The 231,775-nt window shown below is 31.6% G+C and overlaps 16 protein-coding genes and 2 pseudogenes across 26 annotated transcripts; 7 read left to right on the plus strand and 11 right to left on the minus strand.

The window, feature by feature from the left end:
• Positions 1-6,668: 6,668 nt before the first annotated feature.
• On the plus strand, positions 6,669-14,286 carry LOC114164447 (plasma membrane ATPase 4). Its single transcript, XM_028049122.2, has 16 exons — positions 6,669-6,944; positions 9,604-9,723; positions 9,811-10,047; positions 10,144-10,905; positions 11,096-11,218; positions 11,304-11,408; positions 11,507-11,651; positions 11,765-11,929; positions 12,038-12,276; positions 12,368-12,400; positions 12,497-12,578; positions 12,673-12,833; positions 12,934-13,107; positions 13,235-13,417; positions 13,515-13,696; positions 13,793-14,286. The coding sequence occupies exons 1-16, from the start codon at positions 6,885-6,887 to the stop codon at positions 13,887-13,889; spliced, it is 2,868 nt and encodes a 955-aa protein (XP_027904923.1). The 5' UTR covers positions 6,669-6,884; the 3' UTR covers positions 13,890-14,286.
• A 3,112-nt stretch (positions 14,287-17,398) lies between these two features.
• Positions 17,399-27,712, minus strand: LOC114163401 (disease resistance protein RPV1-like; annotated as a pseudogene). The gene is made up of 5 exons (XR_014984579.1): positions 26,987-27,712; positions 25,514-26,624; positions 19,187-19,489; positions 17,817-19,090; positions 17,399-17,642 (listed from the first exon to the last, which is right to left on the minus strand). The product of XR_014984579.1 is annotated as a disease resistance protein RPV1-like (transcript).
• Positions 27,713-29,761: 2,049 nt separating this feature from the next.
• On the minus strand, positions 29,762-34,515 carry LOC114163400 (disease resistance protein RPV1-like). 2 transcript variants are annotated; one of them, XM_028047715.2, is made up of 5 exons: positions 33,706-34,515; positions 32,295-33,399; positions 31,898-32,197; positions 30,554-31,800; positions 29,762-30,105 (listed from the first exon to the last, which is right to left on the minus strand). In XM_028047715.2, the coding sequence occupies exons 1-4, from the start codon at positions 34,170-34,172 to the stop codon at positions 30,598-30,600; spliced, it is 3,075 nt and encodes a 1,024-aa protein (XP_027903516.1). In that variant the 5' UTR covers positions 34,173-34,515; the 3' UTR covers positions 29,762-30,105; positions 30,554-30,597. The 2 variants fall into 2 exon arrangements, with proteins under 2 accessions (XP_027903516.1, XP_085522619.1); XM_085666493.1 differs by having other exon boundaries at positions 29,762-30,125.
• A 9,617-nt stretch (positions 34,516-44,132) lies between these two features.
• On the plus strand, positions 44,133-45,265 carry LOC114162966 (transcription factor bHLH146-like). The gene has a single exon (XM_028046987.2). It carries the CDS (start codon positions 44,505-44,507, stop codon positions 45,072-45,074), a length of 570 nt encoding a protein of 189 aa, XP_027902788.1. The 5' UTR covers positions 44,133-44,504; the 3' UTR covers positions 45,075-45,265.
• Positions 45,266-49,743: 4,478 nt separating this feature from the next.
• On the minus strand, positions 49,744-51,424 carry NFU3 (NFU domain protein 3). 2 transcript variants are annotated; one of them, XM_028046656.1, is made up of 4 exons: positions 51,160-51,424; positions 50,909-51,029; positions 50,283-50,581; positions 49,744-50,076 (listed from the first exon to the last, which is right to left on the minus strand). In XM_028046656.1, exons 1-4 carry the CDS (start codon positions 51,259-51,261, stop codon positions 49,885-49,887), a joined length of 714 nt encoding a protein of 237 aa, XP_027902457.1. In that variant the 5' UTR covers positions 51,262-51,424; the 3' UTR covers positions 49,744-49,884. The 2 variants fall into 2 exon arrangements, with proteins under 2 accessions (XP_027902457.1, XP_085522474.1); XM_085666348.1 differs by having other exon boundaries at positions 49,938-50,164.
• A 17,174-nt stretch (positions 51,425-68,598) lies between these two features.
• Positions 68,599-72,082, plus strand: LOC114164197 (uncharacterized). Its single transcript, XM_028048767.2, has 3 exons — positions 68,599-69,052; positions 70,117-70,355; positions 71,183-72,082. Exons 2-3 carry the CDS (start codon positions 70,119-70,121, stop codon positions 71,873-71,875), a joined length of 930 nt encoding a protein of 309 aa, XP_027904568.1. The 5' UTR covers positions 68,599-69,052; positions 70,117-70,118; the 3' UTR covers positions 71,876-72,082.
• Positions 72,083-75,782: 3,700 nt separating this feature from the next.
• LOC114164186 (peroxidase 16-like) lies at positions 75,783-78,268 on the minus strand. Its single transcript, XM_028048752.2, has 4 exons — positions 77,999-78,268; positions 77,117-77,314; positions 76,815-76,980; positions 75,783-76,444 (listed from the first exon to the last, which is right to left on the minus strand). The coding sequence occupies exons 1-4, from the start codon at positions 78,200-78,202 to the stop codon at positions 76,038-76,040; spliced, it is 975 nt and encodes a 324-aa protein (XP_027904553.1). The 5' UTR covers positions 78,203-78,268; the 3' UTR covers positions 75,783-76,037.
• A 2,390-nt stretch (positions 78,269-80,658) lies between these two features.
• Positions 80,659-87,024, minus strand: LOC114163856 (putative glucose-6-phosphate 1-epimerase). Of its 4 annotated transcripts, none has more exons than XM_085666841.1 (9): positions 86,849-87,024; positions 86,578-86,790; positions 86,169-86,243; positions 85,543-85,599; positions 84,345-84,778; positions 83,378-83,480; positions 82,471-82,570; positions 81,738-81,984; positions 80,659-81,125 (listed from the first exon to the last, which is right to left on the minus strand). In XM_085666841.1, exons 2-8 carry the CDS (start codon positions 86,695-86,697, stop codon positions 81,770-81,772), a joined length of 1,104 nt encoding a protein of 367 aa, XP_085522967.1. In that variant the 5' UTR covers positions 86,698-86,790; positions 86,849-87,024; the 3' UTR covers positions 80,659-81,125; positions 81,738-81,769. The 4 variants fall into 4 exon arrangements, with proteins under 4 accessions (XP_085522967.1, XP_027904019.1, XP_027904016.1 ...); XM_028048218.2 differs by lacking the exon at positions 86,849-87,024 and having other exon boundaries at positions 84,345-84,485; positions 84,618-84,778; positions 86,578-86,820; XM_028048215.2 differs by lacking the exon at positions 86,849-87,024 and having other exon boundaries at positions 80,659-81,108; positions 86,578-86,824.
• A 4,348-nt stretch (positions 87,025-91,372) lies between these two features.
• LOC114162846 (villin-4-like) lies at positions 91,373-103,941 on the minus strand. The gene is made up of 24 exons (XM_028046826.2): positions 103,582-103,941; positions 101,923-102,026; positions 101,670-101,769; positions 101,175-101,243; positions 100,818-101,054; positions 100,513-100,690; positions 100,285-100,417; positions 99,302-99,467; positions 99,060-99,207; positions 98,815-98,915; positions 97,888-98,043; positions 97,243-97,311; positions 97,080-97,148; positions 96,843-96,980; positions 96,596-96,724; positions 95,363-95,510; positions 95,229-95,239; positions 94,321-94,461; positions 94,023-94,148; positions 93,879-93,944; positions 92,519-92,855; positions 92,197-92,399; positions 91,899-92,068; positions 91,373-91,785 (listed from the first exon to the last, which is right to left on the minus strand). Exons 2-23 carry the CDS (start codon positions 101,976-101,978, stop codon positions 91,955-91,957), a joined length of 2,895 nt encoding a protein of 964 aa, XP_027902627.1. The 5' UTR covers positions 101,979-102,026; positions 103,582-103,941; the 3' UTR covers positions 91,373-91,785; positions 91,899-91,954.
• Positions 103,942-115,026: 11,085 nt separating this feature from the next.
• Positions 115,027-127,349, plus strand: NOF1 (U3 small nucleolar RNA-associated protein). 3 transcript variants are annotated; one of them, XM_028045884.1, is made up of 25 exons: positions 115,027-115,207; positions 115,405-115,466; positions 115,762-115,827; positions 116,052-116,173; positions 116,661-116,835; positions 117,060-117,198; positions 117,486-117,609; positions 117,902-117,999; positions 118,078-118,194; positions 119,009-119,089; positions 120,521-120,705; positions 121,474-121,546; positions 122,068-122,127; positions 122,251-122,289; positions 122,391-122,479; positions 122,570-122,634; positions 123,098-123,144; positions 123,404-123,463; positions 123,849-123,920; positions 124,253-124,282; positions 124,390-124,484; positions 124,622-124,727; positions 125,506-125,568; positions 126,228-126,299; positions 126,831-127,349. In XM_028045884.1, exons 3-25 carry the CDS (start codon positions 115,793-115,795, stop codon positions 126,906-126,908), a joined length of 2,025 nt encoding a protein of 674 aa, XP_027901685.1. In that variant the 5' UTR covers positions 115,027-115,207; positions 115,405-115,466; positions 115,762-115,792; the 3' UTR covers positions 126,909-127,349. The 3 variants fall into 3 exon arrangements, with proteins under 3 accessions (XP_027901685.1, XP_027901684.1, XP_027901683.1); XM_028045883.1 differs by lacking the exon at positions 115,405-115,466 and having other exon boundaries at positions 115,757-115,827; XM_028045882.1 differs by lacking the exon at positions 115,405-115,466.
• A 792-nt stretch (positions 127,350-128,141) lies between these two features.
• Positions 128,142-136,908, minus strand: LOC114196005 (pumilio homolog 6, chloroplastic-like). The gene is made up of 10 exons (XM_028086476.2): positions 136,621-136,908; positions 135,194-135,894; positions 133,547-134,904; positions 133,314-133,455; positions 133,103-133,210; positions 132,578-132,790; positions 132,383-132,493; positions 131,411-131,605; positions 130,608-130,776; positions 128,142-128,620 (listed from the first exon to the last, which is right to left on the minus strand). The coding sequence occupies exons 2-10, from the start codon at positions 135,830-135,832 to the stop codon at positions 128,598-128,600; spliced, it is 2,958 nt and encodes a 985-aa protein (XP_027942277.1). The 5' UTR covers positions 135,833-135,894; positions 136,621-136,908; the 3' UTR covers positions 128,142-128,597.
• Positions 136,909-138,247: 1,339 nt separating this feature from the next.
• On the plus strand, positions 138,248-145,218 carry LOC114164451 (mitochondrial outer membrane import complex protein METAXIN-like). Its single transcript, XM_028049127.2, has 6 exons — positions 138,248-138,530; positions 138,805-139,136; positions 139,331-139,407; positions 139,542-139,602; positions 141,557-141,725; positions 144,649-145,218. The coding sequence occupies exons 1-6, from the start codon at positions 138,368-138,370 to the stop codon at positions 144,834-144,836; spliced, it is 990 nt and encodes a 329-aa protein (XP_027904928.1). The 5' UTR covers positions 138,248-138,367; the 3' UTR covers positions 144,837-145,218.
• A 16,431-nt stretch (positions 145,219-161,649) lies between these two features.
• LOC114164493 (uncharacterized) lies at positions 161,650-166,667 on the minus strand. Of its 3 annotated transcripts, XM_028049193.2 has the most exons (6): positions 166,342-166,667; positions 166,171-166,239; positions 164,455-165,751; positions 163,946-164,157; positions 163,093-163,316; positions 161,650-162,537 (listed from the first exon to the last, which is right to left on the minus strand). In XM_028049193.2, exons 3-6 carry the CDS (start codon positions 165,644-165,646, stop codon positions 161,802-161,804), a joined length of 2,364 nt encoding a protein of 787 aa, XP_027904994.1. In that variant the 5' UTR covers positions 165,647-165,751; positions 166,171-166,239; positions 166,342-166,667; the 3' UTR covers positions 161,650-161,801. The 3 variants fall into 3 exon arrangements, with proteins under 3 accessions (XP_027904994.1, XP_027904993.1, XP_085523275.1); XM_028049192.2 differs by lacking the exon at positions 166,171-166,239 and having other exon boundaries at positions 166,309-166,667; XM_085667149.1 differs by having other exon boundaries at positions 166,171-166,667.
• A 9,448-nt stretch (positions 166,668-176,115) lies between these two features.
• On the minus strand, positions 176,116-179,611 carry LOC114162643 (TMV resistance protein N-like). Its single transcript, XM_028046599.2, has 5 exons — positions 179,148-179,611; positions 177,700-178,807; positions 177,272-177,586; positions 176,469-177,199; positions 176,116-176,417 (listed from the first exon to the last, which is right to left on the minus strand). The coding sequence occupies exons 1-5, from the start codon at positions 179,609-179,611 to the stop codon at positions 176,267-176,269; spliced, it is 2,769 nt and encodes a 922-aa protein (XP_027902400.2). The 3' UTR covers positions 176,116-176,266.
• Positions 179,612-180,191: 580 nt separating this feature from the next.
• LOC114162646 (disease resistance-like protein DSC1) lies at positions 180,192-183,421 on the minus strand. Its single transcript, XM_028046603.2, has 3 exons — positions 182,105-183,421; positions 181,699-182,007; positions 180,192-181,617 (listed from the first exon to the last, which is right to left on the minus strand). Exons 1-3 carry the CDS (start codon positions 183,170-183,172, stop codon positions 180,355-180,357), a joined length of 2,640 nt encoding a protein of 879 aa, XP_027902404.1. The 5' UTR covers positions 183,173-183,421; the 3' UTR covers positions 180,192-180,354.
• A 353-nt stretch (positions 183,422-183,774) lies between these two features.
• LOC146883446 (uncharacterized) lies at positions 183,775-186,722 on the plus strand (annotated as a pseudogene).
• Positions 186,723-195,233: 8,511 nt separating this feature from the next.
• LOC114164116 (TMV resistance protein N-like) lies at positions 195,234-198,569 on the plus strand. The gene is made up of 4 exons (XM_028048644.2): positions 195,234-195,785; positions 196,136-197,243; positions 197,355-197,651; positions 197,761-198,569. Exons 1-4 carry the CDS (start codon positions 195,322-195,324, stop codon positions 198,487-198,489), a joined length of 2,598 nt encoding a protein of 865 aa, XP_027904445.1. The 5' UTR covers positions 195,234-195,321; the 3' UTR covers positions 198,490-198,569.
• A 2,690-nt stretch (positions 198,570-201,259) lies between these two features.
• On the minus strand, positions 201,260-207,703 carry LOC114164115 (uncharacterized). Its single transcript, XM_028048643.1, has 4 exons — positions 206,988-207,703; positions 205,513-206,671; positions 205,089-205,394; positions 201,260-204,989 (listed from the first exon to the last, which is right to left on the minus strand). The coding sequence occupies exons 1-4, from the start codon at positions 207,551-207,553 to the stop codon at positions 201,618-201,620; spliced, it is 5,403 nt and encodes a 1,800-aa protein (XP_027904444.1). The 5' UTR covers positions 207,554-207,703; the 3' UTR covers positions 201,260-201,617.
• Between the last annotated feature and the right edge of the window lie 24,072 nt (positions 207,704-231,775).

The raw sequence follows: 231,775 nt of genomic DNA on the forward strand, positions 1-231,775 counted from the left end.
TATATTTTTCAAAATGAAAAAAAAAATAATTGGACCCAATTCATGGCACGTTGGTTGGGTTGGATAGAGTGTGTGCATTATTTTAGAAATAGACTATATAACAACCATATTTACTCAACCTATATACATTACTTGAATTTGGTCTTCTTGAGTTGGTTTTCTAGTAGGAATGATAAAATAGGTTAACTTGGTTTATTAATTTTGTCTCACTTTTCTTCATTAAACACAAATCGAACAAGACTTCTTCATTATAAATAACATTAACTCAATGGTCTAACTTACACTTTGGTTTATTAAATTTTAATATATGTATTAGGGTTTTAAATGTAAATTTAATCTCTTGTTAATACATTTAAAGTCCGGTAAACATATATAAATATTTGAACACTAATCCTTTTGGACAACATTCTTGAGCTAAAAAACATATTACACTTGGTAGAGGTAGAACCAATGCAAAGAAAAAAATTTTAAAATATATTACACTTGTCATTAATTTTAAAATTTTAAAATATATTAAAATTATATTTAAAGTACCAAAATATTGTGTTTTTAATGTTTAGTAGAGGACAACAGAAAAAAACTCAGCAGAGAAACCGAACTCCATATTACATCCTATTTTTTATAAATAACCTATTATCCTCTTTCCTTCTTAATATTCTAAAGTTGAGAAACAATCTTCTTGAACTTTATAAACTATTCATACATAACAAACTCTTGAAAGGAAGTTTTGATCAACACATAGTGAATTCTAATATTTCCATAAACTTAATTTGTTTCGCAACTACTATCACAATGCCATTACTTCCTACAACCATTGACAAGCTCACTCTATCATTGACAAAGATGTACCATAAAAACATATGCATGTTACTCTATTAGTCGATATTTTATACGGTTTCCACTTCTTTACCATCTTAACAATCATTTAAGTATTCTTATATACTTGTTGTAGTTACTTATGCAACTCCCTCTCATTTTAAAGCTTTTTAAATATTATGAAATCAAATATTTATTCCTTCTTATTTCCCCCTTAGAAAAAAAAATCCCTCAATTTCCTGTCTATAAAAAAAAAATATCCCACAATTCTTTCTCTCAATACCCTTATAGAAGTATAAAGAACAATTAAGTATATGCATTTCTATAGTCTCTCCGGTCCTTTTTACATTTGTCTACTAAACCTCAAATACAAGTTTACAAGTTATATTACTCAATTATTGTTAATAATTGATTTTACAAGTTTTTGTGATTTAAATGACATTTTTATTGTATATTAAGTTACTTTAAAATAGGTATTTTTTAAATTTAAATTAAAAATAAAATTAATTTCAATATCTAGTTAGAGTCATTTATGTACAATTTTTTAAAAATTATTTTAATATGTATATATAAATTATAATTAGACTTAATTACTAATGAAAAAAAAATTGTTCATTAATATATATATATATATATATATTTATGCGGATAAATTTTACGATAAACACCGAGATAAATAAAAAAAATTAAATGAGTTTTCCATCAACTAGAAATAGTTTATAAATCAGTTTATTTTTTATTATTTTTCTCTGCTAAAAAGTATTGTTGGAGAAATTTGTCTGAGTAGTCGCCACAGTAGCTTGCGTTGAGTTTGGTTAACCCAAATGAGACAAACAAACTTATTTCTATACATTTTTTAATACAAACAAATCTCATATTTTTGTTTTCAGAATGTATTTGTTAGAACCAAATATACTACATACGCAAATATCCAACACATTTTAGTTATTATATTATCCTTTTTGTCTTCCATATGTAAAGCAGCGATCCAAATTGTGACATTTTAAATATAATTTTTTGACTATTTAAAACCATCAAATTTTGAATTTACGAAAACGTGACGAGGAAAAAAGCACTTACCCAGATTAGTTTGAAAGTTAAAATATAAAAAGAATTTTACAAAAAAGTGATTTCCATGTCAAATACAGCCAAATGGGAAATGTTCTGATGAGTGAGACAGTGGGAGGCACACACTGCAATTCAATTTCCATTTCCTTTCCCATTGGTCAAACAATATTTATAAATTTTACTTTCCCATCACATTTCCTAATAATAAAGTTAAATTAAAAATAGATCAGAGAAAAAAAAAACTAAAAAATGAAGTTTAGAATTTGATAAAGTGAAGGCCCACATAACACCACTTATGTGCAAGGCTGAAGCCGCCGAAGGTGGCAACTTAGGATTACGATTAGATTCACGCATGATAGATGTTTTTGTTTCATTCGCAATTTTATATAAGGTTTGGAAATTTGATATTGGTTCATTTATCCATCACTGTTCAAGATTTTTGGTTATATTTTATAAATTTTGAAATTAATCCATCTCAAAATTTTAAAAAATTTATTTTTTTATTGTTCGAAATATATAAATTTAGTTATTTAAATTAAATTTTGTTAAATTTATTTTATATTTCAAACACATTTAATAATAGTATCATTTCATAATAGTATTCACTTAACATTAAAGTAAAAATATTTCAAAATCGTATAAACAATTCAAATACAATCTTTCCTAAAATACGTACGAAATATCACATAAACTTAACAAAATTTGATTAAAAATATTAAATTCACATATTTTGAAATATGAAGGACTAAATTGATCCAAAGTTTCAAATGGATTATTTCCAAAATTCACTGAAAATTAAGGCATATTTAACCCTGTTTTATTTTAACTCCATCGATTGTTTAGGTAATAATATCAATTGTTAATAGCATTATTTCATTTAATTGTCGCATTTAAATAATTATCTTCATTAAAATTTAGCAGTTATGATTATCTTCATCGAAATTTAATGGTGCTATAATTCTATTACTAAATATATTATGCTGGTGAGATACCATGAATTTGTTCCTACAATAGACTCTCTTATATTATAATTAGAAAAACTAGACTCATTTATTTTATTTCCTTAACTAAACCCTTATGCTTTAACACAGTTTTCTTAATTCTTTTATTTAGAAAAAAAAATATTCTAACAAAAATTTAAAAATTTTGTTTAGAAAATAAAATTTAATTAGAAAAAAAAATTAAAAATATAACAAATATCAAATTTTTTAATTGAAATTTATAAAATAGAAAAGTATTAAAATTTAATGAAAATTTTTTATTTCGAAAACAAAATATAAAAATTTAAGTTGAAGCTTTTCTGTGCATTTCTTTTTTTTTTTAAAGAAATTTGAGTATTATAAAATTTGTTTTTCTTTATTTAAATAATTTGGATAACAAAAAATATTTAAAAGTTCAGATCAAGATTTGGCTTCATAAGAATCAAATTTTGACTTATTTTCGATCATATTGAAGGTAAGAATTTAAATTCGGATTAACAAAATTGTGACCTAAAAACAAAGTCAAGCTATTTCTATAAATACTATACAAAGTACTATCAAAGAAAAAAAAATCATAACACTTAAATAACTAAATATAAAAACATTAAATTCTTAAAAATATCTCTTACATTTACATATTTAAATACAATATAAATAATCAAATTTATTTTAAATATATTAAATTGCTCTATTTTCAAATTTATAGTTTTATATTTCTTCTAAAATAAAAATTTCTTAAATTTTTGTGTACTTTCTTCCATTCTCAAAATTTATGGATTCCAATTAAAAATTCTATATTTTGCTTCATTTTTTAAATTGCAATATTATTAATAGATATTATTTGAAGAGATATAACAAATGTGTTTGGTTAACTTTTTAAATTTTTTGTAAATATTTTTAAATTTCAAATAGTTAAAATAAAAATTTAGTAAAATAAAACTTGTAATATGTTGGAATTTTTCTTTTCAACATTTATATAAAAACTTTATAACTCCGTGAATGTAATTTTACTATGAAAAATATATATTCATTTTACGCAACTTTCTAAAAAATGTAAAGTACTAACACTTTCATATTCTCCTAAATGCCACAAAAAAAAAAAATACAGAACATTTTCATATTTGATTCTTATTTTTTTAAACAGGAAAATAAGAGAAAATGATAAAAGAAGTAAAATGTTCAAGGGTTTAATTGAAGATAATGAAAGATGTTTTTTTTTTTTTAATTACGAGATCCATATACTTTTCCTTTATATTTTTTCACCTATTTCATTTATATGTGTTTTTTAAAATGTTTTCTGTTTTCTTAACTATTTTTGTTTTTATTTAATTTCTCACCTATTATATTTTTATTAACCTTATTTGTCACTGTGCTTTCTTTCTTCTACCAAACGGATCTTACCTAGTTTTATATTCAAACTTAACCTGAAACCTTATAACTGAGCCGGTTAATTTTCGCCACTAAAGTTTATTATTTTTCTTTCACTTTCATTAAGAAATTGTTAAAGAAAAAAATGTTAGATAAAGAAATATAATTATTTTAATAATAATATTACAGAAAAGAAGATGGGGCCCACACCCTGCATTATTGTTCATTAAAAAAAACTGTATCACTTCAATTTGCTTCTTAGACGACTTTCATTATTGTGGGTCCCACATTAAAAGTCAATCTCTCACTTCTCATTATATATTATACACTCTTACTGTTTTTGTTAATTATTGGCTTAAAATAATCTTAAAATATTAAAATACTAAAGTATTAAAATAATAAAATTATAATATTTAGCTCGGCTAATGAATTATTTCAAAATAATCTTATTGAATTTTAAGATTTTTTAAAAACTAATTTAGCATATGTATTTGTGACACACAAAATGAAATATTTTATAGAACTATTTCCCAATGTAGGATGATGAAAAAAGTAACATGAGAAAATGAGTTATTGTAATGTTTATTTAGACAGTTTGTATTTGCATGTTTTATACAGTGAAGAATTTGTCTAGTGTATGAAAGTTGGTGAGCAATAACTATATCACAAAACTGAAATTAGTCTCTGATATAGTTAATTAAGATAAAATTATGCAATGAAGAAATAAAAAGAATTTTATTTTCTGCAATAATATTTGTTAGTATTCAATATTTTAAAAATTTATGGTTTCCATAGGTGAATTACATGTGGCAAATTTCCATATGTTTGATGCAGTCTTCGAGGATCGTGTTTCCCTAGTAAGTCAGTTTCTGGAGAATCCAAAGTGTTTCATTTACCTAGATGAATGAAAAGGAAAGGATAAAGTTTATATCAAGAATAATAAAAATATATATTCATTTTTACATAATCATCATAAAGTTTTAAAATTAAATAACTATATATAATTTTTATCGTTTTCTACGATTTAAGGTGTCACTGTTTGACTTTAACAATTTTTCTATTTAGTAACAGGAATATAAAGACAATTTAAAATAAAGTTTGTTCATTTGAAAAAAAAAAAAACATATGATTAATGTTATGAAAAGTATATTTTAATGAGCTTGAAGCTAATTACTACGGTTAGAATTTTAAATGCTAGTCGTAAAGATCTTTCTTGAAGCGAGTAAAAGAAAGAAAGAAAGAAAATGTTATACTCAATATTAACAAGCATGCACGTTTACTTGCAAATACATATAAAATGTAGAGAGTACAAACACGAGAATGTTTTTTATGTTTTATTTTGTAATTTATGAAATTATATTTTCTTTTAATATTATTTAGTATTAAAGAGAAGAAAACAATTTCTTTTTGCATTGTATCACTACTAAAAAATGTCAATTTTGAATTTTGTTTTGTAAAAAATATTTAAAAATTTTATTGTAAAAAAAATTTACAAAAAATTACTACCAAATTTTTTCAAAATATTCTGTATAAGTAAAAAGTACTTACAAATTTTATAATTTTATAAAAAATAATAATCCACGAAAGAAATATGTGTCAATTAAGAAAAAATGACAGAAAAAAAATATTTTCTTGTAAATTCTTTTATCAAATTTACAAAAAAATCTATGTAATATAAAAATTTATAGTAATATATTTTTATAATATCATAGTAATGTATTTTTTATAATGTTGTGTTTTTTACTTTTTTAAAAATCATTTAAAAGATGCTTTTAAATTTATGAAAAAAAATTTAATGTGACACAATGTTACTTTTAAGTATCACTACTTTTGTCAAACATTAAAATTTAAATTAAAACTAAAGACATCGAAGATGAAATTAAGAAATAATAGTTCTAGAAAAAATAATCTTTTACTATTTTAAATTCAGCTTTAGAGAAGCATTTAAATGAGAAAGAAAAAGGTGACTGACACGATAAAACTGCAAGGATTTTCAACCCTATGGGCAGTCTCTAATTTCTGCATCTCTTCCAATCATACCAACAATAATCTTATCTCACTCTTTTTTTTTTCCCTCATTTATTTTCTTCTCTCATAAAAAAATATTATACAATTAATTATTTTTTTTTGCAACATTAATGTGGCAAGTAAAGTATATGATACTGCAGTGCAGGCCACCTCAACATGGGTAGTACAGATAATTGGGACCCCCAAATTGGGTAACATGCGTAGTTGCTCTTTACAATTTATTTTATTGTATTAAATATTTTAAGTTAAATTAAATGTCATCATTATTTATTTTTTTAACTACCATAATTTTTTAATAAAGTATGAGCATTTCCAAATTTTCAACTAAGAAACATCATAATCAGCAGCATCAGCAGTAAGAACCGACAAGGCACCGGGAACAGTAGAGAGAGAGAGGTTGTATTTGAGGGTTCTTCATTTTGTGAAAGAGGATATATAAAGAGGTGTATGAGTTTCTCATCCCCTCATTCCTTCACTTTCTTGGGGGCACAGGGTTCTCACTCAGTGACCCTTTAATCTTTTTCATCCCTTTCTGGTTTTTTTTTCTCAACCTGTTTCTGGTTTGCAGAGCCTCTTCTTGCAACCTTCAACCTTTTCTTTTTCTTCTTCTTCTCTCGGCTCGTCATGGCTGGGGACAAAGGAAGCATAACTCTGGAAGAGATCAGGAACGAAACTGTTGATCTGGTATATATTCACACACCCTTTTCAACTTCTTTCTTTTTCTCTCAGTTTTTCTCTCTCATTAATGGCTGTGTAGAGGGTTCAATGAAGGAATATCAGAGAAAGACTGTTTCTTTTCTGTGTTTGCTTTGGTGGGTGGCGTGTGCCATCATGAATGAAACAATGATGTTTGGTTTTGGTTGGCTTCAAAGTTTAATGCTTTCATATCAGAAAAAAGTTTAGCTTTCATTTCTTGAGTTGAATCGCAACATGCATGTTTGGATTTCAGATGGGAGAGTTAAAAAAGGCATTTTTGCATATTTCTTTCTCTATTTTGTGTATATCATAGAATTCTGAAAATTATTGTTAATATAATCTAATTATTTACCTTTTCAAAATCTGTCTATTGGTGAATTTGTACCTAAAACCTTTACAATCTACTCACCCTTTTCACCTTTGGGTCCATTTTTCTTTAGAACTGGTCTGAGAATGAAAGTTATCAGAAAAAAAAATTATATTTTTTCATCTATATGATATGATTTTCCTCACCTAACGTTTCATTGCTGAGAAAATCAAGGGGTGAAAATTAAAAGTCAAAAGAGGGAATTTCTGGGGAAGGTAACATGCAAGCAAGGAGAGAGTTTTTGAATATTGGAACCGTTACTTTGAAGGAAAACTATAGCTCTTAATTATAATTATGTAGTATTTATCTTTTTTTTTTTGTCAAAAGTAAACATGCATGAAAAGAGGGGAGGGTTACATATTCAGTTTGTTTTTTTCTTTCCTTGTTGAAAAATTACTTTGTTTGTGGTAGACCAAAATGTTAATTCTCCCTGGTCATACCTTAATTGCGGATCCAAACATGTGAGATACAGATAAGACATAGACTTCAACACGTCTATTTGAAAATGAATTCATGTGTGTTCATATTAGTGTACGGATTGATATTTGATATGTTTTATTTTTTTTTAAATTATTTGAAAGCTAAAAAATTTAAAAGGGTTTTCAAAAAAAGTTGTATAATTGACTAAAATGAATCGTTTCTGTGAATTTAATATGGTTTCGAAAATAAAAATGTGATTTTTGATTCTTTTGTTATTTATATTATCACTCGATCCATGATCATGTGTGTCTCTCTCTGTCTGTGCCTTGTTTGGTGGGAAGGAATTTAAAGTACTTTTCCGTGGTACTTTGGCCTTTTAAAAATATTGTGTGGATCATGGCCCTTGGGATTAACCGTTTTCATAGTAAGTCTCACATTCAACGGTTGTGACAGTGAGGGGTCCATGTTTTGTTTGGATTCATGAATGGGTTGGATTGGGAATTCACCATTTTGCCCTCACTGTGAAGTTTCAACTTGTTAGTTGTATAATACTATAATAATAGAATAAAGAAAGAGAAAAAGTGATTTTTTTAATTAAATAGAGACCAAACGGACCCCAACTTGTGCAAGAAGTGAAAGCTGTTTTCAGGAGCCAATCACATGGACAGATAGCTGTACTGTCCACTCTGACACTTAATACTTTCCTCATAATATAATATATTTTTTTTTTCTGAAATAATTATGTCTTAAAAACGTTGATTAAATATTAAAGAGACCGAATAATTACTGTCAGATTCTTTTATTTTACTTGATTTTCAACTGTTCAAATTATATTATTTAATTGGACTGTTTCATGTTAAAGTTATATAAGGCTGGTATAAAAAATGTTATTTTCATGAAATATTTAAAAGTGGCTTTCAATAGTAGTACTTGTTCTTTTTAATATTTTTTCTTTTGGGTTATAACATTTTTTAGACTTTTGGATCATTAGGATTTTTATTATTATTTGGCTGAGCAAGTTGTTCTGAAGTGGGGTTTTATTTATATTTTTTTTTTCAACGACTAGGATTAGGATTTTGGGTTTGTAGTCAAAGGAAGCTGGTTCATACCCATCACAGTGTTGTGTCCCTGTTGAAGCATGTGCAGCATTTGGCATGATTTGACTATAATTGGATACACAGTAGATGAAAAAGTGATTTTGAAGATAACTCTTTTAAAAGATAAAATAAGACAAAGTTAGATTGTGGTATACAAAAAACTAAAAAAACTCCATTATCCTATAAAACTATATATAAAATTAAAATTTCATGTTTCTGAATTGATTTCCAAGCAAAAAAATTGTAAACAAGAAATTTAATTTATTTTAACCACTGATATACTCGATTCAACTCAGACTGCACAAGATAGATTTCAAACAAAGTACAATAATTTTGTTTGTCTTTGTAGTGGAGATAATGTGTATATGTTTTATTTCAAATTCAGATTTTCTTTTATCAAAATATTGTGGAGAAATCCAACTGTCTCACGCTACCACCGTCATCCCTCTACACGTCTAATTATTATGGCTTTCTGTATGATTGTACTTGTATGCATGTGTGAGGTTACCAAGTTTTGGAAACATAAAAAGATTGAAAGGAAATATATGAATCAGATTGATTCATAATGAATGAACAACAATATTTACTATTTACTATAAGATGTAAATGTGTACAAAAGATCTAAGTTACGTGCAAGAATCAAAGAAAGGAAAACTTGTATTGATTGATAAAAAAACTTTGGATGAAAAATCTTGGTTACATATTAATCTGTTAACTAAGGAGTTCATTTTGTTCTAACAACACTGTGCTAATGTGTTTATAGGAACGTATTCCGATTGAGGAAGTGTTTGAGCAATTGAAATGTACCAGGGAAGGTTTGTCCTCCACGGAAGGAGAGAACAGGCTTCAAATATTTGGACCCAACAAACTAGAAGAAAAGAAGGTTCTTTTGTCTATCTCTAATGTGTTTAGATACAGTGATTAAGTGTAATGTCTGATTGATAATAGTTGTAAATGAAATGATACACAGGAAAGCAAGTTTCTGAAATTTCTTGGGTTCATGTGGAATCCACTTTCATGGGTCATGGAGGCTGCAGCTATTATGGCAATTGCTCTTGCAAATGGTGAAGGGAAGCCTCCAGATTGGCAAGATTTTGTGGGTATTGTGTGTTTGTTGCTGATCAACTCCACTATCAGTTTCATAGAAGAAAACAATGCTGGAAATGCTGCTGCTGCTCTTATGGCTGGTCTTGCTCCTAAAACAAAGGTAATAATAATAATAATATACAACTGAAATTTGTGTCTCTTCTCTCTGCATTTTCAAGTTGTGCATCTTTTCATGTCTCACAAAAATGTTTTGCAGGTTCTTAGAGATGGTAAATGGAGTGAGCAAGAAGCTGCAATTCTAGTCCCGGGAGACATAATCAGCATCAAGCTTGGTGACATTATTCCTGCTGATGCTCGTCTTCTTGAGGGTGATCCTCTTATGGTTGATCAAGCAGCACTGACTGGGGAATCACTTCCAGTTACCAAGCATCCAGGGCAAGAAGTGTTCTCTGGATCAACTTGTAAACAAGGAGAAATTGAAGCCGTTGTGATTGCAACTGGTGTGCACACATTCTTTGGAAAGGCAGCACATTTAGTGGATAGCACCAACCAAGTTGGACATTTCCAGAAGGTTCTTACAGCAATTGGGAACTTCTGCATCTGTTCCATTGCTGTTGGTATGCTGGCTGAGATCATTGTGATGTACCCAATTCAGCACCGCAAGTACAGGGATGGAATTGACAACCTTTTGGTGCTCTTGATTGGAGGAATCCCCATTGCTATGCCTACTGTGTTGTCTGTGACAATGGCCATTGGTTCTCACAAGCTCTCTCAGCAAGGTGCCATCACCAAGAGAATGACTGCCATTGAAGAAATGGCAGGCATGGATGTCCTTTGCAGTGACAAGACAGGAACACTCACCCTCAACAAACTCACTGTTGACAAGAACTTAGTTGAGGTCTTTGCCAAGGGTGTCGACAAGGATCATGTCATCCTTCTTGCTGCCAGGGCAGCCAGGACAGAAAACCAGGATGCCATAGATGCTGCCATTGTTGGAATGCTGGCTGATCCTAAAGAGGTAAAAGCTTGGCCAAACATGATAATAAATTTCAGAAGCCATTTCTTTAGCATTTTGTTTTTGGATAATATCTTGAACAAATGCATTCTAAATATCTGTTCAATTTCAGTATTTACTGTCATTCAGTTCATTATGGAAATTTTCTGCCATGAATTATGTGAACATACGTGCTTATGTATGCATTGTGCAGGCAAGGGCTGGGATAAGAGAGGTGCACTTTCTACCATTCAATCCTGTTGACAAGAGAACTGCTTTGACTTACATTGATTCTGATGGAAATTGGCACAGATCAAGCAAAGGTGCACCTGAGCAGGTAATCTTGATCAGTTTGTTCATAATTTGCGAGACTTATATTATAATTACTTCATTGGTGCTAATGTATTTATTTTTGTGAACAGATTATGTCCCTGTGTAACCTCAGGGATGATGCTAAGAAGAAGGTGCATGCTATCATTGACAAGTTTGCAGAAAGAGGGCTTCGTTCACTTGCTGTTGCTAGACAGGTTTTTATAGCTAGCCAGTGTTCATGTTTAAATTTTATATTTGGCATATCTTCATTTCCCTTCACCTTAACAATGTTTACTCACTGATACTTGTACAGGAAGTTCCTGAGAAATCAAAAGAAAGTGCTGGTGCTCCATGGCAGTTTGTTGGTTTGTTGTCACTGTTTGATCCCCCAAGACATGACAGTGCCGAAACCATTCGCCGAGCTCTCAACCTTGGTGTCAATGTTAAGATGATTACTGGTAACTAATCTCCACCATTCCAATATCTGTAGGAAAATTATGTTAGCAATAAAATACAACATTTGTTATCAGACATCCTTAATTTAAGTCATGAATTTTGTTCTGCCTCCTAGGTGATCAACTTGCCATAGCTAAGGAAACAGGAAGGAGACTTGGAATGGGAACAAACATGTATCCATCTGCTTCATTGCTTGGTCAAGACAAAGATGCAAGTATTGCCGCACTCCCTGTAGAAGAGCTGATTGAGAAGGCAGATGGATTTGCTGGTGTTTTTCCAGGTTCGTGCTTTTATCTTGTTATTGCCTTCTGCCTCTACTCATGTTCATTAGAACTGTGTCATAGATAGCTCATCATATGCTTATTATGTTCTATTTGTTGTACAACAGAGCACAAATATGAAATCGTGAAGAAGTTGCAAGAGAGGAAGCACATCTGTGGAATGACTGGAGATGGTGTCAATGACGCTCCTGCATTGAAGAAGGCTGATATTGGAATTGCTGTTGCCGATGCTACTGATGCTGCAAGAAGTGCTTCTGACATTGTCTTGACTGAACCCGGATTGAGTGTTATTATAAGCGCAGTCTTAACTAGCAGAGCTATTTTCCAAAGAATGAAGAACTATACGGTTTGTTACTTCTTCTTTGCTGTTATACTAGTCTTTTTTTCAACTACGATGCTGAAAATTAATTCCCGGTACCTTTATCTTTTCATTTCAGATATATGCAGTATCTATCACAATCCGTATAGTGGTAAGTAGAGAATGTTACTGTGATTGATTAAATATGTACTTCATTAAGTAAAGGAATAGGTATTGATCAGTTTTTATTTTCTGTATCTCAATGCAGTTTGGCTTCATGTTCATTGCACTGATCTGGAAATTCGACTTCTCCCCTTTTATGGTTTTGATTATTGCCATCCTGAATGATGGTAAAATTCTTATTTATCTGAAACATGTTGATACCTTCTTCTTTTTTATGATAAGTGAGAACCGTGATCTAAAACAGTATTGTCAAACTATTAGGAACAATCATGACAATTTCAAAGGACAGGGTTAAGCCATCTCCCCTACCTGATAGCTGGAAACTGAAAGAAATATTTGCTACTGGGGTTGTGCTTGGAGGTTACTTGGCACTGATGACTGTTATATTCTTCTGGGCAATGAGAGAGACTACTTTCTTCCCTGTAAGAAATATTTACCTTTCATGCTTCCATATTGCGGTTCATGTTCTTGTTTTGGCTCAAATGTCTGAGACACTAATCCATCCCTCCATTGTTACTGAAGGATAAATTTGGAGTTAGAGATATTCATGACAGTCCAGATGAAATGACCGCTGCTTTGTATCTACAAGTCAGTATAGTTAGCCAGGCTTTGATATTTGTAACCCGTTCACGCAGCTGGTCCTTTGTTGAACGCCCTGGATTGTTGCTAGTGAGTGCTTTCGTTATTGCTCAGCTGGTAAGAATCATGATCTTCCATCATTTATGCTAGAATTGGATAAATGGAACTGAAATGTGATCAACTTCGAGTGTTAATTGTTTCATTATAAGAATTGGAATGATGTTTTGAGCTTATGATCTTGCAGATTGCTACATTATTAGCAGTTTATGCAAACTGGGGCTTTGCAAGGATCAAAGGAATTGGGTGGGGTTGGGCAGGAGTTATATGGCTCTACAGCATTGTCTTCTATGTCCCCCTTGACTTCATGAAGTTCGCCATCCGCTACATCTTGAGTGGCAAAGCTTGGTTGAATCTCCTAGAGAACAAGGTAATGCATAGTTTTTTCACTTTTGCTTATTCTTTAACTGTGAAGTTTCTATGCACAGGTTTCAGATTTGGTAACTGTTTGAAATTGTTGGTGACAGACTGCATTCACCACCAAGAAAGACTATGGTAAAGAGGAGAGGGAAGCTCAATGGGCTCTTGCTCAGAGGACCCTTCATGGACTGCAACCACCAGAAGCTTCTAACATCTTCAATGAGAAGAGCAGTTACAGAGAACTTTCTGAGATTGCTGAGCAAGCCAAGAGAAGAGCTGAAGTTGCAAGGTAAAAAAACAACCACATTTTTGTATCACAATTGATTCATTACTTGGCATGGAACTAATACATGAAAATTCTCTCTTTTTCACCTACCCTTTTCAGGCTTCGTGAGCTTCACACACTAAAGGGACATGTTGAGTCTGTGGTGAAGCTGAAAGGTTTGGACATTGACACAATCCAGCAGCATTACACAGTGTAATAAACAACAGAAGAACGTTGTAGATAGCAAAAGGGCCAAAATTGAATGCTTTAAAGGAACGGAGAGACAAGGATAAGGCCAAACTATTTTTATGCTTACTAGGTAGGGAGAGGAAGCCTGTGATATATCCATCTCTCTCAGTCTGTTTATCTTTTTTTTCATGTATTTTCAGATGTTTTAGTCTAAATTTTTTGCTTTGATGCTTGGGGAAAAGTGGTGTTACCTTCAATCCTTGTTTTTCATATGCTTTTGAGTCCTTCCTCAACCAGGGTTGTAATGTTTGATTTGTCGCTTTAAAGTGGCAGTGACTAGACAATGAGCTTATTGGGAATTTTGTGGTGGGAGAATAAGAGTTTATGAAGCTTTAACGGCATCATGCAAAATTCAAAATTTGAAACTTTGACTTCTTCTCAACAAAGACCTTTTTCATGTTTTATTTAATAGATTTCAAAAAAATTGAAAAATAAATAAAACAAAGAAAACTGATTAAGGGAAATATAATTTTTTTATGATGTGAATGAAAACTGATTATATAGAACTTCGAACCTGTAGTTATTTGCATATCACTCTTACATATTCAGACAATTGAACAATTGGTTCTACATGTCAAATTCTCAAAAGGATAACAACTTAAAAGAAGTTTCAGTTTTTAAATCATTAATACTTTATCAATTAAACATTAGAAATATCTTTTAGCCAAAAAGACAAGAGTCCAACCAGGATAGCATTTAAAGTATTCTCTTCATTTTCCCTTGTCATGTGTCCTCTACTCCTTATGATACATTTTTAATGCACTCGTTTAATTCTTATAATCCATTATCTGACCTGCCAATTTAATCTCCTCATCTTTGTTATACTACTCTTTCTCTTAATAAAGTATCCTAGTTGGTATTGAACCAATTAATTGGAGCTATTACCACACAACCCCTAATTTTTAGCTCTTTATAAATATAGACTAAAAGAAAAATTAGTTCAAAATAGCTTACTTTAAAAAAAAAATTAATTGGTTGGATCTATCACCATAAAATGCATAACTACTACGTATATGCAAAACGTAACTAAGCTTTAGTGAATATATACAGTAAAGATACAAGTAGAATTTTGCGGTTAAACCTTTAACTCATGTTTGAAATAATCTAGAAGTGAATTAAGGATACAAAATGAATTTGCGAAATTTTCCACAATGAATTTCAAGTTCACAGAAACAGACAAGCACGTAACGATATGAAATTGACTCTTTTGACCAAGAAATAGTTGTTGTGATTATTTAAAGGGTTAAGTATGTTTTTAGTCCTGAACTTTGATCCAAAATTGAAATTTGTTCGAAGGCCGAAATTTTAATAAATTTTGGTCCCTAAATTTAAAAAATGAATATAGTCATTTTAATCCAATTTTGTTAACTTTTTTTTAGATTTCGAACGCATTTCTCAGTAAATATTGAACTAAGAATGTGTCAAACGGCATAAACAACTCCAATATTAACAAGAGACACATTCGACATGTTGAAAAAAGTTAACGTAATTGAATTAAAAGTAAGGGATGATGGTGTAAAAAACTGTATAACTTCTGTAGTTGGACTGAAGGCACATAAGTGAGAATAGAATAACAAAGGGTGCATCTAAAAGAAAAAACGTGGTGCATAAGGTAACAGGCCAGTGTGTTCAGAATTTTAAAAAAAGAAAAACAAAGGGGCTCTCCATGTTCTTCCAAACAATTCTTCTCCACGTTCAATTTATTTTAATTTTCTCACAATACTCCTTTGACTTCTTCCAATAAAATTAATTACCCTTTTCTCTCTCGTATTTATTCATTGTCGATGTCCTAAATCCACACCCCAAACCAATAAATTACCAAAATTTGAAATTTAGTAAACAAATATAAAATTCGTTTCCCAATTAAAGTGAAATTCCTTTTTAGAAAATACTATATTTCGAAATCTGATTCACAAAAGTAAAATCCGTTATAAATTAAAATGCACTGTATTTTCAAAAACCACTAAAAGAAATTATCGAATTTCGAAATCTAGTTGAAGTTATCGAATTTAGAAATCCAATTGAAGAAATTTCAAAATTTCAAAATTTTCGTATAAATATATAATTCTTTTTTCTTTTTTTTAATTTTTTAATACATTATTATTTTTCTTTGTGTTATTTAATTTTATTTATTTTTCAATTTTTTTAAAATCTATTAAATAAAACTGAATATATATATATATATATATATATATATATATATATATATATATATATATATATATATATATATATAGTTTGGGGTGCGGAGTGAGGGAGAGAAAAAAGTGTAATTAATTTTTATTGGACAAAGTCAAAGAAGTATTGTGGAAAAATTAAATAAATTTGGAGGTTTAGAAGAATGGTCTGGAGGTGCATGGAGGAGCCCATTCGTTTTTCCTTTTTTCAAAATTCTGATCACACTGGCCTGTTACCTTCTACACCACGCATTTTTGGATGCCCCCTTCTTTATTCTATTCTCACTTATGGGCCATGAGTCCAATTACAGAAGTTTCACAGTTTATTTCACTCTCATCCCTTACTTTTAAACTATGATGCACCGATATTTCAAATTAAATCACATATCTGTATTCAACACATATTGTGTCTGATACTTGACCGATACTTATCAATGAAGTATCTAATTTATAAAGTTGTAGTACAATATAATAAAATCTTTGAATAATGAACAATTTTAATAAAAAAAATAATTAGTCACTATATAATGACCAAATTGAGAATTAAAATAGTTCAAAAAAAATTATAATTGATCTCTAAATTAATAATTAAAATAGTTTCAATTATGAATTGATTTTTAAATTGGTCACTAACATTAACTACCAGATTTTGGCTACTAAAATAATTGATCTCTAATTAAGAAATTTGGATTCACATTAACAATCATATATTTATTTGTAAGAATTATTGTACACTTATCGATATTCATATATCACGTATCTATCACGTATTGTATCATATTATTTTAAAAATAAACATATTGACATATCAGTGTCGTATCTGATATACATATCGTATCTATGCATTATAACTTTTAAATAATCACAACAACTGCTTAATGGTCAAAAGAGTCAATTTCATATAGTTATCTGCTTTTTCGTTTCTGTGAACTTGAAATTCATCGTGGAAATTTCTGCAAATTCATTTTGTATCCTTAATTCACTCCTAGGAGAAAGGATGGAGAGAAGATTAATTAATGTTTATTGGTCAAAGTCAGAAAAGTATAATTGTGGGAAAATTGAAAAATATTGAAGGTGTTGAAGAATTGTTTGGAGACGCACGGAGAAGCCTCAAAACGAAATGCAAGGTGCAGGAATGGTAAATACGAAGTGCGAAAATTAAAAAGAATATGTTAAAAAAAGTTTGGGGTTCTGGTTCAACTTTATTATGACCGACCAAAAAATTTTCAAAAAGAAATAGTTTATATCATAATACAAAAATAAAAACATAATAATGATGTACCAAAAATTAATGTTGATGGAATACAAAGGTGAGATTTATTCAATATGAGTAAAATGTAAAAGAAGGATAAACAACAAAAAAGATGAGTTGTTAGGTTGGAGACGACCCTGATATTGCCAATGGTATGCAGGAAGTAAAGCTTATTCTAACCTAATTGTTCACCTGACTCATCTTTTGGGAGGACTGTGCACTCAGACATGCAGGGGAAGGTACATGGAGCTCCTAGGCATCATGTTTGATCACCCTGTGAAGGAGTTTTCAGCTGACAAGAGAAAATGGAAACTGTTGAATACATAAGTTTGAATACATGTTTGATAACAGGTATAATATATGTCAGTGCTACAACAGCTTCTGACATAACAGGCTTTTCAGAAAATAAAAGTCCAACTAAACTTCTTAGATCAAAATTTCATCCCAAAGGAAATGAAGTAAATACCTGAGATTGGGAAGATATGAAATACAACTGGTTGCAGTTGTTCAATGTAAGCACATTGAGTCACACCATTCCATTTGTTGCATGAAACTGCTATATGTCGATGTTCTTACTATGCTCACCCCAAATCCGCTTAATACAATCATAAACCATTTACTATAATATCTGCCATTGTCTTAGTCGGCCTTCTAACCATGATTTTAAACCTTGTGAGACTGTTAGCTATGTTGTTTAGGAAGTTGGAACATCTTTGGTCGTAAATCACAACCACTTTCTGCGATTCAACAGAACTAGGTCTGTCAAACTTATACCAAAACTGATAATTTAGTTGCATTCTATATGTGTGCGTTATACCTTTACCCTCACAATCACTTATAACGATGTTAACTTTAAGCTTATCAACTTCTCCGAGGAGTACGAAGCAAAATATGAAGCCATATACAGGGGAAGGTGGAGCAGAAGAGAGATCTATAATTACAGAATATTTTTGTCTTGTATTCCAACCATTCTGGAACACTGCTTCCTGGATATGCGTAAAAGGCTTGAAAAGAATCATAGTGGTTGTTGTAATTTTGAAAATCATCTTGCCTTGGCGCAGATAGGTGTTGGTTTGCAAATTTCATGATGTTGATTCGTGCATTCAACCCGATAGCCTCCAGAGAACGTTCATCCAAGTTCATGCAATTGTCGAACAAAACCTGCTTCCTGTTTTCCTTTATTTGTTCAACTGCCGTTGAATGGAAGAATACAGTCTTCAATGATTCGCAGCCTCCTGCATATAGAGTTTGCAGGGAAAGAGGAAGCTCTGGTATTTCTAAAAGCTTCCCGCAAAAGGTTATGTCCAGATGTAGCAGTTGTATAAGGTTGACGAAGGATGAAGGTAACCTCTCAATATGACTTCCACCAAGACATAGGAATTCAAGCTTGCGTTGATGCCCAAATGATGAGCGAAGTGCTTTCATACTCGTGAGTTCTAAGTTCAGTTCTTTCATATTATCTGATGTCAGTGTGAACTCCATAAGATTACAACACCCATCAAGGTCGAGATAACTAAAACTGCGTAAATGGATATCGGTTGCGGGTATAGTAAGGCGCATGCACCCACAAAGGTTCAAAGTCTCAAGGTTAGGCAAAGAGAAAACAGATGGGTGCAAACTGGTTAAACTAATACACTCCCTGAGGCACAGAACTTCAATATTTGTGGCTTTTGATAAATCCGGCAGCTCTTTCAATCTCAATGAGTTTCTGAGGTCAAGTTCTTTTAAATTCACCAGATTCTGTAATCAAACAAAACAAAATGACGATGTCATAGACTAAGATCAATTTTTTATTGCTTGAATTAGCAAAGAATTATAAGTGAGACTAATATTTACCTTCACTCCATCCCAAAGTTTTTCCATTCGACCCGATCCCAATATCAATATCACAAGCTTTTCCCCAGAAAATTTGTCTGGCAAGGATTTTAGAGGGTAAAAATCCCAATAAAGAAATCTTAGTTCAGTCGCCAAAAATTGAAGCTCTTCTTCAGCAACAAGTTGACTGTAGCAATTATAGTTATCGTACCCATGTATTTCCATGAATCTTAGTCTGCACATCTTAGCAAATATGTGAGGCATTAACTTTTGTTCCTTAAGTGCTTTCAAGTCAATTTGTATGCTTCTAATGGCCTCACTAACCTGTCACCAATATAGCAGAGAAGTTAGACATAATTTGGAACCATATTTCTCAAAAAAAAAATTCAGATGTTATATATTGTTGGGAATAGTCCAAGTGTGAGTCAAAGTCCCACATTGGATAGAAAAGACAAAGTTAAATACTATATAAGAATTGTTGGGTATTGGGCTCCCTTCCTATGTGAAGAAAAGGCCCAAAATTTGAGAAGCCCATGTCTCACTTAAACCTAGTGGAGAGGAGGCTATAAAATAAAGAGAGAGGCAGAACAATAGAGTAAGAATACACTGAAAGCCCTAACACATAGAGGGAGAGGTAGAGGGAAAATTCTGTTCACGTTTTTCATAGAGCTGTCGCAGTAAATTCGGCGCTGCGGATTCGTTCACCGTTGGATCGGGCTGAAATTTTTACAGCAGGTTCGGAACTCATTGCTCTTCATTCTGACCGGTCGGATCTTTGATACGAGGTCTGAGTTGGGAGATATTAATTTCGCACTGCAGCAGTGATTTGTAGAGGTTTTCCTCTCTTGTTCTTCTCTATTTGAAAGCTTTGTTGCTTTGTTATTTGGTTGGGTGTTGGCACTAATTTGTGCTATTGATTAAGACTCTTTTGTACTCTTGTTGATCATAGTGAAGCTATTTCTTTGGTCTGGACGACTCGTGGTTTTTACCCTTGATTTGAGGGGTTTTCCACGTTAAAAATCTTGGTGCCTTTATTTGTGCTTTTGGTGGTTTATTATTGCTGCTCTTTGATTATTGCTCCTCATAGATTCTTGCAAGTTAGGGGAAATTATATCCGCTGCATTCTCTGGTATATTGTTTGTTATTGTTTTCCCCATCAGAGTGGTATCAGAGCTCTTGGTTGGGCTATATTTACTTGCTTGAATGATGGAGGCAAATGCAAAGATGGTTGCTTTGAATGGTACAAATTATCATTTGTGGAAGGGCAAGATGAAAGATTTATTATTTGTCAAGAAATTGCATCTTCCGGTCTTTGCTACACAGAAGCCAGATTCTATGTCTGAAGAAGAATGGGACTTTGAGCACCAACAGGTATGTGGTTTTATTCGGCAATATGTTGAAGATAATGTTTATAATCATATTGCTAATGAGACACATGCCAGAGCTTTGTGGGAGAAGATTGAGTCTTTGTATGCTTCTAAGTCGGGCAATAATAAATTGTATTTGTTAAATTGCTTGATGAATTTGAGGTACAGGGAGAATTCTTCTATTTCTGATCACTTAAATGAGTTTCAAGGGCTCCTAGATCAATTGTCAGGAATGGGCATAAAGTTTGATGACGAAGTTATGGGATTATGGTTGCTTAATACTCTACCAGAGTCTTGGGAGGTATTTCGGGTTTCAATTACAAACTCTGCCTCGAATGGTGTTGTTTCTTTTCAGATGGCAAAGAGCGGTGCTCTTAATGAAGAGATGAGAAGGAAGGCACATGGTTCTTCATCTCAGTCTGAGATGCTTGTTACAGAAGCTAGGGGGAGAAGTCAGAAAAAGGAACATAAAGGTGGTAGAGAGAAGAGTAGGAGCAAGTCCAAGTCAAGATACAAGAATTTAGAGTGTCATTTTTGTCATAAAACTGGGCACATTCAGAAATATTGTTTTAAGTGGAAAAAGGAGAACAAAGACAAGAAGGGCAAACAGAGAGAGAATGATCATGATGATGATGATCGTGTCACTACTGCTACAGATGGTGATCTTGTTCTTCTTCGTAACTTTGAGTCTGTTAATCTTGTATCTGATGAGAGCATGTGGATTATTGATAGTGGTGCTACACTGCATGTTACACCTAGGAAGGAGTTCTTCACATCTTACACTTCTGGTGATTTTGGAGTGTTGAAGATGGGTAATGATGGTGAGTCTAAAGTGATTGGTGTTGGTGATGTTTGCCTGCAAACCAACATGGGAGTGCAGTTGTTGCTTAAAGGAGTCAAACATGCTCCAGATGTTCGTTTTAATTTAATCTCTGTGCAGTTGCTTGATGATTGTGGTTATGACAATCACTTTGGTTCTAGTAAATGGAAGCTCACTAAAGGTAACTTGGTTATGGCCAGAGGGGAGAGACAATCTAAATTGTATTGGACTAAAGCTTTGGTTGCTAAAGACAGTGTGAATGCTATGTATATGGAGGCATCTTTGTGGCACCGGAGGCTTGGTCATATAAGTGAGAAAGGGCTTAACTGCTTAGCTAAAAAGGATGTGCTTATGGGATTGAGAAATGCAGAATTGGAGAAATGTTCTCATTGCATGGCTGGTAAACAAACCAGAGTATCTTTTAAGAAGCATCCACCCTCAAGGAAGTCAGAATTACTTGAATTGGTGCATTCTGACGTTTGTGGCCCATTAAAGGTAAAGTCATTTAGTGGTGCAGTTTACTTTGTTACTTTTATTGATGATTGTTCCAGGAAGCTATGGGTCTATGCTCTTCAGCGGAAAGGTCAAGTACTTGAAAAGTTCAAGGAATTTCATGCTATGGTTGAGAGGCAATCAGGCAAGAAGCTGAAATGCATCCGTAGTGATAATGGTGGTGAGTACCGTGGACCTTTTGATGTTTATTGCAGGCAGCATGGTATTAGACACGAGAAGACTCCTCCTAAAACTCCTCAGTTGAATGGTCTAGCGGAGAGGATGAACAGGACCTTGGTTGAAAGGGTTACATGTATGCTTTCAGAAGCAAAGTTGCCTAAGCACTTTTGGGGAGAGGCATTGCTTGCAGCTGTGCATGTTATTAATCTCAGTCCCGCAGTTGCTTTGAATACTGAGGTGCCAGACAAAATTTGGTTTGGTAAGAATGTTAGCTATGATCATTTGCGTGTCTTTGGTTGCAGGGCATTTGTTCATGTTCCTAAGGATGAAAGATCCAAGTTAGATAAAAAGACAAGGCAATGTATCTTTATTGGCTATGGTGAGGATGAATTTGGCTACAGGTTTTATGATCCTGTTGAGAAGAAGCTTGTTAGAAGCCGTGATGTACAATTCATGGAAGATCAGACCATTGAAGACATTGATAAGGTGAAGAAGACCACACCCGAGAAAGACAGTAATCTCACTGATGGTAATCCGATGAGGTTGCCCACTCACAATTTGGAGAATGTTGAAACGGAAGCTCAAGACAATGAGCAACATGGTGATGTTGATGATCGACAGTTTGGAAGTGGAGTAGAGGTTCCAATTGATGATGCTCAAGAGGAACATGATGATGATGACGATCTTGGTGATATACCTGAATCACCTCAAGTCCAACTCAGGAGGTCTAATAGACAAAAACAACCTTCTACAAGGTATTCCTGTGATGAGTACATAACCTTGACTGACGGTGGAGAACCTGAGTGTTTTGAAGAGGCTTTGGATAGTGAAGAGAAGAAACAGTGGCTGGATGCAATGCAAGATGAGATGAAATCTTTGCATGATAATCACACTTACGACTTGGTGAAATTGCCTAAGGGCAAAAGGGCATTGGAAACTAGGTGGATTTTCAGGGTGAAACAAGATTCAAATTCTACACTTCCAAGGTACAAGGCCAGATTAGTGGTGAAAGGTTTCAGACAGAAAAAGGGTGTTGATTTCAATGAGATTTTCTCACCTGTGGTGAAAATGTCATCCATCAGAACTGTGCTAAGTTTAGCTGCTACTCTTGATTTGGAGGTTGAGCAGATGGATGTGAAGACAGCTTTCCTTCATGGTAATTTGGAGGAAGAGATATACATGAAGCAACCTGATGGTTTTCTTGTTAAAGGCAAGGAAGAATATGTGTGTAGACTAAGGAAGAGTCTATACGGTTTGAAGCAGGCTCCAAGGCAGTGGTATAAGAAGTTTGAGTCTTTTATGTGTGAGCAGGGTTACATGAAGACTACTTCTGATCATTGTGTCTTTGTTAAAAGTTTTTCTAATGATGACTTTATTATCCTGTTATTATATGTTGATGACATGCTTATTGTTGGAAAAGATATTTCCAAAATTGACAGGTTAAAGAAGACACTTGGCGAGTCTTTTGCCATGAAAGACTTGGGAGCTGCTAAAAGGATTCTTGGCATACATATCTCACGTGATAGGAGAGAAAAGAAGATTTATCTATCACAAGAGCAATACATTAGGAAGGTGTTGCAGAGATTCCAGATGGAAAATGCTAAAGCTGTGAGTACTCCTCTTGCTACTCATTTTAAACTGAGTGTTAAACAGAGTCCTTCAAATGAAGTTGAGAAGACCAATATGAGTAGAGTTCCTTATGCATCTGCGGTGGGCAGTTTGATGTATGCGATGGTGTGTACAAGACCAGATATTGCACATGCTGTTGGTACAGTTAGTCGATTTTTGTCAAACCCAGGTAGAGAGCATTGGAATGCTGTGAAATGGATTTTGAGGTATCTTCATGGTACAGTTGATATGAAGCTTTGTTTTGGAGGTGATAAACCTACTTTGATGGGTTACTCAGACTCAGATTTGGCTGGGGATATTGATTCCAGAAAGTCCACTTCGGGCTATTTGATAAAGTTTGCAGGGGGAGCTGTGGCTTGGCAATCAAGACTACAAAGGTGTGTAGCGTTGTCTACTACAGAAGCAGAGTTCATTGCTATTACTGAAGCATGCAAGGAGGTGTTATGGTTGAAGAAATTCTTGCAGGAGCTTGGTTTTAGGCAAGATAACTATTCATTGTTTGTTGATAGCCAAAGTGCTATCCATCTTGGTAAGAATCCAACTTTTCATTCTAGATCCAAACATATTGATGTGAGGTATCATTGGATACGTGATGCTTTGGATGCTAAGTTGTTGGAGTTGAAAAAGGTTCATACAGATGATAATGGTGCTGATATGATGACTAAAGCATTGCCAAGAGGAAAGTTTGAAGTTTGTTGTGAGATCGCCGGTTTGGCGGTTATCTCCACATAGTTGTGAGGGGGAGATTTGTTGGGTATTGGGCTCCCTTCCTATGTGAAGAAAAGGCCCAAAATTTGAGAAGCCCATGTCTCACTTAAACCTAGTGGAGAGGAGGCTATAAAATAAAGAGAGAGGCAGAACAATAGAGTAAGAATACACTGAAAGCCCTAACACATAGAGGGAGAGGTAGAGGGAAAATTCTGTTCACGTTTTTCATAGAGCTGTCGCAGTAAATTCGGCGCTGCGGATTCGTTCACCGTTGGATCGGGCTGAAATTTTTACAGCAGGTTCGGAACTCATTGCTCTTCATTCTGACCGGTCGGATCTTTGATACGAGGTCTGAGTTGGGAGATATTAATTTCGCACTGCAGCAGTGATTTGTAGAGGTTTTCCTCTCTTGTTCTTCTCTATTTGAAAGCTTTGTTGCTTTGTTATTTGGTTGGGTGTTGGCACTAATTTGTGCTATTGATTAAGACTCTTTTGTACTCTTGTTGATCATAGTGAAGCTATTTCTTTGGTCTGGACGACTCGTGGTTTTTACCCTTGATTTGAGGGGTTTTCCACGTTAAAAATCTTGATGCCTTTATTTGTGCTTTTGGTGGTTTATTATTGCTGCTCTTTGATTATTGCTCCTCATAGATTCTTGCAAGTTAGGGGAAATTATATCCGCTGCATTCTCTGGTATATTGTTTGTTATTGTTTTCCCCATCAAGAATAAAGGCCCATAACAACATTGCCTTAAGGTTTTGGTGTAAAAGTGGTGTCTAAGGTCTTATATGTGTAAGACTAATGTCATATAACCATATAGAACCACAATCTCTCAATGACCATAACTATGTCATGACTATGACTATAAACCATATATGAAAAAATATAACCTATCAACTGGTATCAAGAGCCATTGTTCTTACTGCCGATAGAATGGAAGGAAATATGTCACACGTCGCAATTCCACTCTTTGATGGTGAAAGCTATGATCTATGGGCGGTAAGAATGCAAACATATCTAGAGGGGCTAGATCTATGGGAAGTTGTGGAGGAAGATGATGTTCCTCCGTATAACATATCACATATATCTCTTATATCTCTCATATTATCAAAAGCCCTAAAAATCCCAACATATATTTAGTTAGGCTTCAACCTTGTCATTTTCCAAAGCTTCATATGTGTCATCAGGATCCCACAAGCGGCTGCGGTTTACAGGGTTCTCAGTAGACTCTTGACGAACAATCTCCCAAGCCATTTCTTGTATACTGTCATGCATACATAACAAATTATCTTTGGAAAATGTTATAAGAGCTTTATCTTTAAGCCTTTCTAGTGCAACAACCACTGAGTTGTCTCTTTCACCATCTTTCAGTAAATATTTTAGACAGTCAATAGTTATCTTCAAACGCGATCTGCAAACAAAACATGCAAGATCAAGAAAAATCTGTTTCTCTTTGCGATCTAAATCGTCATAACTCAGCTTTATAACATCATAAACTTTTGTAGGAGGAACCATTTTAAGCTTGTCTATCTCACTTTCCCATACTTCCTCATTCTTACCATGTAGTCGATGAGCCAAAACTTTCAGAATTAGTGGAAGACCTTTGGCATAATGTACAATCCTTTTTGAGAGTTCATCGTACTCCCTTTGATGATCACTTTGGTTAAAGGCATTCAAATTGAAAAGTTCAAGAGCTTCATCTGAAGTCAATTCTCTAAGATGATATATCTCATCAGCTTTGCTAGCTTTAAGCACTTGCTCATCTCTGGTTGTTACAATTATGCTACTGCCTGATCCAAAATTGTCAACAGCTCCCAAAAGTTCTGTTATGTGATCTGAGTCATTCACATCATCAAGAATAATGAGAACCTTCATTTGACGAATTCTCCTAACAATATCTTCTGGCAGTGAATTGGGTGTGTCAATTTTCACATCTCCTAACAGAGCAGAAAAAATTTCTTCCTTCAAAGAAACTTTTCCTTTTCTACTTGACTGTTCTCTTTCATTGGCCAAAAAATAACAACCTTCATATTTAGACCGTAGTTTGTTGAATACTTCTTCTGCAAGGGTTGTCTTGCCTATACCACCCATACCCCAAAGTCCAATAAGACGGGCTTTTTCAGACTCTACATCTCTGTGTATCAATGATTCTACATCTGCAATTCTTTTATCGATTCCAACGAGCCCTTTTGAGATAACCACGGATTTCCTCAACCTCATCAGCACAAGATCTATTATTGCTTTTAGCATGTCAGCATCATTTCTATAAGACACCAACACACACAAAGAGAGACAAAATGAGTTAAAATCAATGGTATCAATATTAACTCATTTGGAATTGTGAAATTAGTTTTGGGACATGGGTTTTCAAGGTGCATCATGGAAAATTTCCTCCATTTCATACATCCTTGTCAGTGGATATTCCTTAACTAATTCAATGGATGAACTAAGGATTGGTTACAGCAGGATTTTAGCATAGTGGTGCTGGCTTAAATTATGCAAAAGTATTATTAACTAATAATCATATAAAGGCAAATATCATTTTGCTATTTAGCTAACTTGATATGCACATATACTACATAACAACTAGATAACATTGATCAACTATGTGGGGAAAGTGCTAACCGAAATTTTGATGACTCAATTCCAGATAAATCAGCAGACTTTTCGAAGACACGTCTCCAGAGTTGAACCTCACTCTTACGTTTTCTTGCATGCTCGGAGAATGCTTCTTTGTAACCTTGAGATGATTGATGCCGTACATCTGTAGGTGTTACATGGTAGAAAACAGGGATGACGGTATGTCCATATTTCTCTTTGCATTCAAGTATGGTCACAAGTTCTTTCAAACACCAACGAGAAGAAGCATATTCTGGTGAGAATATGATCAAAGAAATGGATGATCCTCCAATTGCAGCAACAAGTGACGGCCATAGTTCTTCCCCCTTTTCAAGCTTATCATCTACAAAGGCATTTATTTTCTTCACGTCAAAAGCCTCAGTCAGATGGCTAAGGAACCCATCGCGGATATCTTCACCCCTGAAGCTAACAAAAACATCATACTTTATTTTAGGTGAGTTGTTGTTTGAGATGGGTTTTTTCTCTACACCATTCAGTTTTGGAAATAACCTAGAGAAAATGAAAAGGAACACACAGAGAAATGAACAAGAGACAAAGAAATACAACATATTCAATTTGCCAAACACAGAGAAACAAGGTATGGTGTTGGATTGGAACAAAGTCCTCACTGGATCTTAACTCTATACACAATTCATTTGTAAAATCCAATAAACATGTAAATCAATTCAAAGAAAAACTTCAGAATATAAAGATGAGAAACATGGAGGGAGTTTCATTGACCTAGTATAAATGTAAGACTCGCATTTTTCTTTCTTTCTTCTCAAATCGATTTAAAGTAACATTTCACATTGAAAAATCAATCTAGATGACTCATTCTACCCCTTTTGATGGTCACTTCAGTTAGAGGCGTTGAAATTGAAAGTTCACATGTTTCATATCCTAATACAATTCGCTAATGTGCTATGTCTCATCAACTTTGTTACTTATCTCTCGTTGTTACAATTATTTTGCTACCAAATCCAAATTATCAAGTCTTTTAAAAATCATTTTCATTAGTTTCTAAATTATAAACATAAATATATTGATCTGACTTTAATCAGCTACATCTTCCTCTCTTCCATTTCAAATAACAAAAAGAATACGTAAATTTCAAAATACATTAACAAATAAATTTTAAAAAAATCAAATATGAGAATATGAGGATATATATAATACTTTTAAAATTTTTATACTCATGAAAACAGTTCTCTTAAAAATTTTCTTAAAGATCCATGGTATGATTATGTATTTATACTCATTTTTGACTTGAGGAGAATGAAAAACATGCAATAATTTTATTTTCAACAATAAGATATTCAAAATTATCTATATAAAAGAAGATATATTAACATATTTTAACTTAGAAGGAGGAATGAGTCTGCGAGTAGAGGTTATAACAAACAAAGCTAGCCCTATCTACATGATAGTATCCTTAAGACTTAAAAATGAATTTCTAATGTGAACGTTGGCCTATAAATTCTGACTACGAAACCCAGGCATGACTTTTGCTATGGGTATTTATGGAATCTCAGGGTTAGGGTCAAATGGTTTAGTGTTTCTTCATACATCACACACACGTGATCTGATTCAGTCTTCTCATAGCCATAACCTATGTAAATTGGAACACTGATACTTTTACTTTCGCCCTCGCCGTCAATAGTGATCACTTACATCCAATCTAACAACATCTGTGCTATGGTACTTACCAAGAGATCAATAACTATAGAATCATTTCTTGTCTTATACTCCAACCACTTTGGAACACTACTTCCTGGATACACGTAAACACTTTGAATAAGAATCACAATTATCATCATTCACAAGTTTGGGCAGAGAGAAAATAGATGGATGAACACCAGTCAACAAACAAGAACGCCTAAGAAGAAGTACTTCTAGATTTGTGGCTTTAGATAGATTTGGTAGCTTCTTTAAATTTTGTGATCGAGTAAGGTCAACTTGTTTTAAATTCACCATATTCTGCAATATAATGAAACAAAATGAAGATATCATCACACCAAGCTAAATTGCTTAACTTTGCATTGCATGCCTTGAATTAACACAAACTAATAATAACAAAGAGGCACTACCTTCACTCCATCCCACAGTTTTGCCATTCTGCCATTTCTCAATTTCAACATTACAAGTTTCTGTGCAGAAAAATTCTCTAGCAAGGATTTCAGAGGGTATTACCAAGAAAGAAACCTTAGCTCAGTTGCCAGAATTTGTGGACCTTTAAGAAGAGTAAGTTCATCATAAGAGTACATATTCTATGTTAAATTTTCTTGTACATCAGTTGTTCATTAAAATATCAAAAAGATCTTTTATAGTGATTTTATGAACATTGTTATCTAATCGAGTTATTGAATATAAAAGTGTCATGTGTCGCATAGTCTCTTAGAAGGAAACAATAAAATACTTATTACGTGCTTGCTACCGGTGTCCTTGCCGTTTCGACCTAACATGTTTTTGGATACCAACACCACTTCCGGAATATCAATCATCATCGGTATGATTGAGTACATATTCTCAAAATTTTGTTTATTTTTTCTAGTATGCGTGACACTTTAGAGACTTTTTATAATATAGTTTTATTCTGGTCTGATCTAGAAGTAGGCCATGATTATTGTCTCTTCAGACAGAAATATTATTTTGGTTATTAGAGGAATAAATGTAGATTGTTTTTATCATACGTGTAGGATCTTAGTCAATGGTTATGAATTTGTTTCTCTAGCTCTAACACCATCTCCATCTAATATTCATCTTAAAAAAGAAAAGTACATATAAAAATGTAATTAACATGAATATTTAGTTGTAACAGATAAGTAACAACAGCTATTACTAGAACAACATACATACACAAGTCTCATAATATACTTTTAACAAAATTATACAAAAAAAGAAGTAAAATTGACTTCGTGGCAACAAGTATATTGTCTATTATCCTTCTCTGCACTTGCACCTGCAAGATATTGCCAATGGTCTGCAGGAAGTAAAGCTTATTCTAAACTTATTGTTCACCTGACTCATCTTTTTGGAATCACTTTGCCCTCAGACATATGAAGGGAAGGTACAAAGCCTTCATGTGTTGGAGCTCCTAGGCATCATGTTTGATTACGACTTTTCATCTGATAAGAGAAAATGAAAACTGTTGAATACATGAGTTTGAACCTCAAATAGTCCTTGGCTAAATCTTTGTTCTATACCCTATCCAAAATTTACTACTTTATGAAATTTATTGTGGTAAACATTTCGACATTACAAGTAAAATAGGATGTTTTTAAAATTTATTCAATAAAACTACAAAATTGTGTAAGATCTTTTTACGTTTCATATGAATACATCTGATTATAATTCATTCACATTCCTAGTAAAATAAGATCTTTCAAAAAATAACTCAATAAAATTACAGTATTAGATGAGATTTGTTTTGAAAATGAACTTACAAATTTTAAAATTATAACATATTTCAGTGCTATAATAGCTCTAGACATCATAGGTTTTTCAGAAAATAAAAAATTAAAGTTCTACTAAACTTAGATCAAAATATCATGCCAAAAGAAATGAACTAGTTACCTGGGATTATTGGGAAGATATGAAGTACAACTGATTGTAGTTGTTCAATGAAATTGGTACATAGAGTCACCCAATTCCATTTGCTGCATGAAACTGCTATATGACGATGTTCTTACTATGCTCACCCCGAATCCACGTGATGGAAACGCCCGATAATATTTGCCATTGCTTCTAACGTTGATTTTAAACCTTGTGAGATTTTTGGCTATGCTATTTAGGAAGTTGGAACATCTTTGGTCATACATCACAACCACTTCACATGATTTGACAGACCAAAACATATAACTTAGTTTCAGTCTAACTTCGTCGAATATACCTTTACCCTCACAATCAGTTATAGCGATGCTAAATTCAAGCTTATCAAGTTCTTCGAAGAGTACGAAGCCCAAAATGAAGCCATATACAGGGGAAGGTGGAGCAGAAGAGAGATCTATAATTACATAATCTTTTTTCGACTTAAACTCCAACCATTCTGGAACACTGCTTCCTGGATACCCATAAAAGGCTTGATAAGATTCATACTTCTTGTCATAATCGTTGTAATTTTCAAAATCATCTTGCTTTGGTGCAGATAGGTGTTGGTTAGCAAATTTCATCACGTTTATTCGTGCATTCAACCCAATAGCCTCTAGAGAATGTTCATCCAAGTTCCTGCATTTGAAGAACAAAACCTGTTTTCTGTTTTCCTTTAATTGTTCAACTGCCGTTGAATGGAAGAATACAGTCTTCAATGATTCGCAGCCGGCAGCATATAGAGTTTGCAGGGAAAGAGGAAGCTCTGGTATGGTTACAAGGTTCCAGCAAAAGGATATGTCTAGATGTAACAGTTGTGTATTGGAGAAGAATGCAGGTAACCTCTCAATAAGACTTCTACCAAGACTTAGCAATTCAAGCCTGCGTTGATGCCCTAATGATGAAGGAAGTGCTTTCATCCTCGTGAGTTCTAATCTCAGTTCTTTCAAATTATCTGATTTCAGTGTGAACTCCTTAAGATTATAACACCTACTAAGGTTGAGATAACTGAGCCTGCATAAATGGAGATCGGTTGCGAGTATAGTAAGGGACTCGCACCCACAAAGGTTCAAAATCTCAAGTTTAGGCAAAGAGAAAACAGATGGGTGCACACTGTTTAAACTCAAACAACGCATGAGGCACAATACTTCAATATTTGTGGCTTTTGATAAATCTGGCAGCTCCTTCAAGTTTTGTGAGTTTCTGAGGTCAAGTTCTTTTAAATTCGCCAGATTCTGTAATAAAATAAAACAAAATGACGATGTCACTAGAGTTAGATCAATTTCTTATTGCTTGAATTAGGAAAAACTTATAAGTGGTACTCATATTTACCTTCACTCCATCCCAAAGTTTTTCCATTCCACCCGATTCCAATTTCAATATCACAAGCTTTTCACCTGAAAATTTGTCTGGCAAGGATTTTAGAGGGTAAAAATCCCAACAAAGAAATCTTAGTTCAGTTCCCAAAAGTTGAAGCCCTTCAGCAACTAGTTGACTGTAGCAATTATAGTTACATTCCCCATATATTTCCATGAATCTTAGTCTGCTCATCTTAGCAAATATGTGAGGCATTAATTTTTGTTCCTTAAGTTCTTTCAAGTCAATTTGTATGCTTCTAATGGCCTCACTAACCTGTCATCAATATAGCAGAAAAGTTAAACAGCATTTACAACCACATTTCTCACAATAAATAAATATTCAGATGCTATATATTTATTTAGGCTTCAACCTTATCATTTTCCAAAGCTTCATAGATGTCATCAGGATCCAACAACCGGCTGCGTTTTCCAGGGTCTTCAGTAGACTCTTGACGAACAATCTCCCAAGCCATTTCTTGTATACTATCATGCATACATACAACATTATCTTTGGAAAAAGTTACAAGAGCTTTATCTTTAAGTCTTTCTAGTGCCACAACCACTGAATTATCTCTTTCACCATCTTTCAGTAAATATTTTAGGTAGCCAATGGTTATCTTCTCACGTGATCTGCAAAGAAAACATGCAAGATCAAGAAAAACTTCTTTTTCTTTTCGATCTAAATTGTCGTAACTCAGCTTTATGACATCATAAACTTTTGCAGGAGGCACTTTTTTAAGCTTGTCTAGCTCACTTTCCCATACTTCCACATTCTTTCCATGTAGTCGATGAGCCAAAAATTTCAGAATTAGTGGAAGCCCTTTGGCATAATGTACAATCCTTTTTGAGAGTTCATTGTACTCCCTTTGATGAACACTTTGGTTAAAGGCATTCAAATTGAAAAGTTCAAGAGCTTCATCTGAAGTCAATTCTCTAACATGGTATATCTCATCAGCTTTGTTAGCTTTAAGCACTTGCTCATCTCTGGTTGTTACAATTATGCTACTGCCTGATCCAAAATTGTCAACAGCTCCTAAAAGATCTGTTATGTGATCTGAATCATATACATCATCAAGAACAATGAGAACCTTCATTTGACGAATTCGCCTAACAATATCTTCTGGCAATGAATTTGGTGTGTCGATTTTTACACCTCCTAACAGTGCAGAAAAAATTTCTTTCTTCAAAGAAACTTTTCCATGTCTACTTAACTGTTCTCTTTCATTGGCCAAAAAATAGCAACCTTCATATTTGGACGTTAGTTTGTTAAATACTTCTTCTGCAAGGGTTGTCTTGCCAATACCACCCATACCCCAAAGTCCAATTAGACGGGCTTTTTCTGACTCTCTATGTATCAATGATTCTACATCTGCAATTCTTTTATCGATTCCAACAAGCACTTTTGAGTTAACCAGGGATTTCCTCAACTTCGTGATCACTAGATCCACTATTGCTTTTAGCAGGTCCGCATCATTTCTATAGGACACCAACACGCAAAGAGAGAAAAACGTCAAAGTCAATGTTATGAAAAATTTCCTTCCTTTCATCCATCCTTCTCAGTGGAGATTCCTTAACTACTAAATTCAATGAATCAACAAAACACTGGTTTAATCAGAATTCTAGCATAGTGGTATTGGCTTAAATTATATGTCATGCAAAAGTATGAATTTCTTAGCATATAAAGGCTTATATCATTTTGTAATTTAGCTACCATGATATGCACATATACTGTATGACCACTAGAAAACATTGATCATCTATGTGGAAGAAAAAAGAGCTAACCGAAATTTTGATGACTCAATGCCAGATAAATCAGCAGACTTTTTGAAGACACGTCTCCAGAGTTGAACCTCATTCTTATGTTTTCTTGCATGCTCAGCGAATGCTTTTCTGTAACTATCAGATGATTGATGCCGTACGTCTGTAGGTGTTACATGGTAGAAAACAGGGATGACAGTATGTCCATATTTCTCTTTGCATTCAAATATGGTCACAAGTTCTTTCAAACACCAACGAGAAGAAGCATAGTCTGGGGAGAATATGATCAAAGAAATGGATGATCCTTCAATTGCAGCAACGAGTGATGTCCATAGCTCTTCCCCCTTCTCAAGCTTATCATCTACAAAGGCATTTATTTTCTTCACATCAAAAGCCTCTGTCAAATGGCTAAGGAACCCATCACGGATATCTTCACCCCTGAAGCTAACAAAAACATCGTACTTTATTTGAGTTGAGCTTTTATTTGACATGGGTTTTTTCTCGGCACCATTCAGTTCTCGGAATAACCGAGAGAAAATGAAAAGGAACACACGGAGAAATTATCAAGTGACGAAGAAATACAACATATTCAATTTGTTAAACAAGGAGAAACTGGATTGGAACAAGTCAAGACTGGGTCTTTCTTTGTACTCAACAACAACAACAGAACATGTATGAACCAGAAGGTATATAATAGGAAGGAAATGAAGTTTGAAAGTGGAAAAATTGTAGGTTTTATCACATGACAAATACATTCATAAAACCAGCTTCTTCTTTATAAGAATGCTTCCTTTATGCCTTCCCTCTTCTTTTCTTCCTTCCTTTCCTTTGACCAAAAAGAAATAATTGATGGTGGTTGAGCATCAATTATAATATATATATATATATATATATATATATATATATATATATATATAATGTGCTAATTAAATCTAAGAGACCGAGAAAATCAATTAAAATGTAAACATGATAATATAATATTTAAACTTGACTATCACATGGGTTGATTCTCTTCATGTCCAGACCTAAGTAAGACAAAAAGAAAAAGAAAATCATGGGATATTACAGGAAGGAAAACCTGGATCAACATGAACCACAAACAACCAAATTCCATTTGTTTAATGAAATTGACACTTTGAGTCACGCAATTCCATTTTCTGAATGAATTTTTTATACGTTGAGCGGCTTACAAGGCTAACGCCAAATCCTTTCAAAAACTTGTGACAGTGCTTCTTCGACTGTAGCTTGGATTCTAAACCTTGTTTGGTTTTTGGCTCTGTTGTTTAAGAAGGTAGAACATCTTTCTTCACACATCACACACACGTAATCTGATACCTTCATTCTCTCCATCGATAGTGATCATTACTTCAAATCTATCAACATCTGTGTTATGGTACTTACCAAGAACAAAGCAGAAAATGAAATCAATAATTATAGAATCCTTTCTTGTCTTATACTCCAACCACTTTAGAACGCTACTTTCTGGATACACGTAAAAACCTGAATAAGAATCACAATTATCATCGTCACAACGGTCAACATGATTGTGACTGGGTGTAGATATTTGCTGGTTTGCATATTTCATCACATTGATTTGAACATTAAATTCAATAGCCACCATAGTCTGATTATATATCTAAGTTCAAGCATTTCCAGAACAGAATCCCTTTCCTGTTTTCCTTTAATTGTTTTTCCATGCTTCACAATGTCATTTAGTTCCCACAACCGACTACCTTTTCCAGGGTCTTCAACGGACTCTTGACGAACAATCTCCCACGCCATTTCTTGTAAACTATCATCTATAGATACAGTATTATCATCAGATATCAAAAGCCAGAGAATTATAACTATCATTATCTTTCAATAAAGACTTTAGACAATCCACATTTACAGCTACATGAGTTCTTTCCGAGAAAGAAACATGCAATGCAAGATCAAGAAATATTTCCTTTGCGATCTAGACTATCATAACTCAGTTTCGTTACTTCATAAACTTCTTTAGGAGGCTTTTTCTTAAGCTTTCCCAACATACTTTCCCATTCTTCTGTATCTTTTCCATGATGAAGACCAGCCCAAACTTTCACAACCAATGGAATTCCTTGTGCATAATCAACCACCCTTTCAGAAAGCTCTTTGTACTCCTGCACATGATCAATTTTGACATTATATCCTAATAGCTTAGAAAACATTTTTTCCTTCAAGGAAATTAGCTCATGTTTGTTTGATCGATATGTTTACCTGGTCACAATTTACTCTGGCAGCGATTTTGAAAACTGATGATAATATAATATGGCGGTTTCAAACGAATTACCTTAACAATCACCATTTATTACATTATATAAACTGATGATTTTCTGGGTAAAATACCGCAATTAAATGTTAAGAAGAAATTGAATATACCGCCACTTACAAATGTTGTAATTGACACTATCTTTACGACATTTATAACAATCGCTATTATCAAATATTGTCATCCAAATACTTTACTATTTACTAAAATATTGTCATCCAAATACTTTATTATTTACTATATCCATGTATATTTGTAATTTAATAATTTTTTTTAGTAATGAAAATTTAAAATATATAAAAAATAATACTACAAGATGTTAACTCTTTGACAAATGTACCAATTCGTTACAAGTAGTAAAAATGGAAGTTCAAGTATCATTTTTTCAAAGAATTTGTGTTCGTTTGTCTAATTGTGATTATTTATAAATTTTAGCAATAATGTCAACATAAAAAGATTGGTTTAATTTAAGAACAACATGCAAAATTAATAAATACTAAAGTTATAAAAGAATTTAGGAAAGACTTCACCAAGGTTGGATTTCATGAACCATACGAACGCAATATTTTCTACACAATTTCTCTATCTTGCTTAGACATCTTCATCATAAGCATACTAGCCCATAATTCCTTAGAAGCAAGTTCTAAGTCCAATATGTCAAAACATTAATTCCTTAACTATTTTAACACATGACTTGCATTAAGATTTGATATATAGAATGACCTAGAGATTACGTCTATTCCTAGAACCCAATCTCATGGTTGTTCTATCCAAGGTTAAGTCCCAATTCATTTTTCAATAATTAGATACAACCAAATAGCAGGTATTTTCATCATGCACATTAATAGTTTGAGATAGAACATATGAACAATGAAAGAGATTACATTGCATAGGAAAATTACAAAGAGTATAAGTTCATTACATCTAACTCCAATGAAATAGGAGCTTAGTCACTCCTAGGCATCTAGAGAACAAAGAGTATAAGTTCATTACATTCTCTGGTCCTGTCGCGTTTCCACACTCCAGCACACACCAGTTTTGTGTAACTTTCGAAAATATAACCACTTCAAAAAACCGTCCACTCGCTGGGCGAGATGACCTACTGGGCTATCTCGCTGGGCGACTGGGCATGCTCGCTGGGCGACTGGGTCTGACAGAACAACCTCACTTCTTCTTCGATCCTTCACTCTCCTATACAATAATCTCCAATAAAACACAAAATATATCTAACCTAAAAACAACCTAAAACTTTCCACAAAACACATGAATAAAAACAATTAAGAGGTCCAATCAAATAAGAATAATAAGTATTTTTCATACTTATCACAAGATAAATTAACAAACATCATCTTTCATCAAACATAACAAAACAATTACATCAGAGTATCATGTTCAAGTATCCAAACAAAAAGATAACATTATAAGTTTATCATGTAATTCTGCAACTAAAGTTTTTATCATAATTCTAACATATTTTGCTTCCACCACATAATCTGATTACATCATTTGGAGATGAAAAGTTCCTCCTAATATTTGATGCCTACAATAAATAGAAAATAAGAATATAAATGATCGAATTAAATGTGTAAATACAATAAGTTTAAGTTGAAGAATAGAAAATTGGAGGGAATAACTCTTTCTTTTTTGCCATATTAAAAAATAAGAGAGAATCAGAAAATTAAAATAAATACGGATTTATTACAAGAATGATAGTTAAAAACGATATATTTCATATGTAAAATATGAGAGTTCTGTAATTATCATATTATAATCTAAAAAAACAATAATTTTAAACAACCGACACAGTATAAAACTTTTTTGTAACGTGTATTTTGGAAAGCTTGTTATGAAAAATTCATTTTAAAACACTTTTTCAGGAAGATATTATATACATTTGGCGAAATTTGTTCCAGAAATCTTGTCCAAAAACTTGTTTCCAAACATATTCGTGCCTAGAAATTTTGTTATAAAAATCCCATTGCAAAAATCTTATTGTGAAAATTCAGTTCTTCAAATCCCATGGTAAAAGTTATATTCTGGAAATTCTAGAAAGCTTATTCCAAAAAAAATTATAAAATGAGTAATCTGGTAGTTATTTTCACGAAAGTAACTACCAGATTACTCATATTTTAATAAATATCATTTTCAAAATTGGGAGTGTGAAAAAATATTGTTTGGGTGCGGAAAAGAAAAGTCAAGAGAAATTACGTATAGACAGTTCAAATGTAGCCTACTTGCAACAGGTAAAGTATAAGTAAGCATAACTACTTTAACTATTTCTTCTTGAACCTCCAAAATTTCTAAGTTCACTCTTCGTAAATATGGCTTCTAGATTACTTGCTCTAAAAACTTTTCAAAACAAGTTTTTTGAAATTTTCAAAACATGATTTTTGGAACAGAATTTCTAAGAAAATAAATTACGAAATAAATTTTTAAGATCTTTGGAATACATGAAATGCATTTAGAATAAGATTTCTCTAACAAAATATTCAAGACAAGTTTTTCAGAATATATGTCGCACCTTTCAGAACAAGTATTTCAGAATGAGATTTTCAAAATAAGTGTTTTTTTGGTAGACATAAAACGTTTTTCAAAATATGAGGTGCAACAAATAATTAAAAAATAAATCTCAATTTCTTTTGACTAATTTTTCCAACAGTTCCTAACTTTTTTTTCTCTCTTTATATAATATAGAAGAAAAATAACTTGTTTTAACTATATTTTGAATTATACAATACAAATCATAAACTTACATTGAATAATATAAAATAGAATTATGAATTGAAATTTTGAACTATAATTTTAAATTATATAATGACTTAATTAAGTTTAAGTGCTTTGGTATTTTCATTTAAGTTCAAATTAAATTTTCTTGGTTTAATAAATACTTAAAAAATTTATATTTTTTAATTGAGTTTTTTTTTTCCATAATATGGAAGAAAACTAAATTATAAAAACATGTTATTTTTTATTTTCAAACTATATTTTGAATTATACAATGCAAAATTATAGGTTTAAATTAAATAATATAAAACAGAATTATGAATTGAAAACTTTAAAATATAATTTTAAATTATATAATGACTTAATTAAGTTTAAGTTCCCAATTGATTTTGTGTCTCAGAAGGGTATGATGTGTCATTTTCGCAAGTTATATTATTATATTTACCGTATCATGTCATGATTATATTTTATTATAATTTCCTTTTATTTTGGCATGAAAACAATACATATTAATTTGATATCTATAAATTAGGAGTTGATCCTATTTTATTAGTTTAGATTTCGATCTTATTTGATGTATATATCGACACATTGTGATCAATAGAAGACCTGGTTTTTGGGAATATATTTTGATAGTATTTTCATTTAAGTTTCAGTTAAATTTTTTTTATTTAATAAGTACTTAATATTATTTTTATATTTTTTATCATTTAATTTTTTTCATTAACTGAAGACTAATTTTTATTATTTTTATTAAAAACATGTTGAAGAACAACGTGATTATCATACTCTAGGTACAGTATACAATAACTAAAATTACCATCATTTAAACGTTTTTATTTTGTAATAAAAGAGTCAAAAAGCCCGCAGAGAAATTCGTCAACAGGAAATCATTTTCAAAATAGTATGGAAGTAGAAGAAGAAAAATTAAAGCCGACAATAATGTTAGTATAATATACTATGTAAAATGCTCATTTGAACACATTTTTTTATTATTAATTAAAATTTACCGAAAATCAAAATTTTAACCTCTAATAAGTATCACTCAATACCACATGTATAATGTTGTCGTAAAAACTTTGTTTCGTAGTGAAAAAGGATGTTTTGAATTGTTAGCCATATTCTTTATACAGACACTTTTAGTAGCACTTCAAAATTCAAGTTGAACCAATTATTGTCATTACTTTGCAGGATGGATAAGAATACAAAAGAGAAAGAAGAAATCATTATTCTCTTATTCTTTATTCTTTATACAATCTTTTGTGATAATAAATCTTTTCCACGCCTATTATTAGTTCCATTTTCCAGTTAAGATGTGATGTAGAATGTTTGTGCCATATCCAATCCATTATTGAATCTCCTTTCTCATTTATCTATTGAATTTCTTCACATATTATTTTTCCTTTCTTTGGTTATAGATTTCTAATTAGACCTGTAAATCTATTGGATTTGGTGAACATATCACTTTTAATTTAAAATTTTAAAGTAACGAAGTCATGATTTTATATAGTATTTAATTTTGTTTAGTTTTATACATATAAAGTATTTGACATCATTTTTATCACAAAATCTTAAAATAATAGTGTTATGAGTCTTTTATTTTTAGGTTTAATTAGTCGGATGATATCCTTCAGATGTATCAGTTTGATATCCGCTTTTAAAAATGTGTCAATCTAGTTTCAATTTTTGAAAAATTATCTTAATCAAATCCCTTTCAGACCAAAATTACTAAAGTCGTTAACTTAATTTATGACTTTTACTTCTAAATTTTAATCTAAATATCAATACTTAATTTTACAAGTCATTTTAAATATCAATATCGTTAATGATGTTAATAATTTTTTTGCTGAAAAGGACCTAATTAAGGTATTTTTTCAAAAATTGAAACTCACATATTTTTAAAAACGGATACCAAATTGACACATCTAAAAAAAAGTGATTATTATCTGACTAATCAAACATAATTTTTATAGCGTTTAATTTTATTTATTCTTTCAATATAAAACTTTTGACTTACTTATACTATTTTCAAAATGAATGAGCTTGGATTTTGTCTTTAACATTGTGAATGGAGGCATGAGTGTGTGAAACATGAGATGTTGAAGGTGGTGTGGTGCAGAAGAAATGAAAGCAGGCGAGTGTTAGCTGTAATGTGATTAAGAATAGAAAAGGAACGTGTTTAACAATGTTTCGTGGGCTCTCACATCATATCACAGTAGTGACAAAGTGTGGCGTTGTCGTTCTCGATGAGGAAGAAGAAAGGGTGTTGTCCGTACAGACAGACAGATAGATTTGTTTGTGATCCAGAATTGGATGCCGTGGAGCATTGTGAGCCTATTATAGGGCCTTCCTCACTTCCACCACTTCACCTACAATTTGCAACAACTCTTCCCACCAAACATCTCATCCTTTACGCTTTACACCTCATCCCACTCTTCAACAATAATCCCAAATTAGACTAAACTACAAAAAATAAACCACGTCACTCGTCTCTTATCAAATCATTTAAGACGTTTTCTAGGAATAAAATTACGATCAAATTTATATAGTGTTTAATTTTGTCTATTATATATAATGAAACTATTCTTAATAATTACTATTGTGATTATATGTATTTTTTTCATCATATAGGTTATGATCATGGAGCGATTGTAATTTTATATATATAAGATATTAATCTTATATATATATATAAGACATTTGACATTGCTTTTATCTCAAAATCTTAAGATAATGATGTTACAAGTCTTTATTCTTATATAATGTTTAATTTTATTTATTATATTTAATGTGAAACTTTTAACTCACGTTTAAACTATACCTAACAAATACTGTCCGACTTAATTTGGATAAAACTACCTTATAATCATGAAGTGTTAGTGTAATTGTCTCTTATGTGTGTAATCTGTTTGTATGGTCTGGTTCTTCCATCTAACGGATAATTATAAGAATTAAGTTTGAATCTAATTATTCTATAGGTCAAAATTGCTCTCATATTTATATAACTCAAGTGGGCACTGACAGTAATTATTATGAGATTCTGAAATTTTATCAATACATTCTTTCATATCAAACACTACTGTGTTTCAACAGTAGATAATATGATAAATGATCCAACATTAATGTATTTAAGATATGTTATGTCTTCTTAGATTTGAGTTTATATCTCATTCAATGAAAGTTCATTCATTCACTTGTAGATATTATTTTTGACATGTATGAGATTTAGTTCTTTCTAATACAATGATTTGGATTGAAGTCCTAGATTTGGTCAACTTAAGTACTTGAAAGAAAGTTTTTTTTTTTTTTATCCTCTTTAATGCTCTTGTTGCACCTGTTTCAAACAGCTTCAACATTTAATTAATGTTAATACCTGAATTTTATTTTATTTTTTGCCAAGGCTAATTTGTACTTTGACATAATAATTGACCCTACCCAACGAAATACACTGTAGATTATGTCACCCCTGTATGTGATACAAAATACCAATGTGAAATTCATATAGAAATTCTAAGCATTTTTTTTTCTGCATCAGGTAGAATAATTTCACTACTAATAATTATTAACTGTGAGAATAAGAATTGTACTTTATGCAAATAATCTGAACTGAACTTTGAGACTCTTCTGCACATGCATGGTTGTCCCACAAATGTCCAAAGGGTGGTTGGCATTTAGTTTTGCCTCAGACTTGGAAACTACAATGTTCAGATCCTCTGAAAGCAAAAGGACTCTAAGCTAACTTTCTACACAAACTTTTTTTTTTTTTAATTTGTTATATTATTATTATTATTATTATTTTCATTTTCTATTTGAAGTAAATAATAATAAATCATGTGGGGCTCTCCCATGAGTGACTATATTACAAAACATGAGGGTCAAATTTGATTAAGTTATCTAACTACTTTTTTTCTTTTCACTTTTTTTTTTCTCAATGAAGACAAGTTTTTGACTTTGCTTGCCCAAAGCTAGGTTTATTATCGTTGTTCTCTAATCATCCTACTATAGTAGGACCATTTCAATTTGGATTTTGTGTATCCTTTCAAAATCAAAACTTTCTTAATATGAACAATTTATGGGACCATAACTACCTCTCACACCCCCACCTTATCAGAATATACCAGATTTGTTATTAGGTTCACCTTGTATTGGGATTACTAATGGTGAAACTTTCATGATTTCACTTCTCCATAATCAACAATGGATATGGATCCTCTACCATCAAATAAACTTTTTCATAGTTTACAAAAAGGCATGTTTCTTTAATTATAAATTCATATGCTAATTTTTATATATAACAAAATAATAAAAAATGTCTCCCTTTTAGAAAGTACATCACCCCATCTTAAAAGTCAAATTCAATGACATTTGATATCAATTAGCACATTATATCAATAACAATTATGACTTTTCCAAACTTTTTTTATATATATAGAAAGGGTGAAAGAATGGTATGATTATTTATATTATCATCCCCATTACAAATTCTTATGTATGATCAACTTATACTATTTTTTATATAAGTCATCTTCAAATCTATATCTATCATAACTTTTGAGTGTCATTCCTCATATTCATCACTTTTTTTTTTTTGTTTCTTCATGTTTCTGTGCTCACCCAAGAAGCGTGGAATGATGAAATATTTAAAGTGATATACACCCAATGGAAAAACAATAAAAAAAAATATGAAGAGGGTAATTAATTAAAAGAAAAAGGTATAAAGAGAGGTGGTGGAAAGAAGTGTAGGATGAGCTGGTTGATTTGAAATGAGAGGGGAAAAACTTGTAAGTAGGGGAGACCCTCGAAGTGCAAAGAGAAAGAGTACCACTTAAAGGGGTTGGAGTCATGTGAGGTGCATTTATAGTGGGGTTTTAGTGTTTTTGTTTTTTAGTGGCACATGGGAGAGAATCCCTTATGTGGGTAGTTGTGAAAAGCAACAAGCATGTGAGGCCATGTGCCATTCAAAATTGACCACTCTCACTATTTTGCACACTCACATTCATACACATTACACACTCATATCTTTGTGTTGTACCTTCTTATGCACACTCTTTTCAATTATCTTTTTTTCTTCTTGGTAACAACTAACAAGAAATACTTACCTATTTTATTCAGCATGGTTAAAATCTAAGTGTAAAAATGTAAAAAATGTAAAATGCTTGTATGCTATTAAAGAGAAATTTATGTTAGATAACTTGTTAACCACTCTTAACCTAATCATATTTTATATTTAGAAGATTTTGAAGTCAAGATTTGATTTAAAGAAGGAACACAATTGTAACCATTTATTGATATGTGGTTGTACAGAGTCCCTATAATCAGTTTCCTACAGAAACTTGTGTTTGTAGGCCTGTGGTCTTCTTTTTGTGCGTGTGCTTGCGTCCATACCTGGTTCTGATGGAAATTATTATAAACCAATTTCCTTATCACTCCAATTATTCAATTACATGGGGCCTCCTCATGTCAAGGAAAAATTAAAAATTTATTTGCTAGTGAACTTCACTCCCTCATCTCAAAAACCCCTATAACTTCAACAATCCTCAACACTAACTCTACCACAACCACACCATTCCCTAAAAGCTTGTTTTTGCCTTCTTTTTCCTTAACATTGCTGACAAAAAACAACCACTACTACCTCTGTCTCTCCCCCACCTTTTTTTTCTTTGCACAATTTTGCACCCTTTTAGCTTCTATTCCCACTCACAATAATTCTTCTTCTCCATCTTCTTCTTCCACCCTTTATGCTTCTTCCTTACACTTATTTTTTTTCTTTAGATACAAAAGGTGTTTGTTCGGAATATTACACAAACACATGGAGGGTCAACAACCTGCTAAACGCAGACGCGTATACTCACTCGAACCCAACAAAGTGGAACAAGCAGCGTTTGCTAGAAGCTACATGAACTATTTGGTGCCGGCATTGATGAAGATCAAGGAAAGAATTACCTCTTCAGAGCACTGTGATGATATTCAGAATGTTGTCAAGTATGAAGTGGACATGGCAATGGTGCACTCGGCGCAGGGTTTTGCATGGAGCGATGCTCTAAGCGTGAAGCTTCAGAGAAATAATAGAGCCAATGCAGATAGTGACACAACCAGCAATGAAGAGGCTGGTGAAGCTTCATCAAGGGTTTGTGGCAAAAGTGGTGAAATGGTGCCATTGAACAACCATTTTCCTTCAAACCCTAGCTTGAAGCCTAGAAGAAGAAGAAGGGGTTTGAGAGAAGAAGAAGAAGATGAAGATGAGTTGAAGAGCCTTAGAATGTTGATACCTGGTGGAGAAGAGATGTGTAGTGAACAAATGGTGACAGAGCTTCAAAGCTATGTAAGCTGTTTGCAAATGCAGGTGAACATTCTTCAGTGCCTCGCAGAGACACATTGATTCATTCATATGTTTCTGCTTTTTTGCTTTTTTCATAAAGCCATTACCACTGTTATTATATGTCTCTGTGTTCCACATATAATATATATTCTCAATTACCAAATCAACTTCATCAATATTCTATCTTTTGCTAGCTATAATGTATTCTGAATATCGTGTTGTATATATAGATATATTTTTTCTTTTTTCAATCTGTCGAAGAGAACAAGTTAAAGAAAAGAAAAGGAATTAACAATGGTCTGGTATAATGTTTGTGAATGTCGTGTTTGATTAAGACGAGGTACAATGCGGTTTCGATTATTTCAATGTTTAGTTTATAATAATGAATACAATAGTATTTCAGAGGAATGAAAGTTTGACAGTTAAACTAACTTCTGGTGTTAGGTGAGTAAGTACTATTAGATATTCAAGTTACACACGCAGAATCATATGATATGATTAATCTTCTTTCTTTTTCTTTCTTTTTTTTCCTTTTTCGTTTTCCAACACCACCATTGTTGGCCTAATTTACGCGTTCTGGGACCACAAAACATGTGTTTCATTCATGCGTCATGAAGAGAGGAGTGAGATCTAAAAGTCGTTTGACTCAAGCTTAGTCACTAATGTTTCCAACTTCATGTTAGTCAAATTCAATATCTTCTGTCTTCACAAAGCAAGGAATCATTATTAATAATTAATGGATAACTTTTTTATTAAATTATGATAGTTAAGATGCATTGATATAACATTAAATCATGCACTTTATTATGAAATTCTAAGGAATGCATCTCAAATCTTTCCTTTTCTTTGCCGTAAGCAACTACCATTCTCTAATATATGTAATATAACTATTATATGTACCCATGGGACTTTTAAAAATTATAATATACTTATTATATTAATTTGAATTTCTAAAAATATATAATTGTTTTAAACAATATATTACGATTGAGTTTATCATAATAAAGACTTCAAATTAAATTTTAAATGAAATATCGATTAGACAATAAAAAAACATAGAGTAAATTTTCTAAGAATAAAAAGGTCAGACGATGTACAAAATGTTGAGCAAATTTGATAAAAATGCAAAAGTTAGATGATACACAAAAATGTGAAGAGTAGATCATATAAAACTTTAAATGATAAACCACAAGGAAACTCTTAAATAATAACTATTTTTAGTGATAAAAAATTGTTAATAACTATAGTGACCAATTTAGATATTAATTTAAAAAAAAATATTGGTTACTAAAATAGTCACTATTACAAATAAAAAAAAATTATAACTGATTACTAAATTGATCACTAATTAATTATAGACTAATTTTGAAACTAATTTTCTTTTGGTAGCCAAAACTTTGGTATCTAATCTTTAGTGGCCAATTTATAAACTAATTCTTTTGGTATCGAACCTTGGTAGCTAAATATTAGAAACCAATTATAATTTTTTTTATAATAGTGACTATTTTAGTAACCAATACATTTTTATTTTGTAAATTGGTATCTAAATTGGTTATTATAGTGACTAAACATTTATTTTCTCTATAATTGTTTACTCCCAATTTATTTTCTTTGTATTTTTATTTTATCTCAATTTACTCCCAATTTTTTTAAAAAAATTGAACAATTATTTATTAAATGTTTATTGGAATTGAAAAAAAATATTTTTATTAGAATTGAAATTTTTATTAAATATTTTTAACAAAATTAAGTTTATTCAAATTTATATTTCATTAAACTTTATTTAAAATTGTTTTCAAATTTCAAATTTATTTGTTTTAAATTGTTATAAAATTGTTTAAAATTATTTTAAAATTTTACATATGAATTTATGTAATTGTTATTTTTAAACCAACTCAAACATTTGTATAAAAATTATTATATTTTACACATTTTAAAAATATACAATTATTTAAACTATAAATTCAAATTAAACAACAATATTTAAAATATGATGTAATAAAATATCACTACAAATAAATTTCAATGTAAAATATAAATTTTAAAAGAGTTGAAAGGTTTGATAAATTTATTTTATTTTATGAAATGCAATTAATAAACAGATTTAACATATTTGTTAGTTGAAATTGATTTTGAATTTTTTTTTCTATTAGCATTACTTTCTAATAACACTTTTAAAACAATTTTAGATAAATTTCAATACAAAATATTAATTTAAGTACACTTAATCATGTTAAAAACATCAATTTTAACAAAAATATTTGTATACCATTTATATAAAAAATAAATTTGGTTTTATTTTGGAGAAGAACAAACTTATTCAAATTTTAAAGAAGTTAGAACTAATTTGAGACAAAAAAAAGTTACAGGACCAAATTGAGACTATGCAATGACATCTGGTATGACAGTATCGCCATGGTATGATGTCAATTTGAAATTAACAAATTTTTAATTTTTTTAAAATTAAAAAATATAAAAATCACGAAATAACATGTGACATCTAGTTACATCAAAATTTTCAAAATAATGACGAAATTAATACATATAAAAAAATAAATTAATATTTCCCAACCAAAATAAAAACCAAAGACAAAATTTAACCTAGATTTAAAGTTCTAACACTTTACACATACCAATAACTCCAACAAATACTCTAACAAGCAACTAGGATGGTGAATATAAAACCAAAACATGTCCTTTGCAGAACATTTATAAATAAATTTTACCACTCTATCATTGAGATCATAAAAGGTTATATAAAGTCCACAACGAGTACCTATAATTAAATGTGAAGTAACTCTTAGATACTCTAGTGAAATCAACACCTTGTATTAATTTTGCAAGATAAAATAATTAACTTAAAAATCATACCAACAATATTTGTAACTATAGTGAACATTATGTATAAAAAAAAAAGTAAATAAAAGAATGCAACCTGACAAAGCATAACTCCATTCTTTTTTCTAACTTTCTTTTACTTTTTTCTTCTTCTTTTTCTTTTCGGAAAAGTTTACTTGTTTCCTTACAAAACTATAACTAATCATCCCTACCTCTTTTGTATTTACTTTGACCTTTCAATTCATTGAGGATAAAAAAAATTAAGGGGAAGAATTTATAAAGGGAGAGAAGTATATTGCAAAAACAACATAACTAATGTTATTATCTGCCTAATAATTTTATATAAAGTTGAGGCCTAAAGTAATTTAAATATTATTTTTTTTCTTTTGTTTTTTTATATGTTTTTCAAGAATTTCATCTATGATAGATTTTACATTCTAAATTGAATAATATCTCAAAATGTACGATAAAATATAACGGTAATTTGTTAATTTGAAGAGTTTTTTTTTTTTTTTTTTAATTCAGCAAATCTTACAGATATGTCCCCTTAATTTTTTTATCTGTTTAAATTAATTTTAGTCTTCATATTTAACCGAACGATTTTAGTTTTTAAGTGTTACTGAATAATAAAAGTGGATCCCTACGTTAATTTCACATCGTAATTTAGTAGATTTTTTCAACATCAACCATCTCTTATAGGCTGATCTGATACTAAATTAAATGAAAATTATATTTATCTCCCGAAATATTATACTAAATCATTCCTTTACTTTTGAAATTATCTTTTCTATATTTTTAATAAAATGATATTCATTTTTCTTATTTTATTTAAAATTATCATATTTATTAAAATAAAATAAAATAAATTATAATATTGTTCAACTTGGAAAAGGTAAAAAGTCAGGGATCATATTCAACCTTAAAAGATATATTAATTAGAAGGCTTCGAGTTTGGACAATATTTATGTTCAACAAGAAAAAATAAGAAGAGTTTATAACACCTCAAAAATTTTATTCAGGAACAAAGCAACCTGGTGAACCTTAAATACACAATTTTATTCAAGATATTGAAAGTGAAAGTGGGGTATGGTAAGGGAAACACGTAAGGGAAGTTAAACCATCCATGCATGCACGTAAAAGAATCACTTATCTAAAAATCACATTTTCTAAATATTTAAAAGTAAAGTAGATGTGTTTATCATAATAAATGTTATAAATATATTTCTATTTATTTGATAGATAAAAATAATCATCCATAACGTGTTATTAAAATTGTAAATAATGAGATATCCTAATTCATTAATTATAGTTTTTTTTTTTATATTTACTATCAAGCATTCAAATCAAATTTAGTACTATTATCCAGACAACTTTTGTAGTCATTAAATATATGTTTTAAAAGGAATTACTTTTAACTTTAAAATATAACTAATTATTCTATAGAACAAGCTGGTCCAAGTCCATTTTGGTCACGGGCTAAATTGGTTGGGCCAAGAATGGTCTAATTCAGTTTAGGTTTTTCTTCGTGCACCCATCAAATTCCTTTCTGCACCCAATAAATTGGATTTTGCTTTCCGGAACATATTATACCAATTCCGGAAATATCTTTTCGGAAAACAGTCATCCCATCCCTATTCCAGATCAAAATTTCTGAAAGCCTGTGATGGGTGCAGGAAGAAATGAATGAGTATCAATACAATCCTAAATGAAGATATCCAACCCTTATAAGATTGTGTCATATTCGAATTACAAAAGTTGGAAATGAATGTGTGTAATACATGAAATGAAATCAAACCAATAAAATAGTCTTTGGAAACGAAAATGGAGAGGAAATTTTTTTCTGAAGCTCTATAGTAAAATATTCTGAAGAAAATGGAGGGAACCAACAACATTAAACCCTGTAAAACTAACTGACATTGATATTTTTTTCCAGACAAAAATTTACATGTTCTTTCTATGGATTGGTTCTACTTCATCTTGCAACACATAAATCAAAAATATACAAGAACTTGTATTGTATGTGAATGTGACATTAGTCTATTAGTTGCACAGCTGCAATAGAAGGTATCTTGTCTCTCAGCTTCTGTGTTAAGGCAACACGAACTGTGGAAACCCCAGCTGCAGGTCCACTTAGCCGAACTTTCACAACATAATCATTCATCTCAACAAGCTCTAATATTCCTCCCCCAGTGCCAACAAGGTATGGTCTAATTTCAGAAAGAACCTGAAAAAATTAACAACCTTAAAGACCAACAATCCAATACCTTAAGCAACAGCAAGTACTGACTAGTACTATGAATCCTACAACATGTCTGCATAACATAAAAGTTGTGGTTAAGTTGCATTAGATGAGATGAAAATTAGTGATTCAAGAGGCCGATGAAATTGTAGAAATGCATTAAATTATGCAGTGCAAGAAGTTTCCCATACTTTTTCTACATTTTCTTCTGTTAACTGGAGACCAGTTTCAGTGTCCATTATCTGTTCCACTTCCATGATTTCAGGTATCTTGTCTCTGAGGCGAGTTTCTATTCCCATTTTCAATGTCATGGTTGAGCTAGGACATGATCCACATGCCCCTTGTAGCTTGAGGACAACAACAAGACCATCTATCTCATGTAATGCCACATTCCCTCCATCAGCCATCAAGCCAGGCCTTACCTCATCCAAAACCTTCTCCACATTATCTTCTGTCAGTGGCAGTGCACAGATTGGGGAAACAACAAATCCTGCAACATAACAATGTGAGTGCCACAATCAACTATGATATCTATCTACTCACACACACCCTTTCAAACCTACTTTGCTGCACAATTGAAATTCATCATCAAATAGCATTACTCACACTGTCAAACCCCATTTCTTTTTTCTCATTAGGCAAATTTAATAATTCACAACACTAACCAACTTCAGACTTGTAACATTTGCAGGAAAACATTTATGATGTAAAATTCCAGTACTCATTTAGCATCATGGTAAAGTAACAATCAGTGTAATTATTCAATTTTCTAACAGATGAACATCTTGAGTAATGAATGCATTGGAGTAACCAGCACCTGCTTTGCTTAGTCGAGCACGATCCGAGATAACCCCAAAAAATTGCTTTATATTGATTTGATGACCCCTGATAAAAACAGTGTCTTTTGACGAAAATCCTCTGGTATTTGCCACTGGGTTCTAGAAAAACAAAAAATTGAATCACAGACCAACGAATTGAGACGTGCCCATTACCAAACTAAAGAATCCTGGTATAAAACAAAAAAAAAAATGGGAAATAACCGGAACTAATAGCAAAGTAGAAACGTACCTTAAGAGACAATAATCGGTGAGTTGGATAGAACATTGCAATTGTTCTTGTTGCATTGAGGCTTTGAGATATTGAAGTTGAAAGTGCACCACCCAACAACATCTGAGTGTGAGTGGATAACACAGAAAACTACCATAAGAATTTGAACATCTGAAACTGAAATTATTTTGGTTTATATAAAATGTTGTATCAATGTTCAGTTTTGATATCAGTAGCAGAGAAGGAGAAGCTGATAGCTCGCGTTTCTTGATTGGCTGACATTGATTCTTTGTGATGATAAAAGAAAATAATATAATAAAGTCTGTGGTCAGAACTGAACCATGCAAGCCAAATTCTGCACAATGTGGGAAGGACAAAACGGGAATTTCGAGATGTATGGAGCTGCAGAACAAAAATACGGAGGTGGAGGAAGTAACAGTCCACAAATCAAATTGCAGAGCCCAAGACTGCATATTTGGGATTGAATGAAGGTGACTGTTATTCTTGCCCTTTTTTTCACCCCTTTTATTAAATTATAAGGAATTATCATTTTGGATAAAATATTTTTTATGCTTTTAAAATGTGTAAATTATAATATAGGGAAGACATTTAATTCACTAAAGTAATTATTTTAATAGTTTGAATTTAATGTCCGAATATTAATAAGACATTTGTTTTTGTGTATGATCAGGTATGTGATAACAAATATTAACTCTAACTTTTCGTAATTTTTTTATTTTTTATTTATTTGTAAGTCTCTCTACAAATATTACTGGCTTATGTTATTGTTATCGATGTAAATATTACAATGAGCAATTAAGATTAACAACAAAATAACGAGTAAAATATAAAATAACTTATTTGACGAACTTTTAAATATATATTAAAATAAAAAAAAAATAAATGAACCTTGGGTTTGAAAAAAAAAAGAAAATTTATTACCAAACCCGTCTATTTTAAATTAATAATCGTTTTAAAGCAGCATTTTGGAAAATCTTACTTTAAACAATTAATTTATAGCTTTTTGGGTACTTTAGCTCTCTTTCACAAAGTTGTTTATGTTCTTTATTCACATAAATGTTCTGTAGGTATTTGATAGAAATATTTCGGGATGCTTTGACACATAAACCAAAATGAATATTATTGGTTAAATATTTCAATTAGAAAATTATGAATTTATCTTTTAACCTTTAATGTCAGATTGTTATATATAAACAATCTTCTAAAAGTGAAAAATATTATTTTAATATAAATTCCACAAATATAAATATTTTAACATTAAAAACAATTATTTATATAAGAAATCTCTCCGATCAAAAGAAAAAGTGGTATTTGTAAGATTTATATTACCGAGGATAAAACTTTGATTTAGAAGATGGTGGAAGAAAAATCCAAGATGAAGTAATTTAAGTCCAATCAGTACAACAAATCTATCTTTCTGGGCCAGGACAAGGAAACAAAGACCAAAACAGATCAATCGAAAGAAAATGTTAAAACGTACGAACAAGCTTTTCAGAAATGCACCAAACCCTAAACTTTACTTTTTCAACTACATTTCTTCCTCTTCAAACCATGTCATGTTTCTCCCTCCACTCACCTACCTCATTAGTTACAAAACTTTTTCTAAGAAGTAATCTATATTAAATTGTATGGTTAATCCTGATTCACACAATACAAGTACCACGAAATTGTACAAAAACAAAGAAACCTTAATCATGATATAGTTGATTTAGGTTGTATGTTAATTAAATGATCCGTTAAATTTTATTGGAAATTAGAGTACGAAATATTATCAAAAATTCAATTATAAATTTAAGACTCACATAGAGTAAAGATAAAAAAAATTAAGGGTTAAATATATTTTTGGTTCCTCAACTTTCATAAAAATTGGAATTAGTCCCTCCTCGAAATTTTAGTCCAATTTAGTCCCCAAACTTCAGAACTTCGTGAATTTAGTCCTTTCAAGCAAATTTTGTTAAGTTTATTTATAGTTTCAAACGCATCTCATGATAGCATTTGAAATGTTTACATTATTTGACACATTTTTTCTTCAATATTAGTTAAGAAACTATCATGAAACGCATTTGAAACGTCAAATAAACTTAACAAAATTTTGTTAAAAGGACTAAATCTACGCAATTTTGAAGTTGAGGGAATAAATTAGGTTAAAGTTTCAAAGAGAGACTAATTCCAATTTTTACTGAAAGTTGAGGGACAAAAACATATTTAACCCAAAAATTAATTAACATATAATAATAAAAATTAAAAAAACCTACTATTTCAAGATTTTGAGTCGAAAATTGTATCAATTTCTTATCTAGATTATGTTTTATAAATTCATTATTGTAAGTTTATATTTTATATATAAGAACAAAAACCAGTTGAAAGTGGTATCAATTTCTTATATGAGTTGAATTTATGTCTCATTACTATTATATGTTTAAGTAAATTATCTCTTGAAACATTCATCAAACCTTTGATATGTAATCAAATACTATTAATCTTTTTGTAAATTAAAAGGTATTGAACACATGGTTTAGAAACTTTTTTTTTTTGAATTGTTGAGAAAGATGAGGTTAAGAAAGAAGTGATGATGTGAGTGTGAATGAGGGAGGTAGGTTGTGGAGCACTGAATTAGCCACAAAGGTCATGTCAAGTTAGCCACTAAACACACAAACACAACACACTCTTGCTTTGGTATTGTCACTAAGGTTGGCCACAAGAAGAAGAAGAAGAAGAAAGAAGAAAAAAGAAGAAAAAGAAAATGAAGTGAGTGAGATGCAATGCAAGAAAATGTATGAAGCACAATCTAAGTCATGGAACAAGACTTGTAACTCATGAATATCTATCTCCTTTTGACCAAGAAAAAAAGTAACCCTATCCTATCCGACCAAAAGAGATGTTCCCCCCACCCCTCCTTTTCATCTTCATTTTCCAAATCAATAATGCAACTTATTATTTTTTTTTATAACCTAATCTCATTTTACTCTTTCATATATATGCTATGCTGCAATGTGGAATCAAAACCAAAGGTGTGATTAGACACCAATATGGACATTTTTTTTTCCTTTTAATTTTTTGTCTTTCTCCTCTTCAAAATTTCATGTATGTGGCATGACCTACCTCTTTTCAGTTATGGCTGCATATAATATATGTAGTTCTATTAAATCTTTTTTATGTCAACAAAGAGCAACATAATTGAATTTGTCCCAAAACCACTCAATTGAGAAAGCAGTTATAGGGGTCAAAACAAAAATAAATTTTGCTTGTATAATATAATATGGATATAACATAAATATAGATATTTATAAATAAATTATGTATAAATAATATTATACAAAAAGGGTTATTTTATTAATAAAAATTTCAAAAGGGTATATAGTGTTTTGAAGAAAAATAAAGTTTTCGTGAAAAGTTGTTAGCACTATATTTGTTGGTCTTTTTTTGTCAATTGTACGGAAATTTCTAAATAATACACAGAAATTGAAAAATGTTTTATTAATATTATAATTGCACTGTAATATAGAAAAGGAGTTTCATTCATTTAAGAAATTTTTTATTAGTTTAAACTTAATGTCGGAAAGTTATTGTAAAATTCTTTCTATTATTGTGACCAAATATATGGTTACAAGTGAACTAATGACCTGGTTTTTTTTTTTTTTTCATAAAAGCCTTTATTCTTTCCAGTTTTGAAAGTCTCTTCATAAAAACTATGGACTATAAGTATTAAAGATAATAGTTAAGATTAACAAAAAAGCAATCTTAAAAGACTTCACAAACAAACAAGGCCAATTATATATATATGACCAACTTTTCATACTTTTTTTTTTTTTTCAATTTGGAGACATATATAGAAAGATTTTTATTAATCTTGATTTTAACAAATAAATCTTGGGTTTGAAAAAAGAAAACTTTTTTTTATCAAACCCTTTTCATGTTAAATTAATATATCAAAGGAAAAAAAAAGTGTTAATCTTTACTTACATTTACATCAAGAAAAAGCATCCTTAATCTTAATAAACATTCCTTGCCCCTCTAAACTCAATGGATCTATTCACCAAACACATGGACAGATTGTTCGAAAAAATTTAATTTTCTGATATCTTAAAAATAAACAGATTCCTTAAGAACAAAAGAACAATGCAATCAAAGTTTCAGATTCTTGTCTGTTGTTCCCTTCTTTCTAAATCACAATACAACCCTTACTCAATGCTTCCTCCATGTGGTGGTAACACAACACCAACTTTATTGTGGATCTTTGCAACTCCAATAACATAATTACTCTTAAAAAATAGTAATAAAATTTCACCCCCAAATAAAAAGAACACCAAACACGACAATAAATAAATAAATAAATAAATAAAATTATCTTAAGGTTTGGTATGCCCTAAGGGTATGCAATGCATGGAATTTTGTAGTAGAATCTAATTCAAATGATGAAAGAGAAAAGCAATAATTTGAATGAAAAAGAAAAAAGAAAAAAAGGTGAGAGGCAGTCTGTGAAAGAAAAGAGTGTCCTTGTATTGTAACGAATAGAAGCACTTTGTTGTTGATTTGATATTTTATGACAGAATGAGGAATGAGAAGGAAAGATATTGTAGATAAATAGAATAATGTTGTGAACAATAATTGAGGATTAGGGTTTATAGAAGATTAAGGAAGTGTGAATGCAAGGAGTGGAAGATATTATTATAAATGAAGAGAGGGTATTGGATCCAGAGAAGATAAGCCTTCATCCCAAAATGGAGAGATTCCTTTTGTCCTTTAAATATCAATTTTTATGTTCTTATTTTAATCTTTCTTGGTGGGGAACTCCTAACCAGAATCTGATGCATTGAATGTGGAGGCTGAATTGGATCCAAACTTTTCTTCTTTTTTTTCAGAATAATTAATCATCATGCTAATTATATTTTTACTTCATCAACCAACCTCTGTGATGATTCCTTTCCCTATATTTTTTTTATTTATTTATTTCTTATAAACACATTCTATAAAATAATTTATTTATAGGCGTGGCTTGTGTCACACCAGAATTAGATTACCTCAAAGAAAACATAAACAACTTTGCTTTTCTGTCATGGAGATTTTAGACACCACAAAATCAATAGTGTTTTGACTTTCCCATTACAAATTTTAGATCATTTTCAACTTCAGAACCCCATTTTAGACACATATATAGATTCGGATTCAGAAATTTTTTTTGTCAAAAAAGTCACGTAATTTTTTCTTAATTTTCCAAAAATAAATATATAAAAAAACCCAGTTAAAATTTAGTAAAATCACATGTTTTCTTTTTATTAAAAAGTTCACCTTTTTATATTTTAATAGTACTAACGAATTTAGAAAAATCTTCTGGTTTTTCATCAAACACATGAAAAAACTATAGTTTAGCTTTTCTGTAGCACAACTAAACTGTGATTTGTGGAAGGTGATACTAATTCCAAAGATGGTAACACTGGGTTTAATTTAATTTAATTTAATGTATGCTTTTGGTTGAAATATATACAGGTTGGCCTATATTAAAATAATGTTTTATATGATATAAATATAATAAAGGTATGATGGTCATGGGATCCCTTTTATCTGAAGTAATGTATATGCTCTCATTGGGCATTGTGATCAATCAAAAGAAAAAAAAAAAAAAGGTGACTTTAACTTAGCATGCTTAAGCAAAAAGCTCAATCCTGAGTCAATTGCTTCTTTAATCAACCAAACCAGAAGCCTATTAGTGAAGCCACATGAAGAAAAAAAAAAGAAAGAAAAAAAAAATCTTAACTAATCAACACCAACTGATCCCAAAACATGTCAAATCAGAAAGTGAACATTAGATCTTCTGCACTCTGGTTGGAACTTAGACAGAACATGATAAGAGGAGTACTATGAACATTTTACAAGGTTGGGTGAGTGACAATTGTCACCCCCACAATGTGTTTCGACCCCACACATTTTTCTGGTCACACCTTATCAACAAGGCATCCATGTGAGAGTGAGTGACCCTTGTATTATTTATATATATTATTACACAACAAAGTGGCACACAATTGTTGAAATTTTGTGAACAACTAATTTGAAGGGACCAATCATGTATAAAGTTAATATTTTTATACAGTGGGGGGCCACAGGGTTGTAAAAAAATCTGCTACGTTTTTTTAGATCCAATTGAAGATTTTTGTTATTAGATTGTGTGGGTGTTTTGATTGGTTAAATTAAGGAGGTTTGTTTCCTCAACTACATTCTATAATTGAGGTAGGGGTGGGGCACATTGACAAGAACATTCTAAATACCAAATTGGTTCATAATTAAGTAGTTTTTTTTTTTCTTTCTCGGAAACTGCCAAAACCTGAAGCAATTGTGAATGGTGAAGTAACCCAGATGGTAGCAAGTAAAGAGGGAAAGAGAAGGTTTATGTGAGTAGTCATTATGCACTTATTTGGATTTCTATAGTGCTCAAAGAATCTATTTTTGTTTCGGTGGGGATGATCTCATCATGTTATCGATGACCAAGAAAATATTATAAACAATATGAGTGCTACCTTTATATTTATAGTAACTTGTTTGGATAAAACTTTTTTATAAAAAAATAAAATGAAACTAAATGTTGAAATTCTTACGTCGACTACAAATAAAGTCAATTCATAATATAAAAATAGATACAATTTTTACCTTACAAATCGGTTATACGGGATTGAGTTAAAGGCTTAAAGTCCACTTCTAATACTAAATTTGTTTGTGAATTAAAATTTTAGTTCATAATGCAGAAACTTTATTCTTTATATACTTTTTAAAAATTTTATTTTTAATTTGTGTATTAGCTATAATCTTAAGTTATATATAAAAAAAGTTCTTTTTCCTTTCTAGAAATGTTTACAAAAAAAATTGTTTAAAATTATTTTTAATATATTGTTTTTAGTTTGTAAATAATTTAATTTTTCTTGTTAGCTCCCGGTGGTTCTTATAGTTTAAAATATTTTTTGTATGTTAATATATTTTATTTTTGTAATCAAGTATAATTGGTAGTTATTGTCTACATTTAATTTCTTAATTTAAAAAATTAAAAATTTCTTTTTCTTTTGTTTATAATTGAGTTAGTATTGTTTTAGTGACAATTTTGTTTCCGTTTGTAAGTTTTGTGCTATAAACAAGATTTTATAAAAATATTTATTTTATATGATTTTAAGTAAGTTCCGTTGAGAAAAAAAAAAATTGGAACTTCAACATACAATACCCACCCATCAAACAAGCATCTTTAGTCCTTTTTGTGAGGTCAAACACCCAACATAGTTTATATTTTGAACAATGTTTATTTTTCTTACAAACTGATTGATAAAATGTCTCTTTAGATTCGATTCTGTTTTACATTGTTTTAGATGATGAATTTAAAATGAATTATCATTCATTTTTTTTAAGATTATAATTTTATATTTTATTTTAAACATTAATATTATGAAGCAGCTTATTAGACAGTTCTCATCAAGGAATGGTATAAAATGATAACTAAGTAACTTTAATGTTACTTAGTTATTTACCTATTGAGGTATATATTTAGATGTTAGATTACACTTAAGACTTTTATTTAGAATTTTGGATGTTAACTATTTAATTGTGTTAAAAATTATAGTACAATTTAGAGTAACCATATAACTCAAGATACAATACAACGTTCATAGTGCAAATTAAAAAAATTCATCACATGAACTTACTTCTAATGATACTGTTTTATAACTTACATATAGATTTGTACATAAAGCATAAATACATTATGTTATTTATGATTATCTATAGTTCAAGACATCATATAGAAATTTATTTCAATTCATTGATTAAAAATGTGCGTTTGGTTTCGCGTCACATTGATGAAGAATTGATTTTTCAACACAGAATGGTTATATGTTTGATTTCAAAATCAATTTAGAAGTAAAAAATTCATGTTCAAAGATAAACAAGTAATATTAACTTCTTTATTGATGAAATAGATTCAGTTCAAATCAATTTTTCAACGCATGACCAAATTGCGATGAAGAGATTAACGTGTTTAATGAGTTTTTTAGCGAACATTTTATATACACTTGATGTTATTTTATATTCATAATGATTTTTTCAAATGTAAGAACTTGACTAGTTACATCATGATTAGTCAAAGAACATTGTCTATATGAAAAAAAAATGATATAAACACTTGAAATATTCAATACATCCAACAAGTGATATAGAAGTTTATCTCAATTATTTGATTGAAAATTTAAAATTAAGATTGTTGTTCAATGAAGAAATTAATGCGTATGTTGTGTTTTCTAACAATTCTTTTTATATGCACGTCATGTTATTTTATATTCATTAGTATATGAAAAAAAAAGTGATATAAGTAAGTGCTTGAATGATAGAAGAAAACATGTGATATAAATACTTAAAACATAAAAGAAGAAAGACATGTATGATTGAAGTTAAAATTTAAGAAAATAATTAATTATATTAATATTATTTTTAGAAAATATAATTCATCATACTAGTTAATAATGATAATCATCTTTAAATTAACTATGTATATAATTATTGTTAGAATTATAATAAATATTATAATCATTGTGATTATTAATTAACACTTTCATCATAAACTATATCTTTTCATTCACTCTTTATCCATTACCATTTTTTACTATTATTGTCACTGACTCCTCATTTTCTTAAAACAATGTTTTACCACAATAATTACTTATTATTAATAGTAGTAGTATCACTATCAATACTATTACTATCATTTTTGGGTGTCAAAAAAATTTGTATTCGTGAGTATTTAAGGATAAAATCCGCAATGGATAGAAAATGAATATTATAAATGAATACCTATAGGTAACGAGTTTTAAAAAAATCTTCATTTTTTTTTTGTAAATTATCATTGAACACTATTTAAATAGACTATTTGCACTTTGTTTAAAATTTATGAATAATATGCATTGTATTTTTATTTAAATTTATGATTAAAATATGTTGTTAAATATTAAATTTTTCTTTCTGAGAATATATATATATATATATATATATATATATATATATATATATATATATATATATATATATATATATATATATATATATATATTGTTGGTTCTCAAGTGGGTATTCACCAAAGTCCCACATCGAGTAATATGAAGAAGAGAGCAGCAGAAAAATACTATAAAAGTAAAGAGTTGGTTTTAGAGTTGTTACCACAACTCAATAGGTCTCTTGGGTGTATGAGGGACTTGGGTAGTTGTGTGTCATTAGAAGGTTTGTAGTTTTTGCCAGAAAAATTGCACTATGAAGGGTTTGCAATTTTGGTCCACAAAAAATTGCACTTTGAGTGATAATGTTTTTGTTGAGTGTTTGTGGATGTTGGCCTTGAGGTGCCGAACCACGTTAATTTTCTGTGTGTTTTTATTTATATTTTTCTGCTCTTATTTGTGGGTGTGCTTCCGCTTGAAGAGATTATTATTTTTAGTGCGTGATTTCCCAACAGTGGTAGTGGAGTTCATGTGTTGTGAGATGCTCCCAGATCTACGAAGGAGGTTGCAAATGGTGCTCATGTGGCCTAATGAGTGATGTACCATGGAGATCTGATATGTGTGAGTCATGGTTTGCGACATGTGCATGGAGAAAGTGCTCTACGGTTTACAAATCTGTGTTGTTGTGTCCAGTAGACTGCGATGTTTGATAATGTTGGATCTGCATGGTGAGTGTGGAGCTCGAAATGTCCAATGGTGGTGTTTTGCATGACTCACGCGATGCTTCGTCAACAATGTTGCGTCGTTGTGTTGTGGCCGTGTCGTGGCTTGACCAAGGTGGCGTTATGATGGATTCCCTTTGAGTATCAGTGAATTGTTAGTGACAATGATGTAAAAGTTGCCGACAACGAGTCTGATGTGCAAAGCGGTGAGGGCCGTTGATGGGAAAGATTGTCATCATCAGTGAGTCTGTGCATAGCACCAGTGACAAGAGTGGTTCAAGCATATCTGTTGGATCACTAGTGGCAAGAGTGGTTCAAGCATATATGTTGGTGGTGTGTCAAATGTTTGTTTCATAGCAGTGAGACTTTTGGTGAAGGGAGGATATGTTGGTTCTCAAGTGGGTATTCACCAAAGTCCCACATCGAGTAATATGAAGAAGAGAGCAGCAGAAAAATACTATAAAAGTAAAGAGTTGGTTTTAGAGTTGTTACCACAACTCAATAGGTCTCTTGGGTGTATGAGGGACTTGGGTAGTTGTGTGTCATTAGAAGGTTTGCAGTTTTTGCCAGAAAAATTGCACTATGAAGGGTTTGCAATTTTGGTCCACAAAAAATTGCACTTTGAGTGATAATGTTTTTGTTGAGTGTTTGTGGATGTTGGCCTTGAGGTGCTGAACCACGTTAATTTTCTGTGTGTTTTTATTTATATTTTTCTGCTCTTATTTGTGGGTGTGCTTCCGCTTGAAGAGATTATTATTTTTAGTGCGTGATTTCCCAATATATATATATATATATATATATATATATATATATATATATTAGTTAGAAAGATATTTTTATTATATATACCTTTTTTTCAAAAAAATAATTACCATATAAGCTCGATGTCTTGTAAAATATATCTTTTAAAAATATTCCTAAATAAACTTAATGTATATTATTTATAAAATTAGTTTGTTTTCATTGTCTATGGCTAGAAGTTAGCATAAATGAGTAAATTCTAGATATCAATGGTCCCCGCCAAAAAATCGACGAATTAGTTCATGGAAAAACTAAATTCTGACTTGATTCTTTGCTATTATTTTAATAAAAAAAAGAATTTTAAAGAATTAATTAATGAAATAATATATTTTATTTAAATATTTTTTTCTATTCATGATTTCTTAAAACGAAACATCACTTTGTTTTATTTTCTCCTGTAGTGAGAAAAAACGAAGACAATAATTCTACTCTTTAAGAATAAAATTCTCGTCTTGTACAATAAACCGAGTCATTTGAGTAATCAAATACACCAAGTACTACTTGAATTTTATTTTATTTTTCTCCAAGTGTACTAATCTAGAAAAGAGAATTACGTCGAAGACCCCAATAAAACCCTCAATATATGATAACATTTTATTTTTTTATATTATTTATCTTATCCGTTTTTACTTAATATATGTCTTTCAACATATAATTTGTAACTTATATAAGAAGAATATCTTATAAAATATCACTATAGGTAAAATAAGATAAGTTGTACTAGAAATCAAGGATTTTGAAACTCATGCCATTGAAGGTTACCAAAGAACACTGTAGAGTGACAATTTCCTTATTTCTATAAACTTTGATGATAATTTTTTATTTTTGAAATAAGAAAAATAAAATATAATAGAAAAAGAGAAAGAAAAAAAAAGTAATGGTGGGTCTAGTTTGCTAAGGGTGTGTACCTTTGTTAGGGTACAACGCGTGCCTTTGGTGACCCAATGAAGAAGCAGCTTCAACTTCAACTCTAGGACTAGCCTTTATGCTTCCATGTCCTTTCCTATCTTATCCCTCTACACATTTTCTCCATAGTGTTCTTACAACATGGACCACTTTACAAACCCTAATTACCTTTTATCACACTTTTTTTTTTCAATCACAACATCAATTTTTCTCTTCAAAAATTCACACACTTATCTTCCTACCCACAACTCATTCTCACATATCCCTAGGGTTTCACACCAATATAAAATTCCTATTCATTAAATAAATTCAACCCTAAAAGGCAATAGGACATACCAAGTAGTTTTTCTACACAAAATATTTAGAAGAAAAAAAGTAATTTCAAATTAATTTGCATGTGAACTGGTACACCCAATAAATTTCACATCACTTAGGACTCGAGATTAAACACAGTTTAAATATTTCTTCATTTCTCTACCTTCTAAGACATTTTTTTAAGATAAAATTGTGATAGAGTTTCATGCTCTAAATTGTGATAGACCGTGTCAGAACGTTGCTGCTAGACAAAAACATGTACTAATTTTTAAAATTGTTAAAATAATGTCATTCTTTATTCTCTTTAATATATGTGATTTAAAATAAGATGGTTTAGATTATGCATAGGTGGCTTGCCAATGTTTAAGCAAACATATTATTTTATTTATGACATTTTTATTATATAAACTTATTACATCATAAGCATAAAATTATTTCATTATAATTTTCAGAAACAATTTAAAATATTTAATATTTTGAGACATATTCCTAGGTAAATACTTATAAACCCCTTTAATCCGTTTGCTCTAAATAGTTCAGACCAATAAGATTTCGGTACGGAATAATATTTATGAATACATTGTCATACTTCACAAATACACAAAGCAATTATTTATTGATATAGAATATGCAATGGTTTCAAAGGATGACTAGTTTTTTATTTCTCGGAAAACTTGATTAGTTTTTATAATAAAATTTTCGATTTAATAGCCTTTTTTTTTCAAAAAATTTAAACCCGAATTGAGATGAAAAAAAAGTCAACACCACTTTAATCAAAACTAAGTAAACTTGTTTCTTTTCTAAATCTTTCCAAACTAATAAAATAATGGATATTTACTTATTATATAACCGTCGAAAATAATTCAAGTATGAGTCAAAGTTTTATATTGGATAAAATAGACAAAATTAAATATAATATAAAAATAAAAATCTATAATTTCATTATCTTAAAATTTTAAAAAATTAAAAATGGTGTTAAATATTTTATATATGTAAGATCAATTAATCATAATTTTTCGATCCTCATATCTAGTACGAAAAAATATATAAACCCATGGATAACCAAAATTGATGACATCATGTATTGAAGCTATTTTTTTTTATGTTTATGTACATAAAATTGGTGAACTTTGATTTTGACATTAATTTTTCTTTTTGATTAGTTGTGCTCCCTTGGTGATTGGTCACAGGCATGGCTCTTTCTCGTATTACACAATTTTCCTAGAAAATGACAACATGTTGACATAGTTAATAACATCACATATGGCTCGATCCTCCAAGAAAATAGATAGTGATATGATTGAGATATTTTTAGGGTTTTGGTGTGTTGTTTTGTGCAACAATGCATGATTGAATCTCTCTGTGCTGTTTTGGTGTTGTTGATTGTTAGGTCCATTGATCATGTGGATGCTTCACGTGGCCAACCTAGACACATCAACTTCCTAATATTATTATAATCTTTCTTCTTCAACCTATCTAATTAATGTCACATATTAATTCAACCATCCCAAGAATACCAGAATAAACCTTTCACATAACCTTCCATACATATCAACTCAACATGTTCAATGAATCATATCTGTCTCAAAGAATTTGAATTCTTTATTGATTTTTTGTGTACTGTTTTCTACTTTACTTTTATAATACATTTATTACCATCAATTTCAATATTTTAAAATATATTAAAAAAATATTTAAAATATTAATATAATATATTTTATTTTTAATGTCCAACAGAAAACAACACAAATAAAAAAAATAAAAAAATCAGTACAGAATTTAGACTCGTAATTCAATTCATCCGACCTTAATTTGTTTGCAACCCTTTTCAAAAGTTATCAAATCATTATGAAATATATCCTCCTTTTAAAGATATTAATTATTTTAAATATTCAAAATTTAAAGTAAATTAGAAGTACTACGTTGAGTAAAAATAAATAAGATAATTATTATATAAGTAAAAATAAATAAGATAAAAAATGATATCCTAATATTATATGAATTTGTAAACCGCTCATTAATGTCAAATTTTTTTGGTGTCTATTTTGAAAAAACCTCACATTAGAAAAAAAAACATTACAAATTAATGAAAGATATATAATGATAAACACTTTATATTCACATGTTATGGAATTATTTATTTAGTTAAAAATAACATATTCAATTTTATATTTTGTTTAAACTCTTTAATGAAACGATAATCATAGTAGTGCAAATAAATTAGGTTTTACTTGGACAAGTTTTTCTTAAATGATTTATAGATAAAAATTAAAAAAAAAAGTTGACTTCTAGTTTTTTCTACGATTTAAAATTTTCTGTTTTTTTTTTAATAAAAGAAGAAATTAAAAGATTGTATGACTTTTTGATAGAAAGAAATAAACATGAACGACGAGTGTCATTTTAAGAAAAGTAGTTAACTTATGCTAATATATTAATATTATTTATTAATTCTTCAAAAAAATGTATTCATGAAGAAATTGAGATTTTATTTTTTTAAATGTTATCAATGAATAATATTTTTGGAGGGTCAAAATGAAAATGAAGACTGTAATCCTGAAGCAACAGAGACTAGTTTTAAAAGTACGTCATTTTGATTCCAAATGAAGTGACATAGGATTGAAGATATAGAATTAATAAATAATTATTTATCTATTAGTACGTTTGACTGGTTTAATCATCTGAAATTTTGAGAACATTTATTTAATCATCAAAATTTCTTCAACAAGATGATGATAGCTTACTGGTTTGAATTATTAAAAATAAAGTTAAATATATTTTTAGTTTCAAATTTAAAACTAAAATTGATATTTCTTTATTTTAAATTTTAAAATTAAATAAATTTATTTATTTATTAAATTTTCTTTACATGTCATATATATTTTAAAATAATATTTGAATTATTTATATTTCAGTTTAATTGTTAATTTGAAATATGATATAATAAATTTAAAAACAATTAATATAATTAAGTTAAAATATATATTTATTTATTTAAAAATTTAAAAATTAAAATATATTAAAATTTGAGTTAAAAGTTAATTCTAATTTTACATTAAAATTAAGATTAAGTAAGTAAATGATAAAAATATTTCTTGGATATTCCGATAACATCTAATTAATATGCTATAGTAGCACCTTTTTTTTTTATCATGTAGCGTATGAGTTACAGAGTTGTGAAACAACATTTTGAATTGAATAAATAATACATTAAACATTTGAAAAACAAAAAGAAGTTTTTTTTAAAGTTATATATTTAATTCTTTAATAATATGTACGATAGAAAAATATTGATAAAATTTGTTTATAATAGAATAAAAATCACTAGAATTTTTTCAATGTGATTGTATATTATATAATGTAAATTGATTTGAAATTTTTAAAATATTTATGACTTTTTTTTTATTTAAATAAATATCAAGAAGATTTGACATAAATATTCTATATAAAAAACTTAAATATTATTTAATCTAAAATCTTATAAATAAATATGTGAGTCTTTTTTTTCGATACTTATTCTATTTAATATGAAACCAAACTCGCACTTCAAACTTAAAATTTTAAGAGTACACTTTTGAAAAATCATTACAAAAAAACTTATTATAAGAGAACTGAAAGAAGAAATGTATATATAGTATATAGCACGCCTGTGCATTGTTTTGTGTGAAACTAAAAACTACATGAATCAGTTTTTCTGTTGAATTTTTTCATTGTCACTGCTGAATATTAAAATCATATTATTTTAATATTTTAAAAATATTTTTAATATATTTTAAAATTTCAAAGTGATTAATTAGTATATTTTAAAAATATAACAGAGAAACAATAAATAAAAATTCCAAATTCAAACCAGAGGCCAAATTTAGCAACAGTCTTTGCATTCCAACTAAAAAACAAAACGTTTAAATACCAAAATCTATGCATTTCTTAATCATCACAACACACACACACACAAGAATCTCTGTGCCATTATTTTCTGCATCACAGTTTTCGTTTCTTAAAGACAACTTTTCCATTTATTCATCCCAATTCACAACAACAAAAAACAACATAAAGAAACAAGAAAATCCAACAAAGTTAAAACATTTAAAATTATGATTCTCAAAATCAAATACAACAACCAGTAACAAAGGGCATGGGCATTTTTTTTTTCTTCAACACTTTTTTAAAGTTGCTACAAATAACTACTTTGACCTTGACCTGTGGGGAAAAATGATCCATTGGTGAGAAGAAGAAGTTTCTCATCCTTCCATTTCAATTCTTTATGTTTTCTGCAATTATTATTACTGACAACTCATTAATACAAACTTGAAGTTTCCATTTAGATTTTTATTTATTAAGGTTCCTTAGCACTCTCTCCTATTTTTTCTTTTTCTCGTGAAAAATTTATGTGTAAGGAAAAGGGCAGAAGGAAAGAAAGCACCAAAAGAGTGGAAGATGGGACACAACTGACGTGGGAACACCCATTGGAAGCACAACACATCATGCTTTCTTTTTCCACTCCTCACATCAAAATTCTTTGCTTCAACAAGCACATAAAACTCACCAAACCCTTTTCCATTTTCAAACAAAATTATTATTTCTCCCCTTATTTCTCTTCAGCAAATTCAACAGAATAATTGAACTGCATAACTTTATTTAAGGTTGACATAGGGAAAAAAACAAGCTGCTTTTCCAGGAGAACAAACTTGAATTGCCATGCACTAACCATCAACCACACAATGAAACCAAGCTAGGGAATATATATTTATCAGTCATTAAAAATCTCCATTTTCCTTCCCTTCTATAGGTAAAATAAAATAACTCTTTTATCGAGCGCGCATCACTAAGACAAAAGTAATACTTTTTAATGAAAGAACATACTTAAAAACGTATCAGGATGACCGTCATAATTCGATCGTGACTTAACTTACTTGATCTCTAAGACAGTTAAAGTCATTTATAACTATTGTTTCACTAGAAATGTTACATTATAATTTCGTTCACCTTATCTTTGTCACGAGATAATTGTACGAACCCCAATATCTTTTACTAGAAATATAAAACAATGTTTTTGTTACAGGGATTAAATGTCTGTCACAAAATCTTTTATAGTGAAGTTTTGAGATATTATGAGAATTGTAGTGAATTTGATTGTTTGAGAAGGAAGAGGCATATGCAGTAGGGTCAGAAGAGAAGAAGGCAGCATGTGTGTGTCCCTTATTCTGTTCTCTTCTTCTCTCCATGGAAGCAGTCATTATCAGTTTCAAATCCCAAGCCAATGGAATTTACTGCAGCAAAGGGAAAAATTTCACTACCACCACAAGAAGAAGAGCACACATGGAATCCCAATGACCACCCACCTGAACTGAAATTGGTACACTCTGGTGAAATCTCAAACATAACAGATCTCTAGATATTGTTCTGCATGTACGGAAAGAATAATCAAATCTCAATCGTTGAATATCCAAAAACAAGCAAATTTTAAAGGCAGAAAGAGGTGGTAGGTCCTATAGGAAAGAAGCACTAACTTTCATTGTTCATGCATATCTTGATTAAGCCCTGCAAGACTTTGTCTGGAATATCTTGTTCACTGGCCTACATTGGCTCATGTTTAGGAGTGTCATTTGTTTTTATTATGCAACTTTGTGGTCCCCACTCCCTATCCTTTCCCACATTACAGTGAAACTACATGTATACAAAATACATTAAATTAAAGTATATGTTCACAAATACAAAAAATATTCATATTATATCATCCCCTCTTCCCCCTTCTCTCTCTCTCAAAATCATTCAAGCACTCACACATATACAGACACATTGCAGTTCCAGCTTTTCCCTTGCTTCCCTCTCTCACAGCCTGTCAAGCCTAATTATTAACCCCATCATTCTTCTTTTAAAATTTCAACTTCTTTCTTTCTTTCTTCTCTCCAACTAAAGGCTTCAAATTCAACATCCAAACAGATTTTGGTGTTACCATCAACTTTCTCCAAATTCCATAGGTGCTGTTCTCCACTTGGATTCACCCTTCCTTTGATTTTTTTTCCCTTCAACCATGACTCAAGGAGAACCATGACAGAATTTGCCTCTTGTTGTGTTAGTACTGGTTTAATTAGTAGTAAGACTAACCTATGGGAAAAAATGCTGGCATGAGGGAGGAAGATGCTCAATGAAATTCATCACAGAAAGCTGCAATTTTGGTACTACTCACAACAGGTGATCTTTTACATCAACTTTAAACAGATATCAACCACTTGTGGTGTAATAAGTCTTTTTTTTTTTGTACTTTTTTCCTTTGGTTTGGAGTCTCAGTCTCCAAAGAAATAAGGTGAGAGAGAAGGTGTTGCAGTTCTCAGATTTAATGCTTCTTGAGTGTTTCATCAACTGAGATGGTTGCAGACAATTTCTGATTGCTTTGATTGCTCTTAAAGTTTTGTTCATGTCCATCCATGGTGACCATGCATGTGATTTTTTTTTTTTTGTCACCTGTTCATGTCTTGACATTTAAACTCCTTGTGTTTGTGTGAATGGGGTGTTCTTTTGATTTTCTTGAACTCTTTTCCGAGTCTCTATTTGAGCTTCTTTAGATATAAAAGTTTGGTTGTTGTCTTTTTGGCTTTATTTTCCTTTCCTTTTCATCGAGCATAGCTTTATAAGGAACAATTTGAAATCAACACTTTTCTGTGCCTAATTTCTAAGAATAGTAAATCAAGATCAACGATATGGGCCTGGTCTCAGTGGTAGTAGTGATGCTTTCATCCCAAACACAGACCCACCTAAATGCCTACATCAGATGTTCATTATTTCATACTTCTTCTGCATAATGGCAATGTTTGTTGACACTTTTGAACCTTGCTACGCAAATTCTCTGTCCCCTCTGTACTTTTGGCTAGGAAAGTTGCCCCTGTTTCGACAAATTTATTCAGACATCAAAGTAGTACCTTTGCAAGATATGGCTCTATATCTTTGCACCTAAAAAGGAGGCAGCAGAAACTTGCAATTTAATGTTTGCACATGATACCAAGCTTTATTACGACTACTTCTTTGGAATTTCGATTTTCCATATGTGAATTCCTTAGTTTCTTCAATTAGTCTTTGATGTTTCTTGAGATTATTAACTACCACTAGAAGCAGGAAGAGATATAGCATGTTTCATTCATTATTGTTAAGGATAAGCATGATAGAAGGCAATTTTCCAATTGTTGATGCCATTACTCAGTACTCACCAGGCACAGAAGTTTTGGTGACAAAAATCTTAAAAAAGTATCATTTTTTTACAGGCATGGGAACTAAAATTGAATATTCGAGAAATCTTCTAGCATCCTCAGTAGACAGCAACAACTTCATTGTGGGTGGTGTGGATGTCTGGGAGCACTATCAGAACAAAGGAGTGACCAACAACCATTTCAGTCTTGGCATTAATAAATTGCAAGATCCCATGGATAGGATGCTTGACAGAAACAACATAGAGTCCATCAAAAAGACCATGCAGATGCATGAGGACATCTTCAAACAGCAGGTATCACATCCATGTTGTGATCTTCATCTTCTCATCTTAACATCACAAAAAATTCAGGTTGTCATTCAATTTGTAGCAGAAATGTTACACATACAGCATGAAGAAAATGTCATAGGGTGATAAAAAACACTTGCTTTGGTTCTAAATTCATGTTCATTCCTGATTGAATGTGTCAGAACAACACACTAATGTCACACATTGTTTTTCACTATTTTATGGAATAAGGTGACATTTTCTTCAGTTAAAATGTTGTAGAGAAAGTTCTCAAACCAAATACTCCAAGGCCCCAACACAACGGAAACCAAAGTACATATCCCTCTTTTCTTTCACCCCGATTAAAAAGTGGCATGTGAAGGGGAACAAGAACTTTCAAGTGTGTTACTTTTTTAACCGTGTGTTACTACTTTTTGATTGGGGGGTGTGAAATGGGGAAGAGGAGGGACATGTGATTTCAATCCAACTGAATGAGAGACTTTAACCTTTTATTAATCTTTGGACTTAAGAGAGCACTGTAGAAAAAAAATTGGTAGTAATGTGCAATCATTATTCTTTTGACCGTGGCCATGCTGATGTCAAAATCAATGTAAGATGTCTTGCATTCTGTGACATCTGTACTGTATCCATGGCCAGATTTTAATTATTCCCCAAGTCCTAATAATTGTATGTTGTTCACAATTCCTAACAGACACCATATGTAACATTATTTTGTCAAAAATTTGTTGAAATCTCTCTCACATCTCAAGGATATTCTCAAGGGACAATATGGCATGCTGAGATTTGAAGGAAATACTAGTTGGCAAATAATGATGAGTGTTTGGAATTTGCAGGTAAGAGAACTACACAGGGTATACAGTGTGCAAAAGATGCTGATGGATGACCTAAGAAAGGAAACAAAACAAAAGAAGTTTTGGAGTCCAATGAATGGCATAGACATGAGTCATTCTCATTTCCTTCAGCAACAGCAGAAGCAGCAGCAGCAAAGTGCTACAGCACTGATTTCTTATGGAGCTGATTTCCATGTCCAAAGTTTGAGAGAGGAGCTATGCTCAAAGGAGAGGAGTGGAAGCTGTTCTGGGGAGAGCATGAAGAGGCAAAGGGGTTTTTTTGACCTTCAAAGGCCTGGTGAGAGAGACATTTTTGGAGGGTGTGAAGAGAATGAAGCAGGACCTAGCTCCTACACTGCACTTGAGAGGTGCAAAATAAGCAACAAAGGGTGTGATGAAGAGATGGAAGTGGATTTGACTTTAAGCATAGGAGGAAGCCAAGTTAAGAATAATAATAGTAATAATAATAACAATAATAACAGTAACAACAACAGTAAGAAACCTTATCTGCTTCCATTAGGGTGCTCAGACTCACCCAACGGGAAAACTAGAGAGCTAAATTCTTCTGTCTCTTTCCAATCAGATAGGGTGGGAGATTGCAGTGACCCCACCACACCCATGAGCAGCTCAAGTGTGACATTTGATCAAGAGAGAAAGGGGCCACATTGGCTTTCTCAAGGTTTAAAGCTTAAATAGGAGAGTTTAACCTCTTTGAATATTGTATCATGGATCCTTCATCTCAACTCTACATGGACCACTGAATTTTTATGGTTCATGTGTTCAGATTCCTAGATTAGTTTTTTCTTTTACTTTATTCCAATAAATGGATAACTTATATACTCCCACTTCTGAGAGTCCCTTTCTGTAAATAGGTAGAGTGAGTTTGATGTGCTTCTTCATTTACTTTCTTGTCCAACATATTATTTTCAAACCTATCTTGTAAAGGCATAACCTAGTACTACTTGCCACTACATGGGAATTTAAGCATACAAGGAATGCCAATTGTCAAAACACTACATCAAATCAAAATGGTTAAGGTTCTTCTTGGCCCAAATTCCTGTTTCTGAAAATGATGTTATTCTGAACCTTGTTCTGGAATGAAAACAAAAGAAAATGCACCACCACCTTATAAGAGCATCACATGCATGGCAAGTTGCAACATGTCAAAAATGTTTATCAACATCACACCTCACTTTTCCACAGGAGCTATACAAGATTGACTTAGTGGTAAAAATTGAATGGTACAAATTGAAAGGAAAGATGAGAGAGACCGCAAGTTCAACTACTTCACTATTTGAGAGTTATAAGATTGATCTGAAGGGTTTAAAAAGAACTCTCAGAGAGATTATCGATTCAATTCCACCACTGACAAAATACTAACAAGTAACATTTCATCACAAAATCAGTCTTCCAGCATCATGTAGTATGTTCTCCTCTTAAAATCACAAAAATCTTGACACTTAAACATTTGTAGTTGTGTGAAAAAAAACCAAGTGATATCTGTCAGAAGTGTAAATAGTAGAGCAGTACTGAAAATTTGGTTCCAGATTGTGTCCCTTGCCGAAAGAAAAGTTGTCACAACATTCACTATTGTGTGCCCAGAAGTTGTTTCTTTTATGTGGTAATGGGGTTGTTACTGATTCATGTGTACACTATGAGTGCAAGTTGTTTGAGATGAATATAAAACTCCATATAGTCCTTTCTGAGCAAAAGATTCAGAAGACTTGCAAATTGATGGGACCTCATCACACACAAGATAATGTTAGGCAATTTCTTGTCTGCTACACTTTGGACTCGTGTGCTTCCTTCATAAGCCTAACTACACGACAACACCCAAATACTAGTGTGTCTCCAACAATTTTTTAGCCAATCTTCTTTATCGAATTCTTGTCATTTTTTTTTTCCATATAAAAAATTTCTTCTAAAGTGGGGTTGTTGTTCTTAAAGTGAGTGTGTACGGATGCATACCTTTTAATTTTCAATACATTGAAATGATAATGAATGAGCTCAATCATAAATCACCTTTACTTGCTAGCTTCGATGTGCCTCGTGCTTTTTCCATCTTAAAATATTGGTTGATGATGTTATATATAGGGTTAATATTGTATGAATATTAATTTATTTACTTATTGGTTTCTTTAATTACCAAGTGTTTATCATATGAAACATAAAACCTTACAAATCTAAGATGTTTTTTGTTTTGATAACCTGCCAAAAATCATCTTAAATACTAGAATTTAAAAGAAATTATTACAAGAGTTAAAACAGTTTTACTATATTTGATCATTTATTATTAAATCAAAGCATGATAAATATTTACTTGTTAGTAAATTTTAAAGTTTAATTAATCGAATGGTACTCACTTTTGTTTAGATGTGTCAGTTTGGTACTCGCTTTTAAAAATTTATCAATTGAGTCTCAACTTTTAAAAAGATGCCTCAATTATGTCATTTTCAGCAACGATTTTAATAATTTTTGTCTGAAAGGGACCTGATTGAAACACTACTTCAAGACAAGAGTTGGGATTCGATTGACACATTTTTAAACACAGATATCAAACTGACACATTTAAACAAAAGTGGGTATCATCCGACTAATTAAACCTAAATTTTAATTAATTTTTTTAGTTTAAGTGAGAAGTAAATGTTTTATTACCCAGAAGATAGCTAGAGAATCTATTTCAATTGTTAAATCATGAATCAGTTATTATATATATATATATATATATATATATATATATATATATATATATATATATATATATATATATGATTCGTCAACAAAATCAATGAAAATCTTAAGAAACCAAAAACATTTCTCAAATAATGATTAAGGAAATAGTAAACTTCTACAATACCATAATGTCGTCATGACCCAAAAATTCATAAGTGAAATAATCATTCTGTGTTCCAACTAAATGGTTGTTCATTCTGAGTGTCCTACCTCATATTGTTTGTGGACGTAGAATAATAGTTGGGTTGACATGTAACATGTTGTCATCAATAGTAGAATATTTTCCTTGTAAATATTTTTTTTTCTTAATTAAATTTAAGGTTCACAAAATGGTTTAGTATGATCTACCAAATAACTTTGAAAATTGATTTATAAATAATAATGATTTGATTTAAAAACTTCAAAAAAAATTATAGTAATTTCTATTTTAATTTAATAAATCAAATTTACTTGCCAAATCTCATAAAGTCTTTTGTTCGTATACTTAATTATATCTTTAAATGAGATAATCTTCTTTAACTTATTTCCATTAAGTGATAGTATCTCTGGTTTCACTCTTTTGACAATGGGTGAAAGAAAAAAAAAAATCGAACTATATTTTTTATTCATATATAAGTTAAGCAATTTTTGCATAAGACAAGTGTTATTAAGGTAGGAATAGTCAATTCGGTTGGATGGATTTAGTTATAAGGGTCATTTCAGGACTTGTAATTGTATTTGGTTAATCAGTTTATAATTATTCTATTTCTTTATTTATTGTGATTAAGGTGATCGTACTTAGTGTAGTTATATATATAGGTGATTTGGAGGATGTGAATTATTGTAGATTTTTCTTTTATATTTGCTATATTTCAAATTCAGAAATTGATGTGTATGATTGAAAATAAATTTAAAAAGTATATATGTAATGTTGTTTCTAGTATTTTGGTGTTGAATTTGTTTAATATTCACAGTAGAAAGAATAAGGTGGTTTCATTTAAGAAAATTATCTTTTTTAAATATTCACAGTAGGAAGAGTAAAATGGTTTAATTTAAAGAAATTATCTAGCAAGTTCTATCTACTAATTAGCTTAAAGTGAATATTGATAGTGTAGTTTTAGATTGTCTTCATTTGATTACATGTGCTAGTATTTTTAGAGGACACAAAATAATAAGTTGGTAGTTTTTCAGCTTTTTTAGGAATGCAAACTTTTATTTATGTTGAATTTATGTGGTTTATTTATGTTTTAGAGCATGTCAAGAGGATGGATTTTTGACTACTTTGGATGGAAAGTGACTCCACTTTGATTTGTTAAGGTTTTGTGAATCAACAAATAATACTTTAAGCTCTTAAAGGGAGATGACACAAGTTTTTGTCTTTCCTTCTGACATGTAATTCAAGGTTTCTCATGTTTTTCGTGTTTAGTCTTATAAATTAGTTAATTTAACTTTTCACAATCATATTTTAATAATGTTTTATAACATATAATTAATAGATTTTATTGTGTCAAAAATGAGATGTCAAATTTCATAAATTTCATAATGATGCATAACATGAATTTACATGAAACTAAAATAATCAATTAAAAAAAATTGATAAGATTCCCAAAATATGTTACCATAAACGGATAATTTGCTTATGCCTTTTTATTTTGGAGTAATAATTTTTTTTGTCTCTTTTCTTTTATTAATAAGAACATTTTGCTTTAATTCCCAAGTAAGCTTAAAAGGAAGGAAGAACTTCTATTATTAATTCAACTAGGAATTACCAAAATATACAAAATATAAATTCATATGTGAAAAAAAAATAAAGAGATAAATGATGAACTCAACAAAAACTTTATTTAATGTTCGAATATGAAAAAAAGTAAACAATTATATCTTCCATAAAATTAAAATTTAATTTTCAAAACTAATTTAACACTAAATCATAGGATATCTTATCATTAAATTATACTAAGCAAGAATCAACACTTACTTTTTATATTTAGAGGCTATACATCAAGACATTTACCCTAAAGAAAGTGAATAATGTTACTCACTAGTACTTTCACATATTGCTTCATATTTTTTTCAATTCTTACTCTCACTTTTCTTAATCATCTTACAAACATTTTTCTACAAAGCATACCATGATTTCACTTTCTCAGTTCACCCTGAAACAATCAAGCCTTATTTCCCCTTGTCTTCCTGTCATAACACCTATTCTTCCCATCTTAGTGATAGCTTCAACAAAAGCATTGTTAAAAGCTAGTTGACTTGATGCAAATAAGTTGACTGTGCCCTTTGATCTTTCATCTGTAGCCAGAACCTGATCAGAAGTGAATAGACCCTTTCCTTGCTGAAGATTCTTGAAGTATTGGTTATCAAACTTTTGGGGTGTGACAGGGTCCATGTTTATGGCAATTCTAGAATCCACTCTCAGAGGGCATGCCTCTCTAAGTTGGAAGGCATATTGTAAGTTTAGTGTTGGGTCAATTGGTTCTCTGGGGCTGAAATTGTAGATCCGTTTTGAGAAGTGACCACAATGAGAGAATCCAATTGTATGTGCACCTGACACAAACAAACAACACATCATTTTCAAGCTTCTTAGACAGAAAAATGATAATTCATCACTGAATATGTGTATAAAAGTCTATCCAATGGTATCAGAAACATCCGAAATCTATTCTAACGAGATTTGTTGTTTATTAGACCTATCGTGTCACCCTTTATCTGACCATCTATTAATATTTAGTCTCACACGCAAGATATAAGTCTCAACATGAGAAAATGTCTTGAAGACTCACGTCGACTAAAAATAAAACGAATTTACAGTATATAAATAAGTTCAAACCTCATATTATAAGTCAGTTTTGTAGGATTGAGTTAAACTTAAAGTCCACCTCTTAAAAACAGAACCTTATGAATGTGTTGAAGTTACCTGATAAGGCAATCATATCAGTTTGGGTGAGGCCATTAGAGGCAAACATGGAATTTAGCTGATCTAAATTGAAATGAGGATGAGGAAGACGACGTTGAACACTGGCAATAGTGGATATTCTCCCATCACGCCTTCCCAATTCAACTCTATAAAACGGTCCCCCAGCCTAAAGGATTGTAAGATAGTGTGATGAGAAGTTAGCACAGTTGAAAATGTTTGGCATGAAGAGGTAGAACATAGAAAGAAACAGAAGAATTTGATGTGTAACTTGAAAGTAGAAAAGTAATGTGAAAATTATATACCAAATTTATGACATCTCTGGTAGCCAGAGCAAGTATATCAGCACAAGAGACTCTGTTTCTGCACTGAGGGACACTATCAACAGCTGCCTTGGCTTTAGCCACAGTGTCAAAACCATCCCCAGCTAAAGAAATGTCATCAGGGTGATCTTTCTCTGCCTTGTTATTTGGAGATGCAAGCAAAATGGAACCATCACAACCCTGTGCAGGAATGAAGCTGAAAATCATTGAACAATGAATGAATATGATAAATGCACTTGCTATATAAACTGCTCTTGCATTTTTCATGTTTAATCTAACTCAACTTTCTAAAGCATCTTGTCAAATAAGATTTGTACTTGTTCACTGTAATTTAGTTATGTTTTTAAGAGTCAATATCAAATTTTCTACTCACTCTCTCATATCTAAAGTCAATGCAAAAAGGAGCATATAAGATGTTATTTGAACTCAAAAAGCAATACTATAGTTAATGTGATGAGCTAATATCATAATGCTAGCCACACTTTTTTGGAACACTCTAAGTATAGTAAGGCTGATATATTAAGAACCAAACCACCAATTTTGATGGATCCTATTCCTAAACATTGTTGGGTTTTGCGAGAAAGGATCACGAAAGAGATACAACACATATAACACATCAACCTAGATCACACGAAAGATTGATACCGCTCTCTACCCAAAACCTTAAGACAGTGAGTTTATGAGTTTTCACCTTTATATGATGCTTAACTTTCTTATTTCTGTCTAAAATAAGACTTAAACTCACACTTGAATTTTCAACAAACGTAACCACCAAACTAAAGTCATTTCCAACAAATTTCAGTTTAATGACAAAAAGTGTTAGAGAATATGAAAGAGAAGTGTGTGTGTAGCAATGTTACACACCCTCACAAAGCAATCATGGAAGAAGAGTCTGAGAGTAGCAGGGGCAGTGACAAAGGTCTGGTGAAACTTCAACTCCACAGCAGAACGAACCAACTGTTCCACATTGGGGCATGTCTTTCTGTAGAAATCAGGAGTAAGTTGAGCTAAGCTTGTTTCTGCACAAATTATGAGAACCAACAAGGATGAAAATATCACAACCCCCATCACTAGTTCTTCACTTCTGTTTACTTTTTGCTGCTATCAATTGATTCTTATGCTGCACATTGTAATATATATCTTATATATATATATATATATATATATATATATATATATATATATATATATATATATATATATATATATATCACATGTTAATGATAAAAAAAAATGGGATGAAATTGAAAAGGATTGGAAATTGGAGAATGAGGGATACGAAGAACTAAAGTCAGTTTCATGGACAGTCTGGCCATATACTTCACATGCAATAGCGAAAAATGGGTGGAAAGAAGTGTAATTGAAGCTAAGATGACTTAAAATACTTAAGAATATCCAAACTTTCACTCTTGTAAGTACCCATTGATCATAACTGGTAGTAAAAAAAAAAGGGAAGCTTTCATGTAATTAGTATCACATGGGACTTATTTTGTACATGCTAGAAATCAACAGTCATAAGGCACTCTGAAGAGGATCAAATTCTAGGTCATAGACTCAAATGTCTCTATTTGCATGTGAAATTGAACAGAAATTGGGTTGAAGTTGTGTTGAGTTATCCATTTATTTAACTGCTATGGTGGTCTACTTGTGCTATTATATAGTATTATTACTTTTTAATCCTAACGAGAAATGAAGAGACAAAAAATTGATTGCCATAATCGTAGCACAGACGTGGACTTGATAGAAAACTTTATGAAGAAGCATGCAATGGCTTAGAACACAATGCATGCGTAAATTCTGAAGTTTTCTCATCTCCTTTCATGTGTATCATATTATCATTACATTTTTCAAGCTAGAAGCAACGAATCAATCCATGTCCTAGATTAATGAGCTAAATATGTCTGCTTCAAACATCACCACAAGTTGAATGTGACCTATTCATAGATTAATCAATTTTTAATGTTTGGGATGACTTGATTTCCCAAAAATAAGGGTTTAGTTTAATTTGAATAGTTAGTTATAAGTGTAGACTACTATATTGTAGATCATAATATGAAGTTAATGAGTCCGCAAGCAAGCATTTTCTAGATGGAATGGCATTTGAGAATAATTTACAGATATGTTTGAATCAAATTCAAACTGAAAAACAAATAGGACAAAAATATGGCTCAATAAGGCATTATAATAATATGATGATGAAGAACTACGCTAACCATTCTTTTTTCAAATGGGGGTGCCATATGACAACAGATTAATAACTAATATGCTGATTCCATAAAAAGTCGGCTCTTATCAAAACTCATCGGTTAATTCAAATTTGGGTGCAAAATCTATTTGAATTGCTATTTGTTTTAATTTCTTATTTATTATAAATTTAATTTAACCATTTTAAAAATAAATGAAGATATATGTTTAACAAGTATGACATAAGAATAAATTTTCAAAACGAAAATGAATAAACTACTTTACCAATTATTATTACTATTATTATTAACAATTTATTATATATGGCATTTTTTTTACTCGAATAGTATAGCTATTTATATTAATATACAACTTTTATCATCTTACTTTTTATATTTTCAAAATTTTTCCAATATATACTTGAGTAAATAGAAGAATATAGAATCATTATTAACCAAGGTCTATTAATTGTAGTAGAACTGGTATGTTGTATATAATAAATTAGATGGGAACCAACTAAATGAAATCTCTTATATTTTATATTAACACTTATTCTTGTGTACTAAAACTAAAAGGTTTAAGTTATGCTTTTGTGGTAATAATAAGATTGTCACTGAAGATTTGACAAAAAAATATACGTTGATATATTTAAAGAAAATAGTAGTTAATTAAAATAATACAATAAAATTTAAAAAAAAAAATCATAATAGCGGCCCAAAAAGTAAACCAGAGAAAATGTGACAAAGGTGATTACAAAATCGAACTTTCCCGTGTCAATTTTGACGACTTTATCACGTAAAAATTATATTTGTTTTAATATGCTTATACTTTGGAAAATAACTCCATAATTTATCAAAAACAAAGTAAAACCAGTGAACATTTTTTAGGAAAGTAGGCACAATTTTCTTACTATTATATAAGAAAAGTTTAATTTATTTCCATTTAATTGCGGATCGCAATTTAAAGTACCCGAACAGATTATTAGGCATGGAAACTTTCAATAATATCAATTCGATAAAGACATTGCTTTTTAAACAAAATATATTGCTATTTATCAGACTGAATATTCACTTATAATTTTTTTTTTATTTCCTCGCTAAAAGTCCCATTCTGAGGCTTCTACCTACGGCAGCCTTGGGACAACTTAAACCAATAGATAGAAAAACAAATAAAATATGCTGACAGCTGATTGAAGTTGATCAAGAGGGAAAATTAAATAGGTTCACAATTTTAAACAAATATACATTACTCCCTCCATCCACCAAGATGATCTACAGTGCTTTGTAAAACATGTTTACACGGCAAAGGCGGAACAAATAATGATTTAATTAAACATAGGATTATGTAACAAAATAACCCAGAAATATTTAATCACTTGTCAATCGTTCTTCTGTTGTACACTCCTTTAGCATTATAAAATACTCTTAAAGGGTGTGTTCAATGCCCTATAACATTTAGAAAAAACAACTTACAGGGATTTAAGAACCCAAAAAACTATGAATTCAAAATGAATCCCTCTGGGTCTAGGCCATTCAACCCAACGTGAAAATCTGTTGAATTGTAGGCTGTAATTGCGATCTTCCATGCCATCCATGGCAACAACTGTGGCCTCAACAGCTTAATACGCTTTGTTCAGTTTGTCATCCATTACAGGGGAAAAAATAAAAGTTTAATAAAAATCTATCCAACATGAGTTCATCTGTCCACCACAGACTTAAATGAAACATGAAGGGGCAAAATTACTGAAGACACTTTCCTTTTTAACATCCATAAATGTTGCAACAAGCTACCTGCAGATAAATCTTTCCTAAAGGATTATTAGTGACACATTTAAATGGATTAACACATGTATAAAAGACAACCGAGCAACTAACAGTTTAAATCTTTTATTAATAAATCATCAATATCAAAGCCCAAGAAAACTCAATTTCAGAGCCAGGAGCTACAATTGATATGCATCAGCTTAAGCAATAATATGTCATTTGGAGAGGATAATACCCAATTCTTAATTCTGCTCTGCAGTAACACGGAGCAAAATGGAGACACGCACGACAAAAAAAATGTAGGAAAATAAATTGTCGACAAAAAGCCTGGTTATTAAAGTATATGTAAGAAGAAATAAAGATGGGCCCAAAGAACTGAATGGAAGAGCCTCTATTAAGACCTTCTCCTCTCTAACTATAGTAGCAAAGGTAAGACATATATAGAGGGTTGTGTATTAAGAAAAGTTGATTTCACATGGTATATTGCTTTCTTTCAATTACTCTCTGGATTTTAAATTGGTATCTATTAAATATCTACTCAAAATTCTTTTGTTTCCAAAATTTAAGGAGGACAAATGTAAGCCGAGGCTTAGGTCGTTTTTTATGGTAATGTTAAAGGATATTTGAATTGAAATATAAAAATATACGGTTATTACCTGTACAGGACACAGAACACAACAAAGATCATTCAGCTTCCCAGGAGAACTCTCTGGGGATCAAGTTGTCCACTGCAATAACTAGAGGGAACAGCTGAAAGCTCTAACCTTCCTTTCCATTCTTCCCCAGGTTTCAAAGTGATTGGCTTCTCAATAGCAGCAGCCTCTACACACAGCATGTGCTTGTACTCATCGTCACCAAAATCAGACATGGCCTTTGCTTTCTTATCCCAAGGATTCCACACCACTACACAGAGTAATAATAAATGTAAATTTATGAAAAACTAGGCAGACGAACACTTTAATGTGAACTTAGAGGCATCACAACTAAACTGTAATGAAGGCATAATAATTATCTACTTCAACTATCAATTTCTTATGATTCTTCCAAGTTCATTATTACTAGCTTAAAAAGTCTTGAATGACTAGATCACAAATGTGTCCGAGTTAAATTTGGAAAATGTCATTGCCAGCTTAAATCATAATTTCTTGCAAAAGTCATTATCACCATAATGTTACAAGTTATACCTTACAGTCTTAAATGAACATTTTAGAAATGAAAATTAGAAGAGATATATTTTACACATTATACCTCATTCCGCTCTTGATCAAATACACACATGTATGAAGTACAATTTTGAATTAAAATATAAAATTAAAAATAATGGAAGTTCTAATCGGTACACTTATGAGTAACACTATTTCTATATAAAATGGACTTAATAATACGCACCAGCATCAGGAAGGCCATCTTTACGGACAACAAATGTTCTCTTTTTTTCATGATCAATAATTGCAATCTTTGTAGGAGTGCTAAGATATATCTTGTCAACCTATCATATCAAACAGAAGAATTATTTTATAGTCAACAGAGTCCATGAAACATCAATATATCAGAATTGGCCACTTGATGTGGCTAGAATAGGCCAACTAATACTAGAAACCAGGTACAACCACATATAAAACAGATCAGGTACGTGTTTTTCTTTCTTTTGTTCCTTTTTCCAATTTAAGTCTGTAAACATGTGTTTCTTACGTAAATGGGTTGGGTTCAGCTAATACCCAGATACGGAATGGGTGACAGCATCAGCCATAAAATACTCGGTATTCCCACCACCCTATTACATCACGTTAAAGAATGACAAGGTGGAAAAGAAATAAAAGATAGGCAAAAGAAATAAAAAAAATAAAACAGGAATGAGTAGGGGAAAAGTAAAAAAAAAAAAGTTTAGGGGGATTGGGATGAAGAAAAAGAAACTGACTAATTGTTTCTGTGTGTGATGAACAATACGCTTTTACATCTCTTCATCCTTCCACATGTGCGCATGAACTCACAAAAGTTGTCAAATCAAAAACATTGTTCAAAAAATGTGAAAGCCCACTTCTAGCATGAATTGAATACCGCAAATATTTAAATTGATAAACAATTTTTAAAAAAAAAACATATTTAAGAAGTATAAATTGTTTGAATGTTCGATAAAACCAATTAAAAAAAGAAACTGGTCTTTTAAATTTCACCTAAAGTGTTTTTATATTAAAAATACTCAATTAATTCATTTTATGGAAATAAATCCAAATTGTACACTTAATATCAGTGTCTTGCTTCATGAAACAAAAGAAAAGGGAAAAACGGATCTTACTTCTGATTCAAACGTTAAAGCATCCCCCTGTTCAGTAAAACGTTCCTTGTTCTGCAAATTATCGAGATAATCCAAGGTCTCCAATCCCTCCACTCGAACTTCACTGAAATCACCCAAATAAACAAATAAGATGGTAATCCATTTTTAATTATAGTAACATAAAAATATCAATATACAGAAAGCCCAGAAAAAAAAAAAAAAAAAAAAAAAACTAGAAAAAAGTCCGCTGAATTAGCATTCAAACTAAAGAAAGACAAAACATAACTAGATTTTTTATAACTACGACAAATTTCTAATTTCACCAACCAAAAAATGAGAAACCTAAGAATAAACAGAAATATTTCATCATACACATAACATTTTGGTCAGATACATATGCACCAAAAGTTAACTTGGTTAACGTGATACCATTTGCATGCTGAAAATTTCATATAGGTAATAACAATAGCTTATTATTTTACACTGCGGCACTGAAAATGTATATATCCATACTCCATCATCATATTACATTGCTTTTACTAGCTTAGACTCTTCACCATTGGAAAAATGTGATAATATTTTTCTTAGGGACCAAAAGAAAAATCCAAAAATATTTTAGCAGCCATTTTAAAATAGCAAAAAATTTTCAAGAACAAAATACAAAAGAAAATAGGGCCATAATCAAGAAAAAATTTAAGAGGTGGCAAAATAAAAAGCCAAACATATTCTATGAATCAAAAACATATTTAAACCTAATAATTATATGGATAACTACCCAATGCTACAATCTTGGTTACAAAATTCACCAATTAATAATAAGATAGTCCATTACAAAATTTGTGAAATGTCATCACTGAAGTAGACAAATACAGTTTACAAGTAAATAGTAGCAAGTTGTTAAATGTGACAACAGTATTAAGTTATAGATGTAAAACAGAACACTAGCACTAAACTGTGATGAAGTGTCAAACAAGCATACTGCACTAACCTTATGTCTGATACAGAGAAATATGTATGGTATGCAAAGGTAAATGAAAATGGTTTTCCCTCGCTGTTTGTGTTCCTGATCCGTGATGTCAACATCAGATCTCCTCCTGGTCCCAAAGCTATGCGTAGACGGTATTCGAAACTACAAACAAACAGAAAGGTATATAATAACATAAGGAAACATAATATACACAATTCAAAGTATGAAATAAGCAGGTTTGAAAAAAATAGGTAGATAAATAAACATAGACAACATATTAAATATTTGTTATACCTGTGAGGCCAATTTTTTGAGTCTTCTTCAGAGGTCTTAAGTATCAAATCAACAAAGGCTTTGCTCAACGTGTTTGTTGGAAATGGAGGAGGATCATCATCAACGCTCCACAATCGATTTCTAGCAAATCCATGTTGGTCGAGGGTGCCAAGGCCTCCAAACTGAAAACAGAGGGCAATTTTCCATGATCACATCATCTGAATGATATGATAATAACACAGTATTTTTGTAAAATCCATTTACAAATTAGATGATATCAGAAATAGACTGTAGAAATTTAAATTACTGGATTTCAATTTTTTATTGATCTAGTATTTATTTATCATTTGCAGATTGAGTTTGATCAAAAGTGTAATAAAATCTAGAAGGAAAATGGATTTTTAAATACAAATTACTCTTTTGGTATTTTATTTAAAGAAGTGGTGTTAATACGCCACTGGGGATTTCCACCCAGCATGCATGATCAACCACGTGTAAATATTTTTAATATTCTTTCCAAAAAAGTGATCAAGCGTAAATGAATGTGATTGCATACAATTAGGATGCCTCACAAGCAAATAATAGTGTTGAAATGTTATTCAAATGTCTAATGATGATTAACTTTTCCTCCCAAATGGCTAAGAGTAAACAAATCTGTGTGTAAAATCATCAACTTTAGCATTAAGTAGTCAATAGTATCATGAGATTATGAAAAGCCACAACTGAATCCATAGTATTATGAGATTATGAAAAGTCACTAGTGGTTATCTTTAAAAAGGTATTAGTCAATTTTAGAACATCAATCCTTAAGTTTTAAGAGTATGAGCCATTACCGATTAACCTCGCATCCCTCTTCTTCCTTTCCCAACTTTTTTTACCTCTTCTAAATACGCATTATGATGACCAAAACAATAATGGAAAACAAAATTATGTAAGAAGTACATACTTGAGGAAAGCAAATTGGAATCCCTCCCCGAATTGCCTTTGGAGGCTTAAATACAGCCTGCATAAGGAACAAATTAGCAGTAAATAATATGGATTATAGCTTATCTAATCAACACAAACACTCAACTTGAAAGTATTCAAAACCAGACTGACATGGACAAATTAATTTGCTCAATATGATTTACTGCTATTGAAGAAAATATTAACATAACAAGGAGTTCCAACATTTTACATAGTAGATTATAATCATGATAGAAATTCACACATTTCTTAGCCAATTTGGAGAAACTAAATCCACCTCGAAATCAGGGTTTGCTATTAATGTGCCATAAAAACAAATCAATATCTTGAACCATAGAAAGCTCCTACACTTATGAGAAGTCAAGCAATTACTTCCGATCACTCAATGTACAAACGAATTCAAAGGATAACAAGACTTAACAAACCAATCCAGATCTATAGCAGAAAATTCGTATTTTATCGTCTTCATTCGGTCACAACAGCACATAAAGGAAAAACAAAAACAAAAGCTATTGAAACTAAAACACGACGGCGTAAATAACGAAATAAAGAACTGACAACAAGAGATGAAATACAAACGCGTTCCATCATAATTTACACACACACCTTACTACTGAGAAAAAGCAATTCCTCTCCATGGTCGTTCTTCCACGACGTCACGTGTGCACCGTACAGATACACCTGAACAAGATCGCCACGCAAACGTCAGAATCAGACAGAGCCAGAAACAGAGAGAGACAGTTTTTCTTCATCATTCCCCTATTTCTACAATTTATATAATCGAAAACCAGTGCTCAAAACCAGATCACGCATCCTAAGCTACATAACCGCGACAACAGTCCACAAAAACCTAAAACTCCAGATCCGAATAAATTCTCACGAGATCAGCACTCCGCAGAGCGAAACCGCAAATGAGAATCGACGAATGCGACGCGAGAAGTGGAAAAGAACGAACGGAATCAGATCAAGGAAGAAAAACAAGAGACGCGTTTTGAAAGGAATAATTAGCGATTACCTCCGCGGAGGAGCCACGCGATTCGCGGAGGATAACCTTGTCAAGGCCATTGACTCCTTTGCAGAACTCAACATAAGGCGAAGAAGAAGGTGCAGAGGTTTTTTCCTTTTCGCCACTCATGATAACGTGACAATAATAATAATCACAATAATAATAATGTTAATGATAGTACCTAAAAGTGCCTCTGTTGATGCTTCGCTCTATCGATTCTGAATATATATATATATATATATATATATATATATATATATATATATATATATATATATATATATATATATATACTAACAGAAAAAAAAAATAGTAAACTCCCTTGATTTCACGAATTTTGGATCGCGCGTTCTCAACTTCACCGCCACTTCTCCTAGACGAAGCTACGCTTTTTTGTTTCGTTTCTCGGACACTCCCCCGAGATCCTCTCACATTGGGTGTACGCGCAACGCAACCACACCTCTAAACTTTGTTTTGAAGTAAATAAATAAAATTAAATTTAAAGGTCCTCACATATTACAATTTAAATATAAATGTTTTTCTCTTAATTCCATAATAATTACCTTCTTATTTTATTGCATATTTATGTATATGACTTATTACTATGTTTGACAAATTCATTTACTTTTAATTAATATAAACATTTACATATGCTATGTTTGGGTCTCTATAATTAATATAGTTAATTTGAAATGCCATGGATACATAGGGATAAAATGATTGAGATGTATTCCTAACATTACATGCATGATATTAACATCACGAATGATAGGGACCTAACAGTATGACATTATTGAAAAATGATTATATATTGATGTAAATGCTACTTTACGAATTAGATTTTATTAATACGAAATTATCTAGGGACTTCGAATCACAAGACCATCATCAATCCACCAGATTTGGGTTCTGTCTCCTTCAAACCCTAGGATTTAGGGTACAACCCCTTAGAACAGATCTCATCCAAAGGTTGTAATGATATAAGATTGAAAATCAATAACTTTTATAAATAATTTAAAATGCTTAATAATATAATATTAAAAATAAAAAGTTGTATATAATTTAAAATAATAAAATAAATTATTTGGATAAAAAAATTAAAATAAATTGAAATTCTAAAATTTAATAAAAATAATTAAATTAATTGAAGTGAGATAATTTTAAATCCTGTTTAAACTAAAAGTTTGTAAATTTTCATATTTAAAAAAAAAATTATCTCCTCAATTCGATTTGAATTCGATTTGACTTGACTGAAAGTAAAACAATATTAATTTAATCACTGTTTAAGCAACAGGATCTTAACATTGTTTATTATTAAACATCAATGAAACTAAAGTTGTATTTATTTTTTCTCTTACCAACATCATAGAGCTTACTTTAATGTTAATGTAAATCAGAGCATGCACTTTTTTAATTTATAGTTAACGTCAGATATAATTGTTTTTTAATATCAATTAGAATTATTTTTTAGATAAAGTATGTAACACATCTCATTTAGCGAAAACAGATAGATAGAAGACAAATATAAAATATTAATACAATTATTTTCAAAATAATTATAAATATATATAAATCCCAACGCATGAATCTTTTAACTGTAAAACATAAGTTGCCTCAATTCTATCACACTGTATTGCTGCTTCACTGTTAGTCAAAAGACAATATTCTCACTTGTATTCTTTTATGTTCACACAATTAAATAATTGTGATCATTGTAAAAGAAATAATCACACACATATATGCAACAAAAAACAGAGTAAGCTAATGTAAACAAAAGTATTCATATAAAACCATAAACATGTTACATGATAACACATGCAGGTATGTATATAAACATAAAAACAATTGACACTAAACTCGATTATTCGGGTACATACATTTAACATCACACTCACTGGTGGTGTATACCCGTAGTAGTTTTCAATTTCTGCAGAGTTTGACCTCAAGGGTTATTACCCAACCATTCATAAGGTAAATCACCTTCGTGACTAGGACATGATCAAGTGCAGTGGCTAAGACCTCCTTCTTCTCTTCGACATAACATATTCTACTCTACTTAAGTGTGAGTTGTTATTAGAGAAAGGATACCACCATATTGAATCATTATGTGCATACACTAAAATACCAATACTTAAAATTTCTCCTTGAAATCCTTTCAATCACCATCACAACACATGCTAAATCATCTAATCAATTCAATTTATAGCAATCACAACCACGAAATCTAGTTCAAGCCTACTTAGGACCTTCAAATAAATAAAAATAGTAAAATAGGACAATCTGGTGCTCAACGCTAGTGTTCAACATCATATGCCTCGTAAAAATTAGAGCTCAACGCCAGAGGACACCACTTAACGTCCTAGAGCTAAAATGCTCCAAGACATGCACAGGTCCCTAGCGTTCAGCGCTACTTAGGTAGCGCTCAACCCCAGAGGGTTCATCTTTTTTAGCGCTCAACAGTGAAGACTACCGCTTAACCTCACACCATATATGTGTACTTTAAATTTTTTGTTCTTGAGCAACCTGGACTTGTTTCATAGTTCCAATTGGTACTTCTACTACTACAGGTTTAAAACAATTTTTAATTCAAAATAGTTAGTATCAACTGAATCAATGACTAAATTTCCATTTTCCTCGATTGCCACCACATTATAATATATATAGATTTTAATTTGATTAATCACAAATCCAACATACCAGCATAGACATCAATAATTCACCATAATAAAACAGTTAAATCATCAAATTCAGGTAAACCACAAGCATGCAACATCCAACTCACTCACTCTAAAAACTATTAACTCCCCTCCCTTTACTTGTAAGAAAACTCAAACAACTTAAGGAGTATCAAATCTCCGTTCCAGCTATTAAAATGCACAACTCAACCTATGAACATCAGAGACATGATCAGGACACATCATTAGAACTACTGATCAATAGAAACCCACAATGAAAACTTAGAAGTCACATATGAGCTATAGTTGCTCACATGCATGCACAAGAATAATTGACCAGAAAAAAGAATAAAAAATCAACTTACTCAATTGAGGAAATTAATCGTAAAGATGTAAAGAACTTACCACAAGAATTACTCTAGCGACCTCCGATCTTCGAAAAAGATGAATTTATAATGAAAAACTTTAGAACAAAAAGTTCTTAAAAAGTGTTTTTAGTGAGATAAAGTGTTTACTAATTAATAAAATCATTTTATGAAATTTATATTTATATGTAAACTTTTTATTATTAAATATAATAAGATCTCATTTGTTTAAAATATTGTCACTCTTAAAACATAATTTTCTAGATGTCACAATATAGATAAGAATTATTTATCAAACAATATTAATTAAAATAAATAAATAATATTCGAAGAACTACTTTTTGTTTGAATGAAGTCAACTATTTTTACTATTATTATTGAAAAAAATTATTTTATATTTATATTGTTAGAATTATTTTTTATTATTATTCACTATTATTATTTCATATAATCACGGTCGTGGAAACTTTATTTTCTCTACACGTTTAGCAAGACCTCTTCAATTGACACTTACTCGTGATTAAAAAAACATTAAAACATTTCAATACATCCCACATCTTGAGATATCTCATATCCAATATCCAAAGAAATTTATCATGGTCAGAGTAAGAATACATTTGTCATACATAAGTTTAATAAGCAAATTTAAAATGAAATAAATTACGAGAAAGATATATCATTCGAAGTTAATGGATATGTCTCCGATCCACTAAATTTTGTCCATGTCTCAATATTATCAAAGCAACTACACCTTTGGTAACTTTTTCTTCCAAAGGTGACCTCTTCCTTAGGATGTCTAAGTGAGTCTAAGGAATAGTGATCTTCTTTCGAAATCATGCAACTAGGTACACCTAAGCTATTATCATCTATTAATGACATAAATGTTCAAACATAGACCACAAAATATAATCTCAATATTTTTTATATTTATTTCCAATTTTTTAACTTTTTATTGTGTAACCGACCTTTAAATACAATATAATCTAATATTGAATTTCTAAGAATTTACCAATGCTAACAGAATGCCAAAAGCTTTATTATGAGTTGTTGGTATACCTTAGAAAGTCGAAACGGGCAACCCTTACAGTTTGGTTGCTCTCCTCCTTCCTCATAGCAGCACCTATCCTTATACCCAAAATTCATCACTGCTTAACTTTTGGAGAGAAAAACAATACGGGTAGGACAACTCAAAGGATAACTCTAAGAAAATGGAACAATATGATAAAAAGAAAATGAAAGAGTAGACGAGACAGACGCTCGACACCTTATCCGAGTTTCAAAAATGTCTCTTTTTCTTTTCTCTTCAAAACGTATGACTTCAAGAGTTTAAGTTCTGAAGTTATCCTTGTTTTAACTTTCGACAGAAAAAAAAAAAAAAAAAACTCAAGTATAAAAGCGCTACTGGAAAAAAAAGTTGACAATAAAAATGGGGATTGGTGTAAATAACAAAAACGGAAGGTTCATGTTCCAACAATTATTTGATCGAGTCAAGTTTCTAATCCCCTGAAATCAGGAAGTACTTTTCTTTCTGTGTGAGCTTAGGGCACTTTTATTCATTTAAAACTCATGAAATGTAATTGAGTCCGTAGTAAGATTAGTCAAACTGAGGAATTTAGATTAATTGCGGGAAATAAGGAAATTGGACTGTATATATGAGATTGAACATCAAGTCTAAAGCTACTATAATACCAGATAAATTTACAATGCAAGTTAACTTGTTACAAGTATATTATTAAGCTGAGGGAATCTGGTTCGAAAGTGCAATTGACAAAAAAGAATCACACTTTATTTCCAAAACAAATTACGAGTTGACTGATTGTTACACTCACTGTACACACTTCATCCTCAATATCAATACAACCTAAGTAGACCGAATTTGCAACCCAGATTGCGTTACCAAAACAATTTAAATTAAAAAATAAAATGAAGACTAACATGAGACCCCAAAAATAACAAAATAAAAGCAAGCTCACAAACAAACTCTGGCCTATAAAATTAATGCCACACGCTAACTCAACAAAGAAATAACCCTAAACATTCAAACCATTGGAAAGAGATGGGAGAGAGGTGGAAAATCTCTAGTTTCTCTTCATGAAAAGTTTTTTGGGAGCAGATGCAGCTATGCTAAAAAATACACTGATGCTGTCCCCTTTTACTTCCACATGTTTAGTTCCTCACTGCAAAACAGAATAACTCCTTTAAGGTCTAAGACAAACACTACCAGAAGTAAACACAAAAATGTCAACCAAAGAAAGAATAACTAAAACTTTATAATCAAAATTTCTTCTACCTGCAACTTAAATAAACTGCATGGAGCTGACAGAAGGCTAAGTAAACTTTCAAGAATCAGAATAACTGAACAGCCATTTTGAGTTTGTTTTGTTTCCATTTGGGCAACTTGTAAAAGGCATCCTTGGTCATCGCAAATTTCTCTTTGAACTCCGCAGATGATAGATAAGTCTGTATACATCATAGCACAAAAAAATGAAATAAAAATTATTTTTTAATTGCAACTACAAAGAATAAAGTAAACAACAAAAGGATGAAAAACTAGGGAAGAGATTTTATAGCCAGATAATCCCTTATACCTCGCGCTTAGTCACATCAATACTTGTTACAGGGTCTGTCGCTGTTATTTTAAGGCGTTCATACGGATGAATCACAAGCCCTTCCTCATCTTCAACTTCATTCTCTTTCACATCTTCCTGTATGGTAAGAGATTCAACTCTAGTGCCCACAGAATTCTCCTTGTCAATTTTATCAGGGTTTGATTTAGGCATTACTGGACTCACTTCACATTGCAACAACCAAATAAACAGAAAGCATATTTTTAAGTAAATTATAACACTAAAAGAATTACTCAAAGCAGGAGAGGGAGAGGGACGTTTAATTATCTTATCTATTGTTTACCTTTAAGTGACCGAGGTATCATAGTTTCACGTGCTGAAGGTGGCTGTTCAAAAGAAGAACTAAGTGCAGCTATGGCTGCAGATTTTGGTGCCAGTATTGCAGAATCTGGTGTCACGGATTTTGGATAGAGCTTCCTAACTACTGGAGGCGGGGTTGAAAGGTTCCTAGCATTAGGATTCTCGAAAGTAGCTGCCAGAGCATTAAAGGCTGGAGACCTGCCCCTCACACGAACACGATCAGGACTGACAGACATGCTGCGGGATGAACGCTGCTGGGATTTATCTGGCACACTACTTGACCTTCCCCCATAAGATACCGGTGTTCTCCGTTTGGGTTTCTGAAATATACAAGGTGTTCAACAACCAAAAAGAAAAAAAAAATGCAAACAGAAACAAAAATACACTGAAGTATTTTTCCCTCCAAAGTAGCAAGGCAGAGCGGATTAAAACATCAAGTACATCAGTAAGATCAGAGGTAAAAATCCAAACTAGTTACATTACATCTATATCATGAAATAAGTAGATCTGAAAACCACTCAAGCTTGTATCCATACTTAATCAAGGAGCAGAATACACATGTCCCAAAATTAAAATAATGTTATATTTTCTCAAGCATGTGTAGCTCAACCGGAACTGGCTGAATCTTTCATTTCAAATCTTGGGGGCGATATTGGTGTCAGACAATTGACCCACCCAATCATTAATCAAATCATCTTTCCTTCCATAAACAGTAGATATACATAGATTAATAATTTTTTTATAAGCATACACCTGTGATTTTTATTTTCTTTATAAGCATACACTTTGATAAACCTGTGATTTTTATTTTCCAAACAAACAACCCACCTAACTCTAATCTTTCCAAACATCCTACATTTATTATGTAGCATTAGGAAAGTATGTATAGAATTTCTAATAGGTAAAATATAAGATTGGGCTATAATTAGCTGCAGAAAAGAAACAGTCTTTCATAAAAATAATTTTTTCTGTTCTTTTTTTCTAGTGGAACTACTACAACATTTTTTACGACCCTTATGAATTTAATTTATTTATATGATAGGCACTGAATATGCAAAATGACTACATTGTATTGACTACAACGTTTTCCACAAAACCTAAATTAGCAGCAGTTATCATGGATCCTTAAAATTGAATGTGTTATTATGCCAACAATAATTTACTACATAAAAGGGGTCACGAAAAATCCATTTTAAGTTGAACCAGAATACCATTCCCTGTTTTTCTAACAAGTTAATAATAGTGAAAAATTGACTTTTGGAGTTTGAATAAATATTTTAAGCAAGGAACATTTAATTGGTAATTAGTTATTGTAAGAGGGGGGCAGGGGGAATGTGCCTTACATCCAAAAGGGGAGCACCCCCACTTTTCACAAGCGTTAGCTTCCTTTGGAATGAGTTTCCCAGCATCTGCAAAGTAAAATGAATTGCCAATAGTCAGGATTTTAAAACGACCAGTAGTCATATCAATATTACATGAGAACTTACTGCAGATTTTGCAGAATCCCATTTAAAGAAGCGTGTGAAAAAAGGTGGCTCACTCCCTTCCATGATAACATATACTGGAGCTACACGAGATAACTTTTCTAGAAGAAAATCATGCTCAAGAAATTTCTGTTCAAAATCAAAAAGAAGTCAATAAATCAGCGCATGACATGTGATGTTTAAGACACAAGAATGCTTAAGCAAAACCTAACACTTTTCTAATGATACATATCGAAGTCTTCAAAACACTATCCACTAAATTATAGTGCATGTTGATGGCTTCCAGTAAAACCAGTCATACCTCCCCAATTGTTAGAGCCTGCAATCTACTTTTGGAGTCAACCTGCTGTCCAACCCAGACAAAGATTTCCGAATGACAATCCAAGATGAAAATGTCTTCTGTCATCAAATCATCCTGGGAGAAGTTGTATACTTCTGTCACCTGAAAATATTGCTTGGGATTAATGCATTTTAGCAGAAAATAATCCAAGTAATTTATCTTCATAAGTAGCACAGCCCACTCGAGTAAATTAACCCTAAAGAATTCATGAATGTGCTTCTAATATAAGCTGAGGTATCAAAAAAGTGTTCAATAGCTCATTGGCCAGACTCAACCTTCGCCAGAACACATTCTAAAGGAAATGTGAACCACTTTGAAGTGATCAAGCATATGTACTAACTCCCTAAAATTTTATATTTACGTTGGTTTGAAGTATTTGCTCTATTTTGCTGCTCAAGTGCTCATTATACAACTAGTAATGTAAATTTGACTTCGAATTACATTTGCTGCAATTTCATAAACTTGTCTTTACATTTTCATCTTCAACTCTTACTTTTGTAACAGTAGCAATGCTCCCCAATTTTCATACTGATCATTCATTGATATCATCACTAATCACTTTTCTCAGAGTTTGTGTATTTCAAACTGTATTTAATCCCTGTCTGGGTCTTATTGCTTACATTTTCCAACAGTATCAGGCTGATCAACCTAGCATCTATTTTAATAGAAATAATGTGTCGCTTGTGTTTATGAAAATTGTCACTAAGCTTTTACTTATGACAAAGCGACTAGACAAGTTATAAATAATATATTTTTTGAGGCAAGGTATGAAGTTCTAGTTTAATGCACCTTAATACACCATTCAATCTCCATAAATTCCAAAAACATGTATGCAGAAACTAGAGCTTAAGATCAGTGCTTACACTCACCTTTAAATTTCCTGCACATTTCCCAGTCAGGTATTGGAAGAAAACCATCAAAAGCAAGTCAGCTCTTTGCCTTCAGAAGGGGGATGGGAAACACAGATAAATATCAGTTTAGCAAGCAAAAAACTTTGTCTTACCTTTTGAGAAGTGACAAGAAAAAAGGTGAGGATCACTTTCAGCCTCTCTAAGGATCTTCTGACTGGGATATTCTGATTTTCCGCCTAACAAATCCCAAAACTGTTCAGATTCAGAACCTTCCCTCTGTGGTTTGGATTGTAAATTTGGCTGCAGAAATTGGTAACATATATAAGAACCAGATAAACAGATAAAAAATATATTTAATGTGAAGGAAAATTATACTCTCCTCCCTTCAAAAATCCCACAGTTACACACTGTCACCCTCTCTGATTTTAAAAGCTACACTCTCTTTCCTTATGAGATAAAATATGCTACATTGTAGTCCATTTTAAGGTAAACATACCCTATGGTGAAAGTGAGAAACTAGAAACAACCCTCCTAGGGACATATTTCCTCAATGAAACGTTTAATGTCACTAGCAACTAGTTTAGAACATCCTATTATTGGTTTAGTATATTTAGAAAATGAAATAAAGTTTTAAACATTTCTGAGCTTTGAAACTAAACCTGAAATCAGCATTTCATCCTTCAAAATCTTGAAGTTGAAAGATCGGAAACTAATTGCCAATGATGTTGAGAATCACAAAGAGATAAAAGGCTTTCCTTAAGCATTTATCAGGGTAGGAAGAGTAATTTAGTCAATTAATCCCTTTAAAAATTTTGAAAGTTTAGAAACTTAAATTTCACATAGATGAGTAGGCTAATATAATATTTTTTTAGTATCAATATAACTTAACTTCCAAGAGTTGGTATAAATGCATCACAATTTTCTCACTAATTATATACGCAGAAAGTAGATTAAGAACCTAACTCAACCTTACAAAACCAATTTGCAAAGAAAGATTTGTAGCCACTCCTATACTATAATTTAGCCATCTTTAGACAATGTGGGATCTACAACAAAACTCTCATACCTAGGACTGTAGATAGTTGTGAGTGGTCCAATAGCAAATGGTACAATAAGTCCAGCAAACCTTACTAAAATAAACTCTAATATCATGTTAAATTATAGCGAAGATAGAGACATGGGCTGAAATCGTGTTCATGAGATAACACTGATGGTTTATTTATATTGAGAATACAGAATCAATATAATAATTACAAAAGATTTTATATCCTCCAATGTGGGAATAAATAAAAATGTTCCAGATAATACATATATAATCTAGATATTTCTGATTATATAGGATTTGATTTCTATGACTATAACATATATCTTTGTAAATAACAAACCTTTATCAAATCCAGCATCCTCTCAACAAGTTCCTGGTCTTCTGCGCTTGTAGAGTTTCCAGACCAAGTAAAGACAGCTGGCCCATTATGAAGTATGTAACAGTAAGAGGAATTCAAGGAAGACGCAACCTGGTTTATGAAAGAATATGAAAAAAAAGAAAAAATGAATAATATAAATAAACATGTTCATTCGAACGTGTGTATTGCTGAATATATAGCACTACTACAAAGAGAAATCAGGGCATACTGGTTCAACTTGTATCGCTTGCATATTATCTGGTCCAGAGCCTTGGATGCGGAACAATGCAACACCATTTTCATTGTATGTCTCATCAGGAATTTCCTTTCCAGCAATGTAACCCTTGTATCCTTCACCAAGCCCACCCTAATAATTAAAGGAAAGAAAAGTAATATGGTCAGTAATTTACACACACTCACTAACAAGAGTAATTCAGTTCCCAAAAGAAAGAAGAGTAAAATGAACCTTAAAAACAATGAAGCTTTGAAGGATAGAATGAAATTGAACTGGTTCATTGCCTTCATATATACGAGCCTACAGTTAATTAGACATGTACAATATCAGTAAAGACAGAAATGAGCACAAATATATCTCTGCTAAAAGAAAAGGACAATTTACAGAAAATTACCTGGCAAGCAAGAAACTTCATTGACTCAACCATTTTGCTTGCCAATGAGTTAGCTGAAGCTTGTTCTTCCTGTTTTTGACTAAAAGAGCTTGTAAACAATGCAGGCAATAGATTCACAAGACTCCAAAGGCAAATATATAGCAAGACTGAAACAAATTTCATATGCATTTATTTAACATTTTCTAGTCCTAGAACAGTTATCAGTGTTGCAAATAGTATAGCCATATTTATAAAATATAGATTAAATTAATCCACAGACTTCAATACTTTGAGAATTATTGATTCCTGTCTAGGACTATCTCTCATAAAAGCATGAGATGTTTACATTTCTTAAAGTCCCTACGATTTAAAATGACAAATGAGGTAATATAAATTTTCAACAGGACCACTGAAAACAATAATTTGTTAGGTTCCAAACACAGATTCAATCGAAAGAATAAATAATATATGGACCTAATTATAGTTTTGAACTATAGGGACCAATCTAAGAATACCCTAAACATAAAGAGGCGTGCAGATTAATTTAACTGCTACTGTATCTTTCAGCTACAGTCTATATGTGAGCATTTTGCCATCGGATTATTTGTCTATTTGATAATAAAATCACATATAAGTGGAACTGGAATCAAATAATAAATATTTTACCTCAACACTATTCTTTCCAATCCACGTTCCAATAAGACAATCTTCTTTATCCTCTCCAGGATATGTATACTGAAAGATGTAGCAATCTCCACTATAAAATTTTGACTGATCTGAAGCTTGAAGAAGAATCTTTTCCTGACCGTTCACGCGCCAAACCTGTGCAGTTAGAGTAAAGTAAACTATTGTCAACAAACAGAAGAAAAAAAGTAACGTTTAGAACTGTATCACACCAAATCACCTCTTCACCCTAATAAAGAGAAGTATAAAGGAACCCTAAACTGCAAGCAGTAGAGGAGGAGAAGAACAAACCCTAATAGTCTTGAGTTTTGTTTATTCACACACAAAAACAACAATCAATGGCACCATTTTCGTTTAAAAAAATACCCCTTTGAACTCGCCAACTCAATGGCAAGCTCGCAAGTTTGGTTGAGATAACTGAGTTTGCAGCGAGCCAACAGATCCTGCTCCAAAATCAAGTTTGCTTATGATTTAACTCGAGCAAATTATGGGAACATAAATTCATACGTTTTCAACACTCGATTTTGATAATCATGTGTATACATTCTAATTTGCATATGAAGTGGTATGCTTCCAATACTACACTAACTCATTTTCATAATCTTAAATTCACTTTTTTAAAGAGGATATCAAGAAGTTACTTATTTATTTCAATATGAATATCATGTAGTCAAAGTTTAACATATTCCAGATGTATGATAGAATGAAGCTCTTTTGTACAGAACCACTGGGTATTCTGCTTCTCTTCTAGATTAGCGATAGTGCTTTCAAGGATCTCACAATAGTTCTAATAAATTCTCACATTAGCAAATATAAATTAAACGATATAAAACCATTAAGAAACTGATCAAATTAAAGTTACATCAAGAAATATCAGTTTTGAGAGATGATTTGCAACTAGCAGAGTACCTGCAAATGCCCTGTGCAATCAATGTGGGGTTGAGGTTCTTCCCTCACTGGATCCGTTTTCAGCAAACCCTTCACATTTACTCCTTGGCGTTTTAGAAGAGCTACAAAGTCAAAAGCAATAAGGGGAAAAAATTGAAATATATTATTATAACATTATCAATGATGCTGCTGATGACAAAATTTATTGTAAAAAGGATCACTTTAGGCGCAATAAGCTAATAGCTGTAACATTACTTAACACTTACCAGCTACTTTGCCACGGCCATCTTCAGATACTGTTACATCAGTTGTCTGAGGCCAAGAATCAAATTTGGACCTGAACATTACTGTTTCAAATCCTTCTATCACACGAATTATTTGGGGTTTCAGTTTATCAATGCCGCTGACTAACTCCTGTTTTGGGTGAAATGCAACAATAATCAAAACTTCCACCAAAACTAAACCTTATAGCAAAATGTTAAATGATACTATTAAAGAAATGGGTTACATCTGCCACTCCACTTGCACTTTTTCTTTCATCAAGAGAAGTATTTCTACCCATCCAGACAAACACTTCAAACCCACAATCAAGAATATAGCATTTATTTGTGTCTAGTAATTCTCTTTTCAAAGAATCAGCAGCCTCCACAGGTTCTGCCTGTCCCTTTTCAATGCTGCAAAATTGATAGTCTCGTCAGAAATAGAATTTAATACACCAGATGAATTCCATCAGTGTACTGTCAAATAATTAATATTACTTTTAAAACTCTCAGTATTATCTCATTTAGACCAAAAGTGTTGCAGATTTGCAAGTATTAACAATAGATTAAAATACGGTCTCACAAATCGCAAATGCATTAAAACATGGGTAGATTCTTCTTTGATCCTTCAACTTTGTGCCACGTGTGGATAAAATCAACCTTAAAGGCAGATAAAATATGTATGACTTCGTATTTATGTGTGCAAAACCACTTGCATCAAGAAAACCATCAAAAGATCATAGGAATCAGGAAATGTCACGTGAGTAAATCTTACAACAACAAAACAAGTTTAAACCTCAAGCAATACCACAAATCTGAAAACTAACCAGGTTTTTCCTAGGAACTGTTTAAGATTTTCATTTGATCATATTATTAGACGTTAAAAAATATTTTAATGGGTATCCTCTGCACGTGCGTGTCATTACAACCTTACTTCTTAGAAGTTTACTTGACATCAGGGTTTTACGGTCAAAGTGTGAAATAAGGGGAGTCTCATTTGGAGGAGAGGAAGGGGGCGTTCCATTTACACCTTTTCAAACTCTAAGATACTAAAAATTAAAGAGTGTTACAAAAAAATTACCCAAAAACAATAGAGGGAAGGAGAAGACTAAATAACATGTAAGCATCAATTATCTTCATCCAAATGACATTTTAACTAAAAAAAATGGAACAGACTGCAAGTTAAAAAAAAGAACAAATTACTAGGGATAAAACAGAAATAACATATTACCAGAGCAGCTTCGGAGGGCGAGAATCAGTAGGCTTATCATCATCACCAGCTGTTTTTCTTGGAAGAGGAGCAAATCCCCCAAAGAAACCCCAGAATTCACCAGTTTCAGGATCAGCCATCAACTTTCCATCCTCTACATGGAAGTGCGAGTATAGATATTCATTCAATTCATAATAATCAGTAATAACCTTTAAATTTTAAAGCATCAAAATATATTTGTTCACTTACCAACAGCAGCTACATCACATTTTCCATCATGGTAGGTATCCTTAATATACTGTACAACTTCCAAAGCTTTAGCCCTTTCTTGAATTGATGAATTGGAACCATTAAATTGGAAAATTTTTGATTCGGTATCCAGAACAAAAATATCATCATGATTCAGTGAAGCTCTAGCAAATGGAACCTATAACCAGCATAAATTGTTACTCAACAAGAAGAAAACAATGTCTCTATATATTCATGCATCTCATTCAATGAAAACAAAGACAAACACTTGAACCTCCATGGCAAAGGAATAATCTCAAACTTGCCTCTTTGACATGTACAACATGTTTTCCCCTGCATACAAACAACCGTGTCTTATGCTTTTCAGCCTCGGGATGTTTGAAACCAGAAGCAACTCCACCTTCTTGAGGGATAATACATGGTTTGAAATAAGACAGGAACTTTTCAGTTTCATGGCCTTGCACTTCACGATACTGAACAGCACGTCCTCCAAGAGCTGCATCCAGCTCAACTGTTTTGATGGCTGCAGCACCAGCTTCATCCTGTTTTAAATTTACACTCATTAGTACAACTAGCTTTAAACCAGAAAAGTGTGTGTGTGTGTGTGTGTGTGTGTGTATATACATATATATATATATATATATATAAAAGAAAAATGTTACCTGACTGGTGTCTTTACCAAGCCAGTAATGGACGTCGTGGCGCAAAGCACCACTTTTTGATGCAGTTGTCTACAAACAAAGTATCAGAAACAAAATAATATTCATACTAGTTAAAAACTGATTCATATGCAATGCAACTTTTTGAAGCAGTTGCATACAAACAAAGTATCAGAAATAAAATAATATTCATACCAGTGAAAAATTGTTTCATATACAATGCAGTAAGCACAAGCAACTAATGTAGCCAAAATAAGTTCTACTGAATAATATGAAGAGATCTGAATCAATGTTTTCCAAAGAAAAATGAAGACGGAATTGATCCACATGTCATTACATAACAATATTGTGTTTGTCATGCCCCAACAAAAATTATTTTTAAATTAAAATGTTCATACAATACAATAAAATAAACAGAAATAGTAACTTCCTAAAATAGAATATACCAAGATGAGTATAGCATTGCAAGAATGAATAAGCAATTTCAAAATGGCTGACCTTTAAGATCACATAGGAGTCACCAGTGAAAAATTTCCCATAAGAGGATTTTGGAACAGGAACTGGATTAAAATTCTCAATACGCCATATCTCAAGTCCCCTGTACATGGTTAAGGAAAATAATGCACTGGGTACAGATCCAGCACCAAAGCATCAAATTGAAAAAACATGGCAGAAACCTTGAACAAATCTTCTACATACGAAAATTTGATAAATAGTGAAAAGCACAATATGTAATCAAGAAGCAGGATACGCCTTTTGTCCAGCTCCCTGAAAAGCTGGATCCAGATCTCTCATGGAAACTGCCATAATACTCTTCTAGTAGCTAGAGTAAATATTGAAAAAAAAAAAATTGCCCTGAAAAGAAACCATAAATAATATAATGAGTGGTTAGAAATGTGAGATCAAAGTAACAATTTTCCGAAGCTCTGACAATAGAGGATGAAAAAGGAAGTGCGAATGCTTCCCTAAACAATTTCAACAAAGAAGTTCAGGCACTACAACTACTTATTCAAACAGTATAGAAGTTTCTCAGCAATCGGAATAGTTTATACACAAGATCAGAACCAGTAACTGATTTGCTGGCGATAAGCAATAAAAGAAAAGGGAAAGAGCAGGCACGGCAAATTGTAGCTGTTAGATATTTAGTTCCCTCTACCATTAGGAATTCCAAGTAAATAAAGAGCTTATTTACCTAAATACATGTTTACAAGTTAAGAAAGATGTATCACAACGAAAGAATAAGAAAAGGTACACATTCTTAAGCATGTCATTGTCAGCAACTAGACACTGCCTTCGGGTTGTTCACAAGCAGGTAAGAAATTGCACTTTCAATAAGTACAAATGCCTTTTCATAGAAGTTTCTTAAAAACAGACAATAGCATAACAGAAAAATGCATCTTGTGTCACTATGTCAATCCTGCATACCTATTTAATAGCGCTAATATTTTGATAGCCATCAATTGATACAAGTTTAAGTTATGTGATACGTACACGAAGAAAACACATACATCCTCACTTTTGCAACCAAAACAGCCTTTGCACTGCACTGAGCAAAATTTCACTAATTCGAGGAGAATTGCCATTAGCAATTCTACTATTCTGAAATAATTGCCTGATAATATCAAACAAGAATACAGACAGAGAGAGGAAGTGGTGAAATGAGCTAATACCCACCATTCAATCTTACATAGAATAAATTTAATTAAAATCAATTTCGATCATCCAAATAAGAATGAATGGTCAAGATAAACTCATCATACTATCACTCTCCCTAATAAAATATATAAACCACATAGGATAACTGATCCAACGCCAAAGCAGCTTCAGAAACAAAGGCATCCAATGTAGAATTTTGTCAAAACAAGAGAAAGAAACCAAAATCCCGGAACCCTCCTCGTAGACGACACACCCCACCGCATCCGCCTGCCACGATATGCACACTCCCATGACAGATACCCATTCGACAAAACGCCACCGCAGTAACAATAAAGCACAAAGAAACTACCCGTATCCCTAGGTAGTAGCTGACACGTATACCAAAAAATAATACGCCACACTATCACTTGACTGATCCCGAAAACACGATGACGCTAAAAACGCTCAAACACTTCCCTGCGATGTCGTTCCATTCCCCAAAATCTCGAATATCAATATCTATGAATTTGAAAAATAATAATAACAATAATAAATAAAGAAACACACAGAGGCATGCAGGCATACAAATTTTTCGGCATCCGAAAAACAAGAGAGAGAAAACGGCAAATCCGATTCAGGAAAATCAAGTTCAATCGCACTTCAGACCAATCAGAAACAGATCGAAAACCGAGCAGAGTAAAAATAAATAAAAATCAAACACAAACACTGTCACTGAAAACCAAAGTAACGAAAACGGATTCAAGGAGCTTCATACCTGGAGAAAGAAGAAGCAGAGATACAACACCAATCGATTTCGTCGTAACAAAAAAAAAAACAACTAAGAAAAAGCACGACCTCAAGCTGAGAAAACTGGAATCGCGAAATTGAAAAAACAATTTAAGAAAAAAATAGTGAATGAATCGGAATGAACAGGAGGCACAGATCCAATAAGATGCGCAGAATTGGAGGGTTTTAGCGGCTGCAGAAAATGGGAGGAAAAAAGAAGGTGGCGGAAAGTGAGAAGAGGAAAGTGGGGACTGAAGAAGAAGAAGAAAAGAAGGAAGAAATTTAGAGAGAGAAAGAATATTTAGGGGAAAAAGAAAAGAAAGTGAAGAAAAAATCAAAAAAGCAAACAAATGAGGTGTGAGAGAGAGAAAGCGAGGGAATGATGAAATGCCAGGCGTGCTTATCACTAACGGCAACATAACCCCAACCCCACACTACACCACACACATGAACTGTAAAACTGAGTTTTTAATATTTTTCTTTTCCAGCATCCAAATTAAATAATTAATAAATTAATAATCTCCTCTTTTTAATTGTTTTTTGGTTTCTGTTTCTGACTCGTCACACAAGTAAGTTGAATAATTACTTTGTGGGACAAGGAAGAAAAATAAAAAGCTTGGTATTGTAATGGTGATTGTTGTCTTTGTTGCTGTTTCCACAGTCTGTGTTTCAGGTGTTACTTTGTCGCATTTCTGCTCTTGAACGCGATTTTTAGCACTGTGTTACTGTTGGTGAAATTTGAACTTTTCCTAAAATAAGTGATTTTTTTTTTATGTAGTGGTATCGAGTTAGATAGTAATTAAATGCATATAATTAGTTTAAACATTGGAAGTTGAGGTGGTTTAGATAAAGACAATAATGTGCTAATTATGTTCTGATGGCATTACAGTAAAAAAAAAAAAAGTCAAAAAACTATGACTTTTTATTTTAGTGTTAAAAAATAAATAAAATGGGAAAATTTAATTTTAGGAAGAAAAATATGAAATTCTTTTCCTTTTATTCTCTCCTAAATTTATTTATTTTTATTATAAATCGAATGGAGCACTTTGTTTATATCATATGAGATGTGGTTGATTTTTTGTACAAGTTATTAGGTTTAGGAAGAACAACCAAAATTAAAGAACATTTTAAAAGTTGACAGTATTTATAAAATAAAATAAAAAATACATGGAAAACAAGATTTGAAACCGTTGAATAAATTTTGTTGACCCATGTGTTACACGCAACAAAATCATATTTTTAGATGCATTCATTTAGTGTTAAATAAATGTATGAAAAAAAAATGTATGTAGTGCCAAATAGAAATAAATCTCCAATCATTTCACTTTATTTAATAATACCATCTAAAGTAATTATTCATTTAATTAAGACTTTATTTTGAATGATTACCTTTTTCATATCAAATTTCAATAAATACAATCTAGAAGAGAAAGTTCGGTTTTTAAAGTGTCATAGTTAAATATATGTTAACTAAATTATTTAACTAATATTAACTAATGTGATTTCTTATATTCCATAGCAAATACTTAAAACTTAATAATTAAACATTTGAAAAATTTATAGTTAATTAATATTTAAGCATGATTAAATAAAGTATTTTTATCAAACTAAAATGTATATATAAATGTTAAAGTAAATTTTTAAATTCTTGAATCGGTACATATTTTTTATAAATATCAAATTTACATAACTTTATAAAAATAAATTATTTTATAACTATAAAATAAAGTGAAATAACTCAATTGATTTATAAATTAGATGAATTTGAAGTAAATTAAATTAATGATTTATCTATAACATCTCTAACAATATATAAAAAGGATTTTATGTGTTCACATTTTAAAACTTCAATTTTACCCTTTAAAATGTAATTGTTTATTAATTTTTTAAAAATTGACCGTTACTTTTACAATTTTTTTATAAAATCTATCTTTGTTTCTTTTTTATTTTTATTTATCAATTGTTATTCTCTCATCTTTTGTAACGTCCCATTTAATTAATAAACATAATTAAAGAAACGCCACACACAAATGATACTATATAGCAATCTTGGGGTCCTTAACCCAACCCCTACAAACTAGACACACCACGATGTTGAAAGAATACAGTTGAAAAGTCTAATCCATACTGGTAGAGAAAGTAAAGCATGGCGTGATACATGGGACAAAGCTCTAAAGGAAAACCAAGATCCAGCACATGCAGATCATGCAGCGGAATCATCACCTCCCTGTTGTCTGCGGTTGTTCCTCGCATCTGCTCACACCAACAAGTTGATGATCATCGCAAGAGAGAGTACCACACAGCAGAACACACAATAACAAAAATAGGGTAAGCTAAAGCACAAAAGATTTCATCCATCAAGTCCGATATAATTTCACAGTATCATACACTCACTTCAACCAAGTATGTTATGACTCATCAAGCAATACACTACGACTCGACTCGACTCATCTGGATACATATAGCTTGGTCGGATTCAGCGGATGCTTGCACTTGTGGTGGATACCTCTGCTCACCCCCGAGCTATGTGTTACAGTGTTACAATAAATCAATTTCCCTCACCACAAGGTTAGCCCTTAGAAGATTTCATGCCTCCTGCTACTCTCACCACAGGAGCCAGTCCGCTCTAGGTGAGACTAACTGACTCCTTAGAGTATCAGGATGCAACCTTACCTTGAATCCTTACCTAGTTATACAGATGGGGCACCACCATGGACACCCATTAACAGGGGCCATAGAATTACGTCCCGACCACTAAAGCGCAACCTCAAAGGTCTCACCTAAAGACCCTAAGGAATTACACGTTGACACGGACCAACAATCATAAATCAACAGTATGGGAACATTAAATCATGGTTACAATTTCATACCAACCCCTGGAATTAATTCCTCATACGTATCACATTTTGAATCCATATCACTGGTCATCACCACCCCATAAGTCTAGGGCCTCATCTCATATCAACACCATGTTACTTTAATTCCAATCCACGTACATGAATTCAACTCGTCTCGTTATCATGCCACATTAATAATGCCCATCTCATTTAGTTCACATGCCAATTTTCATATCAAACCAATCATCTACAATTCATGAATCATGCTACGCATACATAATACTCCATTACATACATGTCTCTCATCACAACATTCATACCCAAACCAATACCAATCAGCCAAGAATAAACAAGGATCTAAATACAGCACTGTCTCGCCCAGCACCTCGCTCAGGCTGAAGGGTCTCGCTCAGGCGAGACGTGCTCGCTCAGGCGAGCCCCCTTCGCCCAGGCGAGGGCTAAAAAAGCATCCAGAAATCAACGCGAGATCTCGCTTAGGCGAGACCTCTCTCGCCTGAGCGAGATACTCGCTCGCTCAAAAAGAATAGTGGGTCGCCTGGGCGACCTTTTGCGTAAAAAAGGTTTGGGCGAGTCCCTGTTCATCTCGCCTAGGCGAGACTGGCCCGCTTGGGCGAGATTCACAAGTCTCGCCACTGGTTTCCTACAACAGTTCCTCGCTCCAACCCAAACAACATATTCATACAACAATTTCAAGCGTTCAGAACCAAAATAGCAACACACCAACCACACAAACTCGAAATAACAGCCAAACAATGAAGGAAACGGGACATATGAGTAAGGTCTTAGCTTCCCTACCTGGAAAATGACAAGCACGAGATCTCGACTCCTAAACAGCGGAGAACGACAACATAAGGGGCAACTCAAGGTAATGGAGTACAAGTCCTCTTAGCTCAACGTGACAGTGGAAGCAAACCCTAGCGGAGGGGGGTTGACGGCTGCAGTCTTAGGTTCTCTAAAATGAATGGAAAATGAGACTTACGACAACTAAGATTGATTTTTATCAACTGGACCAGCCCTTAGGCCCACTTACAAGGGCAGCCTTTTAGTTTAGGGCTGAAAGATAAGGAGCAATCTTAACGGACCTTACATCTTTTCTGATATATTTTATTTTATTTTTAATAAATATAATTTTATTTTATATATTAACTTAATAACATTACACTATCATTACCTACTAATATAATATCATGTACATGTATATATAAAAAATATGTACACAGAAGCGCGATATGTGTTTACGCTAGTTTAATTAATATAAATTTTAAACTCCCAAAAACAACATTAATAAATAAGTAACTAGAGTGAATAGATGTTAATTTTACTATAATAAATATATAAAAGAAGTGAAAGTGTGATTGACAGTGAAATGCAATATATTTGTGAGTTGGCAATGGAGAAAGGATTATAAGGCAAAAGAGAAAAAAAATTGGGAAAGGTCGGTCACCGGCTAATGCTATTATTATTCATGGAAATTGTCATAAACCCTAATGTGTGTGGGTCTCTATGCTTCCTACTCATTTTAGTATCAAAAAAGTATCATGCCCCTCATTCAACTTTTTCTCTTCTTTCTATCTATAGAAATAATAAATACAAAAATTAGTTTCCAATTAATTTTTATTTTTAAATCTTTAAATGATTTGTTTATATTGCAATAAAAGTTGCATATGTATTAAAAGATGAGATTGTAGCAGTAAAAATGTTTCAAAATTAAAATATATAGAGATATTATTTCTAATGAGTGTAAAAAAAGTTGTTGACATGCACATAAAAAATAACATTGTAAGATAGTTTTGCATCATGTTAATAGAGGTAAGACAAAACTTTGGTGTGTGAAATTTCTTACTTTATACAGATTATAATTTTTCAAAATTCATATACAAATTCCTATGGTTTATGTTATTTTTTGTTAATTGAAAATAAAATTTCAGATCAATATTCTTCATGGTTATTTAATATAAACAATTATTACAGATAGTATTGAACTAAACCTTTATTTTTTTTAAAAAAACCTCCAAATATTTAAGTAATTATATTCAAGTTCTACTTAACAAGTGGCTTATAAATATATTACTATATTAGGGTTCATTTCTTTGATAAAAACCCATCTTTTTTTTATAATTATTCTTAGTTTCAAAATCGTTACATCATTTTGAATATATTATTGTGTTTCCTAAATTTTGGATTGAAAATAAAGAAGATAAAAACAATTTTACCATTTTATGTACATATATTTAAATACAGCAAATAAATTCAAAATCATGAAGCAATTATTTAAATGACAGAAAATTTTAAAAAATAGAAAATGTTTTTTCTTAAAATAAGCATTTTTTTGCTTGTTTTGTATTCTCAAGTTTTTTTAAAGTAGTTTAAATAACATTTTTAATATAAGGTTTCAACTCAGTGGTAGAAAATTACTAAAAAAAGTTTCATTAAAAATCAATTTTAGTGATAAAAATTTATTAGTCAATATAGTGATCAATTTATATACCAAATTACAAAATAAAATAAAAAAATCATTGGTTACTAAAATAGTAACTATTATGAGCAAGAAATTATAATTTTGTCTTTAAATTGATTTCTAAAATTTATCTACAAGGTTATAACTACCAAATGGAATTGGTATTAAATATTAACTATCAACGTCTTAGTTACCAACGAAATTTGTTTATAAATTAGACTTTTATTAATTAGTGATCAATTTAACGATCAATTATAATTTGTTATTCATAATAGTATTTTATTAAATGAATATGTTGGTAAATACCGACGGATCTCAAACATCCGTCGGTAAATTGTTACTGACGATGCGTTATCTGACAGATTTCTGACCGTCATTGATATCAATTTATTGACAGATTTGTGTCGTTACAAACAGATTACTGCTCTCGATAATTACGGTTTTTCTTATAACGAGTGATTATTTTAGTAAACATAATTTTTACTTTGTAAATTGATATATAAATTAGACACTATAATGACTAACAATTTTATTCACTAAAATTGACTGTTAATGACATTTTTTTTAGTGAAGATTGAAACATATGAATTATGAAGGTTGATATTTTAAATTATTACAAAATACGTTAAAATAGAAGATACAAGAAAAATCTAAAAATAATATATATTTTATAATAATATTCACATAATAATGATGAATGGATAACCTCTCTACCGAGAAAAGCTTCAGTCTAATTCTCATAATAGTAGTAATAAACAACACTTTGTGATATGTAAGATGTTTGAAATGTAGAATTGCATCACTATATTTAATGCTTCCATGAGTGTGAACAACGTAAGTCACACATCACATGAGAAAACAACACTCCAACCCCGACACATTGCCAAAACCCCAGGACTTTGTCATTGTAATATCAGAATATTAATTTTAGCAGTTATTTGAAAGAGAATACGAGGAAAAAAAATAGTATTAGGTGGATTAATAGGAAAACAAATTATACATTGTTATAAATATAAAATGCATTTTTCCAACTTAATAGTTTATGATTATTCCAAAACTATTTAAACTTTTTATTATTAGTTTCACAACTTTGAATATCATTTTCACCCAATTTGTGGTAGTAATTATCATACTATTGTTACGTTTGCGGTTTATTTTTTCCATCTTGTAATGTAGTTTTAACTATTGCCTTTTATATCTTGTAATCCATAATTTTATGAATTTAAGTTTAATTAGAAGGTAAAGAAAACAACACATATAGTGAGATACGTCGAATAATTTGACTATAAATGTTCTCATTTTCAAATAAAAGATTATATTTATCTTCTTTTTTTAATTATATAAATTTTATCTCACTTTCACATTGCTTTCAATAAGATAAATTTATTTTATAACATAAACTTATATTTATACTTGGGAATAGTTTAAATGTTAGTCAAAAAAGTCTTACATTGAATAGAATAGACAGAGTTAAATACTATATAAGAATAAAGACTCATAACACTATTGTCTTAGGATTTTGGGATTAAAATGGTGTCAAAGGCTTTATATATGTAAGACAAATGTCATATAACCATATGGAATCACAATCTCTCAATGACTATAACCATAACCCATATGAAAAAATATATATAACCCAACAGTGGTATCAGAGCCGATGGTTCGGAGTGATTAACCGCATAATCATAACCATAACAAAAAAGGGGTCACCAAAGTGACTGACCGCATAACCATAACCAAGAAGCGGTCACTCATACAACTGAAATTAAATATATCATATGAGAAAAAAACAACAACAAGAGACTCACCCTTGAAGGGAGGTTTTGGGGTTAAAATGGTGTCAAAAGCTTTATATGTGTAAGACCAGTGTCATATAACCATATGAAAATACAATCTCTCAGTGACTATAACCATAACCTATATATGAAAAAATATATATAACCAAACACATTTACGATATATATTTTTTGTAAAAGATAAAAGTTAAAGAAAATAATACATTATATTGCAATTAATTTAATATGAAATACCAAATAAAAAATAAAAAATTATAATGATATCAAATTTAGAATAGAGTAGAAAAATAAACTGAGATTACTCTAGGACTTTAAAACAAAATAAAACCATGTACATCATCGTTATTGTACCTTGTTTTTAAAAGTTGGATATTATTTATATTCATATTTATATCTAAACATATATATATATATATATATATTAATTTATTTAACATCCTTATTTATAAGCAATGAATAACAAAATGTTTAAATTTACTTGTGCTTAGCTAGCTAGCAAAACATTTAGGCATTAAGCTTCCTGGGCATTTCTAATGGAAGTTACTTATAAATATTTTCTAAAAATAAAAAATATTAGGTTAATGTGGATTCCACAAACATAAATTGCTTTAAGTTATAAATAATTACTTATAAATTAGAACTAATAGTTTATAGAACTCGATTTTTCAATAAGTACGAATCTTTATTAGATTCATTCACAGAATAAAGTTATATTTAATATCGGATACTAAATATTTACAGTAACAAAATATTTCATTATCAATTACTTTTACTGATTAAATGTTGATTGATTTAGGTATCAATTTAGAAAATAATTAAAAAATATTAATTACTAAAATAATCATTATTATAAATATAAAATTATAATTAATTTTTAAAATTTAATTATCAAAATTTTAACTATTAAAAAAATTAATCATTAAATATTAATCGTCAAGATTATTTATGAAAAAAGTAATTTATAAATTATTGTCTAATTAATTAATAAACAATTATAATTTTTAATTTGTAATAATAATTATATTAATATTTTTTTATTTTATAAATTAATATCTAAATTAATTACTAAAATAAAAAATTTTATCATTAAACTGATTGTTAATAAAGCTCCTGTAATTAATTATATAATAAAATTATTTAAATTGAAATAATACTGCACCAAGTTAAATAACAAGTCACGTAACCTTGAAGAGTGAAATAGCTGCTTATGTTTTTAATTAGAATAAGATAAAAATTTGATTCCACGGTAAAAAAAAAATGATAATTGAATTGGAAAAGAGATACATTATGATTTGAATGGTTACCTGTAAAGTAGGTGACAGGCACCGGCCCACCGGCAAGCGCAGTCATCGCAGCCATTCAGAAGTTGGTTTGGTTTCTTCTTCGATGGACAATGATGTGTTGGGAACATTTTTACATAAATCAAAATCAAATCAAATACTTCATTTTCTTTTTTTAATTTGAGATTGACCAAAAATGTTGGTTCATTACAACGTGCAACTAAAAAGTTGCACGTATATTATGTCATCATGTTTGATTATAGTATTGATTTGCAAGTTATCATTTTCTTAAGAGTGAAGTGCTGGCAATGCCCACTTAAGAGAATCTTCTGGGCTGTGGCTAGGATGGTCTAAGAAAATAAATATGAATATTTATTAAACTCCCATTTTTTATACGATTTTTTACTCCAAATAATACACTTTCGAACAAAAACATCCCCTAGACTTATAACAACTTTATTTCCTGTAGTAACACTTAACACCGTTTATTTAATTGCTCTAATCTACCGAGTTTGTGTGTGAGTAGGGTAAAGTATGGACAATTAATAAAATTGTTTGATTGATATATATGTGATGTAAATGCGGTTATTTTTAGTGAAGAAATATTACTTGTTTTAGGGTGTGTATTAAATAGTAAATTTTTTATGAAAATTTTCTAACTATGTTAGTTATTATGCAAATTTTAGGAAAAGATTTTTACAATTTGAGTTTGTGTGAAAGATAAGAGTTTCTTACCAGTTGAAATTTACCTTATTATACGATATATCGATTTTCTACAAATTATATAAAATTATCATACGATAACAAATGAATATTTGATTACCTTATTATATATATATATATATATATATATATATATATATATATATATATATAAAAGTGGTAATGCAAGTCGATTCAATCTGTAATTGATCCACATAAAGCTAGTTGAGTTGGTTTACCGTACAGATTAAAAATGAGTTGAGAATTATAATTCGGTCACATTTTTGTGACCGACAGACTATTCCGCTTCATTTCATATTCACTGATGATTATGCAGTTAATAAGAGTTTCTATGGTGTTTAATAAATATATTTTAACTTTAAGTGAAAAATGTTAAGCCAGTTTTGCTTTTAGACAATAATAATCATCTTTTGAATGTTGGTGTACCTTAAAATCAATGATAAAATATTGAAATTTAAGGTAAATGAAATAACCAATGATTGAAATATTAAATTATAGATTAATTGGTGGGTGATATATAATGTTTTATGAACATAATTCTAATGTAAATATGTTTTACTACTTTTGATCAAAACACATTCAAGCTCCTATTCTCTTACACTTTTGGAAATAATATGTTTCCATTGTTGTCCATAATATTATCAGGTTGTTTATGTCTCTTTGTTAGACACCTTTTGAGCACCTATATGATACAATATCTTTTTATTCACACATTTGAGTTTTTGGATGTCTTGCTTTTGTTGCTAATGTTCATATTTCTGATAAGTTTGCTCCTTGTGCCCAAACATGTGTTTTTCTTGGTTATACTCTTGGCCATAAGACTTACAAGTTATATGATCTCAAACTCAGAAAGTCTTCACTAGTTGTGATGTTGTCTTTCATGAAGATATTTTTTCGTATGAATCCATTCACACTTCTTTCACCATCATAGACCCTGTCATACCTAATGTTGTCCCACATAATCCTTCGTTTACAGCTTTTCCATACACTCGACCACCACCTACAGAAAATACATTTGTGTCTCCCACTAATTCCCCACATGTGGTTCCCTTGCATCGTTCGCGGGTTGAAAATCCTATCCCGGCCCCCTTTTTTATGTCGGGTTGGTGGGCTGACCCGTTGAGTCAGACCCTTTTTGACAATCCCAAGTCATTTACAATTTTGTTAATTTATGTTGATGATATTCTTATAACTAGTAACGACTCTATTGCAATATAGTCTTAAACAATTTCTGCACAATCATTTTCGGATAAAAGATTTGAATGATCTTAAATTTTTTCAAGGTATTGAGATATCTCGTTCTAAAAAAGGTATTTTCATATCAGAAAGAAAATACACTTTAAAAATTATCAAAGATGGTAGATATCTTGAAGCTAATGAATTTTTTCACAAAAAAGTTAAACTTTCCAATAAAAGAAAATTATTAAAGGACCCGTAAAATATATATATATATATATATATATATATATATATATATTATATATATATATATTATATATATATATTTTTCCTTTCAATAAAATACAACACAAAATTTCTTTTATTTGTTTATTTTACAGGGGAGATGGGCGTTATGGAAAAAGAAAATAATGGAGGTGAAACAGCGCCACAACGATGCTGGTGACATCTCCGATGAACAACTCCGGTTTTGATCGAGACTGGAGTAAGTATGAGTGTGTTAAGGTTTATGTTGGTATTGTGCGAATGATGAAGAAGAAGATATTGATGCTTCTATTAAACAAGTTAAAAAATAATAATATAATATAAAATAAATAAAACGATAATAAATAAATGATGAAATGATAAAGTAAAACCCCAGTAGAAAAAGAATTGGGTATGAGTTTGGTTCATTCTAATTTGCTTTATGTACCCCGTAGCTGTTAACCTCAACCCCTTTTATGCAGTTTTTGTTACTGTTGCAATAACACTCATGTTACCTCACCCATATTTTGGCATTGCACTTCTACTTTACTTGGATCCCTTATTTTAAAATTTACACTCTTAATTATTAGTTTGATATACAAATAAAAATACATTTATATATTTTTTTTAAAAACACTCTTATCAATCAAAACGAGACAACATATATGTGAAGATAAATGATTTAAACTTACATCCATATTTTAAGTTATATACACATAAAATATATTAAAATTTACGATCGAAACAACATTTTTAAAATGCTAAGGGACAAAACAAAAATATTATATATTATAGACATTACAATCTAAAGTTATTTACTGATAAAAAAAAACCTAAAATTTTGTTAGGGTTAATCTTGTCTTGTTTTTATATATACATTTTATTTGTTAAGTATAGTTCTCTTTTCCGCGCCCAAACCTTCATCATCCAAACTTTCCTTCCTCTCCTAAACGTTAAGGCAACAGAGACGCGGCAACCAAAAGGCGGCGTGACAGGCGGCGGTGCAGCAAGGAGACGCGATCGCACAGTGATTAAGAACGAACATAACAGCGGATGCAGAAGTGAAACCCTACTTTAGGTGAGTTTCCTTCAGTTTCTCACACTAAACAACTATGGTGGCTGCCGTTTTGGGGTTTACAAGTTTTTTCCTTCGGAATTGCCAACTCGGTACCAAACTTGTGAGTTTGAGCGAGTTCACCGAGCTCACATCCACGCTATTCAGTCTTGAATCCCCTCCCTCACTGATTGACTCCTCCGAGAAATTTCGAATAATAGGAACAGCGGAAGGGTGAGATTCTTTCTTCAGCGGCGGATGGAGAGGCAATTCTAACGCAACTGTTAGTGGCCGAGCCTCTTTTCTTCTTGTTGCCTTACTTGCGATACTTTATACTTTCTACAGCAAGAAAAGTGCTTGCATACAGTAGGAGCGACTACGTTAACTAACCCGCGAGTTTGACAACTATATATGCTGTCATTTCACTTTCAAAATCATCTCTCTGGTCTTGTTCGGTTTCCTCGAACCTAATTCTCTTTCAATGCCATTGCCATGGTTTTGAAATTTCAATGCCAAAGTGATTTTTGCTCTTTTGTTATATCTCTTTTGTTTTGCTCGCTGACACCAACTCAGTGCAGATAAATCATCCAAACGAAAATCCCGAACGGTATGAAGACGCCACGACCCGCTTCTAAATTGAAAAGGTAATACTATGACTTGTTTGTTCTGATTTGGGCTCTCTTTCATCACATTCTTAGCTGTGTCTTTGTTATTTGAGCTTGTTACTTACTTGATATTGGAATTCCTTGAAATAATCTTTTACCAAACTTCACTTATCATGTGAAAGCTCTTTTAATTGTATGTTCATGGTGAAATAAACCTGTTGCTAAAAATTAGAATTTTGCTTTGCTCTCTGATCACTTTTCAGGAAAAGGGAAGAAGGTAAAGGCAAGAAAAAAAAGAAAGTAGGTAAGAAAGAGGAAAAAATCAAGGTTGTAGACATCCGGGAACCTCATAGCATGCTAGAGGATGACCATGATGAAGGAGAAGGTTAGATTAAGCATATTGTGATTATACGCTTGAAATTATGATTGTTATTGCTTATCCCCATAGTCTATTTTGCATCAATCCTCTGGTCTCCTCATACTATAGCAAAAGGACATTGCAGGGAGGACGAATACACATGTCATTGAAACTGTACACTCTTCGATGTGGAATACAAATGTTTTGTATATCACTAGGGAAATGTTATACTCACTACCTGTGTTTTAATAATTAATATGCTTTCTTATCTTTTTAATCAAATTTTTTATATCCAAATGAAAGTATTACATATTTATGTGGAAAGCAAGAAGCTTTGATATCTGTGCAAAGCTTTACCAAACAAAATCCTTTTGTCAAGGCACTGTTACATAGATGTAGTTATTTGTTTCTGATTTCATGCTCCGCCACTCTAATTAATTATTTGTTTTGACATGAGATGATTATGTGATTGTTAATTATCTAATTGATGCGTTGTTACTATTTGTTTGCTAAGGGTTTGGCAATGAGTCTACTAAAAGCAAAGTTGTGGAAAATTTGAGGCAAGATCCTGATGAAGATGATTCTGGATTAACAGAAGGTTCTGAAACTGAAGATGTTGGGTTTCATTCAGATGAAGAGGATATTGGAATTAATAGTCAAACAGCTTCTGAAGATTCAATCCATTTGAGGTTTCTTAATGCTATTTATCTTTTATCTTTTATTTTTAAATTTGCTTTATAATTTTGACCTCTGTTCCATGTTGTGAATTTGTCGAAATGAATCTGGTTATTACTGACTTGACTAGTTACTTGGCATTATTTGTGTCACTGGATCGTTCTACATCAGTTGCATATACTTTTGATTTTTATTCTAGCTTAGCCATCCTTTAATCTGACATTTTTGTTCCATGCAGCTCTTTTGATTTACATTTGCAACATAATTTATCGAAAGAAGAAATTGACTGCAAAAGTAATGTGAAATTTAGCTGGGAGACTGCAGCTGTTGGTATGAAAAATTGCAAATGGATAGGAACTGGAGAGAACATTATGAAGGTATTTCATGTTAAAATATTCTTTTGGTATATTGAAGATTTCATGTCTTCCAACCTCTGAAAATGCAAAATTTAGCACATTTTCATTGCCATTTGCCAGTCTGTAGCCTTAAGGAATGGTTGGCTCTGGCACATATCTTGGCTTTATTGTAATTCTGTATTATGTATAAAATCCACCCACATGCACAAAAGTTCATAATCTTTGGATAATAATAGATATTCTCATCCTTCATTTGGCTGTATGCTTGAAGTACATATTACATTGTTATCTCTTGCTTTCTTGTGTAGGATTTGGATATCAATTCTTGTCACGGTCTCAAGGCAAAGTTGTCTGAGAATTGGATGGATGTCTACAAGACATCTGGGGGCAAAGATATCAGTTCACCTAAACAAAGCATGTTTTTCTCCCTTTGTAAGTTGATTGTGAATGATAATGATCAATTACAATATGTTGTGCATTTGCAATCATAATCGTTAATGGCCTAAATCTTTGCACTGTCTTCCCCTGAGTGTAAATTCTGTGTATTTAGAAAATTTACTATTTCTTCTATTTTCTATTGGACATCTGGTCTGATGGGGGATTACATTTTGGTTGTGGAGGGAAATTAGCAAAATGCTAAACCAAAAAGAAACAAATGACTTTTGCACTTTTAATTATTTTTTATAATTTTGTTGGCATTGACTTCATGTTGACTTGGTTTCAGGCAGCAGCTACCGGGATGTACTTTACTGTAATAAGAGGCCTTTCTATTTCAAAGGCCTCGAAGATGCAAGCATTATGGATGCATACATAATGCATTCTGTAAGTATATTTCTGTATCATTCTATATGAAGTTATGGACTTTCTGAACGTGTTTGATATAGGGATTTTTATACACAGCTCAATCATGTCTTCAGAACTAGAGACTCTGTGAAAAAAAATGATGCCAAACTGACCAAGCTTAAAGAGTATACTGAAAGTGATAAATTTCGAGATCAAGGTTTTACTCGACCAAAGGTAAAGGTTCCTAATTGTTTTGTTATGATGAATATATATATATATATATATATATATATATATATATATATATATATATATTACTTTAACAGCATTACCCAATCAATATTCTCCAATATATTTTTTCTAGTACTCTTGACTTCTGTCATATGAAATATATGACAAGTAGAAAACAAACATTTTATTTCTTAACATTTTTAAGGGTGAAATAAATTTTTGATACCTTCAAAATTGGTTTGTATTAATATTGATACTTCCAATTCTTTCCCAGTGAATTTGGTCATAATAGTTATTTTGTTACTTTTGTTTATTTGGACAGTGTCACACGCTAGCATACCTAGCAATATCTTACTAGTATGACATGTCAACACAATTAATTCAAGAGTAATAAATTTAGTGTCAGGACCAGATTTGCATGTTTATTAAATTTTGGTATAAACAATATTGAAAATTTTTTAGAGGTGCAAATTTAAACGTGGGTCAATTTTGGAGGTATGAAAAACTTATTTAACCTTATAATTAATAGATTTGTTCACTTGAAATTCATATTTCACGGTGGATTTGATAATGCTCCCCCTTTCCCCAATTCTTTGTTGATTGTTTAATTGATAAACTTAGTATTCCTCTGAAATGAATTTAAAGTAAGCTTCTATTTTAAGAAATGCTAAGCACATCTTCATGTATATATGCTTTCAGTTTCTAGTGGTAGTTCTTGATAAACTTAGTATTCCTTTTAAATGAACTTTAAGTTAAAAGTAAGCTCTTATTTAATAATTGCTAAGCATGTTTTATGTATACTTCTCTGTTTTTCTAGGTTTTAATATTATTGCCATTAGCAAGTATTATGTATCGTGTTGTAAAGAGGCTTATACATCTTACACCTTCAGCTTACAAGGTATGTTGGTGTTCTCACTTTGTAATATATGTTATAAAGTATAGTCATGCCAAGCATTTGAATTGATCCTTTTTTGCATAACATGTTTGTTAATGAGTTAACTGAAATGACACACCAATAAAGTATAATGGCATAAAATTTTATCTATATCTTTACATGTTGATATAAGCTAGGTATGTATTAAGGAAGTATATGATCTGTCAAACTATGAATACAATTGATTTTCAAATATAGAAAACTAGATCTATCTCCATGCGTTGTGTTATAATGATCTAGCAAGAACACATGAACAAAGTAAAACATAGAAATGATAGAAAATGTTGGATATCCCATATCCACTAAAGATGTGACCAAATTTTAGTATATAAGTGAGTGCAAATCTATTATTTTACAGGTTTTGTGAGGTTGAGTTAAACTTAAAGTCCATTTCTAAGATGCTATAGAAGTTTATCTTATCATGGGTTGTTGGGCTTTTTGTGCTATTCGTTATCTGCTATCAGATCACTCATAAATATCTATTTCCACGCTTGAGATGTATAGTTCTTTGCATGTGAGGATGAGTTGGAGATTTTATATTGACTATAGATGTGACCAAATTATTATGTATAAGTGGGTGAAAACCTTTTCACCTTACAAGCTGGTTTTGTAAGGTTGAGTTAAGTTTAAGTTTACTTTTTAAGATAAAACATGATAATACTCGGTGAATTACACTTAGATTCACAAAAGGAGCTCAAAATTAAGAGAGCTTCATGGATTAAATCACATGTATGGGTATGAAACTCATTTTCTTGTCTCTTTTGGTCTTGGCAATTAAATGGAACATATAGAACAATTCAACAATTTAGATTGAACAATAAAAATGAATAGAAACAAGATTATAATCGGTACATATCAAAGGAAACACAAGAAGAAGCAAGAATGATTGAAACTCATGTATAAATATTATGAATGGGTACAAAACCCATTTTTGGTGTTTAGTGTCTCACAGCCAACACAAGAACAATGAACAAAGGAAATGAAAAACATGGAAGAAGACACCATTTGATAGAGTCAAGACCAGTGCAAAAGAAAATTCCCGCTTGAAAGTAAGAAATTCAAGATAAGATTCATTTGGTGAGTAGGTCATAACGTGAGAAGGTCAACAAATGTTTGTATAATGGATATAACCAATTCATACTATTGACTTTAATGCATGTCAAATTTCATGGGTAGCGAAATTCTAATGTGAGGGATAGATCTGTGTATTGAACCTTCATTATTACTTTGTAGGCCAAAATATTGCATATAAATGTAACTTTAAACTGAAATTTTGTTTGTTTCATTTGTACTAGTGTTACTTGTTAATATTATCTCTCTTACCTAATTGTATTTTCCTTGAGAAAAAAAAATAATTCCTTTGGTCCTTTATGGTAATTATTTTCATTTTTTCAGGTCAATGTTGAACATAAGGATCGTTTTACCACTAAATTTGGAAGTGAAGAACATACAGGTGATATAGAAAATGTTGACGAGTCCGAAAATGCGAAACCTCATAAGTCTTCCAAAGCATCTGACTTTGAAATGCTTTTTGGTGGAAATAATGAGGATGACTTCATGATTGGCATCAAATTCACTAGGTAATTATACTCTTATAGTGTAGCATTGTTTAATGAATTTATTCTTTGGTGCATAAGAAGTGCACCTGAACATGGACTATGATATTAAGATTATTTCAATGCCAAAATTGTTTGTTATTCTAATGTCAAAACCAGCTTGTAAGGTGTGATTTGATAGGATAATATGTTCATATTGGTGGAAATGTGATTGTTCAGAAGGCTACCGTCATGTCCTTTGAGCATCTTTGGTTTTGGTAGTTGGCTGTCCTTAGAGCATTTTTGTTTGCCGACAGTAACTGTTATGTACTCTGATTTGTTTTCTTTTCCTGCAACCATCTTGTCCTCTGAGTAATTTTTGCTTTCAGACAGCCGCAATGTCATCTAACCAGTTTCTCTCTCTGGATGCATAACATAATACATCCCAACTTGAGGTGGAGTGTTGATGATATGATTTGAAAGGATAAAACATTGAAGATTGATTGTTACTTTGACAATGAGAAAGTCATGTTTGGAAATATCTATTAGCTTTATCATTTTTACTTTGTCAGCTCTAGCAACATATTGACTGACGTGTTCATTAAATTTCTCAAGGGATCTTGTGTTGATGACATTTGTAACAAGCTTGTTTTATATAACACATGCTCTAACTTGAGGGGGGAGGGAGATATATGATTTGGTTACACAAAATAAGGAGATATGAGATGAATTTTCAGTTTGTATTTGTTGTGACTTGCAACATGAGATGATATTTTAGTTCTATTTTAACTTTTATGCTTTTGTTTTCTACAGGAAGACAATCAAGTTGTTCAGTGATTTCCATACCTCAGACATTATTATTGCTTCACCACTATGCTTGGTTAATGTAAGCATTTTTATTTCTGTTTATTTCCATACCTCTAGAGATTTCTTTTGTTCCCTTTAGATTTTTTTTTAGATTAACTTCATATTTGTTGGGAATAAACTTTATTCAGTTTTGGGCATTGTGTCCAACCTTCAAGTTCATATTCCTCTAAGTTCAGTATGAAACTGTTATAACTCAGGCCAATGCTAGGGGCTGATTCATAAACATCTTTCCTCTAAGAGAAAGTTGTAGTGTTTTTTAAACTAAAAATAAAAATAAAAATTATGTCAAGTATAGAGGCCCAACTTATTTTTCTTTTAAAATTATAACTTCATTGTAATACAGTTGCTTATTATCGTGTGGCTTTTCTACTAAAGTATACATACACATGCTTATTTTTTCAAAATTTTCTCCGTATTTTGTTCCTTTTCTAAAATATGAATTTAAAGAGTTTTTATTTATTAGTTATCCTTAGTCTTATCAATGTGTGCTGAATCTTTTACAAATGTATTGCTTATACATTAAATTATTCAATTTTCTAGAAAATTGAGGAGGTTGGGATTAACAAGGAAAAAGATGTAGATTTTCTTTCATCCATAGAGGTAAGTTTTCCTAACTGTTATTGCTAGATCATATTTAATTAATAACAAATCTATCTCAATATGTAGTTAGCCTGCATGTGGGGCATAGAATATGTAGTTGACAGTATTATTTACTCTAAACAGGTTCTGATTATTGATCATGCAGATGTAATATCCATGCAGGTCTGTAGTGTTCTTCCTTTAAATTACTGTATCAAATTGATTTTCCCGTTATTTTGACTATATATGAATGTTGTTTCTCATTGATGTTAAAAACTTGCCAGAATTGGTCTCATGTGCATACAGTTATTGAACACTTGAACCGCTTACCATCCAAGCAACCTGGAACAGATGTAATGCGCATTAGACCTTGGTATATTCTATTGTAACTATTCTATTGGAAGTAAGATATACAAATGTGATTTTTCTACACCAGAATTTTGAGATTTGTATATTTTCTTAGGTATCTTGATGATCACGCAAAATTTTACAGGCAAACAATAATACTGGGTTTTTATTCAAATCCAGGTAATGATCCTTGCTTCTTGTAGTGATGTCTTTTGAGAGCAAATTTACATTATTCTTCTGTTTGCCTTTACCTTTTTTAGATGAAGCTAGATCTGTTGAGCATATGTAATTTACAACAGTTTACCTTTTTTATTCTGTTTAATAATGGGATGTTAGTTTCTACAAAAAATGTATTGTTTTTATTTTTGTTTCACAAGGTCCATCCATCCCGCCTTTTTGTGTGCATGATTTTGTATATTTGTGTTTACATTTTACATCACAATTATCATAATAATCAGTTTTCAATTACATTGGTGAAATTTTGATTTTTTTTAATTTTCCTTTTCTGAAATTGTTAAACTTATGCTGCATTGCACCTTCATATACGGGGTGCCGAGTTATGACTTTCCCATTCAATCCATTTTTTTGTGAACATTTGAAACATAGCCAAGTCTATTATAACCTCTGCATTTCCTTGTTGCAGATATAAATGCTTCATTCAATCATCAGTGTATTAATTATGAAGGGAAGGTATGTAAGATATATGGTTTCACTGCCAAGCTTTTTCATAGGTTCAAGGTTTTTGCACTGTTACCATGCCATTTCCTTACAGCACTGGATTTTAGTAGAACTGCAATTAGTCATTGATGGCTTTTGCTTTCCAGCATTTCACTATTGGCTATTGAAACTGCATCAAGGATATGGTTGATATGGCAATTACACAAAAGATAATGCTTCTTTTTAATTTTTAAATATTCTAGTCATCAGTACTTCTATTTGATATCTGCAGGTGAAACTGATGTGTGAATACAAAGGTGTCTTACACAAAGTGTTACCGGAAATAAGACAAGTAATCTTTTTCAGTATTTCTGGCTGCTTGAGTAAATATTCTGCGTTTTTGAAGATGGTTTATTTCCTTTGTAAATCTTTAGGAATGACTGTAATATCAATGCTTTACAAAATTAGCATGTTTTAATGGGTGTTCAATAATTCGAAAACTAGGGTGCTAATATACTCTTGTTTCAAGGATTTGTGAACAAACTAATTGGTTTTCTTTTCATGATTAGTTAATTTAATATACTAACGTTGCATCATTTCTATTTCTTCGTGATTATTGCGGTCAGGCAATTAGTTTTTTGTGTAGTGTCATCAATTTATGTTCAGATTTATTACTGTAGGTTTGTGCCTCACTCCAATTTTGAGCTAACACTTCATTTAAATTTTGAACCCTGTAGATTTACGAACGATTTGATGTAGACTCGATAGTAGAAGCTGATGATGCCCGTTTTGATTATTTTATTACAAAGGTATACATTTTGGATTTGTGATTTTGAAAATATTGATATGTTGTATTGGTTGTGAAGAACTATCTATCCATATACTATGAGAATTTGATGTCATTGATGTTCTTTTTTGAAAAACTTGGCTCAAGCCAGATTTCAAATGACCATTGTAACACTTGAGAAAGGTACACGGGAATATAGAATGAGTTTGAGAGAGTGCATTCCTCTTTTCTGGAATTTCATATTTATAATAACTTGGGATATACATCAGATTCAATGTATGAGAATGTTTGTTATTATACATTTTTTTGACAATTGGATCATTTAAATAACAATCAATAATTCTTGTCTTGCAGGTTTTCCCCAGAATAAAAGATTTAGATCAGGTTACTTTTAGTTAAGCTTTCACATTTTCTTTCTATGTTTTATGCATGAGATAATTTAAACTGATGCACTAACATATTGGTTTTCTTTGATGTGATCTTTGATGCAGGGCGGGACGATGTTATTTACCAGTTCTTACTTTGAATTTATTCGACTCCGTAATTTCTTAAAGTCACAGAATGCTTCCTTTTGTTTGCTTGGGGAGTAAGGATCGATTTCCATCATTATGCCATTGTGTTGTTTGTTTTATAGTTCAATATTATTTAATAATATAGCAGTAGCTTTTTTTTACAAGTTCCTAGTAGTTCTTGTGTTGATGGCGTCTTTTTTTGTTAATTTAGGTATACAACCCAAAGTGATATCTCTCGTGCACGTCTTTGGTTCTATGAAGGAAGTAGAAAAGTTATGGTTTACACGGAGAGATCTCATTTTTACCACAGATATAAGGTTATAAATTCAAATAATTTTTTTCCCTCTCCCTCCTTTTCTTCCTTGTCATTTTTTTTCTGCCTTGATTATTTTTATAGATGTTTTTGTGGAAAAATAAAAAGATAGTTTGTGGCCATTTTACAATATGGGATGGCATGCAGTAACATACATGCTGAAGAGTTAAACATCTAATCCTGAAACTGACAATTTGTGTTGTTTTTGTCCATAGAAATTGGTCTTGAGAGATGAAAAAGGCCACTTTTTGTGGACATGCACTGCCATGGTTGAAAGCAACCAATCTTTCCGGAATCAAGTTATATTTTTAAGTAACTGTTGAATTTGAAGTCATAGAAATAGAAAAGGTTGTCAAACTCTTCAGTTAACTCTTAAACTCTTACCAGTTTATTATCCCAAACTGAGAGACAAGCTAAAGAGTAAATATGTGAGCTCACTTCAAATCTCGAGTTAAAAAAGAAATAAATGAGTTTCAAATCGAATGTAATTGTTGTCCGACTTTTATTGAACAATGGCAGTATTTTATTAGACTAATATTATTTGAAAAAATTAATTTCCTTTTGAATTCTTGTCACATTAAGAATTAATGCTTGTGTGAATTTATGTGATTTATTCATTTATGTAGACTAATCTTATTTAGTTCTAATGTTTTATGACACTTTATGATTGTAATTTGTTGCCCATTTTTATTATGAAGTGGAATAATTGGATTATTATTGTGTCAAAAGTTTTATCTTTTGCATTTTTATAATTTTATATTTAGTTTATTTCTTGATGGCAGATTCGAGGAGTTCAGAATTTAATCATTTATTCACTCCCAGAGAGGAAGGAATTTTACCCTGAGGTAAGCTGGCTTGTAAAGTCAGATACTTTTTTGGCTTTGACTAAATAATTCACTAAGGGGTATAAAACTGATGAAATATAAATCCTCTTGTTGCTACGTAAATGAATGAAATTAAGAAAATAGATCAGTTCAAAAGAACATTCTTGTTCTATAGCATGGTCAACCTTGAAAAACTGAAAAATCCAACATGCAAAGCCTCCTATGGTAGCTAAGGAAACAAACCTGTCCACATATAAATTTATGGCTAAAATTTTGGAATTGTTCTCCAGTACAATCAACAGACTTTAAAAGGCACAACCAAAAAAGGCCTCTTCAGTTTATTATTCTTCAACTGTCTCTATAACATGCATTTCATCAAATTTGGCGTTCATGGTTTAACCTGAACAATTTAAGAAAATAAGGAATTATTTTATTCAATCACATTCTCATCATCTCTATTTGTAATAAGAAAAACCTTTAAAGAAAGGAAATACAAATATCTTGAATTGAATAGGAGGATTCTTCATATATTTTTTCCTAATTACTGTGGAGAAATTGAAAATCTTTTTATAATAATGATCTGCTATTTACAACATTTTTTTTTTTTGTTTTCTATAATTGCATAAAACAAAAAACATAATGTGTCTTTTTCCTTCATTGCTATTCTTTTGCTATTGCAGATTGTGAATATGCTTGATGGGTCTAACAATATGACTTGCACTGTCCTTTTTTCCTGCCTTGACAAGCTTCGGGTAATACTTTATTCTCTTTGTTGCCCCTTTATATTGTTCCTTGCTAGAATTTGGTTTGTGTGGGTTTATATGCACTTGAGTAAAATGTAGAATGGGAGATGTAAATGTAGAGATTGAGATTTGATGGCTTTGTATATTATTGCTTCCTAATTTGTCTTACTGCTACATTGTTGATTTGAGTATGCCTATAGATAATAGATGGACTTTTTCATCTCTAAAGCTCAATGGACTTTTTCTGTCTAGAGCTCTGTTCTTTAACAAAAGAAAATCCGTTGACAAACTGTAGATTTTGGTGAACTTGTATAACTGATTAAACATTCTGGATATTTTGTCGCATATAATGTTTATAATATGTTGCACCTTTGCAACAGGGAAAGAGAATTTTCTGTATTGTGGTGACATAATTGGTTTTGCTCTTTTCGATATATAATGTCTGTGTGTGTGTACACTGCTAGTCCTGCTATCTTGTTTTCTTTTTTGCGTCTCTCTCGTCATAATAATTACTTATTTCCTTTATGGATTGCATTTCAGCTGGAAAGAATTGTTGGCACTACTCCAGCCAAAAGGATGGTGGCTGCGGAGAAGGGTGTTTTTGTTTTCTGCCACTAGAATTCTTCCTGGGAAACCATGCAAAATAATTTTTGGGTCCGTGGTGATGGCATCGTGTATTAGAATATGTTACTCTTGAAAATTATTGTACCGCGAGCATGAAGAATGAGGTAACGGATGCAAGAGACAGATGGAAAGGCTGGAGCAATCTGAAAAAAATGAAAATCTTTGTGCTATTATTAGAACATATTTTGCATGGTCCTCTGCAACGTGATTTGATTACAGTATGCTTAATCGTACATCTGTGACGTGATTCTCTACGTCCATAGTGAGGCTATCGTACTCAACTTTTCATCTCTTACGCGACTTTGGTCTTTGGTTCGAAACAGCACAAAAAATGAGGAACCTTCATCCTGCACCTTCATACAAAAAAACTTTGTTTTAAGCTTTTGTATTACGCTATCAATTCTTAAGACAAAAAGTGGCTTTCAGATTGTACAATCTCAACATGGCAATGTAGGAAATTTCTTTGTAGGAGGGTGGTGGAAGAAAGCTATGGAGGTGCAGGAAGACAGTGTCCATTCTCAAATCATCATACGTGCCGATTAAAACCGCTATTGTCAGTTAGCATCAGCCCCTTAAATCATCATAGGAAGAAGACTTATGTTTCCTGTACCCATCATTGCTAAATACAACCCAAATTAACAAAGAAAAAGACTAAAATATCTTCCTCCAATGCACCATGCTGCAGCCACTTAGTGAAAGGAGAGAACGTGTTGCGAGAAAAAGCTTGTCCTGAAAAATTTTTCTTTTCAGAATACGTTTCATCTATTCTAAAATGTTAACACAATTTTATATTAATATAAGTAAATAAGAGAATTACAAAATGTAATAAACTTCATAGGAAGACTGAATAAGAAAATATTGAAAATAAATATCTCGTACAAGTATATGAATTAGTCATTGGTTAATAAACTAACAGTTATTACGTGGCTTATCTACTTATACAAGTAGTTTGTGTAAGGTTAATAATTGTGTTTCATTTCACTAAGACTATGGAGGTGCAGGAAGAAATCTCTTTTATGAAATTTAATTAATGAGACAGATAGTTAAATGCAAAGAGAGTGTGTGTCGGTTTAGAAAGAAATAACACCGTCAACCACGAATCTATGGAAGAGTTTAAAGTTTAGCTGATAAATGATTAAAATAATATTCATTGGCTGAAGAAGCATCAACTCCACCATTTCGTCGCAGTCAGAGTGAGGGAATCTACTCCCCAATATCTGCTACGAGTGATAAAAAAACGGCAACCAATTTAATCATTTTCAACTAAAACATACATGCATCCATCACAAGGATCAGGTGCTAAAGTGACACGCACTAGTTCAGTTCTAGAACTCTAGAATACCTGTATCTCAAGAAAACCCCACACTGAGCACGAAAGACACAGTAACTTATACATCAGGAAGGGAAGGGTTTCCTTCCAAATAATTATACCCAAATAACATTTTGAAGCAATTATTTTGAATCTCATAATTACAGAGTTTAAAAGTATAGTTGTATATACTAATATCTCCTGAGGCCATCGATGTGGAAGCTATATCAAGGCGCAGGCATGAAGTCAGGAGAAAAACAACAGGAACCTATCAATGTCTCAGCTATTTCCTGTGACCAAACAACATATGTTGAAGCTGTGGGTTTTGCACGTCACAGTTGCATTGAAGACACATGGCTTCGTCTCTCTTCTCATCATGAGCCTGGTGTTTGATTCTCTGCCAGTAAAAAATATAGGGTAAGAAAGCATACAGGGAAAAAAAAAGAGTAAGGGCAGTCACCATGTCCAGGCACTGGGTAATTTCTTAATTTAATATTTTATTTTATTTCTCAAGAGAGGGTGGTTTATGGATTTGGACCCCAAGCAATGACTTGTTATTATCGATTCAAGTAATTAAGACCACATAATTTATACAAATAGAGAAAGGTAATCCGGATGACAGGAAATCCATTTGTTCCGTGTGGTTTTCTAAACTGTGCTTGGTTAAGTAGGTAGACAAGAAACCCATGACGTCTATCCAGAGCCATGACTTGCTTCCTATCCCAATCCATTCCAAGCATCAGATCTACCTGTAGTCCAACTTCTGCTCCCATGACACTGTCGCACTTTACCTCTGCATCTTGATGAAACAAAATTTGCCCATTGGAAACAGTAAATCAAGGCAGATATCTGCTCGTGCTCGTCACTTCCTATGGTATGCAGTAATTTCAGAATTTGTATTCCAATTTTCAGTGGCGGAATATGAGGTTTAGTGTGAGAGGCTCCTGGGACCAGATGCTGTTGTTTTTAAGGCTATTATTGTCACATTCCGAATTTCTGTTCACAAATTAAGTTGTTTCCACTATTAGCAGGCTTAGAAAGCGATCCCCAATTTCTTTCACTCGCACTGTTGTACAACAAAGCTCTTATTAAGAAAGGAGATCACAGTAGATAACTGATTCATGGTTTGATAAGGTGGCTTTCCAACACTCCCCCCACACCAAGACTTCCAACCTAGAGGGTAACAATGAGCAAGTTGGCCGAACAAATGCATCTTGGATAGACTTTGACATTATCCTAAAAATTGGTCTTATGTTCAGATTTAATTTTATAAAATCGACTTACAACATGAGAGCCATCCAAGTTTTATAAAACTTTTTTAACGTCAAATGTCAGTATCAGAGAGAAACTTTCATTGAGAGCAACACCACTTGCTTTGTCAACTCAAGGATATTTTCACTATGTTTTAGCGAGGATTTTGATAACTTATACATGTCATAAGATTGGGGCATATGACCTATATTCTCCAAATTGAATGGGAATTTGGGAAAATAAGTAATATATAAATAGGGCAATAGGCTAGTGAAATCTTGTAATTATGGTAGTTACGTTATTTTTTATCCATGATAATATGTTAGTAGTTCCTTGGAGATAAAGGAGATGGAATAATGCTAAAAGGATGAATTTCAGATTTTCTCATATCTACAGAGAAGACAATAGGTGTGCTGATAATTTGGCTAACTATGGTATTAGAGGTGTTGATTTTATTTGGTGGGAGGGAATTCCCCCTTGTATTTTTTATGACAATTGTTAGAGATAGATTTGGGCTTCCACATTTTAGGCTTTCCGGTGGGTTTTGATTTGGTTCGCCACTTTTGTATTTCTTTTCTTTTATATATGGTATCAGTAATGCTGCAAAGTACAGCCTATAGTTCTAACCTAGTTCAGATTTTAGCCTGTATAGTGATGCTTTAGCATTCTTATTTTCATTTTAAAAAATTTATCTTTTATCCATGCAATAAAATTAATTCTACACAATAGTCTCCTCCAATTCCATTGTGTAATTCAGACACAGAATCACAGCTTCAATCAAATGTCTATTGTCTTTATCTAAATAACTAATGGAATGTTTGCATAATCCTATTTGGTGGAAAGGTAGATTGACAAAGCTAAAACAAAAAGACGGAATAAGAATCTCACTCACCGCACTCTTCTTAACATTCACTGTGGTTAACTCTTTTGTCCATAGTACAAGGTATAGGCATATAGTTTGCATAGCAACAGAATGAGACCATGGACCATTACCTAATCATCTAGTGTCAAAAATCAATAATTTTTAGCATGAATACCCAAGCTACTCAATTATACGTGACAATAATTCAGATGTGTTCCACCAAAGAGAACTAGGATTTCTTATTGTTAATCAAAGTGCTAGAAATACACACCTCCAAATTGATGTTCCAACCGAGCCACAATGTGTTTCCCATATGTGTATTTCTTCAAAGCATGTGCATGAATTCTTACTTGAGAAAGTAACATCGCTTGCTGTTTTTCAGAACAGATATCAATGACCTTCTGGACCACATAATTAGCAAATTGATCTTTCATCATTATCTACAATGAAAACCAAAATACAATAAAGTAAGTTTACATACCTCAAAGGTGTATGCATTAATTACAACACAATCCAATTCATTAGTAACTTAGCATTGTTCATGCTATAAGTAACGCAAAAAATTCAACGTTTGTAATGATTTAGAATTTTGAAGAGATCAACATCAAATATGAAAGATCAATGTAGAATTAGTAATAGACCGAAAGGGTTGTTTGGATTTGAAAAATATATGTCTAAGTAACGAGGCTCCACAGGATCAACATCAAATATGAAAGATCAATGTAGAATTAGTAGTAGACCGAAAGGGTTGTTTGGAAACTTTGAAAAATATATATCTAGGTCACGAGGCTCTACAGGATTTTTTAAAAGTGTAATCTCGTGTGAACAATATATGAATATTTTTTTACAACCAGAAAATGAGACTCTCCTTCCTTGAAAGACCCTGAAAGCATCAAACAGTACTCCCAAAACTAAATTCATTGTTTAAACAGACTTCAAAGCTTGTGGGGAATCTCCTTCAACATCAAACTAAACAAAGATGCTGGGGAGTGAAGCCTTTTTTTTTAGAATGGAACAATTAGATATTCTAAAGAACAATTAATGCGGAATTTGCCTTTGTAAGTTTAAACTTACCAATAAATTATCACTTTGTTCACCATGCCCAAATATCTCTGCAATTAGCATCTCCCGTTCGGTGGCATCACCATACTCCAAACATTTTTCTACAACATTTGAAGCAAACTTATGCTGGCTTAATTCAACAATATGTCCTGACAACTTGCTGATAATTTGGCTCCTTTCTTGAGGCTTTCCTCTCTCCAAGACATGCTGTGGTCACATAATGAAAGCACTAAAGCATAAGAAATTAAGAAAAATTGACATATGAAAGGGAAGCAAAACACAAACCCATAAACTGAGTCCAAAGTAACTAATACTAACAGTATGAACCATCAATTCATGAATACATTAGCACTTTTTTAGAAGGGATATTAATGCTGATCTCCCTTGAGGTTACTGTTAATTACACTTGCACCCTTTTTTTATAGGAAATAACATCAACCTCCCTTGCTTTATTATTTTCCAGGTTATTGTGTACCTGTGTACGTTCTGAACAAAACAATAGGCAAGGTATATGAAAACAACATTTTTTCAATCAAATATAATCCAAGCATAATTAGCACAAATATTGAATGTAATTAGCCCTTTCTGTAATGAGAAACTCACTGTGAGAGAATACACTCTTCAATTATAGAAGACAAAAAAAATCCCAACCAGAAAGAATATGGAAACCAAATGATTAATTTGGGAACAGAGATCTAGGAAATAGGTTTGGGAAATAGAAAATTTGAGAGGGATTAGAAATAAAAGTATACGGAGAGTGGAATAAAAAGGGAGTAAAAAAAAGAATAGAAAGTGAAACATCAATGTAGCACTTGCAGATTCTGTAAGGGATTTGTTTAGCCAGTGTGCAGATTCTGTAATTTATAATTGTACACAGAAATAAGGACATCACATTCTAACTTGTCAGTTTCTTTTTACTATGAACCATAAACATCTGAAGCTAAAAGTTAAATTATTGTTTAGGAGAGAATAGTGACCAAGTACCTGTGTAACATAATTGCCATACTGGTCCTGAGCAAGATCACAAACTGACTCCAAGATTTCATCAACAATAAACTGACACTGACTCTCGTCTGTGCAATGTTCTAGTACTCTCTACATGAAATATAATCGAATGACTGATTGGACGACCAAACAAAAACAATTTTTTTAGGAAGGAAGGGAATAAAATAAATTTACCTGTATGACTCGACATCCATAGGGATGCATTGATAGAATAGCAACTTGACCACAAAATGCAGATAGTATAAAACTAATTTTTTTGGTTGGAATCGATTCGATGCATTTTTGAATTACATGGTTACCGTTTTGGTCACGAACACATCTCATAACATTTCCATCTAGCTCATGAACAAGCTGAGCTTTCTGTTCAAGCTCAATAACCTCAAGTGCCTGCATGGACATAAAATACAATAATAATTTATTTTCTAATATACAATAACAGATAGCCCATTTTAAGAACATAATTTGTTAAATCCCAATCCCAATGCTTAACTATGACATGCATATGCCCAAAGAATTAATAAATGTCAACTACAAATGTTAATGCTATGATTCAATGACAGAAACAAAGTCAGAGAGAAAAATCCACAATCACAGCTTCCACACAGATTTAAATAGTTGTGGCCTGTCAAACTTGTCAATGAAATAAATGTATAATAATGTCCAGAGCTATATAATCCTCATAAATTATAGATTATATACCTTTTGGATTACACGACAGCCATACATCTGCAGACTTAGAGGTAGTATCTGGCCAACCAGCCGATCTGCAAGTTCCCTCCTCTGCTCAGGGCTTCCATACTCAAAAAACTAAGCACATGAAAAGGGAAAAATTAGACCAAACAAAATACATTCCAACTATTCATAAGAACTCTTAAGGCTAGTGACAATATACATCAGTTCAAAAACAAACCTTCTGTATCACGTAGTTACCAAATACATCAGTCATTAATTTAGAAGCATGTGGAAGAACCTCCTTAAACACCAATGTCTTCTCTTCAACACTACAACTTTCCAACTTCTGCTGTATAAATCGACTCCCATGCTGATCAGAGCTGGAGTTAAAAAGCACAGTGAAAACAATTATCAAAGCCATGAAACTCTGATCAATTAAACAGCTGGAAAGACAGCTAAAAGGTTACTTGCCTAAATTCAACAATATGTCCAATAATATCAGATAGCTCAAACCTTCGACCTTTGCCAGATTTTAAGTCTTCAAGAAAATTAACAATTTTGGGGTCATGACCACCATCAAATGATCTCTGACCTTGCCATTCAGATATTATGCCTCCATTTCTACCAGAAGCTGGGGATAGTTTTATTTCATTATTACCACCTAGATGGCCTGGACTTCCTTCTGGGTATCCAGATAAAACTGGGCTTGGAAGTGGTGAACTTGGATACTGCATTAAAAAACCCATATTTGGCATGTGTCCAAAATAACTAGGAATCAATAATCCACCTCTTCTTGAGTTCATATTAGTAGCAGATCTCTGATCAGGTAATTTTTTATCATCCAAATAAGTACCTGTACTGGGCCTTTTTTGTGAATCATAAGGGCTAATTTGGTTAACACTACTTGCTCTAGGTGTCATTGGGTCAAAATGACCAGAAATACTATATCCCTCCACAAAAGGCTGCTGCTGATATTGCATGTACATGGGATCACCAAAAGAAGGCTGCACAGGAAATCCAAATTGCCCAAGGTACTTGTTTGCCTGTACCATTTCAGTTCCATGTGAAATGTTTCCCCCAGTTGAAACCCCAGGTGTTAGTGGAGTATAACTAGAACTAGTAGCTCCATCAACAACAAACGGTACAGCACCATGAGGAGGGTATGCAGTAACATATGGAGGAAAAGCTGTCGGATTTACAGTGTATCCACCAACATATTGTGGAGTATACATACCTGGGGCCTGCATATTTGTGTAAAATGGATTTGCTGAGTTCATATAAGCAGCTGCTGTGGCATATAGGGGAGGTGTAAACCCAGACGACTGCAGTAGTGGCTGGACATTGGAGAACTTGCTTGAATTAAAAGGAAACTGTTCCCTACCAATATACACAGAATTTACATTTTGAGAATTGGCGCTAGGAATATCAGATGCATTGTTTTGTTGCTGGAATCCTGGGCGTTGCATCAAATTGTTCTGGTAGCTAGTCTTCCACTTTTCTTCGTAACTCAGACTTTCTGAGTGTGGTAGATTAGATACACCAAGAGCCTTCAGTTGAGATGCAACAGATGCAACGTCTAAGTCATTAACACCAATGCTACCAGTGGATTCAAGAGATGATGAGCTTGCAACAGGGGCATGGGTATCAACAATTGATGACACCCTTATGCTATCCGCACCTACAGTAGGTTTAGCAGCTTCTACTGTAGTAACAGGGGGATCATGAGAAGAACTAGAACCGACTTCTAAGTCAATTGGTTTATCCACCAGTCCAGGACTTTCGGAAAGAGACTTACTATATACAGGTGACATGGTGCGAGGAAAATCCTCCTGAAAGTTTGAGTATTGCACAACAAAAATACGATTCAGTCACAAATTTATACACAAGGAGGCAAAAAATTTAAATACTTTACAACTAATAGAAAATCAGAAAAAAAAAAAACATAACTGTGGGATTAATACCCACTGCTATAAGCACACGTCAAAATAAACTAGAGAAGATAAATGGAGAAAAAACATGATAAACATACCATTTGTTTGAAAGAAAATTAAGGGACTTAAATATGTATTTATACAAGCAGAAAATTTAACGAAAATTTTACAAAATCAGCACAATCACCTGAATTAAATCAACAACGTTTTTAGGTTGAGATGCCAATGAAGCCGCATCAGGTCTACGCCACAATCCGCTCGCCTTAATCAATTCGTCATCATATGGCTGTTGGTGTGATTCATCTTCCGACTCCTCCTTGTGTGTGGAAAGAGTCCTTTGAGGCAAATCTAAAGAACTTTTATCACTATCATCAGCAGCAGACATTCTCCAATTATTTCTAAAACTGCCAATATGATGTCCTAAATGGCGGTTTTCCCAGGATGTAAGTGGGGGAGGAAGTCTAGGGTTTAGGTTGACATTGGAACTGTAATATGCCAAATAAGCTGGATCTGCTCGTAATTGTTCTTCAGACTCGCAATTTTGCATGGCACTGCTTAGAGCTGCAAAGCTTGCATTCTGGGTGATGATCTGCTGGGGTAAGAGGTTTTCTATGGCCAAAAACGAGCCTTCCATGCTGGGAGGTGCACTGCCACTGCGGTTTGGTGTCACATCCTTTCTCCCACCATGGAACCTATGGCCATTCAAAAGTATACCCAAATCCTCTGTTGCCATGTTGCGAGATGTTGAACCGAAAGCTGTAGCTTCCTTATGTGATGGCCATTTACCCCCAGCTTCGGAGATTCTAATTGGACTCTCAGTTGCCATACTACTGTAAGATTATCTGTCCCCTTCTTTTGTAATGAAAATTACAAATATCACATTGCATCCTAAAGAACACCCAATATCAGTAAGTCAGTAAATTCTCTGATCAAGAAATACGTCATAACAGCAACACAAAATTCCACCACAAAAGTAAACCAGGTTAGTGAAACAAACAATAACTCCAGCCAATTAATACAACTAGTGATAGAAAAAGCCATTTACTCAAATCCTACACACAAATTTGCAGGAGCATTGAGTAAAAACTCAATTTCACAGAGGCAACAGCACAATATCATTTGACCAACACAAAACAATATCATTTGACCAACACAAAACAAATAACCACCGTGTCACACAGCTTAAATGCATGACATCACACTGAAAAACAGGAACTTCAACTATGATCCGTGTCATCCATCCATCCATGCACAACATCAAACATTTAATGAAACCAGAAATTACACAAACACTCAGAAAAAAATCAAAAGCACCTCATCCCTACATATCCAATTCAATAAGGAAAGTAAAAGACAAACTAACTACACGACAGACAAGCGTCTCTCCTGATCAAAGAAACACGTAGTTTACGTATTTTACGATACTCCCAGTCGTTGACCATACAAGGAAACGCACAACAATCCTACACACATCTTCACAACCTACCTCGAGTATCATCACCATAACACGCAAACCAAAACAAGTTAAATTTCATGCAACACACGGATAGAGAGAGCAACCTCGAAATCAAAAAGAAACTAGTTGAAGAAATATCAGAGCAAGAGAGAACAAACCTGAGGTGGTGAAGATTCACTGTTTCAAAACCCTAAATTGATCGCTCAGCAAGAGAGATATTGATGGGTTTTGAGTTTAGAGGTGTAACGAAAGAGTGCAATGAGGAAGAGGAGCAGAGGATTTTTTTTTTTTTACTTGTTTTGAATTTAAATATATAGAAAAGAGAAGAAACAAAAGCTGCGTTTGTTTTATTTTTTTTTTTCTTCTGCAAACGGATAATAGTAAAGAAAAAGCGCTTTTCCTATATATTTTTTTTCCTTTGGTCTGTGTTGCTAGAGTCAGAATGGGACAAACATGGAAACTAAACTAGCCTTCATAATATCACTACTATTGCCCATCATTGTTTCAACCCAAACAATAAATAATTGAGATCATGAAACTTTTATGTAGTTTCAATCATAATAACAGTATTAATGACGAAAAAAAAAATCTAATGTTATTTTGTAAGTGATAATAAAGTCAGGTGTATTATATCAAAATATATTTTGATTCTATATATTTGAATTTATTAATAAATTTATATTTTGAAAAATATATTTAATAATCTTTAAATTGACATGCAAAATTTATTATACTTAATAATATATAAAATTAAATTATTATTTTAAAATAAAAAATATTAATGTTAATGTTTATGCATTCTACTTGTAAGTTGCAAAATGATTCAATAAACAATAACAACAATTAGTTTTATATAAATTAAAATTATTTTGTAAAATATAAATTCAATGTTAATAATATATAAAAATTAATTAAATAATTTATATTTTGTTTTAAAATATTATATTTAATATATATATATATATATATATATATATATATATTATTTAATTTTAGCATATTTAAATTAATTTTATATTTTATATTTTTTATTAAATTTAAATTTGCTTGTTACTAATCATAATAAATTTCAATATATTTGACTAAAACTATATTTTACTAGTATTACATATTTAAATTTATTAGATACTTATACATGATTTTCATTTTATGTTATAGTATTGCATATACAAATTGTATATTCAAATTTAAATTAACTTTTAATGGAAAATAATGTTAACACATATACATAATATGTAATTAATGAATGATGTAAGATTATAAATTAAAAAATGCAGTATACAAAATATATTTATAATTTTGTAATTTGAAAATTTAATTCAACTCAATTATTATAACATTGAATATCTTTCATTAAACATGAATTTGTTTAAACACACATCTGTGTCTTTCTCTTCAGTTAATGCACATACTCACACATACATTGTTGTGCCATTCTACATCTTTTATTTCTTTATTTATATACTTCTCACAAGCAAATGTTGATGATTGATAAATGAAAAATGTGAACAAATTCTCAATCACATTGATAAAGAAAGATGAGTCAATCTCCATGACAAGTAACTACATGACTATTTAATATCATAATAAATAACTACATGGGTATATAATATCATAACAATTGTTTTTTCTCTAATCAAACTTACCCTATGCAACCGAATAAATAAATAGATAAATAAATAAATATTTTATTTATCTAATTGATAAAAAAAGTTATTTATTTTTTGAAATTGATAAAATAATTAAGAATGGACCAAACTCAGGAACACTACTTTATACAGATCAGAGAGGCCTAAACCCTGATTTTGTCTCAATGTATTGTTTACTGTAGCTAAGAGACTTTTTCAGTGTTCAGTTTTGTGTTGGTCCATCTTCTTCTTCTTCTTCACCTTCTTCATCATCTTCATGGCAACAGAAGCTAATGAGAGCACACAGAACACCCTTGTAGTTAGAAAACCGTGTTTTGGTCTCCCAACCGGTTGCCCTCAATGCTTAACCGCCTACATTTTTCTCAAGTTCTCTCAAGTTCCCTTCAATTTGGACTATCACCCTAACTACCCTGATTCTGGTAAACCTCAATCTTCATCTCTTTTATGACAGTAAAGAATCAAGAATTGTTCATTATCCCTTTTATTCTCTTTTTTTTTGGAAATTTAGGCGTTTTAATCATTTGATTGTGTTTGAGGCTTCTGGGTGGGTAATATTTCTTACATTCATACTCCATCTGATTAAGTGTCTTTCTTTTTGTTATCCTTGTTCTTTCTTGACATATGGGTGTTTCAATGGGTTTGATTGTATTTTTTAATGTTATTTTCATTTTGACTGTATTTTGTGGTGTTTAGATCAGATTCCTTACTTTGAGGCTGGAGATTGTGTGGCGTACAACAATGAGAAGGAGGGAATCATTGAGGGTTTGAAAAGGGACGTGGGTGATTTAGATAGTGGTATTTCTTCTCTCCCTGATTGGATAGCAACCAAAGTATTGCTCACCACATGGCTTGCTGATGCGCTGGAGTACGAACTGTGGATGGGATGTAGTGGTTCCCCTGCTTACAAGATCTATTATTCTGATCTTCCCTGGCCTGTAGGGAAGGTTCTCTATTGGAAGAAAGCTCTTTGGGTGAAGCAGAAACATGGGATAACTAAAGACAATGCTGAAAAGAAGGAAGAAGAGGTTAGTTTCTCTTGAACTTTGCTCTGACAACACTTGAGAATGGGACAAGTTCTCTCTATCCTGTTCCATTTCTAAACATTGCTTACAAAAGGTGAATTTTATTTAGTTTCTAACCTTTGGTCCTATATTTTCCTTTTATTTAACATTTGTATTTATGTGATTTTTAATCTTATGGAGCTGTCTCTGGTCAACAGATTTACAGGAGAGCAAACTCTGCATATGATGCTCTGTCAACTTTGTTAGGGGAGCAAAACTACCTTTTTGAAAACAGGTTCTATGCTGGTCTTATGTTATACACCATTAGAGTAATATGTGCTACTATTTTGGGTTCCGTTCATGTAGAGATAAAGTTTTGACTTTGAACTCCTAGTAATGTATTTTGTATGCTCTTTCCTGTTTATGCAGGCCATCAAGCTTGGATGCTATTTTTCTTGCTCATGCATTAGTTGTTCTTCAAGCTTTACCTGTGAGTTATGTTATATCAGTAACTATGCCATGCTTCTGGTATATACTTTTTAAGATTTTTAAGATAGCATGGATACTCTGGCAACTAATGTGATACCCATTTGAGTAAGAAATCCCCTATCAATAAGAATTGAACTGCAGATCTGTGTGTTGTGGCATGTGTCCGGAAGGAACTTATAACTGCTAGCATTTATTTGACAGATACTTTGCTTTAACATCAGGAAGAATTGTACTCATTGAATCTATAAGTACTAGAGTTAGGATCCCAGAATATTTTAGTACAAGTCTCGTAATAGAATTGGTAAAGTAATTCACGGTGAACTTAAAGCTGAGACTTTGAAAAGTTCTCTGTCTGGTGAAAAAGAATTCATTGCCCAATTATATTGAAGTTACAGCATGTCTTGTTTATATAGTACAGAGACTAGAGTCAATAGATTCTAATTGAAGCTGTTTCAGGTGATAACTAAGTTAGTTAGAGAAGCCATCTGTCACATATCTTCTAAATCTGTTCAGCTACTGCTATTCAAGTAAAGTAAAAATAAATGCCAGAGTAAAATTGTACTCCAATATTTACCAGTCTCGTAATAGACTGGTAAAGTAATTATTGGTTATGCAAACTTACAGTTGATCTGAGTGTGTATTGAAAGACCACCAACCAACCATGGTTGTAAAGTGACAGTTGCTAGTGGGGTGCGTGAAAAGTTAATATTCTTCTGCGGTGCTGTAAATTTGATTGCCTGAACTGAGTGTAATTGGTGTTCTGGAATAAGCATCAATTTTTCCTTTGGCTGCCTAGTAAGGGAACCTTTAAATTGTGTTAGTGCAATTTATTTGACTACCATGGAAGAAACTTGTAGAAATTGGTTGACTTCTTTGGTTAATCTTCTCTCCAATACAGGTTTTGTTACCACTTTGTGGCAAAAATAGTAGTCAAATCTTATCCTCCTGTGTGTCGTTGGTTATATGGATTAAAAATCTTTGTACTCTATCAAAACTGATAAATCCATTAAGGGTAAAGATATTTTCTAGTTTCTCTAAAAGTTTCCTTTGGTTTTCCTCTTCCTTTTTTAGTTCAGGTATATTTTGTCTCATTGATACCTTATTGGCCCCTAACATTCATTGCCATGGATCATTGCTGGTCTTATTTCTAGTTTGATAGGAACCCTGTGTCCACACATTATGTCTGAAAACATTTCTTCATTTCATCCACTCATGCTTCCTGTCTCTTACATCCTTCTCAATTCCCCCTACCACTTTCTAAAACAGATACAAGGTAGTAAGATACTTTCACCTTGCAACTTGTTTTACAACGTGCTGTCCAAATTTACTTGCTATGAAACTTGCTTCTTGCTGAACTTTTATTCCATAGGCACCTTCTCACTCAATAAAAAAGCCCTTTCATTTCAAAAATTTTCTTAATATCTCACGTTTTTAATTTGCTCCTTCTCTTAACTCATTAACTAGGATTGTATGATTGGAAAAAAACCACACATTTAGTAACCTGCTCTTGAATGTGCTTAGTATGTCAATACTAGGTAAAAAGTTATGGACTAGAAGTGAATTCTTGCTGCAAAAGAATTTCCATTACCTAGTAATGATTCTATGCAAGAAGGTTAGATATACAGAAGTGTCCCTGCAAATGGGAGAATGATAGTTTGTGATTCATCATTTCCTTTGTGTTGGGAAATGTTATTCTTAAAGCATAGCTGGATAATGGGAAATACTCTTGAACGAGGAAAATTGTGCAGTTAATGCTGCCCCAAAGGTGTGGCAAATCCTTTACACTTTAATTGTTTTTGCACTATATTCAACCCTTGAGGTACCTTTTCGATTTTTGATACTGAGCTAAGTGCTGTTTGTGTATCTGGTTACCAGCAATTGTTTACTAAAAGCACTGCAAAGTTATATTTGAGGCAAATTTTTTACTAGTATTGCTGCACTTATGTACTACCCAGGAATCATCAATTTTGCGGGCCAACTTTTTGGAACGTATCATTTTGGTGAGATATGTGCAGCAATGCAATACAAAAATTGTAGAAGCTAGTGCTTTGCCTTCCAATTATCCAGATTTTCATGCAGAGCCATCATCATCATCATCAGCTTCTAAAGGTCGTTCAACTTCAGGTAAGATATTTTTAGGATTTATTTCATGAATTTCCTTGAAAAGTGTAACCACTGCAAATTTCTTTTCCTTTCGTTTTAAATGACGAACACACTCATCTCTCTCTCCCTCTTTCTCTCTCTTTCTTTCTCTCTCTCTCTCTCTCTATATATATATATATATCCAAATTTGTTGTAGTAATGAATATATTGGAAAGCTGTGGCTTATAATATACTGGCTTGATATTATAGCAATAGGACTGTACCATTTCTATAACTACTATGAAATATTCATGGTATAGAGTGGAATATTCTGAAATGTTTAGGTTTCCGGTTGCTGAATGTTATATGAACGAGTTTAAGACAACCCCTTCATGATAATTAGTTGCCATACAAACAGAACAAATGAAACAAGCCATGAACATGAGTACACAATGAATGATTCTAGGTTTGTGATACTCTTCTCTGATCACATGCTTTTCATCATAAGCAACTATAGTAGGTGTGACCAGTTACATGGATCACACTACACCATTGAGCTTGTTAAAAGCCAATTTTCTTTGGATATTATTCACCATGAGATCCCTTATAATTTCCTCTAATATTTTTCTCGGTAAGGTAATCCTTATCCTCCTTTTCATAGGGCTAAAACCATACAAGCTACTCTCCTCATTGGTTTCTCTAGTAGCCTTTTCTTACATGTCCAAGCCACCTTAATCAATTTTCTGTAATTTTTTCCTTGAATGTGCTGCACTAATTTCTCCTTTATATACATTCATTTTGTATTTTTCCCTTTCTTGTGTGACCACACGTCTTTTTAGCATTTATTTATTTTGTTTATTCCCACTTTTTCTCGCCCCTTTAAAGTTCAATTGGTCATGTTGCCGTATGATAAAATTTTTCCTTTTAAGCTTGCTAGATATCTTGCAGTCACAGCCTTTCTCCATTTTAAACCACCCGAGTTGTATTTTTCTGACATTTTCCTTAATTATTCCATTATTTTGTAATATTGATCACAGATTCTTTAATTTATAAACATGTATGACAATCTTGTTTTTACCTATACATCATTTTCCTCAAGTAGATAGGAGGATTTTTGGCTTTTATTGGCAATGCCCTGGCCACTATAGCTGAACTGGTGACATTCTTGCCATAGAGTTGGCGTTACAGAGGTGATGACAGAACCTTTGGCTAGAAACTGACTCCATTTTAGTAACCAAGGCTTTTTTGAATATGAAGGTTGTACCTTGGGGCATTAGGAACAGATGGAAATGTTGCCTAATCAGAATTAGAAGAAAAACGTTATGATATCTCACATTTATATGAAAGGAAATAGATGTGCTGATAGACTTGCCAACGTTGGAATTTACTCTTAGGCCATGTTTACACGGTTCCCCTCCCTACCTCCTACTTGTGGGAAAGACTTAAATAGAAACAGATTTGGCTTGCCCGGATATAGATTCACCTATATGTTTGTTTGGTTCTTTTGGTTGGGCTTTGGCCTAGTTCTCCCATGATGTCTTTCTTTTCCTTTTTAACATATTATATATCCATCTCGAGTTCTAAACTCAAAGATGGAATTTATAAAAAAGAGGTGGGTGACAAGAAGACACGAAAAAAGATCAAATCACACAAATAAAGGAAGATAAATAAATTCCAAGCTTTTTATACTGTAGGTATAAAACTAGTTCTAGAGAAGAAAATTTGACAGATTCTATTACAAAAGCTTTTGAAAAAAGATGTAATAAGTGATGAAAATGTTAAATAATACAGGATGTAGTTCTAAAATATTAGAAATCCAATGAACACATAGAAATACAATAAGCACGGGAGAGAAACTAGAAGTTAAATCTAATATCCATTAAATTATACTTCTTCTGAGATCATTTTCTAATATAGTCTACTAGAACCTTTTTTCTTGCAAACAAAATGTTTACTGTTATTAGAAAACCTTCTACAAGACTTCTCTTGACTCTTTGTTATATATGTTTTTTTTTCAAGCCTTTCTTTGCTTGGCTCATTTAAAAACCATTTAATTTGATGCCTTAAGAAGCCATATAAGCTTTTTCATATGTAAATAGATTAGATTAATAGAAAAAGAAAACATGATTATATTCTATTTATTTGCATAACAAGATGTGAGGTTTATAGGTTACTATAAAGTAGTTTATATAATTTAGTCAAATGCGTCTAAAAAAGAGTTAAAAACAATTCCACTCATCTGTAATTTAGTAATGGAGATGCCAAAGAGCTAAAATAAAATAGTCAGAAAGTTGACAATGATAAATTTGAAAACATTTTCACTCATCTCTAACTTGGTAATGGAGATGCCAAAGAGCTAAAATAAAGTAGTCCGAAAATTGACAATGATAACTGTTGGTGTTCGGCAATAGGTTTTTATAACTTGAACATTTAAACCTTTATTCTCCTAAGAATGTTTATTATATTATGCTTGTTCACTTAGTTCATATCGAAATACAACATGGTCAAATATTGTACTATTCATTCTTTTTTCTTTTTATATTAACTCCTTGAATGAATTTGGTGTCTCCAAGGCACCAATGCTAGCTATTTCTGCCTTAAATGCATGTTTCAACTCTTCGTTCTATTTATGGGGCTTTATATTTTGGAAACGAGACTTTTGTCCTATTAATACATATAGTTATGTGAAAAATGTTGTATCTGCAACTTGCTTTGTTTATCAGGCATCACTGTGTTTTTAACATCTTAGCTATGTTAACACTCCAAGCTAAACAAAAATCATGGAGGACCAAACTAAACTCCTCTAAAAAAGATCTTCCCAAAAGACCTATACAATTCTGAATAGGAAGAAAAAACGAATAATAATAAAAAAAAAACTGCCAAGGAAATCTGCAAATTGCTTTGTTACTACTTATATTCTTTCATTTTTTGATGTAGTTTGATTCGTCATTTTTTTGACTCTCAGGTTCAAAGCCCAAGACTAAACCTAAAAGAAAGCCACAAACAAAGGAGGAGAAAACCTTTAGAAGAAGGGCTAAATATTTTGTGGTAGCGCAGCTAGTTGCTGTTATTCTTTTCCTCAGTGTCAGGTCTGGATTTGGTGATTATGCTGATTTGGATTTAGATGATGTAGGCTATGATTTCGATGAATGAAAATGCATTCATTTGTTTATCTTCCTCTCAATGACAAAGCCTAGGCTGAATGCATGTTGAAGATGTGCATCCTTTTCTTGTGTATGGTCCAAATTTAGAAGTATGGAAAAGTACCATTCACATAAATTTTTCCTACAGGATCCATTTTCTCTATACATGATTTGATTTCAGTAGACTGGTCATTGTTTAATGAGTAGTAGCTATACTTTTTCATTAGATTATGGTGCAGGTTTGAGTTAGAGAAATGAACCATCCATGAGCTGAGTGGATTTGTAAGTCTTGTACTTGATTTTTGGGACCATATTTTTACTGTTATATTGTTCATACTGAGATAAGAGACAAGCCTGAAGGTTAATAATAAAATTAGTTTGAAATGGATTAATTGCGTTTTCAAACACATCTAATTAATTTATTTCTGACAAGTTTATGTTAAATATCGATATGAACTTTAACATTTTAACTATGTTTATATTCTGATAGCTATGCTTATATTTCAAAGCAAAGTCTATCAATTATTTATTACTATGTTCATCTTTTATAATTTTGTTGAGGAAGAATTTTGACAATTAGTTTTGAAAGTGTACGACCAGTTTGAATACAAATCGTTAACTTCAAATATAATTACTTTGAACAAATTTCACTAACAAATAAGATCTTTTAAAATAAAAATAATAACATGTCAGAATATTTTAAAGTTAAATTGTTCTAAGGGTTTTTAATTAAATAATACTATATATATATATATATATATATATATATATATATAATTAGTTAGGTGAACGTATCTAAAGATTAATGTAATGATAAAATTATATTCTGTCAAACTGTAATAGCTATTTATTTCAAATTATCTTAGTTTGAATTCTCCCATTGGATAAAAGTATTGCTATTTGGGGGTGTTGGTTGCATAAGTTGGGGAGCTACTTAAGATGCAAACATGCTAAATTTGTTTTCGTAATAAAGTCACCATTTGAATTTTTACTGCCACGGAAGATTTTCTACTTTAAGAAACATAATAGAATTTTTTTACAAAAGAGAACCTTAAGTTCACATTTCTTTTTTATTAAATATAAGGATTTTGATCACATTTGATTGATTGTTGGAGATTAATTATTTTAGAAAAGTGAAAATATTATTGAAGTGAATTATTTTTAGTAAAATCTTATTTCTTAATCCATCTTTTTTTAAACAAAATTAGAATTATTGTGCCAAGTTTTGTTTGTACATTTGTTGGTAAATATTAGTATAGTTATAATTCCATTAAGAAAAGAAACAATCTTATTTTATAGAAATTTTTTAAAAAGTTACATAAGGTTAAAATAATGAAATTGGTTCTTGTTACACCATTTCCCACAAAACTCAAATTCTGATTAGCCAAACTTTGATAATTATTGGAATCCCTAGATTTTGGTGCTTGAAGTACTTCCAAAACATTTTACAACTGTTTGCTATTTTCTTTAATTTTTCTATTTTAGGTTTAAAGTACTCACTTGGAATCCTAGTTTATGTTGCTTGAAGTACTTATAACATTTCTACAAATGTAACAATTTTTTCATTTGGTAATTTTTTTTTTCGACTTGAAGGAACCTATTTATAGAGGTCTAATCTAAAAATTAGTTGTTGGAAGGTTTGTCGGTCAAAGTCGTTGAAAATTCATATATGTTGTCATTTTCGTTGCAATTACTTTTTTGACTGAGACTTTGACCTATTTTTCTGCTGGAATGTTTTCTTCTGATGTTCTTAATTCTTCTTTCTCAACATCATTTATTCTTGAGTGTTATGCAACAATAGCAGCTTATGCAATTTTGGATTTTTCTTCATGAGAATCTGACAATTGATATCTGATATTTTGCTATTCCTTGTTCTTTTTCTGCAAATATTTCATTTTCTAATATTTCTGATCGTACACAATTTACGATATGACCATACCTTAATCTTCTTATAGCATTAGGTTACTTTGTTGAATTATCATTTAATAGGAAATTAAGTAATGATGATTTGATTTGACTTTTGACTCTTCCCATTACACATATAACTAATTGTATAACACTTAAGGAAACAAAGGATAAATAAAGTCTTCAAATTTGTGAGACATTTTCCATTTAGTTATTAAAAAAGTGATATACACCTAAAACAAATCACCACACGCAACAACAAAAAAACAGTTACCGAATTCTCAATGATTGTTATTAATATATTTACCAGCCCAACAAGCTCTTGCACCAATATTAACCCTTTTTGGAAATATTTTAGTTGTAACATTATCAATATTAACTGATTAGGATTTAACACATTGTGTTCCTTTCAATCAACATTAATAGATATATATATATATTTAATAGCGACACATCCAATTTTAATCAAGTCAAATATCTTCATAATCATCATCATTCATTCCTAATTTTCACTAACCTAAATCTGAGTTTCTCAAAAACATAACAATGTCCCTTCCAACACCTGCAGCTGAATCAAGGATCCAATTCTCACCTTTGCCTCAAGACATTGAAGAACACCATGTTGAGATCAATGATGGTAACATAGTGATGGTGGAGCCATGCGAAGAAGAACATTTGGATTGGGATGGTGTGGTGATTTTTCTACGCTTGATCATGACATCAATGTTGCTAATTGGACTTGCCCTTCACCAAAGGAAATTATACCAACCAACGTTTGATCCCATCCCACCCAAGTTCTTCCTCGACTCGTTTGAGGTTCCTCACCTTGAAGTTTCCGAGGGCGAGGTTTCCTCCACGTGGCTCATGAACGTAACCATTTGGAATGTTATGAACAACTCCAACATCAACCTCATAAATCTGGAAGCGAGAATAAGTTACGAGGAAAACGAAACGCTGGCCGTGATCACTCCCATCATGCCACAATATGTGTTATCAAAGGAAGTTTCTTTGTTGGAAAATGGGGCCACAAAAAAGGTTCATTTAAATTTGAGTACGACTGGATGGGAAGAGAACCAACCCATTGTGGATGACACAGTGGTTCAGGCCATTGATGAAGACATGCAACGAGGAACCACGAGGTTTAGTTTATATATGATTATCGTAGGAGAGGTTTTGTTGGGCGATGGGTGGGTTCAAACTTTTACTATGCATCCTAAATGCACTGATTTAGTGGTAAAGGTTGTACCGGGTAACACAACAACAATCACTCACCATAGGCCTAAAGAATGTGTAGGTCTCGTTCAATGGGAGCATATTGAAAACACATTCTAATGTATTCTTGAGAAAAATAAAGTTTCATTTTTGATTGTTTTTCTTTCTCTTTTACGTCTTCTTTTTTCTAAATTCAAAAGTTTTTTCTATGTTTTGATTTTCTAACAAGTATATAATAACCAAACTAAATGAATGACTAATATTTAAGGTGAATTATCTATTAAATAATTTTTACCTACTGAAAATTTAATAAAAGGAATTCAATTATAACAAAATATTGGGTGCAATTGCCCTCGCTATTCTACCTTTTATACTGGTTAGTTAAATACATAATTACATTCTAAGACACCCATTTTTCTAAACAAAGAAACTAATAATTAACACAAAATGTGAGACATCTAAGTCCTGGTGTTGCTAGGAGCTGTATTGACACTTGACATTGTCTCATTGCTTAATAACTTCATTGTATCCCTCAAGCCTTTGAATCACATATTTAGTTTTGCGGAATTCTCTTGGAACATTTAGTTTTAAGGGACAAGACGTAAAATTGTTTGATAAAAAATTAGGTTGTGTGGTCAAAACAGAGGTGCTGAAAGTATGGCCTTTTAAAGTTGTATGTTTATGTCATTTGATAACGGAGCCATGTAATATAAGAGTTAGTTCACACAAGCAAGCAAAGGTAGATAATTGATACCTCTAAGTGAAAATGCCACAGTCCCCAAATAAGATGTATGAAAGAGGAGTGTCAAGATAGCCTTTTCTTAAGGGAATTACAAATTTTTTACCATAAATGCTCATGGTATAGTATGAGTGATGCAATTATAACCTGTCATGATCTCACATAGAGATAATAAAATGTGGAGGCAGAAAAATGTTTTACTTGGGCCCCACAAGGTCAAATGTTCTTACCGAGATCCGGAGTAGGGACCTTTGTATAGGTGACAAGATCTCAGTGGTGACTTGAGTGCTCAAACGGCCAGAATTGAATTTCTTGTTGCTTCAAAAGAGATGAGATCCACCTATAAAAGACTATTCGACACACGTGAATAAGGAAGTAAGGATATTTTTAGAGAAAATAAGTTTAAGTGATTGTTTTCAGGGTGGATATTTCATGGGATATTATATGTATTTATAGGATCTCTTTGAGCTTTGGATCCATATGAATTGAGTGGAATAAAGATGAATTTTATGAAAACTATTGAGTGATTTGAAGGATTAATAAATAATATAAAAAGTTATGATAGACAAAATTTTAAAATTACTAAAATGTCCTTGATAGAAAAAATATGTAATCATTTTTAAATTAGTTAAAAATATTAAATTTTAAAAAATATTATTTAATAAATTGTAATAAAAAAATAATAAAAATTAAATTACATTAAATTATTATTATTATTATTATTATTTTCATAACAATTACTATTATTTAAAACTATTCTTATTAATTAATAATATTATTAATTATTATATATATTTAGTTACTATACATATACATTATTTATTATTATTATATACATATTTTATTAATTATTATATTTTATATACTTTTATTATTTTTAATGATCATAAATATATATTATTAATTTCAATTATTATTTTATATATACTATTTATTATTATTTTATTATATATATGCATTATATCATTATTTATTATTAACATTATTATCATTATTTATTATTAATATTATTATCATTATTTAAGTTTATATATAAATATATGATTTTGGAGGATATTATTGTAAATTATGCATAACTTCCCATCTTCGCTTATTTTGGTGAGATGAAAAGTGATTTATCTCTCAAATTTATGCATTTTCTTTCTGTACATAAGAACACAACTAATCCTCTAATTTACAAGAATCGCAACATGCGAAATAAGCGAAAGACCGTTTAAATATTATTTTTCCTTTCGTACTCCGAAACAGATCATAACGTAATTAAACTTCGAAAATTATTTGAATCCCTAGATTTTGGTACTTGAAGTACTTCCAAAACATTTGTACAATTTTATGTTATTTTCTTTAATTTTTCTATTCTCTGTTTAAAGTACTCACATGGAATCCCAAGTTTATGGTGCTTGAAGAATTTACAACATTTTTATAAATGTAACAATTTTTTTATTTGGTAATTATTTCTTCATTTGGTGCTTAAAGAAACCTATATATAGAGAGATCTAGTCTACATATTAGTTGTTAGAAAGTTTGTCTGTCAAAGTCGTTCAAAATCCATATGTTGTCATTTTCGTTGCAATTGCTTTTTGAATGACACTTTGACCTATTTTTCTGTTAGAATCTAATCCATATATGTTCTCAAACCTATTTAACTAATTATTGCATCACATTTAATTTTATTCTTGAATGTGATGCAAGAATATTAAATTGTGAAATTTTGGATTTTTCTTCATCAGAATCTTTGACAATTTATATCTGATATTTTGCTATTCCTTGATCTTTTCCTACAAAGATTTCATTTTCTACCATTTCTGATCATACACAATTTAAGATATGACTATACCTTAATCTTCTTAAAACACTATGTTGCTCTATTGACTTGTCATTTACAGGAAATTAAATAACGATCATTTTATTTGACCATTCCCAATTAGACGGATAATTAATAAGGTCTTCAGGAAACAAATGATTATTAAAGTTTTCAAATTTTTGAGACATTAGTTATTAAAAATGTGATATACACCTAAACCAAATCACCACAGGCAAAAAAAAAAAAACAGTTACCGAATGCTCAATCATTGTAATTAATATATCTACCAACCCCAACAAGCTCTTGCACCAAAATTAACCCTTTTTGGATTTCAGTTGTAACATAGTCAACATTATCCGATTAGGATTTAATATATCGTGTTCCTTTCAATCAGAATTAATAAAGACATATTTAATAGTGACACATCCAATTTCAATCAAGTCAAATATCAACATAATCATCATTCATTCCTAATTTTTACCCACCTAAATCTGAGTTTCTTAAAAAACATAACAATGTCCCTTTCAGCACCTGTAGTTGAATCAATGATCCAATTTTCACCTCTTCCTCAAGACATTGAAGAACACCATGTTGAGATCAATGATGGTAACATAGTGATGGTGGAGCCATGCGAAGAAGAACATTTGGATTGGGATGGTGCGGTGATTTTTCTACGCTTGATCATGACATCAATGTTGCTCATTGGACTTGCCCTTCACTAAAGGAAATTATACCAACCAACGTTTGATCCCATCCCACCCAAGTTCTTCCTCGACTCATTTGAGGTTCCTCACCTTGAAGTTTCCGAGGGCGAGGTTTCATTCACGTGGCTCATGCTCATGAACGTAACCATTTGGAACGTCATGAACAACTCTGACATCAAACTCATAAATCTGGATGCAAGAATAAGTTACAAGAAAAACGAAACGCTGGCCGTGACCACTCCCATCATGTCACAATATGTGTTATCGAAGGAAGTTTCGTTGTTGGAAAATGGGGCCACAAAAAAGGTGCATTTAAATTTGAGTACGACTGGGTGGGAAGAGAACCAACCCATTGTGGATGACACAGTGGTTCAGGCCATTGATGAAGACATGCAACGAGGAACCACGAGGTTTAGTTTACATATGATTATCGTAGGAGAGGTTTTGTTGGGCGATGGGTGGGTTCAAACTTTTACTATGCATCCAAAATGCACTAATTTAGTGGTAAAGGTTGTACCGGGTAACACCACAACAATCACTCACCATAAGCCTGAAGAATGTGTCGGTTTCGTTCAATGGGGGCATGTAGAAAACATGTTCTGATGTATTCTTGTATTCTTGAGGAAAATAAAATTTCATTTTTGATTGTTTTTCTTTCTCTTTTACGTCTTCTTTTTTCTAAATTCAAAAGTTTTTACTATGTTTTGATGTTCTAACAAGAATATAATAACAAAACTAAATGAATGACTAATATTTAAGGTGAATTATCTGTTAAATAATTTTTACCCACTGGAAATTTAATAAAAGGAATTCAACTATAACAAAATATTGGGTGCAATTGCCCTCGCTATTCTACCTTTTATACTTGTTAGTTAAATATATAATTACATTCTAAGACACCTATTTTTCTAAACAAAGAAACTAATAATTAACACAAAATGTGAGACATCTAAGTCCTGGTGTTGCTAGGAGCTGTGTTTTGACACTTGATTGTCTCATTGTTCAATAACTTCATTGTATCCCCTCAAGCCTTTGAATCCACAAATGTAGTTTTGCGGAATTCTCTTGGAACATGTAGTTTTAAGTGACAGGACGTAAAATAGTTTGATAAAAAATTAGGTTGTGTAGTCAAAACAGAGGTGCTGAAAGTAGAAAAAATCTGGCCTTGGCCCATGCCCAGGCCCAACTTGCTTATATCTTCTTTCTGATGTGAGAAGAGCCATTTTCCCTCTTAGAAAAGTAGAACCCTAGGGTTTCTCTGTTCTCTTCGTCACACACAAAATGGAGCCCTTTCCTTATATTCTCCCTTTTCTACAAAAGGTTCTCTATAGAAGATAAAGACTAACCGGTAGAGCTGTTAAAATGGGTTATAACTCGTGGTTAACTGGCTCACCACATATTTGGATCGAGTTGAGTTGAATTTTTTTTATAAACTGTGTGTTAATTCTTGATCCGGCCCACCAATATCTGGCGAATTCGGGTTAGCTAACCAATCCGTAGATAAACGATCAAACAAGGTTTTTTTTATTGTGTTGAATTTTGTATTTGGGTCAGATTGAGTTGTTTGTAATTTGTTGTTACATAGTAATTTGTATTTTTGTAATTTTGGTTTGTATTTACAATTTAATATCATCTTAGATTGTATTGAAATTTATTTAGATTTTAGTCAGAACTATAATTTTTTTTGTGCGATTGAAGTAAAATCATTGTATTTTCTTTTTTAATTAAGTGAATCCACTTTTTTTACCCACCAACTAGTGATAGTCTGGTTCATTTTTTTTTTCACTTGCTAATAAGTGAGCTAACGAACCTGTGGTGAGCTAGACAGGACCGGCCGGGTGGCCCGTTTTAACAACTCTAGGATTCACATACCCAACCTCTGACCAAGCTCCAACAGTGACATCGACAACGAATGAGAACGAAGGCAGCGAATGAGAACGAAAGTCACATTGACGGTGTGATATATAGTGCTTTCCCTCTTGCACATCTGTCTTCTTTAGCCATGGTTGTCGCATTATCTTTGCTTGTCGTCACACAGTCTCGTGAGATGTCGTCACTACTTCTTCGCTTTCACAGGTTAACCAAATCATAAACCCCTGCAATTACAAAATACTTTCGTTGTGTAGTTTGAGTGGATGCCACAACGCCTGGGTGGACTAAAGATCAATTTTATGAAAACGATTAAGTGATTTGACGGATTAATAAATAATATAAAAAGTTATGATAGATAAAGTTTTAAAATTATTAAAATGTCCTTAATAGAAAAAATATATAAAATAATTTTTAGATTAGTTAAAAATATTAAATTTTAAAAAATATTAATTAATAAATTTTAATAAAATAATTATGAAAATTAAATTACATTAAATTATCATTATTATTAATTAATAATAATATTATTAATTATTATATATATTATTTTTATTATATTTAATTACTATACATATATATTATTTATTATTATTATATACATATTTTATTAATTATTATATTTTATATACATTTACTATTATTAATTATTGTAAATATATATATTATTAATTCCAATTATTATTTTATATATTCTATTTATTATTATTTTATTTTATATATATATATATATATATATCGAAATATTAATAATAAATAAATAAATAATAATAATATTAGTATCACATATGTATTATCATTATTTATTATTTGTTTTAGTTTATATATAAATATATCATTTAGGAGGATATTACTCCAAATTATGCATAACTTCCAATCTTCGCTTATTTTGGTGAGATGTGAAAAGTGATTTATCTCTCAATTTTCTGCATTTTCTCTCGCAAATTTATACATGAGAATACAACTAATCCTTTAATTTATAAAAATCGCAACATGCGAAATAATCGAAAGATCGTTTAAATATTATTTTTTCTGTCGTACTCCGACAAAGATCAGAACGTAATTAAACTTTGATAATTATTTGAATCCCTAGATTTTGGTGCTTGAAGTACTTCCAAAACATTTGTACAACGGTATGTTATTTTCTTTAATTTTTCTATTCTCTGTTTTAAAGTATTCACATGGAATCCCAAGTTTATGGTGCTTGAAGAATTTACAACATTTCTATAAATGTAACAATTTTTTTATTTGGTAATTATTTCTTCATTTGGTGCTCGAAGGAACCTATATATAGAGAGAGAGAGATCTAGTCTACATATTAGTTGTTAGAAAGTTTGTCTGTCAAAGTCGTTGAAAATCCATATGTTGTCATTTTTGTTGCAATTATTTTTTGACTCATATTTTGACTTATTTTTCTGCTGCAATTTTTTCTCCCGTTATACATATATGTTGTCAATACTATTTAACTAATTATTTCATCACATTTAATTTTATTCTTGAATGTGATGCAAGAATATTAAATTGTGAAATTTTGGATTTTTCTTCATCAGAATCTTTGACAATTGATATATGATATCTTGTTCTTCCTTGATCTTTTTCTGCAAAAATTTCATTTTCTAACATATCTGATCATACAAAATTTAAGATATGACTATACCTTAATCTTCCTACAGCACTATGTTGTTCTATTGACTTGTCATTTAACAGGAAATTAAATAACCATCATTTTATTTGACCCTTCCCAATTAGACGGATAATTAATGAGGTCTTCAGGAAACAGATGATTATTAAAGTTTTCAAATTTTTGAGGCATTAGTTATTAAAAATGTGATAATATGCACCTAAAACAAATCACCACAGACAACAAAAAAAAAAAAAAACAGTTACCGAATGCTCAATCATTGTAATTAACATATCTACCAGCCCTAATAAGCTCTTGCACCAAAATTAACCCTTTTTGGATTTCAGTTGTAACATAGTCAATATTATCCGATTAGGATTTAATATATTGTGTTCCTTTCAATCAGAATTAATAGTTATATATATTTAATAGCGACACATCCAATTTTAATCAAGTCAAATATCATCGTCATCATCATTCATTCCTAATTTTCACCAACCTAAATCCGAGTTTCTCAAAAACATAACAATGTCCCTTTCAACACCTGCAGTTGAATCAAAGACCCAATTCTCACCTCTGCCTCAAGACATTGAAGAACACCATGTTGAGATCAATGATGGTAACATAGTGAGGGTGGAGCCATGCGAAGAAGAACATTTGGATTGGGATGGTGCGGTGATTTTTCTACGCTTGATCATGACATCAATGTTGCTCATTGGACTTGCCCTTCACCAAAGGAAATTATACCAATCAACTTTTGATCCCATCCCACCCAAGTTCTTCCTCGACTCGTTTGAGGTTCCTCACCTTGAAGTTTCTGAGGGTGAGGTTTCGTCCACATGGGTCATGAACGTAACCATTTGGAACGTCATGAACTTCTCCGACATCAACATCATAAATCTGGAAGCGAGAATAAGTTACGAGGAAAACGAAACGCTGGCTGTGATCACTCCCATCATGCCACAATATGTGTTATCAAAGGAAGTTTCTTTGTTGGAAAATGGGGCGACAAAAAAGGTTCATTTAAATTTGAGTACGACTGGGTGGGAAGAGAACCAACCCATTGTGGATGACACAGTGGTTCAGGCCATTGATGAAGATATGCAACGAGGAACCACGAGGTTTAGTTTACATATGATTATCATAGGAGAGGTTTCGCTGGGCAATGGGTGGGTTCAAACTTTTACTATGCATCCTAAATGCACTGATTTAGTGGTAAAGGTTGTACCGGGTAACACAACAACAATCACTCACCATAGGCCTAAAGAATGTGTAGGTCTCGTTCAATGGGAGCACATTGAAAACACATTCTAATGTATTCTTGAAGTAAATAAAGTTTCATTTTTGATTGTTTTTCTTTCTCTTTTTATGTCTTATTTTTTCTAAATTCAATTTTTTTTTCTATGTTTTGATGTTCTAACATGTATATAATAACCAAACTAAATAAATGACTAATATTATTTAAGGTGAATTACCAGTTAAATTTTTTTTAACCGCCGTAATTTTAATAAAAAGAATTCAATTATAACAAAATATTGGGTGCAACTGTCCTTGCTATTCTACCTTTTATGTAGTAGTTAGTTAAATACATAATTACATTTTAAGACACCCATTTTTCTAAACAAACAAACTAATTAACACAAAATGTGAGACATCTAAGTCCTGTTGTTGCTAGAATAAGTGTTTAGACACTTGACATTGTCCCATTGCTTAACAACTTCCTTGTAACCCTCAAGCCTTTAAATTCATATATGTGGTTTTGCCGAATTCTCTCGAAACGTGTAGTTTTAAGTGACAGTGAGACGTAAAATAGTTTGATAAAAAATTGGATTGTGTAATGAAAACAGAGGTGCTGAAAGTAGAGAAAATCTAGACCAGGCCCAACTTCATTATATCCTTCATATGTGTAAGAAGAGCCCTTTTCCCTCTTATAAAAATAGAAACCTAAGGGTTTCCCCGTTTTCTTCATCATGCACAAAATGGAACCCTTTCCTTATCTTCTCCCTTTTCTACAAAAAGTTCTCTCCACCACGTGATCAAGTTTCACTTGTAGGGCTATTAAAATGGGTTATATCTCGTGGATCAACCTAGTCGAGTTCGGGTTAGATTGAGTTAAAATTATTTTACAAATTTTAATATATTTATGGTAAACAAGATTGACTCACCAACCTACATATAAAGGGTCACACAAGTGTTTTTTATTTTGTTGAGCTTTGCATTTGGGTTGGGTTGGATTGTTCGTAGTTTGTTGTTTCATAGTAATTTTGTATTTTCGGAGTTGCAATTTAACATCATTTTGGATTGTATCGAAGTTTATTTAGATTTTAGTCAAAATTATAGTATTTTTGTGACTAAAGAAAAAAAGTTGTATTTTTATTTAAGTGAGTTAGTGAGCTAACTCGTTTAACCTACCAATTCGTAGTGTGTTGGGTTAGATTCAAATTTTTTTGACTTGTTAATAAATGAACTAGATTGAATAAGCTCACTAAGTGGCCAACTCGCGGTGGACTGAGTAGGATTGGGTCAGGTGGCCCATTTTGAAAACTATACTCACTATGATTCACACCCCCAACCCTCTGACCAGCTTCTGCTAGTGACATCGGCGGCGAACGAGATCGGAAGTCACGCTAACGATGTGATAGGGCTTTCCCTCTCGGGCATCTGTCTTCTCTGACCATGGTCACCGCATAAGCTTCACTTTTCGTCACACCGTCTCCTGGGATCACTACTACTTGGGAATCGTCAGCGCCTATAGTGACCATTGCGTCGATGGTTTCAACCACCTCGAGGGGTCGCTCTGTGTTTGGAGGTCGCAGTCATGTCGACCATGGATCGCGACGGTGGAGCAGGTGAACCTCTGGTGAGAGTAGCACAGGCTAGGGAATTGAGATTTCTCATGAGGTGCAAGAGTGGTTAACCCCGTCTTGCTGTTGTTAACCTCCAAAAGCACCTAGATGTGGAGGCAATTCTATGGTGGAAATGGTTCATCCATTGTCATTGTGATAAAGCTTGTCCAGGTACAAATGGAAACACATGCAATTGATCTTTGTAAGAACACATATGAGTGCGGGAAAATATGATTATGTGTGGCATAATAAAATGCATACCTCTTATTACCTTTTAGCTTGTTGGAATAAACTTTTTGACGTGCTTTAATATGGCTTTTTAAAGTTGTATGTTTATGCCGTTTGATAATATAAGAGTTAGTTCACACAAGCAAAGGTGGATAATTGATATCTCTAAGTGAAAGCAATGCCACAAACTCCAAATAACACGATACTTAAAAAGAGAGAAAGCGATATTAGTTTATGTCAGGTTTATAAAGGAGGAGGTTTCACTTGGGAGATACCAATGAGATCTGAGCCTAACCACATAAGATACTGACACCACTCTCAACCCAAAAGCTTAAGGCAATGGGTTTATGGGTCTTTATTCTTATATAGTGCTCTACTTTCTCATTTCTGGTCAATGTGGAACTTAGACTTACACTTGGATTCCTAACAATCTCCCCCTCAAGGGTGAGTCCCTTCAACCACATTGGTACACTTCCCCTCCAGCGGAAGGGCTTTACCTGGAACCCTTACCTGGGACCTTGATACCACTTGTTAGATTTTACAGAGGAGGTTTCACTGGGGAGATACAACACCAATGAGATCTGAGCCTAACCACATAAGACACTAACACCACTCTCAACCCAAAACCTTAAGGCAATGGGTTTATGGGTCTTTATTCTTATATAGTGCTCTACTTTCTCATTTCTGGTCAATGTGGGACTTAGACTCACACTTGGATTCCTAACAGTTTACTGGACGTGGTTGTTCTAAGATTTGCAATTGTTGATGTGAAACCATTGTGAATGGTGGTGGAGAAGCAAGGTTAGTCCTAATTTTTCCAAATTCGCTTTTGGACCTGCTTCCTCTTGTAGCACTTAAGGTTGATGTTATTAAAGTAAAGGGAAAAAATTGTTTCTCCATCGATATTCAATATATTATTATATCAAAATAAAATGTAGAAAGATAACATTTTCTTAAAGAAATTGCAAATTTTTTACCATAAATGTTCATGGTAGTATGAGTGACACAATTTTAAGCTGCCATGATCTCACATAATAAATGTGGAGGCAAGAAAATGTTTTACTTTTGGCCTCCCAGTAGGGATCAAATGTTCTTATCGGGATTCGGTGGCTTGAGTGCTTTGATGGCCGGAATTGAATTCCTTGTTGCTCCAAAAGGGGGGAGATCCACCTGCAAAAGACCTTTCCATACTCAAGCCAGTAAGAGAGTATGGATTTTTTTAGAGAGAATGAGTTTGAATGATTGTTTTCAAAGTTAGTATTCAATGGAAGATATTATGTGTATTTATAGGGCCTTTCTGAGACTTGGATCCATATGATAATAGAGTAATATTAACGTTATAACAACTTACCTCAACTAAGTATAATACTAATAATGCGATATATAGCTTAATAAATATAATAAGGTGATATATTACCTGATATACTAAATATTCTGTTCATATTTAGTATAAGGGAAGATTATGATGTAATTTGTTAAAATTTAGTAGTAGGACGTGATCAAATTGTCGAGATTATCATGATTACCGTTAATATATGGATATTTTTAGAATATTTTGTGATCATAAGACTGATTGAACCTTTTTGGATCGTGTACCTATCAAGTCATATAGGTACAAAGTGAATTATTTTTAGTAAAATCTTATTCTTAATTTATCCTTTTGACATAAAATTAGAAGTCGGGGTTGTTCATAGTAGTCAAGGAGTTTGTCATTTAGAAATTGTGTGAAGCTTTGTTTGTAAATTTATTGGCAAATATTATTATAGTTATTATTCCATTAAAAAAAATCAAACCATCTCATTTTATAGAATTTTTTTTCTTAAAATGTTACATGTTCCTACGACCCCTAATAACCCCACTGTTGGAATCCTTAGATTTTGGTACTAGAAGTACTTCCAAAACATTTGTACAACTGTATGCTCTTTTCTTTAATTTTTTATATTCTATGTTTAATGTATTCACATGGAATCCCAAGTTTATTGTGCTTGAAATATTTACAACAATTCTATAAATGTAACAAATTTTTCATTTGGTAATTTTTTTTTCTTGGAGGAACCTATTTATAGAGAGATCTTGTCTACAAATTTGTTGTTAAAAGGTTTGTCTGTCAAAGTTGTTGAAAATCCATTTATGTTATCATTTTCGTTGCAATTACTTTTTGACTGAGACTTTGACCTATTTTTCTGCTGGAATCTTTTCTTCTGATGTTCTTAATTCTTCCTTCTCAACATCATTTATTCTTGTGTGTGATGCAACAATAGCAGCTTGAGAAATTTTGGATTTTTCCTTATGAGAATCTGACAACTGATTTCTTATATTTTGCTATTCCTTGATTTTATTTTATTTTTTGCAAAGATTCCATTTTTTAACATTTCTCATCATACACAATTTAGGATATGACCATACCTTAATCTTCTTACAACACTATGTTGCTTTATTAACTTATCATTTAACAGGAAATAAATTAATGATGATTTGATTTGACTTTTAACCCTTTCCATTATAAAGATAACTAATAAGGTCTTTAGGAAACAAATGATTAATAAAGTTTTCAAAATTTTGAGACATTAGTTATTAAAAAAGTGATATACACCTAAAACAAATCACCACAGGCAACAAAAAAACAGTTACCGAATGCTCAATCATTGTAATTAATATATTTACCAGCCCCAGGCTGCTCTTGCACCAAAATTAACCCTATTTGGATTTCAGTTGTAACATAGTCAACATTATCCGATTAAGATTTAACATATTGTGTTCCTTTCATCAGAATTAATATATATATATATATATATATATATATATATATATATATATATTTAATAGTGACACATCAATTTCAATCAAGTCAAATATTATCATAATCATCATTCATTCCTAATTTTCACCAACCTAACTCTGCGTTTCTAAAAAACATAACAATGTCTCTTTCAACACCTGCACTTGAATCAAGGACCCAATTCTCACCTCTTCCTCAAGACATTGAAGAACACCATGTTGAGATCAATGATGGTAACATAGTGAGGGTGGAGCCATGCGAAGAAGAACATTTGGATTGGGATGGTGCGGTGATTTTTCTACGCTTGATCATGACATCAATGTTGCTCATTGGACTTGCCCTTCACCAAAGGAAATTATACCAACCAACGTTTGATCCCATCCCACCCAAGTTCTTCCTCGACTCGTTTGAGGTTCCTCACCTTGAAGTTTCCGAGGGCGAGGTTTCATCCACGTGGGTTATGAACGTAACAATTTGGAACGTCATGAACAACTCCGACATTAACCTCATAAATCTGGAAGCGAGAATAAGTTACGAGGAAAACCAAACGCTAGCTGTGATCACTCCCATCATGCCACAATATGTGTTATCGAAGGAAGTTTCTTTGTTGGAAAATGGGGCGACAAAAAAGGTTCATTTAAATTTGAGTACGACTGGGTGGGAAGAGAACCAACCCATTGTGGATGACACAGTGGTTCAGGCCATTGATGAAGACATGCAACAAGGAACCACGAGATTTAGTTTACATATGATTATCGTAGGAGAGGTTCTCTTGGATAATGGATGGGTTCAAACTTTTACTATGCATCCTAAATGTACTGATTTATTGGTAAAGGTTATACCGGGTAACACCAGAACAATCACTCACCATAAGCCTGAAGAATGTGTCGGTCTCGTTCAATGGGGACATATAAAAAACATATTCTGATGTATTCTTGAGGAAAATAAAGTTTCATTTTTGATTATTTTTCTTTCTCTTTTACGTCTTTTTTTTTTTTCTAAATTCAAAAGTTTTTACTACGTTTTGATGTTCTCACAAGTATATAATGAAAAAAGTAAATGAATGACTAATTTTTAAGGTGAATTATCAGTTGAACAATTTTTACCCACTGAAAATTTAATAAAAGGAATTCAATTATAACAAAATATTGGGTGCAATTGCCCTCGCTATTCTAACTTTTATACTGGTTAGTTAAATACATAATTACATTCTAAGACACCCATTTTTCTAAACAAACCTAAACTAATTAACACAAAATGAGAAACAGCTAAGTCCTGGTGTTGTTAGAAGTCCTGGTGTTGTTAGAAGCAGTGTTTTGATTTTGACACTTGACAGTGTCCCATTGCTTAACAACTTCATTGTAACCCTCTGCAGAATCCAAAGCAAACTCTGCCAGTGAGCTAATAGCAACAGACATTCCAGCACAAAGCACCTTGATAGCAACTTCAGCAAGTTTTTCTGGAGCCATTACCTCTTCCACCTCACCAGCTTCCACTAGTTCCATGTTACCATTACTTTGTTTTGGTCCAAATGAGTTTCTCCTAGAATCTTCTCTCAACTGATGTGCATAGAGGGACCCCATTCCAGCTGCAAAAAAGTCCAAGCCATCAAGCACTGCCTTTTCTTGTATGGCATCTAGGCGCCTTGACCACTGAACACAGAGTCCAAACAAAGGGTGAGTGCCACTGGATCTGCGAGGAGAGCATGGTAACTTGGATGCATCAGGCTCAGATCTCATGCACCGAAGAAGCCATCCGGTTAGTGCATGAATGTAGGATCTTTGAGAAGTGATCCATGACTCAAAGGCGTTTCTCCAGTTCCTTAACTCAAATTCAAGATTGGAGGCTGAACGAGCTAGCCTGTTCGGATCTGTCATTAACATGGAAGACTGTTTTCTAGCATGTAGTTTAGAGTAAGTTCCAGCTAGAAGAATCTTAGCCTCATCCAAGGTTCTCTTCTGTTTCTGATGGCATTCTGCCATCACTTTCCACATCCTTTCCAACCTGTCATTTGCATAATTTAAGAATCAGCAACCAAAATGTAAGCAAATGTAGATTGTTTTCTTTAAAGTGTTGCTCATGTAAAAAGTAAAAACCAGGAAATTTGATGGCTCCACTTGGTGTTTTACTAAGGAAGATGATGACATTGACTGATAAAGGAAAACTCTAAACTAAGTGCATGTTTGGTTCTGCGTCAAAGTGATGTAGAATTGATTAGAATTGATTTTCTAACGCAGAATCAATAAGTGTTTGGTTTCCAAAATCAATTAAAGGGTAAAAATTTCATGTAGAATGAAAAACAACTAATTCTTGCTTCTGCGTTAGAGAATTGATTCAGCTGGAATCAATTCTCCAACACTGAACCAAAGACACCCTAAGTAAGCTGAAGGTAATGAAACATTTCAGAAATTTCAACTATATAAGTAATTGAGAATGTCTTTATCTGAAAATATTACAAGTATGTTTGAGGTTTGAAAATACTTGAAACTTCAACAGAAGGGGTTTAGTCTCATTTAGAAATCAAAGATATACATGGGGGCTTTTGACATTTATACATACCCTTGCACCAATTCAAGAAGTTGGGGATATAGCTCTTCATCCCTTAGAGTTTCGATTCGCCTTGAAATAGCTTCAACTGAGTGTATTGAAACTGTTATCTGGGTATCAAGATCTCTAATGGCTGCTCTTGCTTTATCTGCGCAAGAGGGGTCCTCTCCTTTTGCATCGAAGTTCCTGAGTTGCTTGCATTTCTTCTCATATGCAATTCGGATACGCTCCCCAGACTGTTGAAGAAGAAAGTGGCCACAGTAACAAATAAGTTTCCCAACAATAAAATAAAACTGTATGTGATCACAAGCATAATGACCTGTAACAATAATGAAAAATATAAATACTTTAAAAAGGACTATGAGAAAAAATAACTGAATATAAATTAAAATGTTCAATTTGATCTCTGCTGTCCTTTTTTCCAAATCCTGTCAATCATCTACTAAAAAGGTTTATGCCCAGTAGTTAAAGATATAATGCTTTTCATATTATGTTGAAGTTGAACCTCTTTTATGATTACTACATGAGAACTTATTTTGTTTGCTGTTTCTAGTAATAACCATAAGAGCCAAGAAGAGGAGTATTTTCCTTGATGAATCCAGAACATGAGTGAATCATTGATTTTGTTCATCTCTCAAGAGTAAGGCTATAAGAATATGAAGGAATTTGTACACGAAGAGTGCAGGAAAGTCTAACATAATTGAGAAATGAGCATAGGACTCAAGTTCTTTTCTACAGTTTTATTAGATTATATTTAAGTAGCAAAACTATCTGTTTCAAAGCACACCACCACAAAGAACTTCCCAGAAATCCTTTTCTATAAATTTGACTTCCTTACAAACATAATATAAGTTCAGTAGCATACCCTGACTTCTTCATAGAGTTTCTTCTCCCAGGTATTTAATCTGTCCAATGTGGAGTGGTGACTACCAGATAACATACAATGTTCCTCAGAGAGATCCTTTGTGCCATCACAACCTTCCTTGCCAGTGCTTGAACAATTTACCAAATATCGTGATGAAGAAGAGCGTGAAGAAGCTGATCGAATCAGAGCTACCGGGTTCAACAACTTTGATCCTGCAAATGAAATCTAACTCAAATTAATATTTATGAAACTTTACAGATAAACAAGACTGACAAAAGAAAAAGATTCAGTAAAATCAAATGAGGAATGGGAAAGATGAAAAATTATTTCTGGATATATGATTTTCATACTGAGATCTCTAGAAATAAGATTTATACAATGGAGTTTATTGTCAAACTTGAGGCTGCCTATTGATTCTTTTCCATTCATAAGGACTTCACTAATAATTGTAAAACATGGAAGTACACTTACAACAAAATGAAAATATAAACTGTTTTCTCTCATCAAACCTGAAAGTTCATTAGAAGTCAACAAATATTGAGATTTCTTGGCCTCTAACAATGCTGCAACATCATTAGCTGCATTGTATACGATTGTGAATTGAGTTTCAATGTCATTGATCACTTCTGCCATGCTTGTTGGCCTTCGGTTTACATAAACAGTAAAACCCGGTGTTTCTTCCACAGCATCCTTCTTACCAATTGTCATTTCTCTATGGCTAGATTCAATATGACCAGCTGCTTGAGCTTTTGATACTTCAAAACTTGCACTTCCATGAGCTTGGGAATCTTTGGCAACATGCTCAGTCTCATCTTCAACGTCTGTTTCTTCCTCCTCTTCCTCCTCACCCTCTTCCTCCTCCTCTTCCTCATCATCATCATCATCATCGTCGTCATCATCTTCAACATCTTCAACAATAACTTCTTCTTTTGAAGAATTCATGTTGGGTCTAGTTCTTTCTTCTGCTACATTTCTTTTTCCAACACCATCTTCATGTTCAGTTTCATCTTCTTCCAGGTCTGGTATTCCTTCTTCTTCTCTAACCTGCCTGAGTCCTCTGTATTCATCATCCGTTGCAGTGTGATCAACACTTTTTGCAGGATAGCCATAGCTGTCCAAAGACGAAAAGGGGTTCCAAAAAAAATCCCATTGGGAAGCTTGAGGTGAAGGGGGAGGGATATTAGGCCTATTATTGGGAGAATAGGCAAAAATTGAGGGATTCACTGGTGAGGATTGCATGTTGAAAAATCCATCAAAACCATACTGCTGCTGCATTGGAGGATAATATGTCTCAACACGTACCCTTTCCGGGGATTGAGGCCTTTCCTCAACTGAAATTGCTGGGTTACCACCAGGCCTAAGGTAATTCACTTTCAAAGTAGAGTTTGGTCCGATCCCAAACTCAATAGCTCCTGTTGTTGCAAAGGGTTTTGCTGATATGGGAATGAATCCTGGGCCACTTTTCTTCTTCACCGGTGTGAAAGGTGGGGTGATGGCATTGTCCAATGAGAACTCACGAGGTTCATCACCTTCAATGTAATCACGAAGTGCTGCTGAAACTCTTTTCAGAGATTCTATGTATGCTATGTGTCCTGTGGCCAACCGGGTCCTTTGCTCAACAGCTTGTTTGATGAACTTCTTTCTGTCTCTACAAAGCTGAACTGCTTCTTCATCATCTAACCTTGAATGTGAACATCCCATCTCTTCTTAGTCCCCTATGAATGAATGCCTCAAACTTGCATTGAAAAGGAAACAAAAGAATAACCTTTCTTTATGCCTCACCAGATTCATACAGAAACCATAAATCTGTCAAAAAAAACACAGAAGTTCAATAACAAGCATCAAAATTTCATCAATCATGAGTAACCCCAAAAACTACATTGGAAACAAATAAACCTAACGAAGATGCTAATGAAGTTGGATACTTTTCTTCATTTACAAGCCAGAAGAAGTTGATGAAAATACATGCATTTTTCAAACTTTTTCCTCTATAATATCCAGAAAATCAAACCATACCCTACCAGAATACAAGAAGTAAGCACACAACTTTACTTTGCATCTGTTTTTTTTTTTTCTTTTCCAAATGTAGAAACAAGCAGAGAAGATCAGCCTAAAGCCTCCCAGAAAACCATCTCCAAAATGAACAAAAAGGGGCAGACACTAAAGAACAAACTAAAAAAAGAACAAATGTAACTTGATAAATACAAATTTAGGAAAATTCATACATCAATAAAATTAAAAGAGAAAATCTCTGTCTGTCTCTCTCTCTGTCTTTGCCTCCCTCCTTGCTCTCTCTACACACTCACAACAAAAATACGGGTAAAATGCATAAAGAATAAGCAAATAAACATAAAACAAAGTACCCATTTTCAGCAAGACAGAATTTTCCATGATACCCTTTTTCAATTTCTTCCTTCTAACACAACCAAACTGTGTATATTGGTTAAAGATGAGAAGAACAAAATGAAAAGGAAGAAGAGGAATAAAGGGTTAGAAGGAAGAAGCGCAGGTGACAATGAGGTGAAGGAAAACGACAGTGTTTTGATGAGGAAGAGTGGTGGAAAAGGAATCAGTGACAGAGAGAAGTGTGTGTGAACAGAGAAAGACGTTGAGAAAAAGCAACTGTCAAAACAGGAGGAAGAAAAACAAGTATACTACAAGGAGAAAAGAGAGAAAGAGAGAAAGAAAAAGTGAGAGAAAATTGAAAGCTTTGGTTTTTGGTTTCAGGTTAAGGTTGGAGAGCTAATAAAGGAAGGAAGAAGAGAGCCTGAGAAGTGAAGGTGGGTGAGTGTTTGCCCTCCATGTTATACACAATTACAACAATGCCATAGGATTTTGGTTGAAGCTAACTAAATCACAAGTTTTGTTTTTTACTTTGGAAATTTTGGAGGAAAGAGACTGGTCAAAATGTGTGATTAGTGGGACCCATCATTATCATATGTCTAATAATGTTCTTTCCAACATTACATGTACCTATGAAGAAGATTAGCTATTATGTTTGACATGGTTCAATCAATTGGAAATTTATTGGATTTGGACAATTAGTTACATACTTGTCTTTTTTTAAAGTTGTTTAGAAAATTATAGAAATATTAATTGTGTTACTATTCTACTTTCTTTTAAATATGCCATATGATGGGTGAATTTTAAGAATAATTTTATTTTAATAATCTAGACCATACAACATAACATTAATTAGTTAAGCGGTTATTTTTCTTAAAACTCATTAGTAACAATTTACTTAATTTAATTTTTTAATAAATCTTCAGTTTACTTTATTTTTCAAACTAATTGATATTTATTTATTATCTTCTAATGAGTTTCTTTAATTATAAAAAAAAATATTCCTTTAAAAGTTGTTTCATCCAAACATTTGTCACTTACAGTCCAGTTGATAATTTTTTTTTCTTACAAAACATGTTAAGATGTAATTATTTACTAATAGCTAGGCAACTATCATGCATATCTTATTGAAAATAACTATCATGCACTTCATATAATTTAGTTTTGTAACCACATTTATGAACCTTTACATATTACAACAAAAACAAAAAATAATAGTTTAAATTATCAGGGTGATTTTGCCTAACAACTTATACAACAAAAACAAAAATAATAGTTTATACCAAAGTGATTTCACTAATCTTCCAAACAAGTTATACTTTTTTAGTTTAGTTTAGTCCTATCCTTTGTCGGATTAACATATTAACAGACATTTTGACCTATTTTAAAAATAAAAAAAAAACATATAAATTTAATAAAATAAAATTTAAGTATATATTTTTCAAAACAAAATCATATAATTAAATTTATATTTAAATCATATACAACTATCTGATATATAAATAATACAAATTATAAAATTTAAAAAAAATATTATTTTAATTTTTGTTAATATAATCATTGTTTTATAAATTAGACAAATCCATTATGGGTTGATTCAATTTGAACTAAACAAAATGAAATAAAAATAGTCTAATCCAAAGTAAACTATAGTTCTTTTAGTTTGAATTAAACTGATTTACAAACTTTTTGGATTCAATGATCATATATACTCAACCTATTCTTACCATTATCACCATATGATACCAAAATGAAAACTCAACATAGTATATATTCAAACTTAAAACAAACTTAGTTTATAATAAATACGTATTATTACTCAAATTTGTACATGTAAATGGAAATTTTAAAATAAAAAACTAAATGCAAAATCTAAAATCTAAAATATAAATAAGTGTCGAAATTCTATTTTAACCAAACATCAAAATTATGGAAATTGCATGAAAGCAAAGTTATGATGAATGAGACATAGTAGTTAGATGAATGAAAAACTACAAAAGTAAAGACAAAAATAACATAAAGAGAGGCACCTCACCCACACTTCTCTTGGGGAATGTGAAACCAACTCAATCATAACTTTTGACCTTAGTGAGGATAATATGGGTTATTCTTAGGGGTGGGGTCCCACAATTGTGGGGTCATACCCTTTGTAACATACTTAGTTTCATTTGTAATTTGAAGCTGAGATAAGGACATTTTGGTACTCTCGTGACCCACACTTGTTTGGCCCTATAAGGCTGAAAGATTTTTCTTTTGATCAAACGAAAGTGAAGAATTTAGAAAAGCAAAAAAGTATGAGTCGACAATAAAGGAAAAGAACCCTGGGATGCTTCATTTCTTACAAAGATATCAAAATAAATAAATTATTAGTTTTCCATCTTAAAATCTTCACCAAACACCATGTTAGAATCATGATATTCCTCTTTGAATTTTGAATTTTCAATCAGGTTTAGATAATGATTTTATTATTTTTTAAGGTTTTATATTTGTTGATTAATTTCACTTGGTTAAAAATTTAAGTCTATAATTTACAGTTTTAACACCTTATTGTCTTTTGATATTGATATATAAAATATGTAAACTATATATATATATATATATATGCTACTAGTTTCAGCACTGATGTATCATGGTGAGTTGATCACAGATATAACAAATCCTCTTTTGGTTTCAGGAATTATATCACATATTTTAGATTTTAGCATTAAAAAGATTTTTATTGTGTAGAAAGACTAAATGTCTATGAAAATTATTTTGCTTCAACAGTTAATCAACTTATAAAGGTTGTGTAATAAACTATTAAATAAATATTTATTTTGTATATTATTTGTAAAATTTATTTTGAAAATAGCCTGAGGAGTATTACTTTATTAATAAATTTTTAGAGTTAACTTATTTAAATAATTGAATTCATTAATTATAAAATTAATTCAAATAAAATATTTTATCAAATCATTATTATTTTTTATTTATTTATTTTAAGTACTGATTTTATAATTTATTTTCTCAAAGTACTAATATCAATAAAATGAATAAATGTAACATCCTATTTAAATAATAACATAATTAAATGAAATCTTACACCGGATAATATAAAGAGCCAAGTTGCGGAGTATAAGGTCACTCCTTACAGTTATTCAAGGTACTTAAAAGAAAATATTAAAGCTCACTACAATGCCTACAACCCAAAAGGAGTAAGAGATAGCCAATATTCAAAATAAAGCTTTAGGGACAATACAATACACGGGCCTTAGCCCTAAAGAAAAACCCAAATAAAACGTGAAGTTCAGCCCAAGTAGACTATGCAGCGGAGTCATCTCTCTCCTGTTGACCACGAGTACCTCTCGCATCGGCTCCCATCAATAAATTGATGATCATCGCAAAGGTAGAAGAACAACATACAAGGCAATCAAACAAGCAAAGGGTAAGTTAAAGCCAAAAAGATTTCATCATGCAATCAGATATACTTTCACAGTCCAATATACACAAATCATCCAAGCGTGTTATGACCTTGAAATCAATACACTAAGACTCGACTCGACTCATCCGGATACATATAACCTAGTCGGATTCAGCGGATGCTCGCACTTGTGGTGGATACCTCTACTCACCCCCGAGCTATGTGTTACAAGTGTTACAATGAATCAATTCCCTCACACACAAGGTTAGCCCTTGATGAGTTTCAGGCCTCTTGCTACTCTCACTACAGGAGTCAGTCCGCTCTAAGTGAGACTAACTGACTCTTAGAGTGTCAGGATGCAATCCTTACCTTGAATCCTTACCAAGTTATATAGATGAGGCACCACCATGGACACCCACTAATAGGGTCCATAGAATTACGTCTCGACCACTGAGGCACGACCAGGAAGTCTCACCTAGAGACTCATGGATTTACGTACTGACAACATACCAATCACATTCCAAACAAACAAATAATATTGATCATGCATTTAACACCTCACGCCATCCTTTGTAATCCATCCTCATTCATATTCCATGTTGATTCCATACCATCTCATTCTTCTCAATTCGGGGATATAGAACTTCACCTCATACCAATACCATGCCATCAATGTAACATTATTGTTCATACCGAATTCATGACCACATATAACCAACCATTTCATTGAAATCGCATGCCAAGATTTATCCAAGTTCATCATTCACAATCCATGAATCACATCACTCATGCAAATTCATTCATCTCATACTTTATAAATGCATACCAAGACATACATATATCACAAAATAGTATTCATCTCAAATAAATGAGTGTCAACGTTTAAGTACTTGCAATTCCATACAATCAAGCACAACCCACAACCATAATTCTTACACCAAAATTCCTAAGAAAATTTATTATCACGAAACCAAAATCATTGCAGTAATGCGTGACACAATTTTCAAGCTACAGACATCTAATCGACGATCCAACCGGTCAAACCATAACATAGCATGTTATGAACCACATGTCAAAATTTGAGCTCAATCCAACGGTTAATGAGTCGGAAAAGTCAATTTTACTAAAACTGCGCATATTAGAAAAATACACAGTCGCCCAGCGAGCCAAGTAACTCGCCTAGCAATTGTGCGACGCATCAGAATACGAGAAATGACGTCAAACATCACAATTTCATTAATATTTGAACCCTTAACTCAGAAATATACCAAAACTAACGTTTTCCAATCATTTAAGCATAAAACAGAAACAAAAACAAACCACATGTTTCAAAAATGCGAAAAAGAACCTAGCTTCCCTTACCTGGAAAAGCTAATATTGGACTTCGACTCTTAAGCCAGCGAAACCAGTAGCTCCAAGGACAAATCTATGGACTGAAACAGTGGCAAGACAAAGGAGATTGGATTCACACAGTGAGTCCCAACATAAACCACGAAAACAACTTAGAAATGCTAGGTTCGAGAACTAACTTACGGGAACAGGAGACAGAGGTTAAGCTCACTTGAACTTGGGTAGATCTCCAAACCCTAGCAGAGGTTCTGTGGAGAGAAAATGGGTGAGTTAGGGCACTAATTTTTTTTCAGAATGACTTGCAATTGAGGGACCTTGGCTGCTTTAGGGGCCTTGGCACTCTATGGGTCAGCCCTTTAGGTCCAACAGTGTGACAACCCTTAACATTAGGACACTCAATAACAATGGGTCTTACATTAAATAATTTATCAGTTATTTTGTTATTTTAAAACAACATGAAAATAAAAAGTAAATATATTTTAAAAAAATTCTTGTAAACTTTTTTACAAAATTATTATTGGAAAAAACTTATTTACAAATTCAATTTGTGTAAGTCACCCTAAAAAATTTCTATAAACTTTTTTATTGTATTTGTTTTTCGTTTTTTTTTGTAAAAAATTTATGATGAATTTTTCACATGAAAATTTACAGCAAATATTTTTCATTATAATTTTTACAATAAATTTTTTATCAAATCTTGTAGTAATTAATTATTTACAAATAAGTCACCTGTCAAATAAAATATTTAAAAAAAGCAAAAGAATTTCTTCTTATAAATTATCGTAATATATTTACAAGAAAAATCTCGCCAAATAGAATAAATTATAGTGGTAAAGATAGAACAGTTCTTTATTTTTTTTCTTTCGATTTGTATCTTCATTTTAGACTTTAATAAGGAGTTTCAAATTTTAATAATTAATTACGTATATTTAAAAACTACTAAAACAGAATTATTTTATTATCTTAAATAAAATTTCAAAATATAATTTCACTGTTGAATATTAAACCTTTAGGATTTTGAATGAAATTTCACGAAAAAAAAAATGTGTATAAACGAAGTAAACCTTGGATTATTTGATTCTTTTTTTTATTTTTTTGTTGTGTTGGGTGTTTTTTAGTATAAGAATGAGTAAAAGGAGTGAAGTTGATGAATGTAATTAGTATAAGAAGTTATGTACTTTTAGATTTTTGCTATTTTGTTATTATTATATGACCTAACTTTATATTTTGTGTATTATTTTCCACTATTAATGTTTTTATTAATATGTATTAAAGTGAGTGGATATATCTTGAGAAAATTTTGGAACAATCAGTAATGGATTAATTTATAGATGAAAATGATATTTTGACATTAAAATTTGATTGCGTTTTGATATGGCTGATGTGGCATTTTCAAAATTAATTTTTCATTTGGGTTGTTGAAGTGTTTATTTCGATGAGTTAAGGAAAATCTAGGTCTTGATATTCTTTTTCCACCAGAGTCGGCTGACTATCACAAATGATACCTACTTACGTGTGTGTTCGAATTGAAGGAAATAGAGAAAAAAATGAAGGTGAGAAGTTGCCGTTTTCAGTCGTCCATGTTCTGCGAACTAAGCAACATTAGATTATGTGATTATCCCTTTTTTTTCTGGTGGTTGTGTTTGGTGTTTTTGAATATAAGAATGATGACTAAAGGTGGTGAAATTAGTGAATGTAATCAATAGAAGAAGGCCGTATGAGCTATTGGATCTCTGTTTTTTAGGTCATTATTATATGACCTAACTTTATATTTTTGTAGATTTTTTGGTCATTATTTGATTGTACAATCATGACCAAAAAAGCAGAGGTTCAAATGCACATATCTTTTTCTACCGACTATATTCACCAACTTCACCACATTTAGTCATCATTCTTATATTCAAAAACACCAAACACAACCAACGGAAGAAGGGAGAATGACATAATCCAATGTTTGCTTCATTCACATAACATGGATGATTGAAAGTATCATATTCTCACTTTCATTTTTCCTTTGTTTCCTTCAATTCAAACACACATAGAGATATCTTATTGACAGAGTATCCTAACGAACATATGGTCATGTTGAAAGAGGAGTATCAAGACCTAGATTTTTTCTAAACCATCCAAATAAACACTTCGAAAACCCGAACAAAAATTATCCTATATCAAAATATTTCAATTTTTTGTTCTGTCACAATGGATAAAAGTGGACAAATCAATAATTAAAGAATTTTATTTTTTAAAAATACCACATCAGTCGTGTCAAAACTAAATCAAATTTTAATGTTAAAATATATTTTTCATATATAAATTCATCCATTACTGGTTGTTCAAAAATTTTCACAAGATATATCACTCACTCTATTAAAAACATTTGAAAGTTTTATATCTAGTGTATGTTACCACTTATATGTTTACTACACATTTATGCTTTCTTCTCTTGCATACTTTTTTTGTTGTTGACCCTCTGCTGATCTCACACGTCATTATCTCAGATTTCAATTAATTTGAGCATCCAAAACTACCTAACTAGTACCTACACTTACATCACAGTTCAACCCTCATCCATTCTAAAACTGAATTTCCCATATATTTTATTCAACCACTGCTTATCCAAACATTGCACTACTGATGTTGAAATCTTAACAAACACCTAGGTTGTTCTACCACTTCCAATAAATTAACTTTCTACTTTTTCTAACAGATTAAATACGTATGTATTTTAAACTTAAATGTCAAATTCGAATTCATTTATATTTTAAATTTAAATATATTTTAGTTTACAAATTCTGAAAATAAATAAATAAATATTTTTTATTTTAATAATGTCATTCTTTTACGCATTAAACAAAGTTTTAAATCTATATTTGAACTACGAGCACAAACATTAAATTGAAATATCAATGTCAAAAAAATTTAATACAACAAATTAAAAATTGTATCTATTTAATTTTAATATTTAAAAATCAAACTATATCAAAATTTTAGAAGATATACTTCTAATTTCACGTCAAATGACTAATATATATATATATATATATATATATATATATTATATTTAATCATTTTCTAATAAAAAAATTAATTTGAGGTGAAACTTATGTGATTGTTTCTGGCTAACAGTTGTATGTTTCTTTTCAAGAGGTTTGTTGCATGCCATTATCCATTATCCTTTACGTTTTATTTTATAAATTTTTATTTATGCTTAAATCATATCCATTGTTTCCATGCCTATTGTTTTATTTTATGTTATAGTATACCTCGTGTAACGTGCAATTCTCATCCACATTTTATGCCTTTCATGTCTATTTTCGTAATATTACAACTCTACATAACATCAATGTTTCTGTCAAAATATTATATATATATATATATATATATATATATATATATATATATATATATATATATAAAAGGTAAAAGAAATTGACTTTGAAACATCAAGTATATTTTATTTCTGATACTTTAATTTACTTTTTTTTTATCATTTTTAACTCATCACTTTAATTACTATTAAATTACTTAATTACTATTAAATTACTTATTTTGGTTCATTTTATTGATGTGATATAATAATCTAATAATAATTAAAATAATAAATTAAAAATAATAAAAAAAGAAAGTTAACATATTATTATCCATTTCAAAATTCACTATTAAGTTTGATTGATCCCTAGAAAGGACCTGGGAGATGGTGTGCAACCCTTCATGTGTTACAGCTAGCATGCATCAAGCCCCTCAAAATAACATTTTCACAGAATATGAAAAAAAGGAGTTGTTTAATAGATATATTTTGAGTGACTCAAATAAGAAAGCTTTCGCTAAATCTTTATTGCATAGCACATCACATGATGTACTTTAACACCAAACCTTACAATCAACAGAACCATAAGAGGAACAAATATAGATCAACTTCCTTAGAAATGAAATTTCCCTTTTATGAGAGCAATATTAAAGATTGTATGAATCATCCTTCTTCATTACTCTGAAAGTGACATTTTTACCATATAAGAAAATATGGGAAGGGTTGAATAGATGAGTTTGAATGCCCCAATCGAGTAGTATTATGCAAAGATAATGTGCTTTAGTTTCACAACCAACCTCAAAAATAAATGTACATGGTGAACAAAATTAGCTTCTTTAGATTATTTAGGTTAGGTTAGAAATTTAAGAGTGAAATCTAAATCTCATATTAAATAAAAGTAAATAATTGAACACAATTTAATAATAAAAGTAAATTGTTCAAGGAAAGGATGTCATAATATTTTTATCTTGATAAAAATAAGTATGAATTAAAATTTAAAAATGATTAATAAAAAATAATTAATTTATAAAATTGAAAATGACATTTAAATTTATTTTTGTTAATGACATGTCATTCACATCAAATTGTTTTCGATTTTCAATTCTTTGAAAATTTTTATTTGGTGAATTATTTGAAAAGTTATTGATCATGTATAATGGTTTGTATAATCCTATAAGTTAATTTTTGTTTGATTTGTTGGGTTGCAGGTACACGAAATTTGAAGGGGTAGGGAAAGCTTTGATGGAGTTTCTTGTAGTCTAAAATTTTTGGTATCTTTAGTTTTAAGGGATCGAAGATTCTCAAATACACTCTGAAGTAAGCTGCATTCGAAGAGAAGGTTAGTAGAAAGTTTCCATTTTTGGGTTTGGGGCGTGTAATTCCATTTTTATTGTTGGGAGTTCTGATTGTATTTGGTAACTTGGGGCAAAATGTGCATTGTGCAGAGAAAGATAATCCCTTTCGGACTTAGGGTTTAGACAGGGTATGCTTAGGTATTGTACGTTGTGGGAAGTTTATAATGGTGAGTTGTTACTTTTGTACGTTGAGTTTGCAGTTTAAGGAGGAGAAATTGTACGTGATTATAAACATTTAGGTTTATTTGCCTTATGTTTTACTTTTCACAATATGTTGGAACTGACCCTGTTGCCCTTTGCAGTGAAGCTACTTTGTGGTGCATTAGGGAGAAATGGATATAATTAGATGATGTCTCTCACAATTTTCAGTGAATCAAAGATTGATAAAGAACTTTTGCTGTCCACATGTGTGAGTATGATGATGAACAAATATTTCTCATATATTTAATCTTAAGTATGTAACAGAGATGGAAATACAACATGGTTCAGCAGATATAAAAGTTATTTTGTTTCTTTTCACCATTCTTCTCTTTTCATGTTATGGTTCTCTCTTATGCTTTTGTAGTTTAAAGGAACACTGTTACCAGGACACACGTAAAAACATCGATCATAACGACCGTGAGAATCATCATAATCATAGTTTTAACAAGTGCTGGTTTTGCAAATGTCATCATATTGATTTTCAACCCAATAGCAGCTAACAAATGTTGATCCAAGTTCAAGTCATATGAGAAAAGAACCATTTTCCTGTTTCCTTTAACTGTTCACGAGCTTTCCAAGGAAGCAAGACAATCTTCAATCTGAGAGGTGAAGGATGAGAGAAGCTCTGCTCCAGTCTTGATTGAATTGCAGGTACACAATACTTGAGAGGGTAGGGGAAGCTTTGATAGAGTTTGATGTATTAATCTTGAATTTTTTGTATCTTTAGTTTTAAGGGATTGAATACGCTCAACTAGAGTCTGAAGTAAGGTGCAATCACAAAGGTTTACAATCTGAAGAGACAAGGGAAGGTTGGGTGGAATTTGAAGTGAATAGCATGCGGAGACATTTAAAGTTGAAAGCAACGGTGGAAGCTCTGGTAGACTCTCAAGTGACACGCAAAAGGAAGTATTTAGAGTTTGAAGGGAAAGAGGAAGGTTGGGTAGAGTTTTGAGTGATTTTGAGAACGAGACATCTAAAGTTGTTAGGAAAGGGGGAAGCTCTGCTATATTTTCAAGCTTCTCGCAACCACGCATGTATAGAAACTTCAATTCACTGTTTCTCCAAAGTGAAGAATGCAACCTCCTCTCAGAATTGCTTGGAAGTATGGCCAAGGAGATGCAGCTATTAAGATCCAATATCTGAAGCTTTGGCAGAGAGAAAATAGATGAATGCAGGCTTCTCAAACTAGAACAACCACTGAGGTACAGTTCTTCAAGTCTTATGGCTCCTGATAAATCTGGAAGCTCCTTTAACTTCATGGCCCAATGGAGAATAAGTCTTTTCAAATTCGCTAGATTCTGTAATAAAATGAAAAGAAACGAAGATGTCACATGAATTTACCTTTATAACAGTGAGACTCATGTATTTACCTTCACTCCATCCCACAGCTTTCTCAATCTGCTCTTTCTAAATTCCAATATAACAAGTTTTTCAGCATTAAAACTCTCTGGCAAGGACTTCATAGGGAATTCCTCCCAACAGACAAGTCTTAGTTCAGTGGCCAAAAAGTGAGCTCCTTCACCAAGAATAACTTGGTGGTAAGCATTTCCATCTACCCCCGAAATTTCCAGAAATTTTAATTTTCTCAAAGCAAATATTTGAGGATTTAACATTTGCTTCTTAGTTGATGTTGTTGGGTTATCAGATGTCAATTGAACATGCATGCTTCTAATGGCCTCACTAACCTGTCATCAACCCAGAAAAAAAATTTCAAACATCAAAAAGGCCACACATTTCTCACTTAATAGAAACCAAACCTTAATTAGGAGCAAGATATTGTATTTAATGAGGCTTTAACCTTTTCATTTTTCAAAGCTTCACTGATGTCATTAGGATCCCACAACCGACTGCGCCTTCCAGGATCTTCAACACACTCATGGCGAACAATCTCCCAAGCCATTTCTTGTAAACTATCATGCATTGATACAGTATTGTCCTCTGAGATTGTTATGAGAGCTTTGTCTTCCAGTCTTCTTAACTCAAAAGCCACTGAATTATCACTTTCATTGTCTTTCAATAAACATTTCAGATCACCCACCTGCACTGGTACAAGCATTCTAAGAAAGAAACATGCCAAATCTAGAAACATTTGTTGCTCTTTGCGATCTAAGCTGTCATAACTCAGTTTCATTACATCATAAACTTCTCTTGGAGGCATTGTTTTTAGCTTGCCCAACAAACTTTCCCATTCTTCCTTATTTCTTCCTTGAAGAAGATGAGCCAAAACTTTAACAACTAATGGATTGCCTTTCGCATAATCGACTACCAATTTTGATATCTCACCGTATTCCTTTGCCTCATTACTTTCACTAAAGGCATTCAAGTTGAAAAGTTCAAGTGCTTCGTCAGAACTAAATTCTTTCACCTTGTATGTCTTACTGACTCTGTTAATCCTAAGCACTTGCTCATCCCGAGTTGTCACAATCACTGTACTACCCATACCAAAATTTTCAAGACTTCCCAACAGTTTTTCTATGTGATCTGAATCATTCACATCGTCAAGAACAACAAGAACCTTCATACAACCAATTCTCCTAACAATATTTTCAGGCAAGGAATTTGGAGTGTCAATATCCACTTCATGTCCTAACAGTCTAGAAAACATAATTTTCTTCAAATGAATTAGTCCATGTTTGTTTGATTGATCTCTTTCATTGGCTAAGAAGTAAGATCCTTGATATTGAGATCGTAGTCTATGAAATACTACTTCTGCTAGGGTTGTCTTACCAATACCGCCCATACCCCAAATTCCAATGAGATGAGTGGCTTTTGGTTCATCACTTATCCATGATTTCAAAGTAGCAATTTTTTCATCGATTCCAACGAGTCCTTTTGTGTTAACTTGGTGTTTATCCAACCTCTTCAGAACAAGATCCACAATTTCTTTAACCACCTCAGCATCATTTCTATACGACACAATAAAGAGACATGAAGTGTGGGTTAAAATCGATGTCGTTGATTGGTTCTATTACTAGTGTGTAACCCATATGTACAAGCTTCTTGTTTGGCTGTGAAATAATTATTTATATTTTGATACGTTCTCATACGAATTTTCAATAGGAAAGGAAATCAAGGGAAGTTACTATGAAATGTGATGAAAGATATACTTGGTGTCGGTGTTGGTTCAAACATATAGCACTACATTTGGCAATTTAAGAAACCATGTTATGATAACAACATGCATGATGCATATAGCTAAAAAAACAACTAGAAATTATGGAACAATTATAACAAAAATGAGCTTACCGAAATTTGGAGGATTCAATTCCAGATAAATCAGCAGATTTTTTCAAAGCATCTTTCCACATTTGCACCTGACTCGTATAGTTTAGTCGATGGTTAGCAAAGGCATTTTCGTAACTTCCAGATTGATGTCTTACATCTGTGGGTGCCACTTTGTAGAAAACAGGAATTACAATCCGTTCATATTTCTCTTTACATTCAACTATTTTCAGAATTTCTTCTAAACACCAACGAGAAGAAGCATAATCTGGTGAGAAGATGATCAACGAAATGGCTGATCTTTCAATGGCTGCAACAAGTGATGGCCATATTTCTTCTCCGCTCTCAAGTTTATCATCTACGAAGCCATTTATTTTCTTCTTGTCAAATGCCTCAGTCAGATGGCTAAGAAACCCGTCACGGATTTCCTTGCCCCTAAAACTAACAAAAACATCGTACTTTATTTCTGGAACGTTGCTGTCTGACATGGTTTCTCCTCTTCACGTTTATATTTTTGAAATAAAACAACACGGGTGAAAAATAAAGAAGGAACAAAGAGATAACTGAAGAGAATGGTGTTGAATAAGGTGGCTTAAATAGACTTATATCAAATTGGAGGTGTCTTGGCTGCATCGTATAATGTTTTTTTAAGTTTACTGATATTGTCTGTTGTTTAGAATTTGAGACTGACACTAATTATTTGATGCGTTCAAACTCATGTGTTCACTTGTTCTTATTGTCTATTTGATATTTGCGAGTTAAATAGTTTGGAAATTTGTATCTTTGCATAACCTTCTCATTGTATTCATCAATTTAAGTACTCTGAAAAGGACATTTTGGCTATGTAGGGAGAAAACGGGTACTTGATAAAAAAATTGGATTCTTGCTAAATTTTTGTTGCCGTCCATTTGTTTTTTTCCTCTAGAATATATTAATATGCATTGATTTTGATGTTTTTGAAATATATTAATAACTTTTTAACATATCAAAATAAATATATTTTAAAGTCGCAAAAGAAGAACTTCAAATGTCCATGTAAGAGTATGATAAATTTAACCATTTGATCATTATCATAGTCTCATCATACTCAATTCTGTGACTTATGAGTTACAAAACCTTAAAAATTGTTCTTACAACGCAAAGTGATCAACATTCGTTTAAATAAAAATACCTGGAACATTATGAGGCACAACCCAGATCCATTTGTTTAATGAAATTGAGACACTGATTCTCACAATTCAATTTGCTGAGTGTTATACGCTGAGATGCTTACTCCAAATCCTTTTAAAACCTCCTGCGGCAATTCATGATAATTATCATAGAACTCGATTCGTGCCCCTACTGTAACATTGATTTTAAATCTCTTTTGTTCTCTGGCTATGTTATTTAAGGTGACAGAACATCTTTGGTCGAACATCACACACACGTGATATGACCAATCTGAATAATAATCTGTGTAGATTTTGACACTGCCTATTTTACCTTCACCAACATCAACATTGCTTATAGTGATGTTAAATTCAAGTCTGCCAGTGATATCTGTTTCATGGAACTTATTAAGGACGAAGCAAAAAATGAAGCCAAATAATTCGAAAGGTGAAGCAGAAGAAAGATCGATTATTATATCACCATTTGTTTCCGTGTGCTTGAACCACGCTGGAACACTGCTTCCTGGGTACACGTAAACACCTTGATAAGAATGATAATTATATTCATAATCATTGTAAAATTCATGTTCTTGACTTGGTGTAGGGAGAGGCTGGTTTGCAAGTTCCATGAGATTCACTTCTGCATTCACCACAATAGCCTCCGCAGAACTTTCATCCAAGTTCCTGCAATTCCAGAAAAGATACCGCTTCTTGTTTTCCGTTAATTGTTCATCAGCTGTTGAATGAAACGACACAGTCTCCAATGATTTGCAGTCAACAGCATTTAGAGTTTTAAGAGACGATGGAAGCTTTGGCAGATTCTGAAGTGAATTGCACTTGCTGACTTCTAGGGTTTTAAGGGACGGAGGAAGCTCTGGTATTGTTCGAAGCTTGTTGCAATTGTTCATGTCTAGATGTTGCAGTTGAGTGAGATTTTTGAAGGAAGAAGGTAACATCTCAATGTCACTTCTCGTTAGATGCAGCGATTTAAGCTTGCTGTGGCATTCAAACGATGAAGGAAGTACTTTGACCTTTGTAAACCCTAATCTCAGTTCTTTCATATTCTGTGATATCAGTGAAAACTCCCTTAGATTGTTGCAAAAATCAAGGTTGAGATAACTGAAGTTGCAAAACTGAGAATTGCTTGTAAGTAGGGTTAGAGACTCGCAGCCCCAAAGGTCAATACTTTCGAGTTTGGGCAGAGAGAAAATAGACGAATCCACACTAGTCAACATAGAACAACCCAAGAGGACCAGAACTTCAAGATTTGTTGCTTGTGATAAATCTGGCAGCTTTTTCAATTCCTTGGAGTGCATAAGGTCAAGCTCTTTCAAATTCACCAGATTCTGCAAAACAGTGAAACAAAATGAAGATATCTCAGGTGAAGTTAACTGAAAATAATTACATGGTAGCACACAAATTTATACCTTCAGTCCCTCCCAAAGTTTTTCCATTCTTCCGTGTTGTAACTTCAATATCACAAGTTTATCCGTTGAAAAATTCTCTGGCAAGGATTTCAGTGGATAATGCAACCCACAAAGAAATCTAAGTTCGGTTTCCAAAAATTGAAGCTCTTCAGCAAGGGGATAAACTTGATCAAACAAATCATCATTATTTTCCACAGAAATTTCTAGAAACTGTAGTCTGCTGCTCATCTCAGCAAATATACCAGGGATTAGCTTTTTCTTCCCAGTTGTTGGCAAGTGGATTCGTAAGCTTCTAATGGCACAAAGACACTGCCATCAATGTAAGAGAAACAAAATTATTGCATGTTTGAAGAAAACTATAAAATGTTATTCAAAAGATGTTATATATATGTACTTAGACTTTAACCTTGTCATTTTTCAATGCTTTGTAAACGTCATCATTTGGATCCAACAACCAAGTGCTGCTTCCAGGTTTTCTAGATTCTTGATGAACAATCTCCCAAGCCATTTCTTGTAAAGCATCATGCATAGAAACAAAGTTATCATCAAAGGAAGTTATAAGAGCTTTATCTTTCAGCCTTTCTAACCCTACAACTATTGTATCATCATTTTCATCCTCTTTCAGTAAATACTTTAGATCACCAGCGTTTACCCTTACATGGGATCCAAGAAAGAAACATGCCAGGTCTAAGAATATTTGCTTTTCTTTGCGATCTAGACCATTATAACTGAGTTTCATCACGTCATAAACTTCTGTAAGAGACATTTTCTTAAGCTTGTGTAACTCACTTTCCCATACTTGCCTGTTTCTTCCACAAAGAAGACGAGCTAAAACTTTAACAACTAATGGAATGCCATGAGCGTAATCGACCACCCTCTGCGATAGCTCATTGAACTCCATCTCATGATCACTTTGGTTAAAGGCAATCAAATTGAAAAGTTCAAGAGCTTCCTTTGAACTGAATTCATTGACCTGGTAGATCTTATCGACTTTGTTGGCCTTCAACACTTGCTTATCTCTAGTTGTTACAATTATTCTTGTACCCGATCCAAAATTATCAAGAGTTCCAAGTAACTTTTCTGTGTGATCTAAATCATTCACATCATCAAGAACAATAAGAACCTTCATACAACTAATTCTCCTTAGAATCTCCTGAGGCAACGAAGTTGGTGTGTCAATTTTCACGGCATGTCCTAATAGTGCAGAAAACATTTCATTTTTCAAAGAAATTATTCCATGCCTGTGTGATTGTTCTTTTTCATTGGCTAAAAAGTAACAACCTTCATATTCAGAACGTAGTTTATTAAATACTTGTTCCGCAAGGGTTGTCTTGCCAATACCAGCCATACCCCAAATTCCAATGAAAGTGGTGTCCTCTGGGTCCTTGCGTATCAACAGCTCTACCTCTACGATTTTTTCTTCAATTCCTACAAGCCCTTTTGACTGAATGAAGGGTTTAACCAGTCTCGTCATCACACTTTTAAAAATACTTTTAACAACTTGGGCATCATCTCTGCGTGACACAAACAGAGAGATGTTTTAGTAGAAATGATGATGACTACTAAAAAAAACTCATTTTTTACCAATTTTGTGTTGAAAAATTTTTCATAAAAAATAGTTACAAATTTTGTTGTGAAAAAAACTTTACAAGAAATTATTACCAATTTTTTTTTTCAAAATATTTTGTATTTTTCACAACAATTTTTGTAGGAAATACTTGTTAATTTTATAATTTTGTAGGAAATAATTATCCACAAAGTAATTACCTATCAATTAAGATACTTAGAAAAAATGGCAAAAAAAAGTCATTTCTTGCAAAATTTTTTAACAAATTTGCAAGAAAAATTTCATGTAATATGAGAGTTTCTAGTAGTGGATCATGAATATTGCAAAATTACACCACTTTTAACTCAAAATTTGAAAACACTAAATTTATAGGTCTTTTTTCTTATATAGTATTTGACTTGTTATTTCTACTCAATATAAAACTTAGACTTAGAGGTGTCAATTTGGCCCCTAGCCCACAGGTCAACCCTCACCCACTCTTCATTAAGCCCCCTTTTAGGGGGTCCCAAATGAGGGGTCAAAAAAGAGTCCCAGCCCACAAAGCCCCCTCTCTAGTGGGTTAGAGCCAGTGCTAAGATGGGTTAGGCCCCTTTAAATAATACTACATTAAGCCAAAGTTAAAGATCAAGCCGAGCGACCCAGACGGGTCCGTAGACCTAGACAGGTCGTCGGACCTGGACGGACCCGAAGACCCGGACGAATCTTAAGATCCGAACAAGTCCGACGACAAGGACGAACTCGACGACCAGGACAAGCGCGAAGACCCCAGACTGGCCCAACAAACTGGACAAGCCTGAAAACCCATACGTGCTCGGAAAAGCACGATGACTGGGACTGGCCCGACGATCCGGATGAACTTGACAATCCGGACGAGTCCGATGACACAAACAATCCCGAAAACCCGGACGGACTCGACGATCCGAACGGGCCCGATGATCCGGATGGGCACCACGATCCAGACAGGCCTGATGATCCAGACGGGCTTGACAATCAGGACAAGCACGACGACCTGGACAACCCAGACGACCCGGACGTTCCCGACGAGCCGAACAGGCCCGAAGAGCCGGACGACTGGATGAGCACGACGAGTAAGATGAGCCTGACGATCCAGATAGACACGACGAGATGGACGAGCCCGACGATCCAGACGGGCTCAACAACTCAGACAAGCATGACGATTAGAACGAGCCCGACGACCTGGACTTACCCGACGACCCGGACGAGAACAATGACCAGGACGAGCCCGACGACCTAGATAGGTTCGATGATTCGAACAGGGCCAACAATCCTGACAGGCCCGATGATCTGGACGGGTCCGACGGTCTGAACGTTCCAAACGACCTGGACAAGCACGACACCCCAGACAGGCCCGTCTAGATCGTCGTGCCTGGACGGGCCCATCAAGGTCGTAGTGCTAGTCTTGGTCATCAAACTCGTTTGGATCGTCGGACTCGTCTTGATCATCGGGCTTGTCCGGTTCGTCGGACTCATTTAGGTTGTTTTCTTATATAGTATTTTGACTTGTTATTTCTAGTCAATGTAAAACTTAGACTCATACTTATTTTATTTTCAATAATTTCTCCCTTTTTCTTTATATATTTTTCTAGAAGTGTAAATTCTATTTTTTAACTAGTGTAAATTCTAGAATCCTTGCCAGAGAAATTTTCTGCAGAAAAACTTGTAATCTTGAGATTGCCACACACTAGAATGGAAAAACATTGGCTTGGAGTTAAGGTAAAATGAGTCTCACTAGTATCATTTTTTTCTTCTTTATTTGAGAAATAAGAAATTAAGTAATCAAGCTAGTGTAATATCTTCATTTTTTTCAACTTCTATTACAGAATCTGGTGAATTTGAAAGAACTTGACCTTTCTAAATCCAAGAAGTTAAAGGGGTTGCCAAATTTATCAAAAGCCATAAATCTTGAAGTGTTGATTCTCAGGAGTTGTTCCACGTTGAGTAGTGTTCACCCATCTATTTTCTCTCTGCCTAAACTTGAGAAGTTGGACCTTCAGAGATGCGAGTCCTTTACAGTACTTGCAAGCTGTTCCAATTTGCATGGCCTCAGTTATCTCAACCTTGATTTTTGTGAGAATCTAATGAGATTCTCACTGATTTCAGACAATATGAAAGAACTCGGATTGAGATGTTCAAAGGTGAAAGCACTTCCTCCATCATTTGGACACCAAAGAAAGCTTGAATTGCTTCATCTGGAAGAAGTGGCATCGAGAGGTTACCTTCTCTGAAAAATCTCACTCAACTTCTACATTTAGATGTATGCTTTTGTGATAAGCTTCAAACAATAGCTGAGCTTCCACCGTTCCTTGAGAATCTGAATGTGCAATATTGCACTTTACTTCAAACTATACCAAAGCTTCCGTCATCACTTAAAACTCTAAATACTGAAGCCTGCACTTCACTTGAGACTCTACCAGAGCTTCCTCCATCCATTGAAATCCTTAACGTTGAATCATGCTCTTCACTTGGGACAATACCAGAGCTTCCTCCAAGTCTTCAAACTTTAAATGTCCAATGTTGCCATTTACTTCGAACTATACCAAAGCTTCCCACATGCCTTAAAACTCTATACACCAAAAACTGCATTTCCCTTCAGAATCTACCTCAACTTCCCCCACTCCTTGAAACTCTAAATGCTACATACTGCAAATCATTGAAAAGTGTTATGCTTCCTACAGAAAAAGCTGGAAAACTAAAGGAAAACATGGTGAAAAAGGTTCTTTTCTGGAATTGCTCAAACTTGGATAAACATTCTTTAGAATCTATACGGTCAAATATGAAAACCAACATGGAGAAATTTGTTGCAAACCATCCATCTACACCAGATCACAATCATGTTGAAAATTACAGTGATTATGAATATAATTATCATTCTTATCAGGCTGTGTACGCGTATCCAGGAAGCAATTTTCCAGAGTGGTTGAAGTATAAGACAACAGAAGATTATATTATAATTGATCTCCCTTCTACTATGATTTCCTCCCTGGCTGGCTTCATTTTCTGCTTTGTCCTTGGTGAGTTCAAACACACAGACATAATTAGAAGAGTTGAATTCAAGATCACTATAAGTGATGGTGGTGGTAAGGATGAAGGTGAAAGGGAGAGTGTGAGAATGTACATGGATTACTGGGATGACACATTTGTAACAGACAACATATGTGTGATGTACGACCAAAGATGTTCCGACTTCCTACACAGCATATCCAGAAAACTAACAAGCTTTAAAATTACAATGGAAGCACGAATCTCCTTTGATGAAACTTATTATGTAGTGTTGCAGAAGGTCTTAAAAGGATTTGGAGTTAGTCCAATTTCGTTCGACAAATTGTGAAGCTCAAATTATAAGTTTCGTTAAACAAAAGGAGTTGGGTTGTGCTTCATATTATCCCAGGTAATTTCTTCTTGTGGTTTGTGATTAAATTTTGTCTGTACAACAACGTAATTGGTATTACATTCATTCAAGTTACTTACACGAGTTTTTATATTCATAATGATTATTTGAAAACGTATCAGTATCTAAGCATACTCAAAACTAAGGAAGGTGCTGGTATTATTAGTTAGGAACAGTTCAATTCATAAATAGTGTTTATAGGATGTTTCTAGTCCTATTTAACGTTAGAAATGTAAATTAATATCACAATGCAAATCCAAAGTTAAGGAAAAAACAAATTTAAATGATCGTTGCAAAATTCGAATAAGATGGTATGCTTTTAATTTCATGAATTGAACTTCAAGAGTTAAATTAATTATTCACAGGTGAAGAATGAAGAACTCAAGAGAGAAATATGAAAAGAAAATTCTGAAATTTCGAAAAAAAAAACAGGAAAAGACAATTTCTAAAATTGAAAAGTTACACAAATGAATTCATTCGATCGAATTAACGCTCATTTAGTCTATATATGAGCTCTCTAGTCACCTATACATGTGGGTTTAATTACGAGTTCTAATTAAAAAGTCCAAACTAAAACTAGGAAGTAGCACAGAAGATGAGAAAAAGTTACATTTAATCTCAATAAGAGGAGGTCAGTCACTCATGATAATGATAATATTTCTTTTTACAATAGCCTGGAGTTGTGAGCAAAAGATTGAGATTTGAATCTTTTTATTACTTGATCCCAAACCTTCTTCTTCACCTCTCTAGCGTTCCTCTCTCTATTCTCTCTTTTAGTGCTATCTTCCAATAGTCCCTTTCAATTAGAATAACTCTATTTATAAAAGAAAAAAACTCATGCTCAGCACGAGTGCAGAGGTTTCCTATGTTAGGTAAACTTAAATGTAGGTAGTTGGAAGTTGCTGTATTAATTGTCTAGGAGATTGTAAAAGGTTGAGAGTGGGTCTAGCTATGATTAAGCATGCAATAGAGTTCATTAATTGTGAGTTAGGTAGTAGTTATATTTAATGAATGTAGTTGAAGGGTTATGTCCAAAGGCCTATAAAAGGACCATGTAGTGCTTCATTTCAATACACAACAAATCTGAATACAAATAGTGTTTATCCAGAGAGACTTGTTTGTCAACAAATTGGCATCAGAGCTTTAGAGTCTGAGAGTCTGAGTGTTTGAGTGAGTTAGAGAGTTTGATCGAGATGGCCAGCTTAGCTAACATCATGCCCCTGCCGAAGTTATCAAAAGGCGTCAACTATGATAACTGGAGCCTGCAGATGAAGGCTCTCCTTGGTTCCCAAGAAGTATGGGAGGTGGTCGAAAATGGGCACCAAGAACCAGAGGATATTGGAGAAATGACGATAGCCCAGATTGCTATGTTAAAAGCAACACGAGCAAAGGACAAAACGGCTTTGTACGTGCTGTACCGAGTTGTTGATGAGTCTGGCTTTGAGAAGATAGCAAATGTTATGTCTTCAAAAGAAGCGTGGGATATTCTTGAGAAGGCATACAAAGGGAATAACCGTGTGAAGCAAGTTCGACTTCAAACTTTTAGAGGCGAGCTTGAAAGGATGAGGATGAAGGAAGATGAAGGGGTTGCCGAATACGTCTCCCGAGTTGAGACCGTAGCGAATCATCTCGGTAGAAATGGAGAGACGCTGCCCGCTTACCGAGTGGTGGAGAAAATCTTGAGGTCATTAACCGACGACTTCGAGAATATAGTTTGCGCAATAGAGGAATCCAAGGATTTAACAACACTCTCGGTGGAAGAGCTTGTTGGGTCACTTGAAGCGCATGAGCAGCGGAGAAGGAAGAAGAAGGAGGAGTCCCTTGATCAAGCACTCCAAGCAAAGGCAACCATTAGGGAGAAAAAGATTCCTTATACTCAGAACACTCGAGGCCGAGGTGGTAGAGGCAGAGGAGGATATGAAAGAGGTCAAGAACAGGTCGGCCAACAAAACTGGCGTGGCAGAGGACAAGGTGGAGGTCGTGGTGGTAGAGGCCGAGGAGGTCATTCGAACAACTCAGGAGTTAAGTGCTTCAAATGTGGTAAGTACGATCATTTTGCTAAAGACTGCTACTCAGGAGTCAAATGTTACAATTGTGGGAAGGTTGAACATTTCGCGAAGGACTGCCGATCTGAAAGCAAGAAGGAAACGAACTTCCTTTCTGAGGATGCTGAGGAAGAAGGAATATTGATGATGTCTAGGAGATCAGGTGCCGAGCTAAGTTCGAGCTGTTCTGACAACTCAGTTTGGTATGTTGATACAGGAGCAAGCAACCACATGTGCGGGGACGAGAATCTTTTTAAGGAGCTCACAAAAGTTGACGCTGGACACGTATCATTTGGAGATGCATCAAAGGTGGCAGTAAAAGGCCGGGTACAATCTGGTACCTGCAGAAGAACAACCGAGTTGGAGAAATCAAAGATGTGTACTATGTACCCGATCTGAAGAGCAACGTATTGAGCATGGGCCAGTTAATGGAGAAAGGCTACTCGGTTCTGATGAAAGACCGAGTACTATAATTGAAAGACAAGTCAGATCGATTGATTGCCCGAGTAGAGATGAAGAAGAACATGTTGTACAAGCTGGACTTGAAAATAGTCTAAGAGAGGTGCTTGAAACTTGATGTGAAGGATGAAGCTATGATGTGGCACTTCCGGTTTGGCCACTTGCATTTTGCTGGACTAGTCGAGTTGGTGAAAAAGGAGATGGTGTGAGGACTCCCGACGGTGGAGTTTGAAAAGAAATTTTGTGAAGAGTGCGTGCTCAGGAAGCATCCAAGGACCTCATTTTCGAGGACTGCCGAGTACCGGGCAAAGGAACAACTCAGATTAATTCACACAGACATTTGTGGACCAATTACCCATGAATCTTACAGTGGGAAAAGGTATTTCATTTATTTCATAGATGATTTTTCAAGAAAAACATGGGTGTATTTTTTGAAGGAGAAATCCGAGGTGTTCCAAGTGTTTAAAAGGTTCAAAGCAATGGTTGAAAAGGAGATCGACATGCCTATCAAATCTGTTAGGTCTGACCGAGGAGGCGAGTTCATCTGATCCGAGCTCATGAAGTATCGTGAGGAGCAAGGAATAAGGAGATTTCTGACAGCACCATACTCACCCCAACAGAATGGAGTAGCTGAGAGGAAAAATCGAACCATACTTGACATGGTTCGTACAATGTTGAAAAGCAAGAACGTGCCTAAGGAGTTCTGGGCGGAAGCAGTGCAATGTGCCATCTATGTGCAAAATAGATGTCCACATGTTAAGCTGAACGAGAAAACACCACAAGAAGTCTGGAATGGAAGAAATCCGAGTGTGTCTCACCTCAAAGTGTTTGGCAGCATTGCTTATGGTCATGTTCCAGCTCAACAAAGGACCAAACTTGAAGATCGAAGCAAGAAGTATGTGTTTATTGGGTACGATGAAAAATAAGAAATCAATGACCATTGCCTCGCAGAGGGTCTTGATGTAAAGAGATCGATGACCATTGCCTCGCAGAGGGCCTCGATGTGACACAAGAAATCAATGACCATTGCTTTGAAGAGGGTCTTGATGTAAAAAGATCGATGACCATTATCTCGCAGAGGGTCTCGATGTGACATAAGAAATCAATGACCATTGCTTTGCAGAGGGTCTTGATATAAAGAGATCGATGACCATGGCCTCACAGAGGGCCTCGATGTAAAGAGATCGATGACCATTGCATCGCAGAGGGTCTTGATGTAAAGAAAAGGAAATCAATGACCATTGCCTCGCAGAAGGTCTTGATATATATAAAAGGAGAACCTGAATTTTGCTTTTGAACTGTCTAATGAAATGCTAATGCCTAATGAAATGTATGTTTATGACTAATAATGGTGTGATTGTGATGCATTTATTATTATATACAAGGAAAGGTGAGGGTAAAGGATGCAAATAGTCTCTCTTTAGTGTCTCTATTTAACATGGGTTTGATGCTTAAAGTTATAAGGGAAAGTATATGTGCTCACAAGGATAGTTCCCTAATACCTAAATATCAAGGTCACTAGAGTTATGGCCCACTTCATGGCATTTCCCACGACAGTTGGTAAACAACAAGAAGTGGGAGTACCAATGAAGCAAACAACTCTAGCTGGGGTTCTCACAATGACCACTTGGGAAGTACATCCACTATGACACTGCTACACAATCCCCTCTAATTCTAAGCAACTCAGACCCGGGTATAGGGCCCCACTCATGTAATGAATAAAATGTGTGTGTGTGAAGGGAGAACACAATGCATACCTAAACCCACACCTGGCAATTATTCCAAATACAAAAATAAAGAAGATTGAATATACACATACAATTATTTTAAATATAAAAAAAGATAAAAAATGCATACCCAAAAAAAAATAATGAGAAAAGAAAAAATATGAAGAAAAACCACATCAATCTTGCACATCCAAATAAATGGTCTGACTCTCTAGCGTCCCTAGTGGAGTCGCTATCTGTCGCAACCGAAATCGCAACGGGACGACAAACCAAAAAAATAAAATTTGTAAAAACAAAGTTTGGAGTCGCCACCATAGTTATTATAGGAAACTATGGAAAACCATAAAAAAAAGCAAGGTCTGCGAAAAACTAGAGTTTGGGTTCGGGAGTCGGTTACGCGTGGGGAAGGTATTAGCACCCCACAACGTCCGTCCTAAGACGGTACCTTTAATTAAACATGCAAAAGGATGTGGTTTTCAAAATATTTAATTTTCCCAAAAAAAATATAAAAAGATATACAAAAGAAACAAAAATAATTTTTTGGTTTTTTGGGCCAAACAAGGATTAATCCTCGTTCCTACGTATCTCCATTTATAATGGAGAACCATGGTTACATAGTTCTTTTTGAAAAATCTATTTGGAAAATTATTTCAAAATGATTTAATTTATTTTATAATTTTGAAAATCTTTTTATTTAAATTTTAGTATTATTTTGAAATTGGTGTCACGCGACGCGAGCAGCCGGATAGACACTTCAAATAAATTCTTTTTTTTCTAATCTTTTATTTTTTTAATCATTTATAAATTTTTAATATTTTTTTAAAGTTAATTTAGAGTAGTTGTGGATGTCATTGCGACGTGAGCAACCAAATAGATATAAAAGAGTAAACAAAGAAAGTTATATTTTATTTTTAGATCATCTGTATATATTAAAAAATTCGAAAGTCTAAATTGGATGTCATGCAACGCGAGCGGCCAGGCAGACAATAAAGAAAGGGATAAAATATTTTTTATGATTTAAAAAAAAAAGAATGAAAATTGAAAAAACTAAATCAAAAGATGAAAGAATTTCATTGTTTATGTTGGTGGTAATGAGAGAAAGAGAGAGGGTAGAGAATGTTTTCTTCTTCTTTTTTTTCTACCTCCTTCAGTATGTTTTTTTTTAAAGAGAGATAAAAAAAGAGATGTGTATGTGGGAATGGTGATGGAAATTAGAGAAGTGTAGAGAATCTCTTTTTCGGTCCCTTTTTCATATGACAGAGTACGTATTTATATTCACATATTGCAATCTCAATGCAATCTCAGCCTTAATTGTAATGAACAATATAAGGAAAGAATTGGTTATGATAGCAACACATTATGGGAATCAAATCATAGCAAATCAGAGCACAAAAAGGAATATTGATTCTAACTATTAACAAATCAGAGCACAAAATCAATCCCAATTAGTAATATTGATTATAACCATTTGAAGAAATATTTCTTCTAATTATTAGAATCATATCACTAATTTCTCTTCCAGGAACAATGGTAGAAAGCATGTTGAGTTGTTGGGCTCATGAGAAGGAGTGCGATAATTAATAACAAATTGGGCTCTTCCCTCTTTATTCCTTTTTTTTCATCTCTCTTTTTTTTCTTTTTTTTTCTAAAATTAAAAGTTTGAAAATCTTTGAAGAAAATAATGTTTCACATTTTTTTTATTTTTTTTATTTTTTTTGAAAATAAATTTATTTACCCGAACGAAATAGGGTGTTGACAATTGAAATATGTTTTCCTCTTCAAATCTTAAAGATATTTTTAAGAACAAAATTGGAACCCAAACTCCAAAATTAACAATCTCTCTAATGTAGTGATAAACATAGTTTGTATTCTAACATTCAATATCAAACATTATTTAGGAGTCTTTTTATTCGTAAGTTTCTTATAGTTAAGTGTACCTATAGAGTTGTTAATTTGACTGAATCCATAGGACTTGTCCTGAACCACATGGGTTAGGGTCAAAATTGTCCATATGACAAAAATTATCCTATTAGAAAAGTCCACAGGGCCAAAAAGCCCACAAAAACTTCATCGTTCAAGGTTAGTCCATGGTCTTTCTTTTTCAACTTCAACAAATGTTAATTTTTTAAATATATTATTATACCTTAGATTTAGGTTGGCTTGTCTCGATCTTCAGCCAAATCGGCTAAGGCCAACCTTTAGCTTGGGCCGCCCCATCTCGACCTTCGGCCCAGGCTGACCCATCTCAAACTTCAGCCCGAGTCAGCTTGAGTTGACCTTTGGCCTAAGTATGGTTGGAACCGACTTTCCTGAAATTTTATCGAAACTAACTTGGCTGAATTTCGACTAGGGCGAATTCGGTTGAGTTCGGCCAAATTTTGGCCAGAGCATACTCGACTAAATTTTGATCGAGGTTGACTAGTCTTAATTCGGCCAAATTCTGTCGAATTTTGACCGGAATCTTCTTGGCTAAAATTTGGCCTAGTCCGACTTGGCTAAAGTTCGATCGAGGTTGAAATTCAGAGGTCTCAGCCACATTTCGGTTAGGGTCTTCTCGACTGAATTCAACCAAATTTTGGTTGGAACTAACTCGATCCAATTTCGATTGAGGCATACTTTGGATGGGGTCATCTCGAACTTTGATTTTGGCCTAATTTTCTCGACCATCGACCTCAGTTGGTATGTCTCAATCTTTAGTCCGAGCGAACCTGTCTCGACCTTCAGGGCTCGACTTGTCTTGATCTTCGGCTCAAGTTAGACTGTCTTATGCTTCGACCTAAGTCGATTAGTATTGACCTTTGGCACGAGCTAGTCCATTCCGACCTTCGGCCCCTAGTTGACCTTTCCTAACCTTCGAGAGAGCTTGTCTAAAATTTTTGTCTGAAATGAACCTTCTCAATCTTCGGCATGCCATCCCATCTTGGCCTTGAGCTCGAGGTGGCCTGACTCGATATGTGACCATGTCCAAGGTATTGATTTTAAGAGTTAATTAAGTTTTGTAATCAAGTCAAGCCCACCTTAGACTTGACCCTAACCCACTTAAGATGAGGCTTTGAGGACAGGTGCTTTTTTTTACCCCCTCAACTAGAACCCCCTAGAAGGGGGCTTTCTAAAGGGTGTCTTAAACAGAAAGGACCAAATTGCATCAATTTTTCACAAATTAGAACCAATTTACACCAATTTTCACAAACAAAAATCAAATTGAGATTAAAAAAACTAGAAAACAAATTTTATATTTTTGAACAAAAACATGGAATAAATAACTAATTAAACCAATAATATTTTAAATGGGAAACGAGTGGTGATATTTTTCAGTCGAGGTTTCAACATTTCTTTTCTTTTTATGAATGACCATGTAATGACAAAAGTTTATTGAAGTTTTATTCTAATTAGTCTGAATACTAAAGTTCTATACTGATGTCTGATATAATTTATTAAAAAAAAAAGTCCAAGTCAGGATAAATAATATTTTCTGCATTCACCATGAATCTACTTTACATTTTCATTATATTGAATTGATGGATAGGTATAAATAGTCAAAACATGATCTTTGACTTCGACTCACCCCCTACCGAGTATAAAAAATCTAGGTTTTATGCAAAGATACAAATTTCCAAACTATTTAACTCGCAAATATTTGACTTTGGATCAAATAGACAATTAAACAATTGAAGACGAGTTTGAACGCATCAAATAATTCGTGTCTGTCTCAAATTCTAAACAACAAACAATATCAGTCAACTGAAAACCAAAAAAAAAAAGAATAAGATGATAGCAATTTAAAGAAATTTACTTTACTAACAACCAAAAATGTTCTTATGCAACCCAATTAGTAACAACCACTCATGCCAATAGATTCATTCAAAAACTCATATTTTAATGTTGTTCAGTTGGTTGGCAAATTTGAGGCATTTCAAATTTATCTATTCAACAGTTCCCACTTGTTCTCTGTAATTAACTACAGTTTGGGTTGGATAACTGTTTCTAGAAGTAATAGTTAAAGAGAAAAATAAAATAAACTTATCAATTTTTAGAATTATTTATGAATAAATTGAAAAATATTTTAGACCTGCCAATATAAAAAGGTTTTTTTCTCTGTATAATCCAGTCTAAGAGAGAGTAGGTGAAAGGAAATAGTTCTATTTACAGACCAGCATGGAGCGTGAAGTATTTACTTAATTTATGAAAGACTTATGTTTTTTCTTCTGTAAAATATTAGGAAAAGCAGGTTGGCGTGTGTGAACTGATGGTAGGAGCGATTTAACAATGCAACTTGCTTTAAAATAAGTCTATTTAAGTCACCTTATTCAACACCATTCTTTGTCTTTCACTTATCTCTTTGTTCCTTCTTTATTTCTCACCTGTGTTGTTTTTCTTTGTCTTTTGGCTGTTATTTCAAAAACAGAAGGAGAAACCATGTCAGACAGCAATGTTCCTGAAATAAAGTACGATGTTTTTGTTAGCTTTAGAGGCAAGGAAATCCGTGACGGTTTTCTTAGTCATCTGACTGAGGCATTTGACATGAAGAAAATAAATGGTTTTGTAGATGATAAACTTGAGAGGGGAGAAGAAATATGGCCATCACTTGTTACAGCTATTGAAAGATCAGCGATTTCGTTGATCATCTTCTCACCAGATTATGCTTCTTCTCGTTGGTGTTTAGAAGAAGTGCTCAAAATAGTTGAATGTAAAGAGAAATATGAACGGATTGTAATTCCTGTTTTCTACAAAGTGGCACCCACAGATGTAAGACATCAATCTGGAAGTTACGAAAATGCCTTTGCTAACCATCGACTGAACTATACGAGACAGGTGCAAATGTGGAAAGATGCTCTGAAAAAATCTGCTGATTTATCTGGAATTGAATCGTCCAAATTTAGGTAAGCTCTTCTTTTTCCATAATTGTTCCCTACTTTCTGATTGTTTTTGTAGCTATATATGCATATTGTTATAATAACATGGTTTCTTAAATTGCAAAATCTAGTGCTGCGCGTTGCTATAATAACATGCAATATGTTTGAACGAACATTATGTCTCCCATCACATTTCATAGTAACTTCCCTTATAATCCTTTCCCATGGAAAATTCGTAAGCGAGCATATCAACATATAAATAATAATTTTCACAGCCAAACATGAAGCTTGTACATATGACTCACACACTAGTAATTGAATCCATTAACGAATTGATTTTAACACACACTTCATGTCTCTTTGTGTCGTATATATAGAAATGATGCTGAGGTTGTTAAAGAAATTGTGGATCTTGTGCTGAAGAGGTTGGATAAACACCAAGTTATCCCAAAAGGACTTGTTGGAATCGATGAAAAAATTGCAACTTTGGAATCATGGATATGTAATGAACCAAAAGCCACTCACCTCATTGGAATTTGGGGTATGGGGGGTATCGGTAAGACAACCCTTGCAGAAGTAGTATTTCATAGACTACGATCTCAATATCAAGGATCTTACTTCTTAGCCAATGAACGAGATCAATCAACCAAACATGGAATAATTCATTTGAAGAAAATAATATTTTCTAAACTTTTAGGACATGAAGTAGATATTGACACTCCAAATTCCTTGCCTGAAAATATTGTTAGGAGAATTGGTTATATGAAGGTTCTTGTTGTTTTTGACGATGTGAATGATTCAGATCACATAGGAAAACTGTTGGGAAGTCTTGATAATTTTGGTATGGGTAGTACAGTGATTGTGACAACTCGAGATGAGCAAGTGCTTAGGATTAACAGAGTCAGTAAGACGTACAAAGTGAAAGAGTTTAGTTCTGACGAAGCACTTGAACTTTTCAACTTGAATGCCTTTAGTGAAAGTAATGAGGCAAAGGAATACGATGAGATATCAAAATTGGTAGTACATTATGCTAAAGGCAATCCATTAGTTGTTAAAGTTTTGGCTCATCTTCTTCATGGAAGAAATAAGGAAGAATGGGAAGGTTTGTTGGGCAAGCTAAAAACAATGCCTCCAAGAGAAGTTTATGATGTAATGAAACTGAGTTATGATAGTCTAGATCGCAAAGAGCAACAAATTTTTCTAGATTTGGCATGTTTCTTTCTTAGATTGCTTGTACCAGTGGAGGTGGGTGATCTGAAATGTTTATTGAAAGACAATGAAAGTGATAATTCAGTGGCTTTTGAGTTAAGAAGACTGGAAGACAAAGCTCTCATAACAATCTCAGAGGACAATACTGTATCAATGCATGATAGTTTACAAGAAATGGCTTGGGAGATTGTTCGTCAAGAGTGTGTTGAAGATCCTGGAAGCCGCAGTCGGTTGTGGGATCCCAATGATATCAATGAAGCTTTGAAAAATGAAAAGGTTGAAGCCTAACTAAATACAATATCTTACTCTTAATTAAGGTTTATTTTTTTGTGTGGGAAATGTGTGACTTTTTTCATGTTTGAAATTTTTCTTCTGGATTGATGGCAGGTTAGTGAGGACATTAAAAGCATACAAGTACAATTGACTTCAAATAAGAAGCAAATGTTAAGTCCTCAAATTTTTTCTCTGAGAAAATTAAAATTTCTGGAAATTTCTGGGGTAGATGGAAATACTTACCACCAAGTTATTCTTGTTGAAGGAGCACCCTTTTTGGCCACTGAACTAAGATTTGTGTGCTGGGAGGATTTCCCTATGAAGTGCTTGCCAGAGAGTTTTAATGCTGAAAAACTTGTTATATTGGAATTGAGAATGAGCAGAATGAGAAAGTTGTGGGATGGAGTGAAGGTAAATATATACGTGTGTTTCACAGTTAAAATTGGTGTTAATTTAAGGAATGCAACATTAAGTGACTCAGTTCATGTGACATGTTCATTTGTTTTCAATGTTATTACAGAATCTAGCGAATTTAAAAAGACTAAATCTCCATTGGGCCATGAAGTTAAAGGAGCTTCCAGATTTATCAGGAGCCATAAGACTTGAAGAACTGTACCTCTGTGGTTGTTATAGGTTGAGAAGCCTGCATTCATCTATTTTCTCTCTGCCAAAACTTAAGACATTGGAACTGTCTCGCTGCATGTCGTTTACCATACTTCCAAGTTCACCTTGGAGAAACAGTGAATTGAAGTGTCTATTGATGCGTGCTTGCGACAATCTTCAAACAATATCAGAGCTTCCTCCTTTCCTTACAACTTTAGATGTCTCCTTCTCAGCATCACTGAAAACTCTACCCAACCTTCCTCTTTCCCTTCAAGCCCTAAATGCTGCTTTTTGCGAGTCACTTGAGAATCTACCAGAGCTTCCACCGTTACTTTCAACTTTAAATGTCTCTGCATGCTATTCACTTCAAATTCCACCCAACCTTCCCTTTTCTCTTCAAATTGTAAACCTCTGTGAAAGCTGCTCACTTCGGAGTATACTTGAGCATATTCGATCCATTAAAACTACAGATACCAAATATTTTGAAAGTCAACAAACTCTATTAAATTTTCCCACAGACCTTCAAATGCCGTGTACCTGCAATTCAATCGAGACTCCACAAGAGCTTTCCCCGTCTCTCAGCTCTCAATTTGATGATTTTTCTGCTTACTTGGATACCTGTATAAGAAACTTCCTGAAGGCATAAACCCTTGCCAACACCTGTATCTCTATTGTATATCATATCGTATCCTTAATTATAGAATTTTTTTTCTTCATACAATTTCATCCCATGGTCTCTTAAATTATTTTTAAAACACAAATTTAATATTTTTCTAATATTTTTATTTGTTATTTGTTTTTATCATATATAATATTATATTTTTTATATAATTGTTTTTATTTTTTAACTTATTGTCCTACGTGTAATTTTATTATAATTGTAAAATAAATTTTATTTGTTATAATATAATAATTTAATGTAATTGACATGAATTATTTTTATGATTATCTAACATATATTGAAGTTCAAAAGATGAAATATTTATGTCAAAATTATATTGTTATAAGTTTAATCTTTATTTTTTATGTGATTTTGATCAAGTGATATATTATAACTTTTATTAGTATATAAAATAAGAGATTTCATTTTAATTCAAAAAATAAAATAAACAGACATTTAAAATATTTTTTAATTTGAGTATTTGTTTTTTTTTTTATATATATTTTTTAAATATTTTCAAATTTTATCAACTAGATTTCATTAGTGTTTATAAATTTAATAAATATTTTGGTTCTCATGAAATTTTATTTAGTATTCTAATTTAAAATATATATAATTGAAATATATAATTATAATTTTTTTCTAAATATTTGATAATGAAGAAACATATATTTTTTAATATTAAATATGTGATAATATTATGTTTCCTTATAATTTTATAATATATATTTCATAAAAGTTAATTAATTAATATTGAAATGGTAAAAAAGTAGGTACGGATACAGTGTTAGTGGGTTTTGTTTATTTTAAAATGTGAAGATTTAAATGCTGTTTTTATATTTTGGTTTACATAACGGTCTTATGCTAATTGAGTATTAGGGATTAAGGCAGTATGGGGGAGCAGTTTTTATTTTCTGCAACTTTTAAACGTAGTAATCTGCTGATTTCAATAACACAGTTTCAAGTTTACATTCAGAAAGCATTTTTTACCTGAATTGTGTTCACATACAGATATGGGTATAAATGAAAATGTGGATGAGAAAAAAAATTGATACCCGTTGAATTTATACGGATAAATTTTTTTTCTAAAATTAGATATCCGACAATAAGACTTGTCTCCGTCCTTTTTATTGTCAGGATAAAGTTAAAGGAAAGACAGAACAAAATTTGATGAGACCCGTTATAAAATAATCTCTCCAAAATTGACTAAATTTACTAAAGAGAAATAGATAAAAATTGTGGAACCATTAAAAAAAGGTTGAAATGACATAGTAGTCGTTTAATATGTAAGGTTGAGGACAAACATATATTTTCTTTCAAAAACAAAATGAAAAAAAAGCACCTTTGGAATAATACACATGCACTAAATTGTTTTGTCTCTTTTACTTTTTTGGCTCCTGCAATTCAAACATCTGAAAGATTAATTTAAAGTGAGGTGGCAGAGAGATCGTTGTTCAACTCTTAAAAAAACCAATGACTAATATTTGTGATAATAAAAAAAAATGATTTTATATTCTTATATATTTTTCTTATAAATTCTTTATTTCATCCAACATCTGGGGTAGATGACGCCGGTCACGGTCTTCCTTCTCATTCTGGGATTTGCTGCAATTCTTGTTCTGCTTCCTTTTTTTCTTGACATTCTCGTCCCTTCAAAAATAATGTACAGGTAATTGTATAAAAAAATGGAAGACTATAAAGTTGTATGTCAGAACCATCTCGTCCAGCGAGATCTCCTCCACTCGTCCAGCGAGACATAATAGTTGTGTTGCAGTTAATTGATATCTCGCCAGCGAGAGATAAGGCTCACCCAGCAAACAAACAGTTCTGATTGGTTAAGTGTCGAGAATTAAAGAAAAGAAGTTAGTTCTTTTGATGTGGAAACGCAGAGAAACTCAAAAACCTCGGTCAAGGGCACATTGTGGGATGAAATTACAACGAATTCTTTCATCTACTCTCGTGCAAATTCATCAAATCCGTATGTTTCAGGTGATTAGGAGTAGCTGATCTCTATTTTCATTAGGATTGGATGTAATGAATTCATACCCTATGGAACTTTTCCTATACAATATAATCTCTTCCGTATTCAATTGTTTTATCTTGATTATTAATGTGTATGATATGAATATCATGTTATTTGTTGTTACTGAATCATTGAAAAATGAATTTGGAACTAGACATGGATAGAACACCCAAGAGTTATGATCTAGGGATAGACATTATCTCTTGGTCATTCTAGAAATGTGATCTTAATGTAAATTATATGCTAAAATGACTAGGAAATTAGAGTTTTAACATAAGATTTTGAACTTGCTTCTAAGGGATTAGAGTAAGTATGCTTTAACATGAATGTGAGTACGTGTGTATATATATATATATATATATATATATATATATATATATATATATATATATATATATATATATATATATATATATTGTGTAGTAAACATAATCCTTTGTTTAATGTTCATACATCACACTAAAAAAATCATGAAATACGAATAAATTTCGGTGCCTAAATAATCAAATATTGATATAGCCAGTAAGTAAACTACGTTTGTCACAATCCTATGTCATTGATTTATAGTGGCTGATTTGTATCAGAAATCAATGATCAATTCAATGATAGAAGTGAGTGATTAATTTAGTAACTAAAACGAGTAACTGGTTTAGTAACAAAATATAATTTTATCAATTTTCCAATAGAATGTCATGCTGATACAAATGAGAACTTCAAATGTCCATGTAAGAGTATGATAAATTTAACCATTTGATCATTATCATAGTCTCATCATACTCAATTCTGTGACTTATGAGTTGCAAAACCACAAAAATCCTCCGTATCTTACAAAATGAATGTTCTTACAACGCAAAGTGATCAACACTCGTTTAAATAAAAATACCTGGAAATTATGAGGCACAACCAAGATCCATTTGTTTAATGAAATTGTACACTGATTCTCACATGAACTCGGAAATTAACGTTAACAACTTGAATGTCTTAGGTCACTGTGTTCTTATAATTTGAAATAATACATATTTTTCTAAATCAGATATTTGATTTTAAACCAGTTGAAGAAATACCTGGATGATAAGAAGAACAACTCAACTCAATTTGATTGATGAAATTGAAACATTGAGTCATGAAATCCCATTTGTTGAATGAAACTTTTATATGCTGAGGTGCTAACAGGGCTTACCCCAAATCCTTTTAAAGCAGGATTGGACAGTATGGTAGTTCCTGTGTCACTGGTTTGAATTGAAACCTGGATTTTTAACCTTATTTGAATTTTAGCTCTCTTGTTTAGCATCTCAGAACATCTTTGGTCATATATCACACACACATGATCTGATTCAATTGTCCAGGACCCAATATCTATGTACATTCCAACACTGTCCTTTTGACCCTCTCCATCACCATCACTTACGATGAGGTTAACTTCAAGTTTTTCAAACATCTCTGTCTCTTCACACTGACCAAGGATGAAGCAGAAAATAAAGCCCAATCTGTGGGAAAATGCATGAGAAGACAGATCAATGACTAAATAATCCTCTGTTGTCTTATTCTCCAACCACTCTAGGATACTGCTTCCTGGATACATGTAACCAGCTTGATAAAAACCATATTTATCATCATAGTCATTGTAATTTTCAAGATCATCATGATTTGGTGAAGATAGGTGGTGATTTGCAAACTTCATAACGTTGATTCGTGCATTCAACCCAATAGAAAGTAGAGAATGTTCATCCAAGTTCAAGCAATTCCAGAACAGAAGCCATTTTCTATTTTCCTTTAGTTGTTCAACTGTTGTTGAAGGAAACAACGCGGTCTTCAAAGATTCACAGTCTTTAGCATTTAGAGCTTTAAGTGAGAGGGGAAGCTTTGGTAAAGTCTGAATTGAAATGCAGCCACTGACATCTAGAGTTTCAAGGGATAGTGGAAGCTTCGGTAGACTCTCTAGTGATTGGCAAAATGATACATTTAGAGTTTTAAGGGATATGGGAAGTTCTGGTAAATTTTGAAGTGAAGAACAATGCTGGACATTTAGAGTTTGAAGGGACCAAGGAAGCTCTGGTAAAGTTTGAAGAGATTCACAAACTGTTGCTTCAAGAGTTTTAAGAGAAGAGGGAAGCTTAGGAAAAGTTTGAAGTGAAGTGCACAATTCTGTATCTAGAATTTCAAGGGACAAGGGAAACTCTTGTATAGTTTCAAGAGATTCACAACCTCTGATATCTAGAATTTCAATGGATTGGGGAAGGTGTGGTAGAAATTGAAGAGACTTACAACCATTAACATCTAGAATTTTAAGGGATGGGGGCAGCTCTGGAAGAGTTAGAAGAGATTCACATTCTGTGGCTTCTAGAATTTTCAATGAAAATGGAAGCTTTGGTAGACTTTGAAGAGCTTCACAACCTCGAACGTCTAGATTTTCAAGGGACAAGGGGAGTTCTGGTAGTGTTTGAAGAGACTCACAAGCTCTAAAATCTAATGATTTAAGGGTCATGGGAAGCTTTGGTAGAGTTTCAAGGGATTCACAACCTCGGACATCCAGATTTTGAAGTGAAAGAGGAAGCTCTGGTAGAGTTAGAAGAGAATCACAACATCTAACATCTAAAGTTTCAAGGGATAGGGGAAGCTTTGGTAGAGTTTGAAGAGATTTGCAGCCATTAGCATCTAAAGTTTTAAGTGATTGGGGAAGTTGTGGTAAAGTTTGAAGAGATTCACATTTTGTGCATTGTAGAGTTTTCAAAGATTGGGGAAACTCGGGTAAAATTTGAAGAGATTCACAACCTGTGACATCTAGAGTTTCAAGAGATAAGGGAAGGTTTTGTAGCTTTTGAAGAGATTCACATCCTCTCAAATCCAAAGTTTCCAGGGACAATGGGAGCTTTGGTATGGCTTGAAGAGATTCACAATCTCTGACATCTAGAGTTTCAAGCCTCAAGGGAAGATTTGGTAATGTTTGAAGAGATTTGCAACCATTGACATCCAGAGTTTTAAGGAATCGGGGAAGTCTTGGAAAATTTTGAAGAGCTTCACAATTTTTGACTTCCAGTGTTTCAAGGCATAATGGTAGCTCAGGTAGACATAGAAATGATTGACAACTTTTGACACTTAGGGTTTTGAGGGATTGTGGTAGCTCAGGTAGTGTTTGAAGTGAAGAGCAACATTGGGTGTTTAGTGTTATGAGGGAATGAGGAAGCTTAGGTAAGGTTTGAAGAGACTCACAGTCAGTGACTTGTAGTGTTTTAAGAGATGAAGGAAGATTTTTTGCATTCTTTAGTGAAATGCTTAATTTTGTATCTGGAGTTTCAATTGACAATGAAAGATCTGTTATTGCTTGAACAAATTCACATCCATTCATGACCTCTAAAGTCTCAAGGGATAGGGGAAGTTCTGGTAGAGTTTGAAGAAGTTCAAAGTCTTTGACATCTAGAGCTTTTGGGGACAATGGAAGCTCAGGTAAAGTTTGAAGAGATTCACAACCTCTGACATCTATAGTTTCTAAGGATATGGGAAGTTTTGGTAGAATTTGAAGAGATTCACAACCTCTGACATCTAAAGTTTCAAGGGATAGAGGTAGCTCAGGTAACATTTGAAGGGATACACAACCACTAACATCTAGAGATTTAAGGCCCATAGGAAGCTTTGGCAAAGTTTGAAGAGCTTCACAACCACTGACATCTAGATTTTCAAGGAACAAGGGAAACTCTGGTAAAGTTTGAAGAGATTTGCAACCACTGACATCTAGTGTTTTAAGGAACTGTGGAAACTTTGGTAGAGCTTGGAGAGATTCCAAACCTGTACAATCTAGACTTTCAAGGGATAGTGGAAGATTTAGAAGAGCTTGAAGATATTCACAATGTCTAACATCCATAATTTTAAGGTTCATGGGAAGCTGTGGTAAAGTTTGTAGAGATTTACAACCATTGACGTCTAAAGTTTCAAGTAATTGGGGAAGCTCTGGTAGAGTTTGAAGAGATTCACAGTTTGTGGCTTCTAGTGTTTCTAAGAATAGGGGGAGCTTTGGTAGAACTTGGAGAGATTCACATTTTGTTGCTTTGAGAATCTTGAGGGATGGAGGAAGCTTTGGTAGAGTTAGAAGTGAAGTGCAAAATTCTATGTCTAGAACTTGAAGGGATAGGGGGAGATTTGGTAGAGTTTGAAGAGAATTACAACCTCTAACATCTAAAGTTTCAAGGGACACAGGAAACTCTGGTAGAGTTTGAAGAGATTTGCAACTATTAACATCTAGAGTCTTTAGTAACAAGGGAAGATCTGATATATTTTGAAGCTTGCTGCAATAGCTCATATCTAAAATTCTAAGCTTGCTTTGATGTTTAAATGATGAGGGAAGTGCATTAACCATAGAGCAACACATGAGATCCAATACTTCAAGATTTGTGGCTTTTGATAAATCTGGTAGCTCCTTTAACATGCGAGAACTATTGAGGTCAAGTTCTCTTAAATTTACCAAATTCTGTGATAGAATTAAACAAAATGGAGTTACACACCAGCTGAGTAAATGTTATATTCAGTTTACTAAAAAAAATGATAACATTGAAATAAACATATTTACCTTCACACCATCCCAAAGTTTTTCTATGTTGGCTTGTTGCAATGACAATATTACAAGCTTTTCGGTAGAAAAATTTTCTGGCAAGGATTTTAGAGGATAACGATCCCAGTAAAGAAATTTTAGCTCAGTCACCAATAGTTGAAGTCCTTCAGCAAGAATATAATGTTGATGGAACAAATCATCATTGCAGTTCCCAGAAATTTCCAGAAATTGTAGTATGCTCATCTTGGCAAATATATGAGGGCTTAACTTTTGTTTCTTAATTGTTGACAATTGAATTCTTATGCTTCTTATGGCCTCATTTCCCTACCATCACGAAGAAAAATCAAACATCATTAAATGCCACAAAAGCATCATAACTTTTTCAACTTTTTAAAAGGGCACAAAAGCAATGTCTGAAGTGAAATATTAGTTTGAGTTTAACCTTATTATTTTTCAATGCTTCATAAACATCATCAGGATCCCACAATCGACTACGGTTTCCTTGTGTGCTAGACTCTCTACGAACAATCTCCCAAGCCATTTCTTGTACACTGTCATGCATAAAAACAAAACTCTCCTCACTTGACTTTGATTGAATAATCTCCAAAGCCATTTCATGTAAACTGTGATCCTTAGAAATTGTTATAAGAGCTCTATCTTCAAGCCTTTTCAAATCAACAGCCACTGAATTGTCGCTTTCTCCATCTTTCAACAATGATTTTAGAGAACCCACATTCACTGATTTTCGCAATCTAAGAAAGAAACATGCCAGATCTAAAAAAACTTGTTGCTCTTTACGATCTAGATCATTATAACTCCATTTTAGGACATCATAAACTTCTCTAAGAGGCATTTTCTTAAGCCTGTCTAATTCACTTTCCCATACTTCCCTTTCGTTTCCACGTAAACGACCAGCCAAAACTTTCACTACTAAAGGAACGCCTTGGGCATAATTCACCACCCTTTCAGAAAGCTCATTGTATTCCCTTTGATGATCTTTTTGGTTAAAAACATTCAAATTGAAAAGTTCGAGTGCTTCCTCGGAACTGAATTTTCTTAGCTGGTATTCCTCATCAAATTTGTTAGCCTTAAGCACTTGCCTGTTTCTGGTTGTTACAATTATTCTACTACCTGATCCAAAGTTATCAACAGATCCCAGTAATTTCTCTAGGTCTTCTAAATCATTCACATCATCAAGAACAATAAGAACTTTCATACCACCAATTCTCCTAACAACATCTTCGGGCAACGAATTTGGTGTGTCAATATCCACATCATATCCTAATAATTTAGAGAAAATACTTTTCTTCAAAGGAATTATTCCATGTTTGTTTGATTGATCTCTCTCATTGGCTAAAAAGTAAGAACCGTCATATTTAAACTTCAGTTTATTAAACACTTCTTCCACGAGAGTTGTTTTGCCCATACCTCCCGTGCCCCAAACTCCAATAAGTCGAGTGTCTTCTGGTTCTTTTCCTATCAGCGATTCAACAGTTGCAATTTTTTCGTCAATTCCAACCAATCTTTTCAGGTTAACTGAGGGTTTAGCCAACTTTTCCAGAACAACCTTCACTATTTCTTTAACCAGCTCAGCATCATCCCTATATCATGCATGCAAAGAAAGAATTAGTGTGTTCAGATCTATGAAAATTTGAGTCATCTATCTGTGTTGGACTCGTAGTTGATACTTCAAAATAAACGAGTCAATTTATCAGATACATGTTGAGATCCATGTATCGTATTTGTGCAGCGTATAACTTGAGATCAATACTGTTAATGCTTGATTACTAAATACATTCTGCTTAAAACAACTTAAAAATAATGCAGTTTAAGCAAAACACGATTTGATTATAAGCATATAGCTCTAACTACAAGAAAACATTGAAGATTTACATAAAAATGAAAACGAAAACTTACTGATATTTTGATGATGCAATTCCTGATATTATAGTAGATTTCTTCAAAGAATCTCTCCAGATTTGCACCCTGTTGGTCTGATATTTTCTCTGATGCTTAGCAAATGCATCTTGGTAACTCTTGGATGATTGATGTCGTACATCTGTGGGTTCCACTTTGTAGAAAACAGGGATCAAAATCTGTCCAAACTTATCTCTACATTGAAGTATTGTGACAAGTTCTTGTAAACACCAACGAGAAGAAGCATAGTGTTGTGAGAATATGATCAATGAAATGGAAGACCCTTTAATTGCTCGTACAAGTGATGACCATACTTCATCTCCTCTCTCAAGTTTAACATCTACGAAAGCATTTATTTTCTTCCTTTCAAAATCCATAACCAAATGGCTAAGAAACCCGTCGCGGATGTCCTCACCTCTAAAACTCACAAAAACATCATACTTTATTTGAGGAGTGCTGTTGTCTAACGAGAGTTCTTCCTCAACAGGTTTTTGTCTTTTAACTATCCTCAAGACAAAGTAAAACATCACACAAAGACATAAACAAGAGACAGAGAAAAACAGCATATTGAATTTAAAAACTCCAAAACAACTCAGACAAAATATGGAGTTGGATTGGAACAAGTGCACACTGGTTTTTTCTTTCTTCGTCCCAGATACTAAACAAAGTATGGTGTTGGCCAAATACAGTAATTGATATTGATGGAGTCAACCTTGGCTTGGTTCTTCTCTATGGCCAAAAATGAATAATTGAGGAGATAGATACTATGGTGGTCACCACATATTTTCAACAACATTAAAGACTGAACGTACAAATTGGTTGTGGCATGCATTAACTCTCATATATTCAACATTTCCCATTATTTTACCAATAATTCATATTCGTCTTAATTTTATTTATACATAGTCGAATATGATTTTAAGGACAAATTAAAAATTATCTATCCTAAATTATTTTAATATATTTTGATCTCTAAATATTAAAAATGAGAATGGATATAGTATTTTTAAAAAATTAATATTAATCTTATTAAACTTTTTAAATAGTGTTTGAGACAAATATTTAAGCTAAAACATGTCAAAATCATATAAACAATTTAACATACATTGAATATGTCAAAAAAAATTAAAATATTAAAAAAATTCTAATTTTATATTAAAATTTACGGACTAAAAACATTTAATTTTTTTTCTCTCTTCTTATAGTGTTTATTAAGATTTAAAATCTGTTTTTATCTTTTAACTTTTAGTAAAAATTAAAATTAATTATTTTTAGAAACGTTAACTTAATTTAGTCCCTTAACTTAAAAATTTTAAAAATATGTGAATTTAACATTTAAGACGTTAAATAATAAACTTTACCAGATTTGATTAAAATACCATTTTTGCACGTTTCTAAAACGATGAGATTAAATTAAATTAAAATTTGAAAAAAAAAACTAATTTCAATCTTAATTAACGTTAAAGGGCCTAATAAGATATCACCTCTCTCTAAATATATATATTAAATGTTAAGAGACCAGTTTTGATTTCGAAAATCATTTTTCTTATTTTTTTTACTGTCAAGTTAAAGAGTTAAACTGTTAAAAGAGAAGGGGGGACAGAAAATGATAGCTAGGTGGGACCAACTCAAATTGCGTGTTGGTTTGCTTTGTGTTAGGACAAGTTTTATTTTAGGTTGAATAGGCAAAGAATATTGAATTTTCAATGTTATTGCAAATTTGTGAATTAATTGCTCATTTGAAATTTCTGTAGACATTAGCAAAAATGTGTGGGTGAAGTTCAAGAAGAAAAGAGAGAAAAACATTTGATGAGACCATTATAAATAATCTCTCAAAAAATTGACTAAATTTACTAGAGAGAAATATATAAAAATTGTGGAACCATTTATAAAAAAAATGTTGAAATGATATATACGTATAGTCGTTTGATCTGTAAGACTGTAAGGTTGAGTACAAACATATTTTCTTTCATAAACAAAAATGGAAAAAAGCACCTTTGGAATAATACACATACACTTAATTGTTTTTTGTCTTTTACTTTTTTCCTATTTCCAGCAATTCAAACATCTGAAAATTTAATTTGAAGGTGAGGGTGATAGAAATTGTAAGTTCAATTCACCTCTAAGAAAACACTAATAATTAACATATTTGTGATAAAAAATAAATTGTGATTTTTATATTCTTATATATTTTTCTTATAAATTTTTGGTTAAATATGTTTTTGTCCTTCAACTTTCAGTGAAAATTGGAATTAGTTCCTCTTCGAAACTTTGGCCCAATGTTGACAAAGATTGATTAAAAGATTTTGATGATGATAAAGATGCTGAAGAAAACACTTGAAGATATTGAAGACAATATAGTTTATGTTTAAAGATTCTTATTGTAATATACTTAAACTTTTTCTACTTAGGTGCTTTTTTTAGTTAGGTGCAAAATTGTTAGAACAACAGTCAGCTCGCAACTCCTATGAGAGAAACTCATTTTTTTCACAAAAATCAGTATGGTAATCGATTACCAACTTATAATAATCCATTACCAACTCAAAAAATAAGATAATCGATTATCACTGACAGTTATAACTTGATTCTTGAAAAATGACTTGAAAGGTAATCGATTACCACTGGCAGTTATAAAAATATTTGTTCAAATTTGTACATGAGATAATCAATTACCATCTTGGGTAATCGATTAACACTGCAAAACTTTGTTTTCGAGTAACTGTTATTTTTTGTGCATCTTTCTCCTTTAAACTCTTTATTTATCTGCACTTGCATTTAAAGTAACTGTTATTTTAAGTTAATCATTTAAATTTTGAGATAAATTTTAAAACTTGTTAAGACTTATAAAAATCCAATTCACCCCCCTCTTGATTTTTTTACCATAGATTAAATATTCCGCTGCGCGATACCAACACCCAATTTAGTCCCCCAACTTCAAAATTGCATGAATTTAATTAGTTATTTTAACCAAATTTTGTTGAGTTTATTTGACACTTCAAATGTGTTTCATGATAGTTTCTTAGCTAATATTGAAGCAAAAAATGTGTTAAACGATGTAAACATCTCAGATGTTATTATGAAATGCAATTTGCTTGAAAGAACTAAATTCACGTAGTTATGAAGTTAAAAAGACTAAATTTAGCTAAAGTTTTATAAAAGACTAATTCGAATTTTTACTTGAATTTTCACTTGAAGGACCACGATCATGTTTAATCCTAAATTCTTTATTTCATCCAACATCTAGGGTAGATGACGCCGGTCACGGTCTTCATTCTCATTCTGGGATTTGCTGCAATTCTTGTTCTGCTCCCTTTTTTCTTGGCATTCTCATCCCTTCAAAAATGTTCTATCAACTTCACTTTCTCTGTTGCTTTCATCAATGCACCTATTACCCTTCACAAATATTAATTTCTAAACCATACCATCTAACGTTTATTTTGATAAGCAAAATATAATGACTTATATATTTCATCACTTCTAGCTCTAACATTTGAATGGTTCATAATCAAACTAGAACTCCGTGTACATTATAAAAAAGAATCAACAATCGTGGATGGTCTCAGAGCCACACACGTGGCACTCTCCTTATGTGGCTACTAATAGTCACAGTGAAGAGTGAGATGGAAAAAATTGCAAGTTGCAAGAGAATATTCTAATTTCTGTGTGTCTCTATCTTCCATGGCTATATAATAATGGATGAATTTCAGGGTTTGCACTTGCAAAATGGGTTCAGCATGGACCTGTGCATGCTCACTGTTCATGCAACAATGGTTTCATTTTGTTCATCTTCTTAAGCTCACACCAAGAACCAGAAAGTGGAGTGCAGCCAAGGGTGATTTGCCGGCACTAACTACTCAGTGTTAAGTGTTTGATTGATATATTTTCGGTTTTCCGGCAAGTTTCTCTTGGCTACATTCCGGTTTCTTCTTCTCCTGTGATGCTGTCGGAAGATATTCTTTATATATAAATCACTTGCATTGTTGCAGCAGCAGAATCATTCGTCTAAAACATATATACTTCTTTATGTTCATTTATATACATCTAACATCAACCATAATTCTCCTGAAAAAGAGAGAATAATATGCATTGTTTTCGATTTTTTTATATTTTTAAGTAGAGGTAAAATGTACATAAAGAAATAATTTGTTGGAAGAACCAAGGTAGAGTTTGGCCATATTGGATTCATTAAAAATGAAGTTAATCGTAAATATCTGTAAAAAGGAATGGAGGAAACTCTCATGTCCCAAAAACTGTGGGAAAACTTGTGGTAATAAGACTTTGTTCAACGAATGGAGTAGAATGATGCTCCAAATTAGTAGAGTTTTTTAATATAAAACTGAATTTTAAAATCTATTTATATACTATAAATTTTTTTTTTTACACAGTGACATATATATTTCTAAATAATAAGTAAAAGAAGGACATATCGGTTATTGTTTCTCTTACCTTAAAATAATCTGCGAGATCTATGTTTTCTATAAGCAAAAATAAGAGACATTCCATTAATTAGAAGGTAGAAGTGGTAGCATAGAACATAAAGCAGAGTTGAAAAAACATCATCCATACCCTCCCCTTTATCCCTAAGGACTATGAAGTATGACCACAAACCTAAAAATCATATCCCAACCAACATTGTGACAGTGTTGGCAATTACTTGCAAAATATATTCTTAGTATATACATGATGTATGGCTTGGAACATGTCCAGTTTTCTATTTTGTATAGTTTTTTTTTTATTTAATATTTTTTATTATGTTGATTTAATCATGTTAATATAATTTATCTTAAGTTAGTTAGATAACTACACTATTTTCTTTTCTTTTATTTAATGTTCAGTTAAATTATTATTAATTCAGCTTAAATTAATTTATTCATTTTTAATATTTCTTTAATTTGTTGTTGATTAATAGATGTTAATTTAATTTTAGTATTTATTTAAATGGTTAAATATGTTTTTAGTCCCTTAACTTTCAGTGAATTTTGGAATTAGTCCATTTCGAAATTTTGGACCAATTTAGTCCTTCATCTTTCGAAATATGTAGATTTAGTCATTTTAATCAAATTTTGTTAGGTTTATTTGATGTTCCGTACGCATTTCAGGATTGTATTTGAGTTGTTTATACTTTTTGACACATTTTTGCTTTAATATTAAATCAAATATTATTATGAAACGTGCTTGAAATGTCAAATAAACTTAACAAAATTTGATTAAAATGACTAAATTCACATATTTCGAAAGTTGAATGACTAAATTAGTCCAAAGTTTTGAAATAGATTAATTCTGAAATTTCCTGAAAATTAAGATAACAAAAACATATTTAACCCTTATTTAAATTATCATAAATTTACATATTCCTCCCATCTTCCGCTGCTACAGCTGAATTCTCAGAGATACATGAGTACCATATGTGAAGCTTCAATAATAAAGTCTCATATAAAGTCTCACCTTGAATCCACCACTCACTTGCTCCCTCTTATATTTCTCTCATCCTTCATGCTGTACTCTGCATAACTACATCTCTTTATACCTGTTAACATTTATACAATCAAAGCTAGAAGTATAAGTATAAATTAAAAATTCTTCATTAAAAACATATATGAGAAGACCAATATATTAAAAGAATGTCAATGTTTTTTTATAACATGATGATTCGGTTAATTTTATATATGATGAGAGCATTTCGGTAATTGATATTAATTTTACATTACACATTACAATCACATTTTCTTAGATGATTTTGTAATTTTGGATATGGGTAGTGATAAAGTGTCTGACGTGATTGGTGTTGATGTGTGATCATGGATTAACATGAGAATGAAGCTGTCAAACATGCCTTCATTTTAATTTGATTTTTGTTTAGGTGTTTGATAATCATGATGTTACAAATGTTGATTTAGCTGGGTGATCGAATCAAACAAGAAAAATTATAGAATGATGATGGATTCTCGATTTGAAAATTCCTTGTAACGAAAGTTTTTTTAATAAGACTTTCATACAAAAGTCTATTGTAACAAAATGATAAAGACGTTAACACCAATGAGTCATGAATGAATTCGTATAAATGACTTAAATACTATTTTCAAGAAAATAATAGGTTTATGGCATTCTACTTAAATATTGGTCGTCTTACTCACTTTTATATTTAAATACTAATATCTTATTCACTTTTGTATCCAATACGAGACTTCTAGCTTACCTTCAATTCCTAACAATATTCTTCTCAAGAGTATCAATTTCTCTACATTAGAACATATTTATCTTAAGCATGAATATCTTAGCGGTGACAATTCCTTGTAAGTTCGTTCTACAATAGAATAAATTTCTTTAAAATGGAAGACTTTCGATACAAAGAATTCATAAACCTTGATATTTTTCACTTTATAACATACTCATCCGAAACACATTACAATGAATCATCATTCTAATATCTTGTGAGGTTTTTTGAGTGGAGACACCAAGATATTTGATATCAATGAATCATAAACAAACTTATATAAAAGATCAATATATAATTTTCAACTTAAAATTATAAGACAATAAATTTATGAATTTTTATGTATATACTAATATCTTAATTACTTTTATATCAATGTGAAACTTTCAACTTTTCTTGAATTTCTAACCTTTTTTAGTAGAAGATAATATTTTATATCTTTTATTTTTTTTTTCTTTCGGAGAGCCCTACATACATCTTCCACTGATCGTCCTCTTGAAGAATTACAACATAAAAATAATTTGAGATAGGTTTGCCATCACGTACATCTAAATGTTCAAAGGACTATACAAAGGCGCTAACCATCCTCTACGTAGATAACGATTGTTGTGATCAAATTTTGTTTTTGTACGGTTTTGTAAAAATGTTGGAACACTAAATATTTTTTATTAATATATTATTTATTACTTATGGGAAAATTATATTAAACTCTTATTAGGGTTTTAAAATCCCTATGATGAAAAGGAATGACTTTAAATAACCTATATAAACATTATTTACATAGACCAACAACATGTTTGAAAATATGATTATTTGTTTGTAAATTTTTCTTAGAGACAAAACCACACTAAAATGATAAAAACTATGACTAGGTAAAACCTAGAGTAACCAAGACAAGCATATATGTATACTCATTATTAAAAATTTTCATATTATATCAGAATTTTTTTGTAAATTTGTTAAAAAAATTTGTAAAATAAAATTTATAGTATTTTTTCTAGAAATCTTGATTGACAGATAATTATTTTATGTAAAATTATAAAATTCGCAAGTATTTCTTACAAAATTTGTTGTAGAAAAGATTTTATACAAAAGATTTTACATACAAATTGATAGTAATTTTCTGCAATTTTTTTTTCATAACAAAATTTATAAATATACATTATAAAAAAAATTAAAACAAAATTGACAAAAAAAATATGATTTTTTTTTAATAGTTACTTCATTCCAAATATGATTTACCATCACAAAGATAATAAAAAAAAGTCTTAATTACTAAAATAATAAGACCCACAATAAACTATAGCATGGGACGAAAACTTCTCTTTGAAGTTGTTGACTCGAAGTAATATCACGAAAAAGTAACAACTTTGAAAAAAGACGTAACTTTTTTGAAAAAATTAAAATATTAAGGGAATGGAGTTCTTAAAGATGAAATGGCAAAAAAAAAAGTATTTTGATTTGACAGAGAAAAGGAGCCACGGATCCTTCACAGGCAAATGTCAATTCATCAAAATATACAGACTCTAAAATTTTCAGTATTAATCATTTTTTATGATTATTTTGTATAATTTTTTTGGCTTCGTGCTCATGATTTTGTATATCGATTAATATTCTCTTTGTTGGCCTATTAATTTATTTTACAATGCTACATATATTAACAAAATCCTAATCATTAAAAGTTGAAACCACTTTCTAAGAATATGCTGAATGCCACGTTTCTGGTCTCGTCTCCATGTCCAAGTCAAATGTCGGATCGATGGAGGTAAATTTAGAGTTCTTTTATTTACGTTTTTACTTAATATATATTAATTAATTTTATCAAAATGAATATGGGTGAAGCATTTAATTCCACCATACCCTTTTGTTCAAACTCTCTCTCCTCGACACACACATTAAGATTATATTCTATACCAATTTAATACATACAAAAGAAGAAAAAAAAAATCAATTTGCAGACATCTTTATTCTACATATTGTGACCAATAATTAAAAGGATTTATTCTCTATGTGTCAAGCTTTTATTGGTTGCACCATTGCATGCAAAACTTTCTCACGAAAAGTTAGCTAGAAAATCAATAGGAGAATATATAAAATATATAACAACTCCATTAGAATGATCATGCACTACCATTCTTCTCTATATAAGCATGCAAACAAGCTCTTATTTTTGTACAACAAAAACTTGAACATTATTAGTTCGTTCCCAGATATATGAACTTCCATACCCTAATCATCTCCCAAATTTGGTTTTGGAGTGTTTGCAAGAAGAGGCAGAGAGTTATTTGCAGCCAAGAATGACTTGCCGGAATGCATACATTAGATGTCAGCCTATAATGTTCTTTAGTTTCGGCAAGTTGTTTTTGGCTACATTTGTCTTTCTTCTTCTCTTGTGAACCTCTATAAACTTTGTTACAACACAACATTACTCATACTACCTGAAATTCTCATATTACATGAGATTTTTCTTGAAAATTTGTTAAAAAATTTGCAAGAAAAAGACATTTTTCTGTCATTTTTTCTAAAAATTTTAATTGACAGGTAATTCTTTCGTGGGTAATCATTTTCTACAATTTGCAAGTATTTCCTACACAATTTGTTACGAAAAATGTTTTATACAAAATATTTTGCAAGAAAATTAGTAGCAATTTCTTGCAATTTTTTTACAACAAAATTTGTAAGTATTTTCTACAAAAAGAATTTTCAAAACAAAATTAACAAGAAGTATGAATTTTTTTAGTAATGTCAACGATGTAAAAAAAAGGTAAACAAGTATACATAGTATTATAAATTACTTGTTACACTGATTTTATAATGTTTCTTGTTGCAAATGTATAAGAATTAAATGCTTTAGCTTTTGAATTTTGAATTTACCTATTTTATATTCTTTCTAATGTGCTAGACAATTTAATAGACAGGGTGGAAGGATCTGTTGATTCTACATGTATAGATTCTATGTCTACCACTCAAATGTTGAGAGAACATTTATTATATTCCTAGATGTGTAGAACAGCTCAATCATAATTTAGTAGGAACAATCATTTGAAATACTATTGCTCATATATATAATATTAGTTAAATATTAAATAATTATTAATAATTCAAAAATATTAATATTGATAACTTTTTAGTTAATCTTAGTTGATGTTATTTTTCAATCAAAATTTATCAAGAATTTTTTAATTGAAATTGATAAATATTTTTCCCAATTAATGTCTATCATTATTGTTTTTAATTGATATTAACTATGATTACTTAATTTAACGTCAATTGTAATTGTTTTTCTGATGTTGTTTATTAGAGTTCTTTTTTGTCAAATTCATAATCTGTGTAACATGGGCAAAAAACATTATTATTTTATGCTAGTTAGAAGTTTTTCTAGTAAGTATTAAAAAAAAGTTAACAAATTATTCACAGAGAATAATAATATCTATTAGACACAAAGGAATCTTCACAAACATCAGTCAAACAAAAATTGAAGTCCACATTCGTAAAAATAAATAAATAAATTGACATTGGTTAAGAAAATTCGACCAAACCGTCTAAAAAAAACAATAATATCCTATCAATTGAAATGAAAAGTTATTTCTGCTAATATCAATAAACATCCTAAATCCTAATCAACGTTAAAAAGTTATCATCTCAATAATGTCCGAATATTTTAAGTACATTGAATGCACATGAATGCATAAATACAAAGAATTTAAAATGTTTACTTTTAAGTAAAATTAAAAATTTTCTAATTTTAAAAGTAATCTTATTTCTTTGATAAAAATTTTAAATTTTAGTTTGTTTTAAAATTATTCTAAAGAACATATTTAAGAAAATTAAAATTTTCCATAAAAATAATTACCCTCTTAAATTCTTTTAAAATAAATAAATAAACAAGGTTTGTAAGCCATTCACGAAGGAAGTGTTTGAATAAATAGTTTAATTAAGTGTGTATATCTAACAACATAATCATAATAGTTTATAAATATAAATTAGCAAATTTTACTGCAAAACATATTAAAAGAAAGCTAATCAGTGACTGATATCATGAGTGGATAAAGAAGAAAAGGAACACAGTCATAAGATTCCATGGTGGATTTGATAGTTCATTATAAGGAATTTGGAGTGAATTAATAAAACATTATATATTTGGAGTAGAAATGTAGAATAATTGATGAATATAATAAAATAGAAGTTTGTAGAAAATGATCCCATTCGTGTCCTTATCATTGACGTTCATGTTTAGGAATTGATTGATAAGCAATGTTCAATCAATTTATAAATTTCAAAGTCAATTATGATTTGTTCTACATATAAGTAGTGGTCCTTGTTTGGAACTTATTCCATTTTTATATCTTCTCTCAACCTTTGAATATAAAGTGTATAGAATAATTTTCTTTTCTTTTTTCTTGCATAATGGGTAGAATATTTCCACCTTTTATGATACTTCAACTAAACTTTAAATGGAACCATGCAATGTTTTTGGCAACTTTTTACCTTTGTCAAGTGCATTATAAATATATGTTAAGGTTGAAAAGGAAGAGACAATTGATGCAAAACACTCATAAACAGATACCAATTTGTAATTCTAACAAATTACAATTACATTTATGACATTGGCAAATAATAAATTAATTTTGGTTTGATGCTAATGTAGAATGAAAATAGATAATATGGTTTTGATGGCAGACATATAGAACATGCAAATAAACATTTTGAATTTGGCATAATTTCTCTTCAAAAGAAAGCACCAATGAGATAATATAATAAATAAATGGACAATGATACTTTAACCCACTTTTAACCCATCATTTCTATCGCCATTAGATCATCACATCACATCACTAAAAAGAATAAAAAAGGATGATCTAATGGTGATTGAAGCAATGGGTTAAAAGTGAGTCAAAAAAATGAGTTAAAATATCATTTTCCTAAATAAATAGACTAAGTCTACCATTAAAAACTAATTTAAAACAAAAAATAATTACTCACTTATAATGATCGATTTGTATACTAATTTATAAAATTAAAAATTATTAGTTAATAAAATAGTGACTATTATAAAAAAAATATAATTGGAAACTAAACTAATCATTCATTAATTAGAGACTAATTTAAAAACTAATTTATTCGGTTGTCAAAATTTTGATAACTAATTTTTAGTGTTGATAACTAACTTTAGAAATTAATATAATTTTTGATTTAGAATAGTGACTATTTTAGTGACTATTTATGAGTTTTTTTAGTGATATTCAATATAAAATTATTAATGCATTTCACTTTTAATATATAAAAAAGCTATAGTTTTAGCATAAAAATAAAAAGTGAATATTTCTTGAATGTTAATTACATATTGTTATTAATTAATTTATAAATAAAACATGTGTAACTATTAAATATTAAAATATATATTTAATTTTTTTTAATTATTAATGAGTTTAAACAAAAATTATAGAAATTAAAATTTTTGTGTTTAAATTATAAGTTTTTATTATACTAAAAAGAAATATATAAATTAATTATTACTTTTAAGATAAAATAAATCTTTTTTACAATTTTTTATTTATTTTTAGTGCCTAAAAACGAAATTACGTACTGAACTTACTTATAAATGGATCTTTTTCTTAATTTACACTCAGCTTAACCTATTTTGTTTAGGTCGCACATGTAAACAATATTATTTAGTACCTAAGTGATAATATTATGGTAATAAGTGAAAAATTGTATCACTTAATTTGAGGCTATACTCCAAACAATGTTCTCTTTTGAATGGTTACACTGAATGGGGTATATTATGCTACAAAAATGCTTTCTAATCCTGTCCTTACAAAAAAAAAAGAACATATATAGATATATTCCTGTTAATTAAAGACATATTTTTTCCTTTTTCTCATTCACAAAATACTCTAATTACACACTCATTTATTGCATCCATAAGACAACATTTTTTTTTTCTCAATATAAAATTTATATTCAAACATAGAAATTCTGCAGAAGGCAATTTAGAAGCACAGAATTTTACATGTGAGAAGAAAGTAAATTGTTGTAAAAGTGTTGAAGGATAAGGATGTATCGAGAACATATAGAATATCTGGGAATTTGTGTTTAATTATTTTAGACATAGTTTAAGTTTTAAGTGTGAGTCAAAATTTTATATTAAATAAAATAGATAAAATTAAATATCATATAAAAATAAAAATTTATAACATTGTAATAAAATTTTGAGATAAAAATTGTGTCAAATACATCGTACATATAAGACTTATATGTCACATATAAACTCCAATCAAAAAGAATAGTTTTCATTATTTTATTAAAAAGATTATAATATATAATTCTTCAATCCATGTACAAAGCAAAACATACATAATTGAAAGGAGATTTGTTTCTAGTGAATTTGTCTTGGTTCTGAATTTGGTGACTAACCATTGCTTCCGTTCTATATACCAGAGATTTATGTATTGACTATTGTCTCACTTTTAAAAATTTATGTCACAAACATGTCCAAAGTTTTGGTTCTGCCATACTAAATATTTATCAGCATCTACTCACATTCTTAAAAATCACCTTATGTCTCTCTATATATTCTAAATTATAGTTTAGATCAAATTTAGAAACGAATGATAAATACGAGAAGGAAAAAATATGATAAATTTGAAACTTTTAGCTTTATATAGATAAAATTTGAAATTTCATAGTTTTAAATACTCAGAATACTCACAATTTTTTAATTTTTTTTTATTTTCTATTCAAATAACCTTGTTTATTCTAAAACATTTAACTTTATTTATAAAAAATTACTCTTTTAAAATTCTTCATCCAACCACACCAGTGAATCTCAAGAAAGAAGGGTGCGAAATTATATGGGTCATCCGCTATCATTTTTTGGAAGATATATATAAAATTAGTTTAAAAGATTTAAAAGATGAGTGAGAGAGGTTTTAGGTTGAATTCCCTTATTAATAAAATACTAACAATTAATATTTGTCAATAAAAAAATGTCAAGAAATTCATCTCCGCAATCTCTTTTTGATAATCTTCATGACTTTCAACCAATCAACTAAAATATAATTGACTTTCATTTTTTTTTCCGGATATTGACATAATTCAAATATGGTTGATAAATTTTTCAAAGTTGGATACTCAATCTTGAAATTGTATTTGATATGGAACCCATTTTATATAAGCTCTTTTAGTTTCATATCTTTGACTCATTGAATATTCTCATATTCTAACAAAAGCTAACAACTAACAATTGTCGGTAAAAAAAAAAATTCTCATATTTGAGGATTGTTTTTTTCTATATCACGTTCCAACAATTAATATGAAACTCCTTCACATGTGATTCTTTGAACCTAAAGAAAGAGAGTTTCTCTAATTGAACAATTTGATCATTAGTATCATGTTTCGTAATATGTGAAGGGTTGAATATATCTTGATTTCATCTTCACGATAAGTTTTCTTTTATCATTTCTAAAAAATGAATCTATTCTTTTATTTCTTTTATCAATATATCTTTTTCTTTTTTAACAAAGTTTAAGACTAAAAAAATAGTCATAATCTAATCACAAATTAGAAATTCATATATTTTGGTTGTATATTCATAAAAAAATAATATACAAAAACTTATAAGAGGTAAAATAAATTGGTAATTATTAAGCTAATATTTCATAAAAGAAAATAAAGTCATATTTTAATTAAAAATAATAATCTTTATTATATATTTTATGTTTTATTATTTATTATTATTAAATGTTGTATTTTATAAACAAATACAAAGATATCCGATTTAATTTTCCTCTATTGTCAGTATGTACTATTTATAATCTAAAAAGTTTCAAACATATAGTTTAAAAGAAAAATGGGACCTTAACGCTCCCCTCTCCTCTGATTCTTCGTCACTTAAATATATTAATGAAGTGTAATTCATAACTTTAATAATTAAGAAATAAATTTTATAAATCTCACTTAATTTTATAAAATTAACTAATAAATTGAAGTGATTTTATATCTAGTTTCATCAAGGGAAATGATACATTGACAGTTTTTTTTTTTTTTTGACAAATAATCATTTTTAGTAAAAAAACCTCTAAAATTTTATTATTTTATTATCTTAACTCTCATTAAAAAATAAAAAAGTTACTCTATTTGGTAACTTTGTGAACCAAATCTTTGTCAAAAAATTATTTTTCTTTCATCAAATATAGCCTGACAGTGTATCTGGTGTTGTATGTACGTGAAAGTAGTACTTAATATTAAGTGTCTACCCTAAGAAAAAGACTAAGCACACTATTCTTGAGAACAAATTCTGATCCACAGTGCCATAACGAAGCACTGTTAACCATTTCCCTCCTCATATATTCTATTCCCACAACTACACCATCATAACCAATTAAGAAACAGATTTAGGAAGAAAAAGAGGAAGTCAACTTTAGGTAGTGGTGCCAAATTCTTCAACAAACACGTAGCAAAATCTACAAAATCTGATTCCAAACATATATATTTTGACAATGGTTTTGGATAAGGCTTAAGGAGCAGCATGGGGCCAATAACTTCTTCTACCACCAACCCTTTCACCTTCTTTGCTTATATAAACCAAACATGAAACGATTGAGAAGAGCAAAGAATTGCTCAAAATGTCTTGCATGAAGAGGCAAAGAGAGTACATCTGAGCCAAGGATGACTTGCCGGCATCTGCTACAAAAGCAACTAGCAGAAGAGTGTTTTACTCTTTTGAAGATGTTGCCGGCGAGACAACTTGGCTCATTTTTGTTCTCTTTCTTCTCATATGAGACTAGAAAGAGCTTGAATACATGATGAACTTCATCATTTTCTTAAGAAAAAGTATGAATATGTAAGGCAAATCTAAAACCAAGACTCTGCATAATGCAGGTCCACACAACTAAAAATTTCTGCTCAACGACATTTTTTTAAGAAAAACACTTATTAACGGTCGTTATCATTACTTATATTGTTATGGTCGTGTGATGTTACTGTTTTTTTAATTGGAAAATATAAATATATATTTAAATAGTAATATTTAGGGTACTCTAACTCTTATACACAATTTATATGTATTGAAACACTCTTTCTGAAATATTTTATCCCTGCTAATATTTTATCAAGAGTTAATTTCTACATCTTATTGTTGTGTCTTCCTCTGTTCTCATCTTAATAACATGAGTCCTATTACAAATGTATGTGTATGTAAAAATTTCAAATAATTTGGATCAAATGTTTGATTGCCTATATCTGTCTTCAACAAAAAGATAGAAGCATCACAACACAACAATTAATTTAAAATGAATAGGATGTGATGGATTCATTGTGTACGTGCTTAGTCATAAGTCTCACTCCATAGTGCTATATTGTTAATCTAATAAAAGTCATTGATATCTTCACACCCCTACTCATATTTCAGCTAACTATTGGGAATCTTCAATTGTCACATAAGGGCAGACCTCCTTTCCATGATTTTGTGTTCTTCCTTTAAGATTGATTTGTTTTTGTTTCAGAATAATTTATCATATTTTTCACATGGTCAATCTTCTATTACAAATAATTTCCGTGCAAAAAAGATTCTCTAGACTATATCATCTGAGTTCTATTATACAAAATGTAATGTCCTATTGTATATATGTCTCATAATTATTTATACATAATTGTATGTATATGCATATTATTGCAAAGTTTTAATGCAATGCACACTGTGTTTTATTGTTATTATTATAAAGATTTAAACCAATAACAAGACAAATCTAAAGTTCTGATTTTATTGATGAAGTTTTTTTAAAGGGTTCAATAAGAAATATTGATTAAAAATAAGATTAATTTATAATATATATATATATATATATATATATATATAGGTATAAATATTATCTTACAAGCTAATTTTCTGGAGTTGAATTAGATTTAAAGTTCACTTCTTTTTATAAGTGACATCAATTGTCTCGTGATAAAAACCAAATGAGTCGGATTATAATTAAATTGTGACTCTTGATCTGTTACGTTAAAAAGAGTGGGAACATATTATTTCATCCACTATAATGTTGAATTAGACGTGATAATATATAAAGGATTGACACCTAAGACATTCTGATTTACATGCAAATCTATAAAGAAATTTGCTTGAATTTGTGCTTTGGACTTTTTGACCTCCACAAAATACTGATATTCTATGGAATAAGTTTGCATTAACAGTGTACAGCATAAGGTACGTAATCTTTTGATGATGACTGTAATAACATTATTCATGCATGCAGGTTTAGGTACGAACTCCAACAAGGTCAACCCAGAAATCTCATTTGTCATTTTCTTGCACCATAAACCATAAATCACTCGATTACGATATTTTGAGACAGAGCAATATGCATAACAACATGAAAGAGACATTCGTTGGAAGAATGATAACGATAGTGGATTCCTCAAGTTTTCGTTTTCTAGAATCTTATACAGACAAGTTTTAATACATATTTAACTACATACGTTTATAATGCTCGATGTTTGTAATTTTTATTTATTTTATATCCTCAAAAATTTAAAATGTGGACATTTATGTAACAATAATGAAACTCTACTGAGACTGTAAATACGTTATTTAAAAAGATCACTCAACTTCTAACAAATTAGTAAGTGTGTCACCTGATAGATAAAAAACTAAAATCAAAACTTGTTAATATTATGTTGAATGAAAATCCATTTAGATCATAAATGTTAAATATAATGATAAGTAATATTTAAAATCACTCTACCATGATGTATGTACCAATCATAAGAAACTCGTTCAAACTATACCGTTTTCAACTCACAACTTATATGAGTAATTTTTTTAATTAAAAAGGGAATACATTGCACATTATAAAATATTTTATCTACACTCATTATGAATGATAATGCGTGCAACATCTCAATGACTTTTTTTCTTACTATCTAATTTGTGAAAAAAATTAAGAAGACATCTCCATGAGTATATAACTTAGTGAAATAAGAAGACATCTCCTCTCACTAGTTCATTAAATTTATTTTTTTTTGGATTCAATTAAACAAGGTCAATACTTCCATGATAAAAGTTCTTGTGACAATGATTATATAATTATTGTGTTTATATTTAGAACATATTATTTAAACTCTTCTTGAACAATTGTCTCATTCAAAATCAAACTTGTGAGATTGACTTTGATACCAAGTATTATATGAGCGCTACCACTAAGTCGAAAGTTAAAGCTAATAGTTAGGATGCAACTTTTTCACTTAAGATTGTAATAACCAAAGTGTCATGATTTGATTGTGTCTTGGCCCACTTACCCTCCACCACGAGACCATTAGTGCAGCTTACAACAATTTAATTATTATTGGATCACATGATGGTAATTTAAAAATATTTAAGTTAAATTATCATAATTTTAAAAATGTGGTATAAAGTATCCACATTTTAACAATGGTTGCCTATAACTATCAAAATTTTCTACCGTATTGCTTAAAACAAATAGGCGGCATTTTTTGTATGTTCTTTAAGTTTAAAGCAAATAAAACTCATTATATAACCAACAATAAAAACTGTGGTTTATTCTTATTTTGGGAAATGACTTTTCAATTGTTGTCATGTCAACGTTGCCTAATCTATAAGTATGAAGAAGATTGTGTACATTATAACTGAGAAGGATACAACACAACGAAGAGGCCACGATTTTATTGTTTGGCCCACATTTTCTACCAACAACATTTAAAAAAATGTTGCTTAAATAATCAAAGGTTTATAAAATTGGGCCTTAGTAGTTTTAAACCACAATTATATATTTGTGGCCTTTTTATTTTATATTTAGGCAACAATTTCATGCATGTGAACTAGTTCAATGTGTTCTATAGTAGAAGAAGACATAATATCGTTTACATCTCACAAATAAGGATAGTTTGATCGGTTTTATTATGGACTGAGCTAAGAATGAGTCTGCTAAACACAACTCATCTTTTGGTGAGTTAAAAATTTTGTAAAGTAATTCAACCTAGATAATTTGAAAAACAAATAAATTAAACATTCAAACTATTTAAATATTAATAATTATTTTTGTCTTTTTAAAGAAAAAAAATAATAAAAGATTGTTATTGATGAGTTATGAATCCATTTACCTTCTACCTATAACTCGTACAAGTTAAACCAAATAGTAAATGTGATTGTTACTTTTAAATATCTAAATACTAGATTTATAAATGGAGTGCACAGATTTGAGATCTTGAAGGGACATTTTGTGATTTAGTGGTTTGGAGTTATTGATTGAACGTTGTAGGTAATAAGTTCACATCAGCATCGATCCCCTGGTTACGGAAATAATCTCTTGATGATGACAGAACTATTATATGGAATAAGCTTCATCATATATAAATTCTTCCTCATCATGGGGCACCACATGTTTCTCTTTCGGTTCAGACATACTTATATGGTGTAAAGGAGGAAAATAATGGTATCTCTGCTTTCAGGATGCTCTATTATCTGCAAATCTGTTGCGTTCTTCATATACCCATAGTTATTAGATATATAAAACCTACAAACTTTAATCCACTAACTATTTAATATTGATTAAAAAATAATATAACTGTGAATTACTTTGTTTTTGTAACTAATATATAATGGTAAACTATTGAATCTTAGAAAACAAAATCCTAATAACAATTTTCTATTGTAGTACTGCATATGGATTAAGGGAAATAATGTTACATAAAAAAAAAAAAACTAGATGGCATATATTAATCCTTAAATTAATTTGTAATCCAGATATATTGTGTAGGATGACCAATTTTGATTCCAGACATTTTCAAAATTCTCATGTCTATTATCTCAAAGCTTTAAAGAGAGTAACTCTTTGAACGGTACGCCTTTTAAAAGTAAAATGGTGACGAAGTTCAACGCTCCAAAACAATAATATATCGAGAACATGGTGATTGTTCTTAGCAATGCTGCTGGACAGGCTTGGGTTGGATTGGAACATTGGTGCCGTCTATGAAGATGACAATTCTCTCTAAAGCGAAAAATATCTTGAGAACGCGATAGTTGTTCCTAACTATGCTGCTAGATGGATTTGGGTCGGATGGGAAAAATATATCTTCTGATTTTATTAAAATTATTACTAAGTATTTGAAGTTTTTTTTATCTTATCTTTCTAACTTTATATATTTGGATTCACTAACCGGTATTTCCATTAACTTAGGAACTTATATCGTTACGGTTTGTAAACAAAGTTTAACTATCCATGAAGTCAAAGCACATGTTTTTAAACCAGTGACTAAAAACAGCACAAACAAAAGTGATGAACATTAAAAGAAAAGAGTGAAAAAAAGTAGTAGCTGTTGCTAACAATTAACCTAGAAGGGATCGATATAGCATCATGACACGCTTCGAACGCGCTTCACCCTTTTGTGTGACACTTTGAACAAATTCTAGATGTGTGTTGACCCTTGACATATAGTTATCTCTTTTGGCAAGTGACAGAATCTATCTCCCAAGTTCTATTCCCATAACCCAAATCTTATCTCAACATTAATTCCATGCTAATCTTTCACATCAATGCATGCTCTACGTTATCTATAAATATGTAAACCAGCTATGGATTGCGGAAGCAAAATACCATAACAGATAGAAAAAAAGAAGTATTCTTGCAATTTTAATTAACTGTTCAAAGGTGATTTTCATGGAAGAGTGAATCGGTAAGTGTGAGCCAAGGATGACTTGCCGGTTGTGTAGTATCACTCGGTAAAATCTTCCTTGGCTCTTATTTGCTATTTTTCTTTTCATGTAAAGTCTTTGAACATTTGCAACAAAAGATTTGTATATATTACAAGTAAAGTTTTGTCAGGATAAGTTTAACAAGTCTCATATTAGATAAAAATGAGAAAGTAAAACATTATATAATAATGAAGATTCATAAATTTATTATCTTAGACTTTTGTACTAAAATAATGTCAATTTTTTTATATGTGAGTTAAGTTGATATTTCATTAGTGTTGTATTTCCTTTGTGATTCTTTCTCGAAAGACTCAACAAGTATTATACATAAGATAATAGAGAGGTGTGGTGTGTGCAATGCCCACACAATCCAACACCAAAAACTCCTACACTTTTTCATCTTTCACGTTTCAACTTTGTGGATCTTAGCGCACATAACCTAGCAGTAGATTACATTTTTTTGCCTATGATAGACCCAGATCCGAGTCTGTTAGCTTCCCAACCACCATTATCATTCCTCTACCAATAACATAATCTGTATCACATAATCGGTTTCCTATTGCAGAATAATTCTTCTTTCGTAGAGTTCCTTCTGTTCACTAAAAACTTGTACTTTCTGCTATTTCGACTAGAGCATCTCAGGCATGTCTTTGACCTCTCATTTCGTTATCATGATGTTTCACCAATGCATAGTGACTAGGATTAGGTTGTACTTAGTTGTGATCACTTGTTACACATGTTTCATGTGTAGATTTTTCTGTTAGTTCCACTCATAAATCGCTTTTCATCACTATTTTCTTATGATATTCAATTGTTTTTAAGTTGTTTCGCTACAAAAACAATCATCGACAGTTAAAATTTGTTGATAATCATCAAAATCTATCGATAAATTAAAATAACTAATAACTTATTGGCAATTATAAGTATGTTGATAAAATGTTTATCAATAAATTTTATCAAAAGATGAGAAAATTTATTTGTAATTACTAACAATAAAAATTTATCAGTAATTATCAATCAGTAATTATCCATTAGTAATTATAGATGACCAAAATTCATAAATTATTGTCTGTTGGAAGATATCCATCGATAATTATTAACAAATTTCAATCTTCAATAAAAATTCATTGATAAATATTGCAATTTGGTCTTTTTCTTCTTTCATCTTCTTTTTCCTCTTCTCTTCTTTGTATTCTTTTCTCTTCCTCCTTCACCAACATTGTATTTGTCATCACTAACATCATCGCGTTCATAGTCTTTGGTACCCCATCCTCCTCCTCCATCATTGCTACTTTCAACTCTACCATCACTTCTCATTGTCGTCTCCTTTTCTTCTCATCAATTTCCAATTAATTTATCACCATTACTTTGTCAGATTTTATAGAAAAGTTGATGTACATTTTACCAATACATTTTCAAAAATACTAAGGATTTAAAAAAAAATAATTACCGACAAATTAACCGATAAATTTAAAAAAATTGAATAATAATAAAATTTAAAAATAAATTACTCATGAATTTATCAACGAATTTTGAAGGAATTTAATTGTGACAAATTAATCAATGAATTTTCAATAAAAATCCATTAATTAATGGATTTTACGATATATTTTACAAAAATTTAATTACGAACAAATTTTATCATAATGTGGTTAAAACCCAAAATAAAAACTTTAATGTCTATTATACCAACACAAATATTTGTTAGTGTTATAAATTACAAAATTCTCCGCAAATTTATTACTTACATAAACATAAAAATATTATAAGGTGGGATCTATGATGTTTAGATGAATGCTATTGTAGAGGATTCTACCACTACAAGAATGTGGCATTTTGGCGTCGTCCCAAAAAGGACGCTACGAAGCCAAAACCGACACTAGTAGGAAGTTCGCGTCAGCCCAGTGACGGTGTGGTGCACCACGCCATTTTCTTGGATTCAAAGGCTATTTGCGTCGGTCAGGAGCGGACGAAGATTTGCGGCTTAATTCGCGTCGGCTTAATCGAAGAAAACACATCAGAATATAATAATCATTTTTTTATGCGTGGGCTAAGCCCACGCAAAATGGAAATAAAAAAAAAAGTTAAAAATAACTTTGAGTGTGTGTAGCGTGGGCTCAGCCGACACAAACTATTTAAATTAAATTGTTGGTGTCGGCTTAGCGAGGGCTTGGCCGACGCAAATTTCTATAAATTTCGAAAAGAAATATTGGTTTCGAGGCACATCCCAGAGACTGCATCCAGTTCAAAAACCTGCATTCAGACAACAATCCCAAAATCCATATCATTTTCAAGCATCTTAAAGGTTGCATCCAAGCACATCCAAGAATTTGCAAACAAAGTTAAGAATATTGTGACTTAAATGAGATCAAATTACAAGTTATACAAAGTCCATAAATCTAAGATCAAAATAAGACAAGTTTACTGACATTGCCATTACAACTACATTACAACCAACATTTTCCTCATTTTTTTACAATGCATATCACACTCTGTCAAGCCACATTACAGTCAACATTTTCCTCTTTTTTATACAATACAATGCATATTACATTCTATCAAAGTAAGACCAAGCATTCAAGTATCACATTTGGTCCAAAGCAAAAACTAATCAATAACGTAATCAACCCAAAGCAAAAACTAAATAATAAATTACTAATTACTCATCCATTTCATTGTTGTTTTTACTTCTATGATCGATCTAAATTACAATTTCCAATTTCCCTAAAATATATTGCTTAAATTACCTATAATTTAATCACTAAATTTATACACAAGTTTAATGACTTAATAATTAAGTTACCCAAAGGGACTAAAATGAATTGATATAGTATTTTATAATGTCTCAAATGCATTTCATGCTACATTTGAGTTGTTTATACTGTTTTACACGTTTTTGCTTCAATATTAGCTGGAAAACATATTTAACATATAGTTTTTTTTAGCATAGGTTAATGAAAACTATATCCATTTATTTTTAAAGATTGGAAACTGAAAAGTATACAAGTTTCTGACATGAATGAATTCAAATTTCACATTAAAATTCACGAAGTAACAACTATTTAACCCTAAAAAAAGCAATCAATATTTATTAAAAAAAATATTAGAACTTTTTTTGGAAAATATTAACCCACAAAACAAAATTTTTAAGTTTAATAGTCCATTATATATATGAAAAGTGTTAAAACTTTATGACATTCACATAAAACTAAGAAGAAAAATATGTTTAGGTCACTAAAGTATTACGTAAAATTAGAAATATTCCATGCTTGACGCTTGTATGCCATTTTTTTTTTATATTTTTAAAAGTATTGATTTTAGTTCCTAATTTTTTTAACAACGTCAAAATTTCTCGTACGTGACAAATTGTGTGTCATGTATTATATAATTTTTTTATAAAAGAATATATTAACATCGTCTAACCCACACATTTTATGATTAATTTAAAAATAAAAAATTAAGTAAAAAATCCAACATATGGAGGAGGAATAGTGAATAAGACGTTCAGAAGAAGAAAAGGTTCATCCAACCACAACCTTTCTACTACTACTATTATTATTATTATTATTATTATTATTATTATTATTATTATTATTATTATTAATAATAATAATATTTTAATAATATGTATTATTAATATATAATAATGTATTATTAACATTTAATTATATATAATATAATGTTATTTTTGAAGCTAATAATAGATATAATATTATTATTATTATTAATTATTATAATTAATATATAATAATAATATTGTTATTATTATTAATATTAATAATATTATTATTATATTATTAATATTATTATATTATTATATTATATATATCATATAATATTATTATTAACATAATATTAATAATAATAACATTATCATTATGTTTAATATTATTATTATATATTAATTATAATTATAAATAATGTTATCATTATGTATTATTAGTAATAATAATATAATTAAAATAATAACATGAAGGTTGTGGTTGGAGGGAAACCATTGTTTTTTTCTGCACTTCCATATTAGCAATTTTCATCTCCACAGGTCAAATTTTTGAAGTTTTTTATGTTTTTAAAATTAATTGTTACTTACGTTAATATTTTATTTATAAAAAAAATTAAATAACACAACATGACGTGTAGGAAAAACTTTTGTGTTATAAAAAAAATTAGATTCAAAACCAATATTATTAAAAATACAACCAAACGGTATATAAATTTTCATCTGAAACTATTTCTAATTTTTTTAAATCTTAAGGACCAGAAATATATTTTTCCTTGTCCAAAACATTAACTTAAACAAAAATCAACATGTATTTTATTATTTTAAAATAAAATTAGTTATTAGTATTATTATTTTTATGAAATATAAATAAGAGAAATATTATATTTTTATTTATTTAGCTCGATAATAATAGTTATTATTACGTATCTCTACGATAATTATAGAAAAGAAATAAAAGTTATGTGTTAAAAATATTGAGAAATATATTTATATACTTAATCAATAACATAAATAAAGTCTGATTTCTTAAATGTTCACTGTTGGAAGAAAAGATTCCTCCTGAAACTTGAAACACCAGTTATACACACTGAAGCATGAAAGAAGGATCCAACCATTTTGCTACACGCAGAAAAAACCATATTATATATCTAATCACGCCAATGATTCATAAACTCTCCTATTGGATCAGGAAAAGTAAAATTTTGTGTTGAAGCATCATAAAGAAAGATAAAAGAAGAGTGTAAAATTTGTACGTAACTTGAGTGGAGAGTTAGCAAGAAAAACACCTACACAATACAAGATACTGCAGAAGAGATTAGAACTGTTAATTAGGCACTGTGATTCTGTGAAACGCAATTTCA

The sequence above is a fragment of the Vigna unguiculata genome, chromosome 9 (genome assembly GCF_037176805.1).
Source record: "Vigna unguiculata cultivar grain cowpea cultivar isolate G323 ecotype 2 chromosome 9, ASM3717680v1, whole genome shotgun sequence".
In the NCBI taxonomy this organism is placed as follows: Eukaryota; Viridiplantae; Streptophyta; class Magnoliopsida; order Fabales; family Fabaceae; genus Vigna; species Vigna unguiculata.

What these genes read in the sequence shown, in the direction of transcription:
- LOC114196005 (XM_028086476.2), bottom strand. Translation starts at nt 135,832, where the DNA reads ATGGCAACTGAGAGTCCAATTAGAATCTCCGAAGCTGGGGGTAAATGG. An exon ending in ACGTTGTTGATTTAATTCAG is followed by an intron (nt 134,905 to 135,193) that starts GTGATTGTGCTG and finishes TCAAACTTTCAG; the next exon opens with GAGGATTTTCCTCGCACCAT. An exon ending in ATGGATGTCGAGTCATACAG is followed by an intron (nt 132,494 to 132,577) that starts GTAAATTTATTT and finishes TATTTCATGTAG; the next exon opens with AGAGTACTAGAACATTGCAC.
- LOC114163856 (XM_085666841.1), bottom strand. Translation starts at nt 86,697, where the DNA reads ATGAGTGGCGAAAAGGAAAAAACCTCTGCACCTTCTTCTTCGCCTTAT. An exon ending in TTCTCTGTATCAGACATAAG is followed by an intron (nt 83,481 to 84,344) that starts GTTAGTGCAGTA and finishes GGGTGATTTCAG; the next exon opens with TGAAGTTCGAGTGGAGGGAT. An exon ending in AGATGGCCTTCCTGATGCTG is followed by an intron (nt 81,985 to 82,470) that starts GTGCGTATTATT and finishes TACTCTGTGTAG; the next exon opens with TGGTGTGGAATCCTTGGGAT.
- LOC114164447 (XM_028049122.2), top strand. Translation starts at nt 6,885, where the DNA reads ATGGCTGGGGACAAAGGAAGCATAACTCTGGAAGAGATCAGGAACGAA. An exon ending in CACTTGCTGTTGCTAGACAG is followed by an intron (nt 11,409 to 11,506) that starts GTTTTTATAGCT and finishes ATACTTGTACAG; the next exon opens with GAAGTTCCTGAGAAATCAAA. An exon ending in TATTGCCATCCTGAATGATG is followed by an intron (nt 12,579 to 12,672) that starts GTAAAATTCTTA and finishes TCAAACTATTAG; the next exon opens with GAACAATCATGACAATTTCA.
- LOC114164116 (XM_028048644.2), top strand. Translation starts at nt 195,322, where the DNA reads ATGTCAGACAGCAATGTTCCTGAAATAAAGTACGATGTTTTTGTTAGC. An exon ending in ATTGAATCGTCCAAATTTAG is followed by an intron (nt 195,786 to 196,135) that starts GTAAGCTCTTCT and finishes TCGTATATATAG; the next exon opens with AAATGATGCTGAGGTTGTTA. An exon ending in AAGCTTTGAAAAATGAAAAG is followed by an intron (nt 197,244 to 197,354) that starts GTTGAAGCCTAA and finishes GATTGATGGCAG; the next exon opens with GTTAGTGAGGACATTAAAAG.
- LOC114164451 (XM_028049127.2), top strand. Translation starts at nt 138,368, where the DNA reads ATGGCAACAGAAGCTAATGAGAGCACACAGAACACCCTTGTAGTTAGA. An exon ending in CCCTAACTACCCTGATTCTG is followed by an intron (nt 138,531 to 138,804) that starts GTAAACCTCAAT and finishes TGTGGTGTTTAG; the next exon opens with ATCAGATTCCTTACTTTGAG. An exon ending in TTGTTCTTCAAGCTTTACCT is followed by an intron (nt 139,603 to 141,556) that starts GTGAGTTATGTT and finishes TGTACTACCCAG; the next exon opens with GAATCATCAATTTTGCGGGC.
- LOC114164115 (XM_028048643.1), bottom strand. Translation starts at nt 207,553, where the DNA reads ATGCTGTTTTTCTCTGTCTCTTGTTTATGTCTTTGTGTGATGTTTTAC. An exon ending in ATTGCATCATCAAAATATCA is followed by an intron (nt 206,672 to 206,987) that starts GTAAGTTTTCGT and finishes TGCATGATATAG; the next exon opens with GGATGATGCTGAGCTGGTTA. An exon ending in AAGCATTGAAAAATAATAAG is followed by an intron (nt 205,395 to 205,512) that starts GTTAAACTCAAA and finishes TCGTGATGGTAG; the next exon opens with GGAAATGAGGCCATAAGAAG.
- LOC114164493 (XM_028049193.2), bottom strand. Translation starts at nt 165,646, where the DNA reads ATGGGATGTTCACATTCAAGGTTAGATGATGAAGAAGCAGTTCAGCTT. An exon ending in GACTTCTAATGAACTTTCAG is followed by an intron (nt 164,158 to 164,454) that starts GTTTGATGAGAG and finishes TTTCATTTGCAG; the next exon opens with GATCAAAGTTGTTGAACCCG. An exon ending in CTTCTTGAATTGGTGCAAGG is followed by an intron (nt 162,538 to 163,092) that starts GTATGTATAAAT and finishes TGCAAATGACAG; the next exon opens with GTTGGAAAGGATGTGGAAAG.
- LOC114162646 (XM_028046603.2), bottom strand. Translation starts at nt 183,172, where the DNA reads ATGACGAGACTGGTTAAACCCTTCATTCAGTCAAAAGGGCTTGTAGGA. An exon ending in AAGCATTGAAAAATGACAAG is followed by an intron (nt 182,008 to 182,104) that starts GTTAAAGTCTAA and finishes CATTGATGGCAG; the next exon opens with TGTCTTTGTGCCATTAGAAG. An exon ending in AACTTTGGGAGGGACTGAAG is followed by an intron (nt 181,618 to 181,698) that starts GTATAAATTTGT and finishes ACTGTTTTGCAG; the next exon opens with AATCTGGTGAATTTGAAAGA.
- NOF1 (XM_028045884.1), top strand. Translation starts at nt 115,793, where the DNA reads ATGAAGACGCCACGACCCGCTTCTAAATTGAAAAG. An exon ending in ATTGGCATCAAATTCACTAG is followed by an intron (nt 120,706 to 121,473) that starts GTAATTATACTC and finishes TGTTTTCTACAG; the next exon opens with GAAGACAATCAAGTTGTTCA. An exon ending in CAGATGTAATATCCATGCAG is followed by an intron (nt 122,290 to 122,390) that starts GTCTGTAGTGTT and finishes AAAACTTGCCAG; the next exon opens with AATTGGTCTCATGTGCATAC.
- LOC114163400 (XM_028047715.2), bottom strand. Translation starts at nt 34,172, where the DNA reads ATGTCAAATAAAAGCTCAACTCAAATAAAGTACGATGTTTTTGTTAGC. An exon ending in ATTGAGTCATCAAAATTTCG is followed by an intron (nt 33,400 to 33,705) that starts GTTAGCTCTTTT and finishes GGTGTCCTATAG; the next exon opens with AAATGATGCGGACCTGCTAA. An exon ending in AACTTTGGGATGGAGTGAAG is followed by an intron (nt 31,801 to 31,897) that starts GTAAATATGAGT and finishes ATTTTATTACAG; the next exon opens with AATCTGGCGAATTTAAAAGA.
- LOC114162966 (XM_028046987.2), top strand. Translation starts at nt 44,505, where the DNA reads ATGGAGGGTCAACAACCTGCTAAACGCAGACGCGTATACTCACTCGAA.
- LOC114164186 (XM_028048752.2), bottom strand. Translation starts at nt 78,202, where the DNA reads ATGGGGGTTGTGATATTTTCATCCTTGTTGGTTCTCATAATTTGTGCA. An exon ending in TCCATGATTGCTTTGTGAGG is followed by an intron (nt 77,315 to 77,998) that starts GTGTGTAACATT and finishes ATTCCTGCACAG; the next exon opens with GGTTGTGATGGTTCCATTTT. An exon ending in TGATATGATTGCCTTATCAG is followed by an intron (nt 76,445 to 76,814) that starts GTAACTTCAACA and finishes TGTTTGTGTCAG; the next exon opens with GTGCACATACAATTGGATTC.
- LOC114164197 (XM_028048767.2), top strand. Translation starts at nt 70,119, where the DNA reads ATGGGAACTAAAATTGAATATTCGAGAAATCTTCTAGCATCCTCAGTA. An exon ending in AGGACATCTTCAAACAGCAG is followed by an intron (nt 70,356 to 71,182) that starts GTATCACATCCA and finishes TGGAATTTGCAG; the next exon opens with GTAAGAGAACTACACAGGGT.
- NFU3 (XM_028046656.1), bottom strand. Translation starts at nt 51,261, where the DNA reads ATGTTGTTGGGTGGTGCACTTTCAACTTCAATATCTCAAAGCCTCAAT. An exon ending in TGCTCGACTAAGCAAAGCAG is followed by an intron (nt 50,582 to 50,908) that starts GTGCTGGTTACT and finishes GTTATGTTGCAG; the next exon opens with GATTTGTTGTTTCCCCAATC. An exon ending in CAGAAGAAAATGTAGAAAAA is followed by an intron (nt 50,077 to 50,282) that starts GTATGGGAAACT and finishes TAATTTTTTCAG; the next exon opens with GTTCTTTCTGAAATTAGACC.
- LOC114162846 (XM_028046826.2), bottom strand. Translation starts at nt 101,978, where the DNA reads ATGGCAGTTTCCATGAGAGATCTGGATCCAGCTTTTCAGGGAGCTGGA. An exon ending in ATGTGATGTAGCTGCTGTTG is followed by an intron (nt 100,418 to 100,512) that starts GTAAGTGAACAA and finishes ACTTCCATGTAG; the next exon opens with AGGATGGAAAGTTGATGGCT. An exon ending in AGGCTCTAACAATTGGGGAG is followed by an intron (nt 94,149 to 94,320) that starts GTATGACTGGTT and finishes GATTTTGAACAG; the next exon opens with AAATTTCTTGAGCATGATTT.
- LOC114162643 (XM_028046599.2), bottom strand. Translation starts at nt 179,611, where the DNA reads ATGTCAGACAGCAACGTTCCAGAAATAAAGTACGATGTTTTTGTTAGT. An exon ending in ATTGAATCCTCCAAATTTCG is followed by an intron (nt 178,808 to 179,147) that starts GTAAGCTCATTT and finishes TGTGTCGTATAG; the next exon opens with AAATGATGCTGAGGTGGTTA. An exon ending in AAGCTTTGAAAAATGAAAAG is followed by an intron (nt 177,587 to 177,699) that starts GTTAAAGCCTCA and finishes GGTTGATGACAG; the next exon opens with GTTAGTGAGGCCATTAGAAG.